The 288,358-nt window shown below is 41.7% G+C and overlaps 3 protein-coding genes, 3 long non-coding RNA genes and 1 other non-coding gene across 9 annotated transcripts; 4 read left to right on the top strand and 3 right to left on the bottom strand.

Annotated features, from left to right (window-relative positions):
- Positions 1-16,144: 16,144 nt before the first annotated feature.
- On the bottom strand, positions 16,145-69,313 carry Pccb (propionyl-CoA carboxylase subunit beta). Its single transcript, XM_060385436.1, has 15 exons — positions 69,004-69,313; positions 66,404-66,523; positions 64,370-64,438; positions 61,713-61,769; positions 57,581-57,694; positions 47,912-48,022; positions 40,900-41,008; positions 38,229-38,349; positions 37,333-37,414; positions 31,841-31,964; positions 19,351-19,458; positions 19,039-19,139; positions 18,601-18,699; positions 17,850-17,949; positions 16,145-16,468 (listed from the first exon to the last, which is right to left on the bottom strand). Exons 1-15 carry the CDS (start codon positions 69,238-69,240, stop codon positions 16,347-16,349), a joined length of 1,674 nt encoding a protein of 557 aa, XP_060241419.1. The 5' UTR covers positions 69,241-69,313; the 3' UTR covers positions 16,145-16,346.
- A 29,156-nt stretch (positions 69,314-98,469) lies between these two features.
- Positions 98,470-103,293, bottom strand: LOC110565802 (uncharacterized). Of its 2 annotated transcripts, none has more exons than XR_009592345.1 (4): positions 101,998-103,292; positions 101,393-101,512; positions 99,540-100,190; positions 98,470-99,156 (listed from the first exon to the last, which is right to left on the bottom strand). It is a non-coding gene; the product is annotated as an uncharacterized LOC110565802 (long non-coding RNA). The 2 variants fall into 2 exon arrangements; XR_002477416.2 differs by lacking the exon at positions 98,470-99,156 and having other exon boundaries at positions 99,714-100,190; positions 101,998-102,164; positions 102,822-103,293.
- Positions 103,294-103,303: 10 nt separating this feature from the next.
- Positions 103,304-125,729, top strand: Msl2 (MSL complex subunit 2). The gene is made up of 2 exons (XM_021663575.2): positions 103,304-104,102; positions 122,347-125,729. The coding sequence occupies exons 1-2, from the start codon at positions 103,961-103,963 to the stop codon at positions 123,936-123,938; spliced, it is 1,734 nt and encodes a 577-aa protein (XP_021519250.1). The 5' UTR covers positions 103,304-103,960; the 3' UTR covers positions 123,939-125,729.
- A 1,302-nt stretch (positions 125,730-127,031) lies between these two features.
- On the bottom strand, positions 127,032-260,156 carry Ppp2r3a (protein phosphatase 2 regulatory subunit B''alpha). Of its 2 annotated transcripts, XM_060385433.1 has the most exons (14): positions 259,992-260,156; positions 223,335-225,750; positions 205,120-205,383; positions 195,991-196,094; positions 187,649-187,751; positions 182,273-182,347; positions 165,479-165,565; positions 160,271-160,427; positions 156,368-156,416; positions 155,415-155,504; positions 145,039-145,214; positions 144,267-144,385; positions 142,856-142,962; positions 127,032-129,736 (listed from the first exon to the last, which is right to left on the bottom strand). In XM_060385433.1, the coding sequence occupies exons 2-14, from the start codon at positions 225,324-225,326 to the stop codon at positions 129,613-129,615; spliced, it is 3,447 nt and encodes a 1,148-aa protein (XP_060241416.1). In that variant the 5' UTR covers positions 225,327-225,750; positions 259,992-260,156; the 3' UTR covers positions 127,032-129,612. The 2 variants fall into 2 exon arrangements, with proteins under 2 accessions (XP_060241416.1, XP_060241417.1); XM_060385434.1 differs by lacking the exons at positions 223,335-225,750; positions 259,992-260,156 and adding an exon at positions 209,697-210,156.
- On the top strand, positions 139,815-150,965 carry LOC132654674 (uncharacterized). The gene is made up of 4 exons (XR_009592346.1): positions 139,815-140,126; positions 141,537-141,595; positions 142,024-142,143; positions 148,082-150,965. It is a non-coding gene; the product is annotated as an uncharacterized LOC132654674 (long non-coding RNA).
- Positions 150,988-157,076, top strand: LOC132654675 (uncharacterized). Its single transcript, XR_009592347.1, has 2 exons — positions 150,988-152,831; positions 154,326-157,076. It is a non-coding gene; the product is annotated as an uncharacterized LOC132654675 (long non-coding RNA).
- LOC132654945 (small nucleolar RNA SNORA24) lies at positions 229,777-229,903 on the top strand. The gene has a single exon (XR_009592546.1). It is a non-coding gene; the product is annotated as a small nucleolar RNA SNORA24 (small nucleolar RNA).
- Positions 260,157-288,358: the final 28,202 nt, after the last annotated feature.

Here is a 288,358-nt window from a genome sequence, read left to right as displayed (position 1 = left end):
AAGCAAACTCAATGGAGGTTCTTCGATGCCCATCATCTTCTTTGAAGTAGTATGGGGGTACTGCCAGGAGCAGATATGTCTCACTATCAAAAAATAAATAAAAAGTGCCTTCTATTATTAAAACATATTTAAATGTCATATTCTGTAGCTATCTGAAGTGTTTGAAGACCATTTATTTAAAGTATACTTGAATAAGCTAATGTTGCTTATTTCTAGCTATTTATCTGAAATTACTATTTGAAAACATCTACAGGAGGCTAAATAAAGCTTATTTCTGTGATTAACTAGTACCTAACAAGACTACAAGTTTGATTGTTACAGGTGACTAACTTGCACTTCTTAATTATTCTAAACAGTCTGTAACAGTAGCTTTTAAGGACTAGAACTTTATGTTTTTAAGTGAGTTACATAGGTACAATATCTAAAACAAGTTGAAACATCTATAATGTTGTAGCAAAATAGCCTTAACTGTGTACTAATATACAATAATCTGTACCAATGTAAAATAGTTGAGATTTGCTGTTGCTTTTTAGTCTAAAAGTAGGTTCATTAATCTACCATTTTATTTTTATATGCCCCTTTTTTTTTTCATTACCTCACTCTCCTTCCCCTTAACACTAGCTAGAAGAGAAAGGACAGAGGAGAGAAGGAGAAAGAGAGAAAGAGACCCCTGAATCTAACTTTCTTTGTTTCCTCCCTGACCAAGACTATTAAGCACTTGCAACCAACCTCCTCCGCCCCTTCAAATGACAACAAACATTCATCATCCATCAAATGAACAAAATCTACCCACCCCACCTCTTGAAAATGGGGATGTCATTTTCTTAAAATCGCTCCAGCTGTCTGGGGGTTAACAACATCTGTTGGGGACCCTGGGAAAATTGAGATATTGGTCAAGTCCTAGTTGTAACGTTGTGCAGGGCCCGGAAAGTGCAGGGCTTAACGAAGGAACTGGAACAGTCTGTGTGGCTAGACCAGCTAGGCTAGCCATTTCGAAGGTGTTCTGGATGCAAATCTTTGAGGAAACAGCAACTATGGCAGTCTGTGAGGCTGGATCACCTCAGCTACCTGTCTTCATTGGTGTCTGGTCCTTGTATTCTGAAAACATTCGAAGTTTTAAACATAACATACATTTCTGCATAAACACGTGTATGAAATGCACGGCGTACAAAATTAGCTAAAGATTATTCTCTGCTCTTTGTTTGAGCAGGCAAAAGGCATCGATCAACTCCGTAAGTCCACTTAGACTCAACTATAAATCTGCACCGATGCTGTAAGTCCTGAAGGCTTTGTAGCCAGCAAGATTTATGGATGACTCAGATATTCTTTTGTCTCCGCCGGTCGCAGAGCTGTTCCCAGGTAGAGCGGCAAGAATTCTCGTCACCTGTTTTCTTCTTGGTTTCTTCCTTCATGGATGCAGCCAAGATTTTCAGGTCTCCCCTGGTCAAATCTGATCTTTATTAACTTTGAAGGAACCTGCACCTTTTCATTTCCTGTTGAAACAAAGGCATAACCTCTTCCCCAACACAACACATTTCCTGATTCCCATTCTTAAGTTAACACATCCTTAAAATATATGGGTTGATTTAATTCAGCAGTTTTTTTTCCACAATCCAGTGTCTCTCAGCAGCTGTTTTTACTCACTAGCATTTTAAAAATTTAAAGCACTATGTAAAGTTGATAAAGTACTATACTGGGGTTCTTTGTTTCCCCTTTCTGTGTATTAAGCCTCTCTTATAAAGTAAAATTAGGTCTTTCTATAACTGCTTGTCCTGTAGGATTGTGTGATATGCCTGTAATATGCTTTATGTTGTACTATGCAAAAACCTTTCATTTTTCCCTTCAAAATGAATTCAGAAAACTTTTCTACAGAGGTCTTTAATTTTTCACTGTTTGTGTGCTAAAAATATCCATTCTAAGATATTATCTTCTCTCAGCATAAGAATTCCTGTGGGAGAATGCATAAAAGGCAAAATAACTAAAATACAGTCGGGCTTCAGATCCAGCAATCCACACGTGCGTCCTGTAAATGTTTGCACCAGAGTCAATTCTTTACAGCTTCAGCTGATAATTTTCTTGGACTATTTAAATATAAATCACCTTGTAAGGTTTGAAATAAATTACTTAGCTCTTGAGTAATCAGTCTAATTGTGGGCCTTGGCCAATTAATATCTTTCAACACTTTTTGAAAATAATTGTTTGTAATTAATAACTTCTTATTTGTACTTTCTGTCATCAAATTTTCTGTAGATTTATCTTAGATAATTAATAAAATCTCCGCTTTGTACTTTTTTCAGAAGCAATTTGTAATTCCCACAAAGGTAAAATTCTCTTTACTTCAACAAACATTTTTCTAAGGTATCTGTATCCGAATCAGCCAGCAACATCATCTATATAATAATTAATTATAAACTGAGGAAACTGTTTATGGATTATTTCTAAAATATTGGCACAAGGTGGGACTGTTTAACATTCTTTGTGGTAAAACCCTCCATTGATACTTTTTAACAGGTTGAGAATTATTCTAAGTAGGCACAGTGAAATCAATTCCTTTTTCTATCTTGTTTCTTGTATAGTTAAAAAAAAAAAAGCAGTCTTTTAAGTCAATCACTATACTAGACCATGCCTTAGGTAACAAGTTAAAAGGATTCCAGGTTATAAGGAACCCATAGGCTGAATGACTTTATCGCTCTCAGATCTGTCAGCATCCCCCATTTTCCAGATTTCTTTTTAATGGCAAATATAGAAGAATCCCAAGGATTAGTGGACTCTTCCAGTGTGGAGCCTCCAGCTGCTCTTGTACTAGCTGTTCTAGTGCCTAGAACTTTTTTTTTTTAATTTACAAGCCATTGCTCTACCAAATCAGGCTTGTCAGTTAACCAGTGTGTGTGTGTGTATGTGTGTGTGTGTGTGTGTGTTGTGTGTGTGTTTCAAGATAGGATTTCTCTGTGCAGCCTTGGCTGTTCTGATCTCACTCTATAGACCAGGCCAGCCTTGAACGTGTAGAGATCCATCTGCCTCTGCCTCCCCTTGTGCTAGGATTATGTCAGGTAACCATGTTAGTGGTCGGGCTGTTGGTTCTGTCAGCAGTGGCTTCCCCTTATAGTTTGGAGAGCCAGCCTCTGCTGTGTCCTGCTTATGGACAGCCTGGACAGTAACTGTTGGATAACACTTTTGAATATCTTTATCAGGAACATCTCCTCTCTTACAGTTTGTCTCTGAAGGTGGAGGAATGCTCATCTGTGCTTCCCACTGTTGCAATAGATCTCTTCCCTGTAAATGTGTGGCTGTATGTCACATATGGCCTTGCTCTTCCTATCTGATCTTCTGATCCTAAACATTTAATCCATTTTAGACAATGTCCCAATTCCTAGGAGTTGTGTAGATGCCTTTTGGCATGGCAAAGCTACATTCTAGGAATCTTGTGAAATTATTGTTATATCTGCTCCTGTGGAGCAAACCTTCAATTTCAATATCATTTATAAATTATTTTAGTTTTGGCTTCTGGTTATCTACAGCAGCTGGCCAAAAGATTTGTTTTCTGTTTCATACTTTGAAGATGCTCTGACTTTGATATCTGGGTATATGTATGTGTGTGTGTTTACATATACATATATATATTTTTTTAATTTATTCACTTTATATCCTGGCTGTAGCCTCACCCTTGTCTCCTCCCATTGCCACTCACCCTCCCTCTTCTCTCCCTATGCCCTTCCTCTAGTCCCCTAGTCCTCGCCTTCTAGCTGGCCCTAGCCTATCACGTCTCATCAAGGCTGGCTGCATCCTCCTCCCCTGTGACCTGGCAAGGCTGCACCCCTTGGTGATCAAAGAGCCAGCCACTGAGTTCATGTCAGAGACAGCCCCTCCCTGATCCCCCTGCCTCCCTGACCCCCTTACCAGGGGGATCAGGGAACTGGAAACTTGGAAACTGAGCAGCCTATGGGCTTCATCTGAGCAAGGGTCTAGTTCCTCTTCAAGGATGATCCTTGGTTGGAGAATCGGTCTCAGCAGGCCCCCCTGAGCCCAGGTTTTTTGGTTCTGTTGGTCTCCTTGTGGAGCTCCTGTCCCCTCCAGGTCTTTCTAGCTCCCCCTTCTTCCATAAGATTCCCTGTACTCTGCCCAGTTTGGCTATGAATCTCAGCATCTGCTTTGATCCCCTGCTGGGTGGAGTCTTTCAGAGGTCCCGTGTGGAAGGTTTTTGTCCTGTTCCATCTTCTCCTACTTCTGATGTCTATCCTGTTTGCTCTTCTGAATGAGGTTTCAGACTCTTCCCTAGGGTCCTTCTTGTTGTTTAGCTTCTTTAGGACTATAGATTTTAGTATGTTTATCCTACATTACATGGCTAATATCCACTTATATATAAGTGAGTATATACCATGTGTGTCTTTCTGCTTCTGTGTTACCTCACTCAGGATGATCTTTCCTAGTTCCATGCATTTGCCTGCAAATTTCATGATTTCCTTGTTTTTAATTGCTGAGTAGTAATTCCATTTCTTGTAAACTATACTTTACAAGAAACAAGATAGAAAAAAGAATTGATTTCACGGAGTAATTCCATTCTGTAAATGTACCACAATTTCTATAACCATTCCTCAGATGAGGGACATCTAGGGTGTTTCTAGATTCTGGCTATTACAAACAAAGCTGCTATGAACATAGGTGATCCAATGTCCTTGTTGTATGGTTGAGCATCTTTTGGATATAGGCCTAGGAGTGGTATAGCTGGATCTTGAGGTAGCACTATTCCTAATTTTCTGAGAAAGCACCAGATTGATTTCCAAAATGGTTGTACAAGGTTACATTCCCACCAGCAATGGAGGAGGCTTCCTGATCTCATTGGCACAGGAGACAACTTCCTGAACAGAGCACCAACAGCACAGGCTCTACATTTAACAATCAATAAATGGGACCTCATGAAAATGAAAAGCTTCTGTAAAGCAAAGGACATTGTCAACAGAACAAAATGACAGCCTGCAGACTGGGAAAAGATCTTCACCAACCCTACATCTGACAGAGGGCTAATATCTAGAATATATAAAGAACTCTAGAAGTTAAACACCAACAAACCAAGTAATACAATTTAAAAATGGAGTACAGAGTTAAACAGAGAATATTCAACAGAGGAATATCTAATAGCAGAGAAACACTAAGGCTCCTCTGGGAAATGCAAATCAAAACGACCCTGAAATTTCACCTCACACCCATCAGAATGGCTAAGATCAGAAAGTCAAGGGATGACAAATGCTAGAGAGGTTGTGGATAACTGGGGTTTTAATGGCCATTTCCATCGCAGTTCTGTTAAATTACTTTGTGGATGAGTTTCTCTGCTGATGACCTGAAATGACTTGAGTTTGATGTTAGGACCTGCAAAAGGCCCCCTAGGGTCTCCCAACAAGAGATTATCTTATTTGTAACTCATTGGTCTGTATTCATTAGCCCAATGCTGGCCTGGCCATACCTTCTGCATATTCCACAAGATAAAGGCCTTCTTTCAGAATTTGCTTGGCTCTACCTGTAATTCCTTTTGAAATGACCTTCCTTGCCACAGACAAACATTTGACAGTTTGCTTGTTCTTAAAACCTTTAGAGAAAACATAATGAAATCTATACACCTAAAGAAGATAATCAAGAAAGCAGACATGGGGTATTTGATCAATCCTCATTTAGAAAGGCAAATGGGATATGCATTGAACGTATGACAGGAGTCTACCGCAGAAAGCATCTGAAAGACTCTACCTAGCAGTGTTCCAAAGTAGATACTAAGACTCATAACCAAACCTTCAGCAGAGTGCAGGGAATCATATGAAAGAAGGGGAGTTTGATGGGGAAAGGATAGGAGCTCCACAAGGACCAAACATATCTGGGCATAGGGTCTTTTCTGAGATGGATACTCAACCAAAGACCATGAGAGGATAAAACCTAGAACCTCTGCTCAGATATGACCCATGCTAGCTCAGTAATCAATTGGTTTCCCATAGTAAGGGGAACAAGGATTATTTCTAACAGGAACTCAATGACTGGCTCTTTGACCTCCCCACCTCCCAAGGGAGGAGCAGTACTGTTAGGCCACAGAGGAGGACTTTGCAGCCAGTCCTGAAAATACCTGACAAAAGGGAGTCATATGAAAGAGGTACTCCCCTATCAGTGGACTTGGAAAGGGGCAGGGAGGAGATGAGGGAGGGAGGGTGGGATTGGTGAGGGAATGAGGTATACAGCTGGGATACAGAATTAACAAAATGTAACTAATGAGAAAAATAAAATTAAAAAAAAAGAAAAAAAAACTTTAGAGATTACTTCTCCTATTAAAGTTGCATCATAAGTATGAGATCCAATATCAGCCGCACTTCTAATCCATTCATCTTGCTGATCTTGCCTTTAGAGGCCTAATCACCTTCTTGCATGTAGCATGAGCATTTTTGAAAGCCAAAATTTTATTAATGTTTGCCTACCTTCTAAATCTGATACTCTTTTATTTATGGTTGAAGTCAATCTCTGTGTTAGAAAAAAAAATCAGTGAATATTTCCTTTGGACCTTGAGTAATCTGAGTAAATGGCTCAGACCTTTTTCCTCTTTTATCAACCTTGTCCCAAGAACTTAAAGCTACTGTATGACACAGTACTAAGGTGGCATCATCATATTCAACATGCATTTGTACCTCATATTGACCTTTACCCAGACACTGATCTTGGGAAATATTGATGCCTCTAGCCCTATTTCTTTGTTCTATCTCCTTAGCTTCTTTTTTCTACCATAATCAACACTGTAACTGAGTACTGGCTTCTAATATTGCTTTTGTCATATTTCCAGTCTTGGGGGATTACTCTATTTTGAATCACTCAAGAACTTAATATCTGCTTCATGTATAGTGAATGCATACAATATGAAATTATAGACTCTTTAAAAAATTTTTTTAATCTAGCATTTATACAGAATGTCATTCAAATTCTTCATAACTTTGGGGTGCCTATTGTCTGCTGGTATTCATCGTATAGTAACTGGGTAAGCTAAACTTGGTTTTCTAACAACTTGTGACTGACCTTCATTCAATTCTATGATATGATGGCACAGCAGGCTCTTAATCCTTCTATCTCTTGTCTGAGTATCTTTTTCATTTTTATTTATGTCTTTCTAATTTTTCTTCTAAGGCTTATATCTCATCAATTTATTTTTCATATTTTGCTTCTTCCTGTATCTCTATAGCTTTTTTCTTTGAGAGGGAACAGAAAGCCACCAGGGGAAAAAAAAAGAAATACAAAAATGGTAGTAATCATAATTGGTTTGAGCCCATCTCAATTAAGCCATTTATCTTTTCATTTTCTGTTTCTATTTTCAAGCCATTTAAGGTGGCACTATACAGGATCCTAAAGCCTTGTGTTATGGTATTTCCCATCCTTATGAAGATTATTCTTTTTAGTATTACTTAACTCTCTCTTTAAGGACCTCCCAGGAAGCTTACCAAATCTGATGACTTCTCAGCTTCTCCCGCCGTTTCCAGGTGTCTGCAGCTGCCGTGATTTTTCTGTGCAATTTCTGCTCATGCCATGTGCTTACTGCTTGGCATTTTTCTTCCTGATTTCTCTTTTTGTGTGCTTCTGCTGTCGTACCTTTTGCTGCAGCAAGCTCCTCTGCCCTGCCACCCTCTCTCTCCATGGGTGCAATCTCTTCTCTGACTCAGCTAGCACAAGGTCCTGGCTTCTGGCTCTGCCCCAACCTTTCTCTTCACAGGAAAGAGGTAGTTCTGCCACTGAGCCCACAGCAGCTGACTGGAGAAACTGCAGCTTCTATGCACTGGGGCCTATTCAGCCCACTGTGCCACCAGCTCGGGTGTTCTGTCTTGTACCCAACTCTGTTTATAGCCACTGTTTGCCTGCCTGAACAGTATCAGCATTCCTTAGGCTGGCATGCATTCCAGTGGTTGTCCACTACCTGTCCTGGGCCCACGTGCCACCCTGGGCTGGGCTGCTGAGAACTGAGTCTCACACTCATGGGCACCAGCCAGGAGCTGCAGCTACCCACCCTAGCTCTTTGAAGTTGCTTGCTTGCAAGGCCTTACAGTGACGCTAAGCTCTGCTCTTAAAGGGATCTAGTCTCCAACTGAATTCAGAGCACTATGTGGCTGGCAGGGAAAGTTTTCCCCCACTTTCCACCTGGGAATTTTCTCAGGCTCTAAGCTTGGATATATATGTCCCACATTGGGCGCCATTTATCACCTGACTGTCTCAACCACCAGACACCTAAGTAATGACACAGAGACCTTTTATTAATATGAAAGCTTAGGCTTTGCTTGGGTTATTCCCAACTAGCTTCCGTAACTTAAATTAACCCGTTCACACTAATATATGCTCTGCCACGTGACTCGTTACCTCTCCTCAATACCAGCATCTGTCTATCCTCTCCTGCTGTGCTATTGGCCATTCAGCTCTTTATTAAACAAATTAGAAGGTGATGGAGAAGATGTTCACAAAATACTGAGACAGGTGATGCTTCATAAAAGTAACCATACCAACGTCTGACCTGTTCTTAACTCTGCTGGCACAGAAATCAGCATTTGAATAATACAAAGACAACTTTTACACAGCGTACAAGGAGATCATCCCAACATTGGGGTTGCAAGTTTCATGAGTTATCACATATTTAGGAGAGGGCTTTTCAGTGATACATCAGTTTTTGAGTTGTCCCTGCTCCTATAGGTAACCCCTCAGCCACACTCCTGACCCCCAATAAATTGTAGAATCCTTTGGTCTGTTGTTGGTCTCTCTTTGGGATGAGCAGACAGTTGCTCATGGCTCCCCAAGAAAGTCACACAATTTCCCATAACAATGATAAACAGAATACTTTAAAAATGATTACATTACCAAAAGTGATCTACAGATTCAGTATGGAAATTCTATGGAAATTCTAATCGCATTCTTTTTTGTTTTGTTCATTTATTTTTTGTTTTTCGAGACAGGGTTTCTCTGTGTTGCTGTGGCTGTCCTGGACTTGCTTTGTAGACCAGGCTGGCCTTGAACTCACAGAGATCTGCCTGCCTCTGCTGGGATTACAGGAATATGCCACTGCACCGGGCTCTAATTGCATTCTTTAAAGAATAGTGACAGAGAAAGACATCTAATGAATGTATGAGCACACCTATATCCCACACAAACAAGTAGAATCAAGCACACATGAAAATAACAACAAATACTTTTTCTATCTCAATCCAGTCAAAATGACTATCATCAAGACAACAAATGAGCCCTGAGTGAAGTGACTTATGACTGTAATCCAACACTCCAGGACCAGAGGCCAGCCTGGTCTACAAACCGAGTCCAGAACAGTCAAGGCTACAACAACAACAACAAACCCTGTCTCTAAAAACCATACAAACAAACAAAAAAGTTTAAAAAAAAAACCAACAAATTATGACAAATGCTATAAAGAATGCGAGGAAAGACAAATCTTTCTATACTGTTGGTGATACTAGAAATCAGTGCAGCTATTTGAGTAGTCAGAATTATGAGAAGTGAGTTCAGGGTCACCAAGATAGAAATACACTACTGCTACTGCACACAAAAAAAGACACTATTCCAACAAAGTGTCTACACAAGGCAAACTTGACTGTTGGCTCAAGAGGGAGTGCTTGGGAGAGCAGAAGAGCAAACACTAAGATAAGAAGTGCATTTGATTTTTATTTTAACCCAGGTGGTTACTGTATCTGTTCGAGGTCCAGCCTTGAAGTCAATTCGGTTGGCTAGTCTGAAAAGAGCTGGCGCACAGGAAATGAAGGAGGAAGGGGAAAGAGGGCAAGGGCCACTGCTCCTCGGGGAAGAAATGTCACCAAAGTCCAAGAGTACAGCAAGTCCTTTGTCAGTGTGTGCGGAGGGGTGGCTCTCAGTCAGACTGCCTGGGTTAGAAGAGCAACAGTATGAAAAGCAGGCATTAGCTGGGTGGTGGTTGCAGAGGCAGGCGGACCTCTGTGAGTTTGGGGCCAGGCTGGTCTACATAGTAAGTTCCAGGATGGCCAGGGCTACACAGAGAAACTCTGCCTCGACAAAACAAATACAGACATTAAGACCCAGCAAAGCCTGACTCTCTCTCTAGCTTCTTGCCCAAGCAGATTCCTCTTTGCTTCAAGCTGCTATCGCTGCCTGTTAGGTCCAAGGAAGTACCCCAAAATAGTAGTACTAATGGCATTGTCCTACACAAAAGGGCTTTGGCCGGGGGGAAAAGAGGATTGTTAATAGGTAAACAGAGATCTAAAGTGAGTTTCTGTTTACCAGGAACCTCCCTTAATCTACTCCGAAGGTCAACTGTGTCAGTCAGGCAATCCAGCTCAAAGACCCGCCACCTGGTGATATAGGATCTGATATCCAATAAACCTTTCTCTCTACCCACGGAGCAGTCAGGTTAATTTGTTTCACTGTGTCTGTCCTTGCTTACACTGCCTACTGACAGTAGCTTGTCTAGCACCTGACAATCTATTCTTTGTGTTCTTTTTGGGATCTGTGCTGATAAAAATTCACATGTGCAGGGTAAAAGTCTGAGCCCACTTCAGGGTTTGAAAACCTACCCAAACCCACCAATCCCTGAACTCAAAATCTTCCCAATCCCTGGGGTTAGCTTGAAATCTCACCAATCTCCACCCTCAAAAACTCCTCCCCGCAAGGTACCTTCTATGAGCCTATCTCCTGCTCAGTTGCCCGCTGCTTCTCGCCCAAGCAGAGGAAGGCACCTTCTGGAGTCTCTCCCAACAAATCTCTTGGATGAAGTTTGTTGTATGTGTGACTTTGAGTTATTCCTTGGCTCCCGACTGCAAGAATGCCTTCAGAGCTGCCAACACTTCCACAGGGGAAACCTTTACCCTCAGAGCTATGACACTTCCATCGGGGAAGCCTTTTCCTTTGGCACTGTAACACTTACAACATGAGCCTTCCAAGTCTAACCATTTCTAAGTGTCAGCTTCCTTTGATTCCTGGCTAGTGTTGGAGGCACATGGCTAGGAAAACTCTAGAAGCCAGTAAATAAAATCATTTAAAGCAATATATTAAAATTGAAGCAAAGCAAAACAAAAACCTAAAAAACAAAACCCCCAAACAAACAAATACCATAGAGGTCTGGTGTTACCTCCTTTGTATAAAGGGCACTCCCCTCACCCACCCAGTGCAACCAGGCGCTGTGTGTACTGCCATTTTAGTTTAGGTCATGTTGCATAACATTCACCATCATTATGATGTCACTAGCTAAGATGGTAACCAACCACATGATCATTTTTTTATCAGCTCAGCTCCATGGTAAAATGAGCCTGTTCCCCATCTGGACCCGAGTCCCCATGAGAGCCACAAATAACAGAGTAAATATGGAGAGCTTTACCTATTTCTTTAAAAAGATACAGTAGTTAGGCTAGCATAGATACAGGAAGGGAGACCGAGGCAAGTAGCCCAAATTAGCAAAGAAAAAGAGGAAAGAATTTCACGCTTTCAACCCAAGGGAATTCAGTCCACATATCTTACCACACAAACCGTAGCTTTGGTTGGTAAGTGCTGTCATCTGGTTCTTGTTTTAACCTCCCATCAGCCCCAAGAGCAAGACGTTGCTTGGCACCATTTTATCTGTAGCATTGGTGACTGTCATTATTGGCTAGAACTTACGAACTTTGGAAGCCAACTTGTTAAAATAGTTAACTCTAATTTAAAGCCTCAGTGGCCTGTGTGGCACTTTTATCTAGCTAGAAAATCAGTTGCCAGATGGCTCCTGTCAGCCAGTCATACCTAACCACAGCAAGACTGCCTTCAGCCCTTCTACCAGTCCTTATCCAAGGTCTTGTAGGATCTGAGGGGCCTGGGTGGAGAGGGGCAGGAAGGTTAATCCCATGCCCAGAAAGAGTAGATAGGAACATAAACTTAAGCCTGTAGGCTTTGCTTTATTCGATCTCTCCTTAGCTAGAGCAGGGACAGTTATTATTAAAAAGGGTAATCAAAGCAGATGCTGAAACTCACAGCCAAACTTTGGGCGGAGTGCAGGGAATCTTATGAAAGAAGGGGGAGATAGAAAGACCTGGAGGGGACAGTAGTTCACAAGGAGAACAACAGAACCAAAAAATCTGGGCACAGGGTCTTTTCTGAGACTGATAATCCAACCAAGGACCATTCATGAGATAACCTAGAACCCCTGCACAGATGTAGCCCATGGCAGCTCAGTATACAAGCTGGTTCCCTAGTAAGGGGAACAGGGACTGTCTCTGACATGAACTCAGTGGCTGGCTCTTTGATCACCTGCCCCTAAATGGGGAGAAGGCCACAGAGGAAGACAATGCAGCCAGTCCTGATGAGACTTGATAGGCTAGGGTCTGAGGGAGGGGAGGAGGACCTCCCCTATCAGTGGACTGGGGGAGGGGCATGGGACAAGATGAGGGAGGGAAGGTGGTTTAGGAGGGAATGATGGAGGGGGCTACAGCTGGGATACAAAGTGAATAAACTGTAATTAATAAAATATAAATTTTTAAAAATTCTTAAAAAAAAAAAAAAGGGTAAGAAAGCCTAGGAGCTAGTCAAAGGAATTGGTTTTCCTGGGTTGTAAGGAAAATGGTCTTTTTTTTCCATGTTTTCTTTTCTTCCCCCACCCCACGTTGTTTTCCCATCATGGTTTATCCTGTGCTCAACACCCCTTTATGGAGGTTTCTTGCACTGAGTTTCATGTCAAAGACAAGTCTCAACAACCAGGGTGACCTGACCACCGAAGGAACACTTTGCTGTTAACGACAGCATTTTTTACCTTCACTCTGGGTTCAGAGAAATCCTGGTCACTGTGTAATCTCCTTGAGCCGGTTCTTTCTGCCTTGTCCAAAAACTTGCAATCCTTTCGGGTTCTTCTGCTGACCTGGTAAGTGCCAGAGGTCCAGTACTCAAGAATAACCAAAATAAGAGCTGGTGAGACATGTCTCCCATCAGGGTGGGGGTTTGAAGCACTTGCTTGGGTGAGTTAGGATCCCAAACGAGCCTGCAAAGTGTTAGAGATAAGCTCAAGGTGGCAAAGAAAGATGCAGCCATTCCTACTACCGTGTCTGGACAGAGGAACGTTACTCTTGATCAAGAGGGTATACTTAGAAGACTGAACACACTGAGACAGAAAGTGGATTTGGTTTTTATTGTAAGTCGGGTAGTGACTGTCTTTTTCCCCATTGGTTGGAGGCCAAGCGCACAGTTCTAATTGCACTGGCACATCTGAAAAGAACTGGCACACAGGAAATGAAGGAGAAAGGGGTCACTGTTTCCCAGGGAAAAGGGTTAATTCTTTAGGCCATTGAATTCCTGGAATACATAACTGAGCCCTCGAGTTAACAAAAGGTTTTGCTGGGTGGGGGAGTTGAAACATTTGCCTAAAAATCTTAGAAAGTGGAGAAAAGACAAATGATAGATGTGAAAATGAAGATGAGGACTGACCCGGTCTCCTGACCACTGCATGCACACTGTCACACATGGACACCCGTGCTCACAAGAGCACAAGCGCATACACAAGAGAAGTTTTAATGCCATAGATAGCAGCAGGCTGTTACAGCAGGACAGCCCAACTGGGATGGTACCTGAAGAGAAAGATGATCCAAAGAGTATTAAAACAAACAAAACTCATCAAAAGAAAACAACAGATCTTTAAAGGAATAGAGGAACTTCTGAGTGAGTAAAGTTCTTGAATCTATTATTTTGACATGGGCATGGCCTGTCCAGGACTCTAGTCACGATTGGCTCATAGGAAATTGGCAAAGCCGTTCATTACCCATATGGGCCAAGCTCCAGGGAAATGGTGAAGCTTTTCTGGAAAGTCCCAAGTATGTGTGTTTATGAGTCCTTGATCAGTGTGTGCAAACACTGTTGGAGGACACTGAGGTTTGAGGCTGCAGTCCTCTTGATCTGGGCAGCTTCTCTGAGTGCTGTGCTGGATGGAGGATTCCTTCCTCCTTAGGAGGGCCTCCTACTCTTGGCCTGAACTCATCTGGAGAGTGTCCTTAGACACAGATGCCTTATCCACATCTGGAATACAACCTTTGTCACAGTTCTCTCCCTCCTGCTGCCTACAGGATAATTAGGAACTGTGTTCCCGTTCATATGAATGGACCATACTGCCAAATGCAAATGGATCATGTTTAGGATAATGGGAGCCTGGTTTATCACTGCTGTGACAAGACACACACACACACAAAAATGAGATGGCAAGGAATGACTCATAGGATTAGGAATTGGAAGTTCTATAATTTATAATTTTAAAACATAACATTTATTTACATGTACCCCATCCCTACATATAAACATTGTAGTGGTTTGAAAATTAAATGCGGCCCTACTGTCACTTATACTGGGGGTTTGGTAGCCAGTTGATGGGCTTTTGGAGAGTAACCCCACCAATGGGCTTCATGGATTCATGGTATGGTACCATGGAGTAGGGACAGAAGTAGGGGCTATGGCTGGCAGTTGTCACTGGAGGTATATAACAGAAATATATGTGTGGCCCTTCATGATCCTGTTACCATGAAGTCCTGCTTCACCTCAGGAATAGGCAACTGATACTTCTAAAACCATGAGCCTAAGTATTTCTTTTTAAACTGTTTTGCTTACGTATTGTCACTGCAAGCAATGAAAAGGTCTCGGACACACATTTGTGTGATGACTTTCTGACACTGGCTGCGGCCTCCCGGGGGTGATATGAATATCCAGCCCCACTTTTCACTTCTAAATGACATTCCTAACTTTAGCTCCTTAGAGAAAACACAGGTTCCGGGGCTGGACAGGGAGACACAGGAAATTAAGGAAGCACTCCAAAAACTACTACAAGATATCAAAGGTCTGAGGGACCAGCTTGAAGGAGCTTCCCATATGAACATCAAAATGTGTAACGATGAAATCACAATGAAGTCAGGGCTGAAGTGATTCTAGGAAAAAAACAGGTGGAGAAAGTGGTGCTTCCCACTAGTAACCACAGAATGAAGACAGTGCAGGAAATCTGCTCATAGGAGGAGCAGCTCAGGGACTGAGCAAGCTTCAGCAACGAACAGAAAACAGACGGGAGAAAGCTTGTCGGCAGACAGAGCTGACTGCCCCACCTGCCCTGACTAACCCCAAAGAGGAAACAGTCACCTCTGAGGCCACATGACTGATTACCAATAACAGGGGAACCTACGCCATGTATTCTTGCTGCAACACCATAGGGCAGTTGTTACTCGTATCTCAAGCTAAACATTAGAAAGCGACCAGGCAAGTCCAAATGGAGGGACTGTTTTGGGTAAAGTCACTGCCACCAAGCCTGATGACCTGAGTTTGATCCCAGATCCGCAGAATGGAAGGAGAGGACAACCAATTCCTGCAGGTTGTCCTCTGACCCCAAAAGAACCATGACAGTTGCTTATAGCACGCACGCATGCACGCAGGTGCACATGCACACAAAATAAATGCACAGCATCAACAACTGGAGGCTCAGTGCAGGCCACATGACCATAGTGCTGGTAACCACGCTTCATGGGATCAACCATTTTCATAACAGACTGTTTTGAAATGTAGGAATACCTTCTTGGTCTGGAAGGCACAGAATTCAATGTTGGATACATCTTACACAGACTTTATTCTACTAGACCAACTGGAATCACAGACATTTAATCATCAGCAATTGATAGTAAATCAGGGCTTATTCTATTATTACTGCTTAACAGCAAAGAAACTGAGGCCTATAAAAAAAAAGATCTGCCCTAAAACCATATTATTTTACCTAAGGATAAAAATTAGTTCCTTGGGGAAAAAAAGCAATACATTGGAGATGTTGCATTAGTCTGTTTTTATTACTATCAGAAACAACACCGAAGGCTGGCTAACTGTATAAAGAGGCTTAGTTAGCTCACAGGGCTGAGAGTCAGGGCAGCTAGACTGAGAACTCACGACCCTTCAGAAGCACCAAGCACAGCTGACCCCAGCACCTCCCACTACATCTTACCTCTCACCACCACCGCACGGGAGACCAGGCTCTACCATGTCAACCTCCGAGGGCCAAATGAATCAATCCTATCCACTTCAGACTCAACCAGGGCCAGCGCCAGGAGACAGCACTAAAATTCTGACCATTATTTCTTTTGGTTTCTTATTTTTTGATTGAGTTTTTTTTACTATAATAAATTCAATATTATAATTTTTATAAATATAACAAATTAAATATTTATTCAAAAAGTACCAATGAAGATTTTAATAGATCAAATAATTTTATACCAGGCACAAGAACTCGTTCTGAAGTTTAATCAACTACCAAGGTGTGTAGATCCTGTTTTCTCATGATTGTAAAAGGCTACAAATGACCAGTTTTTCAGCTGTTGGTCTATTTCCCTTAGATCTGTTCACAGTGGGATATTTGCATGTTTTCTCCAGGGACGATGCACCTTCTTGCTGGCCAAGACTTCCAGGTCACAGCAGATCCTAGCACGAGTAGAGGATGGCTGGATGATGTCATCCACAAACCCTGGAGGACCAAACAGAAGGCGAGCATTGTGGGTTGAGCTGCAGTCATCCACCCCAGCCCCATGCTCAGCCCCACGGGCCAACAGTGCGGGCAGCACCTGACCTGGTGGAGAGACACCAGGCCCACAAAGCCTCTTTGGACCCGAGGGCTCCTCATTCTGCCAGGCTCCCAACCTCTGGCATAAGAGCATTAGGAAAGGTAGGGGAAATGTCACTTCTCCCTCCCTGCCTTGATCCAGGGCCTCCACCCTGCCAGGATGGACATGACAAGAAATAAATTAAGAAAACATAAATGGGGGCTGGAGAGATGGCTCAGTGGTTAAGCGCACTGTCTGCTCTTCCAAAGGACCCGGGTTCAATTCCCAGCACCCACATGGCCGCTCACAACTGCATCTTTAATGCCAGTTCCAGTTCCAAGGGATCTGACACCTCACTAATGCACATAAAAATTAAATAAATTATTTCAAAAAAAGAAAAAATAAATGGGACTAGAGAGATAGCTCAGTAGTCAAGGGCACTGCTGTTCTTCCAGAGGATCTGATTCGGAATCACTAAACCTGCATCAGGCAGTGCAGAACTGAAGGTTCCTCCAAAGGGACCCGATCCAGCCCAAAGGGACCCGATGCCCTCTTCTGGCCTTTGTAGGTACATGTGTACATAAACACACACACACACACACACACACACACACACACACACACACACACACACGTGCACACGAGTATACACACAGAGAGAGCATACATACACACACATATATATAGAATAAAACAAAAAATTTGAGAAAGAAGGTAAACAACTTCTCCACTCTGTCCATGGATCCCTGTACAGTAAAATTTTGCTGAGGGAGTCTTTTGTCTTCCCTGCCCTTATGATTTGCTTTTCTCAATACAATGTGACAAAAGCAACAGTAGGAACTTCCACACCTAGGCCCCTAGGCCTAACCCTTCCTTTTTAGTTACTCTTGGGACACTAACAACACAAGCCTGAACTGGTCTAGAGAACTGAGGGGGGACCAGGCAGCAGTCAACGTTACCCTGAAAGTGAGGCCCGTCTTGGACTGTCAAGCCAGTCTACACCCCTGAGAACAATCCTAGCAAGACCCACAGAACCACCCAGCTAAGCCCAGAACACAGTGAGGGGAAGGGAGGTGATTTTAGCCACCAGATCTGAGGAGGACTGGATCACTGGACCAAAACCTAGAAACAGCCTACCCAAAAACTGTCAGCAGCCTACACAAGCCCACAGTGTGTCCCCAGGTCCTCCCCCTCCCCAGGCAACAGGTATGACTGCGAAGTCAAAAGACAATTCTGTCTGACTTTCTAGAAAAAACAACAAGCAAATGACTGGGGAGACGGACAACACCTGCCCCCCAGGCCCACCTCTCACGGCTGCGGGGAAGGGATTGGCGAACTTTTCCACGTACTCCGCCTGGGCAGCTTCCACATCTTGGTGTCCTTTGAAGATGATCTCCACAGCACCCTGTCAGAGAGGAGTAAAGGTTTCCTCAGAGTAGGGTCCCAACCCAGACAGACCCATCAACTCATCTCTGTGAACTTCCCGGCCAGTCGGAACAAAGAGACAGCATGCCCGGGGCAGACTGCTGGGCTGTGGCTGCTCTTCCTCCCCTCTCCCTCTGTACTCCTCATCATTCTCTGAGGCCGGATGCTTGAGCTGTTTTCCTCCTTCACTACCCCAAGCCCTGGGCACGCAACACATGTCCCGGAAGAACATGTGGAAGTCTTGGTCTCCAAATGGACACACTCACTGGCCACCTCCGGAGCCCTGGAGGTCACCTGGCTTGACCCTGACAGCACCTTCAAAGCCAGGGGAGAGCTACCACGGAAGAAGTTGGTTTGTTTCTAGAAGATGGAAAGGAGGGCACCCCAAGAGATGAGATGAGGTGGTGAGAAGCTCTACTCCCCAGAGGTAAATTCAGTTGACTTTCCCTGGGCCCTTCCCTCTGCCGTGAAGACACCGATGTGCCTGCAGGGAGAGGACGGGGTGACTGGCTGTGGGCACGGGGAGGCGCTTCCCTGCAGCCCTGAGCTGGCCTCTTTCTGCATTTCCAGCCACACAAGGACTCTGTTAGAGAGGTCCTGGGCCCGGCAAAGTACTGCTCGACGCCTTTACCTTTGCACCCATGACAGCAATCTCAGCTGTGGGCCAGGCATAGTTGGTGTCACCAAGAAGGTGTTTGGAGCTCATGACATCATAGGCACCGCCATAGGCCTAGAACAAACCCAAACGCTGAGTGTCAGTGCCAGGAACAAGCAAATCATATCCCCAAACACTCCAGGAAGACAAGGGAAATGGGGCCATGCCCTACTGGCCCACAAGGCCAGGGTCTGGAAGGCCCTTCCTAGAGCACACCACCTGCTGCCGCCGGCTTTCCCTGCTGCTGGAACACCATGGACAACGTAAGGGTAGGACCGGGAAGAGCCCTCTAGACATTTTCATAGAGTGATCAAGAGGTGTGCCTCCTTCCAGCCCAGGTCCGGCTCGTGGTGGACCATCTCGGCCATGCTGCTGGGAACATGGGGAAGATGGGCTCTGAGGGGATGGCCTCACCTTCCTGGTGATGACTGTGATTTTGGGCACAGTTGCCTCGGCAAACGCGTACAGCAGCTTGGCACCATGCCTGATGATGCCACCATATTCCTGCGCGGTGCCTAGGTAATGAGGAAGAGTTATCAGCTACCAGCACAGCCCTTACGAGGTCTCGGGGCTGTGACAACCTCCAGAGAGGGTCAATCCTCACACCGATGGCAGAAGACGGAGAAGTCGGAGCTCTGGGGACCAGGAGAAGGCTCTAAATACCCTGAACCCAACCACCTCGCCCTCCCCACCCCAGTCCGACACACAGCCCAGTCCGACACTCACCAGGAAGGAAGCCAGGGACATCAACAAAAGTGATGAGTGGGATATTGAATGCATCACAGAATCTGACAAAGCGAGCGCCCTTCACAGAGGAGTTAATGTCCAAGCACCCTGCAAGGAGAAGAAGGATTGTCCATGGTAAGCTCTTAAGACAATCCCAGCTCCATCACAGGAGTAATGCTCCCCCATCACGGCCACACCTGGCTCCCAAGGCTGCACAGGTCCATCCGGTTCAGTCAGGAGCACTCACGCCAGGCAAACAAAGAGGCCGTGCTGGCAGCATCGGCAGAACCAGCCTAGAACAGCTCTTTCCCAGAGACTGAAAGAGCAGCCAGCTGACATCCAGCTCTGTTCGCCCCCAAAGAGACCCTTAGTGGTAGCTGCTGCTCAGAGCGGTTCTAGAGAATGCGGAGCTGGAGTGTGGCTTGAAGCTCCAGCAAGCTAGCACCCTTTGTAAGTTTCCTCTCCAGTTGGAGGTTCTTCACCTGCAGAGTAGGGAAGTCACCACTGCCAACGGCGTCATAGGAGGCCTAAAGGACACAGCTCTGCAATGAGGGTCCGAGGCCACCACTGGGTATGAGTAAGTCCACCTACCCCCCAAGGGGCTTTCACACTCATCTCTAAGACCAGTGTGACCCTGGAGCCAAGACACCGTAATGTCATGAAAGAAAAAACAGATCAAAAACTGTCACAGACTTTTAAAGTAGATTATCAAATCTATCCATACATAAACATATAAAACAGTAATAACCCACGGAATTTAATAAAAAGGATCAGGCAGGGAGATGGCTTAGTTGGTAATGTGCTTGCTGTACAAGTATGGGGCCTGAATTTGGATGCCCAGCACCCACATCAAAGTCAGGCACCGTGGCGACACTGTGCACAAATTTGCTGACTAAAGTTGGGAATAAGAAGCTGGAGAATCTTTGGGGTGGGGCTGTCCTGTGCTTAGGGATGACGGGCAGTGTCCCTGGCTTCTATCCAGAAGGATCATCTCCTCCTACCCCACTTGTTACAACTAAAACCATAGTTGTAAAATGACCCCAGATTAAAAATGAAGAAGTCCTGGGCTGTGATGGCTCCTTCAATCCCAGGACTCAGGAGGCAGAGGCAGACGGTTTTCGAAGTTCAAGGCCAGCCTGATCTACAAATGGAGATTCAGGAAAGCCAGGGGTATGTAGAGAAGAAGCCCTATTGCATAAACCAAAAGAGAGAAAACCCAAGAAACAAAGCTATAAAGCTACAGTAATCAGGGTTAGCGTGACAGGCTTAAAGAGCCAGAAGGCACAACAAAACAAGAACTGGAGCAAACCCCAGGGCAGCCAGTGGGTGGGTAAAGGGGTCTCTTAGGAAATGCTAGCGGGGAGGGCCAGAGACCACCACTTGCTGTCCAGGTGTGAGGAATGGTGGGTCCCTGAACCCACCTAAAGGTGGGGTCAAGCAGGTGCACCTGTAATACCAGTGTGGTTAGGGCCAAATGGGAAATAGAGCAGAACCCCAAAGATCAGGGTCAGCCTGGTGAATGCAGAGGTGATGAGATCTTGTCTCAAATAAGGTAGAATTCAAGGAGCCACAATGAAGGTTGTTCTCTGATCTCCTCACATGCACCATGGCATCCACCTTCTCTCCCTCTCTCTCTCTCTCTCTCTCTCTCACACACACACACACACACACACACACACAAGAGAGAGAGATCTCAGATCATCCTGAGGTATCCTAGAAGCAGAAAGACACACATGATATATACTCACTTAAAGTAGATATTAGACATATAATAAAGGATGATCATACTAAAATCTGTACAGCTAAAGAAGCTAATCAAGAAGGAGGACCCTGGGTAAGATGCTCATTGAAAAAGACAAACAGGATGGACATCAGAAGAGAGAGAAAACAGGGAACAGGACAGAGTCCCTACCACAGAGGGACTCTGAAAAACCCTACCCAGTAGGGTATCAAAACAGATGCTGAGACTCATAGCCAAACTTTGGGTAGAGTGTGGGGAATCATATGAAAGAAGGGGGAGATAGAAAGACCTGGAAGGGACAGGAGCTCCGCAAGGAGAGGAGAAAAATATCTGGGCCCAGGGGTCTTTTGTGAGACTGACACTCCAACCAAGAACCATGCATGGAGATAACCTAGAACCCCTGCACAGATGTAGCCCATGGCAGCTCAGTCTCCAAGTGGGTTCCCTAGTAAAGGGAACAGGGACTGTCTCTGACATGAACTCAGTGGCTGGCTCTTTGATCACCTCCCCCTGAGGGTGGAGCAGCCTCACCAGGCCACAGAGGAACACAATGCAGCCAGTCCTGATGAGACCTGATAGACTAGGATCAGAAGGAAGGGGAGGAGGACCCCCCTATCAGTGGATTGAGGGAGGAGCATGAGTGGAGAAAAGGGAGGGAGGGTGGGATTGGGAGAGTAAGAGGGAGGGATACAAAGTGAATAAACTGTAATTAAAAAAAAAAAAACTAAAAACCTAAATATCTAATACAAGAAAGAATAAAAGTTAGTGCCTCTTTCACTCTATATACACAAATCCACCCAAAATAGATCATGGGCCTAACCATAAAACCCAGAGCTGCAGTGCTCAAGGCTAACCTCACAACCTCACATGACAGGACCAGGAAGCCCCGACCACAAATTAAAGTATTACCAGTTGGGACTTCACCAGATTTTCAAAAATTCCATTCACATGAGCATGCCATTAAGAAACCAAGTAAGGAAGGATGGCTCAGCAGTTAAGCAAGCCAGCTGCTCTTCCAGAGGACCCAGATTTTCTAGCACCCATAGAGCAACAACCAATATCCCGGGGATCTGATGTCTCTGCCCTCCACTGGCACCATGCACACATGTGATGCACAGACATATATGCAGGCAAAACAGCCATACACACAAAATCTTTTTACAATGAGTAAGAGCGAGGCGTAGTCATGCATGCTTAATCTCAGCAATTAGAAATCCGAGGCAGAAGGATCATCTCAAGTTTAGGGTCCATCTGGTATAACTGTCAGGTTCCTGGTCAGCTAGGACTACATAACAAGAACCTGTCACCGCTTTCCTCCTCTGAAGCCACTGCTGGGAAAAAATGAAGAAAGAAATTAAATAGTAACAAACTAATTTTTTAAAAAAAGTTCACAGTTCTACAAAGGATTATGTTGTTTTACAAAAAAAAAAAAAAAAAAAAAAGACAGAAAAGAAAAGAAAGAAAATCCCAACTGTTCTATTTTACCAATAAAAACTCAGGAGCCAGATGCTGGGGTGAAAATGGGCTAGCTCTGAGAGTCAGAGAAAGCACCCCGCTGACTTTCCTTTTCAGCTCAGGTCCAGATGGAAAAAACCCAACAGGCTCACTAGCGCAGCTGACAGCCCAGGAGGAAAAGGCCAAAAAAACCCAAGGCCAAAGGCTTGCTAGCTCAAAGCCAAAAGGCCAGGGAGCTGAGGAGCTGAGGAGCTGAAGCCGAAGCTAAAGCCAGAGCATAAGCTAAAAGCCCTCCTTGTACACACTGTCTTAAACACCCTCAACTCAAAGTCCCTCCTCCTCTTTAATCCCTGTCAGCTGGGTTCTTTCTCTGCCTCTTGACCTAGAGTTAACTTTATTAAATCAAGTGTACAGAAAGCTCCTGGATTATAGGTGTGTCTAGGGCTGGGTGAACCATACCATGATTATGATCTCCAGTTTACAATAAAACGTTCTTGCATTAAAGGTGTGTGATATGGCTCAATCACATAAAACAAGAAACAGGGTTTTAGAGTTCACAATTTTAAGATTCATAATGGGATCAAATATCCTGCAACAGTTCCCCCTTTTTGTCTAAATAAAAAACTTTTCCTCTAACATCAATAAACTATATACTTCCGGGTAAAAATTACATTCGCAGTATCTAGACCATTTGAATTTAGCAAACTTGAAGAAAGTACTCTACTGTCTATCCTATTTTGGAGAGTCCAAAGTTCTGTACCTAAATCACTTTGCATCAAAACTTGCAATACCAATCAAAAACAATCTCTTTAGACCTAAAACATCTTCTTAAATCCTAAAGAACTTAATCTTAATTGTAAGATTATAGCTACTTAGTCTTCAATCTTATCAGAGACCTGACGATTAATATTATCTGAATAAACAGGAAGTGCAGAGCGGTTTCCAAAACTATAGAAATGACAGAGACTGCTGGCTGCCTGGACGGTCACCCAAGATATCTCTCTAACATTGGAGCATCATCCTCAGTCTTCTGGCTTAGACTATCTGACAGACTTTGCTGTGAGGCAGGTATTATGAAGGACGTGCCTACCTTGTCCTTGCAAAGCTTAGCAGTCGACTTTCCTGTATGGAGTTTGTCCTGCATTCTGTCTGCAGTAGAAGCAAGGGCATTCCCTGCCTAGTGGCTAGCTTGCCACATATGAAGCCACCTCCTAAAGAAGATTTTCTGATACTTGCCATTTTCTTTGAAGTTGGAAAGAGGTGCTGCCAGGAGCTGACCTGTCTCACCAAAATATCAAATTAATAAAATATCTTTAAATGCCATATTCTATAGATCTCTGAGGTTTTTTGAAGACCAACGATCTAACTCCAGTATATCTGAATTACTTGTTTCCAGCTATGTACTGACTGATTAACTTACAAAACATCTCTGTTTAACTAAATCAGTACCTAACAAAACCACAATTTTGAATTTTAATTCACTATTAGTATTTGTTAATTATCCTAAACAGTTTATGATAGTAGCTTTCAAAAGGACTAGAACTTCACATTGCATTTTAAAGAATTACATAGGTACAATACCTTAAAAAGAGTGGACACATAGTAGGCTGTAACCAAAATGTAGCCTTAACTTTGTATCAATATGCAAATATCTTTGAGTAGACTCAATAATCTATCCTTTTTACCTATTATTCCTATATTATTTCTATATCCCCCTCGTTTTGTCTAAATAAAAAGGAAACAGTAAAACTATTTTCAAAAATTAAGCAATTTTTGCTAAGCTATCCACAATGTCCAGCTTGGCTGTATTACGCAGTCTCAGGATTAAATATTTTTTTAGCTCAAAGTTCTGTAAAATGTTCATGTTAGTCTCATATGAACTCAGCATTTTGAATGTCCTAAGCAGCCTGTGGTCCGAAGCTGATCTCCAGGTGGTAACTGTAAGTTAAGCGGCAATCCTGACTAGGCAGAACGTAACAGCCAACTCAAAAGTGTCTACTGTTTGCACAGAACTAGGCAGCAGAAGAAACATGGGGCAGTTTTTTCTGGTGATTGTTGTTACACAATCCAGGTGGTGGATTCCTTGTTGTGGGCCCCGTCATCTTCTTGGAAACCGAAAAGGTTACTGCTAGGAGTAGTAGAAAACCTGAACATTTTAAATGCCATATTCAGCAGAGCTCAGGTTTTAGGACCATAATCTACTGAGTCCATACAAGGTATACAACTTTTGTTTCTAGTTACTTGCTTCAGACTCAAACCTGGAAACACATACAGGAAGCTACAGGAAGCTTATTTCTAAAATTAGTTAATAACTAGTAGTATTACAAAGCAAAGTTTATATATACATAATAATCTTGTAGGTTTTCAGATAATATACCTTAAAAAATTAGAGTGTCTAATGAAAACCAAAGGATTATCAGATCAATGACCAAAGAACAATCCCTTATTTTTTTGTTTTCCTCTATCCTATACCAGCTGGCTTTTCTAATAGGAGACAGAGATTTTGAAATTTCTTTAAACAAGCATGCATGGGTTTAAAGAAAGTGAGAGCCATGCTCCAACCCCAAAGCCAGCTTTAATTGGGACCACATAAAGACCATTTGCCACTTATGTCTGTATAGGGCAGAAGAGACAAGATAGAGGTGAGCAATACCATTTGGTCAAATTACTCTTTTTTTTTTTTTTTTTTTTAATCACATCTTCTCTTGATAATCAGTCCTTTTTCTTCAGATGTTTCATTTGTCCAGTGGTCTCTGGATTCCTTAATTAGATATTTTTATTCTCCTGGAAAGATAAAAACAAAACCCTGCCCAAACCCTAATTCTGGTGGGTTTCTTTTTTGGTGGATTATGTCTTTCCTAAGGCAAAATGTTTTTTGGCAATAGAAAAAGTATTATCTCTCAATTGAAATTTTTAAAAAGTTGTCTTGAAATTTTAAGTTAAAAATAGCTTTAAGTGTATTTATTTTTAGATTATAAAGCATTCACTTTAAAATTTAGCATGCCTTGTGTAAGTGGCTTTAAAAATTAAATCATTGTAATTCCTTTGTGCCTGCCTCTGTCTCCCAAGTAATGGGATCAAAAGCAAGTGCCTCCCAAGAGCTGGGATTAAATGACCACTCCTGAGTCTAAGTTTTTCTCTACTTGGAACTTGATCTGTATCAAGGCTGTCCTTGAACTCAGAAATCTGCATGCTTCTGTCTTCTTAGTATTGGGATTAAAGATGTATGCCTCCCAAGTACTAGGGTTAAAGGTGTGACCCACCACCACCCTGTTTACTGTAACCCTAGAATTTAAAAAACTTAACTTAGAGGTATCTGCTTGTCTCTGCCAGGATTAAAGGCATAGGCAACCACCACCCTGCTCAGTTGTTTTTTTTTTTAATCTTCACTCCAAACTGTTACTCAAAACATTTTAAAGCCCTTGTGTTTTTAATACCAAACAACAAAAATATCCTTTTTATTTAAGAAGAAAACTCTAGCCTTCATAGTTAGTTTGAACTGAAATACCAAGCCCCTCTCTTTATTTAGGAGATCTCTCTTGTTCAAATCTAATCTCTGTCAATTTATATGGTATCCAAAATATAGCCTTTCTTCTCCAGTGGAAACAAAGACAAAACCTCTTCCCCAACAAATGTAACACATATCCTGGTTTCCATTCTGAGGTCAACACATCTTTAAAATATATAGGTTGATTTAATTCAGCAGTTTTTTAATATCATCCTATGTCTCGCTGAAGCTGTTGTTCCTTTTTAATTAACATTTAAAATTTTTAAAGTTAATAAAGCACTATGTAATTTATCTCTGGGGATCTTTATTACCCCTTTCTGCTTATTACACATACCTTTTAAGGTGCAATTAGATCTTTCTCTAACTGCTTGCTCTGTAGGATTGTATGGTATAACTGTAATGTGCTTCTATGTAATAATATGCAAAAAACTTTCATCTTATTAGAGTATTGCCAGTCTTAATTTGTATATTAATTTGTATTCCCATAATAATTTGTATTCCTATAATAGCCATAACTTCTAATAAATGTGTGATTACAGAATCAGCCTTTTCAGAACTACAGCAGTTGCCAACTGAAATCCTGAATATGTATCTATGGTATGATGGACATACTTTAATTTTCCAAACTCTGCAAATTGAAACATATCCTAAAGAGCTTAAGTTAGCTTGGGTGACTCCATTTTGAGATGAGAAGCCATTTTGTGCACACCTGTGACCGGGGGCTGAACTCAGGTACCAGGAAATATCACAGAACATGCACTTGGCAGAAAACAAAGTTAACTCTTCTAGCAACAGCTTCCAGGAAATATCACAGAATAAACACTTGGTAGAAAATAGAGATAATTCCCCTGGCAACACCAATCAGAGGCAATTTCAGCATTCATAAAAGGTAGCACAATTCCTGCTGGGTCAATTCCTGCTAATTGATGAAGTCTCGTTTTTCCTTTCAGAATTAATTCAGAAATATTTTCTACACAGGTCTTTAATTTTTTACTACTAGGTTTATGTGCTAGAAATATCCATTCTAAGACACAATTTTGTCTCTGCATAAGAACTCCTGTGGAAGAATGAACAGAAGGCAAATAACCAAAATACAATCTAGCTTTGGATCCAAGTGATCTACATGCGCATCCTGCGGTTTCTTTTCTACCAGAGCCAATTCTCTCCCAGCTTCAGCTGATAATTTTCTTATCACCTTGTAAGGTTTGAAATAAATTACTCAGCTCTTGCATAATTAATTCAGTCAAGGGCCACAGACAGTTAATACCTCCCAGCAAGTCCTGAAAATCATTAAGAGTTTGTAATTGATCTTTCCTGATTTGTACTTTCTGTGGTCAAATTTTCTGTGAACTTATCTTATACCCTAGATAACTGACAGAATCTCCTCTTTGTATTTTTTCAGGAGCGATTTTTAATCCCCAGCAAGGCAAAATTCTCTTTATTTGATCAAACATTTTTTTTTCTTAAGGTATCTGCAACTGAATCAGCCAGTAAGATATCATCCATATAATGGTAAATTTTATACTGAGGGAACTGTTTACAAATTATTTCTAATGGCTGTTGTACAAAATATTGGCACAAGGTAGTACTGTTTAATGTTCTTTGTGGTAATACCTTCCAATGATATCTCTTTATAGGACCACTATTATTATAAGTTGGCACTAAGAAAGGAAACATTTCCCTATCATGCCCATGGCAAAAGGATTGTAAAAAACAATCTTTTAAATGAATTACTATCAAAGGCCGTGACTTAGGTAATAAAGAAGACAATAGGATTCCAGGCTGTTAAGAGCCCACTGGCTGAATCATCTCATTTATTTATTTATGGCTCTTAAATCTGTTAACAACCTCCCTTTTTCTGATTTTTTTTTTTTATAACAAACACAGGGGAATTCCATGGACTGGTAGATTCCTCAATGTGATAAGCATTTAGCTGCTTCTGTACCAGCTGTTCTAGTACCTATAATTTTTTTCATTTTTTATAGGCCATTGGTCCACCCATACAGGCTTGTTAGTCAGTACCTTTGAAAGACCAACACCTATCATGTCCTACTTATGGACAACCTGGACAAACTGTGACTGTTCTTGATAACACCTTCTATTATTTTTCTTAGAAGCATTCTTTATTTTATAGTTTGTTTCTGAGATTGTAGGAATATTAATCTGTGTTTTCCTTGATGTAACAAATCACATCCCCATAAATTCATAGCTATATTAGCCACATATGGCTTTACTTTTGCTATTTATCCTTCTGGCCCTACCCATCTCGCACTTTGTTTACTTGAGATAAAGTTCCAATCCCTAGAAGCTGTAGATTTACTTCCTAAAGAGGCCAATCTGGATGTCAAGATGTTGGTAAAATTATTATTACACCTGCTCCTGTGTCTACCAAACCTTCAATTCCAAGGCCATTTATTTTTATTTTTAGCTTAGGTCTCTGATCATTTATAGCAATTTGCCAATATACTGTTTTGTGGTCTTTTTGATTTTTTTCTTTTATCTACTGAAGCTGTTCTGTCCTTGATTACATCCACAGCAGTGTTGTTCTTATCAACAGGTACTAAATCTTCTAATTGCTCTGTGGCTGAGTTTCTCACCTCGGACAGGAAATGACTGAATTGAATGATTGGGGAGAAGGAAGGGGACCCCCTGGGGGTTCACAATGGGATCAAATGTCCTGCAACAGGATTCATATCAGAGGACACAGAGAACTCAGAAAGTGAGGCTCCCTCAGAAAGCACTGCCACAGTGGGCAGAGCCTGTTCTAGGTGGTGATCACAGGAGTGTGTGGAACAGCCACACTTCAGGACCCAGCTCGAGGAGGACCTGAGGGTCCAGCTTCCTTGAGGGGGTAGGGTAAGGAGGTAGGTCATGAACTCAAATCCCGAGCCTGCATAGGCTGGGCAGGCTCAGCAAGCACTCTACAGTAAGCTGCAATTTGTGCCCCAAGAGCTGTACGTGTTGCTGTTTATATTAAATGTGTATAAACCTCTAGCTTGAATCACAAACCTACCCTCCCTGGCTCTGGAGGATACAGAGCCAACTTCATTCAGAAGTTCCTATTTAAGTCTGCTCTCCGCTGTCACAGCTGTGGGAAGAGCATAAGACTCTCTATTTTGCCTGATTCAGAACTCAGCCAGTCTGGAGGCTGGCATCTTGGTGAATGCCTTTAAACTCAGCACTTGGGAGGCAGAGGCAGGAGTGTCTCCATGAGTTCAAGGCCAACCTGGTCTACAAAGAAAGTTCTAGGACAGCCAAGGCTGTTAACCAGAGAAACACTGTGTTGAAAAGCACCCCCCCACACACACAAAAATATTATCAAATGCTATATCTGTAGATATCCTGAAGACCAGAAGACAGTGAGATGACATATTGTAAATGTTAAATGAATAAAGCTGTCAATTAAATTCTGTACCAACAGTACTTCAAAGAGGAAGAAAAAGTGAAAAGTGAAGACCTTCCAAGATAAACAGGCTGAGGAGTTAGTTACCCTAGATGTATTCTATAATGAGTGTTCCACAGGTGCTCTGGGGAAGAGAGAGAAGAGGCCAAGCACAATACAAGGCTATCTGAAGAAACAAAGACCCGCAGGACAGGGAACTGTAAAAGCAAATAGCCAGGATTATAGTCCTTTGCTTTGTAACTCTTTTTCTTTTCTGTTTCACTTTAAAAACAAAGACCAGACATGTATGAGAGTGTCAGGAATAAATTTTACCATCTCTCTACAATCTTGTCACTGAAATAAAAGCAGAGGAACTATTACCTAACTTACTCATGACATCAGGGTTACCCTAATGTCAAAACCAAAGACACCACCAGAAAAGTCACCTAAGGCTCAGTATCTCTCATCAGCTCACAAAAGGTCAACAGAACACTGTGACACACAACAATGAATGAAAAGAACTATATGCCACAACCAAATGTGATTTAACTCAGTAAGCAAGTTTGGTTCAGCCACTGAAAAGTGGTTAATGTAATAATCTGCAACTTTAACAGGCCAAAAATAATTCATTGACAATATAAATAAATGCAGGGAAAATATTTGACAAAATCCAGTGACCATTTATGATAAATAAAAGGGGGGAAAGCCTCCAGCCTATTAGATTTCTAATAGGTGAATTTTACAGATTTTATAACGAACATCTACCAAAATCCTACAGCCATCATCATATCTAATGGTGACAGAGTCAGTCTCCTAGGAAAAGCAGGAACTAGCACAGCAAGGAGAAAGGGCAGACAGAAAAAGCAGGCTGGAAGACAGCCTAGTCTAAACACTGAGGTCAAGGTCAGCCAAGGTTACTTCCAGAGACCCACTCACTGCTTTTCAATATTCTATTAACTAGTTCAATAAGAAAATTATATAATGCTAGATGTGGTGTCACAGGGCTGTCATCTCAGCACTTGAAATACAAAGATAGGTGGATCTCTGTGAGTTCCAGGACAGCCAGGGATTTACAGAGAGACCCTATCTAAAAAAAACACCAAAAACAAACAAACAAACAAATATATAAAAGGCATATAAAAACAACATCATTTATGAATAACAACTGGAATTCATAATAGTCTGCATAGAAATTATGAACACAGACACCCTCACCAAACACACATACAATTTTTCTTTTCAATTTACTTATTTAAAGTCTACTTAAAAACAAAAATAAAAAGGTGGTCCACACTCAGCATATCTTTCATGGTGAAAATACCCAAATTTCATAGAAACAGAGATAATTCGATTTCCACATGCAGAACAAAGCTAGACCACCACACAAAATTAGACCACACTCAACCAAACCAAAATATAAGAGCTAAAATCATATAATGTTTGGAGAAGACACAGAAATGACCCAAACATGGTGGTGCATGCCTTTAACCCCAGCACTGGGCACCGGGGAAACAGAGGCAGGTGCAATTTGAGACCAGCCAGGACTATTTATTTAGAAAGAACCTGTCTCACGGAAAGAAAGAAAGGAAGACAGATAGAGATAGAGAGATAGACAGACAGATAGACAGACAGACAAACCTTCTGACAGACAGACAAACAGGAAATTCATGTTAATGGGGCACAACTATGTGCTTTAGGTAGTGAAAACTTTTGGAAGCATCAGTGACATTGCCCACAGTGAATATAATAAATGCTGATGAAGAAATTGGAAATGTGATGTGATTTATCTTGCTGCTGCTGTTTTTGTCAAAGCAGGTCTTATGATGCAACCCAGGCTGACCTTGAACTCAGGGTTCTCCTGCTTCACCCTGGCTACCCAGTGTCATGACTACAAGCACATGCTACAGTAACACCCGCTGACAGTAACACTGACTTGTTTTCTGAAGTCAAGGGACAACAGTGAAGAGAGGCAGTGCCCACAAACCCCACCTACATGGCACAGCTATGAGGACTTCCCCTCAGCCAGCTACGCCTCAGGTCTGACCAATGTCACCCCATGTGAGAGGTGCTGTTCATGTCTCAGGTGCTAACCACTGTGTCTGCGGCTACTGTCAACGACACTGGAGACACAATGAAGACAATGGCCCCCTCAATGAGGGGGAACAGAGAGGCCATCCTTAAAAACAAATACCCTCTAAGCTAAGAAGGAACATTACCTTTAAACCCCAAGAACCCAGCTGTGGAAGGGGCTTCTGAAATATTTAACTTTAGGAGAGGAAAACACCTTCACAACATGCCTGAGTTTCTCCCCTGGTCATGGAAGGGCAGAAGGCAGACAGGATACCAAGAGTGCAGGCAGCCCTGGTCCCCCAAACCAACCAGGGCTTTCTGGGGCCTGTCCTACCTGAGGCCACCTTGGGCTGGTTGCCAACAATTCCGACGGTCCTCCCGTTCATTCTTGCGAAGCCAACAATGATGTTCTTTGCGTAATTGGGCATGATCTCAAAAAACTCTCTCTCATCAATCACCTGTAGGAATAAATTTCCTCCTGAGCTCAAAAGGATTGAGACAGAAATGCTATGATACATAGCTAGCATCAGCCAATCAGAGGACAACAGACAGCCCAGCTCAGCACAGCGATCCTTCCCTTGCTGCAGCAGAAGGGGCGGGACCCTATCACACAGCACAGCTTGCTGTAAAATAGGAAACCGGCATTAGCTGTGGTGATCTGTATGAAACGATTTCAGGCTTACATAACATCATCAAGCCTAGTACAGAAGGGCTGGAGAGATGGCTCAGACATCAAGATCGCTCACTGCTCTTGCAGAGGACCTGAGTTTGGGTCCCGGCACCCATGTTGGGCAGCTTACAGTCATCGTTAACTCTAGCTCCAGAGTATCCAACACCCTCTTTTGGCCTCCACTGGTATTGCACTCATGTTACACACACACACACACACCCCTTTCTAAGAAAAGAACAGTACAAAAAAAGTTCACATATCCTAACTCAGACTCCTCGCTAATATTACTAATATTACTACCATTCTCTCTCCCCACAATGGCCTCTTTTGTTTATATGCAGGTAATGTTCCCTGGAGGGAGACTAAGTTACAGATCTGCTCTTTATCTGAGTCTGATGGTCTAAGAACAAGGACACTGCCTGACCGCACTGCAGGGGCCTGAAGAACAGACGATGGGGAACACAGTACTAACTTGTACTTCACCACCTCACAGTCTTGAGGGATCCAGGCTCTGGGCCCTTAAACTTCTTCACCCAGCAGTCTTCACTGTCCTTGGACAATGTCCTCTGACAGTAGCTACAGTCCATCACGACATCGCTGAAGACAACAAGCAAGTTATCAGGTGGAGAGAGCCTTCTGGTTCAGGTCTGTTTGTGATTTTTTTTCAGGACTCTCACTTCTAAGTAGCTCACAGGAAGTGGTGAAGATGTCAGTCTGTCCTGTAATGGTGAACTCTGTTTGGGTTCTCCTCAATCAAGTTTACTCTTTCCCCAGTCCAGTTAATAACAAACATGTCTTCTTCTCTTTATCAAGACTTCATGTGTCCGACCCGCAGGACTGTCAGCGAGGAACCTGGAGGGGGGTGTGGGAATGGGATGGAACAGGAGACATGAAGAATGGAGACAAGACAGAATTCTGATCAAGTCTCAGTTTATTGTTCTTTAGGTTACAGCTTATAAAGAGTAAGAATGGGCAATTTGGGGGGAGGAACTAGTTTCAGTGAAAATCGCAAAGCAGGATATTCTCAAGGAAATTCTCCAAGTGGGAGAAAAGTTCTCAGGTAAGCGGGAGGCGAGTCCTCATGCCGATACCCACCAAATCGAAATGGTTGAACAAACCTCTACAAAGCTCAAAGTAGCAGCTGCGGTCCAGGGATGGAGACTCACTACCATGCAAGGCACAACGTGCACCATAGATTCCAAGCAGGTGGGAGTCAAACAGCCATTCTATGGCTCCGCACATGCATCAACAATTTGGTGCCTAGTGCCACGTGTGGTGGTGCGTGGCTTTAATCGGTAATCAGAAGTAGGCAGATCTATGTGAGTTCAAAGCCAGCTTGCTTTACATGGTGAGTTCCAGGACAGCCATAGAGACCCTACCTCAAAAAAAAAGGCCCTACTTATTCAATTTCACATGATTAATGGTTCTTATGCTGTATAATCTGTATACTTGCTATCATTTTATGTTCAAATTGTCCATCTTTGCCCATGAGTACCCCTTCAAGAAAGCTTCTATTTTCTTCTACTGTGTCCTTAAATGAACCTTACTTAAGTTCTGGAATTTAAGGTTCAGTTCTATTTCTTTCCTGCCCCAGCCCCATAACCAGGCTTTTATCCAAAGGCTGGAGTTCCCATTTAAGACTGTGTGTCACCGGGTGATGGTGCATACCTTTAATCCAGGACTTGGGAGGCAGAGGCAGGCGGATTACTGAGTTCAAGCCCAGAGTGAGTTCCAAGAGAGCCAGGGCTACACACAGAAACATTGTTTTGAAAAACCAACAACAAAACCAAGTGTGTCATCATGTCTAATCTGTGACAGAGAACCAAGCAAATACATATGCACACACACACACACTTCCAAACACACATGTACAGAAAAACTATGAATTGACACAAATACACAATTTTGGTCTAAGGCACTGAGTTCATTCCAGTTTACCCTTCCCTTCTCATGACCACCCCCTCCCAAACAATCCAACTCTGACTCCCATGATCCTCACAACACACTTATGTAATTCTCAAACACAGAAAAAATGGTCAGAGAACTAACGATCCACATGACTAAAACACAAAGCTTTCAGCACTAATTCAGTATTTATTTATAGCAATTCCATCCTTGCTCATCCGGGCTAGGAACACACCTCAGTGGAGAGCACTTGCCTGGCATACATGGGGCCCTTGGTTTAATTCCCAGAACCAATAAATAAGTAAATAACCTTCCCGGTCATTTTGTTTTACTATGTCAAAATGCATACAGTTTAATAGTGTCTCTCCCATCGCTTTGACCATATTCCCACTGTGCTGACTGATCTTAATTCAACTTGATTGGACTCATCAACACCTATTAGCAAAACCCACCTCTCCCTTCACAGCCTTAGTGAAAGGTGGAGGTGGGAGGTGGGGCCTAGTTGTAGGAAGTGACTCACTATGGACAGGTCTTGTCTGGAACCCTCCTATGTGCCCCCACACTTCCTGTCCAAAAGACCATGGCCCAAAGACCATGAAACTATGAGACAAAATTAATTTCCTTGCTTCTAGAACTCTGCTTACAGAGTTACACAAAATAACTAACTCACCCACCCACCCACCATCCGCTCTTAGTGAATTTCTGCTCTGTGTTTGTTTGTGACATTTTCCTGTACTTTACATGGGCAGCAACTCGGCACTGACGTTTTCTGCACGCTCATCAGCTGTCCCCTTCTGTCATGTGACATACCGTCTGTTTCCTCCCACGTGGCTTTCTAGCTGTCACAGCATCTTCGATTAAGAACAGCAACCTTGCTCCTGGGCATGCGTCTATTTTTGTCATCTGCTCAGACTCTCCTGGGTCTATTTCTAGCTCTTCAGTTCCATTCTGTTGGTCTATTTACATGCCAGCCTCTCTCACTGTGTGAGCTGGAAAGCTGCAACACAGACATGGCTATTCCCAGGTGTGGCTTCTGCAGCACATTCGCAGCGACTGTGTATAAACTTATGTATAAACGTGTCTAGTTCTAGAGAAGTATTTATTCAAGCCGGGCAGTGGCGGTGCACACCTTTAATCCCAGCACTCAGGGAGGCAGAGGCAGGCGGATCTCTGAATTTGAGGCCTGCTCGTCTACAAAGCAAGGTCTAGGACAGCCAGGACTACAGAGAAACCCTGTCTCAAAAAACCAAAAATAAATAGATAAATCAACAAACAAATAAATGTGTTTATTCAAACTGCCTTCAAATTATACTCAGAAAGAACTGGCATTTTATGCTAACCCAGACTAAGAAACAAGGGCATGACTCCATTTGCTTATGTCTACCCCTGGCTCACCTCCTACATCACCACTTTCTTCACTTATTTGTAGTTGTGACATATTTAGGATGTTTTCCAGGGAAGGGCCCCTGTGTTTTTAAGATGGAAACTAAATTTGTCTAGTGATTTCCGCCATTCTTATTGTCTCAAACATACTCTTCTGTCACCGTCCAAAAGTCTTGGTAAACAATGTTTTCATCCAATGTCATTTGTGTTTCATATTTCCCTCTCTCCTTCAGGAACTGTCTAACAGATTTCTTCCCAGGTCTTGTGGTACTTCCAACCTCTAGTTTATAGAAGCACTGTTTATAAGTTTTAAATATTTTAGATTTGTTTTTGTTTTATGTATCTGGCACCACACGCAGACGGTGCCAGAAGAGAGATCCCTTGGAGCTGAAGTTGCAGATGGTTGTAAGCTGTCACATGGAGGCAGTGAGACAAACCTGAGTCTCCTGTAAGAGCAGCAAGTTTCTGAACCACTGCAGCAGGTGTATTAATCAGGGTTCTGTAGAGAACCAGAACTGACAGTACACAGACAGACAGACAGATGGATAGGCGGACAGATGGACGGAAGGATGGAGATTAATGGGGAAGTTATTAGTCTAGCTCACGGGATGTGGTCTGGGTATTTCGGCATGGAACTGGGTTCCTGGAGCGCTGCTGGTCTTCAGTCTATGTTGAGCTCCTGAAGGAGTTGCATTAAATAATGGCCGCAGAAACAGGACAGATGTTTTTGCAGGGCGAGTGAGGGCAGCAGGCAAAAGGCAAGAAATTTCTTTCGTCCACGTCCTTTATCTGGGTGCCACCAGAGGTGTGGCCAAGATTTAGGGTGAGTCTTCCTGCTTCAATAACCTGACTGAGAAAGCCCTTCCCAGTGTGTGTGCGCAGCAGCTGGGGTTTTAGTTGATTCCAGATGCAGTGAGGTTGGCATCCAAGACGAGCCATCTCATCATCTCCTCCAAACTGTGTGTGCGTGCACGAGCGTGCAAGCATGTGCCACAGTGTGGACACAGTCAGACACGACTTGGAAGAATCAGCTCTTTTTACCGTGAGTTCCTGGGGATCGCTCAGGTCTTCAGGCCTGGTGGCAGGGCCCTTTCCCCTACTGAGCACCATACCAGCCAACTATTTATCATTTTTGTCTTTTCATCAAACTTAATGTTTTATTTCTGCCCTCACGCAAAATCTTTCATAAATGTTCCCCTGTGGTAAGATGTCTTGCCCAATGGTTCAGAACACAGCCATGAGGAGGGGTGGCCTGGCCAGGCCTGCTGCTTCCCGCAAACTCCCAGAATAAGGCAGGAGAAACAGGTCACAGGCTCCAGGGCCGGCTGAGGCCATAGAGCCATCAACACTCCACCAAGGAAGGGCTGCAACACAGACATGGCTATGTTGTGTTGGGAGTACCATGAGTGTGCAGGAGACAACTGCCTTTTGCAGATGCACCCAGAGCCCAACAGCTGCCTTCACTGATCAAACCAGGACATGGCTGCACCAAGGGAAAGGCTCCACACACATCCTGAGCTAGGACTCACTCCCTTTCTCTAGAAAGATGTGGTGCCCTGATCAGCAGTGTCCAACAAGGCCTCACCCCTGCCTCCCTCCAGGCCGGGATATGGCACCAATTCTGTGCACCCCAATGCCTTCTAAAGCCCCAAGCTCTGCTGGCCCTGTCCTCAAGTCCATCTGTGCCCTCAAGATGTCAGAGCCACTAGCTCCTCCAGAACATCTCACCTGGGGTCCCTGGCCGTTGACTACTGCAAGTCCTACCTGTGCAGACATTGAGACCAAGCCAAATACATCCCACTGAGCCAATGCACGTGGGCCATGGCAGAGGCCGAGCTAGGGCAGACAACCCAGGACAGGGTACTCACTGAGTGGATGATGTCCAGCATGTCGTAGGCTTTGCTTGACTCCAGAGGGACAACTGTGTCCAGCTCAGGAACCAGACGGTCACTAGAAAAGAGGCAGATGGAGTCAGCGTAGAAACCCCTGTCCTTCCGTGGGAGCCGGGAAGGGAATGAAGGAAGCTCAGCACGCCGGCTGGGCAATGTGTCCTCACTGCCTCTGTCACCACGTCACTAAACAGGACCTGAGTGCTGTACCGGCTCATGTGATTGCAAACAAAACAAAGCAGAAAAAAATGAGAGTGCTCCTGATCGTATTTCTTCTGGGATGCTCCCTATGCTGGAGACTGTAGAGAACAGGACAAAGCCTGGGGACCCCACTCTAGCTTCCTGTAGCATCTAAGACAGAAGATCAAGGCGCCACGGTGGGCTCTCGTCCCCAGCAGGTTAGTCAGCTGCAGCCCCGTTAAGCAGCAAAACTGCAGGCCACTGGACAGAGGCCACTGGACAGAATCTCCTGGGATCCGTCAAACCCTGGCCTGTGACTCTTTCTCTGGCAGGGCAGAGAGATCAAGACAGAGCTCGTGCCTGCTTCCTTGGAGAACCATCCAGCTCACGAGGGAGTCGGCAAAGCGCCACCCTCAGCCAGACGCAGTGAACACAAACACAACTTCCTTAAGGACGTGCTGTTGGCATCGCTTTGGTTGTTCCTTATCACATCTTAGCAAAATTCTGTGGTCTCTTCAGCCCCCAACACTACCCATCAGAAACTAGGAAAGTGAGGAAATCACCGACCACTGCTCCTGTCCCCAGATGCCCCCATCCTCGCCACAGCTGGGACCTTGGTGACATACTCCGAAACCTGCTCCAATCTGACCGGAGGTCCTGCCAGAACATAGACACGCCAGCCAGCTGCCACCCACCTGGGGTCGTGGCACTCGCGGACGGGAGCCGGGTCCTGGTTGCTGAGGGGCAGGAAGGTGAAGAACTCTCGCAGGTTACACAGCGCGTCCACATCATTGTCGAAAGCTCTGTGGGCCACGCCTGAGAACACAGAGAGGGCGGGGGTGCAGGGCCCTGCCAACACGCTCGGCGGCTTCCCCAGCCGGCTTCCCAAGCTCGGCTGCTGCAACCAAGCTGGCAGCCGTGTCCTCAGCCCTGTCCCCCCACCGGAGCCTGTCCTCTCTCTCGTGTTGGTCCTGCTGAGGGGTCAAGCCATAGTTCTGGAAGTGCTTGGAAATAAAAACCAGCCAAACAAGGCCCTCAGCAGAGCCAAACACTCTCGCAGGCCCACCTCACCCAGACCATCAGCTTCTACCACTGCCCCAAACCATCTCTGTCCTCAGAGCTGCCAGGGGGGACTTTTATGTGAAATCCTGACACCAGTCACCCACCCTGCTGTTCATCACGCAGCCAATCCCTCCTCTACCTCATGGCTTTGTATAAACTAGGCCTGGGGTGCTTCCCCTTGACCCCCACAGGGAACCCCTTCAGGCCCATTCATCTAGCACCCACGCTGTGGGCCCTATCGTTGCTCATGTTTAAAACCTCAACAATCCAACATCTGACGGCCTGTTCTTCCCCTCAGAACATATCACTTCAAATGCACTACATGATGTGCTCGGGCCTTGCACTGCCTGTCTGTCTTACTAACTGTCATGGTGGACAGGGGCTGTACTGTCTCCACAGACACACTCCCAGCGCCTGGCACAACGCTTCACACACGGGCACTTGAGGAATATCTGCCGAATGAGAAAGGAGGATTCTCATCAGGACGAACTTGTAATATATATAACTGGCGCATTCTAGAAGGCGGTCTGGCAGGTCCTCAAAAAAATCAACAGCTACTCCACCCGTACCAGGGCATGTGCCAGCAAAAAATAAAAATGTCATATAAAAGCCCCACACAAATGTTTTAAACACATTGGAGACAGCTATTTAATATGTTACATTATAAACACAAATATATATACGTTAGAAAACCCAAATGTCTATCAGTGGATAAATATGCCATGTTGGAGCTGGGCTCAGCGGGAGAGCGGCTGTCTTTCACGCTGGGTGCCCTGGGTGTAATCTCCACCACTGGGGGAAAAAAAGAACGAAGAAAGTGGACGGTAGCCCACACCTGTAATGCTGACACTCACAGAGCTGAGGCAGGAGGATTAAGAATTTTGGGCCAGCCTGGGCAATTTAGTGAGATCCTGTTTCTAAAATAAGTCATTAATAGTTACACATCTATACATTAGACAATTACTCCATTAAAAGGAATGAGGTACTGATGTGTGATGCCACAAGGACAAGCCTTTAAAAATATACAGTAAGCTGGGTACGGGGGCATAAGCCTAGGATCCCAGCAAAGGAAAGACAGTCACTGTGAGCGTGAGGCCAGTCTGGTCCCCTTGTGAGTTCCACAGCAATCAAGAGATACAGGGAGGCACTGTCTCAAGACAAAAATAAATGTAAAAATAGTTAAATTTGAAAATGTAGCATTTCCTCAGACCTCTCCCTCCCATGTCAACCCCCCCAAAAAATGTTTTCTACGAAATCGAGGCTTTCAAAAAAATATGCCATGGGCCACTGAGATGGCTCAGCAGGACAAGTCACTTGTGGCCAAGCCAGACAATCTTGGGTGTGATCTCTGGAACCCACGGTGTGGAAGGAGAGAACCGATTCCCACCAGCTGTCCTCCAGCCTCCTCTTGAGTACTGCAGCATGCCTCTCAGGACATTCACACAAAATGTAGCACACACACATATGCAAAAGCACACACACACACACACACACACACAAGGAAGTTGACAAGGGGTAGTCTAAGAGAAAGGGGTCAATAGAGGGAGACAAGAGAGGAAAATGCGCTGAATATGAACAAAGTACCTGACAGATGTGTGCGAGAATCTCGACGTGGAAGCATTTTGTACAATCAGTACACACTACTACATTTTTTAAAGGACAGCATTGTTGTATGACCCCACTTCTATGAACTCTCCAAAACTGACAAACACCCAGAAACAAGAGGGGTGGGGGCGCTTGTGACTGCCTATAGATCCAGCAGCCAGAATGCTCAGGGTGCAGCGGGGGAGAACTAAGCGTTCCTGAGCGCCCCTCTGCCAGTCCTGCTGTATGCATAAATCACACCTACTTCTGACCACCCAGACAGGTCCAAGGTCACTCCACAGACAAAGAGGGAAGGCAGAGCTGCCAGCCTAGCACGTGTGTGGCCCAGGGGTGAAGCTGGGGGGATCAGAATGACCTGCTACTGAAATCCAAGACTGCCGTCTGCCTACTACTTCCGTGAGAGTAGCAGTCTTCCCAGGTAGGTGCTGTCAGTGAAGTGATAGTTCTTGGTTTCTTTCTTCCTTTTGTTTTTTTTCTTTTTTTCCCCTGAGACAGGGTTTCTCTGTGTAGACCAGGCTGGTCTCGAACTCACAGAGACCCGCCTGCCTCTGCCTCTGCCCCCGCAGCGCTGGGATTAAAGGCGTGTGCCACCATGCCCAGCTGGAAGTGATATTTCTTAAGGAGCCCTTTCACTACTCTGCAGGACAATGCCTTCTTCTCAGCTCTGGAGTGCAGGAAGGCCATGTTCACACCTCTCACCTGACACAGTGCTGTGGGTCTTGGCACCGCCCAGCTGCTCCTGAGTGACGTCCTCATTGGTAACAGACTTCACAACCTCAGGGCCAGTGATGAACAGATAGGAGGTATCCTGAAATCAGATGTCCACATTGTCAGAATCAAGTCACCAAGGCTACTCAGAGTTCACGCAACCAAGACCACAAAGGCAGGGAGGTGACAGAGAACGAGGAGGAGGCTGGAGCCGAGATGCCCACAGGCGGAAGTGTGTCTCTGGGGGTGGGTTCTGAGGTTTCAAGAGCCTGTTCCGAGCCCAGTCTCTCTCTTCCTGCTGCCTGCGCATCCAGATGCAGAACTCTCAACTACTTCTCCAGCACCGTGTCTGCCTACTGCCAGGTTCCCCGCCATGATGACCATGGACTAAGTCCCCAAAACTGTAAGCAAGCCCTAATGAAATGCTTTCTTTTATCAGAGTTGCCATGGTCATGGTATCTCTTCACAGCCACAGAGCACCGACTGAGACACACACTCTTCTCAGAAGAACACTGCTGTCTGCTCAGGTCTCAGGAAGTCAGCCTGCAGTGCGAACCTGGAGACACAGGCGGCCCCGGCACGGGGTTCACATGCCTTGTGCATATTTTGTAGCTCTTCCCAGGATTCTGTACTTATAACTTTAAAAAAACTTCTGTCACCTCCACTTCCTGAAGAAACCGAGGCAACAAGATGTTATACTATGAACTATATTAAATGAGGCTGTTTTTGTAAAAAACCCATTAATTGGTATTCTGGTATTAATGAGAGGAAGGCAGGGCAACGGGAGAGAGACAGAGACACAGACAGGCAACAGACAGACAGACAACGGACTAAGAGACTGAACTTAAGCCCACACAACCTCAAGCTCTAGCTCATCTTATTTCCTAAATGCTGGGATTAAAGGTATGCACCACCGCACCTGACTTTAGAACGCAGCCTCTACTTTGTGGGACAATGTGAAACAAATTCATATCCGAAACCTGATTTCCAAGTCCCCAATCTCCCTTCTGAAAAACAGCCGCTGTCGTCTCTCACGTGAGACGCTCAACACGTACAAACATATTTTCTCTTATTTCCTAATACACTTTCTTTTGACACAATTCTTTGTAACAGTGTCTTGTGCATATCATTTCCAAAGCTGCTTTTTTTGTTTTCTTCTTCTTTGAGACAGAGTTTCTCTGTGTAGCCCTGACTGTCCTAAAACTCCATCTGGAGACCAGGCTGGCTTCAAACTTGGAGATCCACCTGCCTCTGCTTCCCAAGTGCTAGGATTAAAGATGTTTATCACTATGCCTGGCTCGTTAATATATGTATTTATTAATGCATTAAATAATGAAATTTGGCAGCAGGTCTTATAACTGGCATAATTCAAAGGAAGAAGAGCAGTTTGTGCTGACAATATATGCCTGGATATGAGACTGTCCACTAAGGCAGTGGGTCTCAACCTGTGGGTCTCAACCCTTTAGGGATCAAATGACCCCTTCATAAGGTCACCTAAGACCATCTTCATATCAGATATTTACACTATGATTCATAACAGTATAGCAAAATTACAGTTAGGAAGTAGCAATAAAACTAATTTTATGGCTGGGGGATGACCACACCATGAGGAACTGTATTAAAAAGTTGCAGCATTAGGAAGATTCAGAACCACTACTCTAGAGCATGGTCAAGCTACACCCTTAAAGACAACTGACTCTCCCTCAACCAACAGCTATCAGTTGCCAAGCAGCTTCTCCCCAAAGGGTAGGACTTCACAACCACCTCCTTCTCTAGTTCTTCAAGATGGAACTCATACCTCGCACCATTATCAGGGCCAAGAACCAATGGTCAGACATAGGCCCTAAGGGAAACCTGTCACTGTTATTCTACTGAATGGACACACTACCAAATCAGTTCCTAATGACTCACCACTGTACCCACAGATCACTACATTTTTCAACCCTCACAAGAGATGCTTCTTCTGCAGCAGATGGTAACTAACCTGCAGTCATATTTCAAGAGCAGTGAATAAATCTCATGGCTGGGATCGCATGGAAATCAGTGGATACATGCACAGTAGGGCAATTGTGTTTACAAATCCAACTTTAGGGAAGAAGCTCCCATTTACCATCTTATGCCTATGCATAACTGGGGATGAACATGATTAAAACCAAATGCATTATGGGAAAGTATATGCCCTGGAGAAAATGTAATATTATCTGTTAATTAAAACAGGTGGTACACACCTGTAGTCCCAGCACTCAAAGGGCAGACGATCTATGAGTTCAAGGCCAGCCTGGTCTACAAAGCTAGTCCAGGAGAGCCAAGGCTACACAGAGAAACCCTGTCTCAAAAACCAACCAACCAAACAAACAAACAAAAAAAAACCCAAACAAACAAAAACCAGAAAAGCAGGGGATGAAGAGAGCTAGGTGATTAAGAGCACAGTTGTAGTGCATCTGATGCCCTCTTCTGGCCTCTCCAAGTACTGCAGGCATGTGGTACACAGACACACACAAGCACACATATAGAAAATAAAAATAAGTCATTTTTTAAAATAAAGAACTATCCAAACTACATCCCTCGGCAAACAAACTCCTCCTTCTCGTGAACCCCATAAAACTGCAAACAGTTACTGTGGCCCTTCAGTGCCTTCACTCACACAGCACAATCTGAACAGTATATTTCTATACACAGCTTTACTTCAAGTAATGTCACCTTACGACTTTTGCTGATCTGTGTGAGCACTTATTTTATATTTGAATAAGAAGTCAAGAACTTTAAAACACCGGCTAAGACCCCAAACATCAGTAACCCAGCCCACAGAGGTTGAATCCAGATAACTCAAGTTTGCAACCAGCCTGGACTACATGGCAAGAAATTGGCTTTTGTTTGTTTGTTTGCTTGCTTTGTTTTGTTTTTAAGACAAGAATCTGTCTTTATGGGGCTGGAGGGATGGCTCAGCAGTTAAGATCACCGGCTGCTCTTTCAGAAGACCTGGGTTTGGGTCCCAGTGCCCAGGTAGGGGCAACCTACAAGCACCTGTAGCTCCAGTTCCAGGGGGATCTGATGTCCTCTTCTGGGATCTGAGAGCAATGCACAGACATACATAAAGGCAAAACAAAAACAAAAAGTAAAACAAACAAACCCCCAAAAATAAAAATAAATTAAATTCTATCTTCCAAATTTTGTTTTAAAGAAGAATTTTTAAAGACTAGAAACAAGACTCAAATATATACATTGTTTGCAAAATTCCCTCTCTGAAGGTATGGAGAAAGATTTACCTTGCTAACAACTGGCAAAAGAATTACATGTGTTGATTTTAGTCAAAATGTACTTGAAATTATAGGAGAAGAGTGAGAATAGCAGGAGTGGGGACATAATGAGAGGGGGGACCTGAGCGGACAGGGGCCAAGGCAGGGGCTCTGCAATGGATAAGAAGTACTTGTGAGAAGGGGCTGAGGGGGCTGGAGGCCGGCATGGGCTTCGACATGCAGCCACAGGTAGGGGACATGACCCTTTTGGCAGATGGAAACCACTTTCACAAGCTCTGAGGAATGCTGGTCTTTATCTGACCACCAGAGATCCTCCGATATTCTAGTCTGGGATCATTTCTAGACATCGGCCAGCCTGAGACGTTGATACCGAACAACGGGCAAGGCAGAGACTGGTCAGCCAGAAAGAGGGTGCTGACGCTCGACAGAATAAAGTACTTGGAGACAACAAATCCCGATTCCAAGGAGGACAGAGTAAGGTGGGGCCCCAAGGGCACAGCTCGCCTGCCTCAAAACCTGATAGTATATGCTCCTCACAGCACCCAAAAGGTCAGAGACAAACTATTGCTCAGTTTTAACTGCTCAGGGCAGCCCCAGTGGCGACTGGGGCAGTGTGCAGTCTCCACGCTAGCAAGTGGGGACCCCCTCAGCCACCCAATACAGAAGCTGTAAAAACTTCCCCAATTTGGACACCCCCCATGCATGCGGTGGAGTTTCCCCCCACTAGCATCGGCTCCTCAGCAGTCACCATAATGAACCCCAAAGTTGCCCTAGTGAATGTTTGGGCTCAGGGCTCACACTTGCTGAAGGTCCCCAAGGTCCCCCTTTATGGTAGTCCTAGTCTAGTATTCTAACGTAAGTGTTTCAAGCTACATGGGCCAAGACAGTGGCAGAACATGGCAACAGGAAGCACACAGAAGCTGGCATCCACCAGGAAACACGAGAGCAGGCAGCTCTAGGAGGGAAAGTTACTTCAGAGCCTGCAAACTGCGGCGGGGACGAGGGCAGCCGCAAAAGACACCCTAGGAGTTTTTAGTGGCTTTTTCCAAGAACGTGGGGTGACAGAGGGGATGAGAATTTGCCTCCACATATGCTAAGGAGCAGCAGACCTTCAAGCATGCTTTGCGGTCTCATAGGCGCAACTGCGGGCCAGGAGGCTCACTTCAGTCTTAAAGCACAGAGAGAGGGGCAAAGAGAAAATCCAAGCTAGGACGGCCAGCCTCACAGCACAGGGAAACACACTTCCGGTTAGTTCCCGCAGCTTTGCATCCTGGCCAAACAACTGAATGAAGCAGACAGTTGGGAGAGAGAAAAGCGAACAGTACAATTCTGACCCAGAAGGACACTGAGCTGGCCCCTCGGCACCAAACGAAGACTACCTGTGAAGCCATCCCTCCAGTACACGAGGCAATAAAAATAAAGAGGCTTGGGAGCTGCAAGATCGAAGGTTCCTGTCAGAAAAATATCCATCACGGAAAATTATTCTGAAGTTTTATACCGCCACAATTTCTAGAATAATTCCCACAGAGGAACACTTGAGCGACAGGATCTCCCTTCTGGGCTGAAATTCACATTCCAGCAGATGGCTCATCTGACCTCTACCAAACACAAAAAGCAGCATGACCCAGAAGTCTGTTTTATCAATTTCAAAATATTTGGAAAACTCTGTAAACAGCCTGGTGCTGTCCATTTCTCTGGCTGCAACTGAAATTCTGAGATAATAAAATTACCACTAGGCCTGGCAGAAGCAAAGATAATCTAAATAGGTGCTTGAGTCTCTCAGTGTATCAGCCTATGGAAACAACACACCCTAAAGAAACAGGAATTCCCCCAGGAATCCCATCTGGAGAATGAAAGGGCGCCAGCTGGGGGGGGGGGGGGGGTGACACGCAGGTCTCTGAGGGACTTCAGAGTCCTAACTCCTGCAGGCTGAGGCTGAAGCCTAGAAAAGTGAGTCTGTGGCGGGTGGGGCCACACCTTGACCAGAGCTGCTTAGCCATCAGACGGGCACACCTGGTCCACTATTTAAACTTTAATGTCGCTTCAGGACCCTGAAGACTGACTTGGTGGTTCCCTGGATCTCTTTGTCCCTCTTCCAAAGGTGTCTACAGCAAACATCTCTTTCTGCCATCCACTCACCTGGCTCTTTTCACTCTCTTACTGAGGATGGATGGCAGGACCTGGATGAGGCAACAGGTTACCTCACACCGACTCTGATAACAACCACGGTAAGCACATCAATTATGTATTTTTCCTTAATACGTAAATTTTATAAAAGTGTCTTCCATGGTTAATGAGATCCATGTCTTTTATGTTTTAAGCTACTGAGACTTATTTAAGGAAGCTGTGTGGGGCAGCCTGAGGCTGGACCAGCCAGCAGGAGACTGTGACCCCTGGCCTGGTAGTTGATCCTGAACTAGTGATACTCCCACATCACTGGGAAACCCACAGCAATCTTTATGTCTCCCATAAAGCTGAACTAGACTTCTGAAATGTTTATATCCGCATGTAAAACAAACCCATTTATATTGGATTACTCCAAAAAATTAATCGTGGCTTTGACTTGTAACCATCTTGCGGGGCTGGGGATTCAGCTGGTGGTAGAGCGCTTGCCTAGCAAGCACCAGGCCCTGCTTTGCGCTTTTTATTGTCACTAGGAAGAGAAGAGTTCTGTGAGAGCAGCACTTTTGGAACTTTTGAATCCCAACTGCCACACTGCTCTTGAGACACAAAGGGACCCAGTGACATCTCCTCTACAACTGTCCCCTCCCACTAAGCAACTACCAGTACTTTCCCCCACATAAAAGTTCAAGGGGATTTCATCCAGACATAACTCATCAGAGCACCTCTTTCATCCCAGCAGAAGCAGGAGGATCTCTGAATTCAAGGTCAGCCTGATCTACACACCAAGTTCTAGGACAGACAGAACTACACAGAGAAATCTTGTCTCTTAAAAGAAAAAAAAAAATTTTTTTTAAATTCTGGGCGTGGTGATACACACCTTTAACATAGCAGTCAGGAGGGAGAGGCAGGCTGATCTGTGAGTTCCAGGCCAGCTTGGTCCTCATGCTGAGTGGACCAGCCAAAGCTGCACAGTGAGAATCTGTCTCAAAAAAAATAACCTCAAAAAGTAAAATAAAATAAAATAATGCTTGGTGTTGGTGGCGCACACCTTTAATCCGATCACCTCTCTTCCAGGATAGCCAGGGCTACATAGTAAAACCCTGTCTCAAAAAACCAAAATAATGATGATGATGAATCACTTAATATCCCTTTCTATTAAAGCCAGGTGATGCGGTAACATATAGTTCTCAAACTGAAGCTGGGGGTCAGATTTTTTCCATTGCCATTACGAAAAGGACAGTGAAATAGCAAACAGTGAAGGAAGAGACATGGGACCTCAGGAGCTACTTCCCAATAAAGCGGCCCACAGCAGACCCTCCCGAGGGAGCCCTGGCCAGTAAACCACCATCAGTCTGGGCAAAGGACGGGATCTTCTGATTAGGCTACACCATTTGCAATTCACATCACAAGTAAAATCTCACAGCATACAAGCACCTTCTGCCACTGAACCTCAAACACTACAGATCCCATGCCAAAACCTTCCCTCCGCCCCGGCCTTATCTCCACTCCGCCGAACACCACTGAGAACTCAGATGAGGAGCTAGATCTGGGTCAGGCTTGATGTGATCACAGACACAGCTGCAGGACTTCCAGGGCACCAGGAACAGATGCAGCTTTCTTACCTTCACCATGAATGTGAAGTCTGTTAGGGCAGGGGAGTAGACGGCCCCACCAGCACACGGGCCCATGATCAAAGAAATCTGAGGGATGACTCCGGACGCCGTGACATTCCTCTGCCAACACAGAAAAGCAAAGAACCTGGTTACAGAGGCACTCACGAAGTTATCTGCAGGAAGATCAAGCCAACAATAAAATCGAGTTTTGCCTTTGCTTCCACAGAAACCCTATGCAGGAGGCCACACAGGATCTAGTCAGGAGAGTGCTTCCAAAATTACGTGTGCCATTTGTCCCCGTAACGGAGGAGTGGTAACTGTGCCACCTTCTGCAACAAAGAGCAGAAGAGCGCCCTTTGTCTTGACAGCAGCTCCTCAAAGTGGCCACCAGGATGTGAGCTTTGGGTCCCACCGCTTTCCCTCAGGACCAGCTCCTGTGTGCGGAGACGCCAGGGAGAAGCAGCCTCCGCCCTCCCTGTAGCCCTGAACTCTATGCTGAGCTCCAGCACAGCCTCCACAGAAGCTCCCACAAGTCACACGGCCACAGAGGCAGATGCCACTTCTTTGGCATCTGCTCGTCCTCGGACAAGGCTTGGAGGGGGAGGGGGCGACACTGCACAAGGGGTTTATGAGGACGAAGGTGTTATGAAGAGACAGAAGCCTCAAGCTCGGAATTCGGGTGACTATCCTTAAAGATAGTTAGGAGGCCTGATTTTTTTTTTTTTTAATGTTCAAAAAATTAGCAGTAAATACCATGACAGAGAAAGGCCGAGGGGAAAAGCACTAGTAGTTGCTTAGTGTGAGGGGACGGTTCTAGAGGCCATGTGACTGGGGAACTTTCCCAAGGGTAGCGTGGCAGTTGGCATTCAAAAGTTCCAAAAGTGCTACTCTCGCCCAACTGTTCTATTCCTAGTGACAATTGAAAGCTTCGCTCATAATAGCCAAGAAAAGTGGGTACCTGCCTTGGCAGTGAGCCCAGGCTGTATAAACCATGGGATATGGCTCATCACAGCACAAAAGCCCTCTCTACTTGGCCAGCAAAACAGAGAAGTAGGTAGACTTCTAGCTGTGGCAGAACCACATTTGGAAAGTTTCTTTAAAAAGGACTATAAAACTGGGAGAAATTGTCAACAACAAGTCTTCAAGGCTCTAAAAATGAACTATCTGTGAACAAACTGTTAATGCATAAAAAATTGCTGAGCAAGCCAGAAATGGCGGCACTTGGAAAGTTGAGGCAGGAGGATTAGGCTACAAAGTCTAGGTCATGGCTAGCCTGGGCTACATTGTGAGTCCAAGGCTATTCTGGGTTACATTCCAAGACCTTGTCTCCTATCTTCAAAATAAATAAAAAAGGAAAACAACAACAACAACAGAAAAAGCTAAACGCTGAATGAGACTAAGACACCTGATAGTCTAGCATTTTAATTTAAGGCTCCACGCGTCCCACACAGCTCAGGCTGTCTCTCAAGGTGAAAAGAGAGAACACAGCAACCACATCCTCAAGAAGCAATTAAGATCACGAAAAAATGGTTAACCTGTGATGAAAGACCAAATGCTGGAGGCAGGGAAGATGGCTGTAAACATGAGAACTCAGCTCTGATTCCCAGGACCCAGAGCCAGATGGAGTCGCTTGCAGGTCCACGGTCCCAACACTTCGACAAGATGGGAGGCAGAGGCAGGAGAATGCCCACAAGCTCATGGCCTAGCTACCTCACAAACAACAGGACAGGACACTGGCCTCAAAACAAGGTGGGAGGCAAGGACTGAGTCTAGGGCAGTCTCCCGACCTTCACAGGTCACCACAGATATGCACAACTGTGCACATATATTCATACACAGTCATACACACACGCACACACATGCATGCACGAACACACACACGCACAGGGGTACACACACACACAACAAAAACTGGAGGTAGATTGATGCACAGTCACTGTCTTACCACAATTAAGTCTCTATCAATTTGGAATAGATTGTGATGAGGGCGAGGGAAATTGCCCAGTGAGTACCTGTCATCAAGCCAGGCTACTGACTTCCATCCCCAGGACCCACATGACAGAGAGGTCACTCCCAGAGGTTGTTCTCTGACCTCTGCATATACGCGCGCGCGCACACACACGCGCGCACACACACACACACACACACACACACACAAATAAATGTACCCAGGTGGTGGTCATGCGTGCCTTTAATACTGGCACTCAGGAGGCAGAGGCAGGTAGATCTCTGTGAGTTCGAGGCCAGCCTGGTCTACAGTGCGAGTTCCAGGACAGCTAGGGCTACACAGAGAAACCCTGTCTCAAAAAACCATAGATAGATAGATGATATTTAGAGATAGATAATGATGATAGTTAGATAGATGATAAACAGATAGATAGTAGACAGATACAATGGTTTCCTTTAAATGACTTCTTTTAAAGAGACTGCATTGAGATTCTTATTACAACATGGAAGCAATCACTGAACACTCAAAAAATTGTTACAATGGGGTCAAAATTAATGTAAGCAAAATACAATAACATACGTGTAGGAAATATTTATTTTAAGCTAGACATGGTGGAGTACCCAGCACTTGGGAGGGAAGGCAAGAGGTTAAGGAGTTCTAGGCTAGCCTAGACTACATAAGACCCTGTCAAGCCTGGGGTAAGGGGAAAAAGAGGAGGAGAAGAAAAAGGAGAAACAACTATTATTTTGTATGCTCACTTGTTTTTAAACACAGATAAAAAATTAGACAAGCATGGTAGAACATGCCTATAATCCCAGAATTCTGGATGCTAAGGCAGAGGATTAGAAATTTTAAGCCAGCATAAGCAATATAACAAGGCCTTGTTCTTCCCCAAACCCTGCAACACCCCCCCCCCAAAAGAAGAAAAAAAAACATGAAGAAAAATTTAAAGTACCGTAACAGTATTTAACATAGGAGCTTGGGCTTGGGATAGAGGTCTCTTGTGGGTATAAAATGGTTTGTTTTTGAGACGGAATCTCACTGTGCTGCCCAGGCTAGTCTCAGACTCATGACTCAAGTGATCGCCTAATGATGGTATGCAACCCCAGCGCTCAGACTCAGAGTTCACAGCCATGTGACATCACAGAAGATGGATGGATGAGAAAGCTTTAGGAAAACATTAATGAAATAACTTCAGCCACAGGACTGTCGGGAATAACTGTTTTAGAACTCTGGAGTCAAGCAGGGCTGGAGAGACAGCTCAGTGGTTAAGAGCATGGTCTGTTCTTCCAAAGGTCTGAGTTCAATTTCCAGTAACCACATGGTGGCTCACAACCATATAATGAGATCTGGTGCCCTCTTCTGGTTGTAAGTATACATGTAGATAGAACATTGTATATATAATAAATCTTAAAAAAAAAAAAAAAAAAAAAGGAAGAGGCAGGTAAAATTCAATGACTAGCGGCTATCTTTCCCCAGCCATGACAACCATATACCTACTATGGCTAGCTGGCACTAAAAGGACGGCAGCAAAGACCTCATCCTCAAGTTAGGGTTTTGTTTTCTGTTTGAGTGCTGGGATCCACACTAGGCAAGCACTGTGCCTCATCTGCCTCATCTCTAGCCAGGACTCGTATTTTTACTTCTGACTGCTGCTTCTAAAGGCTGAATTCAGACCAGCACAGAGAAGGTCCTTCTTGCAATTTTGATGAACTCAGTTTCCTAATACAAAAGAAAAGAACTCTCTGTTCCCCACCCTTGCCCTAAGCTTCTAAGAACTTCCTTTTTTTTGTTTTGTTTTTATTTTTTATTTTATTTTTTGAAACTGGGTTACTTTGTCTTGGCAATCCTGGAACTCGATTTTTGGCCCAGGCTAGCCTCGAATGCACAGAGATCAGACTGTCTCTGCCTCCTGAGGACTGGGATTAAAGACCTGCGTCACCACGGGCTGGCTTGGCTAAGGACATCTTTATCAAACCATGGGTTGAGCATGGTGATGGTTAGTATGGTGGAAGGCAAACTCTGGGAGGCAGCTCCTGGCTGGGTTGAGTTGGGAACCCACTACAGGCACCGTCCTGTGGGCTGGCGTCCTGGGCTGAATTAAACAATACAGCAGAAGGGAGCCAGGCAGCAGCTTTGATTTCTCTCAGCTTCCTGACTGCAGATAGCACGTGACCAGCCAGCACATCCTCCTCACAACAGAAGGCACCCTCAAACTGTGAACCAAAATCAACCCTCCCTTCCTTAAGTATTGTCAGGTATTTCGTCATGGCACTGAGAAAGGTGACACCATAACCACAGAGACAACTAAAGCCTGAGTAATCATACTCAACATGAATTTATAAAAACACTTAGAAGGGGCACAGCTGGATCCCACACTCAACAAGTAAAGATCAGTAATCCCTGAAGACTGAAAGAACTGTAAATTGCCAGAAAACCAGGCATGGCAGTGTATTCCTATCACCTAGTACTTGGAAGGCAGAAGGTTCAAAGCCATCATCAGCTACATAGTGAGTTCGAGGTCAGCCTGGGCTATGTGAGACCCTGCCACAAAGAAGAAAAACCAATTTCCACTATCAACAACAAATTGTGCATTATAAAACAGCAAACAGGCAAAGGCATTCACGGGAAAAACGAAAGAATCAGAGGGAAAACAAACCTGAGAAAACCCACACATAAAAATTATTAGTCATAGATGCTGCAGCAGCTGTCCTAAGTATGTTCAATGGACTAAATAACATACTAATACTAATAATAAACACAGAAAAAGAACTCAGGGAAAGTAGGAGAATGCTGAACAAAATAATAACAGAACAAATTATTTTTTAAAAAAAGCAGGAATTCACTCACTAGAAGGTTCTATGATTTAATCATAAAAAAAACACAATAGTTCGGGGAACTTGAAGATAAAACCACTAACATTACCCATGTTGAGAAAATGAAAGCATGAACAAAGCCTGAGGGACCTGTGGGAAGCCAACAGGCACCAGCAAGCACCACAGAAACCCAGGAGAAACAGAAGGAGTCCAGTCAGATATGTGAAGAAATAAAAACCAAAACTTCCCAGATTTGATGAAAGATGCAAATGTTCACATCCAAGAACCTCAACAGACTCCAAAAGAGGATTAACTCAAAGGCCTCCCACTGAGACCCATTATAGTCAAAACATGAAGCTCCAGCCCAGGCCGGAAGCGGAAGGCAAAGGGCAGAGCAGCCTCCCTCTGACAGTAAGACAAACGCTCAAGGCAGCTGGACATAGTTCAAGTGCTTGAAGAAAAACCTGTCAGTCAAGAATTCAACATCCAGCAAAGCCAAGCTTCAAGCAAGGAGGAGTAAGGCATTTCAGATAGCAAAGGCTGAGGGAGTTCACTGGCAGCTGGACGTCGTACAAGGAACACCAAAGGTAGTTCTTCCGTCTGAAATAAAACAGCCTTACACAGCTACACGAAGCTGAGAGAAAACAGACACCAGTGAATCCAGGCAAAGAGATCAATACCGCCCTTCAGCTGGTGACCCAGCATTCCTGCAATCGTAATTGTTTGTGCGTTTGTCTTTCAAATCTCTCCACACAGACATCACATGTGAAGATGTGTTCTGCGATGATGGAGACAGACAGAAGCAGCATGTCCGCACACTGTTGAAGCCAACTTCCTTTCATCCCAAACTTCCTTTCATCCCGACCGTGACTGTAATTCCCTGGATAACACTAAGGACAGCGCACTTTAAAATACAGTAAAGGAAGCTGAAGAGATGGTTCAGTGGTTAAGAGCACCGGTTGCTCCTCCAGAGGACTCAAGTTCGATTTCCAGCACCCAGGTGTCGGTTTACAATCATCTGTAACTCTAGATGCAGGAGAACCAAAGGCCTCTTCTGGCCTCCACAGGCACACACACACACACACACACACACACACACACACACACACACGGTACACAGACACACATTCAGGCAAAACACCCACACATATAAAATAAAAATAAAGGTTAAAATAAAATATGGTGAAAATTAAAATGAACTAAAATGGCCAATCCAAGCCAGGGATGGTGGCGCATGCCTTCAAGCTCAGCGCTCAGGGTGGCAGAAACAGGCAGATCACTCTGTGTTTGAGGTGTACAAAGTGAGTCCAAGACAGCCAAGGCTACACAGAGAAACCCTGTCTTGAAAAAACAAAAACAAACAAACAAACAAACAAACAAATAAATAAATAAATAAATAAATACATTTTTTAAAGTGGCCCAAACCAAGTAAATCCAAAAGGGAACAGTGCTGTGGCTATGGCTAGACATGGCAGCATGTGCCTGAACCTCAGCAGACGCAGGAAGAACTGGCGACAAGTGTGAACTATACAGAAAAATTTGTCTCTTAAGAAGGAGGGAATTGGGGGATATGGGGAGTCCACAAAGATGTCTCAGGAGATAAAGGTGTTTGCTACCAGGCCTGATGGCCCAACTTCCAACCAGCATCCTAAAGGGGAAAAGAGAATTAATTCTCTCATTTTTGTCTGACCACCATGTGTGCAGGATGCACACATGTGCCCCCTCACCCACAAATGTAAAAAGTAAAAATAAAAATGAGGGGGTGCTGGAGGAATGGCTCAATGGTTAGGAGCACCTCTGCTCTTTCAGGGAACCTAAGTGTAACTATAGCTCACACAGACACACAGACAGACACACCAACACACACACACATACACGCAACACACAAATTAAAACTTTTAATAGAAAAATTTAGGCACCAAAAAACCTATCTCCTAAGAGACAAACAGACTGAACTTGAAAAAGATAACTTATATGCTGTTCATAGTTTTGCTTTTGACAAAAGGACACAAAAAAATTGAAAATAAGAAGCTAAAAAAACAAGTTCCATGAGAGGAAAAAAACAGAGCCATGGTGGCTATGTTGTCAGACAAAGTAAACTTAAGAAGGTTATAAAACACAAAGTTATCAGTATTGGGCCGGGCCTGGTGGTGCTTGCCTTTAAACCCAGCACTTGAGAGGTGGAGGCAAGAGGATCTCTGTGAGTTCGAGGCTAGCCTGGTCTACGTAGTGAGTTCCAGAATAGCCAGGGCTACATAGAGAACCCCTCAACAAACAAACAAATACACAAACAAACAAAAACCAAAGCTATCATGTCCAATACACATGGAACATATGACAATTATAGAATTTTAAACCAAAGGGCCAGCAAGGCAGCTCCTCAGGTAAAGGCCTTACCACTAAGCACGAAGACCCAGGCCTCACAAGGCTGGAGACACGTGACCACTGAACGTTGTCCTTGACCCCCACATGCTCCATGGCATGACCCCGAGCAAGTGCAACATAACATAAATGAATATAATTTTTAAAAAAACCTTTGTAATTGAAAAATCAAGGAAAAATTAAAGAGTCTACAGCAGAGCCCCCAAATTGATAAATCCATAATAACTTTAAAACATAAGAAACAAAACCCTGACAGAAATGCAGGGGGAAATAAGCAGATGTGTGATGACTGTCAGGGTCACCTCTTCTGATAATGGATGGAAGATTGGTGAGTAAATAGTAAACTTGGCCACTATAAAACAATATATAACAAGCCTGAGATGAGTCCTTCAAACAGAAGACATAGCCTTAAGCCAGGCATGGTGGCTCCTGCCTGAGATCCTAACGCTTGGGAGACTGAGGCAGGGGCAGAGGCCTGCCTTAAAGTGTGAAGGCTGGATCTGTGACCAGTCAAAGCACCTGGGCTGCAGGTTCAAGGCCCCAAGTACTGTTTACACAACTACAGAAATGTATGGTGTGTCACTGAACTGCATGCCATAATGGGTGGATTTTATAGGTTTTGAATTAAACTTCAATAAACTGGGGGGAGGGGGGTTGTTTGTTTGTTTTTTTAATGTCAAGGTCAGGCAAGGTACAGCGGCACGGTCCCTAATCCCAGAATGTGGAAGGCAACATGGTGCTACATACTGAGACACAGTCCAAAAAAATTTTTTTAAACCTAGGTCATGAAAAACAAAGACTACAGAACTGACCCAATTTAAAGAAAGAAAATTAAAGAGGTATGACAATTGGATTCGTTCCAGGTCAGGAACAAAAGTTAAGGAAAGAGGGAGAGAGGATGGGAGAAAAGGAAGAAAAGGAAGAAAAGGAGAATAGAGGGAAGGGACAGAAGAGACAGAGGAGGACAGGGGAAGAGAAAGAAGAGGAGAGAAAAGGGAAGAGGGAAGGAGAGAGGAAAGCAAAGAGGAAAGGAGAGGAGGAGGAGAAAAGGAGAAAGGTAGAGGAAAGGGAAGGAAAAGAGAAGGAAAGGCATCTCTTAAGGGTTTTCGTAAGGCCACGAGATAAAGACTATGGGTATTAATAATAGATGTTAAATCTCCTTTCATGTTTACATTCTGGTTCATGTCCCTCAGAAATACATAATGAAGGACTTATGAGCTACAGAGAGCAAAAGATCACCAATTTGCCCTCAAATGTTTTACAATAATGTAATATGCAAATACGTATTTCTGAAGAGAATGATAAAGTGTGTAGCGGCAGCACATCTGGATAAAGGACAGAGGACAGAGCCAGGCTTGGTGGCGCACACCTGTAATATTAGCACTCAGGGAAGCAGAGGCAGGCAGATCTCTGTGAGTTCAAGGCCAGCCTGGTCTACAAAGGACAGGCAAGGCTACACAAAGGAACCCTCTCTCTACCCTCCCAAAACCCAAAACCCAATAAAACAAAAACAACAAAAAAAGGACAGGGGACAGATCTTGGAACTCAGTTCAAGTTTCCCATGAGGTCTGAAATTATATCACACACAAAAAAAATCACCAAACAAGCACAGAACTAATGTTTCTCACATGGGTTAACCTCAGAACTTAGAGGAAAGATTTAGAAGCATGTTTAGGACATACGAAAGTTGGAAAGTTTTTCAAGTAACACGCACACACTTACAACTGACAGAGGATCTCACACACACAAACATGCCAATGGATCTTGTCAGGCTGTGACCAGGGACAAGACATCTGTCATTCTGAAGGGGTGGGACGGATGGCACTGGGCTGACTAGAAACTGTGTCCGTCTGTCCTACCCAACTGCCATCCCTGTCTCTCTCATAATACATTTCCTATGTCTAATAACGCAGGTATCTGAAATTGTGTCCTCCAAGGGTTTCTGGTGATAAGGTTTGGAAAATTGTCCTTCTTCCTTGTATTACTGTTTAAACTTTGTATACTAATGCATAATGTTTTAAAAAAAAATAAAATAAAAAGAACACTTTAAAAAAATCCTAATTCTAGCAAATCAGTTTACTTTAATATTCCTTACCATCTCTCTCTTGCTTAAAAAAAAAAAAAGGAAGGAAGGAAAGAAGGAAAGAAAGAAGGAAGGAAGGAAGGAAGGAAGGAAGGAAGGAAGGAAGGAAAGGAAGAAAGGAAGGAAGAAAGGAAGGAAGGAAGGAAGGAAGGAAGGAAAGAGAAAAGAAAAGTAAAGAAAAGAAAAGAAAAGGAAAGGAAAGGAAAGAAAAGAAAACATTTCCAAGTCCTTTCTCCTTACGAATGACCTTGGACTAATTATTAATCCAACAATTGGCCCTCTATCAAGAAAAAGGAGCAGGCTCTGCAGCCAGTCTGGCCTGTCATCCACCCCTCATCCCACCCACAGTGGCAGTGACACTGGAGACACTGCAGAGGCAGGACGGGGTAGAGGACAGTGTGGAGAGACAGGCACCAGCACACAGAGAAGTCTATGAATAGTTTTCTCACCAGGAAGATGTCTGCGTAGCCAGCCAAGGACTCCACGCCCTCCTGGATTCGGGCACCCCCAGAGTCATTGAGGCCGATCACTGGAGCCCCCACTGTTATGGCCTGGTCCATGATCTAAAACGGCATAGAACGACCTCATGAGACATCTGCTCTGGTTACCAAAAACAGCACTGACAAAATGCCTTGTGGAGCAAAGGAGAAGGCTTGGTGGGTGAAAGTGTCACCAGATGGAGAGGCCACAGCCTGTGTGTGCTCCCACAAGCCAAGTCCAGCCGCCCACCCTCAGTGAACCCGTTAAAGGAGACAAATGGACAGTAAAAAGCAGAAAGGAAAGATTTATTCAGTGTGACCACACAGGCAAGACAGACAAAGAAATCCAGAATCCACAATCCCCCACCCCCACCCCTCACTCCCACCAAGTCAATCTTCAGGGGTCCTGGCATGAGAAGGGTTTAAATACTAAGAAGTATGCATAACTGAACAGTCTGGCAAAGTGTGGTCCCTGTCCCCAACTCAGTTCCCAGTCTCTCCTACAAGGCCTCTGACTGTAAATCTTTCTCCAGTGTCCACCAGAGAAGACTGCTCTGACATGGGTTGAAGCCAATACAAAATCTGTATTAGCTGGTGACCTCACTGGGTGTTCAGGATCCCTGCACAGCCCCAAGCCTTTCTCAGGATGAGCTTTTGGCCACAAAAAACATATTCTGGGTTGACATACTCCAGTTAACAAGAACATTTAGCCAGAAGCTGAACTCTAGAGGAGCCAAAAAGCACGGTTAGTACATTTAGAGACTCCCAGGACTATAGACTTTGATGGATTAGGTCTTTGTTTTCATTTTCGGCAGGTGGTGCTGTCTACCTGCTGAGTTTTACAGTCTGGATGGTACTTCCATCATGGAGTCAGTTGTGCTAAGGTCTGGGGACCTGTCACACTAGGAGACAAGTTCCTCCTCTGGATGCTACTAAAGGCTTTAGCCATTTCTCTCACAGCAGGAGATTAATAAGCACGTTCACATTTGGAGTCCATTCTTTCAACAGTCAGGTACCCAGAGAGGGGGAGCATGGGTGTTTCTTTAGAACAGGTTCTCAACCTTCCTATTTCTGCGACCCTTTAATACAGCTCCTTTTGGGGTGGTGACCCCCCAAAATTAAATGTTATGTGACCATAAAATTCTTTTGTTGCTACTTCATAACTGTAATTTTGCTACTGTTATGAATCATAATGTCAATATCTGATATGCAGGATATGTGATATGTAACCCTTGTGAGAGGGTCATTTGACCCCCTGTAGGTTGTGAACCACTGTTTTAGACCATTCATCCCAGTCACAAGATCACTTAGCACACACGCCTGGTGAGACCCAAGTTAGAGCCCCAAGAACCCACTATGTTAGGCACGAACCAGCTCCTAAAAGCTGTGCTGTAACGACACACAAAGGCCGACACACCTCACACTCACACGCGCTCTCTCTCTCTCTCTCTCTCTCTCTCTCTCTCTCTCTCTCGTGTGTGTGTGTGTGTGTGTGTGTGTGTGTGTGTGTGTGTGTGTGTGTGTAGAATAGCATGGTGTTTCCTGGAAACTGTTCTCCCTGTACTTTTCCAAACAGGAAGCAGTCAGCACCTGGATTTTAAGCCCCACAATGCCTGGGTTCCTCATGGAAGACAAAGGACCAGCTACGTAGCAAAGTCCCGGGTTTTGCACTGTTAGAAGAGAAGAGGCTGGGAGTACAAAGCCTGGACTGTGACTCTCTTTGGTGGCCAATTTCAACCCAGTGACTCCTAAGAAACAACTGGTGGCAGACAGAATGGCACAGGAGTCTGTCTGTGAAGGTGCACATTGGCCCGTATGTTAACCTGAGGCCAGGCTCACTGGGACAGACTTTCCTCCTGTGTCAACAGTCCTGACAGCTTCATATGCAACATCCCGACAGCCCTACACGGTTTACCAAGTACCCTTCCTTCCACCGTCTCATTTAACCGTTACAAACGAGGCAGTACAGAGAAAAACCAGGAAGGTTTAAAGATAACTGGCTAACCAGACTGTAGTGGCACACACTTTTAATCCCAGCACTCTGGAGGCAGAGGCAAGTGGATCTCTGAATTCGAGGCCAGACTGATGTATAGAGCAAGTTCCAGGACAGCCAGGGCTACACAGAGAAACCCTGTCTTGAAAAAAAACTACCAGGGCTGAAGAGATGGCTCAGAGGTTAAGAGCACTGGCTACTTTTCCAGAGGTCCTGAGTTCAATTCCCAACAACAACACGGTGGCTCACAACCATCTATAATGAGATCTGATACCCTCTTCTGGCGTGCTGGCACACATGCAGGCAGAATACTATATACGTAATAAATAAATAAATCTTAAAACACACACACACAGAAGGAGGGACTTTGAGTTTAGGAGTATTTAAGAAAGGAAAAGGAAGGGTCTTTGGCTTTAGCTTTGGCTTCAGCTCCTCAGCTCCCTGGCCTTTTGGCTTTGAGCTAGCAAGCCTTTGGCCTTGGGCTTTTTGGCCTTTTCCTTCTGGGCTGTCAGCTGAGCTAGTGAGCCTTTTGGGTTTTTTCCATCAGGACCTGAGCTGAGAAGGAAGGCCAGCTGGGTGCTTTCTCTGCCTCTCTGAGCTAGCAGGTTTTCACCCTGCATCTGGCACCTGAGTTTTTATTGGTAAAATAAAACAGTTCGGATTTTCATTTTTTAAAAAAACAACATTCTATCACAGAGCTCTAAGCTCAGCCCTCTGGACTGTTTTTAAAATACCTTCATACAGGAGCTGAGAGATAGCTCAATGGTTAAGAGCTCTTGCTCTTGCAAAAGACCCTGATTCAGTTCCCAGCGGCTCACAACCACCTGTAGCTACAGTTCTAGAGGACACAACACCTTCTTCTGGCCTCTGCAGGCACCAGGCACACACAGTTTACAGTCATACACATAGGCAAAAATAAACAAACCCTTTTAAAAAAATTCTCATGTAATCTTTGTACTCTTTTTAATTTTAGTGCCTGGACTCTGTCTAGATCTGAAATTCTTTTCTTGAGATTCTCAAGGTGGCTGTGAAGCAATACATGATCTATAAACTTGAGTTTTACAAAGTTTATATTTTTACCTGCACTAACTCTAGGCACTGTGTAACACATCCTTCACTTATGAACACATACCTGTGCTTTTGCTCTTAATAGAAACCAGATGCTTCTGGAACATTAAAGTTGCTGAGCTCTAGAAATACTTTTACTCAAAGCTCCTTTCAATGACACCTGTCATAAGATCCACTGCCAAATCTCATTATGTACTACACTAAATAATATATATATTAATGAGCTAGGCATAATGGAACATGTTTTTAACCCTAGCACAGGAGGCAGAGGCAGGTGAATCTCTGGGGTTGAGGCCAGCCTGGTCTACAGAGTGAGTACCAGAATAGCCAGGACTACACAGAGCCTTATACCCTGTCTTTAAAAGCCAACATACATCACAAATGTGCTTTTGAATGCTTTCAGTTCTCACAGGAAGAGGCCAAAGGAGACTATCAAGTGTCTCCCTCTACCACCGTCAATCTTATTTTTTGAGACAGGGTCTTTCAATGAATCCAAAGCTCACTGTTCTGGCTAAGCTGGCCAGCCAGCAACTTCCAGGATCTGCCTATTCCCTGAAAGCTGGGGTTACAAGGACATGTAGTCATGCTTGGCTTTTATGTGAGTGCTGGGGATTTGAACTCAGGTCCTTTTATTTTCATACCAAGTACTCAAACTCACTGCACCATCTCTCCAGTCCTCAAGCCTCGTAATCTTTGATGTCATTTTAAGCATGGAGAAGTGCGAGGGTTGCCAATAGGACAGGTTCCCACATATAATCCCAGTAATTAGGCAGGGGAAGGCAGGGGGACCAGGAGAGACGGGAAGGGGCACTGGGGAAGAAGAGAACAGAATGAGTGTGGCTATAGACTTCACCAAGGTCAAGGAGATAGTACAGAAATATTTTAAGAAAGGAACGAAGACTCCCTTCTAGTCAGTACTGTACCTTGTACAAATCTGTTCTACCTCAGAGGTAACTCGATTCATTGAACCCCCTGATTACTCAGTGTGTACTACATAAACTGATTGGAACACTGGGCTTATTTTCAATATTGAATACTTACTTTGCAGATCTTTTGAGCATGGGCTCCTGACAGACTGCCTCCAAAAACTGTAAAATCCTGAAAAGAAAAACAATTAAACCAGCAGGTAAAATATAATCACTAGGCAAAGCTCAAGACCCAGTAGAAAGAAATGGGAAACTCACATTGTCAAAGGCATTTCAGATGTTGAGAAAAATAGAAAAAAAAATCCCTCTTAACTCATAGATTATCCCCCAAGATAGTTAATAAATATCTTAAAGAGAGTTTGTTTAGGATCAGGGTCAAAAGGCTTAGTCTTTGCTCTGAGGCAGTAGCTGAGGCAGGATTAACCCTGTTGGCAGATTCTGCCAGTGTTGAGCAAACACATCCACTTCCAGGTGGTATGTTGGATTCTGAAAAAACGAGAAGAAAGGCAGAGTCCCCAGCCCTGTCTCAGAAACCCTCACACTAGGGCTGTCTTACAAGCAGGAAGACAGTAGCAGCAGGCCAGCTGAGCAGAACTGGAGGCACAGGGTGCCACATGATTGGGAGGAAGGAAATGGAAGCGCACACCTGCAGAGGGGGCGACCAAGAAGAAACCAGGGAAAGTGGGGGGAGGGGGGCTTAAAACAGGACTAAGCCTGTGTAAAAAGAACTCAGAGGGCCCCTCCTTCAGCTTGAGAGGAGAAAGGGTAGCCCTCTAAAGAAGCCGAGGCAGAGACATCCAGAATCAGGGTCACTGGCCTGAAAGAAGGCAAAGGTGAGGATTAAAACCAGAGACTGGGCCTGAGGAGATGGCTCAGAGGTTAAGAGCACTGGCTGTACTTCCAAAGGCCCTGAGTTCATTTCCCAGCAACCACATGGTGGCTCACAACCATCTACAATGGCATCTGGTGCCCTCTTCTGGCATGGAAGCAGAATATTATATAAATAAATAAATCTTTAACACAAAACAAAAACAAAAAAAAAATAAACAGAGACTGGAAGCTAGAGCACTGAATGAGCCCTGCTGGCTCCTCCTCTGCCCCTCCTCACAGGGCATGCTGTCAGCCCAGGACCAAGGGAAGAGGGATACTTTTCCGGAAAAACAGAAAAGCCACCTGCGGCAGTATCCCAGAGATCACAATGAAGAAACTGGCTGACTACACCCTAAGTCTGGTGGCCAGCCTCTTTCAAATGCCCAGCTTCCCTTCTCACTTCCTCAAACCTGGAGAGCACCTCCTCGTGAAAAGAGCCCGGAAAAGTTCCTCCTTGTAGCCCAAAGCATTTGCCTGGCACCTCTTACCCCATCTGTGGTCACCTGCTGTGCCCCATTCTATCCATGAATGCCACCTTTAGAACGGCAGCCCTGTCTTCGTCATCTCCACCTCACTCCAACCTACTCCATGAGCAGAGAAATCACTTAAATATATGATACATTTGAACTTCTGTAATGGCTTTACATAGCCAGCCATCGTGGCCAGAAAAGACAACAATACCACTCTTTGTTCTACCATTTCTATGTTTTCTTTATAGTTTTTGCCCAGCTCTTAAAAACTGAAGGGAAAAAAAAAGGTGATCTTCAACATCTGGCAGCCCCAAAAAGTAGAAAAAACTAGCACACAAAATCACCTGTTTGAATGGCTGCTGAAACAAATCAGCACAAATCCGTGGGCTTAAATCAACACATTTTCATTCTCTCACATTCTGTGGTTCAGAAGTTCCCTCCCAGGAGCCTCACCAGGCTACAACCAAAGTCAGCAGGTCTGCGACCTCTCAGGAGGCTTCAAGGGCAGTCTGTGTGTCTTTCCTAAGCTTCTGGAGATGTCCCATTCGTCATCTCAGAATTCTCCTCCTCTGTTTTCAAAGCCACAAACAGCAGGTGGAGATTTCCTCACACTGCATTGCTCTGACCCCTCACCCACGTTTTAAAGAGCCCATGACTGCATTAGGGCACCCAGGTAACCCAGGCCACACTAGCGTAAGGGTCGGGTGATCAGAAGCTTGATCCTTTTTTACCATGTCGCGTAACACCCAGCTTCTGAAAATTAATATGTGGACATGCAGGGCTAAAAGGATGGCCCAGTGGTTAGGAAAACTGGCTGCTCTTCCTGAGGATCCAGGTTTGATTCCCAGCACCCACTTGCTGCTCATAAGCATCTGTAACTCCAGCTCCAGGAAATTCTGACAGCCTCTTCTGGCCTCCTCAGATGCCAATAACAATACATAACAATATGATATAGCTTTATTCTGCCTCCAAGGTCTACCTCAGGGCTCAGTGAACATCACCTTCATCTCTCTTAATGAAACCTCACAAAATGTGTTTGGGTACTTTCTGAAGAGCCCAGGGCTCAGGGACCCATGCTTCTAAGAGTCAATGTCTTCTACACAGGCTGCATGGATCCTCTACCCAGCCCAGGACTCCACACCCCGAAGCCACACAACACCGTCAGAGGAATCAACTCATTCTTCCAACAACTTCACACAAACCTACTGCCCTGCCCGCACCTCCCAGACAGAGAAAAACAAAGGCCTCTTCCTTCCTAAGAAGAAAACGGCATTAATACTACATACGAACATGAAAAACAGAAGGCAAATCTGTCATATAAGCAAGATTTCATTCCTCCGAAATTGTCTTTTTTTTTTTTTTAACTTTTTAAAATAGTTTGATCCCAGCTCATTCTTGCAGGAAAGCCTTATTTGCTGGAGGTAGAACATACCTGACTGAAGACATAAACCAATCGTCCATTGATTCGGCCTCGTCCAGTGACCACGCTATCTCCAGGAAACTACCACAGAAGTGGAAAAGTAAAGGTCAGGAAAAAAAAAACAAAAAAAACACAAATATGCTTGGCGTGGTAGCACATCTTTAATTCCAGATCTTAGAAGGCAGAGGCAGGTGGATCTCTGTGAGTTCGAGACCAGCATGGTCTACAAAAATGAGTCCAAGACAGCCAGGGCTACACAGAGAAACCCTGTCTCAAAAAAAGAAAAACACCCAATACTTCTTTTTTGAGATAGGGTTTCTTTGTGTTGTCTTGGCTGTCCTGGAACTAGCTCTGAACACCAGGCTGGCCTTGAACTCACAGAGATCTGCCTGCCTCTACCTGGTGAGATTAAAGGCATGTGCCACCATTCCCCAGCACAAATACTTCTTATAGTGAAGTTGGCATCATGCCTTAATAAAAAACAAACAAAACTCCAAATTATCTAAGGCTTGGTTTGAAGAAGGCTCAAAGTAAAAACCAACATAAATAAATATAGCAAAATAAATACATAATAATACAAGATACAAAATAAACACACCAAAATAAATAAATAAAAATCTTAAAAGAAAGGCAAAATAACTCTAAGAGGCTTCCAGGGCCACTCCTGCACTTACTCCTTTTTTGTTTTGTTTTTCTGAGACAGGGATTTTTTTCTGTGTAGCCTTGCCTGTCCTATACTCGCTGTGTAGACCAGGCTGGCCTCAAACTCAGAGACCTACCTGCCTCTGCCTCTCTAAGTGCTGGGGTTACAGGCATGCACCACCGCACCCAGCTCCTGCCACTTACTCTTGAGAGGGACATATAAAACATAGCAGAGCTGGGCACAGTAGCACATGCCTAGAATCCCAACAAAAACTAAGAAGGGAGAATCATTACAAGTTTGAGGCCAGCCTCAGCTACACAGTAAGACAAGAGAGAAAGGGCCCACTTGCATATCAGCTTTTCCAGTGTCACACTGGAAAACCCACTCTTTTTCATGGAAACTCAAACATCAGTGTGTCTATTAAGACTCAGATAAGGCTGGAGAGATGGCTCAGAGGTTAAGAGCACTGGCTACTGTTCCAGAGCTCCTGAGTTCAATTCCCAGCAACCACATGGTGGCTCCCAACCATCTATACTAAGATCTGGTGCTGTCTTCTGGTGTGGAGGCTTGCATGCGTGTAGAACACTATATATATAATAAATAAATAATTTTTTTTTTTTTTAAAAAGACTCAGAGCCTGCTGAGTTTGCACCTTTGGTCACAGACAGCAGATATGCTGAAAACTGGACCAGTGAATCTAAAGAGCTCCAGCAGCTCTGAAAAGCAATTTGGTTTTACTGACCTCATGATTCAGAGGCGCCACGTGCATCTGATATGATTCCACTCAGAATGCTAAGCCAAGGGGATCATGAGTTCGAGGCCAGCCTGGGCTACACAGAGATCAAACGTAGGCTGTGTGACATAGTCAGATACATTGAAAAAATAATCAATAAAAAACTTAAACATAAGACTCAATCTTAAGGACAACAACTAGCCAGGAGCAGAGGAGCACACGTTTATCCCAGCACTCAGGAGACAGAGGCAGGTGATCTCTGTGAGTTTAAGGCCAGCCTGGTGGACAAATCAAGTCCAGGACAGCCAAGTCTACATAAAGAAACCCTGTCTCGGGGAAAAAAAAAAAAAAATTGGCCAGCATTTAGACTAGAGCATTTAGACTCAGAACCCATATGAGTTTCCAAACTTTTCATTCTGTCTGATGAGGAATGAAACTCACAACCTGAGCCTTGGAAACTGGACCTGAGTTACACTGCGGAGAATAAACAGCCACCCACAGTCATTTGCAGACAAAGATGCAGACGAGGAAGAAAACAAAACAAAACAAAAAAAAAAAACCTCCCCAGTGTAGCTGAGCTAAAAGCTATAAGGACTCTCTGCTCTGGTAGGAAGGCCAGCCAGCAAGGCACCGGAAGTGCTCACTCCACCACTGGAACAAATAAAGATACCTTATTCTTATCAGCAGCCATTCCGAAGTCGGCACATCTGTGCTCCACAAACATGTCACTCTCCACGAAGCTGCCTGGGTCCAGCAGGAGACTGATCCGTTCCCTGGCAGTTAGCTTTCCCTACAACACAAGGTGATGTCATCACAGACCGTTAACAAGCAGGGGAGATGTGCTGGCAGGAAGGCCAGGCACAGGTCTTTCCTCTTTGCCTCAATGTAAAAGGCTCCGTTCTGTCTGTCCCTGCCCAAGGTGGACAGGGGATGGTAACAGACTTTGTTTCACCCAGGAAGGCAAGGTAGATAGGGTGTTCCAGGAGCCCCTTGCCTGTGGAAGGTAAATCAGAAGGAGGAGAAAAAGATGGAGGCAATCGGGAAACCCAAGGAGGAGAAGGAGGGAGGAAACTCAGGCAGGGCACTCCTCCCTCCACCCCATGGCACTCAACCTTCACAGAGAGAGGCTTTCTCTTCTTCCGTCCTAAATGGGAATCTCTGGGCAAAGACGCTATAGCCGGCAGAGCCAAGATCCCATAGCTGGGAGCCGCTCTTAGGGGGAAGGTGCAAAGAGTGCTGGAGAGCTTGTTTGAAGGGAGGGCTTCTCTGGTTGAGGGGTGTTTGTTTCAAGGACAGAAAGAAAAGAAAATGGCTGGAGATAAGGTTCAGTTGGTAGAGGGTGTGTCTAGAATATGCAAAAGCCCTGGGTTCGATTCCCAGGGCCATATAGACCACATATGGTAGTGAAGGATTATAATCTCAGAGCTAGGGAGGTAGCACAGGAATCATTAGTTTAAGGTCAACCTGGGGTTCATGAGATCCTACCTCAAAAATTAAAGAAAATTCTTCTTACGAATGAAGTTGAAGGACACAGTCCCTCAATCTACCAAGAGACTCCACTCCTTAGGCTCCCCAAACCTCAACTCTTGATAAATTCCTTGGTCCAATGTGCCAAGAAAACAACACACATACATATTAAACAAACAAACAAAAACCCTTCAAATTAGTTATTTTTAAGAACATAGCGAAAGTCAATGAGGTTGTGGAAAATAAATTTACTTTTGGGGAAGTAATCCAACGGATAGATAGATAGATAAATGGATAGATAGATATAGATTGATTGATTGATTGATTGATTTTTAAATATTCATACTTTCTGGTCCACTTTTAGGAAATCTGCCTTACAGAAATAATGGAAAAAAAAAAGGCATGCAAATAGGCCTCCCAACTAAATCAGCTCTGACGGCCAAAACCAACTCTACACTTTTCTTTTTTTTTTTTTTTCATGAGTGCTCTATCTGCATGTACACCTGCACGCCAAATGAGGACATTAGATCCCAGTATAGGTGGTTGGAAGCCACCAAGTAGTTGGTGGGAATCGAACGCAGGACCCCTGGAAGGGCAGACAGCGCTCTTAACCGCTGAGCCATCTTTCCAGCCCAAAACCAACTCTAAAGACCTTATTTAAGGCATCAGGATCTGCCTGGGGAAGAGTGGGCCAATGCTCTTGGGAAGGAATTGAGCAACAGGCCCCAAGAGGGAGTTTACAGGAGCAGTGACAGGCTTTCCCAGGAAACTTAAAGGCCCTTCACCAGGACCCCAAAGTAATTTTGCGTATTGCTCACTGCAAACCTTTCAACCACAGTTACATTCTTAGGTGTCAAAAGGAACAGTTATCCTTGGGCCTTTTTCAGATGCTTAACTCAGAGCATCTAAATCAACATTTGGCCTAGACTTGAGACACAGCTTTCCCCTACACTTGACTAGGGCACGTGTGCCCTTCACCGGAAGCCTTCCCTTAGGCTTCTGGTTAACCCATCCAGCAATTCAGTCCGGACTCACGAATGAGTCAAGGGCACACCGGGCAGGACCTGCTTCCCAGCTTTTTGGGTTTTCTGTTGGTAAATGGCCTCCCCAGCTTATCTCTGAGGTCCAGATGAGGTTCTCGCCTGAGAATCCAGGCAGTGTGTCACGACCTCGGCTGCCCACTCCAGCCAGACTGCAGAGCAGCCTGCACCTGCTTCCTACCCAGCAGATCGATACACGCCCAAAGAGGACAGATCTGAGCTCCTCGGGCACAGGGATCACAAGTCCCCTACACACACGGAGACCCCAGCCCACCCCATGCTGCTGTGATTGTAACCAAGTTATTTCTAATACTCCGTGCCTGGGTTTTCCTGCTTCCACTTAGGGGTGGGGTAAGGGGAACACGCCAAAAAAAACAAAAACAAAAAACAAAAAAAAAAAAAAACTGCCACAAACTCTTTCAGGAGGTGCAAGAATAGTGGGGTCTTTCAAACTGAGAGCCCGTCGTCGATTGGCGAAGCAATCTTGTTTTAACAAGATGGGGGGGGCGGTGTTCTGTTTTTGACACTTTCCAGGGACTAACGTTCCCAAGAGTCACAGCCGGACCTCCCTAAGCACACCGACGCTCAGCCTCGTCCACCGACCACCTAGGGTCCCTCGCAGGCAGCTCTGCAGGTACTTCTCGCCGCGCCCCTCCCAGGCGCCGCGCCGATTGGCTCGGAGGCCCCGGGCACCGTGAGCCCTGCGCGCCGCGATAGGCCGCGGGCGAAGGGGGGCGGGACGCGCCGGCGGCCCCGGACTCACTCGCTTGTGCTGCGCGTCGATGCGGCGCTGGCCGCCGCCCAGCAGCGCGGCCCGGCGCTTCTTGTCGATGCGCTCGTTGACCGAGACGGGCTGGCTGCAGAGGCCCCGGACCGTGGCGCGGAGGCCGCAATCCAGAACGCCGAGCCTCGCTCCAGCCGCCACCGCCCGCATCGCCGCCGCCATTTTTCCTCTGCTAGCGGGCCACACGGACCAGGGCCCCGGAGGACGCATGCGCATAGAGCGTAGCCATTAGCGGGTCTGCGCCTGCGCGTCGAAGCCGGGCCTCTAGGCCCTGGCAGTCCCTGGCGTTCGTTCCAGGCTCACGGCGGCCCTGCAGGGCTGTACCGGGAAATACCTGCCTCTCAGATCTGTCGCTGTGTGCCTACACAGAACAAGGACTTAATCCCTTGCTCTGCTGTGGCCGTCTAAACCCGGGTTTTGTCGAGTCACTACCCCCCCAAAATGAATACATAATGAGCTCTGACCAACTTCTACCAGAGGCTGTGCCAGATTTTGCTCTTACAGTTTAGCCATGAAATAATATGTATCCAGATTTCACAGGTGAGATAACAGAAGAAGAGAAGTGAGTGATATGGAGCCAAGACTGAAACGTTTTCGTGAGCTAGGAATTGAGCCCCTGAGTCTTCTGAGAAGATACTTTAACAGGGAGAGGAGCTGGAGAGCTGCTCAGCTCAGAAGTTAAAGCCTTTGCCAACACGAGTGTGAGGGCTTAACAGTTGGGGGCCCCAAACTCAGTATGGCCAGAGTAATGAGTGCCTGTAACGAGAGCTGCCTAGGTGAGATGGAAGGCAGAAATAAGGGAATATCCGGAAGCTCACGGACCAGCAGGACTGGCATATGCAGCAGCAAACCGAGACGCGATCCTCACAAAAATAAGGTGACCATTGACACCCCAGGTTGTCACGTGACCTCCACAGGCGCACACAGAATGGTGAGGTAAACTTCTTCATGGACCATTGTGTTAGGTGTAAAGGCCACTGTTGAGTAGGGTTTTGCAGTAGGGGGAGGGAGGTTGGCCTCAAGCCTCGGCACAACAAAGACGGGATTTATTGGGGTGGGGGTTCGATGGATGGAAAATTAAGAGGAAACAGCAAGGATAAGGAGCAACGTGACAAGACTTAACACACGGTTTGCCGAAGGCATGCCAGGCTGCTCAGACGTCCTTTGGGAGACAGTGGAGGAGAAACCTTTTCAAATATTGAGGATGATCACTTAAAAAGGGTGGACGATTCCGGCTGACTTTGCAGGATTCTTGGTAAAGCTATACTCTCTATATAAAAGAGTGGACCCGGGATCCAAGGTCAGTTTCTATTCCAGAAAAGCCCAGTAGAGCCTGACCAACGTTTGGTCAAGAAGAGAATCTTGTCAACACAGCGGCTGTGGCATTACCTGAGAGTAAGCAGAAAAAGTAAATGCTCAAACTCAGATTAGTGAATCAGAAAATGGGGGTGGGGCAGGTTTTTTAGACCTTAGCAAATGACCTCTAGTGAGTTCAGATGCTAAAATCTAAGGACCACTGCTCCCTGGCTTCCAAAACTGAACTGTTAATGCTTTCCCATTTGTTTACCCAGCTAAGTGGCAGGTCTTTAAGGCAAAGTACAAGGTGCATATTTCTCATTCTTAGCCTCAAAAAACCTGCCAAAGTTGATTATTAACCCTTCCTAGGTCCAACTCACAGCTAGGACTTCCAAAAAGTTCAAATTCTGGTCTGAGACTCTAAAGTTAATGTCATTTTGTTTATTTATTTTCATTTACTTTTCGAGGCATGTGTGACTTATGTAGCCCTCCTTAAAGCTGATCTGGAATTCACAGACATCCACCTGCCTCAGCCTTTCAAGTACTGGGATTAAAAGGTGTGTGCCATCCCACATGGCCAAATAATCATTTTTGAGCTACCTATGTGCCAGGAGGTTGAACTTTGGCCACTAGTTGTGTTTCTTAGATCAGAAACTGTTTTCCTCAGCATACACAGAGGCTGAATGTGCAAGGTTTGAAGTCTTCCGACTTAGCAAATTCCCGCCCCCCCCCCCCACACGCCTGTCAGACACCTGCGGAGAGTGCTCCTGGCCCTGCTTTAAGGACTGAAATAACCTAGAGAGGTAGACAAGGGGCTGGCTTCCATAGAATTTTAGCAATGCTGTGTGTTTAGATGTGAGATGGTAACAATAATCTAAGAAAAGAGACCTTAAGCCCCAGGCCTCAGGAGGCAGGGGCAAGTGGATCTCTCAGTGTCTAAGGCTAACCTGTCTACTAGGAAAGTCTACATAGACCTTTGCTCGAAAAGAAAGAAAAAGAAATACTGGCTTATTCATATTCACACATACTTGCTTGAACTTGGAGGGGTCGTAGCAATAAGACTATGAAGAGTTGGGCATATCCACAGTTGGAACTTTGGAGGCTGTTAGGTCTCAGAAACACCACAAAGAGCTAACTAGGGTGCCTATTAACACATTAAAGCTGATGCTGGCCAGAAATACCAGCCTCACTCAGTACCTGTGGCTCCTCCCAGCATTGCTCACCCAGACCCCTACCCAAAACCTCTCACTCCCAGGGGCTTGGCTTCCACTACCCTTCCCCAAGCCTGATCCTTATATAATCCTGTCGTATTGGCCAAACAGGTCTCTTGGTCAGCAGCTCCTCTCTTGCTCTCCTTTTTTTCCCTCTCAGCCGGCCATGTTAACCTGGGCTCTTCCCTCTGCCTCCTCTCTCCCTTCTACCTACAATAAAAATCTTCTCCGTACTTCAGGAGTAGTCATGTCATCCTCCTCCTCTTATTTCATTATTTCATTCAGAGGGGAGGGTCTCTCTTGTTTTAGAGTCTCTTGGAGGTCCAACTCCTGAAGCACATGCTGTACTATTAGGATTCTTTACCTCTCCTTGCAGATAGAGAAGCAGGGACTACAGCTGGCTGGCTCACCACTCTGCCCCAAATTTAGAACAATCCCTAACAGATAGGAAGCTTTTGGAATGAATATGGGAAGTTGAATTGATTTGACAAATAGGCAACAACTGCATGAGTCTGCAGGTTTTTCAATTCCTGTACTTGCTGTCAAGTTCTGTTGCAGTCTAGTTTCCTCCAGGCAATCTACTTGTTTCCTCCTTCTGGCTGGCCTGGGTAAACAGGGAAGCAAGGAATATATATGCATATATAAAATGTGTGTTTGTTATTGGTTTTTCAAGACAGAGTTTTTCAGTTTTAGCCCTGGCTGTCCTGGAATGCTCTGTAGACCAGGCTGGCCTTGATTTCACAGAGATTCACCTGCCTCTGCCTCCTGAGTGCTGGCATGAAAAGTGTGCACCACCACAGCCAGGCTAGTTTTGTTTTATCAGAGATTAAAAAAAAAATCTGAAGCATATCCAACTGTAGACCTAGCTTCTGCTCCAGTGTCTCCTGGTAAAAACAGGGTAATTTACCTCAGAGCCTCAGTCCCCTTTGTGACAGTGGGCAGGGGAAGCCTATGAACAACCCCCCCCCTCCAGTTCTTACTTCTCTCCCATGACAAGAGCCTCATCACCCGACACTAGACCAATCTGGATAAGGTCAATTCTGCCAGTGACTTTTGTGTGATCTTGGAAAACAACCTCGGTTTCCATGTCTATAACGTGGGAGTAGTTTTGTGTCAAAGAGTTATGTAGCTTAAATGTGAGGAATTGCGTAAAACTTAACATGATGCATGACATCTGTAGAGTGCTTGTTAAATTATTGTTTAATAGATTACTAATAGTTTCCTAAAGTAGTCTTTTTTTTTTTTTTAAAGACATGATCTCACCACGTAGCCTGCTGGGATTAAAGTCATGTACTACCACGCCTGGCTGAAGTAGGCAGTCTTATCTTTTCCTGAAAACTCCTCAGAATGGAAAGAGCTTGACACAGGGCATTTGTTTACTCCCTACCACAATGGGCGGCCAGGAATTGTCACAGCACCAGTAAAGGCTCATTAGGAGAAAACTCCTTCTAGGCAAGAGATTAGTGTCTGGCCAGGGTGGAGTGCTGACATTCCAGCTGAGCGAGTCAGTCTCCTGGTCAAGGGGCCACCCTTAACAAGGTGGATTCCGTTACAACAGATTGGAGGGATAATTAGTCCTTTAATGACATAACATGTGGTACTTTTCCTTTCCTGAATCTCCACCCCTAACGGTGGCTTACCACGCTGGAGCAGGCAGCTTTGTAAGTCTGTCTACTTTCCGAAATTATTCAGAAAAGCATAACTTTCCCTTTCTTCAGTCTCTCCTCTAAGTATGTTTTCCCTTACTCTTTGAGCTTTCCAACAATTTAGGCTTCCTTACTCTTTCTCTGAAGCTCTCTACAATTAAACACACACACACACAAACTGGCAGTCCGCTGCGGTTCTAACCTCCTTACCAGCTTAAACAATATGGTCTTTTCCTATGTCTTTCATTCCCCTCTTTTAGGCAGCTGCTGAGACTTATAGCTGACCTTCATGGGGCATGGGAGGAGGGCTCTTTTTCTTTTTTTTTTTTTTTTTTAAATTTATTTACTTATCTTGTGTATAATGCCTATCTGCACATACACCTGCATGCCAGAAGAGGGCATCAGATCCCATTATTGATGGTTGTGAGCCACCATGTGGGTGCTGAGAATTGAACTCAGGGCATCTGGAAGCGCAGAACAGTGCTCTTAATCACTGAGCCATCTCTCCAGCCTCCTGGCAGCAGGGGGCCAGAGTGACTCTTAAACTTTAATAAAATTGGCCTGGAGCTTCCATTTGAGTCTATTCTTAAATTATACTCCAAAAGGGAACTCCAGTTTACCATGCATCAGAACCTTCGTGTTTTGTTTCTGCCTTAACTTCTTGCATAATGTTTTCTGACCATTTCTGGTCAGTGACTACTTTGAGTAAGGCTGAGTGCAATGACAAGTGGTAGTAAGTGGAAGATGAAGAGATATATATGGAGAGAGGTTTTTTTTCTTCAGAGAGGCTGGTGCCAAGAGAAGAATTAGGCACAAAAGAAGCAATCAAATAGGATGACCAAGACAGAAAAAACACACAGGCAGGGACACAGGAGATCCCTCAGGTTGCAGTGTGAACTTGAATTCCCCGTTAAGAGAGGAAAGTGAAGCTGGACAGTGGTGGTGCATGCCTTTAATTCCAGCACTCTGGAGCCAGAGGCAGGTGAATCTCTGCATCCAGCCTGGTCTACAGAGCGAGCTCCAGGACAGCCGGGGCTACACAGGGATATCTGTTGTGAAAAAACAGAGAGAGAAAGAGAGAGAGAAGTGAATGTTCTCAGAGAGAGAAAGAGAGAGAGAGAGAGAGAGAGAGAGAGAAGTGAATGTTCTCCACCCCCCCAATCCCTTGCAGTTTTAAGGAAAGTGTAGCCTGTTGTGGGGTAGTTTGGGAGCCACAGTGCTCCTGCTTGGGTTCAGCTGGGAGTAGCAGGAGGCAGGTGTGGCGCCTTATAAATTCACAGTAAATTCCAGGGCAACAGCTGGGCTCTCCTCAGTTGTGCGAAGTACAGTCCAGGTGTTTCTCACCAAGAGCAGCCTTGGGCGCTGAGGAGCAAGGGTGTGTGCAGAGGGTTAATTATAGAGAGCAGCTGTTCCTGTAGATTTTTAAGGGTTTCTTTTTTACTTCTCGGTGTTGGGATTGTGTCATTTTGTTTTTTAACTGAAAAGAAAGAAAAGTATTTTGAGTTCTTGCTGACTGTTGGGAACAATCAAAAGAAACGCATTCTAAGTACTATTGTTCGTTTTCAGACTCCATTTAATCACAGGGAGAAACTGAGTTCAAGGTCCCAGGCCCTAAGGGAGCTGGGGACTTCCCAATAGCTGAAGAGCTTCTGTCTTAAGAAGACAGTTGTCTGAATCCAGCCGTTTCAAGGACAACTTCTCCATCTTGCTGGCAGGGTCAACTAAGTTCATGTTCCCAGGCCCAGGAACCTACTCTTATCCTCTCTGATGGAAACTCCCTTGCTCAACCCCTTATGTTAAAATATGATTGGACAATGCTACAGCCCACCTCGTACCCCCTGGCTTTATGGTTTCATCCCTTAAATATGCTGTACAATGTCCCTTCAGGGTCCTAGTTCAGCTGCCCAGTCTATTCTGTGGCTCTGATCTATCAGTAGTGGCTTGATTACAGTAAATTTTTGTCGCCTGCATTGACCTGGTTTTTGAGTTATGTTGGATTTAAGTGGACTGACTCTACAACACGGACCCATGTTTTCTTGGCTGCTGAGATTGTGCCTCAAAAGCTCTGGCCTAAATTCCCTTAAAACTATTACAAAACCCAAGAATGAGCCTGGCTTTCACCAGACCAGGCACATTTTCTGAACCATCCTAAGACAGCCTCATGTCTTCTGGCTTTTTGGGCTCCTAGGAAAATGAGAGCTGGTCTTCCTTTTTTTCCAAAATCGGTTCTAGAACATTCTTCCATCCTTGCTGCTCTGCTACTCAAGTTTTAGTTATGTATTGGTAACACCTTTTCAGCATTCCTCCAACTTCCACAGCACACCCTTCTGTCCTCCAGATTGCCTCATCATGCTGGCTTTTCCTTTCTGGATCTTCCACCACAATTTTCAGACACCCTGAGCCTCTGACTACATGTTAGGATTTAGTAATGGAAGTACCTAGGTGGGTCCAGGCCAAGGTTACCCCAGAAAGAGCTCACACCATGCAACAGGTTTATTGGGGGAGAAGGGAGTGAAAGGCCAACTTGGAGTGGGGATGAGAGACAGACAGATACCAGAAAACAGAACAAGACGGCAATCTGGGTGACAGGAACCTTGTGTCGGGTACGTATGTTGCATAGGGGAAATATGCAATTGGTGGCCACAGTGGAAATATGTCAAATCACCTGCAGTGGCAGGTGATGACATGGCTTCTGGTGCTGAGTCCCTGAGGGCAGGCTAGGGGAGTGCCTAATTTCTAATACCTTGGTCTCTAAACTTCCCAGTCTCCTATGAAAGGCCTTCAACTCTGCTCAGGGTCTCCACACACACTGGGCCTGGAATCAATGAGAGTTACACCATTCCCAGGACCTGGCATCTGGCAGTTTCCTCTACCACCGTGTTTCCTGTTTCCTTTCTTCATTCCTCGTGCCCACTGGTCAATCCTCTCCATGTTGCTTTTTAATTCTCTCAGTAGAAGTACTTAACCTCTGTACTGGAGAGCTGGCTCAGCAGTTAAGAGCGCTTGCTGATCTTCGAGAAGACCCATGTTAGGCAGGCAACTCAGAATCACCTGTAACTCTGATCCAGGGAATCCAACAGCCTCTCCCGGCCTCCACTGCCCTCCACACACTAAAAAGAGTGTGTGCAGTGGGTTAAGCTTCTTACTCTAGCATCCTGGCTCCTCTAAAACCCTGGGCTTCCCATCTAGACCACGTGGCCAGGCCCCACCCTGTGCCACCCACTCTTTTGGATTGGTTTAGGTGTCTCACCTTTGCCCACAATTGCTGGCTGCAGTCACTGAAATCATAACAGGTGTCTTGGCTCCTCCAGGCTGCCGAGAAAAATCAGCACAAAACCAGTGGGGAGGCAATCTGCATCTTCTGACAGTTCTGAAGGGTGGGAGTCTGAAATCAAGGTGTGTGTGTGAGGGGAGCTCCCACCAAATGTCCTGGGTCGGGGGAATCTTGCTTGCTTCTCCTAGCTTCTGTCTATCTCAAATGTCCTTTGCTTTTGCCAACACAACACCAAACTCCACCTCATCTTAACAGATTTCTTCTGTGTCTCAGTATCCATGGCTTCCCTCTCATTTCTTTTAGACACCAGTCTTTGAATTTTGAACTCATCCTGAACCCAAGATGACCTCATCTGAAGATCTCTCTCCCTCCCCCCCCTCTCTCTGTTTCTCCGTGTGTGTTTGCATGCACACATGAAAACAATCAGAGAACAACTTACAGGAATCAGTTCTCTCCTTCCACCAGGTGGTCTCCCTGGCAACTTAGGTCATCTGGTTTAACAAGTACCTTTACCCAATGAGATCTTTTGTCTCCTGGGCATGGTGGCACACACCTGTAATCCTAGCACTCTCTGAAGGCTGAAACAGGATGATTGCCACTGTGAACTATCCTATTTTTCCCCTTTAATTATTCCTTCATCATCCCAAAGGGCTAGATGAATTATACTAATTTCACACCCACCCATTATAATGGGTGAATTTCAGCCTTTGGTATGAGTTATATTGTTCTAAAGCGATCAAGGTTAGCATCTAGAAGCTCAAAGAACTGCTATCCCTATTTGACTCCCTATTGCACAGATTAAGGGTTCTCATGTTATTTCTGTCTCCAGTATCCAGCAGTTCCTGATACAGGGACCCTCTGACTAGGCACCCCCTCCTGCTAATCCAGCTTCTGTAGAAAGTCAGAATCAGCTGAGCCTCAGCTAGATCACCAGAGGCAGCTTCTGACATCTCATATGTACTCATGGGGAGCATTGGATGAAATCAAGAAATTGCTTGTCATTAGGGTAAGGTTCACCCAACCCCGACTCTAGAATCTCAGCCTTGGGATGACGATGCATGTGTGACTCTGAGCCATTGAGCAAAAGGAAGGTTGGGAAGAAACATCACAATCTACAGTGCAGTTCAAGGAGAGTGAGCAGGAGAGCCAAATGAAGCGATGCCACCACCATCCCTTCTGCCATGACACATGGTGTGCTGCTTTAGGGAGACAGGCGCAGGGTGGGGGAGGGAAGGAAAAGTACTTCAGAGGCAGCTGCCAGAGCGGGACCTCCCTTGCAACCCTTTTATACTTGGAAAGGATTAAGTAAATACCAATGCAGTCCTCACTCCCAGAACCAGTCACAGGCTGGGGAGCTGGAAAGAAGCGCCGCCATAACGTGGAGTTACTGAGGGTTTGCTTCGGTGCCGTTAAACTCAACTCCAAATGACACCAGCAGTGGAACAGGCAAATCTCATCTCTGAGCGCTCTTGTTTGTAAAATGGCAAATGGAAATAATATGTGACAGGTAAAATGGAAATAGTAATACTGACCTTCCAGAAAGGGTGGATTCAGTAAATGCACAAAGTCCCGAGTTTGACCCTCAGCACTGTGTAGACAGCACGGTGGTAGATGCCTGTCATACCAGCACCCAGGAAGCAGAGGAAGGAGAATCAGAAGTTCAAGGTTCTATATATACAACCTCATCTGTATGTATATCAAGTTCAGCCTAGACTGCCTGGTTCCCTAACTCACACACACACAGAAAAGCATGTGTAAGATACTATGTTGCTAAAATTCCTTTGCAGAAAGAACTGCAAACATTGTCTAGCCTCCTCCTGAGTTCCCAATGACAAACTAGGTACAATTCCAGAGTTCACTGTGGGGAACCAGTAAGTTTACTGACTGACTTACAGAACATAGGTGAGTGGTTATTTGCAGGAATGTGGGTATCCCTCTCCCCGCAAAAGAGGATGCACTGGAAAATCTTTAAGCAGCAGGAACAATGATGATGGCCCTCCCAGAGCCAGCAGCTCAGGTGGAGCTGCCTCTTCTCCCCTACCTACGTCCTCCAGCCCTTCCCAGTAAGAAGGTCACAGTAGCATACAGCTGTTTGGTGGCAGGTGGGCTAGATACTCAGGTAAGGATCTCATGCCCCTCCCCAGCCCCTCCTTCTACTAGGGAGCCTCAGCAGTAGTCAACAGGCCCAGCAGAACTCCTGAAGATGGCTCTAGTCTAGCTAGGAGAATAATCCTGTATATAGCTGGGTATTCACCGATTCATTTAATGAATGAATGAATGAATGAATGAATGAATTCATTAATTTAAAGGTAGATTCTCTATCTTTGGAGAACTGTTTGAAGGATCCTAGGAAAGCTAGTATAGATGAGAGTTCTAGGTACCTAAAAAAAAGACATTAATCATCAGAAGAAAGGAACTGCCAACACAGCTGGAAAGATGGCTCGGCAGTTAAGAGCACTCATTAGCTTAGCTGCTCTTCCAAGGACGGGTTCAATTCCCAGCTCACAACTGTCTACAACTCCAGTTCCAGGGGAATCTGATACCCTCCTCTGTTCTCCATAGGCACTGCATGCATGCAGTCCACAGACATGCATGAAGGCAGAACCCATACACATAAAATAAACAAGATAATCTAGAGGCAGGAAAACATGCCTCAAGAACGGTACAGTCGGGCTGGAGAGATGGCTCAGAGGTTAAGAGCACTGGCTGCTCTTCCAAAGGTCCTGAGTTCAATTCCCAGCAACCATGTGGTGGCTCATAATCATCTATATTGAGATCTGATGCCCTCTTCTGCCATGTAGGTGTACATGAAGATAGAGCATTCATATACAATAAATAAATAAACATTCAAGAAAAAATATTAAAAAAAATGGTACAGTCACCACAGTGACTGTTGAAAGACCTTGCTACTGGCACCCCAGGATTCAGTGAAAAGTTTTTGAATTGTGATGTATCTTTGTATTACCTTCCATTTGTGTTCTTGATAGAAACATCAGATTGAAAAAGATCTTGCCTGTTTGGCAGGAAGTGTCCACAAATGGGAGTTTCTGAGGGGTGGGGAAGGATAAAGAAAAGCCAAGAGAGGAACAATGAGCTCTGAACTGTTTAGAATAATGTCAGCAGCTGAAACAAACCCTGCAGCTCCAGTGCCCTGACGTAACATTCAAGAGCAGGCAGCTTACTTTGCAAGGTGAGTTGGGGATCACAGGCTCTTTCATCTTCCATCCCACCACCCCTGATGTCTTTTGTATGTAACTGGAGATGAGAGAGGTGACAGAGGGATAGATGTCATTCTTGTGAAAGACACGGGTCGGTGGGTATGTTGTGCCCGTGAGACCCCAAAAGACCACCAGGAGTCGAGTCCATTGCAAAACACGTGAGGATCTTTTTATTACAAGCTATAGCAGAGAGCCTAATGCTCAGGGTAGGTGGTTGATTTAAAGATTCCAGTCCTTCCCAGAGCACCCAAAGTAGGGGAATTCCTGCCTGGCAAGCAGCTATTGGTTGAAATAGAAAAGGGATGTTGTATTTTGAACTGGTTGGCTATAGGAAGGCCCAAAAACCATTAATGGTCTGGCTTCACTTGTTTGGCTGTCCTAGGGAAGAGGGGCTATCTGGGCCAGTTTCCTAGCAACTGTATCTCTAATGGGAAGGAAAAGAATACACTAAGGCTGGTTCCTTCCTGCAGGTGGCTGGACATGCCTCTACCTGTCTGGCCTTTGTTCAGGCTTGTGCTTTAATCTCTAATAACTCAAAAAACTAATTTTTAATTCTTTGATCTCTCAGGTAAAGGTGATTTTTTTTTTTTTGGCCAATTCTGATGAGCTATCCTTGATCCCCAGGATGGACATGGTGAAGGAGAGAACCCACACCCATATACCACAGCTGGTGCCCACACCCTCTATACATACAATAAACCAATACATTTCAAACAAAATAATTTTGTTTTAAGACGGAGTTTTTTAAGCCGGATATGGTGTTGAACGCCTTTAATCCCAGCACTTAGGGAGGCAGAGGCAGGCAAATCTCTGTGAGTTTGAGGCCAGCCTGGTCCACAAAGTAAGTTCAAGACAGCCAAGGCTACACAGAGAAACCCTGTCTTTTTTTTCCTGTGTAGCCTTGGTTGTCCTAGAACTTGCCTTTCAGACTAGACTGGCCTTGAACTCATAGAGATTCACCTGCCTCTGCCTCCAGAGTTACTAGGATTAAGGGTATGAACCATCAGGCCTGGCACAAAAGAATTTTTTTTAAAGAAAGACTCCAGCATCGAGTCAGGGAAATGGTTCAGACATGAACACTTCCTGCCAGTCCCCACAGCTCAAGGGGAAAGACTAGTACAGAAGTGTGCTCTTATAATCCAACACTGAAGAGGTGGAGCGATCAGGGTCTCTGAAGCTCACTGGCTGGCTAGCCTAGCCTAATTGGCAAGTCCCAATTCTTCCTCAAAACACCAAGCAGAGAAGGCAGATGCTCCTGAGGAATGCTACCTAAGGCTGACTTCTGGCCTCCACATGCACACATGTGCACCCACGCACATGCACACCCACAGGGAAAAAAAACTCCATCTCTACCTGGATGACCAGCTACTTTCCAACAACTCTCCGAAGCACAGGGTGAGACCATGAGCTTTCTCTGCTCGGGGCAGTCAATGTCATACCGCTGCCTGAACTAAGAAGGTATTTGGCAAAATACGGGAAGTGAGGACCAGAGGACCTTGAGAGAAAATTATGCATTTGAGGAACGGAAACTGGTACACTAGCAAGCTCAGGAGAGTAGAGGTCATCGATCCTGGGCATAGGATTGGCAGGACAGCTTCTTTCCCATGGTGGGTAAACTGAGCTTCTACAGAACACTGAGTGTAATTTGGAGGTTGGCAAAAATGAGAAAACAGTAACTCTTTCTCAGGAACATTTGTAGTGAAAGTTTTGGTGTCTTTAGAAACTCAGTTATACAAACATAGTTTTTTTTAACCCCAGGTGTGTGATATGGTACTGCTCCAGATTGTCCACAACAGCCAACTATTTACCTCTTGTGGTCTCTGAGAGGGGTGTGATCTTTGCCAGCTGCAGATAGTTTCGTCCTGAGGACTCTGGAGAGGGAATAAATGCCAGAGCCCAGAGAGGGAAGGGGGGCTCTGAGGAAAAATGGCTGCTGCTGTTCCTCTCTGTTGCTCCTGGTTACTGTTGGTGAAGTTAGATGAGAAGTTGGAGATATCCTGACTACAAAGATTGGACTCGCCCCTAAGGAACCCAACGATCATAACCAGCAGGAAGTAGCTAAAAAGAACTGTGGCCCCTCTCCCCACTAACCTTCTCTCCTAGCTGGTGATGGGGTGTTGAAAGGGATTGGGGTGGAGTAGGGAGAAAGAGGTATAAGAAACCTCAATAAAGTAGAATTAAGAAAAACAAACAAACAAATAAAAAAAAACAAATGTGTTCCAGACATTGAGAAGGGAGCAGGGGCTGAGTGTGCAAACACACGAGCCTAGGAGGGTCAGTCTCGTTCAAACCACCCCAGTCAAGGTTTTATCACAGCAGGAGAGGAGCGTGGGGACCTCTGAAAACACTCCTTCTGGCTGAAGAGCGTGCAAGAGGCGCAAAGGAAATCTGGCTTAGCATGACTTAGTTGGCCTCCTTGGGTCTGACCTCCTGAGCAGTTTATTTTGGACATATTTAACTACTGTACAACCTTAGAACAACCTCATGACAATTATCACGACAAAGCTTAAGGCACAGCAACATCAAAACTCCTTTGCAAAGCACAAGTCTCTTGCAAAGTATCTGTGACCTTTCTAGAAGAATGAGTTTTATTGACTGAGAAACCGACCTCAGGAGTCTAGGGGATCTGGGTGAAGCCCAGCTCTACAGAACAGCAAAGATCACCAGATTATTAACTACGTCCATGGCCAGCCTTCCGGGTAGAAAACTGAAGAGAAAAGCCTGCATGTATAACCTTCCTGGTTTCTCTAGCAATGTTTGTGAGCGCAAGGACCACATGCCCTTCCACAGAGAAGCAAACTAGAATATGGTTTCACTGTGTTGCCCAGGCTGGACCCAAACTATTTTCCTGTCATAGCCTCCGAAGTACACAAGACCACAACTGCACTCCACAGCACCTGGCAATCATGAATCATGTGTGGTTTCTCTGTACTTGATAGTAGATAACCTGCCTAGAACACAATTTTAACAGACATTGGAAGTTTGAGAGTAAAATGAATGAATTGGTCTATCATGGCAATATTCCGACTTTTTTTTTTTTTTCTTTTTTGAGACAGGGTTTCTCTACATAGCCATGACTGTCCTGGAACTCACTCTGTAGACCTGGCTGTCCTTGAACTCACAGAGATCCTTCTGAGTTGATTTTTAAATACATTGGACTTTAAGGCAATTGTAAGAGTTTTTTCAGTTGTTGCGATAAACACCAGGACCAACCAAAAGCGACTTTGGGAAGAAATGGCCTGTTTCAGCTTATACTTCCCATCACGGTCCATTGCTGAGGGAAGGCAGAGCAGGAACCTCCAAGGAAAAGCTGCTAGGGTTTTTTTTTATTTTTATTTTTTTATTTTATTTTTTTTTGGAAAAATGTTTATATTTATTTATGTTATGTAACTATATAATTTGAATACCACTTCTGACATAAGTAATTTTTTTTCCAAAATTGAACTCTATTCCAGATTTTTAATTTCCTCAATACTGCTGAAGACCACATTGCCTAGAAAATGGATTTACATAAGATGAGTTATGAAGAATTCAATTGAACACTAAGAAATGCTTATATTGTAATTTTTGTTCCTGCCATCAGTTATTGATGAATATATTTATATAAGATCTCAGAAATCACACAATTCACTTACAGTCAATGTTCATTTCTAACAGGTTAGTTGCTCTGGTGTTGTTTTTAAACAAAATCCCAGTAGTTCAATTTTATCAATAAAAACTGATGAGCCGGAAGCTGTGGTGAAAACCCCAGGGAGTCAGAGAAAGCACCCAGCTGACCTTCCTGCTCAGCTGATGTCCCAAAGCTTCCTTTACAGTTTCCTTCCCCAAGGCATCTCAAAACACCCCCAAAGTTACCGTCCTCCCTTCGACTTCCTATGCTTCTCTTTGCCTGTCCTCCTGACTGACTCCTAATCTCTATGTTTTTTTTTTTGTCCTATGTTCATTCTCTGTAAGCTGGTTACTTGCTCTGCCGTGTGACCTGTGATTGATATTTTTTAAAACAAATCCCTCTGCCTGGAGATGGCACTGCCCACACCGGACTGGGTCCTCTCTGTGCTCTTAACCTCTGAGTCATCACTCCTCAGGAGTTGATTTTAAGTACATAGAACTTTAAGGCCATTATAAAAATTCTAGCTAGCCAGGCGGCTGTGGGCGTACACCTTTAATCCTAGCACTCAGGAGGCAGAGGCAGGCAGATCACTGTGAGTTTGAGGCCAGCCTGGTCTACACAGAGCAAGTTCCAGGACAATCGTGGCTATGCAGAGAAACCCTGTCTTGAAAAAAAAAAAATTTCTAGCTGAATATGGAAAAAGCTAGAAATGCTTTTTCTGAGGCTCAGAAGAAAAGAAGCACAAAGTAGATAAGTTGGTATAATGGTTCTTTTAACAAAAAATGCAAGAGATGGTCCAGTGGTTGAGAACACTTGCTGCTTTTTTTCGAAGGACCTAGGTTCAATTCCCAGCACTCACATTGTGGCTCACGAACATCTGTAACTGCAGTCTCAGGAGATCCAGTGCTGTCTTCTGAGGACACTGCACACACACATGGTACTCGGGCATACATGCAGGCAATACATGCATACACATAAAATAATAAAATAAGACTTTAAAAATGAAAAAGAAAAGAGCAAGACTCTGAGTCCCTGTGGCAGAGAATCTGAGTCTATAGTGAGTGCCAGAATGAGAGCAAGAGATAGCAGTCTACAGACTGCCCTGAATCCATACAATCAGTCATCATCCAAAAACAGATGAGCTAATACTTTGGGCCACACAAAATTGGTTTAGCTAGGTTTGGAGGTACATGCCTCTAATCCCAGCATTTGAGGTTGAGGTAGGAGGATCCTGCATTTAAGGACATCAGGGTTACATAGAGAGACCCTGCCTCAAAGCCCACCCAGCCTTCCTTCCCTGACACACAAGCAACTTTAAAGATTTATTTATTACATATACTTTGTTCTGCCTTCATGTATGCCTGCACTCCAGAAGAGGGCACCAGATCTCGTTATAGATGGTTGTGAGCCACCATGTGGTTGCTGGAAATTGAACTCAGAACCTCTGGAAGAGCAGCCAGTGCTCTTAACCTCTGGGTCATCTCTCTGGCTCCCCACATAAGCAACTTTAATAGGTGAGACATAGATATAAATAAGTGAAATTTATGAGTGGTTTAAGTTGAAATGATAGGAAAAAAGCATTGAAGGAAGAAGGGAGAGAGAATATAGAAAAATGGACAATTGGGGCTGGAGAGAAGGCTCAGTGGTTAAGAGCACTGGCTGCTCTTCCAGAGGACCAGGGTTCAATTCCCAGCACCCCCAGGACCAGCGCCCACATGACAGCTCACAACTGTAACTCCAGTTCTAGGAGATCCAACACCTTCCCACATACAGGCAGGCACAACAAATGCTATCAGGGAGAAGAGGGTTAGGATTTGCTAAAGGAGGCTCTTGTTGCTGAATGTTACCTTTCCTTCATTCCAGGATTGGGCCAGGTGTGGTGGCACACACCATTAGTCTCAGTACTTGGGAGACAGAGGCAGGCAAATCTCTCTGAGTTGGAGGTCAGCTAGTCTACACAGTGAGTTCCAGGACAGCTAGGGCTATGTACAGACCCTGTCTCATAAAACAAACAAACAAAGCAAAGCAAAAACAAGCAGAACTGGAACTTTGGTTCCATAACTTCGGACAACAAACCTCTAAGTATCTTCAAGTGTTGCCAGCACCTTCTCAAAAACCAGGAGCTACCATCCCTAGCCCCCCGCCTCTTACCCCCACTGTCTCTTCCCAGTTTACAGAAAAGACGGAAGGCATGGAGAATCTGAGGATAGCCTTGTGCTTACACATTTATGTGATGGCTTCTCATCTCCTCCTGGGACATTGTTTTTTGCTCATTTTAACGCCAACTATGATGAGAGAGGCGGCTGGGAAAAGGCAGGTGGTTTCCTGGATGAATGTATTCTTTGGCAAGGAACTTGATCTGGACACGGTTTAGATGGACTCTGGGAAAAATAGCTGGGAATGAGATATCTCCGTAACGTTCTACAAGGAGCTTTCACCAGGGAAAGGGGTCCTGGCGAAGAGAGCCTGTGTGGTAAAGGGCTGAGGGTGTAAACTAAAGACTCTACAAGTGATCAAGCCAAGGTGTTCTCTAACATCATGGCACCATGGAGGAGTGGATGCCTAACACAAAACGTGTTAAAAGTCCCACCCCAGCAGACCCTGCTGCCCAGTCTTTAAGATAATGTTGGCCAGAAAAGCAGCGATGACCCTCACTAACACACCTGCACGCCTTCCTAGTTGGGCAGATTTTTTTCAAGGCCCCATTCTGAACATTTGCAGGACCCAGGACAAGTGAACAAATGATGACCCAACATGATAAATGTAAAGAGTTATAAGTTATAAATCACACTGATAAATGCTTAAGTAAGATATAGTTTATCCTCCTACTTTGACAGATGTGTTTGCAAAACAGTATGCAAGGCTAGGTTGGAATTCTGGGTCTTTGAAATCCTTGGAGCTTCCACCAGTATATGGCATCATAGGTAGAGGCGAGGTGGTCCCCAAGCATGACTCTTGCCTGTCTCCCTTGGCTTGGCTGGTGGTCCGTGGCTTTAATCTAAGCTTGTTTTTAAAATCCTATTTGTTCAGCTCTCCTTTCTTCATCCCAGAACATTTTGCTTATTTTTATTTGTTTTCAGAACATTTTGGTTTATCAGTTTGCTTGCCAGCACTCAGCCTTTCTCCTGCCACTCCAATATATCTAACTCAAAGAAAGAATAATTGGTATGAAGTGTTCCACCCAGTCTTAAGGTCAATAGGACTGTCCATCCAAATTTCAATTATTAAGCATGGAAAAATATATATATTATGACAGATAACATAGCTTTATGCTCCCCCACAATGGGAAATGTAGTGAGAATTTTGGTTTCTTTAAAAACCCAGTTATGTTATGTGAATATCTTTTTGTTTTAAAGATATTCAGGTATGGGATATGGAGCTGCTTCAGTTTGTCCACAGTCATTAGCTAGGATTGCCTCATGCTCTAGGAGGGGCATGATTTTTATGAGCTTTTTATAGTTTAATTCTGAGAACTCAGGAGAGGATATAAATGGAAGAGCTTTGAGAGGGCTGGTGATGGCTTCCACTCTTCTACTGTGGCCCCGTGCTGCTGCTCCTGCTGGTCCCTGCTGCTGCTGGTTTGTGGGATGGCTGAAAATTCTGACGTAAGGTTGGACTTGCCCCTAGGAACCTGACACCCCACCCCTAATCAGCAGAAAATAGTCTAAAGAGGTGTAAGCCCCCCTTTCCCTCTAACCTTCTTTCTCTCCTACCCAGTGTTGTGGAGTTGGAAGAGATTAGGGTAGGATAAGGTACCTAGATTAAGGTAGATATAAGAACCCCATAAAATAGCCCGAAAAAGCATGCCTACAGAAACATTTGGTTCTAAGTGGGATTTTGTACACTAAACAAAGTCCTGGGCAATAAAATTGAAAATTGTGTAATTTTTTTTTATGTACTAGAAAATGCAATCTGTCCCTAAAATTCCTAAAAATAACTGAACAACAAAATCTGCGGCCACTTCATACGAAAACCATTCTTGACATGCCTGATTGTAAGATGTGTGTGTTCATATATCAATAAAAAAAAAAAACGGTTTTTTCAAGGTCCTTATCTTAATTGAGGCTAGGTAAATACAACTCTAAAATGAATTCCGAGGTCAAAATTCGACAAGTACTGAGGTAGACTTGATACCTGATTCTCTGTCTATAGCATTTACCAAAAAACGGCTCAAAGAAGAAAGATTTTGTTTTTCCCTTTTCCTAAAGAAAGCAAGTAAGATTGGTGATTAGATTTTATCTAAATGCCAGGCATGTGTGTTTTTCCATTGCAGCAAGAGAAAGCATGAGGCCCAGTAAACTCCTTTAGTCTAGTTTTGTTTCACATTAATTTATTTTAGGAAGGTGCTGTATATGCTATGGTGCTTGTTTGGAGGTCACAAGACAACTGAAAGGAGACGGTTTTCCTCCACCAGGTGGGCTACAGGTCACCAGTTTTGGCAGCAATTGCCTCTTCTCACTGAGCCATCCTATGGCCCATAAAATTTACTTTTATGAACAAACATATATTTTTATTATAATTTTTATTTTTTTATATTAATTACAGTTTATTTACTTTGTGTCCCAGGTGTAGCCCCCTCCCTCATTCCCTCCCAATCCCACCCTCCTTCCCTCATCACCTCCTTGCCCCTCTCTAAGTCCACTTATAGGGGAGGTCCTCCTCCCCTTCCATCTGACCCTAGCTTATCAGGTCTCACCAGGACTGGCTGCAATGTCCTCCTCTGTGGCCTAGCCTGTGCTGCTCCTCCCTCGGGGGGCTGGGGAGGTCAAGGAGTTAGCCATAGAGTTCATGCCAGAGACAGTCCTTGTTTCCCTTACTAGGGAAGCCACTTAGATACTGAGCTGCTGTGGGCTACATCCAAGCAGGGATGAACAAATATTTTAATCTACTTGTAAACATTGGCCTAGTATACAAAACTTTATGCTCATTATCCTCGTCCTCTGGATTGGTTGACTGAATGAGTGACACCATGAGAAAAAAAAAATCAATTGACCAAATCAATGGTATTCCTTAGTCTGAGACACTTTCTGAATCTAAGATCCACATCTTTTGGAAAACATCCATTGCCTTTTTGTAAAATAAGTACTGGAAATCCTATTAAAAATTGAGTTAAAAAAAACTATAGATGAACTATAAGGAGACATACACTATTATAATGGACTTTTATACATGGTAACTAAAAGTTAAGACTTGGTTATAGAATCTCTCCATAGTAAGATCCACAAAAGAGGAAAAGCCAGAAAAATACTAGCTAGAACCAGGTGATTTCATCAATTAAAAAAAAAAGCAAGGGAGCTAGGTGGGGGTGGGACATGCCTTTGAGCCCAGCACCCTGTGAGTTCAGAGGCCAGCCTGCTCTACAGAGTGAGTCTAGGACAGCCAAGGCTACACAGAGAAACTCTCTCTCAAAAAACAGACAAACAACAAATAAACAAACAAAAAGGCTCAGTGGTTAAGAGCATGTACTGTTCTTGTGGAGGACTTGTGTTCAGGTCACAGTTCTCACAAGAGCCTGTCAGTTCAGCTCCTGGAGGTCTGATGTCCTATTCTGGCCTCCAGGGGCATTGCATTCATACCCTCAAGCCCACACTCAACACATACATCTCCACATAACTGAAAATAACATTTTTTTAATAAAATAAAAATGGATCTGGCATGGTAGTACATGCCTTTAATCTCATCATTTAAGAGACAGAAGAAAGCAGATCTCTGTGAGTTCAAGGCGAGCCTGGTCTACATAGCAAGTTCCAGGACAGCCAGGGGTACATAGTGAGATCCTATCTCAAAACAAAAACAGAAAAACAAATGCCAAAGAAAAGGCTGGCACATCAATGACTCCCATCATTAGAGAGAGAGAGATGACTCCATTGCGTGCTTCTGACCATCTCCTATGCCACAGGATACAAGCTCTTAAATTCATTTTTGTCACCTCAAATTTGTACCAGCTTCTGAGAACACATAAGGATGTAACACTCATTTTCCACTCCAATGACTAGTGATCAAACTCAAATTTCCTCTAACATGTCTAATTTTCAATTTTTGTGTTTCTTAAATATTTAAGTTGTCTTTGGCATCATCATCATCGTCAAATAATATTGGTGTTAGTAAATCTACAATTCAGGATATTTTAACTTCACATTAATGTTTTTGTTAGAACCGTATACTTGAACAAAAATCCTTAATCTACTTTTTTTTACATGTATTTAATATGTGTGCATGTGTGTGTACCTGTGCCATAGTGTGTGTTTGTAGGTCAAAGAGAATTTGTTTAAAAACAAATCAGAAAGAGTTGAGCATGTTGATGCACACCTTTGATCTCTGCACTTGGGAGGCTAAGGCAGCAGGATCTTTGTAAGTTGGAGGCCAGCCAGAGATACTGTAGTGAGATCTTGTCTCAAAATAAAAAAAGAAATAAAACAGTACAACACAAAACAAATAAAAAACTATAAAAATAAGTAAGAACAAAAAATAAAAAAATTATTCTAAAGTAATAACATATTTGCAAGTTTTATTTTCCGGGATATTCAACAAGCAAACTAAAGTTGTTTCCAATGGAAGAAACATATTCTACATTGTAGCTGTGAGTTCTTCTTTTTTCCCATAGTTTATTCTCTACCCCTACTCCCACTCCTGGTTTCCCTTCCCCTATTACTAGATAGGAGAGAAAGAAGGAGGGAGAGAGAGAGACAGACAGACAGAGAGGCAGAGACAGACAAATAGAGATCCCTTAATCTAATTTCTTTCTTTTTGTTTGTTTCTCTTTTGGCCGCAGCTACTAACACACTGCATCCAACCCCTGACCAGCAAGCATAAACACCACCTCTTAGGAACCTAGCATTTATATACCTTCTGAAAAGTTCCTAAAATTCCAAACTCACACATTGCAAAGACTATCGAGATTATCTGCAGCTGGCAAAACCACACCTGCACTAGAGCATGAGGCAAATCATAGTCATCTGCTTCGGACAGTCCCATACCCAGGATTAAAACAAAAACATATTCCTACAATATTTCTGTGGGGTTTGTTTGTTTTTGTTTTTGTTTTGTTTTGTTTGAGACAGGGTTTCTCTGTGTAGCTTTGGCTGTCCTGGACTTGCTTTGTAGACCGGGCAGGCCTTGAACTCAGAGATCTACTTGGCTCTTCCTCCCCAAGTGCTGGGATTAAAGACTATCACTAACATGCCCAGCTTATTTCTGTTGTGGTTAGTGTGTGTGTGTGTGTGTGTGTGTGTGTGTGTGTGTAGCCTTAGCTGTCCTGAATTCACTTTGTATACCAGGCTGGCCTTGAACTCAAAGATATCTGCCTCCTGCCTCTGCCTCCCAGAATGCTGGGATTACAGGTGTGCACCACCGAGGCCCGGCTATTTCTGTGTTTTTTAAAGAAACCAAAATCCCAGGGTTTTTACTACTCTTCATACCTCACAGATGGTAGCTCATGCTATAAACTCAGCACTTTTGAGGTAGAGGTGGAAGGAGGTCAAGGTCATCCTTGACTATGTTAGAGGCTAGCCTGGACTACATGATACTTTTTTTTTTTTTTTTAACGTTCAATAGTGGAAGACTGGTTAACTTAAGTATGGTCTAACTGGGCATAGTAGATCACACCTTTAATACTAGAACTCAAAAGGCAGAAGAAGGAAGATCTCAATGAGTTCAAGACTAGCCTGGTCTACAAAGTGAGTTCCAGGCCAGCCAGGGCTACCTAGTGAAACCTTGTCTTCAAAAACAAAACAAACAAATAAAATAATTTAAAAAATGAAGTATGGGCTATATCCATAATCATTAAAGTGATACTGAAGATGTTTAATAATAGAAAAAGATATAATTATTTGAAGGAACAATCATTCTAGGATCCAACTTATGCACACCAAAGGATGTCAGCCCAATTCATTCTGTATTTCTTCTTTTTCCTGGTAATTGCTCTCCCCCATCCAAAGTACTCTTCTTTCCTTCCCCTCCTCTCTCCTCTCCTCCCCTCCTTTCTCTTCCTAAGACAGAATCTCATTCCATAGCCTAGACTTGTGTGGAACTCATTTCAAACTCACGGAAACCCATAATACCACTAACAAAAATTTTGAGCCAAATTTGAAGCAAGCTTTATTAAACACTGGCCAAGGCAATGAACATTGGCCAGGTCCATACCCAGAATTCCCAGAAAATGGCACCAAATTACATTAGTCAGAGGCTTATAAAGGCAAATGCCACAAGGCTATGTACAAACATACATCAGGCATATATCCTGACATACTTCTTGTCTAGATACCTCCTGGCTATGTATGATCAAGCACATCCTCTGCAGTTGGGGCAGCCAAGCTTTTACAGAAGCAAAAACACAAGTGGCTTGTTATAGCACATAAACGACAGACCCCAGCATTCCAGGATGTTATCTGTCCTTGGGTAAGTGGCTTTTAAGCTTAGAAGCATTTGTTTTATAGATTTCTTTCTCTCTCTCTCTCTCTCTCTCTTTTTTTTTTTTTTTTTTTTTTTTAAATAAGACAGATTTCCCCTGTGTAGCCTTGGCTGTCTTGGATTCACTTTGTAAACCAGGCTGGCCTCACAGAGATATCCTTCTCTCTGCCTTCCTGAATGCTGGAATTACGTGGGTGCACCACAGTGCCTGGCTGTTTTATAGATCTCTTAAGCACATTGATTTAAATTTAAAATACAACTTTAGCCATCACATTGGCCTTCCAACTGTTGGCATCACAGGTAAGAGTCACCTCACCTGGTTACCCTTTCCTCAGTTTCTGCTGACTTCTGTGTTGGCTTTGTTGTAACCTGTTTAATCTATTTTAGTTCTTAGCATAACTGTAGCTCCTTTGTTAACACCTGCTGTCAAAGCATATCAGAAACCATTTTTCCTCCAAGTCTCCATTTTGATTAAGTCTCTAAGGTTACATTTCTCAAACTATGTCTACTTTGTTACCTGGATACTTTATGAAGTCCCACAACTACAGAACCAATCAAATTAAAGGTCAGTTAGAAATGCTTTGTCTAGTTAGTCAAAATGATGGATACTTGGTTGCGATTTTGTTACCTGGTTGTTACCCTAGTTGTGGTTTGTTTTCTACAGCTGGTTACAGTTTTGTTACCCGGTTATGCTTTTTCTGTATTAATAACTTACTTTACCAGCAGATCAATGTCATAGTCTGGCTCCCGAATCCAGATTATGGCTCTGACTGGTCAGTTTTTGGCCTGTGTTCAATAAACTTTTACCAATCTGAGTCTGGTATTTGAGTGGTCAGTGTACGGCCAATCCTGAACCTGTAACAGCTTAGTCTATACCATTTACTCAGATAATGCCACCTTTAGACCCAGAGCACCAGCCTGGATTATCCCACCACTACAAAGCATTTCATTTGATGCCTTTGTGTTTCTCCCTCCTTACTGCCACCAGCTTAGTTTGATACCAAAGATCAAGGGACAGGAAACCTCTTCTGCAACAGTTTGAATAGTTAATATTTTAAGTTTGGAGGTTGTGTGTGGCAGGACGGAAAGAGACTATGGTGTCTTTCTATCATGTGGGTCTTGGTAATTGAACTCAGGCCTCAGGCTTAGCCACAAGTGCTTTTTACCTGCTGCATCCTCTCACTGGCCTTAATTTCTTAAGTTATTGATATTTATTTATTTATTATTTATACAGTGTTCTGCCTGCATGTATGCCTGCAGGCCAGAAGAGGGGACCAGATCTCATTACAGATGGTTGTGAGCCTGTTAGGATCAATGAAATGATGGTACCCACACATGATGACATCATGGGTTGTTAAGCAACCCAGAAGCAGGCTGCCTAAATACTGACAGTGCCGCCATGTGGTTGCTAGGAATCGAACTCAGGACCTCTGGAAGAACAACAGCCAGCGTTCTTAACCTCTAAGCCATCTCTCCAGTCCGAAGTTATTGATCTTTATGTGTTGTGTGTATGTGTTCTTGGGAGCACCCCGCCCCTCTACCCCAATGCTATAGTTAAAGATATCTGTCACTGTGCCTAGCTTTTTCGTGGGTGCTACAGATCCCAACTCAGGCCCTCATGTTTGCCCAGCAGACCTTTCATCAAAGAAGCAGCTACAGGGCACCTTATTTTTTTAAATCGCATTATTTATTAAATTTCATTATTTTAAACCATTTAGGGCTAAAGCCAGGCCTAGTCGTGTCTGTAATCTTGTCCTTGGTACACGGAGGCAAGATGATTAGGAATTTAAGGTCATCCTCAGCTGAGTACATATTGGAGGCCACACTGGGCTACATATAATCCTGTCTCCAAAAATAAATAAATAAATAAATAAATAAATTTAGGCCAAAAAAAAAAGAAAAAACAAAAACCAGAAAGCATTGAGAACCAAAGGTGGGAGTCAATGGTAGATGCTTCGAGCTTGTGGCAGTCCCTAGGCTTAGTTCCCAACTTGCCAACAAAACAAACAAATCCTCTATTTAAAAAAAAATGTAAAGTAAAAAACAAAACAAAATGTTCTTGTCTGATGGGCCATGAAAAAATAGGCAGGGTGCCAATTTGATTTTTGAACTGTCATTGGCCAGCCTCTGGGCAAGATTGCCTTTAATGAACTGCAGTAGTTCTGAACTGGGCTTCCAATCCCTCCTCCACCCCCATCTATTTTCTCTGATGCCCCATTACCCTCAGGCTGACCTTTATAATGTTAATAACGTTCATTGTAATCTGATCTCTGCATATCCCTCCCTCCTCATTTTTCCTCATTTCCTTCCCTGTGCTTTGTGTACCTCAGGCCGAGTCTTCCTTTGGGCCTTCCCATAAGCCTTTGCTTCTGTCTAGAAACTGTCCTTGCTCCTTCTTTCCATCACTACTTAAGGCATTATTTCCTAGAACCCTGACATCTGGTCAGGGGTCCTTTCTTAGGCCTTTGTAACATTTTGCTGAAGTATTTGTTGGGTTACGTAAATGTGTCACTTTTGCCCTAGCTGGCAGCTGGGAACTCCTTGAGACTGGCTTTTTCTCTGGCGTATCCACAGTGTAGTGTTCAGAACACAGCTGATGAAGACATCATCTGCCATGTTCATCCTTCAGGGCAGCATTAGCCTGTCTTTACGGATGAAGATGGAAACTCACAGAATGTGAATGGTTTAACCCCAAACCCACACGGTAATTATCAGAACACAGAGCTCTTCCTGTTCACCGCTCTGTTCCATGCTACTCCCCCATCCCAAGAATGCCGGGAATAAACCAGCACACAAAATCCAGCTTTCTCAACCCTAGATTAGAAAACCTCATTCTCAGCCGGGGAATGGTGGCCATCCGTAATGCCAGTCAGTGCTTGGGAGGCTGAAGACAGCAGGGCCGCTCTGGTCTACAGAGTGAGATGCTGCCTTGGTAATTAAGCATTCAAATATATGAGCTATGGCAGCCATTTCTATTCAAACATCCACCCTGCCTCAAAACTATTAAAAAAAAAAGGGGGGGGGTCAGTGAGATGTCTCATCAGGTAAAGGTGCTTATTGCCAAGTCTGACAACCTGAGTTCCATTCTGAGAACCCACTTGGTAGAAGAGTAGAACTCAACAGGATTTCATCTAACTTAAACACACACACAATAAATAAATAAATAAATGTATTAAATGTATGTTAATCTTTCTTGCTGTTGTTTCGTTTTCGAGACAGTGTCCATCCACGTAGACCTCTTTATGGAGACAAGACAGGCACCACCATACCTAGCTAAACGTCAACATTTTTTTAAGCAATTGGAATCTTTGTTTTCAACGTAGTCTACTTATGAATTGCAAAGAGTATTTTTAAAAACTTAATGGCCCAGGATGATACTGTTAGAAATCTTTTATATGTCCTATTTTATTCAAGAGATGTATCCTTTTAAAATCATTCCTGAGCAGGGTATGGTGGTTTAATCCATTAAACCCAGCATTTAAGAGGCAGAGGCAGGCAGATCCCTGTAAGTTTGAGCCAACCTGCTCTACAGAACAAGATGCTGGACGAGTGCTACAAGGAGAAAGCTTGTTTCATTAAAACACACACACACACACACACACACACACACACACACACACACACATTTCCTGTACTCCCCTTTGTCTCCCCATTTAGCTCTCCCTCTCATTTTCCACAGCAGTGACTTCAAACTGTCTTCACCCACTTGACTCTTTCTTACAACTCCTCTAACAGGGAAGGGTTAAATAGTCAGAACTTAGATCTGAGGCTACTTTGTTTCTACCCATTGGATTCTATGTACTTGGCTAGAGCACTATCTCAGGCATATTGTGTTGAGCCCAGGTGTGTAAGTTGGTGACCGAAAGACCCTCAGGTTGTACCACAGACTGTAAGGAACAGGTAGGAATCATCGAGAAATAGAAATTGTCCTGAGACAAATGGGGATTTTGAGATATGGGAGAAATAGCCATCTCTAGGGGCAAATGGGCTGTGTTCCAAAAATTCAATTTTTAAATTGACTGTTTGGAATGCAGAACACATTTCCACTTAGCAACAATGCTATGAATAATTGCAGATCTTTTCTCAGAAAAGTGCACGTGAACTGGTTCAGCCCACGACGTTACAGAACTCTCTGCTAAGACATTTCAGAGCTGCCTTGAGAATCTCCCTAGATCCTGCGACTCTGAATTATAAATCAGCTGTGTATGTAGCTGCCACCCCAACTAGACTATGAACTCTTTGAGGACTGGAGAACGTTGAATTATTCATTTTTGTATTCTGAATGCCTGGCCTATAACTGGCAATAAATGTTGGTTGCATAAATGAGTGGACAAATTTAATAGGCATTTGGATGGTATTCAGAGCATCTTAGGGAATAAAGAGAGTCACATTTAGCGGGTAACCTCAGTGTGTGTCTGGTACTGTATGAGGACTGCCAATAAGATGCTTTGTTGAGGTTAGACCCAGGCAGGATGAAGCTGAGGATGTAAAATAAATGGGTGCTAACATTGCTAAATGTTGTTTGGATGAAATAAGTGTATTATGTGTGTTGATCTGAACAGTGCCATAGGAAAACAGTCACGGGGATGGAAGTGAGAAGCCTCCCCGGAGGTGCTAAGCCTGGACTGCAGAGGACTCTGACCTCTAGACAGCAGGGGATGAAGGAGGATGAAGTATACTAAATCAGGGAAGAACCAGGGAAAGGACAGGAGCATTGGTCTGGATCAGATCCTGGTTTAATTTCATCTACTGACAGGCTTTCTATAAGGAAGTATTGTTCTGAGGCTGGGAATGTTGTTCAGACGATGAAGTGCTTTGCCTGGCATGCACGAAGCCCTGGGCTAGATCTCTAGCACCACATACAACCAGTACAGTGGAGCATGCCTTAATCTCAGGACGCTGAGGTGGAGGCTGGGGGATTCGTCCAAGATCAGCCCCAGCTGCACTGGGAGAAGCCAGTCTGGATTTAGCTGAGACGCCTTCTTTTTCTCCTCTTCCTCCTCCTCTTTCTTCTTTTAAAAGTATTTCTCTGGCTAGTCTCTGAATTTGTAAGTTTAACTTTATTTCACATGAAACCATTACCACTTCCCTGTAGATTGAGGTGATTGCTCTGCTATCCACAGTAATTGCAAGTTACACAGGTGTTAAAGTCTGGTTGGGATAGGTGTAATGGTGAAGGTGGGCTGGGATGCTGGGCTAGAAGGGAGGATGAAAGTTAAGGAAGTTGAAGAGGGAACGTCGCTGCAAAGCAAATTTTGGTGGAGGAAGAAAAATAAGAGGACACAAAACACAACAAATGTGTATGAAAATGTTGTAAGGAGTTGAAGGCCGGCCTGGTCCATAGAACTAGTTCCAGGACAGCCAGGGCTACACAGTTTTCTTGATTTTGTGTGATAACTTTAAAAATTAATTTAAGAAGTGATTTTAAGAAGGAGTGGACAGGGGAGGAGAGGAAAGGGAAGCAGACAGCTATTTCATAATTTTTAAGGTCCTAACCCTTCAAAAAGTCCCTCATCCTGCCAGCCTGGCCTTTGTTTTCTGAAAGCTTAATAATGTCAACAACTTCTACATCTAATTTAGTATGTTTAAAACGGAAGAGTGCAATCAATACATACTTGTGTGTGATATTCTGAGTGTTTCAAATCAATCCATACTTTGGGCTCTATTAAGTAACTTAGAATTGACGTTGATAAAGATGAAGTGAGAAGTGTCTTGAAAATGGCTAGTTTTATAACTGTCCCCAAGGAAAAAGCAAATGCTTCCCCATGCCTGTCCTGGCAGCCTCACAGACATCATCTCTCTAGTAATCAGCCCTTTAACAATGACCTAATTCCCACGATGCCTCAAACCCCATGCCAGGCGATGAGAGTAAAGAACAGACACAAATGCTGACTTTCCAACGGTTAAAGCCTAAGGAGGAGAAGAGGAAACCAACAAGGGCAGCTTAGTGTGGCTGGTGTCACGGAAGAGGCAGAGACAGAGAGCAGGTGCGCTCAGCTTAGCTCACCATCAGTGGACGCACAATAACCAGGCTAGTTTTATGTCAGCTGGACGCGAGCTAAACTCACCTGAAAGGAGCGAACCTCAGTTAAGAAAATGCCTCTGTAAAATCTGGCTGGAGGTAAGCCTGTAAGGCATTTTCTTCGTTAGTGACTGATGGGGGAGGGCGCAGTCTGGTGTGGGTGGTGCCATCCCTGGGCTGGTGGTCCTGGATCCTATAAGAAAGCAGGCCTAGCAAGCCATGGGGAGCAAGCCAGTAAGCAGCACCCCTCCATGGCCTCTGCATCAGCTCTTCCCTCCAGATTCCTGCCCTGTTTGAGTTCCTGTCTTCATTTCCTTCCTCCCCAAAACTTGCTTTTGGGTCATGGTGTTTCATCACAGCAAGAGGAACGGTAAGTAATACACTCTTCATCCAGAAAAACATTTCTATTTTGCTATTTGGTATGTAAAGTCCTCTTCTTCCTCCCCTCTGCCTCCTCCTCTGCCAGCAGAGGATGATGTTGAACTCCTGATCTTCCTACTTCTTCCCTAGTACTGAGCTTACAGGTATGCACTACCAGGCCTAGTTTCAGTAAGTGGGTTGTCACTGGGCATGTTGGCTCATGCCTGTGACCTGGCACATGGGAGGTACATGCTTGTAGTCAGAGCACTCGGAAACAGAGGCAAGAGAATCAGAGTTTAAGGTTATTCTCAGCTACATAGTGAATTCAAAGCCAGACTAGAAGTCACAGTAAAACCGTGTTTAAAAAAAAAAAAAAAAAAGTATGGAGTAGAGAGATCCTCGGCCAGGAGCATGCTTTGCTCTTGTACAGGACCTGACTTCAGCCCTCAGGGTCCACATCAGGCAGCGCAGCAGTGTCTATAACTCCAGCTCCAAGGAGATCGGAGGCCAGACCTCGGGCTTGTGTGAGCACCTGCACTCACATACGCACAACCATACACATACATGCACATAATTAAAAACAATAAAAAAGGAAACAAAAAAATACAGTGACATCTTCATTAGCTTGTTTTGAGACACGTGTTTACTCTATTGTCCAGATTTGTCTTGAATGCCTGGCCACAGTGATCGTTCTGCCTCAGCTTTTCTTTTTCTCTCTTTTCTTTCGTTCTTTCTTTTTTTGAGACAGGGTTTCTCTGTGCATCCTTGGCTGTCCTGGACTCACTTTGTAGACCAGGCTGGCCTGGAACTCACATGGATCGATACGCCTGTCTCAGCTTCCTGATTTAAGGTGTATGCCATCACATCCAGCTGTTTCAGCTTTTCAAACGCTGGAACTATAGGTGTATGACACATCGCTCAGCTGTATTAGTTACTTTTTTGTTGTTGCTGTGTTGTTGTTAATCACAATCAAGGTAACTTATAAAGGAGGTTATTTGGGCTCACTGTTCTAGGCTTAGAGGGGCCTTGATGACAGGGTAGAGGCATCAGGTGGCAGAAGCAGCAGCTGAGCGCTCACAGCTCAAACTACAAGAAAGCACATTAGGAATGGAGTGTCAAAGCCTGCCCGAAGGGACACTGACAAGGCTACACCCATTACCTTACCCCTCCCACACAGCATCATCAATTGGGGACCAAGTGTTCAAATGCCCAAGATCTCATTCAAAATTTAATAGTGATATTAGATAAATTTATATCTAATATAAAAATATACTCTATAGGTAATTTAATAATATAAAGCTCATAATATAAAATTCAATAGTGATGTAACATTCTACAATATAGATGTTTGATACTGTAGGAAGTGCTTCTATTTGGAAATTGAATTGGGTCTGTTTATTTTTATTTTTTATTTTTGCTTTTTTTTGAGACAGGGTTTCTCTGTGTAGCCTTGGCTGTCCCAGACTCACTTTGTAGAGCAGGCTGACCTTGAACTCACAAAGATGCTCTTGCCTCTGCTTCCCAGAGTGCTGGGATTACAGGCGTGTGTCACCGTATCTGGCTTGGATTGGGTCTATTAGTCTTTAAAAACAAAACAAAACAAAAAAACCCAACGACACAGAAATAATTACAATGACATAAACTCATAGGAAAACACAAGGTTTACTTTCCAACTTTTAAAAAATAAATAACCAAAAAAGAATACTGTGAAAATACATGAAGACTAAAAAATTGTCAGGAATTAGTCAGGTAATAGAGGCACCTGCCTGTCTGTAATCCTAGCCCTTGGGAAGTGGAGGATGGATGTAAAGGTCATCCTCAGCGACAGAGTGATTTTGAGGTCAGCCATTACTAAAATAGAACTAAACATGTAAGGTAAGTTTGCCGTGAGACAAGAATCATTAGGAGTGTCTAATATGTAATAAATGAGTAGCAGTAGAACTGTTGATTCGGAGGCTTTTCCATCAAAGCTTTGAATATTGCCACTTGACTTTAGGAAATATTCTACTGATTTATAACCCCATCAGTAGGCTGTTAGAGTGGTGACCCTTGAGTCTCTGCACGTCTGTAACAGCAATATTCAGGGCCAGAAGCAAGAGGATCCAGAATTTGAGAAAAACCTGTTAAAAAAAAAAAGTGTATCTTAGGTTGCCAGATAAAATGCAGAAAGCTGTTAAATCTCAATTTCAGAGAAAGAGTGAATACTAAACATCCTGCCCTACAAATTGTTGTTAGAGGAGATGAAAATCTACCTGGATGCCAAGAGGAACCCAGGGAGACTGGCTGTCTAAATTAATGTGGTATCTTGGAACAGGAAGAAGCTCTTAGAAGAAATTTGAGTATGAATGTCAACGTGAGAATCGCCACCAGCTCATGGTTTGAACATCTTGGAGATCATTTAGGAACTGAGACCTAGCTGGTAGAAACAGGTCACTCAGGGTGGACCTTTGGATGCCAGACCCTGATTCTTGGTTTATGTGGCATGAACCACCACTGCCACCTGTTCCAGTCAGCGTGTGGTGACCCTGCCTTCTCACTGAGATGAACTGAAACCTTCTGAAACCATGAGCGAAAACAAATCTTGTTTCTTTCTGGTACTGTGGTCACAGCTGTGTGAAAGTAGCTCAAGCCAAAGAAAGGGATTTTAGTTATTGATTTCTGTCTTGATTCATTAAATGTGAGAAATATTCCATATAGATATATGATGCTAATGAGTGTAGAATATACAACTTTACATGAAATAATTCTGTAAATTCCAAACCATTTATTGTAAAAGAAAGCATTCATTCAAATAACTGGCAGTTTTACACCTAGGTTGTATAAATTGGCAGTCATTCTAGGCAAGTAATCAGTTGCAGGACATTAACTGGGTTTTTCCTAAATTGGATTTTCTAACAAAAACTCTGCCATTCTGTATTTTTGTTGGCTCTGACGATCCTGACACTTTTATTCCCAAACATTAGTTAAAAACAAAATATGAGAAATGATCGTAAATGGATAGTCCTAATGAGTTTGAATTGTATGTGCTTTTTTCCCCTACATATTTAGTCTAAGAATTTATTTTCTATAAACAATCCTGATTCCTTTTCAGGCAAGGCTCGAGGAAGCAGATAAAAGAAAGGGACACAGTTCAAATTGGTTTGCTCTTTAGTGCCATAATCTACTACCAGTTGCAACCAGTTTCAGAAGTGAAAAGAACGGGTTTAACTCTGACTCACACACACCGTCAATAGAATTAATCTTAATTTGGGGTGTGCACCTCTCAAACGATTTTTAAAATCCAGTTAGGGGGAGAAATTAATGCCTGCAAGCAATCCCTTACCTCGGGTGACTGCTCATTTATGCGGTACCGCCTGGATGTGAGCAGTGCTCGTGAGTTTACCCTTCAAGTTTCTCCTCTGGAGGAGGGCGACCAGTGTGCTGCGGGAGAAGACCTCAGAGTCTGGAATAAAAATAGAACTGTATAACAGTTTTGTTTGAAAGTGACCTTAGAAAAGAGCTAGCAGAAAAAGAAAAACGCAGATGGAGCCTTTAAAACGAGCTAATTTTAAATACTTATCGTTTCCTAAGTGTGACTACCAAATACACTCTCCGTAGCTTTACTTTCCTGATACATAAAATTAGGAAATTACATTCTTACTGGCACTACATGTTGGGCTTTGTTAAAACAAAACAAGAACAAAAACAGAATCTGTCTTCAAATGGTAACCAAGATCCTATGGGTTCCTTGATAAGTTGTGTGCTAAGTTTTAGTCCCTACAAGCAGCATATTGTTATGCCTCAGTATGTAAAAGATTTGCACACATCTTAGGCTTCACGTTGCGAACGTGCACAGCGTTTATTATGTGCAAACAGTATTATGCCGAAGAGCAGTTTTCATTTGTGCTCCCCAAAAAAGGATCTGTATTTTGAGAGGGGGAGAATCACCGTCAGTTAGGCTTTTATTTATATCCCAGTGTCCTCAGCCTTCTGCAAAAAAGGCAAAAGCTTTTTTTTTTTTTTCTTAATGCAGCACAACGGAGGATCCGGATTCTTTCAGACTCGCACATCAGGAGCTGTGTCCACGCACAAGGGAGGGCAGGCTCGCGGGGGACCTAGAGGAGTGGCTTTGAAACTTGCAGGCCAGCGCCTAGGCCCCCGTGGGCCACGCGCTCGGTTTCGGGGAGGCGGCGAGGCGGGGCTGGCGGCCGTTCCGGGGCCGCTTCCTTCCACCGCGGCCGTGGAGACGCGCGGAGGCCGCGCCGGCCCCACCGCCACGCGGCGCGACGCGGGCGGCCCACGCGAGGGAACGCCGTGCCCGCTCACCAGCGTCGCCGCAACACACACACACACACACACACACACACACACACACATCCACCCACCCACCCCTAGGAGAGGGAATTTGAGAACACGCGGGGGAGGGGCGGGGAGCGTGCGGCTCGCACTGCGCATGCTCCGGCCCGGGAGCCGTAAGTGGAGAGCCGGGCATGCGCAGTGAGCTCAGGCTGGGCAGGCGGCGGGGCAGGGCGGGGCCGGCGCGAGCGGGCTAATGTGTTTATCCGGTTTTCTGGGTGGGCGGTCAAAGCGCACGCGTAAGGGCGAAAGGCGGTAGGGTCGGCTGGGGGGGGGGGGCGTTGCGCATGCGCCGGGCGAGCCGGTAGCTCCGGGAGGGCGTGGAGGGGGCTTTTAGAGGAGAAGCAGGGGAAAAGGGAAGCGGAGGGAAAGGAAGGGCGGGGGGAGGGGTGAGAGCGCGCTCTGCGCATGCGTACAGAGGGCTAGCGACGACGGCGGCGGGGGAGTCTCGGGGATGACAGTGTCTTTGCCCGTTGGGGTAACGGTCGTCGTTACCGGCCTGGCCTGAGGCGCCGCACCATTCACCGCGGCCGGAGCAGCCCCGGCCCCACCGAGCTAGAGCGGCGGCTGAAGTCAGGGCGAGGGCGGCCAGGCCCGAGGGAGTGGCCTGCAGCGGGCCTCGTCTTGCGCGCTGGGCGGCGGCGGCCTGGCGGGGTGAGCGAGCCTAAGCCGCGGCTGGGGCCGGCGGCGGCGGCCGCGCTTGGAGGAGTCGTTCCGTGCCGTGCTGAAAAGATGGCCGGGCTGTGAGGGGGCGGCGCCTGCGCTGGTGACCCCGAAGTGTGCGGCCGAGGAGCGAGGGGCGCCGCCGCCGCCTGCCCGCTGGGCTCGTTCCCCGCCCCCTCCCGCCGCCGGGCCCCGCGCGCACTTCCTCCTCCCGGGCCTCCCTGTCGGGCGGGGGCCTCCCGCTCGCCCGCCCGCCCGCCGCGCCAGGCGCAGCGTGGGCCCCCGCGTCCGGCATGGCGAGAACGGCGGCGGCGCGCGCCGGCCGCAGCAGCAGCAGCAGCAGCAGCAGCAGCCGCCTCTGCCGCCGCGGCTGCTGGCACTAGACCCGGGCAGCCGACGCCTGCGCCGTCGCCCTCGTCGTCCCGCCGCCTCCGCGCCGGCGCTGCGATGGAGTGAGGGCCCCCCGCGCGCCCCGAGAGAAGCCTGCCCCGCCTGGACCTCGCCAGGCCCGCTCCACCCGGAGGTGCCCGCCGCGGCCGGACATGCTGCTCGAGCGCAGGCCGCCCGCCGAGCCGCGGGGCTAGAGCGAGCGCCGATCCCGGCCGGAGCACCCCCAAGCCGCGGCTGCGTCGGACGAACTCGATCGCTGGTTTCTCTCTCTCTCTGTTCGGTCTGCAAGTCTCAGGGACGTAGGAGGGGCGCCAAGGCCCCATGTGTGGGAGGATTGCTTCAGCTTCACAAACTTGCACGGATTTTGGTTGCTGCTTTGGCCGGCGGTTCTGCCCAGATTTCTTCCGAATTGTTAGAAATTCGCCATTGTTCCCCGGCTGCTTACAAACTTGGATCCGGAATTTCTTTTCAACCGGGAGCCATTGGTGTCGAAGTGTCTGCAATGAACCCGGTGAATGCTACTGCTCTCTACATTTCCGCGAGCCGCCTAGTGCTCAACTACGACCCCGGAGACCCCAAGGCGTTTACAGAGATTAACAGGCTCTTGCCTTACTTCCGACAGTCCCTCTCGTGCTGTGTTTGCGGTGAGAAGCTTCTTTATTGTTCCCCTTTCCTTGCTTGTTTTCTGAAGGCCCTTTGGCAGTAGTAACGTGAACGGTTGGCCGGTCCGGTAGTTCGCTTGAAGCGGTGGTTACTGTGCAGTAACGTGGTCATTAGTTTTGAAACTCGCCTAGGGACTTTTGCCCGGCGTTTCGGAAGGGCAGCGAACCTTTCCCAGCCACTTTGTACCGCGGCTTTAAGGTTCAAGACGGTTTGATTCGCCATGCCTCATCTCTCTGGCGGTTTATTTTGTTAAATATATTTTAAGTTCTTTGACAGCTTCAGACACTTAGTGCTGATTTCTTAAATGGGGTTGAGATAACAGCAGCCTGCTGCCTTTTTTTTTTAAAGTCTGCTGCAGGGACTGATTGAACACCGCTGTGATCAGTGTGGTCAAACATTGTTAAGACGTAGACATGTGGCGTTTTTGCACTCTCTAGGTCGATGTTCTGCAGAGGTTGGATGCACCTCAGGCTGGAGACCTCAGTGCCGCAGGTTCTAGAGCAGACGGTTTGAAGGTTAACACTGACCTCAGGAAGCCGATGATACTCTTTAGTTGGTGGGATTTTTACAGATTCGCTTTTCTATAGTTTTACTGTCAGGTTGCCTGGCAGAGTTGCAGTGTCGTTACTTTTTTTTTTTTTTTAAAGGCAGGTTTCCACTGTGTAGCTTAGGCCGACTTCGAACTTGTGATTCTTGAATGAGTCTATGTCTCTTGAATGCCGGTATTTCAGACATGCACAACCATGCCCGATTTCAGAGGATTATTTTCTGATGTTTTTGTTCAGAGGGTATTATTCCCTGCCGGTTACAATACTTACCAATGACTTGTAAGAGGTGAGAGGAGGTAATATTGTCTAATTGGAAAGTGTCTAAAGGAGTGATCACTTGTGTTAACTGGACACATAATAATATTTGACACTCAAAAACCCAGAACGCTTATCCTCGGTCTCTCATTAAGCTTTCTCCATTTAAAAAAAAGATGAAAAGTTTAATGTAAATAAGGGAGCAACAAGCAAGACACCGATGGTGGCGTTCCACGGAATGTGCTTATTTGAGGTTTTGCATATCCACTTGTTCTGTCAGATTTCAAGAAATTGAGGAACTTTAAGTGGAGAAGAGTAATTTTTCGATAATAATGGCTGTAGCGTAGAAATGGTATTCAAGATTCATCCAACATTTTTTGCATAGGTCAGGGTGCTGAGGGGTACAGAAAGGGTAAAGAGTGGGTTTTTCCTGATCAAGTAATTTCAGGAACGTTTGAGCAACCAAATGATTAAACACTGCTCTGACGAATAACAGACAATACTTTTATAGGGCAGTAGTCACTTAACCGCCTTAGGCCTCGGTGTTTTTTTGCTGTGTAAAATGAGGGCTTAGGGCTAGATTCTGAGTTGGCTTTCAGTTTAAATACGTACAGAGAATTTTTCTTGGTTTAATGGTACTCTTTTACAGTCTCAATTTTTGGTGGTGCTGTTTATCAAACTGAGGGCCTGTTGAAGAGCTCTCTGCCTCTGAGTTTACTTACAGAGCTTCTAAGGTTGAGGCAGTGGTGCTGACCTAACCTCCCCGAAGACACTTTGTTACTTTGGTTTTTGTTTTTGAGGAGGGTGGTCTGGTAGACTTGTTGCAGTGGTAAAGTGGGGAATTACGTGGCCAGACTACTATCCTGCAGATAGCCATCGTCGGTTCAGCCATCACTTGAAAATGATGGTATGTCCCCTCTTTACTAGACAGGGAGATCCTTTTTTTCTTTTTTCTTTTTGATTTATTTATTATTTATGCAGTGTTCTGCCTGCAGGTGTGCATGCACACCAGAAGAGGGCATCAGATCTCACTCTAGATGGTTACCATGTGAGTGCTGGGAACTGAATTCAGGACCTCTGGAAGAACGGCCAGTGCTCTTAATCTCTGAGCCATCTCTCCAGCCCAATGGGTGGATTATAAGCTCTGCTAGAAAATGGTGATTTGGGATGGTGCTTAGGTGTTTGGAACTTCAAAATCTTATTTTATTTTTGCATTGCTGAGTGTTGAACCTACCGCTTTCAGCATCCTAGATAAGCATTCTAGTGCTGAACTACATTCCTTCTTTTTTATTTTTCCGAGACAGGATCTCACTACTAGGCTGTGATCTCATATACTAGGATCTCATATACTAGGCTGGCCTCAAACTGGAGAACCTCCTGCCTCAGCCTTCTGAGTGCAAGGATTGCTGGTGTGTTCTACCAAGCCAGGTGGGATTTTGAATTATTTAAAGTAGCTTCATGGTCTGATTAAACATGGACTTAATAATTTAAACATGGATTTAAATATAAAGCTACATTAAACAGGTTATTTCTATGTGTGCGGATGTTTTGTCTGGGTGTGTATGTGTATGTGCCATCTGTGTGCTGTGCCTGAGGAAGTGAGAAGAGAGTCGTATCCCCTGGGACTGGAGTCAGCTGACTCTCATGAGCTGTTGTGTAGGTGCTGGGAGTCAAAACTGGGTCCTCTGGAAGAGCAGTCAGTGCTCTTAACTGCTGAGCCATTTCTCCAGCCCTGAAGTTATACAAAAGAAAAAGCCTAGCTGTGGTCTGTTCAGTTTATTTTAATACTCAGTCTTGGCAACACAATTTTATGACTGTGGAACTTTGATTATTCTATTTGGATCTTGCCTCCTTTCCTTTTCATCTTATAGAAAAGATTTATGGGTTCTACTTAAAATTGGGTGGCCTTTACTGACATTTTGGTACTAGGGACATAGGTCTAGATTTTTCCCCAACTACCAGAAGCCCATGATTATCAAGAGAAAGAGAAATTATTTGAGTGCACCTACAGCACTATACTTATCTTTGTGTTAGGTACAATCTTGTCTTTTTTTCTTTATCTCAAAAACAAACTTGTTAGTATATAAGTGCAGTTTTATTTCATGAAAATAGTAAATATGTGAAAATCAGGCTTGATTCTATTTTGGTGCTGTACATAGGATGTTTATCTCAACAGGTCCTCTGTCTGTCTCCTCTTTTTCTTTTGAGAGAGGGTCTCACTATATAGTCCGAGGTGCCTGGAATTTCTGTGTAAATTAGGCTGGCCTCTCACAGCTGTCTGCCTGCCTCTTCCTCCTGAGTTCTGGGATTAAAAGCAAGTCCCACCATGCCTAGCTGTAGTGGCTTTAAAAAAAATTAAATTTATTGTATGTGTGTTAGTGTTTTGGCTGCATTCATGTGTGTATGCCTAAAATGTGCTCTCAGAGTCCAGAAGGTGTTGCCAGATCTCTTGGAACTGAAGTTACCAATGGTTATAAGCTGCATGTGAGTGTTGCTGGCTGCTTAGCTATCTCTCTAGCCCTGTCTTGAAAACCTTTTAAATTTACGGGAGCAAATCTGCTGAAAGTCTTGGACTGGCAATGTACTGAGTGTAAGTGCTTGATATCCCACTTAAAAAAAAACTTCTTGAGTTTTTAGATTTATTTATTATGTATTCTGCCTGCAGTGTTCTGCTTGCATGTACTCCTGCACAGCAGAAGAGGGCACCAGATATCGTTTTAGATGGTTGTGAGTCACATTGTGGGTGCTGGTTATTGAACTCAGGACCTTGTGGAAGAGCAACCAGTGCTCTTAACCTATGAGTCATGAGTCATCTCTCCAGCCCTTTTGAGTTGTTTTTGTTTTTTTTTTTTTAAGATTTAATTTTGTGTATGGCTATTTTGCCTTCATGCATATCTATGTGCATCAAGTGCATGCCTGATGCTATGGATCCCCTGGAACTGGAGTTATAGACAGTTGTGAGTTGCCATGTGGGTGCTGGGAATTGAACCTGGGTCCTCTAGAGGAACATGTTGGCAGTGCTCCTAACCACTAAGCTGTTTCTCCAGCCCACCCCCTTTTTTTAATGTTATTTTTGTGTGTGTTTTGCTGGCCTGTATGTCTGTCTGTTGTGTCTGTGCAATGTTGAGGCCAGAAGATGGTGTTGGGTCCTCTGGAACTGGAATGACAGTTGAGAGTTGCCATGAACTTGGTTCCTCTGTCAGAAAAGCCAGAGCTCTTCCCTGCAGCCCAAGGGTGCTTACTATCCCATGATGAAAGAAGAGCTTGCAGTGTTCCAGTCTGTTCAATGTGGAAAAGTCACTGGCTTACGGAACATGGTCATTGTTCTTTGAAGTGTTAATTTACAAAGTCACTTTCTTTTTCAGTTGCTTTGTATATTTAAATGATTCTAACATTTCTAATGAGTTGAGATAGCAGTGCTGCAGAGAATTGCTGTTTTCCAGCTCACAAGAAGTGGCTATTCTAGTATCTGAGTACTGTTTTTAAGTGCCAGGTCTTATTTTAAATGTTAGCTTGGTGTTATTAGGTGGTTGGGTTTCTTTCGTTGGTCTGTGAATTGATAGTATATGCTGTATGGATTTTAGGTTCATGTAAACTTGTCAATATTCAAATGATACAAGTTTGATAAGCAGAGTAGAATTAGACTGTTAGAACTTAATTATTGTGGGAGATATTCCTGTATAATAATATGGTCAGATTTGTACTCTGGCACACCAATACTGTCCTGGTATTTTAATGAGTCTAGAAAGAAAGGGTTTAGGCTTGCCTTTTAGGTATTAGAATTTTTATTAGCAGGCAGGGGATTAATGTTTTCCACTGACATAGTATTACATAGTGACCACTTTTGTTTTGTGTGTTAAGAACTTTGAAATGTGCTAACTTTAAAGAATATTTATTAGTGGGGGCTGAAGAGATGTCTCAGAGGTTGAAAGCATTGGCTTTCTTCCAAAGGTCCTGAGTTCAATTCCCAGCAACCACATGGTGGCTCATAATCGTCTGTAATAAAATCTGGGGCCCTCTTCTGTCATGTGGGCAGAATAAATCTTATTTTTTTTTTAAAAGAATATTTATTAGTGTGAGTGCATGGTGCGTGATGGACGTGCATGGAGTTTGGAGGACAGCTTTCTGGAGCTGGTTCTCTTTGTCTTTATGTGGGCCCGGGGGATTGAATTTTAAGTTGCCAAGCTTGTGTGCCATTGCCAGTACCTGTTGAGCCTCCTTCACATCCCTGAACAACATTGTGCTGTCAGGTGGGTGGTTCTCTGGGCTGGAGTCACCGATGTACCTTGTATCTGACTGCTATCAAAAAGTGTTTTGAATGGATGAGTGCTTGTGTCACTGAAGAGACCTTTCCAGTATCATTAACATCAGAAGGATGTGCTTTGAGAATGGAAAATACCTATGAAAAATAAACTGGGTTTTAGCCTTATGAAGGATTACTTTGATTTTGCTTATTTTTCCATTGTTGGTAAAAGCCATGGACTCACATTGGATTCAGTAAAGGAGTGATGATGGTGATCTGTTTCAGTTCTAGAGTTCTGATTCTCTTTGGGCAGAAATAACTTTGCTTTGTGCAAGGTGTCTTCTGATGTGTGTTTTGAACATATAACTAGGAGTGACTTGTTTTATAACTTTTTTTAGAAAGAAGCTAAATTAAAGGCCATCTGAATAATTGTATATATATTACTTCAAAGTTTTCTATTTATCCTTTTTCTTAAATATGAGTTCTTTTGATAACTAGTGTGTTACTGTCTTTGAGTCTGGTTATTGCAGTACTTGGGAGATGGAAACAGGAGGATTCCAATGTTTGAGAATGGCCCAGGCCACAGAGACTCGGTAGAAGCATCAACACTCAGGGACCTGGATGCAGCTCTGTGGTAGAATGCTCACTTAGCGTGTGCACATCCCTGCGTTTGTTTCTCCAGCATCACAACAAGGGAATACATAACTAAATAAATGCTCTCTCTCTCTCTCTCTCTCTCTCTCTCTCTCTCTCTCTCTCTCAGATAGGCTGGCTGACTAGGCAGTAATCCCTGAGATAATAGGTGGGCCCAGCTTCTTACGTAGGTTCTGGAGAATAAATAAAGGTCCTCATGTCTGCACAGCAAGGACTTTCCCGAGTGATCCATTTCTCACATTCTACATTGCTTTTATAAAATAAAAAGTTGAAACATTTAGTTTGTATAAGTGTTTCTAGGTGTGACAGGTTCTCTCTGTCCACCATGTGGGTCCTAGCGATTCAAACCCAGGCCCTCAGGCCTGCCAGCGAAGTGCCTTTACCTGCTCGCCAAACCATTTTTCTAGCCCTGTGTGGTTACATTTGGCCGTGTTACACACTTAATATAAATGGATCGTATTATTTCACTTTTTTTTTGTGTTTGGCTTATTTTACTTGGCATAAGGTCCTTAGGTTCCTCCATGTTATGTCTTGTGACATAATTTCCCTTTTAAGGCCGAGAAGTAATTCTGTTGTGTGTATATATACACATATGTATTTTGTTCACCCATTCTTCCATAGATGGGCATTTGGGTTGCTTCTGCCTCTTGGCTATTTCAAACTGTTATTGTGAACAAGGGTATATAACTGCCTCAAGTATTAGTTTTTTTTCTGTTTGCAGTTGTACTTTCCACAATTTCAGTTACCTGTAGTCAACGACAGCCTAAAAATATCATAGGAAAAATTTGGAAGAAAACAAGAACCACACAAATTTATAAATACTAAATTGGTCTTTATGCTGTTCTGCTTTTTTTCCTACCCTGGATAAACTTTTTATCCAGAGTTTTGCATATGGTACTTATCCTGTGGTACTTAGTGATCTGATTATTAAACTTAATGTAACATTTCTTGTACCACAGTGCTTATGTTCAGGTAACCCTTATTTTGCTTAATAATGACTCAAGAGGGGTGACACTAGTAATTTGGATTTTCCCAAGAAAAGCACTAGAGGGGCTGGAGGGATGTCTCTGCAGTTAAGAGCACTGACTGCTCTTCCAGAGGACCCAGGTTCAATTCCCAGCACCCACATGGCAGCTCACAACTGTCTGTAACTACTGTTCAGGGGATGTAACACCCTCACACAGACATACATGCAATCAAAGCACCGACATAATACATAAATTATTACAAAAAAAAGAAAGAAAAACAGAAGAAACCTTTTCACCTTTTCCTATAAGTGAAAAGGTGAAAGCTTTCAACTTAAAGTGAAAAACATGAGGGTTCTTTAATGATGTTTTAAAAAGTTGTTTGTTTATTCATTTTTGAGGCAAGAGTCTCACTAGCCATGGCTGGCCTGGAAGTTGGTATGTGCAGACCAGGCTGGCCTGGAATTCACAGAACGCTGCCTCCTGCTGAGACTAAAGCCTAAGTCACTGTGGTCCACTAAGCTGGGATTTAATACTAGGGCCTTGTGATCCTAAGCGTAAATTCTCACTGAGGATAGCATGTTTAGAAACATACGCACGCACGCACACACGCACGCGCGTGCTCAGGCACAGAGGGAAAGGGTCTGAGTGCACATTCATGTACTTTATATTATGGTATATTACAGCTACTGTATATTTCTAGAAAAAAAATCAGGCTCAGTATACTGTGCTGTTTTCTGTCATTTACTAAGGATCTTGGAACGTAGACTCTAAGAATAAGGGGGAACTAAATTAAACCCTGATGAGATTGAGGTACTTGCTTTTTTCCCCCCCCTTCTTCGTAGACAGGGCATGGCTGTATAGCCCAGTGCAGGGATTAAAGGCGAGTGCCATCACACCTGGCTGTGCTGTTTTTTAAAATTAAAGTTTGTATTGAAGTTGTTTTTTGTGACTATCAGCTGTTTGTTTTTTGAGACAGGGTTTCTGTGTAGTGTTGGCTGACCTGGACTCACTTTGTAGACCAGTCTGGCCTCCAACTTAGAGAGAGTTTCACCTGCCTCTGCCTTCTGAGTGCTGGGAGTAAAGGTGTGCTCCCCACCAACCTCAGCTAAAATGTTTTTCAAGATTTACTATTACTTCCCTCCTCTATTTGTCTCTGTCTCTTGGTACACACGCACAGTCCATGGATGGGTACCCAGGAGGCCAGAAAAGGGAGTCAGAACCGTTAGACCTGGAGTTTACTGGTGGTTGTGTGCTACTGGAAATGGGTGTTGGGAGCGAAGCCGTCATCTGCAAGAGCGGCAAGCACTCTTAACTGCCCCAGCCTTCTCTTTAATCTACCTGCCACCCCTCCTGCTCCTTTTGTTTTTCCCTCTAGGAAATTTGCTGGACACTTCATTGAAGTAAAACATGCCTGGTATAAAATGTTGGGATTCTGGCCATATATAATACAGAAGTCTAAGATTAGAAGATGATTGGTGATTCAATCTGATGGATTTGTGAGTTTTCTCTATAGTTGGTGTGGGCCGTCTCAGGGTTTCTCCATGGTATCATTGGATTTCAGTGCCTGTACTACAGGCTGTTAGGTCAGTCAGATGGTTTTTCTTGGCCTTTGCTTAGAGTTTGCCCTTCGACTTGTGGCAGGCAGATTGATTTGTCTTTTCTGAGACACGAAGCGTCTTTGAGTTAGTGCTGTACCAGGTAAGTAAGGGTTTTTGTGTCCAAGGTACTATATCATGCATGAGATGATCTGCTTTAGTGGCCTGAACACAGTTTCATTGTAAAATGAAGTTTATCAGAACTGAAATTTGAAGCCCAGTCTCGTTTTTGCATGTGTGTGATCCAGCGAGGCAGGGGCAGGGTCAGGGGCAGGAGAGATCAAAGTCTGAGACCATCTTGGCTACATAGTGAGACACTATGAAAAGAGAGCCTAGAAACCTGTTGGGGTGTGCTGACATGTGCCTTCTTCAAAGTGAACTGCTGCTTGGGAAGCAAGACAGAAAGGTGACTTGAACCCAAGAGTTTAGGACTAGCCTAGGCAGTCAAGTGAAAGCTCTGACTTTAAAGACAAAACAGAAATTTGGTTATGAATTTGGATTTTTTTTTTTTTTTTGCTGTGGGAGTGGGTTTGAGACAGGGTTTCTCTGTATCCTTGGCTGTCCTGGGCTTGCTTTGGAGACTAGGCTGGCCTCAAACTCAAAGAGATTGCCTGCCTCTGCCTCCCCTAGTGCTGCCATCACAGGCTTGCAACACTGCCCCCTGGCTGAATTTGGCATTCTATTTTTTTTTAATTGAAAATTTTTTTTAAGATTTATTTTTATTTTATGTGCATATTGGTGTTTTGCCTTCATGTCTGTCTATGTGAAGGTGTTGGATGCCCTGGAGTTACAGACAGCCATGTGTGTGCTGGGAATTGAACTCCTGCCCCCTGGAAAGACAGTTAGTGCTCCTAACCGCTGAGCCATTTCTCCAGTCCAAATTTGACATTCTTACTGGTTAAAAAGTAATGTTTTGTTGGTCATTGTTTCAAAATTTGTAGTTCATATAAGAACCAGCCTTGTAGGAGCCTTCTAGAAAGCTAAAGGGCATGCACTGGTAGCTTTTTTTTTTCCCATGTTAAAGCACCATTGGCCTAAAGGCCTTCCTGTTTGTCCTTAATCTCACCCAGCCTTTGTCAGCAGAGCACACCACCCTTACTTACCTTACCCTACCTGAGTGACCCGGTAAGTAGGTGGGTTTATAATTCAGAAGAATGAAAGGTATGGAAAAGCTCTTTTTGTGCTCTTGACATTAGATCCATAGTGTCCTCCCACCCCCATCCCTGAGACAGGTTTCTCTGTGTAGCCTTGGCTGACCTGGACTCTTTTGTACAGCTGGCTGGCCTTGAACTCCCTAAGATCTGCCTGCCTCTGCATTTCCAGTACTGGGATTTCAGGTGTGTACCGTATTGCCCCGTGATCCATAGTGGTTCTAATGTTGGAACCTGAATTATTTTGTGAAACCTTGTTACTTAGATAAGAAAAAGAATTACTTATCTGTTAGCTAGAGAACACTTATCTTTTTTCCCTGGTCAGTTAAAACATGTTCACAAAGTTGGTTAAAAGTGTTCATAAGTTCTCAGTGCCTTTAGTGGTTTTTCTTTGGTTTCACCAGTTACAGAGCATGGTATTGAAATCTGTTACTAGGGGTTTTTGCTTGTCTCCAGAGTGTTACTGTTCTGTCTCCGGTCTTTTGAAACTATTGTTAGCTGTATTAAACATTTGAGCATTGGAATGTAGGTCCCCTCCCACAGTGTTATTGTTTATTCTGTTGTCTTCGGTTTCTGGATTTGTGGCTCTGGATTGGTTTTTCTGCTCCTTGTGGGTCATGTTTTAAGCTTCTGCATACCTGGTGCGTTTGACTAGATGCTACATAGTTTGATCTTTTTGCTAAAATTTTACTTTGTGTTAAATATTCTTAAGCTTTTGTCAACTCCAGCAACTTGTGAGTTTTATATATATATATATATATATATTTTTTTTTTAAGAAGGTCTTACTTATGCCTGTATCTTGAAGTATATTCTACTTTCAGTGTGTAGTTCCTAGAAACATGAATGCTTTGGGTCTTACTTACATTGAGATGTTTGGTCCGTTTTGAGTTGTTTTTTTGTGCATATGGACTACAGCTTAATTCTACATGTGGTTACCTAGTTTCCTTGGTCCATTTGTTGGAGGAGCTTTTTTTCTAGTGTAAGATGATTTTGGCACCTTGGTAAAAAGAGTCAGGCATCTGTAGCTGTATGAGTTTATTTCTGAATTATGTTGTGTTACACTGGGTTGTGCATCTGTTGTGGCAGTATTGTGCTATCTTCTTACTATTGCTATGTAATATGATTTCAGATCAAGTGTTCTGTTTCCTTCAGTGTTCCTCTGACTAGTTGGGGGTCTTTTGTGTGTCTGAATGAAGTTTTACAGCTTTAAAAATAATTTTGTGAAGAATATCATGGGAATTTTGTTGAGAATTATGATGAGTTTGTACATGCTTTAGGTAAAGCCTTAAAATTTCTTAGAGGGGGGAAGTAAGTACTGCTTGGTATGCATTTATAGTTTTAAAAGAATAAAGGCTATGATTACAGTGATATATTTGAAACCAGTATAGAAATAAAACATAAAATGGTAAACATTTTAGTAAAAACGTAACTCCAAATACCACGATATTTCATTTCTATTTTAGTCTGTTTATAAGAGCATTTATGAATTTGTAAGTAAGATTTGTTGCTGGGTGGCGGTGGCTCACACCTGTAATCGCAGCCCTCGGAAGGCAGGTGAGTTCTGAGACCAGCCTGGTCTACATGGCAAGTTTTAGGGTAACCAATGCTACACAGAGAAACTGCCTCACCCCCGCAATTTATTTATTTAATTATGTCTCAAACTCTATTATTTATCCAGAGCTGGCCCTGAATGTCTGATCCCTCCTGTGTTATGCCTCTATGCTTGACTTTTTATTTTTTGTTCTTTCTTTTTAATACCTATGGAGACAGTATCTGTCATGTAGCCCAAGTCAGAGACCATTGAGAATTCTGTTTCATTGTTCTTAACCTTACTTTCTTGAGATGGATCTTTCTTTGAACCTTGGAGCTGCTCATTTTTGGCTCAGCTAGCTGGCCAGCTCCAGTGACCCTTCTGTTTCTTAGTGCTGGGAGTTAGAGATTTATTGTGGTATGCTTTTTTTTTTTTTTTTTTTTTTTTTTATGTGGGTGCTGGGCATCTGAACTCAGATTCTTAATGCTTGTGTGGCACGCTTTTTTATTCACTGAGCCATCTCCCAAATCCCCAAAATGTTAAAAGACAGGTTTTTTTGCCTGCATGTGTGTATGTGTACTGATTGTGTGCCTGGTGTTCATGAGGCTAAAAGAGGGTGCCAGATGCCCTGGAGTTGGGGATTATAGACTGTTGTAATCTATTTTGTGGGTACTAGGAACTAAATTCAGGTCCTCTGCAAGAGCAACCAGTATTTTATATTGTTGAGCCTTTTCATCACCTCCTTTACCATCATGTATTTTAAAAAGCAGAATTTAGGTAAAGCAAGATATTCTTGTTAGAGAAAAGTCACAATTTGTGTGTTTTCTTACTGAATTTTATATTATGGTCTTGCATATGTTGACTTTTTAAAAAGCATTTAATCATATTTTCTATTTCTGTGATGACTTGATCAGAAAGATCTCCAGGAGTTCTTGTTACTGTGAAGGATGACTTCTATGCAAAGAACAAAAACAGGTCATATCATTAATGGTTTCTAAACTTGTTTGCTTATTAGAATTTGTGAGACCTTTTCAAAAAATGCACATACGAGGCTGTATCACCAGATACTAAGTCAGACTTGGAGTATGACAGATATCTATATAATAAATGACAGTATTGCTGTTGGGATACTGTCTGTGTGATGTTAATTGTTGTTCCTTAAAAATGGTATGTATACTAGTAAATTGAAGCAGTGTTGTAGACTTCTCCACAAGTATAATGCTTTGGTTTTAAAGATGCTAATTATTTAAGAGAGGACAGTAAAACAGGGTGGCTACACACGCTTAATCTTAGGGTTCAAGGTCAGCCTGGTCCTCAGCCGGGTCCAGGCCAGCCAGCGCTACATAGCAGGATACTGTCTTAAGACAAAAACGGGAGGGTAGTAAAGCAAACCTCCTCATTCAGTGGAACAACAACTTGTGAAATACAGATCCAAATTTATTGAGTGATTGCTTCGCTGTGAATCAGTGTAATTGTGCATAATAGACTAGCCTATATTACCTTAATGTCATAATTAAAGGAGCGAGTATGCTCTGCTAAGATGAAAGTGATGGAATGTTACAAAGTCCCATTTGTTATTAAGGTGAACGATATCTGGCAGTCTCCTTTAATCTTGCTGGAATACGAAATGAAGCATGACCTGTTTATGAATCTGTTGAGGGCTTGAATAGTTTTACATTATCCACTTAATAATGTGGTGTTTGGTTTTTTTAAATATGTATTATTAATTGCCTGTTGAGACTTACTTAAAAACTATTGACTTAACCACTTTTTGTACCAGAAAATATTTTGTCATAGTTTTAGTTAAAACTCTGATTTGGCATTCAGTTACTCATTTATACACTTTGGCTTCTTTTTCTTAGTCCTTAATTCCTTGTTAAATTGGCATATGTGTAGCTATCACTAGCCTCTCAGTATACTAGTACCTAGTTATTTAAAGTGATGATACGTAGTGAACTTAAAAATAATTACTTGGAGCTGAATGTGATGGTGTACAGGAGGAAGAAACATGAGGAAAGCTTCAAGTTGAAGAAGGAGATTCACAAGTTCAGTACCTCTCCCCACCTCCTTGGTCAAGTGATTAAAATACTCATTCGCCAATTTTAGTGACTTACGTGTATCTGTCATCTTCTTTCCTTACTTTAAGTTAGAACTGAATGTTCTGTTACTACTGTAATTGTGTTAGATGCTATAAGAAAATAGGTTAAAGGGTTGTGGTTAGGGATAGCTAATGGGGTTAATGGTAGTATGAGCATCTCTGATAATTTGATTGGAGATCTAATTTCCAATAATTTCCAAAAACCTTAGGTTTATTATTGGTTTTTATTTAATATTTTGAGGCATTTAGTTGCCTTGTGGTATACAATTAAAATAAGCTGAATGGGTGTAAGTTTAACAGATTCCAAGTGCTGCTTAATCAGAAATTAAAAAAAGAACTAGCCTTGGGAATGTCAAGAGTAAAATTACATTTTTGGAGGATTCTCTGGTCTGAATTTTTTTTTTTTGTTTGTTTTTTTAAGCTGAGTTTAGTTTTTGAGATAGGGTTTCTCTGTGTAGCCCTGGTTGTTCTGGAACTCTCTGTATATGTCAGGCTGGCCTCCACTCAAGATGTATTGGCTGCTGCATCTGGAGTGTTGGGGTTAAAGGTGTGTATTGTCATGCTTGGCTTGAGGTTTTTTATTTTATTTTTTTTGGGGGGGACAGAGTCCCTCTACATAGCCCTGGCTGTCCTGGTACTCTCTGTGTAGACCCGGCTGGCCTTAAACTCACAGAGATCCATCCACCTGCCTCTGCCTCCCAAGTACTGGGATCAAAGGTGTGCAGCATCACACCCAGCCTGATTTTACTTAATTTCAATTTTTATCGACAACTGTGTGTGATATGAATGTATGTGTACACACGAGTGCAGGTTTTTGTGTATGTGTTCATGTGTGGGAAGGCCGGATTGCTCTTTAAATCATTTACTAAGGCAGGGTATTGCTGAATTTGGAGCTTGCCAGTTTTAGCCGGTCTAGCTAGCCAGTTTGTCCTGGGGAATCCCTTGTCTTCCTGTAATACAGACCACCTTGCTCACCTGGCTCTCACTGTATGTGGGAACCTGAACTTTGAACCTAATGGAGTGCTAGCATTTTGACCAGAGTCATCATCTTGATCTCCTTTATGCTTTGTATAGCAGCTTATAGTTATACATTTTGCTTCATGAAAGACCTTTAAAGAGGTTTAGACCTGAGTATGTGCCTGCAAAAACAAAAAACACAACAAAAACTGTACTAAGCACAGTTTTGCTTAGAAATTAACTTGTAAGGATGACCACTTTAATTGTTGAACAATTAATTTGTTCTTTTGCTATAATACACAGGATCTTTTTATTGTATAGTTATTTGTTTTCTAAGTGGTTCTTTTGTACATTTTTGTGAAGATAGTCTGGGCTAGAAAGATGGCTTAGGAGTTAAGAGCAAATACTGCTCTTCAGAAAACCTGACTTTGTTTTTTAACACCCACATTGGGCTGATTATAACTGCCTGTAAATCCAGGTCTAGGAAATCTGATACCTGCCTCGCTGGAAAAAAAAAATTGTTTTTAAAGATTTATTTATTTAGGTATATGAGTGCTCTATTTTCATGCATGCCTACATGACAGAAGAGGATATCAGATGGTTGTAAGCCACCATGTGGTTGCTGGGAATTGGACCCAGGACTTCTGGAAGAGCAGCCCTTAACCACCGATGGGGGGCGGGGGAATCTTTTTAAAGGAAGGAAGATATTTTAGTTATTTTTTGTTTCCACAACTTTAATCTGGGGTGTACTTTTGGTTCTGTAATTCAAAGTTAGTTAAAAAAAAAAAAAGGTCAGAAAATACTTTTTTGAAAATGATTTATTTCTATTATGTGTTGGTGTTTGGTCTGCATGTATATCTGTGTTGGGGTGTTGGATCATCTGGAACTGGAGTTAGAGAAAGTTGGGAGCTGCTATATAGGTGCTGGGAATTGATCCCAGGTTCCCTGGAAGAGCAGCCAGTACTCCTAATTGATGAGGCATCTCTTCAGCCCCAGAAAATACTTTCTTAAATGATAGAGTGGCAGGCTTTAAGCACAGGGCATGGCATATAGCTGGGCCATGGGAATTATTTACCTAAGTGATTAAAAAAAGGAAGGAAAAAGGTGTTTTTTTTTTTTTTTTTTTTGTTTTGTTTTGTTTTGTTTTCCAAATAGATTCTAAGTATAGGCTTGACATCTTGCTTCTCCCCGTTGCAGGGGACAATTGTATGCACCCAGGAGACATACTTTATTAAAGGAAGGTAGCCCAAGCAGTTAATTCTTCATCTAAAAAAGGGGGAACAAGATATTTAGATCACTAGGTTGATTAAGAAAGATTTATTCTGGTCTTGTTGCAGGCTTTTGACATGGGAGAAATATATTTTCCCATCATGGATGGATGAGTGATTGAGACAGGGTCTTACTATGTAGTCCAGTCTGGCCTCAAGCTTCATATCTTGTGTCAGCCTTACAAGTGTCAGGATTACAATTGTGTTCCACTAGACCTGGCTGTTTATTTGAGACCCATTGGTTTCTGTAGCCTAGGCTGGCCTGAAATTTACTGTCTAGTGAGGCCAGCCTCAGACATATATAACATGTTCTGTCTCAGCATCCTACGTGTTGTAAGTGTTAGCCACAATGCTTGGTTTCTTTCAGTTTTTAATACATGGTTTCTTTCAGTTTTTAATACATATGTCTGGAATCAGAATGTATGCTGAATGAGTTAAGACTAAGATTCATGGGGGAGGGGGGAAGTGTACAACCAGAATGTAAAATGAATAAATAAAAATTTAAATTTAAAACAGCAAAAAAAATTCATTGTTGTATATTATTCTAACACTTCAACAGGTTTAGGACTGCAAGGCCTGTTTAGATTTGTCAGTTTTGATTTATTGTTCCTGCTTTAACATTTTATAAATGATTATGTTTTAGAAATCAATTTTGTATAATCAGGCCTACCTAAAATACTATAATTTATGGTAAAATGCTATATATTGTACACAGACAGTTTCAGCAAAGATTTCTGGTGTTGCCAGATGATATGGAGGTTGAGCTTTGTTCCTGTGGGCCCTTTTTGCAGAGAAGGTAATGCTGCTTCCCAGCCTATATGCCATCTTAGTTATTGTTGTATGCTGTGAAGAGATACCATGACCAAGGTAACTCTTATGAAAGAAAATGTTTAGTTTGGGGGCTTGATTACAGTTCAGAGATCTATTCCATTATCATCCTGCAGAGAGCATGGCAGTTGGTGTGGCTGATCCGGGGCTGGAGAGAGGGCTGACAGTGGCCCTGGCTTGGGCTTTTGAAACCTCAAAGCCCACCCCCAGTGACACCGCCTCCTAGTCCTTCTCAAGTTGTGCCACTCCCTAATGACAGAGCATTCAACTGTATGGGGGTCATTCTTACTCAAACCAAAACAAATGCTCATATGAAGCATTTCCCATTAGCTTCAGAAATTGAGGTCATAGAGAATCTGACAGTACTCTACAGTCCCAGTTTAACTGTGAGCCCTAAGGCCAGCCTGCCCCTTACATATTTGTTGAGAATCCATCCTGTGCCTTGATTCTTCTGCTGCAGTCACTGACCAGTTATGCTTATGCCTATATCTGTTTCTCTCCCCAGTAAAGACCTTATATCTTGTAGCTGATTATTCATTCCACCTGTGGTACACTTTTAGTAATCAAATCATTTTTTATAATAAATGTAGAAATAAGCTCAAATTGTCTCAGTGAGTGCTACAGATTTAATAGCAGAAGCAGAGATGATGTTGGATAAACAGAAATAACTCTAGGGCCTAGGAGTGCAGCTGAGCTTGTAAAGAGTGTTTGCTTAGTATGCGTGAAGCTTTGGATGTGATTCTCCAGCATTCTTAAAGCCAGATGTGCAGTCCCAGTACTTGAGAGGTGGGCACAAGAAAATCAGAGATTTAACATTCATGCATAGTTACCATGTGTGTTTGAGGACAGCCTGTTAGAGAATGGGGACCAGGGTCGACTTTGCTTTGATTTGTTATTGCTAGTTCCTCACTGTGTAATCCATGAAAATCCATTTTGATTAAAAATGGGGCTATAGGAATAACTGATTTCCATGGTCAGTCACAAGCCTAGTGTTTTATGATTCATTGTTCTTATGTCAGATGCCATCTTATTGACAACTATAGTACAAAGTCCAAAAAAAAAGTAGCTTTTGAGCAAGGCCTAGTGAGAAGTGGGAATAATAATGCAGTAACTGCTATACTATACTAGGGGAACAACTGAGGGTAGAGGAGCGAGGAAGGCTCCTGTGGAGTCACATTAGAGTTGAAGGGAAAACATTGGAGGAAGAGTACAAACACATGAAGTAATAAGCATTGCGTGTTTTCTGAGGGTCAGTGTAGGTGAGAATTGGATTGTAAAGTTTTAGTATTTAGGGGTAGGAGGAGAATTGGTTATGAGTTTTAAAGGCATTTGGAAACTTTGAAAGGATAAGCCTGTAGTTAGATTTATATTTTAGAACAGTAACTCACTGGCAGAATAGCAGGTGAATTAGTTGGATTGAATGAATTTGAGGCAAGGAGTTAAGTGAGAAAACATTTTGTCTTGAAAGTGAGACATGCTGAGATGTGTGAACTAAGTCACAAGTAGTCAAGTGGATAAAATTTAGAGGCTGTAGGGCATGGCCACTGGTAGGTAGGAAGTGCAGTGGAGATGGACAGTCTGGATGGCTTCAAAGGTATTTGGTATCTGAGTGAAAGATGGTGTCAGTATCCATCCAAGAGTAAGGGATGGAGTAGGAAGATTAATTTTAAAACGTGTTTAGGAAAGACAAATGTACAAGGAAAGCAAATGTGTTTGTATATGTTAAGCTTGAATACCATTGGGAGCCTGAAGTTCAGGAGATACGGCTAGAGATAGAAACTCAGAAATCATTAGTTTGTAAATGGTGGTAGGATGGCTGGCCAGGCAGATTCTTGAGTGTGTAAGGCAATTTTAAACTTTGGGTGGTATTGATGAACGTATTTTTTTTTTTTTAAGGTTCACCAGGTGAGGTGCCTCATGCTTATAATCTTAGCACTCAGGTAGGCAGAGGCAGGTGGATCTCTGTGAACTGAGCTGTTGAATATTTCTCCAGTTACTGATACCACTTCTCTTGCCAGTCTGTGACTTTAACCAATTTTTGTTTTAAGAGGTTAATATCTGAACACCATTATATGAAATTGTGTATTAGTTTTACTAAAATCTGTGCTTTCCTCCTCCTCCCCCTTAGGACATTTGCTACAAGATCCTATTGCACCCACCAACTCCACCTGCCAACACTATGTCTGCAAAACTTGTAAAGGCAAGAAAATGATGATGAAGCCTTCATGTAGCTGGTGCAAAGACTATGAGCAGTTTGAGGAAAACAAGCAGTTAAGCATCCTAGTGAACTGCTACAAGAAACTATGTGAATATATAACCCAGACAACACTGGCGCGGGATATAATAGAAGCAGTTGACTGCTCTTCTGATATTTTAGCTTTGCTTAATGATGGATCATTGTTTTGTGAGGAGACAGAGAAACCTTCAGATTCATCTTTCACTCTGTGTTTGACACATTCCCCTTTACCTTCAACTTCAGAACCCACAGCTGATCCTCAAGCTAGTTTATCTCCAATGTCTGAAAGTACCCTCAGCATTGCCATTGGCAGTTCTGTTATCAATGGGTTGCCTACTTACAATGGGCTTTCAATAGATAGATTTGGGATAAATATCCCTTCGCCTGAACATCCAAATACGATTGATGTATGTAATACTGTTGATATAAAAACTGAGGATCTGTCTGACAGCCTGCCACCTGTCTGTGACACGGTAGCCACTGACTTATGCTCCACAGGTATTGATATCTGTAGTTTCAGTGAAGACATAAAACCTGGTGACTCTCTCTTGCTGAGCGTTGAGGAAGTACTTCGCAGCTTAGAAACTGTTTCAAATACAGAGGTTTGCTGCCCTAATTTGCAGCCAAACTTGGAAGCCACTGTATCCAATGGACCTTTTTTGCAGCTTTCTTCCCAGTCTCTTAGCCATAATGTTTTCATGTCTACCAGCCCTACACTTCATGGGTTATCATGTACAGCAGCAACTCCGAAGGCAGCAAAGTTGAATCGAAAACGATCCAGGTCTGAGAGCGACAGTGAGAAAGTTCAGCCACTTCCGATTTCTACCATTATCCGAGGCCCAACACTGGGGGCATCTGCTCCTGTGACCGTGAAACGGGAAAGCAAAATCTCTCTTCAACCTATAGCAACTGTTCCAAATGGAGGCACGACACCCAAGATCAGCAAAACTGTACTTTTATCTACTAAAAGCATGAAAAAAAGTCATGAACACGGATCCAAGAAATCCCACTCTAAATCCAAGCCAGGTATTCTTAAAAAAGACAAAGCAGTAAAGGAAAAGATTCCTAGTCATCATTTTATGCCAGGAAGTCCTACCAAGACTGTGTACAAAAAGCCCCAGGAAAAGAAAGGATGTAAATGTGGGCGTGCTACTCAAAATCCAAGTGTTCTTACATGCCGCGGCCAACGCTGCCCTTGCTACTCTAACCGGAAAGCCTGCTTAGATTGTATATGTCGTGGCTGCCAAAACTCCTATATGGCCAATGGGGAGAAGAAGCTGGAGGCATTTGCGGTGCCAGAAAAGGCCTTGGAGCAGACCAGGCTCACTTTGGGCATTAATGTGACTAGCATTGCTGTGCGTAATGCAAGTACCAGCACCAGTGTAATTAATGTCACAGGGTCCCCAGTAACAACATTTTTAGCTGCCAGTACACATGATGATAAAAGTTTGGATGAAGCTATAGATATGAGATTCGACTGTTAAATCAGTGGGTCTTTAAACCTACCCCTGGTAGGAAATAGCTACAGTTTTACGGCAGCTATGGTTCTGTTGGTTTAACTTGCCGGAGCTCCTGCATATAGATCACTTGTATCAAGTGTTTTCATTGCTAAGTTATATGTGTTAGTGTCGGGGAAATAGTTTGCAGATAATGGAGGAGTAACCCTACAACTGTATGTTCTTAGTTCTTACAGAACCTCATAGTTTGAGAACAAATGCTGATGCAACTGATTTATACAAAATGAACTTTGGCAAGGAAAATAACAATAACCTCATTGTTTATGGTCATGCTTTGTGCATAATCAAAGTTGATGATTAAATGTAAGGAAGTGGTATCTAGTCAGTCCATAAAGATTGTGCTTTTTTTTTTCTTTTTTTTCTTTTCTTTTTTTTTTTTTTGGGTGGAAAAGTAGCCATTAGTTTATCAGGAGACTTTGTGCTGCCTTCAGATGCCGCATTGATATTTCTCCTGTTGAAAAGCTGATGTGTCCAGCTCAACCTTTGTGCTGACATAATACCATTTCTGATCATGAAAATTGGCTACTGGTGTGTATGTAGCAGTTATTAAATCAGCAGTATTATGAAAGAAAATTTCCCCCTCATTAGAATGTTTAAGAAATCTGTCTTTTAAAAAAGTGAACAAATAAATTCTGTCAGACCACAAATGTTAAGCTGTTTATGCTCCAAATATTTATGAGTTCTGCCCCCTTTCTAGTTTCTGACTCGCTTCTATGAGAAAAATCCTAGGTCCTTTCATTTTGAGCAATGCTCTGTTTGGTAAATAAAGTGAAGAGCTGTTTTATTCTGAACATAATTGAATTTATATAGTTCATGACAGAATTTTTAAAAATATAAAAAGAATTTAAAAATTGGGTTTTATTTAAAATAATTTTAGAATAATGCCCTAAATGTACCCAGATTTATTCATTATATTTATTGCCATTGACGACTTATTTGATTTTTATTTCCTGTTTATTTGCCACAGGCTTTACCTTGAATATGCTCCTTTTTTTTTTTTTTTTTTAAAGGGTGCTGTTCATAATGAAGGCTTCTTTATCAAGGCCTTAATAAAAAATGCCTTTAACGAAGCCTGTGCATTTAGGTAGGTGTAAAGCTTGGAGGATTTTCTTTAGAATGCTCTTTTGCATGTAAAGCACAAAAGGTGTTTCAGTTTTAATGTACTTCTTCCTATTAACTTTATGGGGAAGACAAAAACATTCTGTTGACGGGAAGTCTAGTCAGTTGCTTGAAAGAGCACAGCCCAGGTTAAACAAGGACTGACTAGGTGTAGAGATAACCTTGTGATTTCAAAGAGTTGCTGCTTTGGCAGTGCTTATTTTAAGAAAAATACTGCTAGGGAAGTTCCAGTTTGTACCGCATTCACCATCTAGTGAGATCTGATGTGTTGAAGTTGTTTTGATTTGGCACACAGCATGTTCGATGATGGTTACTCGCCTCATAAAGACATGGAGAAGAATCCTTTGGACACAGAGCAGATGACACCTCCTGTTTTGTAGTGTACCTGGTGTCACTTTCTGTGAATGTGTCAGGTAGTTGTTTTGTTGTTGTCATTGGGCTTTTTAAAAAAAAAAACACAAAAAAACAAAAAAAAAAACACGAAAATTTTTTGGTCTCTTTTGGTGGGGCGGGGGTGGGCTAAAGCCATAGGAAGAAAAATGTGATGTATGTGTCCAGTATGTACGATTTTGTTTTTGTTTTGCAAGAAGAGTTGAACTATTTTTGATAACAAGAGTAAATGGTGGAAAATGCTTCTTAGTTGTCTTGTCTTTATTTGCTTACTAAGTTTTGGAATTTTATTTAAATCCTTTAAGTGATAGCAGTGTCTTATGAAATGTACTTACCTAAAATTTGTAACAGTTTGTGTTGAACAGATGCCCTGCTATATAATCGTGTAAATCTGTTTTTTATTCACTAACGATCACTGCAGAAATGACTAGAAATGAGATTGTACACATGGATAATTAGGCTATATTTTGCAAATCTCCCGAACTTTCCTAATATGAGCTTAAAATTCATGGAGTACCTCATTGCTTCCCAAATTTGATAATCTTAGCTTTGTTGTTTGATGCATGGGAGGTCAGCAATATAGACAAAGTGGGTATCAGAATGTGAGGACCTTGATTGCTATGTAATATTGCCAATGATGAATTCAGGTTGTTTTTAGCACAAGTTTCTCTTTTTTATGCTGGTATTCTCACTGCCACATTTTTGGAAACCTGTATCACACCTTAAATCTATCAATAAATGATAGTTTTCTAATTGTATGTTGTAGAATACTGAGGAATTTGGGATAGCATGTTTTGAATAGTCTGTATTAGCCTGGGAAAGAGTACTTAATTACAGTGCCTTGTTTTTTATATTGCTTTTCTTTATAACATGTGTTATTTTTTTTAAAGTAATGCTGACAAATGAAGGAACTGAATTTATCCATCAGGACATGAAATTACAAAAACAAGACTGCATTTAAATTGCTGTATCTTGAATAATGTGATTGTCATTAGAGAGCTTATAGTTTTTCTTTCTGGTTAGATTCATTGAGTGAATATTTTCATCATGAAGTCCTAGGGTAAAGGACTTTAAAGAATTCCATGATAACCTTATTGAAAAAAAGTGAAAATGTTAAGCAAATGAGTAGAATTTCCATAGGTAACAATGCTTTTAGAACATAAAACTCAAGGCTGTATGATCTGGATCTGATACTCTGAGTTCATTTTAGATATCCAGTAACATGTCTTTTAATAGGTGGATGAGGCTAAAGTCTCCTTTGATCCTGGAGAATTCCTATCCCAGAGGAAAACACTTCTCAGGTTGACACAAATGGTATCCTTAAGATTTTTTTTTTTTCCTTTGTAGTCCCAAGTCTTCAAAGAGTTATTTTTGCAAAAACTCAGTTTCACTTACAGGCATACAAATGAATTGTATCTAAAACCAAAAATGTGTAGTGAACACAATTCATACATATGACAGCTTTATTTGGCAAAAAGGGGAAAACAAGTCATGCACCAACTGTACTCAAAACACTTTCAATGCTGAGCAGATGATATCTGAGTTCTGGTATTTTCCTTTTTTTTTTTTTTTTTTTTTTTACATTTTGGACAGTATAGTAACAGATAAGATAGATACAGGGGAAATATACAGATTTTTATTAGTTTGATTACCTTGGCAATTATGCAATGAAACCTTCCTTTCATTAATATTTCGATCAGTGGTTCTCAATCTGTGGGTCACAACCCATTCTATAGGGGTTGCATATCAGATATTCCAAATATCAGCTATTTACATTACAGTTCATAACAGCAAAACTACAGTTTTGAAGTAACAACGAATGATTTTATGGTTTGTGGTCACCACAACATGAGGAACTGCATTATGGCTCGCAGCATTAGGAAGGTTGAGAACCACTGATTTCTTTGGGTATTGTCATAACCTGACATTTCCAGTTTGGTGGTGAGGGGTGTACTTAGCTTGATCTTTACCAAAGTCAAATATATACTAACCTAGTCCTTAGAAGTTAACACTCACTGCATTCATTTCTAAGAAAGGAATTGGGTGAAATACTTGCTTGTAATTCTTGGAAGTATAAATGGGTGACCCAAATTAAATAGTCCTTTTCAAACTGGATGGTGTTGATGGGTTCTGATCAAAGTAAAAGCAAGAGAGTTTCTGTAAGGGTGAAGGGACAAGGTAGCAAAATCAGTTAAAGGGGCTGAGTGCAAAGGTGGTGGAGTGCTTTGTTAACATGTGGATGGTTCTAGGTTTTGACTCCCAGCAACACAGATAAAATGAACGTTTCATACACTTCAGTGCAGCTAGTGAGGCCTAACTGACTGAGCCCTATTATGTTCATGTTATTTAAGGGATATTTTAAATTTTATATTGTGCTTTTTGATAAGTCTCAAATACTTTAGAATAAAGCTAATAAAATCCTTTAAACATTCCCTGCCCCCCAACAAGTATTACCTTTTTGTATTTTCATCTGAAATTAAAGTCATTTATCCTTTCCTGCTAAAGACTGTATGGGATTGGTAATACCACAGAATTCTTTCTAAGGCAAGGTTTCATTGTGTAATCTAAGCTGGCCTCAAACTTTGAGCCCTCAATCCTCCTTGCCCCAGTCTCGAGTGCTGGCATTAGAGTAAACAAAATTTATCGGTGTATTTAGGCTATTGTATATAGTGTGTTCTCCTATCTCTTGCCTTAACTACTTAAATCCTCAGATTTTAGGCATATGCCACCATATATATATTATATATATATTTTTTTGTAAAAACTGTCCCCAATTTAGTCACTGTTAGGCTAGTTGTAATAGTTTCCTGTTTCTGTAATGGTTACGTGGGGGATTAGTTGAGTCATGAAGTTAAGGTAACAGGAATTACATTTCCCTCCATCATCCCAGGTTTGATTATTTCAGTGCTTGGCCTTTATATCAGCAAGAGTAAACTAGGAGGTTATTCTGACCCTTTGAAATCAAAACAAAGGGATAGGGATAAGTTGATGACTTTGGCAGACATAGATAGTAAAAAGCTGCTTTGATTTTAGAAATGTCCATTCTTTATAGTAATCTTTTTTTTTTTTCTCCCAACATGAAGGGTATCAAGCATATTTTAGGGTTTGGCTGCACTGTGGCCTGTAGAAAAATACAGGATTCTGAATTTACCACTATAGTAAAAGGCTTTCTACTGTGGGTGAGAGTTACTGTTTTCTTCCAAGTTTGATAATATTGAGGTGGATGAAATACTTGGTGTAGTAGTTTCTTTCCCACAGGAAGTAAGGAAAACTGTTGTTTAAGTTGTGCCTTTTACTTTTGACTTAGTCTAGTATTCAAGGAAGGGAGGGAATATGTATAGTGAGAATTTTCCATGGTATGTCACATTCCTTAAGTCTTCAAGTAGGCCTTCGGCTAGAAATGAAGATAGGTTATCAGCAAGTCTGTAGATTAATACATTACCCAACAATTGTCTACAAATGTTAAGTGCCAGATTCTGTATTTGTCTTCGTTTTCAGAATTTTTTTGTCTTGAAATTTTGTACAAGATCCACAGTCAGTTGCAGAGGCTGCCAGAGCTTGCCAGCAGAGTTGGAAGGGCCCAGTGGTTGGTTACAATACCTGAGAATGTAAAGTGACTAGCAGTTTGGCAGGTCATGGTGAAATTACATTAAACCAGGTAAGTTCAAGGTCCCTGAACTCCAGTACACATAAGTAGTCTCTGAGATGTTTTGGCAGTGCTTTTGTTACTAGGACAAAGTCAGTTCTAGAGGCCCTTTTTCAAGTTCCAGAATTTTTGACTCAAGTGTTTTGCAAGTGAAGTTTTCTTATAGGTTCTGTAGGAGCCTGAGGGACCCCAGGGGAGCTGGCCAACACTGAGGCAGCGTCTGCTATGCAGACAACTGTGCTTGGCCTCTGTACAGTGAGGGGTTAGGGTGCTGACTGCAGACTCTGGAAGGTGATTGCTGACAGTATGCTACTTCCAAGGAAGAGCTCTGCACGAGGTTTGCGGCAGACTGGAGGGGGCCTTCTGTGCTGAACTACTTAGAGCATTTTAGTTTCTAGTGCACTTGGAGGAATCAAAAGCCTTTATAAAGCAGTGTGCAAACTAGAACATTTCTACACACCATCCTTTTTGTGTAGATACTGGGAACTACTCTTCATCCACTGACTGTAGCTTTCCACATTTCTCTGAAAGGCTTGAAGTTACTATTTTATTGCCTTTGTTTCCAAATTCAGAGGGAGACACAGGTTCATCTTCATAATCTTCAAAGGAGCTGAAAGGACAAAGCAATAAGTTTTCTTTAAGAATATAGTTTATACATTTGGGTACATGTTAATATAGCAATGCAGGGTCTGGAAGATGAGCCTGAAAAATCACTCTCAACTTAACTGGCAGCATACATAGAGTTGAGCTGCTCTGAAGAGCCGAAAGCTCCTCCCTGCTCCCTAAAGCTCAAGTCCAGGTTAGGATTTGCTGAAAAGCACTGAGTGAGGAGCTTTACAGTGTCTACACTGGTATTTCTACGTGGGAACTTGTTTTCCTTCACTGCTTTTGTATTACTGTCTCTCTCCTTGACCCCTATTGACACATTCAGATGTTCAAGACTTGAAGACAGTGGATTCTCCTCTGTGTTTATGCTGGGAAGAACTCTAATTCTCATTGTTCCCTTAAGAGCCTAATGATAGCCTTGAAATGTCATGTCTCCCAGGGTCAGTATCTATCTATTGTGAATGATGGTTGCCTGCCCTGAGGTATTCAAATTTTCTGATACTAATTTGAGCCTAGAACTATGTTCTGACAGTACTTGACATCATTGGTGTAGTCTTGTTATTAAGACCTTATACAAGCAGGAAAAGTGCTTTATTTTGGAGCCACATATCCAGCCCCCTGAACTCCCCCCCCTAGATTTATTTCATGTGTGTGGCCTGCATGTACACACGTGTACCGTGTGTTGTGCCCATGGAATCAGAAGAGGGCACTGGATCCCTGGAACTGGATTATAAATAGTGAGCTACCATGTGGGCGCTGTGAACTAAGCCTGGGTTCTTTGCAAGGGCAATAAGAGCGCATAACCATTGAGCCATTTCTTCAGCAGCCCCCGCCCCCATTTAAACATTAAAAAGTCTACCTAATGTTTGGGAAATTTCCCCAAGATCCTAGCTCATGATGCTTAACCTGGGTCACTGCAAAAATGTTCTTAATTTGTTTCTTTTCCATCACTCCCCATCCTTGAGGTGTCAGATATATCACGGCAGTGGGATATCGTGGGCAATATAATGGTAGTTTTCCTTTTCTACTAGGAGTGGAAGTAGCATCAAGGTTAATTTTAGCAGTGACAAATCAGGGCTGCTTATTTCTATCAAAATGGAAGACATTTTTCTTCCCTTGGTCTCTGACTTGCTATGTGCAAGCTGCTTGTGTCTTAAATATACCAGTACAGGTCTGAGAAAAAGGTTTCAGTATTAAGTCAGAAGCGTTATTAATTCAGTGAAATTGCTGAGCTTGAACCAAATGCTAGGCTACAATGTAATAGGAATGAAGGAATGAATGGAACTAGCCTCTTGCAGCTCTGGTAGCCTGGTGGAGACCATTTGGAATGGTGGCTAAAGGGTTAAAATGTGGGCTATGGGGCCAAGACTCTTTAAGTTCAGGTTTTAATCCGAGTCTGATCAGTGTGTGACTTTGGATATGTTACTTAACATTAATTTCCTTGATTCATGAACTCCCAACCACCAGGTGGAGGTGATCAGGGTTTGATAACTACCAAATGTAGCTCCTGTTTTCATAGAGAAGTACTAGGGCTTACCTCAGCATTATTGTGACACATAACCAACCCTGTTGGCGGCAAGATTATTTGTGACTGAAAACCCCTTTCCCCCAACACTGCCAGCCAGGTGCTTTAATTTCAGCACTCTGGAGGCAGGGCAGCATCCTGGTATATACCATGAATTCCAGGCTAGCTAGGCAGGGCTATAAAACAAAACAAAACAAACCAAAAAGATTGAATTACTGTCCTTTTGATTGGTGCTGTGGAAACCTACTCAGGGAATACCTAGATAGATACATCTGACTCAAAAGGGAGGATCCGCAGGCATCTGTTAGTACAGTCTAAGAACTAGACCCATACTGTGCCACAGGGCACCTCAAGATCACCAGCTTAAAGCTAGCACAGTTGAAGTTCTCTTACCCCTTAAGCAGCATTGTGAGGCAGGCTGTGGACTGAACTCTTCTCTTGCACTCTGGGGCCATCTTGGTCTTTTTCATGTTTACCTACCACTTCACCTGTGCTAATAAACCTCCATGTCTAACTTTAGCCTCTTTACACACTAAAAGCTTCTGTACATCTGGCTGCCTACTAGAGTTCTAGGATGATTGCATACTTAAACCTGGGCTCACTTTTCTGCTCACTGGTTTCTCCTTGTGTTAGTGAGCCATATACCACTCAGAGCCAGAATCCCAATATCCCATTGTGCTCTTTCCTTCCTCCCTTCTTTAAATCCAGCCAGTTGCTCTATACACAGTACCTGTGGGACACAGCTGTTTCTTCTGTTCATGGACTAGTTTAGGAAATAGTGCTTTCTTGCTTAAATAATGATGTTTTCCAGTGACTGAATTTCCTGGTGTGCCAAGTACCCCTTGCTGCTATACCTAGATAGCATGTCTAGGAGGAAGTTACAGTCTTGGGGTTTAATGACACAGTGTTTTTCAGTAACTCCACATACCCTTCCTTCTAGCCAGCTGTGTTCAGTTGTTTATCTGAGATGTCACTTAGACTCTTCATTACAGGCTACAGATGTGTGTGTATGTGAGTGAATGGCTGTGAGTGCCTACTGTTCTTGCAGAGGACCTGAGTTTGGTTCCCAGCATCCATTTTGGGTGACCTATGGTTGCTTGTAACTACGTACAGAAAATTTCACATCCTCTTTCACTTCCACAAGTACCTGCAGACAAACACACACTCTACTCTCCTTTCTCTCTCTCTCATCCAGTATTTCATAACAGAGGCAGGTGGATCTCCATGAACTTGAGGTCAGCCTGATCTAGTGCCAGGCTAGCCAGGACTACATAGTGAGACCCTGTCTTGATAAAACCAGTTGCTTTATGAGGTGTTATCTGCTCAACTATTTTTGAAATAGCAGAGGAGTCAGGCTGAACTCAGCATTCACGAGAAACAAGCATAAAACAGCTTTCTTAGGGATACGGTTACAGCAAAAGTATGGAGGCAGACAATGCTCAGAATTCTGTCAGCACTATCTCTGCGTTTAGAAACTAGCTTTCTCTCTCAAATAGGCATTTTGCTGGTCCTGCAAATCCTGGTATGGAAACACTACCTAGAGTGAACAGAGATGTTGCTGGACCATACATGGTATGACAGAGGCCTGTATGTAGTTCCAGGTGTTGACTGGGAGTTGTGGTTTGAGCCAAATTTGTGAAAATCTGATGATTTACAGAAACAATTTGAGTCTGGGCTTGCTATGGGAAATTTTGGACATGGTGGGTATAAACACAATTCTTTAATAGTTCTTTACTTTGGAGCCTTTTATATAACCCAGAAGTAGAAGTGTGAATTACACTTTTACTTTCTGGAGAAAGGGTTTCTCATGTAGCCCTTGTGACCTCAAACTCACTCCAGATCTTCCTACTCCAGACCTTCTATCCTCTATCTTTCAGGGACTGGGACTGTAGGCAGGCACTATCACACCCAGTTTATGAAATAACACCTGGGATAGAACTTGCGGAGCACAAGCACTGAGCAACACCTTTCTCTCTCTACCCCTCTCCCTTCCCCCACTCTCCCTCCCTCTTCCACCTTCAGGCAGGGTTTCTTTGTGTAACAAGAGCCCTGGCTGTCATACTCACTCTGTAGACAAGACTGCCCTTGACTGCAGAGATCCGACTGCCTCTGATTCCGGACTGCTAGGATTAAAGGCACGCACCACCATGTCTACCTTATTTATTTGATATAATATTCTTTTTTTTATTTGAGGCACACAATGTATTTTGATTGTACTTATCCCTACTTCTCCCCCAACTTTTTTCATGTCCACCTGCTACCTCCTCCAAATTTCATGTTATTCATATAACACGTATGTATACACACACTGTGTGAACCTAGACTTTAATGGCTGAGCTATCTCTCCATCCCTCTTTTTAAAAAGTTACTAAATCTGCTAATTTGTGCTGTCCATATATATTCATGGATGTGAAAACACCTGCCGAAGCATGGTCAACTACCAGAGGCCACACTCATACAGAAAACTGCCTCTCCCTGCCTCAGAAGCAATCAGCCATCAGTAAATAGATCATAAGGGGCAGGGACTTGAGAGCTCCGGTGTCGATGCTGATGCTGAATGCTAACTGGCTTGAGCTTGTATTTTAAAATTATATTTTAAGCCTTTTATTGAAATGCAATTAAATGAAATCTTTTGAAAGTTGGGTATTTTGTTCATTGAACTTTATCTAGTTTCATGAAAATCTTTTGTTTCAGCAGAATTCTAACACATTTTCCTGATGTAGGACTCTGAGCTGGTTCAGCAGGCAGAGGTGCTTGCTGTCCAGCCTGCCCTTAGTTCCATCCATATGGCACATGGGAGGAGAGAACTGATACTCAGGCTGACCACTGACCTCCACGTGTGTTACGACATGCATATACTCACACATACGTACACACACAAAGGCAATACAAGTTCCTAGTATCTACCATCTCATTTTCCTGCCTCAGAGTTGATCTGCCTTAATTAAGAACACTCAATAGAAAACTGTAAAACTAATAAAGACTGTTTACTTTATGTGTGTGTTTTGCTTGCTTATTCCCAAATATGAACTGCCCACAGAGGCCAGAAGAGGGTGGAATATTCCCTGGAACTGGAGTGACAGATGGTTGTGAGGGGCCATCTAGGTGCTGGCAACCAAATCTGGGTCCTTTTCAAGTGCTGAGCCATCCTTCTAGCTCCTTCAATTCAAAACAAAATACTGCCTGTCCTCTTTGTAAAGACTCCTTATGTAGTCCAGGATGACCTCAAATGCCCAAGTCTTAGGACTGCAGGTATGTACAACTATGTTCTGTCTGATTTTTGAATGCTACTAAACTTGTTACTTAAGTATACTGAAGCATAAATTAAAATTAAGTGTTGTTTGTGTACATGATGGGTGTGTTTATCAAGTCAGCCGTGGAGGTCATAGGGCAACTATGTAAAGTTGGTTCTCTCCTTCCACCTTTGGGTTTGGGCGATGAACTTTTAAAAGTCCATGTCTATGGACTTTTAACAAGTACCTTTCCCTGTTGATTCATCTTGCTGCCCCCTCCACCACCTAAAAATATTTAACTTAGATGTGTAGCTGTCTAGGGAACACATTTATGAGCGCCCAAGGGAAAACCAGAAACAGGTGTTGGGTGTCCACTTCAATTGCTTTCTCCCTCTGTCTGTGAGACAGTCTAACTCCCTAAAGCGGGCTTGGTTTCTCAGCCAGGCTGGAAGCCAGCAGCTCACTTCAGAGCTGGGTTACAGGCATTTTTGGAAACACTTGTCTTATTATGTGGGAGCTGGGATTCTAACAAACTTTGATGTAGAAAAACATTAGGATGCTAATTATAAATAACCTGCTTTCCTCATCTGTGTTTGTGTATCTGAAACCCTAGTTTCTCTGGATTCGTTATTAGGTTGAATTTTTAGGCTGTTCACTGTTGTGATAACCTGTCAGCTAGCCATGCTTATCTGCAATGTTTTCAGCCTTGGGCCTAGAATCATTTATTGCTGTTGACTGAAGCAAGAGGTAGAGCATGACAAAAGGGCAACCTATGACTGTTGTTATATGGCTAGGAATTTTAAGTGCTTTTGGAAGGTTGTGTGTTCTGGGCTTGGTGAGGACATCTTTTTGGTGGTACTGGCTAGGGTACTTTAAGTAAATAATTGCGGAGGCACATCCCTAACAATCTAAAGGTGATGTACTTAGGAAAAATTGCTTTTGAAGGGCTCACAATCCAGTGCTAAGATGAGTAGGTCCACCTTTTTCCACTCATATGCCAGCCTGTGTTGGACCTCTCAATCTGCTGTTTACATATAGACATTTATTTTATCAGTGTTACAGTCCTGTGCTCTGGGTATGAAGCAAACAGCCTAGGTAATGAATGCTGGTTGCAGCTGGCCAAACTCTACTTGGAAGAGGTTAGATAGATATGGCCATGGTTTTATTACAAAGAATGAGGCCCAAAGACTTCATAGTTTGTTTTTGCTTAAGACAGGGTTTCTTTGTGTAGCCCTGGCTGTCCTGGAACTTACTCTATAGATCAAGCTATACTCAGAGATCCACCTGCCTTTGCCTCCCAAGTGCACCATCACCCAGCTTTACACTGTCTTCTTTAAATCTTAAAATAGCTTGGTGTGGCAGGGGTTTCATTGTTGAGGCTTGGAAACTTGGAAGCACACCAGTAAGTGATGGAACAAGGATTTGCGTTTCCTACTGGCTAAGTCCCAATTTCATGTGTGTTGCGAACTCCAACACCACCCAGTGCAAGTCATAGTTACTGTTCCCAGTAGCTCTATGCCAGGCGTCTGCACGCACTATCTCCGAGTCGCACAATGCGGCTTCAAGGTAGCACCAGGATCTCCTGAAACTGAGCTGGAGGAGTCAGGCAACCTGCCCAGCTGGTGACTGGGCTAGCTTTGCATGGCTCCTAAGCCTCTAATATTCTTTCTTTTTCCAACATGGATTTGGAAATTTCTGTGTGGCACTTATTCACCCTGACTTACCTGATTTTTAGGCATAAACCCAGCTTTGCTTTTGGACCGGCCAGCCAGTTGTTTATCCTGTGTAACAAACAGGCCTTCCCTTTTCTTTGCTGACATTCTAACACTCCCTGTGCAGGCTGTAGCTGCTGTCTTCTCTTCTGCAGAGACCTCAGCATCCACATGTGTTCTCTATAAACCTTATCTCTCACCACATGAGAAGAGGAGTTTGTGACAAGAGCGTCTCATGTGTACTGGTTGAATTTCACTACAGCTGGCGACTGCATTGCCTCTCTTGACCTTCACCTGCACCCCCTGCTCCTGTGTCCTTGCTTCCTTTTCATTCCATGCACACTGGCACTTTCTCTTAGTGTTACCACAATGAAAAAATATTTTTTGATTGACTTAATTACTTTTTATCTTTAATGGATACTAAGTTTTCTCTTGTGTGGACTCAGACATACTATGTATTCAAACCTGCTATCTGCTTTTTCCTTTCTTTAAAGCAGGTTACAAAAAAAATGGGGGTGGGAGGAGCACTAAAAAGTGGGCTGGAGAGATGGCTGAGAGGTTAAGAATACTTTCTCTTTTATTAGAAGACCAGAATTTGGGTTCTAGAACCCACATTGGGTGGCTCGCTCACGCCTGTTAATTCCAGCTCCAAGGAATGTAACAGTACTGTAACACTACTTTTTGGTTTCTGTGGGCACTCATACAAACACACAGATGCACACATATAAATAAATCTTAAAAAAAAGTAAGCCAGGCTTGGCAGTGCACACCTTTAATACCAGCACTTGAGAAGCAGAAACGGCCACCTGTTTGAGCCATCTTTGAGTTCAAGGTCAGCCTGGTCTATACAGGCAGTTCCAGGCAAGCTAGCATTATCAGACATGGGCGCTCAGAACTGAATTCAGGTCTTCTGCAATAGCAGTATGTGCTTGTTCTTAATCACTAAACCCCTAAATAACATCGTGTTTTTTTTTTTTAAAGAGATTCATGTGAGTTACAACTATTAGTTCATTCCTTTTATTTTCTGGGAGTTAACTGATATCAATAAACTGTTATATGTATAATTAAAAAGTGGTAGTTTGAATGAGAACTGTCTCCCATAGGCTCATATATGGAATGCCTGGACCTCATGTTTCCCTGTCATGACAGACTCTTATACCTCTGGAACCATAAGGTAAATAAACCTCCTTTTCTATAGGTTGGTTTTGGACATGGCGTTTTATCACAGCAGCAGAAAGCTAAGTGATAGGTGTCATTACTTATAATTGCTTTATGGCTGCTGGGGATTAAGCTCAGAGCTTTGCACATGTAGCACATGATACACCACTGAGCTGCACCCTTAGCCTGCAATGGCTTATAGTATTTCACTATTTCCTGTCTGGCCCCATTTACTTTCTTTTTCTTTTAAAATGATTGATTGATTGTATATACCGTGTTCTACCTGAATGTGTGCCTGCAAACCAGAAGAGGGCACCAGATCTCATTATAGATGGTTATGAGCCACCATGTTGCTAGGAACCAAACTCAGGACTTTTGGAAGAGCAGCCAGTACTCTTAACCTCTGAGCCATCTCTCCAGCACCATGAGTATCATCTGGTACTTCTTCCAGAGATGTCTGAGAAGTAAATTTTTGTATCTGTGATACAAAACACTCCAAAAATGTGTTATTTGGACCTCACATTTTGAATACATGGAGAATTCTGAATTTAAAGTTTTCTTTTAAAAATATTTATTCATTTGTATTTTACTTTATTCGTATGAGTGTTTGACCTACATGTAAATACACTGAAAAGTGTATTGGAACCCCTGGAATTACAGACAGCTATGAGCTGCCATGTGGGTGCTGGGAATTGAATCTGTGTCCTAAAAGAACAGCAAGTGCTCTTAACTGCTGAGCCATCTCTCCAGCCCTCAGGGTCATTTTCGTAGTAGTACCTGAATGGTATTTATGATGTTAAGCTTGACTGTCAGCTTGAAGGGACATATGTTTCCAGGCTGCTGCTAAGGGATTTTTTAATATTAGCTTAGTTGAGGTGACCTACATGTGCTGTCACCCTTCCATGGCTGGGGCCCTCACGGAATTAGTGGAGAAAAGGAGCTCAGCAGCAGTGCTGCTCTCTGCTTCCTGACCAAGATTCTGTGTAACGGCTGCCTCTGGCTTCTGCCACCACGAAGCCGAAAGCACGTGGAGCTGTCAGCCAAAATAAGCCCTTCATTTCTTTCCTGCTTTCTTTTAAGATTTATTTATTTACTATGTATACAGTGTTCTGTCTGCACGTATGCCTGCGTGCCAGAAGAGGACACCAGCTCTCATTATAGATGGTTGTGAGGCACCATGTGGTTGCTGGAAATTGAACTCAGGACCTTGGAAGAACAGCCAGTGCTGTTAACACTCTAAGCCATCTCTCCAGCCCAGCCCTTCCTTTTTCTTCATTTCTTTATGTATTTTTATTAATTGCAGCTTACTCACTTTGTGTCCCCCCTGCACCCCCTCCCTCCTCTACCCTTCATTTCTTAAATTGCCTTTGGTCACTGAATGGAGAAGAGTAATTAATCTAATGTTGGTCAGTTTTGTTCTGCATTCACGCTGTGGGTAATATGTTTTTCTTACTGAAAGACTTTCAGTTATTATTTTGTGCAGTGAATTCACTCTCATGTAGAGGCTGACAAACTATGTGATAAGCCAAATCTGTTTTCACACATGTTTTGGTACAGCCCATGAGCTAAGAATCCTTTTACCTTTTTTAATAATAAAAAAAAATCACAGAAATATTTCGTGATGTGAAACGTGATTAGTATCTCCCTGTTTATTTTTATTTTATTAGTATTTTTATCTTTTGAAAATTTATTTATTATTATTGTGTATACAATGTTCTGCCTACATATGTGCCTACACACCAGAAGGGCACCAGATCTCATTATAGATGGTTGTGAGCCACCGTGCTATTGCTGGGAATTGAACTCAGCACCTCTGGAAGAGCGGCCAGTGCTCTTAACCTCTGAGCCATCTTTCCAGCCCTCCATGTTTATTTTTAAAGTTTTGTTGGAAAACAGTGACATGCATTTGCTTATACATTATCTGCGTCTCCTGCACAGTTGTAATGGGACCCACAAGACATGAAATATTTGTAACGTGGGCAGAAAAAAAAAATGATGATTCCTGCTCCTATACATCTTTTATTTGATTCAGTAGGTAAAATCATGGGAATTATTTCTATTGTTTTCTAGAGGTGTTTTTCAACTCTAGCATTTCAATAAAAAGAACAGTGTTTTTCAGCTGTGTCCATTCCACTCAGTGTCACACTGCAGAATTCATTAAAAACATTTTTTTTGTGTGTGTGTCTGTGAAACAGCTCCTACTTGCAAGCCTTCCGACTGAGTTCGATCCCAGATCCTACAAGGTGACTAGAATCTGTGTCTGAAAGTTGACCTCTGATCTCCAGATGTGCACCAAGACATATGAACCTTTATAGTTAGGTCCCCACTGGCACAGTAAAACAAAACAAAATGAACTTCCCCATTTCACATGTTTTTCATTCTTGTGAATACTCATTTCGATGCCTTGTTCTGATCTCTGTATTGACTTCTTCCAAAAGTGAAAGTCCTTACATTTGTATTTTATTGGTATTTCTCAACTGTCTGGTATGTGTTCACTGTTATTGGTAGTTGGGAACAGACTGCTGCCTCTGACTTACTAGTTGCTCGGGAAGAGGAAGTGGGACTGCTGGTGTTGTCATCAAAAAGAGGATTGGAAAGATGGTTTGGGCCGTCCTGTGCTGCTCAGTGTCTTTGGCTGCCCTTTTTCTTTATGTTCCGTATTCTTTGCTTTTGTTTGTCTTTTAGGGACAGGATGGGATATGCAGAGTTTGACCTATATGAATGCTGCTTCTGGTGTCCTCGTTTTTAGGTTTTACTCAAATTCAGGTAGGGATCACTAATTGCTGCTCCCGTTATCTGTAACAATTACCTTTTGTGTTCTGAGCCATAGCTGTTGGCTCCTTTGGTCTAATCTTGTTGGATGTCCTTCTTGTGGTCCACTTAAAGCTGCTCTACTTTTAGGTGGTTTTCTGACTTGTTTTTAATGATCACCGTCATTGCCGAGTCTTGCTATATACCCCAGGCTGTCTCCAACTCATGGGCGAGCGGCTTGGTCTCTTGGGTGTTGGGGGTCACAAGCACAAGCCAACACCACTGTAATCTGATTTACATGGTCTGAGGGCTGCGACCTGCACCCAGTCCACCTTCTTTCAATCAGAGCTAGTCTGAATTATTTTTCTGGATGCTTTGTGTCTTAATATGTATTCTGTGAATGCTTTATGGACAACACCCATAAAGAGTTTTTTAAAGAAACAGGAACTACTTTACTATGTCAATAAGCAATAGGTTTCAAGCAATAGGTTTCAATCCCCACTTTTTTTTTTTTTTTTTGCCTCTGATGTCTAATATCATCAAGCCAGCTTTTGAAGGAGTCTGTACTGCTGGTTTTGGTGGCCATTATTCTGTAGCTGAGTCACCTGAGTAAGAACATTAGCCTTTTCACTCACTGATCTGAACGTTTACATTTGCCGCAGTTAGCGCGCATTACTTTATGCTGCAGGTCTGCTTTCGTATGTTTGTCTAAGGCCTCGATGAAGATGTTTTCAGTCTGGCTTTACTATTCTGGGTCCTTATTTTAATGTGTATTTAGCTCTCCTCCTCCCTCTAGTTCAGCTTGGTAGCTTTTTGGGATGTCTGCTAAGACTTGCTAATATATATGAAAATACCTATGTATTTTCTCCTGTGTCTCCTGGCAGTTGTTACTGCTAATATTTACACAAGCTTTCTTCCCTTTATCCTAATTGACCTTACACTATATCTTCCAGCAGATTGTATTCTATTTTCCGTCTTTCTAGATGAGCGGTTCTCAACCTTCCTAATGCCGTGACCCTTTAATATAGTTCCACACACTGTGGTGACCCTCCCAATCGTAAAATTATTTTTGTTGCTATTTTGTCACTATAATTTTCCTACTGTTATGAGTCCTAACATAAGTATCTGTGTTTTCCAATGGTCTTAGGTAACCCTGTGGAGGGGTCATTCATCCTCCAAAGGGGATGGAACCCATAGACTGAGAATCTCTGTTATAGTTGGTTAGCCTTATTTCTAATATTTAAATTGATTGATTCTTATGATTTGTTACTTTATGCCATTGCTGTAAGGCAACTGGAGGCAAGGCTTATTTAACCCCAGCCTCCATCTGTGACTTGTGTTTTCTGAATTAATTAAGAATGTTACTTTATTATTTTATGTGTATGAGTGTTTATCGTTGTGTATACCTGTGCATTGTGTATGCAGGGCCCTTGCGAGGACAGAAGCGGGAGTCGGAGTCTCTGAAACTGGGGTTATACACAGTGGTAAGCAACCGCGTGCATACCGGGGACAGAACCTGGGTCCTCTGTAAGAGCAGCTGATGTTCTTAACTGTTGAGCCATCACTTTATCCCTTGTGACTTATATTTTTAAAAAGTGGAGGAACTCTTGCCTACTCAGCTCATCTTCTATTATAACGAACTTTATGTATGAAACCTTAAGTCTTATGGCTAAAGAAAGAAAAATAACCTGCAGATTTAAAAAGATACTGAAGATACCATGGGCTAGGCATCATAATCCTGGTACTGGAAAGGTTCAGGGAGGAGGATCAACAAGTTCAAGGTCAATCTCTGCCCTACCTCCCACCCCCAAGGAAAGGTAGAAAATGGCTCAACCTCTCTGGAGGAGTCATTTTTTATCACCCACTGGACTAGGTATTTCCTGTTTATCCTTCTTTTCTCTTTGCATTCCAGGAGGCTGGCCTGATGGACCACATCAGGGAGCAACCTGGTCTTCTGGAGGTCAAGAGGTGTCATCAGCAGTTGCTGAGGATATGAAGAGAGCTGGATGTGTTTATAGCAGCTTGCTCTCAGGTGAGTTGCCTAGGTTGGCAAAGTTAGAAAACCTGCCAGGTGCCTTTCACAAAGCTACATTTTTGACTCTGGTGTTTCATGTCCTTGTCCTTTTAGGTCAAGACATGGAAATGATCCCCCATTGTTGCTTAATTTGAGGGTCTCCATCCATCATTGCTTGGTTTCTAAAAAACCCTTTCACATCTGCATAGATTCTTTACAACTACCTAGTTTAAATATGCTTTTCTGCTTACTCTGTTCTAGGAATTCCTCCTATACATTAAATGACATGTATACTAGATGATTCATCAAGCACCATAATTTGTAACACTGGTATGTTAAAAATATATCAGTATAAGAGTGTAAAGTAATGGCATTAGCATGATCCACTCCTTTGACTGTTCTGACAAAGGTTCATTTAACACATGATCTATTTGTTACTTAGGTGAGGTTGGTTCTGTAGTCCCTTCATTACTGGGCTGACTACCTATTGTGCTCAGTGATCTTAGATTCCGTGGAAGGTGTGACTTATTAAAGGAAATGGGTCCTGAAAATAATAGGAAATGAGTGAGGAATAGGAGAGAACTGCAGGAGTGTGGCCATCTAAGTTAAAATAGCTAGGCCAGACATACGTCTTTTATATTACTCAAAAGTGGAAAAAGTAGAGGTTTTTGGCGGTACTTTAGTACTCTGACACGGCAGCCCTGCCAGAGCCCTGCATGGAGGCACTCACCCTTCCTGGAGTTGCGCCTGGGCGGATTCCTCCGAGACAAGAGCCTCATACTCCTCAGCAGCAAATCTGTCCCAGTCAGAGGGCTCAGGGCCATCATTTTCAACATCCTGATTAAAAGGAGGAAATTGGATTAAAGAGGAAAATTGGAGGTAGGTGTGTTTATGATATAAATATCATAAATGTATATTGCTGAAAACCTATCTGAAAAGTGTTCCAGCATAGTAACAGAGGGGCTAGGGCAATGTTCCCACCATGACGTACACCTGAAATTACAAAATTCTGTGTGCTAAGCAGCTTACTTTTTTTTTTTTTTTTGGGGGGGGGTATGATTCTCTTTTTTAAAAAGAAAAGATTTATTTTAAATCTTTAAAAGATGGTTTGCCTGCATGTACATTTGTGAACCATGTGTATTCAGCATCTGCAGAGGTCAGAGGGGGCACTGGATCCTCTGAAACTGGAGTTAGACAGTTGTGAGTCTCCACGAGGGTACTGGGACCTGAATGTAGATCCTCTGCAAGAGCAGCAAATGCTCTTAAACTCTGAGTCATCTCTCCAGCTTCCGGATTATATATGTGTATGTATATATATGTGTGTGTGTGTGTGTGCATGTGTGTATATACACATATATACATACACATGTGTTTTGTATGTGTGTTCATGATTTGAGTGGGTTTGTGTGCTATGGCACATGTGTGGAGGTCAGAGGGCAACTTATAGAGTCTTCTCTTTCAACACCCAGGGTTTATTAATGGTCTAACAGATTTTTTTCTTTTGATAATGACAAAGGAGCTTGTCTCTATTTTCATGCAGAACAACATTTAAAATGGATAGGCACACACAGGACATTAATATTTGAAAAAGTGTTACACTATCTAAATTCTATTACGGAAGAAGTTCAGTTATCACATAGAAGGGTAAAGCTATTTACCACTACTAGCTTGGAAGTGCATAGCACAATTAAATTAAGTGTAGTTGCTAGTAAGATATGTTACTGATATATTTTTTTCAAAACTACTTTTGAAAAGTACATAGAGCAATCAATATGGCCCCTTGATAGCAAGGACTCCTAGGTGGAGATTACCTAAACTGCAAGATTGCTTGGGGGAGGAGATGTGCTCTTAGTATTTATTTATTTATTAATTTATTTTGAGGCAGGGTCTTTCTATGTAGCTCTGGCTATCCTAGGACTTGCTAGGCAGATCAGGCTGGGCTTGAATTTACAGATATCCCTTTTTCTCCCATACCTTCTGCTTCACAGACTAAATTGTCTCTTTTTATATTTGATGATGTATTTTAGATGTAATTTCTTTAAATGCTGAGTTCCCTCCATGCACAGAACATTTAACACGCAGCATATAGATAGCCTTTGGTGCTCCAGCTCTGAGAGTTCAATTTCAGTGTATACTGTTACCTTCTGGACTGCAAAAGGATCTCTCTGTTCATGGTCCAAATATTTCTCCAGGTTAAAGAAAGTGTCATAAAAGATATGAGCCATTCTGCACCTCTTCAGATCTCGCAGAGTTATTTTACCTATGGGAAAAATATAAAAAACAAATATACCCTGTAAATTTCATTGACAGCTCTTTTGACAAAAACAAATGAAACAAACAAACAAAAAAACCCAAAAACACTTACTGATGTTGAAAAGTGTATGTATATGTTCAGTTTATTATAAATCATATTTTAAAAAAATCAAGGTGAATCATTTTAACTTGTATATGCCAGTGGGTTTTAAGTATACTCAAAATGTATAACTGTCAACACCATAATTTTATCCCCTCCCCCTAGCAAAGAACTGTATCTGTCCCTCACCTCCACAGCTCTGAGTCACCAATCTGACTCCCCGACCCAAGACAGGGTTTCTTTGTGTAGCCTTGGCTGTCCTGGTCACTTTGTAGACCAGGTTGGCCTCAAACTCACAGAGATCTTGCTTCAGCCTCCCTGAGTGCTGGGATTACAGGCATAGGCCATTCGTGCCTGGCTCTATTTTCTTTGTTTATGAAAATTTTATTTCTTAAATAGTGGCTTTGATACTCATAGTGAAGGAGAGAGAAACTTTAAATTCTCTGTAGTTGGGAAGCTGGTAAAGGTGATGCTGGAAAGCTAAATACATCAGGATATCAGAGCTGTGCCTCATTCTGTTCAACAGAGAACAGTACAGACTGCTGTTCACTCAGTCTTACCGTCATTAGCTGGCTTCACCAAGTCAAGCATCTGGCACAACAGGTCATGGAACGGCAAGGGCTCAATGCCCATGGCTTCCATCCGTTCGCACTGCTCTTCATAGAAGTACTCCAGTTCATACATGGAGAGTATGCCATCTCCATCCACATCCATGCAGCGGAACCAGTACTCAATACTAAGAGGTAAAAGATGCTCATTAGCAGGGACCTGGTCGAGGTTATGTATTCAAGTACTACTGCCCATGTTTCTTTTAAAGTAAACCGACGTGTGTGTTACAAATTATGCCTACTTTATAAAGGGTTGTTAGAAAAAACAAGGGAGGGCTGGAAAGATGACTCAGCTATTAAAGGATAGGGTCACAACCAAAAATTAAGACAAAAATAAAACAATGGGAGGTTCCTTATACCTCCTGTTTATAAATTCCAGAATCAGTCATTTCCAAAAGCCCATTGTTCTGTTTTTTATTTTGTATTTTCAGAGTAAAACCTACATTTCTCTCGCATTTTTCTGTTTCAAGAATTGTGTATTATTGATTTTATACAGCAGATGACGTCTGGCCTTTATCACTTAATACAGTGAAACTGTTCATTGTCCTGAGTTCATGCAGCACTCCCTTTCCCCTCTTATTTTCTGTGTTTCCTGCACATTGTTATTCCATCAGCCTCAGATGGCCACTAGCTGGTCAGGTCCACACTCAGTTGCATTAGATATTCTAACGACTGCATTTTCTGCAAATAGTTTTTGTTTCCTTCTGACTTAATTGCCTATGGTCTGTTTGGTCTCACAATTTCAGTCTCATTTCTGAAGGTCCTTTCATTAAGTGTCTCATGCATCTCACATTTCCCTCCTCCTTTGACACGGCACATTATGTAGAAGTACCCTAAAAAGGAGTGTGCTATGGAGGCCAGAGGTCAACTTCCTCAACTGCGTCTCCACCTTTGAGGCAGGACCTCTCATTAGGCAAACCAGTAGTTGGCTAGTGAGCCCCAGGGCTTTATCTGTCTCCACCTCCCGAGCGCGGGATTGTGAGTATGCCATGCCTGGCCTTTTTTTTAAAAAAACATGAATTCTGAGGATCAAATTCATGTCTGTGTTTGCATGGCAAATAGTTTACCAACTGAACCATTTCTCTATAGTTTTTCTGATCTTGCATTTCTTTTTTCCTTTTTAAACTTTATTTTTATTTTAAACAAGTTCTTACTATGTTATCTAAGGTGGCCTCCACAACTCCTGGGCTAAAGTGATTCTCTTGCTCTAGCTCTTGAGTAGCTGGACAGTAGGTACTTGACATCCCTCCTGGCTCAGATCTTCAATGTGTAAAGGTTCGTTTTCCTAACCTCTAATTTGGTATTTTGTGTAATTCCAGAATTAAAAGCATAGTAGTGCTTTTCTGTCAGATTTTTATCTTTCTTTTATTTTGAGGGGCCTCAAATTGCAGCTTCTGTATGTCATTCACTAGGACTTTAACTTTTACATATGTAAGGGTCCATTAGGTATACAAACTACTCTTAAGGGCAGGCTCCATGCCCAGTAGTACATGAATAACACAAAATGAACTCAATGGTATTTCTGGAGTTTTTCCTCCAATCCCTTACAAGTCCTTTGGGTGTATCTGAAGGCCTCTGGTTTTGTGTTTTTATGGGATTTGTTTGTGTGCAAATGTGTGTATCTGAGTCTGTATGTGTTTCTTGGGCTTTTCTGGTTTTGTTTGTTTTGTCCTATTCTAATTAGTTTTTATCTTATTTTTAGATGCCTGTTTGTATGGATTTGGATGGGAGGTGAGGAGGATTCGGGAGGAGTTGGGGGAGGGGAACCATAATCAGAATACACTATGTGAAAAAATTATTTCCAATAAAAGAGTCCACATTTACGTTTTGGCATGTAGATGCATGCTGTCACATCATAATTTGTTGAAAATACTATTCTTTCCCATTGGATTGTTGCATCATCTGTGTTATTTTTGTGCAGGGTGAGGAATAAGAGTCTATTTTCATTTTTTAACGTGTCCATATCCATTTTCCTATTTGTTGAATATGCTTTTCTTAGGGTGCATTTTTGGTATCTTTGTAAAAAAAAAATCAGGTGGATGTATTTGCATAGCTTTATACCTGGGTCCTCTAGTTTATTTTATTGATCTGTGTCTGTTTTTATGCCAGCTTGCTATTTTTTTTTACCATGTGTAACCTATGGGAAACTGGCAAAGCCTTCCCTATAGAGCCAGGACTGGAGGTGACAAAACCTTCCTCTGGTGTGAGTGTGAATGTTGACAGTGTTTGTCAGTATGAATGTTCAGGAATGACCGGCTAGTGCTGCACCCCCTCTTCTTGGATGTTTACAGCCTGACGTGGCTTGCCTGTAGATACCTCATATCAAAATTAGCCAAACCCCCTCACCCTTCTCCCTGTGCTGGACCGAATGAAACACTGAAGGCTGTTGGGTGGTAGTTGGTGCCACCCAGAGTACGCATGGCCTTTTTCCTGTCTATTGAGTCCACTTATATGGTATATTACACTTATTGATTCACATACATCTCAATAATGAAGTCAGCCTTGATCATGGCGAATGATATTTTTCATGTATACTTAAATTTGATTTGTAAATTAATTTTTTTATTCTTCTCTCATACAATACATCCTGAGAAGAGTTTCCCCTTTCTTCCACTCGTCCCAGTTTCCCCACCTACACAGTCTCTACTCTTAATTCTTCAGTCTCTGTGAGCCCTTTGAGCCCTGCTTAGTTGATTCTGGGGGCCATATTCTCCTAGCGTTCTGATCCCTTTGACTCTTCAATCTTTTTTCTTCTCCCAGCTCCAAAGGGAGGGACCTGATGGAGATCTCTAAGCAAGTGAAAGATTTGTATGATAAAAAACTTTCAAGTCTTGCCTGGTGGTAGTGCACACCCTTTATCCCAGCACTCAGGAGGCAGAGGCTAGCAGATTTCTGAGTTTGAGGCCAGCCTGGTCTACAGAGCTAGTTCTAGGACAGCCAGGGCTACACAGAGAAACCCTGTCCTGAAAAACAAAACAAAATTTTGTCTTTGCAGAAAGAAATTGAAGCTATCAGAAGATGGGAAGATTTCCCTTGCTCATGTAGGATCACCATCAGTAGTAAAGACACCCACCCTACTGAAATCAGTCTCCAGATTCAACAGTCTCCAGTCAGAATTCCAACACAATTCTTTACAGACCTTGAAAACACAATCCTCAACTTCATATGGAAAAACAAAAAACCCAGGATAGACTTAGGCTCCTAACCTGGCCAGCTATCCTGGTGGTAGCACGAAGAAAAACACCCATGTACTGGCATTACTATGACGGAAGAATGTGTGATGGAGGGATGAAAGAGAGTGAAGCCAAGTTCCCTACACTGTGGAGAAGTGAGGAACAGGCAGATATGAAGAGGTCACGGTGAGGTCAGCCCAGGCAGCTACCAAGAGCCATGTCTGTGTCTAGGGTCCTGCTGCAGCTGTGCTCGGTATCAATGTAAGTGGCCTGAGTTACCACCAAAGGCCAAGTCAGTGTTAGTGTTCTGGGGGCCACGTCAATACCGGAGGGCTGCGCTGCTCCGGGGTGGGGTGGGGGTTGTAGGGAAAGAGGGGACTAAGCACAAATGCTGACATGAGTGGCCTGTACTGCCACCTGAGGCCATGGGGATATCTGGCCCATACTGCTGCACTGCTGGGGGCCATGTCTGGGTCCCTGGTCCTGTGGCAGCTGGGGTCTATGTTGAAGTCCAAGGCCCAGGCCTATGTTACCATCAAAGGCCATGCATTTGTCCCTGGAATGGACTGCTGCCTGAAGGACTGTGGTGAGCTGCCTCTGCCTCTCATCTGCTGTGGGGTGGCAAGGGAGAGAGTGTCCCCCTCCCTATGTCAGGCAGGAGAGCTGGCTCTGAAGTTATGAGAGTGGGAGAGTTGGGCCTGTCACTCACTGGCTGTGGCACTTGGGAGAGGAGAACTGACCTGTGGTGCAAGTGAGCCAGCCCTGAGGACACTGAGAGCATGAGAGCTATTCCTGCCCCTTGCTGGCTTCCGCATTGGCTGAGCTGGTGGGGGATGGGGTGGGCAGTGCTGGAGAGCTCACCCTGGTGGTGCAGGTGCAGGAGAGCTGGCTGCCTGGCCAACTCAGTTACTACTCAGGCCCAGATCCAGGGCTCTGAGTTGGCCCATCCTGACATCTACCTTATCTATGATTCGCTGGAGCATGTGAAGGGGCTTGGTTCTGCAGATCCAAAGCTGCAGGGTCTCCATGACACAGGGCAACAACAGGATATCCAAGAGGAATCCTGATGAGGATCAGTATAGATAGTGTAGCAGAAGACAGAGGCCTTGAAACAGATCAGTGACTCATTGCAACGAACATTTGCAAGTAAAGATGTGTGGGAAAAGGTATACTGGATGACATACTGTGACATTATTATTATCATCATATTTTCTTTTGAGGGGGATGTTGCAGTGGTGGAGGGTGAACATGAAGAGATAGGGTGATGATATGTTTGGGGTGCATGAAATTCACAAAGAATAAAAAGTAAAACAAAAAACCTAGGATAGCTAAAAACATTCTGAATAAAAGAACTTCCAGAGGTATCACCACCCCTGATTTCAAGTTACTACTGAGCTCTGGTAATAAAAACTTTGTGGTATTGGCATAAAAACAAACACACTGATCAGCTCATTGGCTCAGTTGAATTGGAGATCCACGTATGGACATATGCTTTTTGATAAAGCCAGAGAGACACAATGAACAACAACAACAAAAAGCATCTTCAACAAATGGTGATGGTCTAACTGGCTGTCTGCATGTAGAAGAATGCCAGTAGATCCCTATTTATGTCCTTGCACAAAACTCAATCTAAGTGGATCAAAGACCTCACCATAAAACCAGATTCACCAAACGTGATAGAAGAGAAAGTGGGGAATAGTCTTGAATGCATTGGCAAAGAAGACAACTTCCTGAATAGAATGCCAACAGCACAGCCTCTAAAATCAACAATTAATAAAATAGGATCTCAAGAAACTGAAAAGCTTCTTTAAGGTAAAGGACACTGTTAATAGGACAAAGCGGCAGTCTACAGAATGAGAAAAAGTTTTCACCAGCTCCATATGCGAGAGAATGATAATATCCAAAATATATACAGAACTCAAAAACTAGACATCAACAAACAAAATAATCCAATTTAAATGGTTTTTAAATTTTTTATGGAAAAGTTTTGCATCTGCTTTCATCAAGGAAACTATCCAAAATTACTTTTTAATTTTTTTGAGACAGGGTCTCACCATGTAGCCCTAGGTGGCCTGGAACTCTCAGCATAGACCAGGGTGGCTATGAACTAACAGATCTACCTGCTTCTGGAGTGCTGGGAATAAAGGCATGTGCCACCACGAATAGATTGAAGTTTTATTTATGTGTCTTAATTTGACTTTGGTAGCAGCATAATACTGACCTCACAAAAAGAGTTTAAAAGTGTTCTTTTTTTTCGTTTTTATGGTATTATTTGAGAAAGATTGGGAGTAGTTCTTTAAAGTTCTGATGAAATTCTTCAGTGAATCCATCTGGATCTGAGCTACTCAGATAAAAATTTTTAAGTATGTATTTTAAGAAATTAAGTGTTTGTGTATATGTGTCTGTATTCGGGTATGTACATTGAAGTGCAGGAGACGATGGAAGTCTAACATTGGATCCTCTGGAGCTGGAGGTACAGTTGACTGTGAATGTGCCTGCCATGGGTGCTGGCAACTGAACTCAGGTCTTCTGCAAGAACACTATGTGCTCTCAAACTCTGAGCCACTTCTCCTGCCCCAGGACTTGGGCTAGTTTTTGTTGGGGTTCTATTATCATTTTTAAAAATTGGTTCAGTCTTGTTGCTTATTATAAACATCTATATTATAATATCTTGGTTTTACATAGATGGTTTATTTATATACATATCTACACACTTAAATTCATTCACTTTTTTTACATTTTCCTATTTAATGGAGTAAAAAATATTAAGTTTATTAAAGGTATGCCTCTTCAATTTTTTAAATTTCAGTAGTATCTGTTGTAATGTGCCCCTTTTCATCTCTAATTTTGTTTTGGGTTACTCTGTTGGTTAGGATTCTTTTTCAATCAATATTGTTTCTCTTTAAAGAACTAATTCATCTTTGTTTTTGTTTCTTTATCATTAATTTCTGCCTTAATCTTGGTGGTTTATTTCCATTTACTGCTTTTGGGTTTGATTTGCTCTTTTTGGAGGCATTATTATTATTATTATTATTTTAGGTACTTAGAACCATAAATGTCCTTTCTAGGACTATCTTTTGCATCCCATAGGTTTTGGTATATTGTATTTGTATTTCCATCCAATTCTAGCAACTTACTCATCCAATACCATAATGTTTAATATTAAGAGTGTTTTTCTTTTTTTCTTTTTTCTTTTTTGTAGTTTTCTTGCTTTTGACTTCTAGCTTTATTTTACTGTGGTCAGATAGAATACAAGAAGTTATTTGAATTTTCCTTTGTTTATTGAGAATTGCTTTATGGAGTAATATATAATCTATTTTAGACAAAGTACCATAAACTGTTGAGAAGAATGTATATTCTGTAATTCTTGGAATGTTTTATAGATATTTGTTATATCCCTGTATATATTTAAATATTATTTACATGCATGTGCGTAGTGTGTGAGAGCATGTAATGCTTGTGGGTCTAGCAGAAGCCAGGAGGGAATGTGGACGTAAGGCAGCTGTGAACCACCTGTCATAGGTGCTGGACTGAACTCAGAGCCTCTTGGAAGAGGTGCTCATAAACCGTGAAGCCATCTCTCTAGCCTGTTATCTTACTTTATGCGTGAATGTTTCGCCTGAATGCATACATGTGCACCAGTGTGTGCCCTTGGAGGCCAGAAGGCTGGTTGTAAGCCACCACATGGGTGGTGGGAACCAACCTAGATCTTCTGCCAGAAAAGCATGTACTTTTAAGTGCTGAACCATCTCCTCAGCCCAATGTTTAGTAATATTGATGAAACTGGGTAGACCTGTGTTCAGTGCATATATGTTTAGACTATCATTTCTTCCAAAAAGATTGTTCCCCTAACCATTAGCCACTAAACTTTATTCTGGCTAGTTAGTATTTGATGTCTATTCTGTCAGACAATAGAATAAAGATATTTGCTTGTTTCCTGGTTCCCTTTGCCTGGAATACCTTTCTCTAGTGGTTTCCCTACAATAGTTTATTTTTAATAGTGAGGTGAGTTTATAGGAGGCAATAAATTGATGGGCCTTGTTTTAGATCCAATTTGTTAGTCTATATCTTTCAATTGGGAAATTGAGGCCATTAATATTCAAAATTATTATTGAAAAGTGTATAATAATTCCTGTCATTTGATTTTGTAGTTTTTTTTTTCCTACTCTTAATTTACATTACTTTCTAGCATCATTTATTTATTTTTTTTCCCCTATAGCCTCTCTGGTGTGTTTGTTCTATTAAGTCTGAAGAATTCCTCCTAGTGGCCTCTGTAGGGTTGGCTTAGTTCTTTCTCTAGCCTACCTTTATCATGGAAGGACATTTGCCATCAATCATGATGGATAGTTATGCTGAGAATAATGGCAGCTGTGGTCTTTCGGAACTTTCCATGTTTATTGAAAAATCACCAGTTATTCTGATGGGCTTGTCTTCATGAATGACTTGTTTCTCCATAATGATACAGGTTTTGTAGGGCATACCCTCAAGATGTCCTTAAATCTGCTCTGATGGTTGTGCTTGGCCATGTTCCCTGCTGTGGCAGTGAGGAGCAAGTCGTGGGATTTCACAAAAGTAAGTCAGGGAGATGGCAGAAACAGTTGATTTTGTGATATAATATTCTTATTCTTTTTGTTTCCCTAACTCACTCAGATGTGGCTTTTTTGTTTTTTGAGTAGGGTCTCTCTATGTAGTCCTGGCTGTCCTGGAGTTTGCTGTGTAGACCACGCTTGCCTCAAACTCAGAGATTCTTCTACTTCCTCCTTCCAATTGCATCACCGCTCATGATATCAATTTTATCAGCCCTCAGACATGACTTGTTTACTACTATCCTGTCCAGAAAAAAAAGATCACCCCATCCTGTACACCTTTTAAAAAATTAAATACATGGTTTTATATAGTCCAGCCTGTCCTTGAACTTGGTATGTGGCTAAGGATGACCTTAAACTTCTGATACTCCTAACATCCTGAATGCTGGGGGATTATACCTGTTTGTGTAGTGCTGAGGACGGAACACAGCTTTGTGTGACCTAGGCAAGCAGTTTACAAACTGTTACATCCTCCATCCCTAATTTCACCAGGGCATGTTTAGAAGAACATTTATTAGAAAATTTAGAGTATCATAATTAAGGTTTATCCCAGTGTTGGGCAGAATAGTGTATGTGACACAGCTATGGAAGAATGAGGCAGAAGAATGCCTTGAACATAGGAATCCTAGGACATCCTGGGTAACACAGAGGGTCCCCTCCCTCTCTCAAAAAAGATTAGTTTCATTAAAATAATCTAAATGTACAAATAATGTAAAATAAGTATATGTACTTATATATGTAGCCTATATAATGCATATTTTTTTTCAGTAGTTTTCTTCCTGAGTTTGAGAATTAGACTGGGGAGATAGTGCAGTCAGAAAAGCATAAGCCTGAGGACCTTACTTAGATCTCTAGAACCCATGAAAAAAAACCTGGCGTCTGTAATCCTAGTGCAGGGGAGATGGAGACAGGATGGTCTCTGGAGCTTGCAGGTCAGCCAGGCTAGCTTACCAGGCAAACTGAGGTCCAAGCGATAGACTATCAAGACTATCATCTACTTGGATAGAAAAACAAGTAGATGGCTCCTGAGGTCTACCACCAAAGGCTGACCTCTGGCCTCATGTTCACATACTTGTACCAGCATACATGTGTGTCTGCATGCACACATCAGAAATGTTGACTTTTTTCATTTATGTTTTTTAAGTTATCTAAGATAGATGACAAATCACTGTATGTGGAATGACAGTTACTTTAAAATGTAGCTATCCTAAAAATAGCTTCTTTTTCTATTGCAATTATTTATGGACATGATACTTAACATTTCAGTAACTTAAAAATTTAATTAACTCTGTGTTTGGGTATTTCGCTTGCCTGTATGTCTATTCACCACATGTGTGTCTGGTTCCTCTAGAGCAGTAGTTTTCAACCTTCCCAATGCTGTGACCCGTGTTTTGGTGACCCCTCAACATAAAATTATTTTATTGCTACTTCATAACTGTAATTTTGCTACTGTAATGTATTATAATGTAAATGTCTGCAGCTCCCAAAGGGGCTGCGACCCACAGGTTGAGAACTGGTGCTCTAGAGGCTAGAAGAAAGTATTGGCCCCCCCCCCCCCCGGAACTGAAGTTCTAGAAGTTGAAGCTGCCACATGGGTGCTGGGAATCTAGCCCCAGTCTTCTGGAAGAGCAGCCACTGCTCTTAACTGTGGAACCATCTCTCCAGCTGCTTCAATAACTTTGTGAACCAATACGAAGACACCAAATATTCATCAAGGAATGAACCACCTGCCTTCCTTGGTCCTGAGTAGAAACTGTGTATAGGACATTATTTTATAGGCAAGAGGTCTTTTTGAGAGGGACCTAGATCTTTGGTCTACCCAGGAGACAATAGTAGAAAGAGATATGTAAATTCACACTACAACCAAGTTATGTTTGAGAGTGCTAAGGAAAGGGAAAGATGATTTCAGCTGGGAACGTGAGGCTATGATGGTATGTTCATATGTACGTGGGTGGCTGAAAGTGCACATCTGTACAAGCATGTAGAGGGTAGAGGTTGACGTCAGGTGTCTTTCCTGAGTGCTCTCCACTATTTACTGACAAACAAAGCTCTCACTGATTCAGCTAGTCTACTTAGCTACCTGGCCCCAAGAGTCCTTTGTCACTGTCTCCTGAGCACTAAAATTACAGGTGGGGCCCCCGGACCTTGGCTTTTAGTGCTGGACATCTGAACTCTGGTCCTCAAGCCTGCATGGAATGGCTTTATCTACTGAGCCACCTCTCCAGACCCACCATCTGCTATTTCTTCCTTTTTTAACTTACTACAGAACTAGTGCAGAATAAAAGAACTAACATTTGGAGAATCTATTGCACATTCTGTAAATACTCACCAATTGTATTTCTCTGTCCTGGGAAGAGTATCTTGCCCTTACCTTTATGTGGGTAACAGCTCTTCCCCTGATACAGTGTGCCCATGGAGTCTGTGCCTCTGCTTTCCTAGACTGAGCTCTACGAGGACAGAGGCACTCTAACTTCCTACTGTGTCTAGGCTGGCTCAGTTTTCTAGGTATACACCACCTTCCTCCCAAGCTTCGAACACGTGTTTACATCTCGACACAACAAAAATTTACCTGGTAGGGTTCCGTTTATCTTCCTCAGAAATCAAAAACCAAACAAAATCTGCATAGCTCATTCTTCCCTCTTTTTGCACTGTTTTTCCTCTGAAGAAAAGACATGGTTATAACATTTCCTGAGCAATTAAGAAATAAAGTAACATCTTTAGAAATTTACTAAATTAAAAAAATGATGAATTCCTCATAAAGCTGGTAGTTCAGAAAGTACAACCTCTTTGAGGCTTATTTTCAAGGGCCTAAAGGTAGAACTGGAAGGCATTTGCCTCAGTGAAAAAAAAAAAAAAGACAAGTTATGGTACTAGAGTTTGAACTTAAAGCCTAATGCAGGGTAGCACTCTACCACCAAGTAACATCCTTACCCTTCTTTTTACTTTTAATTTATTATTTAGTTAACTAATATTTCTGAGACAGGGTCTCACTATGTAGCCTTTAGTGGCTGGAACTAAAAATACTGACCAAACTGATCTTGAGCTCACAGAGACCCACTTGCCTGTGTCTCCGTGGCTAGGATTAAAGGCATGTACCATCATGTCCAGCTTACTTTTAGTTTTTTTGAAACAAGGTCGTATTAAATTGCCTAGGCAGGTCTTGAACTGACTCTGTGGCCCAAGAAAGCTTCAGTTTAAGTCTTCTGCCTTAGCTTACTGGGGATTATAGGCCCATGCCACTAGGTCTAGCCCTAGTTTCCATTTGATAATCAATGGCATGAGATATTGTTACTTACATATAGACAGTGGACTAATATTAAGGAATCACTGTCTTTTATTAAGCCAAAACTGTATGCTTTTTAGATATAATTTGACTTAGTAGCCCTGCAAGATTATGCAGAAGCTTTTCTAAAATGATATTACTGCAGTAGTATAGTTCATTTTGCAACTCAAGTATTATTTCATTTTTATTAATTTTTTGCTAGCCCACTAAAGAAAATTCAAACTTTAAACTTTTCGTACCTTGTTACTGCTCCAGAAAATATTCTTTCAATAATTCTATTGGATGAAGCTAAATGTAAATAAGAATTACAGTTAGTTAGAAATACTCCTGACAAATTTGTTTTTATTTGCTAAAGCTAAGCCTAAACCATAATAATCTTCCACAGTGAGAATATCAGTAGTTAAATTCTTTTCTTTTTTTGAGACAGGGTTTAATGTATCCCAGGGTAAAGTCTATCCTGATATATAACGGAGTTATATCTTGATATAACTTGATATATAACTTGAACTTCTGACCCTCCTGCCTCCACTTTGAGTGCTGGCATTATAGCTGTGCACAGTGGTGCACAGCCTATGCTGGGCATCAAACCCAGGCCTGTATATATGCCAGCCAAGCACTCCGCCAACTCAGCTACATCCTAACCCCTAAATTCTTAAGAACATATATGTGAGTGTGTGTCCATTAAAATCTATTCATTAGGGGCTGGAGAGATGGCTCAGAGGTTAAGAGCACTGGCTGCTCTTCCAGGTCATGAGTTCAATTCCCAGCAACCACACGGTGGCTCATAACCATCTATAATGAGATCTGGTACTCTTTTTCTGGCATGCAGGTCTACATGCAGATAGAACGTTGTATACATAATAAATAAATAAATCTTTAAAAAATTATTCATTGAAAACTTCATACCTTTATACAATGCATTTTGAGCCTATCCATCCACAATTACCTCTCTGTAACTCCCAGTGTTTCTTATCCTGTCTCTCTCCCAACTCCATGACATCCTTTTCCTTTTTATCATTAATAATCCATGAGTCCTATTAGTGCTTCACATATGCACCTGTGTGTGGGGCTTCCGTGAGGGCACGGGTAAACTACTATTGGCAAAATTCCCAAAGGATACTGGGTCTTCCTTCCTCAGTAATGATCAACCACCAAAGTCTCTGTCAAGGTTGGGGCCTGGTGGGGGGGACCTACCCCCATCTGTGCAGAAAGTCTGTCTCTCGGTCTTAACTTACACATAATTTATACTTTTTAGAAGATCAGGTAGGTTTAAACTATCAATCATTAATTTGAAAGAGCAGGCAAATGAATGTACCTGACATCTGTTTAGTTATTTATATAGTTAAGTTCTAAGTTTATTCTCAACATTCTGATAACTAAGACACAGAATTTGTGTTGATTTTGTTATTTAATAAAACAAGACAAATTTTCTTCTAAAACAAGTTAAATTTATCCTAGTATTAAATTCAAGGTTGTAAAGTTGTAAAGGTTGCAAACTGATTGTACAGGTCCTGAAACAAAGGAAAATGACGACTTTCCAAGCAGCATTAGAAAAGACACCAAGACAGACCATAAACATACTTTTCTTATATACCCATTCATTAAGAGTCTAAGACATCACATAAAAGAAATTCCATCAACAAATGACTTGTTGTTGTTGTTACTGGTTCTGCTGAGGAACTGAACCAGAGCTTTGCACACGCTCCACTGAGCTGCATCCCCAGACAGTGTGTTATTGTTGATGACAGAGCCTAGAAAATATACAGCAGTACACCTTTATAGATTCAAAGTAGCCAAACAGGGGAAAGAGGGAGGGAAGGAGAGAAAGAGAGGTGGGGGGAAATGGTAGAGCAGGAGAGGGAGAGGGAGGGAAGAGGGAAAGAGGGAAGAGGGAGGCCTAGGGATATCTAGCCCTGTTCTTTTAACTAGTACTCCAGGCAATGGGATGCACATTATACCAAAGAATTCAAAAGAGAGTTAGCACCAACTAGCATCTCTTCTCCTTAGAGTTAGTCGATTTGGCTAGGAAAATTAGGAATACATGTGGCAAGATAGCCATACTTGGCTTAGTCAGTCTCCCTTGGCACTGGAGTTATAGACATTGTGAACTGCTATGCATGTGGTGGGAATGGAGCATGAGTCCTCTGTAAGAGCAGTAAGTCCTCTTCACTGCTGAGCCAGCACTCCTGCTCCCTAATGTCTTTTTGAAACGGTGGTTTTAGCTTTGGAATGTTTGTTATCCTAAACTTAAAGACTGTTCTGAAGCAGAATTAGGTGAGCGGACAGAAATGTAGATTTTCACATCCCCTTCACCGTGCCATTAATTTTGATCCAATCAGTATTGAAAATACTTGGAAACTTGATGGCAGTAGGAACGGGAGAGGGAGCTGTAGAGTGGTGGGTTGGGCAAGACCTCTGGAAGCTGGCTCACAACCATGTCAACAGGGACATGCACAGCTACCAAGGATGACCTGATACTCTCATGAATGTGTTCGTCTTTGTTATGTTGATGACAGAAGGACTGTGACTATCTCAAGTAGGAAGGCACCAGCACTAACGTTTACCAAATAAGTACACCTGAGCATTTGCCCACAGTTCCTGCTCGGCACCCAAGAACTTGAGAGAGAACTCTACATTCCCCACGTAGACAGAGTCTGTGTGGCCTCCAAGTACTGGGCCACAGAGTCCTCCTGCTGTAGCTACTTCAGAATCTGAGGCCACAGGCCTGGGCCACTGTGCTTGGCTCCAAACCGAAGCTCTGTTCCTGAAATGTGCAAAGATCTATGAAACTTATCAGATAAAATGAGCTGTATAGGGTAGGGATACAGCTTAATGGTAGAGCATTGCCAAGCACACCTGAGGCCCTGGGTTCAATCCTAGTACTAAAAAAAAAAAAAAAAAAAAAAAAAAATCATTCATGAAGTGGGGGCTGTCACATGCCATTAGAGATAAACCAAATGACAGAAACAAAATTTAGCACATTAAAGATTTGTTCTCTATCTCTAAAATGACAAAATCTGATTTAAAAAGTTGCTAAGAAGATATTTAAAGATAGACTAAAGATAGTCTCATGAGAAAGGAATGAATCTTGGTACTTAGTTAAGCATATTCCATATCAGGAGCCAACAAGATGGCTCAGTGGCTAAGGACACTTGCCACTAAGCTTGATGATCCAAGCTTGATCCCTGGAGGCCACACGGTGGAAAGAGAGGGCAACTAACTCTAGTTGTCCACTGACCTCTACATGAAGTACACCTGTCCCTCTGCCTTTCTCATACACTGGATTTAAATTAAAAAAAATTAAAATTTACCTATCAGTATCACTAAATAAGTTCCAACTTATAAAAAGAAAAATAAAATCCAGGCCTTATAACGTGGTATATGAAAGAAAGCATATGAAATCCATCTGTAGAGCAACTATCTTTCTGGAGTTAAAAAAGCTTAAACATATTTTAATGATGTGTGTTTGTGTGTGTACAAGCATGTGAGTACATGTGCCTTCAGAGGCCAGGGAATCTATAAGATGCCCTGGAACCAGAGTTAGAAGAGGCTGTGAACTGTGGGGTGTGGGGGTTGGAACCCAAACTCCAGAAGAGTAGCAAGTGCTTTTCTCCACTGAACCATCTCCCTACCCTGGCCCCCCAAAAGTAAATTTCTATAAAGAGTCCTGGAAGATGAAACCTGAGGCAGGCCAGCCTGGTTTACAAAGTAAGTTCTAGTTCAGCCAAGGGAACAAAGAAAAAGGGGGAAGAGAAATTTCATTCTTGGCTTTAGTAGAAATATCGATATTCAAATTAAACTTGCGCATGTATCTTATTATCACCTGATACACTCTATCACTTTAAAACTGGTTACTGAACTCCAAACTCCTTCTCTGCTCTCTAAGTTTAAAACATTCTCTTGGGCTAGGTGTGATGGCACACACCTTTAACCCAGCACTGGAGAGGCACAGGCAGGCAGTTCACTGCCAGCCTAGACTAAAGTGAATGAACAAAAATTGTATCTTTGTTCATTCCCATGTAAAAATTATTGGCCCTATAAAGAGACTTGCTTATAGAATTTAAGAAAGGGAATTTCTCTTAACAGGGGAAGACAACTGATACAAGTTTTAAAGTAAGATTAGCATCTATAGAATCACTCACCCTGGTCATTGTATCGAGATAGATCAGCTTGGCTGATATACAGGTCATGATCACCATCTAGTTCCCAGAATTTACAATAAATGACATAGAAATGTTCATAAGAGAAGTAATCTGTGATTTGGTTTATATCTTCTTCTTCCTCCAGAAGGGCCAGAGTCTGAAATGAATAAAATAATTAATTTTAAAATGATGCACAATTAGCATTGGGTATCATAGAGTCTATAACATTTCTGTTTGTTAATTTAAAATTTGCTTTTGGTACTATACCAGGAACTTGTGTGTGCGTGTGCGTGTGCATGTGTTTGTTTTGAGACAGGGTTTCTCTGTGTAGCTCCTGCTGTCCTGGAACTTGCTTTTTAGATCAGGTTGGACTCAAACTCATAGATCCTCCTGTCTCTGCCTCCTAAGTGCTAGGATTAAAGGCATGTGCAAACACACCCGGCCAAACCAGAAACTTTTTAATAAGTAGCCGCCTACTTTTCACAAAATAAACAGTCCCAATTTTTCAAAATTACATGAGCAATATTAAGAAGAATGGGAGTCTGCATATTACGTTTAGCTTTGTAATGGAATCAAGTTTACCATAAGCATTACTTATATATACAATTGTGGTTACATACGGTGGCTTGAAACAGAAGGCAGTGGGTGGAGCTATGGGCTCTGAGCTAGATGTAAATCTCAGTCTGTTTGCACTTCTAGTGGAAATAACAGAAACAATGGCTTTTGTATCAATAATTCTGTAGTTACCCAAATTATCATTTAAGTAAAATGAATACATTTTCAGCAATGAAAGGAACTTTAAGAAAACTTAATAGAAAAAATAAATATAAATAAATAAGTGGGCTAAAGAGTCTTATTAAAATATTTTTGATAGAATATTTAAAAATCCCTCAAAACAGACAGATGCATATACTGACTTTATATGTCTGATGGGGCTGGTGAGATGGCTCAATGGTAAAGGTGCTTGCTACTAAGCCTGATGAATTAACTGCATTTGATACCAGAGTCCACAGTGTGGACACACAGTGGAAGGAAAGAACAGATCCCTGACTTCTGACCTCCACTTGCTCACAGACACCACACACAAATGTAATAAAAAGTTTATAAAAGAAGTGTGTCCAAAATAAAAGAGGCTTATAAAAAACAAGTATATACTAGCTAAGTGTTAATAAAAAGAAAAATAGCTAACAATACTAATTGGAAATAAAGTGGAATACAAGGCAGAAAACAAAAGACAAAGACTTTTGTAACATACATGTATTACTCTGAAAAAATTATTTTTAAAATGTTTACAATAGGAAATTATTTTATAAATTGAAAAAATCATTATGTGAATCTGTTTAATGGAAGACTATGAAGTAAGTGGAATTCGATTACCGTCTTTATAAACAAAGGAAAACCATGACACGGTATAAGTGTACATTAACTCCTGTTGTTGGCTGCCGTCCCGCCTTGCTTGGGTCCCCTAAGAGCAAGAGAATGAAGACAGGACAGACAGACAAGCAGGCATGCATACCGGAAAGCTGAGCTCTGGCGGGGATCTTGGCGCTATCCTGGAACCTCAGGGTGTTTAGTAGGTACTGCACAGGGTGTGTGTGTGTGTTGGGGCGGGAGCTAGTCTCAGCAGAAGGCCTCTGTGTGTGCACCCTATCAGGCTGTAAACATCCAGGAGGAAGAAGCCACACTTGCTAGTTTTTGCACACACAGATTAATCATCCATAAACGCACATACTTTGGACTCAAGAAAAGCTTTGCCATTTCCCTTGAGCGTAGACCACGAGTCAAGACTGCCAATGTCCCACGGGCTAACTGTTCCTGGCGTCCCTCACAGGCTGTGCCCATGTCAAAGTACACGCCCGCCCAGGACTTGGCTCACTCAGGGCTTCGTCTCGTCCCTCGTTAATGAATATGTAAGGGGAATGATGAATTTGATTTTTCAATGGCTAACTTTACAGGATCCATTAAAGTAGCAGTTGAGCCAGGATTGTTTTCCTTTGGCAGCCTATTCGAGAGAAATTCTTATTCATATAAACAGAAGTATAAGGTTCAAGAATGTTCATCACGTCATTTTAAAAGAAAAAATATAAAAATGGTCTAAGCCTCAATAGAGGAATATATACTCAGTTACAGCTTAGACATGCAGTCAGTCAGGCAGTACAGACAGAAATGGAAGGAATCCTGAAACATTCTGAAAGGAAAAGAAAACCCAACCGAATTTATAAAGTACTGAATATCCTCCCCGCACTTTAAAAGGGACCCTGTAGAGTCAGTGGGATGGCTTAGAGGGTAAAGGAACCTGCTGCCAAGCCTGAGTCGCTGAATCTGACCCCTGAGAGCATAGGGTGAGAACCAACTCTGGCAAGTCGTTCTTCTGACAGTAGTGCCTGTGAATGAACGAATGGTGAAGGAATTCCTCTGTAGGAATCTCATAAAACAAAACGATATACCACATACATAAAACGAGACTACAGGGGCTGGAGAGATGCGCAGTGGTTAAGAGCACTGGCTACTCTTCCAGAGAACCCAGGTTCAATTTCCAGCACCTACGTGGCAGCTCACAACCCTCTGTAATTCCTGTCTCTGGGGGATGGCACCCTCTTCTGGCTTCTGAGTGCCCCAAGCACACATGAGGTGCACATACACAGACAAAATTCTTATAAATATAGATACATGAATAAAATTTAAAATAAAAATACCGACATATGACTTCTCTTTATGGGAGAGTGCATGAAATGTTGAATGAAGAGATAAACAATGATTTTTTTTCTTTTTCTGAGACAGCGTTTCTCTGTATGTAGCCCTGGACATCCTGGAAATCACTCTGTAGATCAGACTGGCCTTGAACTCACAGAAATACGCCTGCCTCTGCCTCCCAAGTACTGGGATTAAAGGCAAGTGCTACTACCACCTGGCATAAGCAGTGAGTTTTGATTTTTTAAATCTGAATATATTCATAGAACTAGAATGTTTTGAGCATTTGTCTGTGGACTCAGAAGAAGACTGAGGATATGAGAAAGAAAAAAAAAAGAGGGAAAAATAAGTCACCCAGTAGAGAGAGAACATTTGATTTCTACTTTCAGTTCTGCAACCTAATAGCTGTGTGCTTCTATGCAAGTTACTCAACTATACCTGAGTCTCAATTATATAATTATAAAAAGAATTTATTAAAATGTTATTTATTATTTATACTAATTTTAATAAATAATATAAATATGCTTGTATTTATAATTTATATTTACTGTTTATATTACTGTTGTTTGTTATAATAAGTTTAGGAATGCAGAAATGGCTCAAGGGTTAGGAGGACTTGCTGTTCTTGTAGAGGATCTGGGTTGAGTTCTCAGCACCCACATTGCGGCTCACAGTGATTCATAACCCAGTTCCATAGGACCCAGCACCCTTTTCTTACATCCTTGGGAACAGGCCCACACATAGTAGATACACATACATATATGCATTAAAAATGTTAGAAGTTATAATTTTTGAGTTAGAAGAAAATTACTGCCTTAACTTATTTTTTAATACTTACTCAGAGCCCAGGGAGGCATCAGATGTTCTATAAATGTCAACAATGACTGTAATGATGACTGCTCATTTTAGAGCAGTGGTTCTCAACATTCCTAATGCTGCGACCCTGTAATACAGTTCCTCATGGTGACCCCCAACCATAAAATTACTTTCATTGCTTACTTTATAACTAAATTTTGCTACTGTTAGGAATTTTAATGTGAATATCTGATATGCAGGGTATCTGGTCTGTGACCCCTGTGAAAGGGTCTGTTGGAGGCCGGTCTGATGCCTGTGACTGCCTTCAAGATCTGGTTACACCTATCCTTGTTTTGTAAACCTGCCTAAGACTTACCTGATGGGTGATTAAGTGGCTTATACCTGGGTAGGGCAGAGTGGGGTAGGTGTGGCTAAAGTTTCTGGGCTTTGGGGATGAGAGAATCACAGGAGACAGATGGATGGGAACAAAGGAGGAAGGAGGACACCACAGTGGGTTAGTGTGGAGAAGGAATCACATGGGTGAGGAGGAGGGTCTCTGAGGATGGCACAGATGGAGAAAACACCCAGTTAAAGAACACAAGCAAGTATTTATAGATAGAAAGTGGTTCAAATGAGGATGATTATGGTGGATGGCATTGGATGGGGGCTAAGAGATGGATGGTAAGGTTATTTAGACAGCATGGGTAGGAATACTGGCCCAGTCCAAGGTGTATAAGACAGTTATAAAAATTAACAGGTGTCTCTGTCTTACTATTTGTGATAGTGGGTTGAATAACACCACTGTGATAATCTTAGGGCAAATACTAATCAACATTATATAGCCCAACGCTCATTTTTTATTTACTGTAACAAGGGTCATTCAACCTCCAAAGGGGGTATGACCCATAGGTTGAGAACCTCTGTTACAGAGTAACAAAATATTTGTCTACCCATTATGGATTGCTAGTTTGCTGGGTCTTCAACACCTTGTCTGTCTCACATGAAGGTAAAGATGGGAAGAATACAGAGTAATGAGGTACTGTATCAGTATAAGCTTAATTTAGTCTGATCCACTTAAACTGTTTTTTTCTTTCAAGTGTGAAACATTCTGTTTTATTTACAGTTATAGAGCTTAAACAATCAAGTATGAAGATTACCTCAGTAAAGGCTTGCACTAGTGGTTAATAATATTGTTGTTTTGGAAAATAACCAGCAGCAGCAAGGTTGAGTTATTACTGAAAGAATCAAGTCTATACACTTTCATTTCTTTGTCAAGTCCATGTTTTCAACCTAGTTTCCAACTTTCACAGGAGCCACTGGCCACTTCCACTGGTTGGAAGTTCTTGAACAAGAGAACATTTTTTTGCCTCTGGCTCCGGCTTTGTGCTGTTGATGCTTACTGGAAATTTGTTCCCATTGATATTATATTATCTTGCTAAACTTCTTATATTCTCCAAGATGAAGATCACAGGCTGATACTTCTGAGGCTTTCTCTGCACCTTTTATGCATATCTATCAATTCGTGTGTGGATGTGCATTTCTGTTTTTGTTTCACAGTGTATGCCTTCAGGCAGAAATCCCATATTATTTTATTTTCTTTGACAGCTCCTCCCCCGTATGGGTAAATGATAAGTGTTTATAGCCTGGAAGAAGTGACAGTTAGAGCTTTGCAATAGAGTAAGAAAAAATACTTAAGTAAAAATATATTTATATGAGGCATACTTGCAAAAAGTTGCTTTTCCTTATCTCTGTCGAAGTAATTTTTCCACTCCAAGATCTGTTGACTGTGTAGAATATTCTCTGAACAACCTGGTTTCAAAAAGAAAACAAAACCAATTAAAGACAGTTGAAATCTCTAATACCCCACTGAAGGCCAGATTATGAATATCTGTGGAAATGATTTAAGTAACAACTTCTCATGGCAATTGCAATTCCAAGTTAAAAAAAAAACAACAACCCTGTATATTCTAACCATACATATATATTTTAAGTTTGCCTCTGTAAGAGAAAAAAACATTTATTTTCATCTCCTAGCCACTTATATATCACTTCTGTTTCTTTTCAATTACACAGAGATGCCTTATTCAGGTTGTACTTACTGGGCTGTATACGCTTGGGAAGGTAATGAGGTACGAAGACTCTACTGTGTTGGCTCAATAATGAGTAAGTCAGAAGAATGGCTGTCAAACTGGCATAATTCACAGGAGCATTATTTAAGTTGTATTTGGGACCCAGCTTAGCTCTTTACCCACAACCCGAAGCCTTTACTCTTTCTTATTCCATCTGTATCGCTTCCTGTTAGTTGGTGACCCAGAAACATTTTCTACCAGGGACCCCACAGGCACCGCACTTGCCCAGGATCGAGAGAGGGCAACAGTAACCAATGAACATAACACTCACCCAACAAAGACCAGACCAGATATTGACATCACGGAAGTCCTCAAATATCCTACTCCTGATGACTAGATCCCAGCACAAGAAGCAAGCTGGCATAGCCATTTTAATAACTAAAAAAGTATACTTCAAACCAAAGGTAACCAGAAGAGACAGAAAAAATATTACATAATAATTAAAGGAAAAAATCAAAAGGATATTGAAATTATGAATGGTTATGCACCAAGCACAGGACCCAACTTCATGAAGGAAATACCACTACAGCTAAAAATCATATATTGACTTTTATTCAGTGATAGTGGGTGACTTCAGTTCCCAACCCTTACCAATAGAAACTAAACAGAGTAATGCTCGAGCTAAATAATGTCAAATCAAAGGGACATAGTAGACATTTACTGACTATTTCACCCAAACACAAAAGAATATATTTTCTTCTCAGTAGCTTATGGAACTTTTTCCAAAATTGACCACATACTTGGACAGGAAGCAAGTCTCAATAGATATAAGAAGACTGAAGTAACATCCAGCCTTCTACCTGACCACCACAAATTAAAGATTAAAGCTGGATCTCAACAGTGGAAACAACACAAAGTACACAAATGCATGAAAACTGAACAGTTGACAACCAAATTAAAAAAAAAATAGGTCAAGACGGAACTCAAGGAGGAAATGAAAAACTTTTTAAGGATTGAACGAAAATGAAAACACAACATACTCAAACCTGTCAAACACAATGAAGGCAATTTTAAAAGATATGTTGATACAGTAAGTGCCTACATAAAAACAAAACAAAACTGAAGAGCTCTCATAGTAGTAACTTGGTGACACACCTGATAGCCCTAGAGCAGCAACAAGAAATAACACCCTAAAAGAGTAATGACAAGAAATAATCAAATTTAGGGATGAAATCAGTGAAATAAAAAAAAAAACAAAGAATTAATGAGTTGGTTCTTTGAGAAAAATCAACAAAATGAACAAACCCTTAGCCAAATTAATGAAAAGACTGAGAGAGAGGGCTGGAGAGACAGCACAGAGGTTAAGAGCACTTGCTGCTCTTCCAGAGGTCCTGAGTTCAATTCCCAGCAACCACATGGTAGCTCACAGCCATCTATACTGAGATTAGGTACCCTCTTCTGGCCTGTAGGCACATATGCAGGCAGAACACAGTATACATAATAAAAAATATGTATCTTTAAAAAAGTGTGGGAGAATATTAAAAAATTAAAAAAGTAGAGATGAAAAGGGTGACCATTAGAACAGACACTGAAGAAGTTCAGAGAATCATAAGGACAAACTTTAAAAATGACACCCCACCAAACTGAGAATTCTTGGTATTTATAACCTACCAAAGTTAAATCAATTCCAAGTAGGCAATTTAAACAAGCCCATAATGCCTTGTACCCTCGAAAAACAAAAGCAGACAACCAGAAGACAAAACAAAACAGCAACAACAACAAAACAGCAAAGTCCAAGGCCAGATTGAATCAGCACCAAATTCTACCAGAACTTCAAAGAAGAGTAAATACCAATACTCCTCAATTTACTCTACAAAATAAAAAAATAAAGGGCCATTTCCTAATTCTTTTTATAATGCACTTTACCCTTACGCCCAAATCACACAAAGAGCCAACAAAAAAAGTAAAGATCAATGTCCCTTATGGATGTTGATGCAAAGATTCTAAATAAAATACTTGCAGATTAAATCCAAGAAAATAAAAAAGATTTTCCACCATGATCAAATTCACTTCATCCCAGAGATACAGGGATGATTCAACATATGTAAATCAGCAAACATAATCTACCACATAGATTAAGAGACAAAAACCACATGATCATCTCATTAGATGCACAAAAGGCCTCTGAAGAAATGGACCATCCCTTCATGATAAAAATCCTGGAGAGACTAGGAATACAAGGACATGTGTAATAAAGGCAAGACTACAGCCAATACCAACCTAAACAGAAACTCAGATCATTTCTACTATAATCAAGAAGACAAGGACATTCATTGTCTTCATACCTATTGAATACAGTATTTGACGTCTCAGCTAGAGCAGAAAGACAGCTGGATAAAGGGAATATGAATAGGAAAGAAAAAAGTAAAAATATCTTTACCTGCAGATGATAAGATAAAATTTTCTACATAAAAGATCCCCAAAACTCCATCAGGGAACTTCTATAGTTGATAAAGACTTCCAGCAAAGTATCAGAATACAAAATTAACATTCAGTAATCAGTAGGTGAGCCAAGATGGCGACTAGCACGCACAGTTTCTGAGCTGCGGAAGAGCTGAATGCCTGAGTTGGTGGGTGGAAGGACTTTTGAAGCGGGGGAAAATGATGGTGAGGCTTTCTAAATGACAGGGAACATCACACGAGTGACAACTTTGGTCTCGGGTCACCTGTGGACTTGTTTGGGGAAGGAGAGAAACGATTTTGATGTCACGACTCCTTAGCACAGCCGGCTCATGGAGACTCTCAGCTCAGAGCTCATTGCCTGGGGCCTGCAGTGGCTGAGGCAGGGCTCCTAGCCCCTTAGCGGCAACTGCCAGCTGTACCTGTCTTGGGGTCCCAGATCTGCTAGTAGCCATACTGACTCCGCGGGGTCTCTCAGCCACTGACTGTACGACCCACGCAAACCCTCAGTGACAGATCATACCCACCAAAGCCCAGCAGACCCGCCATCCAAGCTAGGCATACCAGGTGCTGGGCCTCCCAGGCCTGAAGAGCACAACGGAGGGCCCCTAGGACTTCCCAGAAGGCATCTGGACTAGCTGCAGCTGGACTTCCCAACCTGGCGGCTGCAACAGCACTGAGCTGGCGGAGCTTGTCAGTTCTCCTGCATAAGACCAAGCAGGGCCAAACCAGAGAGCAGAGAGCCCGGATACTCCAATCCTTGCTGATGTGACCTGCTTGAGAGTGAGTGTGCCCTTGAGTGTCTGCAGAGCCCCAGATCCAGGGTCCTTCTAAACTAGAAGCCAGGCATCGGACCCCTGCCACCCACGTACCCACTGTAGGAAACAGAGGGTCACTTGGGACATTGACTCCCCTGCTCTGTGGGTCCAACTGAGGAGTTAAGGTGGATAACGCTGAAATTGCGCGGCAGCTATCACTAGCTCCTGCTACATATACAATGCATGCACAAATAACCCCCTAGAAGCCTGCAAGGCAGAGCCTCTCCCACACACTCAAGGGTTCGATATTCTCTATCACTCTGTCCCTCAAGGCACACTTCCACGCACACTTCCTCACACACACACACACACACACACACACACACACACACACGCGCGCGCCTGCATACTTTCCTCCCACAGCTAATGCACCAACACACACACTGAGGCCACGGGACCTCTCTCAGCTTCCTGAAGAACTGTCTAGACGCCGGAGAGAGACAGTACCAGTCTGAACTGCAGAAGCCAGAAACAAACAGGGAAGGTTTCAGATAAGCCAATGGCCAGGGGTAGGCGAAAGAACACATCCAACATAAATCAGGACATCATGGCTTCACCAGCAACCCCCAATATGGATGATTACTCCAACTCATTGGAAGCACAGGAAAATGACTTTAAAGCTATGCTTACCCAATTATTTGAGGCACATAAAGAGGAAACAAACAAATCTCTTAGAGCAATAGCCATGCAAATTCAGACAGTTAAAGAGGAAATGAACAAACCTATCAAAGATTTGGCCAGTCAATTGGAGGCAAAGAAAGAGGAAATGAACAAAATTCTTAAACACAGGCAAATATAGCCAAACAAATAAGAGGCACAAGTAGAGATACAATTAGTGGCATATAGAGAGGAAATGAACAAAAAAATAGAGACCATCGTAGAGACACAGGAATCCACATTCAAACAGATGAAGGAAATGGTGCAAGGCATAGGAACAGAATTAGGATCAATGAAGAAAACACAAACTGAGAAAACCCTGGAGCTGGAGAAGTTAGAGAAAAGATCAGGAACCACAAAGGTAAGCATCACCAACAGACTATAAGAGATGGAAGAGAGAATCTCTGGTGCTGAAGATACATTCACAGAAATTGATTCTTCTCTCAAAGAAAAAGTAAAATCAGAAAACACAAAATATCCAAGAAATCAAGGATGCCATGAAAAAAAAAATGTAAACAGGAATCGATGAAAAAGAAGACTCCAGGCTCCAAGGTCCAGAAAATATTTTCAACAAAATCATAGAAGAAAATTTTCCCAACTTAAAGAAAGAGATGTCCATAAATATACAAGAGGCCTACAGAACACCAAATAGGCTAGACCAGAAAAGAAACATATCACATCACATCATAGTCAAAACACTAAATCTACAGAACAAAGAAAAGATATTAAAAGCAGCAAGGAAAAAGGCCAAGTAACATAGTAAAGGGACCTATCAGAATCACATTGGACTTCTCATCAGAAGCTATGAAAGCCAGAAGGGCCTGGGCAGGTGTCTTGCAGACTCTAAGAGACCACAGATGCCAACCCAGACTACTATACCCTGCAAAGCTTTCAATCAGCATAGATGGAGAAAACAAAACATTCCATGACAAAACTAAATTTATGCAATATCTACACAGCAAACCAGTCCTACAGAGGATACTAAAAGGAAAACTCCAATCCAATGAAAACAACTTCACCCAAGAAAACATAGCATACGGATAATATACCAACAAAAATTAAAAGAAAACAAGCAATGAAACACAGTAAGACCACTGACTCCACAATAAAAGGAACTAACGTTCATTGGTCAGTATTATCTATCAACATCAATGGACTCAACTCACCAATAAAAAGACACAGACTAACAGAATGGTTGCGGAAAGGGGATCCAACATTCTGCTGCATCCAAGAAACACACCTCTGCAACAAAGATAAACGCTACCTCAGAGTAAAGGGCTAGAAAACTATCTTTCAAGCAAAGGACCCAGAAAACAAGCTGGGGTAGCTATCCTAATATCTAATAAAATAGACTTTTAACCAAAATTAATCAAAAAAGATGAGGAGGGACACTACATTCTCATCAAAGGAAAAATCCACCAAGAGGACATCACAATTCTGAACATCTATGCCCCAAATACCAGAGCACCTGCATTCATAAATGAAACATTATTAAAACTTAAATCACACATCAATCCCAACACCTTAATAGTGGGAGACTTCAACACCCCACTTTCACCAAGGGACAGATCATCTAGACAGAAGCCAAATAGGGAAATAAAGGCTCTTACTGAGATCCTAAATCAAATGGACCTAATAGATATGTACAGAACTTTCCACTCAAACTCAAAAGAATATACCTTCTTTTCAGCACCTCATGGAACCTTCTCCAAAATAGACCATATAGTTGGTCACAAAGCAAGCCTCAACAGATACAAGAACATTGAAATAATCCCTTATATTCTATCTGACCATCATAGACTGAAGCTGGACCTCAACAACAGTGGAATTAGAAAAAAAGCCTAAAATCACATGGAAACTGAATAACTTGCTGCTCAATGACAGCTGGGTTAAGGAAGAAATAAAGAAATTTAAGACTTCCTGGAATTCAATAAAAATGAAGGCACAACATACCCTAATTTATGGGACATAATGAAAGCAGTGCTCAGAGGAAAATTCATAGCACTAAGTGCCTTTAAGAAGAAATTTGTGACATCTTATACAAGCAACTTAATGACCCAACTGAAAGCCTTAGAAAAAAAAAAGAAGCAAGTATAACCAAGAAAAGCAGACAGCTGAAAATACTCACTTAGGGTGGAAATCAATCGATTAGAAACAAATAAAACTATTCAAAGAATCAATAAAATCAAGAGCTGGTTCTTTGAGAAAACCAACAAGATAGACAAACATTTAGCCAAACTAACTAAAAGGCAGAGAGAAACTATCCAAATCAGCAAAATCAGAAATGAAAAGGGGGACATAACTACAGACACTGAGGAAATCCAAACAATCATTAGGTAGTACTAAAAAGCCTATATGCCACAAAATTAAAAAATCTAAAAGAAATGGACAATTTTCTTGATAGATTCCATCAGGTAGAAAGATTGAATTGTCCTATATCCCCCAAGGAAATAGAAGCAGTCATCAACAGTCTCCCTTCCCAAAAAAGCCTTTGGCCAGATGGATTCAGTGCAGAATTCTACCAGACTTTCAAAGAAGTGCTAACTCCAATTCTCTCCAAACTATTCTACAAAATAGAAACAGAAGGAACATTACCAAACTCATTCTATGAAGCCACAGTCACCTTGATACCTAAACCACACAACGACCCAACAAAAAAAGAGAACTTCAGACCTATCTCTCTTATGAACATTGATACAAAAACACTTAATAAAATACTTGCAAACTGAATCCAAGAACACATCAAAGATACCATCCACCATGACCAAGTAGGCTTCATCCCAGGCATGCAAGGGTGGTTCAACATACAGAAATCCATCAATGTAATCCACCACAAAAACAAACTCAAGGAGAAAAACCACATGATCATCTCCTTAGATGCCGAAAAGCATTTGACAAAGTCCAACACCCATTTATGTTTAAAGTCTTGGAGAGATCAGGGGTACAAGGCACATACTTAAACATAGTAAAGGCAATATACAGCAAGCCTATAGCCAACATCAAACTCAATGGAGAGAAACTTAAATCAATCCCACTGAAATCAGGGACAAGGCAAGGCAGCCCACTCTCTCCATAGCTCTTCAACAAAGTACTTGAAGTCCTAGCTAAATCAATAAGACAACTAAAGGAGATCAAGGGGATATAAATAAAAAAGGAAGAGGTCAAAGTGTCACTATTCAAAGATTATATGATAGTATATATAACGACCCCAAAAATTCAGCCGGAGAACTCCTTCAGCTGATAAACACCTTCAGAAAAGTGGCAGAATACCAAATCAACTAAAACACAAAACACAAAACCCAAAAAACGAACAAACAAACAAACAAAAACAAACAAACAGAAGCCCTCCTGTATACCAAAGACAAAAGGGCCAAGAAAGAAATCGGGGAAACAACACCCTTCACAATAGCCACTAATAACAAAGTACCTTGGGGTGACTCTAACCAAGCAAGTGAAAGACTTGTTGGAAAAAAACTTTAAGTCTCTGGATTGGTAGGATTAATATAGTGAAAATGGCCATCCTGCCAAAAGCAATCTACAAATTCAGCGCAATTCCCATCAAAATAACAACTCAATTCTTTACAGACCTTGAAAGAAAGATTCTCAGCTTCATATGGAGAAACAAAAAAAAAAAAAAACAACAACAAACAAACAAACAAACAAACAAAAAAACCCAGGCATGCAAGGGTGGTTGCAAAGCAGAATCTCCAAAACAATCCTGTACAACAGCAGATCTTCTGGAGCTATCTCCATCCCTGATCTCAAGCTGTACTACAGAGCAATAGTAATAAAAACTGCATGGTATTGGCATAGAAAAAGAAAGGAGGATCAATGAAACCGAATAGAAGTCCCAGAAATAAACCCTATGAATACTTGATTTTTGACAAAGAAGCCAAAACCTTTCAATGGAAAAAAGACAGGATCTTCAACAAATGGTGCTGGTCCAACTGGATGTCTACATGCAGAAAAATGAAAATAGATCCATATTTATCACCCTGTAGAAAACTAAGGTCCAAGTGGATCAAAGACCTCAACATAAAACCAGATACTCTAAATTGGTTAGAAGAAAAAGTGGGGAAGAGCCTAGAACTCATTGGCACAGGAGACAACTTCCTGAACAGAACACCAACAGCACAGGCTCTAAGATTAACAATCAATAAATGGGACCTCATGAAACTGAAAAGCTTTGGTAAAGCAAAAGACACTGTCGTCAGAACAAAACGACAGAATACACACTGGGAAAGGATCTCCACCAACTCTATATCTGACAGAGGGCTGATATCCAGAATATATAAAGAACTAAAGAAGTTAAAAAGCAATAAACCAAGTAATCCAATTAAAAAATGGGGTATGGAGCTATACAGAAAATTCTCTGTAGAGGAATACAGAATGGCAGAGAAACACTTAAGGAGATGCTCAACATCCTTAGCCATCAGAGAGATGCAAATCAAAATGACCCTGAGATTTCACCTTACATGCATCAGAATGGCTAAGATAAAAAACTTAAGTGACAACACATGCTGGAAAGGATGTGGAGAAAGGGGAACCCTCATACATTGCTGGTGGGAATGCAAACTTGTACAACCACTTTGGAAGTCAATCTAGTGCTTTCTCAGACAAATAGGAATAGTGCTTCCTCAAGACCTAGCTATACCACTCCTAGGCATATACCCAAAATTTGCTCAAGTACACAACAAGGATATTTGCTCAACCATGTTTGTAGCATCTTTATTCGTAATAGTCAGAACCTGGAAACAACCCAGATGCCCATCAATGGAGGAATAGTTACAGAAATTGTGGTATTTTACACAGTGGAATACTACTCAGCAATCAAAAACGAGGAAATCATGAAATTTGCAGGCAAATGGTGGGACCTAGAATCGATCATTCTGAGTGAGGTATTCCCAAAGCAGAAAGAACACATGGTATATACTCAGTTATATAGACCTATAAGATATGATAAACATAATGAAATTTGTACACCTAAAGAAGATAAACAAGAAAGAAGACCCAGGGTAAGATGATCAATCCTCCCTTAGAAAGACAAATGGGATGAGCATTGGATGTAGGAGAAAACACGTAACAGGACAGGAGCCTACCGCAGAGGACCTCTGAAAGACTCTACCTAGCAGTGTATCAAAGCAGATACTAATACTCATAACCAAACCTTCGGCAGAGTGCAGGGAATCATATGAAAGAAGGGGGAGTTAGTTTGACGTGGAGAGGACAGGATCTTCACAAGAACCAAATATATCTGGGCACAGGGGTCTTTTCTGAGGCTGATACTCCATCTAGAACTCTGCTTGGATGTAGCCCGTGGTAGCTCAGTAACCAATTGGTTTTCCGTAGTAAGAGGAAGAGGGACTAGTTCTGACAGGAACTCAATGGCAGGCTCTTTGACCTCCCCACCCCCCAAGGGAGGAACAGTCCTACTAGGCCACAGAGGAGGACTTTGCAGCCAGTCCTGAAGATACCTGATAAAACAGGGTCAGATGAAAGGGGAGGAGGTCCTCCCTAATCAGTGGACTTTGGAAAGGGGCAGGAAGGAGATGAGGGAGGGAGGATGGGATTGGGAGAGAATGAGGGAGCAGGATACAGCTGGGATACAGAGTTAATAAAATGTAACTAATAATAAAAATAATAAAAAAAAAGAATTGGTAGGCTTCCTATATTCAAATGACAGACTATGAGAGAAATCAAATACTTTTCACAATAGCTTAAAAAATTTTGGGATAACTCTAATTAAGCAAGTTAGGCTTGAGTAATAGAAACTTGAAGACATTGACAAAATAAATTCAAGGGTGGGACTCTGCCAGTACACTTGAAGTCTGGTGTTTCCGGATAGCCTCTGAGACCAGTCTTTGGGATGGAATCCCTTTCTCAGTAGGTTTCTCTCTTTCCCTAATTTGGGGAACCCCAGATCCTTTAAGGAGCATCACATTGCCCTCGGGGAAGATTACAGGTTACTTATCAGGAAAGGGTCAGGCCAAAAATACTCACTGGATCCATGTAGAAGGATACAAATAGATCCATATTTATCACCCTGTATAAAACTCAACTCCAAATGGATCAAGGATCTAAACATGAGACTAGATATTCTAAATCTGAAAGAAGTAAGTGGGGAATATACTCAAACCAACCAGTTGGCACAGGAAAGGGCTTTCTGAACAAGACACAGGCATTAAGACCAGAAATAATAATAAGAAAAAAGAGACCTCATGAAGCTGAACACCTTCTGTACGGCAAAGGACACTGTCATTTGAGGAAAGTAGCAGCCTACAGAGTGGGAAACGATCTTTACCAATTACACACCTAATAGGGGATTAACACCTACAATAAAGAACCAAAATTACTGAATAAGAAGACAAATAACCCAAACAAAAAATGTGGTACAGAACTAAGCAAAGAATTCTCAAAAGAGGAAACACAAATTGCGCAGCTCAGCAGCGCTCAACCCTGCCACCAGCTCTCAGGACAGTAAGCTAGCTGGCTCCACCTCTCCTCACCCCAGGCCCGCCCTTCCCTTCAGTTCATGCCTCTTCCTATGAGAAGCTATGTTCAACGTTTTCACCTATCAGTAAAATGCAAATTAAAACTATTTTTAGATTTCATCTTACCCCAGAAAAAAAAACACACGATGACACATGCTGGCAGGGATGTGGGAAGAGGGGAACATTCATCCATTGCTGGTGATAGTTTAAGCTGCCCACAGCCACTGTGGAAACCAGTGTGGCAGTTCCTCAGGAAGCTGGGAATCATTCTACCTCAAGACCCAGCTATATTAGGCTTGGGCACATACCCAAGGAACTCTACATCCTACTACAGAAATACCTGCTCATCCAAGTTCATTGTTGCTCTATTCATAATATCCAGAGATTGAGAACAGCCAAGATGCTCATCAACTGCTGAGTGGGTAATGAAAATGTGATACATTTACACAACAGAGTACTGCTTAGCTGTTAAAAAATTAAGTTATGAAATTCTCAGGTAAATGGATGGAGCTAGAAAAAAATAATCCTGAATGATTATTTTTCAGGTAACCCAGACCCAAAGAGACAAATATTGTATGTTTTCTCTTTATATGTGGATGTTAGCTTTGAAGCCTTCAATATGTGTGCTACAGTCTGAAAAAGCACAGAGGTTAGGCACGGAGTAAAGGACTAGCAGGCAGGGGAGTTTCTCCCAAGGAAGGGAAAATGGAATATATTGTCATGGTGAGACAAAGGAGAAAGTGAGAGAATAAAAGAGGGAGAGGGATGGAAGAGAAGGGTAAGGAGGGATTATGGAGAGGCACAACTAACACTAGAGGACATTAAAAAACATTTGGAAACCTATACTGTAGAAATGTTTAAAATATATACAGAAATAAAAGAAATTCAAATGGAGTCACCAAATAACAGGGGAGACAATGCCCCAAGTAGACATCTTATGTTACCAAGTTAAATAAACCTTCAGTGCCAGAACTGATTTACATTTTGTTGAGTCTCTGGCTCCATGGAAATCCCCAAATATCAGGGGTTATTGCCAAGGCTATAGGTTACTTCCCACAACCTAATAGCCTCTATTGTTGAAGACAATATTTACATATGTCATCAAACATGGAAGACCTCTAGTCAGCTTGACAGACAAGTTGAATTATATGTCAGTCTCCCTTCCTTGTACATATGAAAATGGAAACTAATTAACAATATAGGCCATGAGGAAAAGAAATGTTTGGCTCTATTATACAGCATTTTGAAGATGAAAGGTAATTATCAATATTTGTTAGCTACAAACCCTGGTCACCTAGTAACAGTAACTTGCCTGCATGATACACCTGTGTAATAGTGGCACAAACATTATGGGAGTAACCAACCACTTTTTTCTTTATTGGACCTAAGGCCCACTTCATGAGATGAAACTCATACTTAAACTGTATTCACATATCATGGCACAAGTGTGGAGGTCAGAAGACAACTTTTGAGATTTGGTTATTTCCACCTAGTCAAATCCAGGAATTGAACTAAGGCCATCAGGCTTGGTGGCAGGTGCCTTTACTTGCTGAACCATCTTGCTGGCCTTTAAAGTCAATTTCAATATACACATCAAAATTTTCTTGATCAGTTTATTAGAATTTTGTGTAAATTTCACTTCTTGATTTAGACTATAAACTTAATTTAAAGTATGCATTCTACTCAAATATTTGTGGAAGCAAGATATATTATGAAACTTTTATATGCATTAGTTTTCTCTCCTACTTCATTAAAATGTTTAAATGTATGTTTACATGTAAATGTGAGTATATATACCTGTATGTAAGTGGGTGCCCATAGAGTTCAGAAGAGGCCATTGCCCTGGAGCTGGAGTTATAGGTAGTTGTGAGCTGCCCATGTGGGTGCTGGGACCAAACTCCGGTCCTCTGGAAGAACTGTACATACTCTTAACTATGGAGACATTTTTCCAGCCCCCTTTCTACCTTTTAGCAGAATTTTAAAATTTCGTAAGTTTTATGTGATGGAGAGATGGCTCAGTGATTAAGAGAACTTGTTGCTCTTGCAGGGGACCTAAGTTTGGTTCCCAGTACCCACATGGTGATTCACAACTATCTGGTCCAGAGGATCTGATGCCCTCTTCTGATCTGTGTGGCACTAGTCATGCATGTGATACATATACATAAATGTAGGCAAAAAACTCACATATGCAAAATATAAAAATTATAAGTTTGTTAGGTATGTCCTGTTGTGAGTCTTGGCTAAGCTGCTTCTTAAAAAAAAAAAAATACTTTTTTCTTCTTTACAATTTATTCATTATATATCTCGATTGAAGCTCCCTCCCTCAATTCCCCTAGTCCCATCCTCCCTCCCTCTTCCCCCTACCTCCTTCCCCTAGTCCACTGAAAGGGGGAGTTCTCCACTATTACCATCTGCACATAGCTTGTTAAGTCTCATCAGGACTGCCTGGATCCTCTTCCTACATGGCCTGGCAATGCTGCATCAAGGAAATCATAACACTTGCAGGCAAATGGATGGGACTAGAAGAGATCATCCTGAGTGAGGTACCCAGACACAGAAACACAGGCATGGTATACACTTACTAATAAGCGATATTAGCCATATATTATAGGACAGCCATCTATAGACCTAAAGAAGCTAAACACTAGGGAGGACCCTAGGGAGGATGCTTAAATCTCATTCCAAACGACAAACAGGATAGACACCAGAAGTGGCGGAAGAGAGGAAACAGGATGGGAGCCTACTATAGAGAGTGTTCTCAAAGGCTTCACCTAACAAGATAGAAGCAGATGCTGAGACTCAGGGCCAAACTTTGGGCAGAGCACAGGGAATCTTATGGAAGAAGAGAGGGTGTGGGAACAGAGGGACATGGAGGGGACAGGAACTCTACAAGGTGACCAACAAAACCAAAAGTTCTGAGCCCAGGGGGTCCTGCCACTCAGTCTCCATGTAGATCTCTGAGTGAGGGAAGCAGGGACTACCTCTATCATAAACTCAGTTGACTGCTCTTTGATTACTCACCCCTGATGATGCGGCCTTGCTAAGATGCTTTTTTAGCAGAGTAAAATAACACATTTATACCTTCCCATCTCCCAGTCTCCATAACCTGAGGCTCGATTTCATAGCATATTCATTGTTTTCTCTATTACTAAGTCTGCATTTTACATCACTGAAGTAGGGCTACCATCTAGTGGTGAAAGCAAGTAGCAGCTGGCTCTCCATTGCCCTTGCTTTTTAAACAACTTTGTCTCAATTTTAAAATATAAAAAATAACAAGAATCGTTATTTACTAATAGTGAGAGGATTGATACTGACAATTGTTCAAGAAGACCTCTAGTTAACTTGACAGACAAGTTGAATCATATGTCAGTCACCCTTCCTTGTATATATGAAAATGGAAACTAATTAACAATATAGGCCACCAGGAAAGGAAATGTTTGGCTCTATTACACAGTATTTTTGAAAGTAGATGAAATACAGACAGAAGTTGACAAAGAATTCTAACTGTAGGTGATGAGTGCATATCCACACACACAAACAACTAGGCTTGGCTCTTCTAGCTGGAGAGGCAGAGTGAATGGATCACTACATTCTTTAACTATTATGATTTTGAGATTTCGTCTTTCTAAATAACTTGAAAAACTATAAAATGTTTCTTAAAAAGACTTTTTATTTTTGCTGTTAAGAGAAAGGGGAAACAAATTTAAAAGCTCTCAGCAGTGAGAAGTAGCTATTGTACAGCTCAGTAATTTTAGCCTGAAGTGATAGATTCAGGCCAAGTGAGATACTGTGTAAGCCACTAAGGCACCATCTGTGCAAGCCCCAGAATAACTTCACTGCTGGTGCCAGTGCCACAAAGAAGTCTTTGAAAGCTCATTGCTCACTGTAAAAACTTAAATGGGCCACCTCCTTTTTCAAAAGTTGGCATATGCTGGCATACATTATGCAGAGCATTTATTCACTAACAATCTCTTAGCCCAACATGTAAAACGGTAATTCAAAGGCTATAATTTGCTAGTATTTCATATTTTCATTTTCATTCACTATCAAAAAGGCTTATTTTTTCAATTGGTAGCTTCTTTCAGGAAATAAAAAAGAGTATGGGCTGACTTTTAGACTAATTTCTTACTTAGCTTAAGTTCTTTCCAGTGTAAATACAACTGATAAAATAGTTACCAAAATAAAATGTATATTCCTTTATCTTAGACCTTTATGATTTATGTAATTATGATTGTTTTATAATCGTTATATAATTATGACCATTTTTTTTTTGCTATGAGTAGGGTGTTTCTTTAGTTTGGTCACTTTTGTGCCCAAGAATACAATTAGTCAATTTAATACCAGTCCTTATGTTGCATTTGTTCTAGATAAACTCACTGTACAAATTTAAAATAATACTGAAGTTTCAGTGACTTCATGCCATTATTTGACTAGATTTTATAATAGAAAGGCTTTGGAAAGAACAGATAAACCAATGAAAAGTCCTGATTTCTTACTGTTAGACTTTGGTTTTGATATACATGTACAGTCATGGTGTGAGTTTGGAGGTCAGAGAACAACTTATGAGAGTTGGTTCTCTTTTTATACCATGTTGTTCAAGGTACCAAACTCTGGTCATTTGGCTTGCTGGCTAGGCTGCTAAACCGTTTTTGTTTGTTTTGGAGACAAGTTTTCTCTTTGTTGTCCTGGAATTTGTTATGTAGACCTGGATGGCCTCCAATTTCATAGATTCACCAGTCTCTGCCTCCTGAGTGCTTCGATTAAAGGCAGACATCACCATGTCTAGCTGCTGAGCCGCCTTCTTATTGGCCAAAATCTTACCATGTGTTTTAGCATCAAGAGAGCAAATGGAAAAGGAAAGAAAGACATTCCATATATTTAAATAACATAGCTGTTTGTTATTTTAAAATTCTACCCTCAGAATGACAGAATTCTCCCTAGAGGAGACTACCCTGTTTCCTCCGAGTTATCTAAGTAAGCTATTGGCAAAGGCTGCCTCACTTGAGTCTGTCTGTGAATCTGAAGTGTGCCTTGAGCTCGTGTTTTGGATAATCCTGGAATTATTTGGGAATTATTTGGAATTATTGTACTGCTGGCCTGTACCCTCTCAATCATGATGGCATCTACCCATGACTCATTAGATCAGACTGTACCTGAGAAAAAAGGAGTGCGAGCCCCTCACAAATTGGAATTGTGAGCATGTTATTTTAGATTCCTACATTGTTCTGTTTACACATATGCTACTTCTCATTATCTCTAGACACAATTTTAGGGTTCTAGAGACATTTTTTGGGAAAACAAACTGTTGACAAATATTTTCAGTATTACTTGGAAATGCTCAAGCTCACCAAACAGGAAAATCTGTAACAGTAAAGACATTGGGTAAAGAGCTAGATTAGAAGTTAAGAGCACTGGCTGCTTTTCCAGAGGAACCAGGTTCGCTCCACAGCACCCACATGGTGGCTTGTAGCTCCAGTTCTAGGGGATCTGATGCCCTCTCATGGCCTCCTTAGGCCAAGAGCACAGATATACATGGAGGCAAAAATAGCCATAAAAAGAAAAGAAAACTAATCTTTTTTTGTTTGTTTGTGTTTTGCTTTTTTCAGACAGGGTTCCTCTGTGTAGCCTTGGCTGTCCTGGACTCACTTTGTAGACCAGGCTACCTTCAAACTCACTGAGATCCTCCTGCCTCTGCCTCCCTGAGTGCTGGGATTACAGGCATGTGCCACCACACCTGGCTTAAAACTAAATCTTGAAAAAAGAGTAAATATATGCCTCATAATGCTAGACAGACTATTTGAGCAATTTTATATCTTAGACCTCCTAGGTACTGACCCACACGTGAAGGGATACAACTACAAATCAAAAAATGCCCACTTATTTTCATTTTTCACCTTCTTCTACTTAAAATAATCACAGTCCACATCATCTTTTGCACAACAATACGAAAGCCTAGGTACTGGATAACAATGAAGAGCTGACTTAAGTAGTCTCATTAAGACAAGTCAGCACTCATCTTACCGTGGTGATGTAGCGGGAATGGAATTCTGGAGCATCTTTCAGGAAGGTGAGCCCAGGGTGTGTATCTACCACATCCTTAAAAGAGAAATCAAAACTAAGTCAACAAACATTAAAAGAAACTCCCCAGAAGTTTTCCCTTCTTATGGAATAGGCTGACACTTGAGCAAATCTTCTGTTCTGGAATACTGCATAATGTACTGAAAATTTAATTAATACTTTTTTTATAATCATGTTTGCAATACATGATTTTGTCCATGCACATAATATGCTTAAGTATAAAAATTTAAGTTAGCTGTATTTAGTGATTTGTGAGTCAAATGTCTGAGAGGTATGTATGTACTGCAATCCTAACACATTAAGGGTTGTCTGAAAAAGCCATCTCACAGATCTTGGTAGGGTTTACTAAGAGTTATGACAGAGACAAGCCAACAAGAATGATTTTCTTTCTTAGTCTAGAGGCATGAAATTTTGGGAAAAAAAGCCACAGAGCCAAGCTAATACCCATCAGTTCTCAATCTCAATCTCTCTTTCCCTCTCTTTCTCTCAAGACAGGAAGACTCAGAGTTTGAGGCTATAGACTGCAATTATATTTCAAAAGAAAAGGAGTATGTGGACAAATTTGTTTTCAATTTAAGATTGTTCTTTATCTTAAAATCTATTATCCTGTTCTTGTGGAAGATTATTAAATAAAACTTTTTAAAATTGTCTAATTGGAAATTTAAGGTACTTTGACCCAAGAGACTGTTTGAAATAGTTACTCCTAAATTAATAGCCAGAGGCAGCTGCAATGTCCAAACAGACATCTATTAATTTCTATCAATACAGCTTAAAACTGGATTTTACAGCTTGTGGTTTTGTAAATTTGGAAATAATTTTAGATTTTTAGATGAATTGTGCAAAATATTGCAGAGAAACTTTCTATGCCTTCCTTCCAGCTTCCTAAGATAGTAACTCAAAAAACTACAGAACAACTATCAAAACTAGGAAATAAACATTAACACTGAACTACAAACTTTATTCAAATTTCACCATTTTTCAACTCCATCCCTCTAAAGCATTTAGTCTTTATGGTTGGTCTCTTGGGTCTCAGGCAATATATGATTATTTTTGTAGTTCAAATTGACCTAGCTTTGGCCATATGGACTCTTTCATTTAGGATCCTATGTCCTTCTGACTGTCTTGTCTTTTTGTACTTTGATTTCATCTTATACCACCCTTCTCTCTAAGAATCTATAGTTCATTTTCCTGGAGAATAGTTTTAGACAGAGTCTAGGTATTGTGTGTGCCCATTACTACTGAGTGTCATTGCACTCAGACCCTCTTAGCAGGCAAAAGTAGGAAAATAAATGTATATGCCTTTGTCAGACTTTATGGATATATATAAAATTCAAGTATTAACAAATAACTGATTCCAATCCAATACCACAAAGTTTACTCAAGCCTTCTTTTTAACTACAAAAGCCAGAAACCTGGCTCTCCTCTTAATGTAGCTACTTATTTGTTCAATCCTACTTACTACAAGGGAACTTCTAGCACCACTGAGAAATAAAAATACTCAATGTTTATTGAGTAAAAGACCAAGTTCCCTTGGTCTTTTTTTAATCATATTTTGTTTGAGAATTTTATACATCTACAATGTATTTGATCAAATGTATCCTCCCATTCCCTTTCTTCTATTTCCTTCCTTATTACCTGCTATTTTTTTTTTTTTTATCTCCCAACGTCATGTCTTCTTTTTCAGAATTCACCACGTCCACTTAGGGCTGCATGTATGTGCATGAATGTAGTACTATTTACTGGAACATGGCTAGTTTCTCAAGAGCCACGTCCCTAAGGGCCATTTCTCTCCATTAGTAGTCATCATGACGTAACCCTGTCATATCTGCCAGATACTGTTTTGTGTAGATGTCTATTACCTTTGGCTCTTACAATCTTTTTGTCTCTCTTCTATAACGATTCTTGTCCCACTGACCGCGGATCATTCCATAGACCTCTATCCTTGCACATCAGTTGTGAGTCTCTATTAATCGGCACTTAACGCAGAAAGAAGTAGAACCCAGGTCCCTGGCAAGAGCAGCAAGTGCTCTTGGCCCAGCAATTCATGGGATAAATGTCACTGGGTCATGGCATATTCTGTTTGATAGCATTTCATTACGTTTTATCACTAATCATTAAATTGCACTTATTTGCAGCTTTCTTTGTACTGTGTTTACTTGACTTAGGTACCAGTCATGTTTGTGTTAGAGATGACTTATAGAGTATCCATTTCAATGCTCTGGAATGATTTACTGAACATTAATAACATTTATAGAACATTTATAGAACTTTGAAAATTTGGACAATTTCTCTTGTGAAACTACCTATCATTGGTTCTTTTTAGAGAAGTAGTTTATTAACATCTTTACAACTTCTGTAGAAATTAGTCTGTTAAATTTTCCAAATCAAATGAGGTCAATCTGGGTCACATGAGTCTTTCTAGAAAACTGCCCATTTCACCTAGGTTTTAAAAATTGAGTTCCACGGGGTTTGTATAATAGCCTTCTGATTTTTAACTACAAGAATTAACAATTTAATTTTCACAATGCAAATGAAAACACATTTTTTTTTGGTTTTATTTTTTCTTTCCCAAATTATTTTGATAAGAGGAAAGTGAATCCTTCTTGTTATATTAGAAAACACTCAAGAGTCACAGCATCATAATCTCCTGGAGAAGTAGAATAAATAAAATAAACTGATATAAAGCCTTTCTTTTATCTTTATCTGTCTGGATAGGTGGGTATAACCACGGAATAAGCAGCTTGCATTCTTGGAGGCCCACGTATCACTGGCGTGCCATCTCCCATCTGTGGCCTCTTTCCAGGTCTCACTGGTATTATCTCAAGAGAAGGCCTACCATTGGCACCGTGTGAGAGCCTCTCATATGGAATGCCGACGCATACCAAGGTGAAGACAAAATGGGGAGGCTAGAGGGAGGTGGGCCACGGGACGAGGGGAAGAATATGAGTTGCAGGCATTGTCCTTGGTTGGTGTCAGTCAGGCTCTGAGTTGGGTCTACATTCTATTTGTGTTCTATCTACAGCTCAGTGTGTCTTTCTCTTGTGTGAAGTCATGGTGGATGAGGTATGTATTCTAGAATTAGAACAGAATGTGTGCATGTTGCTCTGCAGGCCATCAGCCACTCTGGTCCAAGCCCACTACCAAAATGACATACCTTGTCCCTGAACAGTGTCTGAAAGAGCTGTCAAAGCTGTGGCTCCTTTCTGCTCCAGACTGTGCCACAGCCACAGGAGCTGTCAAAATGGCAGCACCTGTCAAAATGGCAGCTCCTGTCAGAGCAGAGATGCCTCCTCAGCACGCTGCCATTGTGAGATGCCACCTCGGGAGCTGTCCAGGGTGTCTGCACCTTTCCTGCCTCAGCCTGCTGCTGTGAGATGCCAATGCAGGAACTGTCCACAGTGGTGGCATCTCCTCTTTAGTCTCTGCTGGCTATTGCCAACTCAAACTGCAGGAAAGGCTACCGTGCTGTGGACTCCCTTTGTAAACTCTGTATACTTGTAAATCTTCAAGGCATGAAAGTGGCCAGGCCCCTCCTCCAGACCTCTCTGTCATAGCAGTGTTTCCGGCCTCTGTAACTGTCACAAAGGTCATCTCCAGCCCCTCAATAGGACCCATCCCAGATTATGCTAATTTTAGGTGAAAAGTCTGAACAAAAAGCCACCAATCCTTGAACAGGAAAACCCACCAATCCCTGAGCTCCCCAAGCTCAGGACTTGAAATTCCACCAATCCTCATTCTGGAAATCTCTGCCCTGAAAAGCTCCACATCATAAGAAATCCTATATAAAGGGGGTGTCTGCTCAGTTCCCTTCTCCTGAGAGCAAAGGCAGCCACCTCTGGATTGGTCCTTCCACTAAATCTCTTTTATGAGATTTGCTGAGCAGTGTGACTTTCATCTGAAGAAGCCAAGGAGCAATGAAGAGAAAAATAAATGAAGGTGTGGAGCAGGGCTGAGGCTCCTGAGCATCTCAGCTCAGCTGGGGATAGCCTCCCCCGGAGCTGCAAGGCCTCTGCTAAGGAGGATTCCTCTCAGAACTGTCTGGTTCCTGGGCTCCTGTGTCTCAGGATACCCTTCCATTGGCATACCTCCTCCCCTCAGAGCTGTGTGGTTTCTGGGCTTCCAAGACCCTGGGATTAAAGATGTGTGCCAGCATGCCTGCCCTGAGATTTAGTTTTAAAGATCTGAGACATACCCTTTCACATGTAAAAAACATTTGTAAACTACAGATTTTAACATCTCTGAAACAGAAAAGAAAAAATGAGAAGTGTACTCCTGTTTCATTTATTTGGCTCATTAGTGAAAATTGTTCCACACATGTTATGTGACTAACATGAATTAGTAACCTCCCCGAAATCTGGCAATAGTAATAAGGCCTATTGCCCTTAAATTATTCCTAGGCTAGAGTTCTCTGTTAGGCAGGCTTTGTGGCTTTTTTTTTTTCTTTTACAAGTAGTTTCTTTTCACTCTGTTCCTGTCTACCTTTATAGGCTAGTGGCAACTGTCTTTGCAAATCTCAGTATGCTTGATTCAAGTTTCCATTTCCTTATTTCATCATTCATTCATTCACTGGTTTCTTGAGACAGATCCTGGTATGTTTACTAGTGTAGGTTACACATTATTGCTCTAAGTTTTTCCCATTCTTAAAAACAAACAACCAAACCAAACCAAAAAAAAAAAAAAATCATCTCTCACAGATCACCATACCACCAGCACCACCACCACAGGGTTTATTGTTTTAGGTTGGCCATTCTCCCTGCGCCTGAGGCTTGCCCTGGGGTATGGTTAGATGCCCGGTGTTGCTTCATTAAGAAAATGGATTTTTTTTTTTTTCTCTTTCCGATGCTATTAGTTCCTGCAAGGTTCTTAACCATACTTGACGTTAGCATTTTCCAAGATGCCTTTTCAAATTCTAAAGTTTCATATGATGCTTCAGTGATACCGTGAGTGAATAGGAGGGTCTGGATGCAGTGAGAACAGCCTTGTTTTGTCTATCTTATACTATGGGTTCTATTTTAGAGTCACTGATTTTACTGTTTTCTACTACTAAAATAAATGTAAAAACTATTCTTAGCAATCTGGCCTCTAGATGTGTGTAGCTCAATTGCACTGTATTACAGCCATACTTTAAAATGAAAAAATAAAAATCTCACCAGTCATGGTGGTACATACTGTAAACCTAGCACTTGAGATTAAGAGTTTGATGTTATCCTAGGCTATACAGTAAGACCCTGTCACTAAAAAACAGAAAAACAGACAAACAAACAACCCCTTTTCAAACTCCAAAAATAAATTCCATTTTTATAAGGAACTAAAAATCACCTGAAGTAAAGGAATAAAATCCTCCTGTTCTAGATAGCTGCAGCTGGGCTTTGACAGAAGCCAGATGAACTTGGAGGCATCGTCATGATGGTTACTTAGCAACCTACAAAAGAAACACTGATTAGAAAGATCTGCTACTCAGAACATAAAATGACTACATATAGACAGGCTGATAATTTTAGTCTGACCTGGGTGTTTTTTAGATTAAAAATCAAATGTTCTTTTCTTTCTTTCTTTTTTTCCCCCAGTGTTGGGAATTAAAGGGCAAACTTTGTGCAAGTCCCTACTGTCCAAATGCTCCCTTTTCAGTGGCTTCCACACTTCTGACTTTTGTCAAAGGAGAATCAATTACAAGATGGTAAACTTTTCTTCTAGAATGTTTTTGAGACTGAGGCCACAGGGAAAAATGAACTGATACAGGTAAAATATGTGTTATGAAAATATACTTAGGGGAGAAGGCCCATTCAGTTTAGTATAGGATATGCAAGACCAGAGCTTCTGAGCTAGCAAGAAGAAAATAGGTAGATTTCTATGCATTATAGGAGATATCAAATTTTTACTGTCAGGTTGACATATTCATGGCCAGCCTGACAGGGCTTTTAAGGAACAAGCTTTAGAAAGCCAGGTCTCTGCTAAGTCTTCTAAGCTTCTAGAATTCTTTTTAAAAAAATTCTTTATTAATTACACTTTATTCACTTTGTATCCCCCCTGTGGTTCCCTCCCTCCTCCCGTCCCAATCCCTCCCTTCCTCCCCCTCTGCATGCATGCCCCTCCCCAAGTCCACTGATAGGGGAGGACTTCTTTTTCTTCCTTCTGATCCTAGTTGATTAGGTCTCCTCAGGAGTGGCTGCTTTGTGCTTCTAGAATTCTTTACTGCCAACTATTTGCTGGGTATTTCCATATACTCTGACAGAAAAGTCAAAACACTGAAAAAGCAAAAGTTAAAAACTTTTCAAAGTAGTCCTTTTCCTGGACTTTTTTTTTTTTTTTTTTTTTTTTTTTATGGCAGCACCAAGCCAGACAGTGGAAGAACACACATTTTATCTCAGCACTTGGGAGGCAGAGCAGGTGGATCTCAGTGAGTTTGAGGCCAGCCTGGACTACAGAGCTAGTTCTAGGACAGCCAAAGTCAAGGCTACACAGAGAAAGCTTGTCTTGAAAAACAAAAGAACAACAGTAACAAAAAGGTGTGCCAGTCTTCATTATCTGGGTTTGAAAGTCCTGGAGAGATCAGGGATACAAGGCACATACCTAAATATGGTAAAGGCAAAATACAGCAAGTCTACAGCCAACATCAAACTAAATGGAGAGAAGCTTAAAGCAATCCCACTCTAGTCAGGGACAAGGCAAGACTGCCCACTCTCTCCATATCTCTTCAACATAGTTCTGGAAGTCCTTGCTAGAGCAATAAGACAATTGAAGGAGATCAAGGAGATACAAATCAGAAAGGAAGAAGTCAAAGTATCACTATTTGCAGATGATATGAGAGTATATATGAGTGACATCAAAAATTGTACCAGAGAACTCCCACAGCTGATAAATACCTTCAGCAAAGTGGCTGGATAAAAAATTAACTAAAAAAAAAAAAAAAATCAGTAGCCCTCCCATATACAAAAGACAAATGGGCTGAGAAAGAAATTAGGGAAACAACACGCTTCAAAATAGCCACAAAAAACCATAAAGTATCTTGGTGTGACTTTAACTAAGCAAGTGAAAAACTGGTATGAAACTTTGAAATTGTTTAATAATCTTTTTTTCTATTTATTCTTTAAATTCAATTATCAAGTCCAAATTTTCTTATTTTCCTTCATTAAGCATTTATTGAATGCTAACTGTATGTGAGGTATTACAGCTGCTCTTGAATGGACTGGGATAAAAGAAAATAGAAAGGGTTCTATTCCCTATGAGGAGGGTGCAGTCCAGTGTGTGATTGCCAGAAGAATTCTACTACTGGGGAACAGCCGCGATATTAGCAGTGTGTACAAGGTATCAAGAACAGACAGAGGCGGCTCATGCGATTTCCTGCAGAGTGAAGTAGGAAAAAGGTGTTATGGTGAGGAGGGTGGCACACACAGATGCCTGGTGTGACATTCAGACAGTACCGGGGTAGCAAGCGCAGCGCCAGTAAGAGGAGGGGCATGTACAAATAAAATCTAAGAAGGTCAAGAATATGTTTTCATAGAGGAATTTTGAGTTAGACAGTGACATACATGATCAGATGTGGTTTTCGAAAACATTAAGCTGGAGGTTAGAGGAGTCCGAGCATGAACCCTGGAGGTGTGAGATGGACGGGGGACATCTGGCAGGAATGAAAGGATATGGTGCTTTATAGGTACGCGGAGTGAGAAGAAGGGTGGAGTTCATCAAAACTGCCAGAGTTCTAGCTGGGAACAGGAGGTGTCCGGAGCAGAGATGGAGTACTGCAGTCCTGACGAAATTTCCCTGGAAATGTTTTGGACAGCTGCTTCTTCCTGTTTCTGATGTACTCTCCAGGTTCTGGGCCTTACAAACTCTTGGTGGGACTGCTAGGGAGCGTCCTAACAGACGTCACTGCTCTTCTAACCTTTCAGCAAAGACAGTTCTAAAACAATCCTTGATTATACAAGCCCCTTGCTCAAAAATGTATAATATTCTACCACTTACACGAAGAAGTTTAAATACCCACACTGGCCATTTAAGGGCCCTGTCACCGTGTTAGAGGATGCCACCCACCTATCTTATTACTTTGCTAAATCCAGCTTCCATTCCAGGGAGCTGGCCCAAGTCATACGTAATTTGGCTTCTATGTCACTCTCATGCTGTTACCTTCTTTAAGGCCTAGCTAATAACTACCTCTTTCAAAAACCTCTCTTGGCAACTGAACTTTTTTCTGATTTTTATACTCACTATATCGATTATATAGTGTATGTAATATTTGTATATGTATATTATATATGTGTATATAATAATTGTATGTATTAATACTCTCGAAATGTTAGTGACCTAACTAATTTTGTTTTGAGCTACAACCAGGCATTTGTATTTATTCTTTTTTTTAAAGATTTATTTATTATTTATATACTATACTGCCTGCACATACACCTGCACACCAGCAGAGGGCACCAGATATCATTATAGATGGTTGTGAGCCACCATGTGGTTGCTGGGAGTTGAACTCAGGACATTTGAAAGAACAACAAGTGCTCTTAACCTCTGAGCCATCTCTCCAGCCCTTATATTTAGTCTTACTGTCCTTATTGTTATGGAATATATTTAAGGCCCCAGAAGTGAAATAAATATCCATTAGAAAGGAAGATTAGTTCAGTGGGTGCTAATGAAAACTACCTTATAGGATTAGAAAACTGATGGAATGATAGTAAGAGAAAGTGATGAGGTTTTTAAAGAGGAGGATTTTTATATATTTTAAGAAAAGCATTGCACTATTATATTCGAAAGTAATGCAACAGATGAGAAATAATCTCAAATGACAAAGTTAAGTTAGAATGCTTTTTTAAATCAAAAAGAGAAAGGTGATTTACAGTTTTTGTTAATGTTCTAGGCTGATAAACTTCATAAGGCAAGCGATTTTTAAAATGAGACTTGAAAGCAAGCATAGTTATCCTACTCTGACCACATGCTTTTAAAGGCAAGGGTTGTTTCGTTAGTGACAAATGACACATTGATATTAACTGTAAAAGAAAGTAGAGCAAAGCTAGAATTTACTGCTTTGGCTTGAGAGTTTTGTCCCAGGGCTCGTACTCTAGGAATGTAATAAAGAATGTGGAGCTATTTCTTCCCCCTAAAAACTGTCCTGACTCTTAAGAGCGAGAGATATCCAAGTGTAGATATGAAATGAGTAGCAACACAGAAATAAGTGGGGAAGAGAAGAAGGAGAGAATTTTAAGATGCTCATTCTAAAACCAACTCAAAGGCATTCTGACAGGAAGGAATGATTTCCTTATGCTTATGACTTCTGTATTTTAGTTACAAAAATTCTATACAGGTCTTATTAGCAGAGTAAGCCAGGCTATGTATGTATATGACAAAATGTTTTAATTCTGTATTATCACCTCCCAGTTAATATTTATGCTTGAATACTCTTAAAAATATCTTATACTGTAGCTCAGGTAAGGTAGGAACTCCTAGCACTCTTCCTGCATCAGCCTTCAAAGTGCTGGGATTACAGGCAGGAGTCTTTATGCCTGGCTTAAACATTTTTGTTTTGTTTTTCAAGACAGGGTTTCTCTGTGTATCCCTGGCTGTCCTGGACTCACTTGGTAGTCCATGCTGGCCTCAAACTCACAGAGAACCGCCTGCCTCTACCTCCCGAGTACTAGGATGACAGATGTGCGCCACTATGGGCTCAAACTTTTTAATATACTATATTTGGAGCATGAATTGCTTTCTGTGAAGAGTGAAGTTTACAAAAAAATTTTGAAAAACTCAAACCCCTCTCCTAGGGATGGTAAATCAAACCATCATTCACTTAACGTCCCTAAATACTTACACTCTGTAAGCCTTCCTTTCAGAATCTGGCTTTTAAATGGTGTTTAAGAGGAACTTCCACTAGAGGGCACCCAAGCCATTTTAGTAACTGACCATGTACAGGCGAGCACTTGGATTCTTTTACTACAGGAGGGTGGGGGCAGCTGCTTGTGCTATGTAACTCCGTGGGCAGTTTCTTGCAGAGTTACCCATCAGGACTTTTGGATCCTTTGCTTTTCTGCAGAAGTTGTTCTCCCCAAAAGATGGCAATTCCTTTCAATAAATGGATATGGCTGCTGTGTCCATCACTGCTGTGCTGCTCTAGCCACCAGTACAAACGTCCACCCTCTCTCAGAGACAGGCTTAACTAAAAACTCTGTGACTCTCAGAGTAAGTATGTAAGTCAAACTGGACACAAGCTGTCCTTTACTCTAGTCATCCTCAAGTTCTCATACTGTTAAAAATATAATAGCAGCAGATACATTTCCTTTGTTTTGGTCCAGGGTGTCTTCTGCTAGACTATTTTCTATTTATTTTTAACCTCCAGCTTGTTCATGGCTTTCTCTTAACCAACACTCATGCTTTGCTGTTTTCTTAGACTTAGACTTCTGTTTGGTTTGTTTTTAATTTCTGCCTGTAAGATTGAGCTCGGTGAGCTATGTCACTTATTTAACTCTTTTCCCCTCTAGTATATGTTCCAGATGAGGACTTCTTGGGGCCAGGCATATACCTGGATACAGGAAGAAAGCTGAAGAGCAGCCAAACCATCTATACGTTTTAAGTTATTAAGTTGGAAAAGAGAAAGACCTAGCCGAGTTCCCGGATATGTTTGTTCTTGTGACAGGGTCTCAGTCTACAGACCTGGCTGGCCTGAAACTTGCTATGTGGACCAGGCTATAGGATCTTTTCCTGTCCCATGTTCTTGATTGCTAGAATAGCAAGGAGAGGGGTACAGAGGAGTTGGGAGGAGGGGTAGAAATGATATAATTATAGTACTCACATTTGAAATTCTCAAAATAATTTTTTAAATTAAAACAAAAAACAACCCAAGGCCAAATGCCTTTTCCTCTGTTAGTTTATGCTCACTCATTAGTACTTTTTCCCTTTTTTCTTTCTTTGTGCTATTTCTACCTTCAGGAAAGTCTCTTACATTTACCACTACTTATATATGCATTTAAAAGGGGATATTCCTTGTACTGTATCAGGCTGTTTTTCTCTGCTATCGGAGAGGTGGGCCAGTGATTTTGTAATGTCATCCAGACGATGTAGATTCCATGAGGGCTCTTACATTCCTTGGTATCTGAACCACTCGGAATCAACCCAGGAACCCAATGGCTAAACGCCAGGGGACAACCTGAAGAAACTCAGGCTTGGATGTAGTTCTTTAAAGAAGTTTACTAACTGCTAGTGTCTTGTACACCCTTAACACTTCAGTCCTAATATAATGAAGAAAGAATCTGATTTATGATTAGAATTTTAAGACTAGGAATTCACTATGCATTTACCAATCACATACTTTGTTTTCAAACATCACACAACTAAGAGCCTTTGGGGTAGTATAAAGAAATTAAAAGGAACCTCTGAGTTAATTCTGCTGATATTATGTGCATATTTTAAATAGTAAGTACAGAGCATTTCCATTTGACTAGGAGAACAACTAAGAAGGACATGCACAAAGAAGGGTTATCAGCTAGAAGGGAAGACTGGCTGTGCTGGCTGGTCTTATGTTAACTTGACACACAGATTAGTTATCTGAAAGGAGGGAACCTCCATGGAGAAGAGGCCTCCATAAGATCCAGCTGTAGGCGAGGCATTTTCTTAATTAATCATTGATGGGGGAGGGCCCAACCCATTGTGGGTGGTGTAGTCCCTGGACTGGTGGTCCTATGTTCTATAAGAAAGCAGGCTGTTCCAGCCATGGGAAGCAAGCTAGTAAGCATGGCCTCTGTCTTTACCTCCTGCTTCCAGGTTCCTGCCCTGCTTGAGTTCCTGTCCTGACTTCTTTTGGTAATGAACAGCAATATGGAAGTATAAGCCAAATAAATCCTTTCCTTCTCAAGTTACTTTTGGCCATGGTGTTTCATTGTAGCACTAAAACCCCTGAGACACTTGCCCTGATCTTCTAAATCAGCGGTTCTCCATCTGTGGGTCATGACCACTTTGGGGTGTGTGTGTCACATACTAGATATCCTGCAAATTAGATATTTACATTATGATTCACTAACAGTCGGAAAATAACAGATATGAAGTAGCAACAAAATAATTTCCTGGTTGGGGTCACCACAACATGAGGAACTGTATTAAAGGGTCACAGCATTAGAAAGGTTGAGAACCGCTGTCCTAAATAGCGTTTTAAGGAACAACAGCGAGGGGCTAGAACATAGCTCTGTTGGTAGAGTGTGTGCCTAGCGTGCACAAAGCCTTGTGTTCAGTCTGCAGCAATGCACACATCCAGTGTGGCAGTAATGGACACGTTTAACTTGAACTTGGAAAACGGAAGAAAGTCAGAAGGTCTAAGTCATCACTGGTTACCTAGTGAGTCCAGCCTAGGTCACATGAGACGTTGTCACAAAACAGTATCTAACAGCATCCAGGGAAAAGATTTAAAGAAAAAGTTGGGCTTGAATTGAGATAATTTATCAGAATATTAACAGTCAATAATATTTGATTAGTGATCTTGTCCTCTGTCCCTTAATTGGAGCTCTCAAAAATGTGCTGATTAAAATCGGTAAGAATTTGGTGACTTTGATAAATCAACCGGATATAATTTTCCATTGGATTATTTAAGACTATAAGTATATTCTTTTTTTTTTTTTTTTTTTTTAGTTTTCTTCTGGTGGTGATTGGTGCATTCCTAGGGATATGCAGGCACAAGTGCACGTGTGCTGTGGTGGCTAGAGGACACCAGTTTTCCACCTCTTCACAACTGCTCACTTTATTCATTTGAAATAAGGTCTGTCACTGAACCTGAAGCTTTAATTTTCTACAGGACTGCATGGCCGATGAGCTCCTGGGATCCCCGTTTCTGTGTCACATAATGTTTAGGTTACAGGTGTGTACAACTATGCCTGGCTTTTTATATGGGTTCTGGGGATTTGAATGGAAGTTCTCATATTTGCACTCTTATCCTCTTATCAACAGAACCACCTCTCTAGCCTGCAGATATGTTTTTCTTGTGATACACATGGTTCTGTCCTTAAAGGAGAATCTTCATTTACTTTTATCATTGTTATTGGATTCAAATTCCGAATCTCTGCTTCTATAGGTAAAACCAAGAAAGAAACTGTCAAATAGCTACTTTAAAATATCTCTGAAGATCTGCTTTACTATATAAAGATACAATATTAAAAATCTGAAAAAAGTTACATGTGTGGGTGTTCTGTCTGTATGTACCATATGCATGCCTGGTGCCCGAGGAGGCCAAAAAAGGGCTTTGGATCCCCAGGAACTAGAGACACAGAAGGCTATAGTCACCATGTGGGTGCAGGAATCAATCTAAGGTCATCTAAAGGAGCATCCAGTGCTCTTAAGTGCTGAGCCATCTCTCTAGCCCCCTTTTTTAGACAGCGTCTTACTAGGTAGCCTTGGCTAGCTGGAACTAGCTATGTAGACCAGGCTGGCTTCAAAATCACAGATCTGCTTGCCTCTGCCTACCCAGTGCTAAGATTAAAGGAAGTCACCGTTCCTTTAATTATTTAAAGGCCTAATAGGCAAAGTCTTGTAGCAAAGAATTTGTAGGTGTAACTGGTAATGAATCATAGAATTTTCCTTATTGAATTAGAAGATACAAAGAAGATGAATAAAATAATAAGATAAATAGCATTTATAAGAACCACACAACTCTTTGCTAGCTCCAGAATGACTGCTTGAATACCTACTTTTTCCACATGGCAATGAATGACTGTGCTGTCACAAATCCAGTCTTCTCTCCTCCTGCAGCCTTGAACATGGGGGCTTTCCAATAGAGTGGACAGCCACAGACCTGTAGACAGAAACAATACAGAGTAAACTGAGAGAAGGGAAGAGACGGCATGGCCAAAAGAAGAGACATGAACCTTTACCTGTCAGGCCATAGTGGGTAAAAGGGCTGCTGGGGCCAGTGAGAGAAAGGGGAGGGAGAAGGAGGGAGAGCAGATAAGCAAAAGAGGGCTACATGTTTAGTGAAGTAAGTGGAAAGCCATTTGTCTTTTTTCCAAACTAACTCCCCTCCCAACAATAGCTACAAAAACCCAGCATCTTTTCCTGCCACTCTCACAGCATATTAGAAAGAAAAGACTACACTTCTGGCTGTGTATGTCCTTCATTTCTGGAAGAGAAAATGTAGTCATTTTTATTACTGGGTCACTTGTCATTCAAATACTCTACTACCCACCTCCTTATTGCTCCTCAAGCTCCAGGTGTACAAAAGAACAGCAACAGGAACAAACAAAAAATAACTAAACTAGTAAAGGGACTTCAGAGATGGCTCAGTGGCTAAGAAAGCATAGCGCTCTAGCAGAGGGCTGGAGTTTGATTCCAAGCAACCATAGCAGGTGGCTCACAACTGTTTATAACTCTAGCTCCAGGGTCATCTGATACCTCTTACTTGTGAGGGCACCCGCACCACACACACACACACACACACACACGCACGCACGCACGCACGCACGCACGATTTGATATCCTTCTCTTCTGAAAACTCTAGGCTGTGCAAGGAAACAGCTATCAAATCTATTTAAGTGGTAATAAATCAAGTAAAAGATGAAAGGTAAGAAAATGCTATCATTTATTTATAATTAGAAGACCACAAGAAACTATGCATTATAAAAATTTTAGTAAGAAATTAGAATAAACTTCAAGGCCCTAAAAGCACCAGCTTTTCCTGTCCTTAATAAACGTTTTGCTTTTTAATTAAAAATTCTTAAACAGTACCCAATTACTCTTGTAAGAAAGAGTTCTTAATAAACTGACAAATTTTCCTTAAAGGGAAAATTTATCTCCAATAACACATAAATATTTGTAGAGAAAGACTTCTAATCGTAGAGGGAATCTTCCTAATTTTGTACACACATGGAAAGCATGTTTCCGTTCTAGAACTCTGAGACGGAGGATCAGCTCTTGTTAAAAGATAAAAGATGCTTTGATTGTATATCACTGTCCTGCAGAGGGAAGATTTTCCTTTGGAGGACTACCTTTGGTTTAGGCGAAGTTACTCCTGGTATGAAACTGCACTGAAGACCCCCTGGAGGAGCCTGAGGAGTACCTAGTTGGACATTATCCTGCAGGAGCCCAAGACAGTTCCTAGTTCATGCTAGAGATGAAGATGTGGTAAAACATAACAGGCAGAAATGAGACTGCTGCCTCCAGGAACAATGAAGTTTATTTCATAAGCAGAATGGACTTTAGAGTTTCTTGTTGGAATTAGTGTGGTGGTTTCCCAAGTTGTGTTTTTTTTTTTTTTTCGATCAGAACATTTTACAGCAACAGAAAAAGAAAGCCACAATAGAAGTGGCTTTCCAAAAAATTTGAAACTCTAACCACTTGAATCAATCATGAATTTTTCAGAATTAGAAGAGGTCAAGATTTTTCCAGCTATTATTTTGCTAACAAAACACATGAATAAAATGATTCCTAATGACATATTGCTATGCCCATAGATCAGTGCATCACTCAACCATCATCAGAGAAGCTTCTTGCAGTAGTGAGAACTAACACTAGTGGACAATGTGCAGACAGTGAGTGACTTTGGAGCACTCAGTTCTAAATGGGATGTCTTTATGAAAGCCCTCCTCTGAAGACTCAGGGATCTATGTAGAGGAGGAAGCAGAAGACTTTAAGAGCTAGAAGTATTGGGTGACTTCAAGGAAACAGGGCCTTCAGATACAGAAGGGCTGATGCTCATATAAACTCACAGAGACTGTGGCAGCACACCACGTGAGACCCACACACGTCCAACCTACACACGTCCAAGACACATGAAGTCCTAGTACTGAGAAGGGTAGGTAGACACAGGGTCCTACCCCTAACCAAGAACGTATTTGCAATTGATACCTGATGGCAAATGGAAAATCATTTTCCCCAATACCAACGAGTATATCAACCACACCCCAGGACAAGCCCTCCACCTATAGTAGTTGGCCAACGCACGTGAACTCCATTGTTTTTGTGGTGGACCTTTTGTTTCCTTTCGGCATTTTGTCTTATTGGTCTTTTGGTTGTTTGTTTTGAGTTTTGGTGTGTGTGTGTGTGTGTGTGTGCATGTGTATGCGTGTGTTTATTTGAGACAGAGCACATAAAGTGTGGGGGGCTGGGATATGGGAGGAGTTATGAGAGGAAAAACAAGATTAAAATATTGCATGAAAAAGAATTAAAAGAAACCCCACAGACTAGGAAAAAAAAATTACTGGTGGAAAATAATGATGCAGAAAGGCATGAAAAAGTCCTGTCTGTAAGTGAAGGGAGAAAAATAATCTTTTTTCTTTCTCTCTCTGACTGCTGTTAAAGTGCAGGTATGTCAGTTCATAAGAAGTAGTATAAGTCAGCAAGACATGAATACATGAACTCATTATGATTCAAAGGCAAAACCCCGAAGATAAAATATAATAATGAAAATGCTTTGAAATAGATTAGAAAAGGTCATCTTTTTCTCACAGTACCTAAGTATCCAAGTGTCAGGCAGCGTAAGGATATCAGGCCCTAGCAGACAACAGCAAAGGAAGAAAAAAAACAAAAACCAGGAACAGTAATGATGGCAAGGGCTGGGGACCTATACTATGACTATTTTAAAGAAACACGCAGCACACGGTTGATTACATTTACTGGAAGTAAATGAATTAGGGTAAAGAGAGACAGAGATCAGTAAGGATTTGGAAAGAAAGTTACATAAATCTGAGCACTTCTCACAGGGTTTTTAGTAACACAAGAAAGAGTAAACCAGTGTGATACTTTTTCCTTTTTAAAGGAAGAAAATGGGTGACAAGTGATACGGAAAATATATTTACGAATAATAGCTTTAGAATAAGCAAAAGTAAGAATATGGTAATTAAAATCATTTGAGAACAGAAAATTTCACTAACTCCTATAATTTGATCTAAGAACAGCTTGACAACAATAAGAATCTAAAACAGGTTCTTCTGATATACACAGGAGATTATTTAATATCTGTCATGTTCTTTCAATATTTTAAAGTGTTCTCAAGGCTGTTATTTTATTGGGTGCTCACATGATTTCTCATTCAGAAGAAAGTAGGTATTTTTATTTTTTATCCTACTTTGTAGAAGAAGAAACTTAAGTACAAAGGTGCTCCCCTAGAAGGCACAAGGCAGCCTTGGCTCAGATGGTGCCACACCCCCAGGAGAGAGAAGCCCGAGGGCTTTGCATGACCCAGATGAGAGTTTGATTCTTTTCTGCAGTTTTGTACCAGAGTCCCTGTCGTTATCTGATAGATGCTTTTCTTTCTGTTGTTCAGTTTCTATGTCTACACTACTTTGGTAGGTTTATTTTCTATTTTTTTTTCCATTATCACTTGAAGGTATGTAAAAAAATTATAAAGTACACACTAAAAATTTAACCAGACGTTAATAGATATTAAGTTGTTTGTAGCTGTGTGAGGTCTAAGATGAACAGGCTAAACTATACCAACAGATGCTGATTTCATAAATGCGGTTTTCTATGCACTTAAAAATCTGACTCCAGTCTTTATAGCTACACTTAAGCGCCACTAAGAGGGGGTTACAAACATAAGCTGGTTTCCCAAACATTTTTATAAACTGCAAGAATCCATAAACATTCATTTACTGCCCTGACAATCTCCTCCCTCCCTGTTCCTTAATGGCAGCCTCTCTTCTCCCTGTCCTACACTAACCTGCTGTATGACAATGGGCAGTAAGTGCTAGAGGCACAGTTGACTGCCTCACGGCAAGAAAAGACGCTTAGTAAAGAATGCTGAAAATAAACACAATTTAGTTAAGTGCCAAGAAACGGAAGCCAAGTAAAAGCTAGGTTAAATAAAATGAGGTGGCTGGAAGATACAAACAAATTTTTAAAATAAGTGGGTTTAAGAATGAAGAGGCAGAGCTAGATGGTTGGCTAGGAACACACTGCTCTTGCGGGGAACACACTTGGCTCCCAGCACTCCCATCAGGTGGCTTACGACCACCTGTAAATCCAGCTTCGGTACATCTGATGCTTTCCCTCTTCTGGCCTCCGTGGACACACACGCACAACAAACTAAGTAAATATTAATAAAGAGGCAAAGTTTAATATAAATACCTGATACAGCATAAAAACCAAACAAGTTTAAATACAGCTTGGCCTATATAGAGGTCTCAACAACCAAAAAAAAAAAAAAAAAAGTCAGCAAAACAAATGAACATAATCATGACTTTGATTTTTGAGAGTTTTGCTTTGCAGCTCACATTGGACTTGAAGTCAAGACTGTCTCACTATAGTGGGATCACAGGCATGTGTTATAATGTCTGGCTCAAAATAACTTTTGAAGTAAATATATATATATTTATATATATATACACACACACACACACATACACACACACCCCTTCATTTCAGCATATCTTGCTGTCTAAGCTGACAGTTAATGTCTTAGAGCAGTTAACAGACTTGGCCTCTAAAAATGGAATTTGGGGCTATCATCAAATGAATCTAATAATACATGTGTAAAATGGCTACTGTGCTATATGATTATTAGCATAAACAGTAAACAGTTAAATAAGTACTTATCAAAAGAAAACAGCCTTGTTTTTAAAACTCATCCACAGTGCTGGCTTTAATACAGGCAAGTATACCTGATACCACATACGGACTGACAGTCACATCATATAACTTGTGAAGTCCTTTCTTTGGTTCCCAACACCAAAGGACCCCTCCCTGTCCTCACTCTACTCTGTCTACATGGCCTTTGATGATGATGTTATGCGATGTTAGGCATGACTCTACTTCCCTCTCACTGAGTCTGTAGAGGGCTAGCAGGATGCCTGTCTAGGGAGCAGGCCAGTGCTACTAAAGGAGAAGGCTGTGTGGGACAGTGTCAACATGCTCCTCAGTCAGGGAGCTGGTAATACTCAGAAGAGGATTAGTCCAGAAATCTTTATTCAAGCCAGGATTGTGGCCATGAGGGACTCATTGCTGGGATGGACTTTTGTATTTGTTACTTTCTGGCCCTGTGATACAAAATGCCACAACCAGGGCTACTCACAGGAAAGTTTATTTAGGCTTAAGGTTCCAGAGGAATGAGTCCATTATGGCAGAGTGGAAGCATGGTGGCTCAGGGAGCAAGCTGAGAGGGTGTATGTTGAACCTCAAGCAGGGAGCAGAGAGAGAACTAGAAAATGACAGGGTTTATACTCTCAAGCTCACCTCCAATGACATACTCTATCCTGACACACATCTCCTGAGTCTTCCAAACACCTTCTTCAACTGGGCGCTAAGTATCCAAATGCTCAAGACTATGGGAACCATCTCTTTCAAACCACCATAGGGCTCTCTAGACACAGAGGACCCAGCAGCATATCTGAAACAGTTTACCCTTATTTGCCCATTGGAAGCATTCCAGTGGGCATAAATTGTTCCTGCTTAAGAAATACACATTTGACATGTATGACATCAACATCTGATAAAAAATTCCAAGATATTCTAACAAACTTAATTATAAAGACCAGTGTGTGTGTTTATCACAAACCAGCCTTGTTTATTTCAAAACTTTTTTGACTGTTAGCCTAGTAATCCAGATGACCTTCCTACCTCAAAACTATCCCTGCTTTGCACTGTCCTTTGTCACAGCGCTTTTCTATTCCAATGTCTATAAAAATGTTCTTAGCTTTAATCTGGCAGCCATTTTCTAGCTGCTTCTAACTTACCTGGTGGTAGTTTCTGGAACCTATTTCAGGACTTGGTTTCTTTCTTTCTTTTTTTTTTTTTTCTGGTTAGCATCTGTAGTGCTTCTAACTCCTTCATAAATTGTTCCTACTTAAGAAATAGGTACATATATTATAAAGAAATATGTATATACATTATATTTATATCTATAAAGAAATTTCTTTATAGATGCTTCCCCTGGAGTTTTGGTTTTTACAAATTACTTGCAAATGCAGATTTTTACTTATCCTAGCTAAATTTTGTATTTTATATTTAGTTCTGTAGTTTTAGCATAGTCAAAGAACTTACCATCTTCATTCAATCTATCATCTAACACAATAGCTGTTTCTCAGGGAATTGGGTAAGGAAACCCAATACCCTAAAAAGAGAACCTCTTTTAGAACCTCTAATCTAGATGGCTATTTATCCAAGGTTGGCTTATCTGAAGTATGTTCAATGACATAATGCACATAGAAACAACATCATGTTAGAAGTCAGAGGAATTGTTTCCTTACATGAACTCATTCTATGACTTTTAGTAAGTTCTTGTGGAACTAATTTCCGCAAGGTAAAACAGTGAAGACAGGTAAACTCTTGTTTCTGGAGTAGAGATTTTTGTTAGAAACATCTAGAAAACATCAAGTAAGTTCTAACATGGGGAAAGGGTAATGAAAGAATAAGAAAAAAAAATACTTTTTAGTTTCTTCAAATCACTCTAGTTGTGATCCATTTAAGAGCAACAAAAGAAGCTCAGTACTGCCAGTTAGGGAAGAGGCTGGGGCATGATTATTAGTGTACTTAGGATGAGAGTAAAAGGATGAGAGGGAGGTCTTTAGTAGATGCTGGGCAGGTTGGGAGGAGTGGAAATCCATCGCAAAGGGGAGGCAGGACACTGAAATATACCTACACTTGTGAGCAGGTCAGAGAGTTAGGCTCATACGACAGACAGGTATTAGGCTGTTTTAGAGTTTCTGTAGGGCCTTACTTGGGAGACACTGAAATACAAAGAGAAAGTAATACTTTATCTCAAACAATAAAACTGTTCAAATTAAAAATAATTATTCCTCCTAAGTGGAAGTGTACGTGGGGTCTCAGGCATTCTTCGATCTCCTACTTGCTTCCATGTGGCTCTCAGGCCACTATAACCTTTTAAAGTACACAGCCTGGAAACACTGCTAAATTCTAGTCTACAAAGTGAGTTCAAGGTCAGCTACGGTTGAAAAGAAGGAGGAGAAGGATGGGGAGGAAGAAGAGGAGGAGCACGGTTAAGAGATGTATTAGTTGGATTACTTATTTGTTGCTTTTCAACTTCTTTAGTTCTTTATATATATAGGATATTAGCCCTCTGTCAGATAGAGGGTTGGTGAAGATCCTTTCCTAATCTGTAGGCATTCATTTTTTTTGATGACAGTGTCCTTCGCTTTGCAGAAGCTTTTCAGTTTCATGAGGTCCCATTTACTGATTGTTGCTCTTAGAGCCTGTGCTGTTGGTGTTCTGTTCAGTTGTCTCCTGAGCCAATGAGTTCAAGGCTCTTCCCCACTTTTTCTTCTAACTGATTTTATGTGTCTGGTTTTATGTTGGGTCTTTGATCCACTTGGACTTTAGTTTTATGAAAAGCAACAAATCAAGTAATGCAATTAAAAAATGAGGAACAGAGCTAAACAGAGAATTCTCAATAAAGGAATATCGAATGACAGAGAAACACTTAAAGAAATGCTCAAAATCATTAGCCATCAGGGAAATGTAAATCAAAACGACCCTGAGATTTCACCTTACACCCATCAGAATGGCCAAGATCAAAACCCCAAGTGACAACACATGCTGGAAAGGTTGTAGAGAAAGGGGAACCCTCCTCCACTGCTGGTGGGAATCTAAATTTGTACAACCACTCTGGAAAGCAATCTGGCGCTTGCTCAGACAACTAGGAATAGCGTTTCCTCAAGATCCAGCTATACCACTTCTAGGTATATATCCAAAAAAGGCTCAAGTACACAATAAGGAAGGACATTTGCTGTTTGTAGCAGCTTTATTTGTAATAGCCAGAAGCTGGAAATAAACCAGATGCCCCTCAGTTGAGGAATAAATACAGAAATTGTGGTACATCTACAAAATGGAATATTACTCAGCAATGAAAAACAAGGAAATCATGAAATTTGCAGGTAAATGGTAGGAACTGGAAAAGATGATCCTGAGTGAGCTATCCCAGAAGCAGAAAGACACACACAGTATATACTCACTCATATAGACATATAATATAGGATAAACCTACTAAAATCTGTACACCTAAAGAAACTAATGAAGAGGGAGGACTCTGGCTAAAATGCTCAATCCCCACCCCGAAAGGCAAAGAAGATGGACATCAGAAGAAGAAGAAAACAGGAAACAAGTTAGGAGCTTGCCACAGAGGGTCTCTGAAAGGCTCTGTCCTGCAGACTATCAAAGCAGATGCTGAGACTTATGGCCAACTGTTGGGCAGAGTGCGTGGAATCTTATGAAAGAAGTGGGAAATAGTAACATCTGGAGAGGACAGGAGGTCCACAAGGAGAGCAACAGAACCAAAAAAATCTGAGCACAGGGGTCTTTCCTGAGACTGATACTCCAACCAAGTACCATGCATGGAGATAACCTAGAACCCCTACACAGATGTAGCCCAAGGCAGTTCAATGTCCAAGTGGGTTCCATAGTAATGGGGCACAGGGACTGCCTCTGACATGAACTGATTGGCCTGCTCTTTATTCACCTCACCCTGATGGGGGAGCAGTCTTACCAGGCCACAGAGGAAGACAATGCAGCCACTCCTGATGAGATCTGATAGACTAGGATCAGAAGGAAGGAGAGGAGGACCTCCCCTATCAGTGGACTTGGGGAGGAGCATGCATGGAGAAGGGGAGGGAAGGTAGGATTGGGAAGGGAGGAGAGAGAAGTTTATGGGGGGATACAAAGTAAATAAAGTGTAATTTATAAAAAATAAAATAAAAATAGTAAAAAACAAAAACAAAACAAAACAAAAAAAGAGATGTATTAGGATCAAATACTTTTCATCATAAAAGAAGACCAAAATCAAAACCTGTGCTTAAAGCTGGAGCAAAGGGGTGGTGAAGAGAGATAATGCTGATAGTGCCGGCAAAAGGAGATTTATTCCATAGTTCTATTACCTTTGCAATTTTCCCCATTTCATAAATATCTGCTTTCTGATCTTCAACCTCCAGGAAGGCAGCTTCAATTCTGCTTAGGATCTGTTCATGGTTACTGCAGGTGTCTGGGAGCCCTTCAGGAAAGTAGAACTGTGGAATGTTTACGGACAGTGGTGTATTCACATCATTCGCACAAGGAACAGGGGAGACAGGCTGGGGGCTGCTTGGAACGGGGGCTGCAGGCGAAAGCGGCGCTGCAGGTTTCTTCTCTGGTTTACTCTGAATCTGGAAGAAAAATGTGATTATAAGATACAGAAGCTCTAAACACTATATGTTTCTCAACAGCAATAAGAAGTTGTATGTAAATACAAAAAAACTTCAACTAGAGACAGGTCAAGGGCTCACTTTAGAGTATTCTAGAGGGCAGTAAGCATGTTTCTAGGGAATGTTTTCTACATTCAGTAAATTAACATATTACTTGTCAATACTTGATCACATAATTTATAGTTTAAAAACCCCACAGTAAAAATTTCCATCTATCAGTTGGCAAGTATTTCAAGATAATCAAAGAGCAATATCAGCTAGAATAGTATCAGCTGACAGAGACATGAAAGCGTATTCTCTTTCTGTTGTTGTTAGAATAAGTAACAAAATTCTAGTTTATTGTTGAATGTTGTTTCACATATACATCAAACAGGCAAATAAACAAACACTAGCAACTTCACAGAGAAAAGGAAAAAAAAAACCTTTTACCTTTGGCCTCTTAAAACCACTTGTGGTACAGCTAGGTACAGACACAGATTAAGTTAACCAGGAACCAGCAAAGGTGGCTTTGGCTTAAGCAGAGGTTAAGGTATATCTTAGTCTCTTGAAATTTTACTAGTTAGGTTCTTGGTCTTTGTGTGAATTTCTGTCCCTCCTCCAAATGGAAGAAATAATAAATTCTTTAAAAATATACATCTAATGTCTGTATTGGTGGTATAGGTGACCATAGCTGCTTTCCAAAATGTATACATTTAGGGGCTAGGGATGTAGCTCAGTGGCTGGTGTCCTTGACTACCATTCACAAAGCAGTGGGCTCAATACCCAGGGCTATATAAAACCAGGGTACAAGCTCGTAGTTCCAAAACTTGGAAGGTAGGCGGGTCAGGAGCTAAGGGTCATCCTCTGCTATATAGCAAGTCGGAGGTCAGCCTGGGCTTCATGAGACTCCTTAAAAAAGAAAATATACATACTGAAATGTATTTGGGATATGAGATATTTGTCAGAGCAGAATTACTATCGACACTTGACAAACATTTAAAAAAAAATGTCTGGCCTGTTTGTTTGCCCCCTCCCCTAAGATAGCAGGCTCTCTTCACTGAGATATACACTTAACTCACTTTTGGTATGCTCTAATAGGGAAGAATGATGGTCACTAATTTAATCATCACCAAACAGTCTTTACAGTTAATTAAATGTTAATTTATAATTCACATCTTTCCTTTCCCCAAAGCACTGTTGCAGTTGCTTCATGGGACATTTGAAGAGACAGTGAAAAGGGGCAGGCTGAGGCATTAGAGAGCTTGATATACTCAGGGTGGAGGAAAATGTCAAGGGAGGTATGTCATCATTCATTTTTTTTTTTTAATGTAAAGTCTCAAATGCAGCCTAGGCAGGCTTTGACCTCTCACTAGATGGTCAAGGATGACCTTGATCTCAGTATTCTCCTGCTCCTATCGCCCAAGCGTTGGGGTTACAGTAGTGTGCTATCACGCCCAGGTTTTTGTTTTTGAAGATTTCTTTTTAATGTGTATGACTGTTTGCCTGCATGTGTGTCTGTGCACCCTCTGCATGTTTGGTGCTGTGGAGGTTAGAAGGGGGCTTCAGAGCCATGGGGTCTGGGGTTATAGATGGTTGTGAGCTGCCATGAGGATGCCAGGAATCTAACTAATGTCCTCTCTAGCAGCAGCAGCAATTGTTCCTAATTTGCTGAGCCTTCAAGCCAACCTCATATGCCTAGTTTTTTAGGAGTTTATTTTTGTTTTTATTTTTACCAATGATGACTAAATTCAATTCCGAGATTCCTAGCAGAAAAAAAAAAATAAAGGATTTCATGAAGTTTTTGCAGGGTTCTAAATGAACAAGGGTCATGAGCATTGCAATGTATTGGATACTACATAAAGTAGGAGAGACAGACCTCGTTATCGAATAGTTGGGTTTTGTGTGGGGAGCTACTCTCGAAGTCTCACCTACTACTGGTGGGTGGTAGGCAGGTTTCTTGCCACTGAGCTTCCTCCCCAGACCCACCAAAGTTTTTGTTTCGGTTTGGTTTTAATTTACTGTGAACACAAAGCATTATTCAAATGTTCTTTCTTTTTAAAATTGCCCTGCTATTCCTAATGTTTGACCAGTGATCCCACATAAAGCCACAGCCAAGGAGGGAATAACAGAGAAGAGAATGAGGCCCAATGAACATAAAAAACACAACAGTAAACAGTGAACAGGATTACTAGCCTGTGACCTCAGGAGAGATACTTAATCTTTTGGAATTTCAGTAATAAACAGAAATCACAATCTCCATTCTTTTGAAGATTGTGGGGAATTACAGAAATAATAGAATGCAACATAGATAAAATGTTCCAAACAGTGCTGAGCACAAATTTGTCCTTGTTAAAGGCAATGAGTGACAAAGCCAAACAGTGGGGTTCTCAAAAGATTATAAACAATGCAGAATTTGGCTCAGTCCTTTAGATTCAATAATAATCATGTCCACTTGTAAAGCAATCCAAAGTTTATAAACCTCTCTTGATTTAGCAAAGTGATAATCTAGTCTGAATAAACATCTCTTTGCTTTAATACTAAATCTTCAACTATCATTACACAGTTGTATGAGTCAGCAGCACCATCGAGCATTCTTAAAATTCTGAAATAGGGCAGATCTTCGGAGGCACTACTTAGATCTCGTATATTAGTATGGCATCTATTTTATTATTTTGTGCAGAAGGAAGTTTGTGAGACTGTAAGTATACAAACATCAAAATCCAGTTTCTTGAAAATGTTTTCAACACTATGATATCCAGGGAAGCTAGGTTCAATTTCAGAGCAATTATGGAATTAGAATTAAGACCACTGGTGCTAGTGGGTACAGACACATGCTGAGGTCTACAGCAAGACCTTCAGTGTTAACTGTGCATTTGTACAACAGACGAACAACATCCAGAACAAATACTGGCTGCCAAGTTAGCTGAGCGGGCAAACCTCTGACGACCTACTATTCTCTTGTGTGTATACTTCTTAATGTGAAACAACTGACTAATGAAGTTTTTATTAATTCATTGGTTAATAAAGAAAACAAAAAGAATACATTTATTCTGAACTCTCAGCTCTGTTAATTTACTTGCAATGGTGTTACTAAAAGACACATAATTTAAACCTCAAAGTAATATAATAAAACTGACTTTACGAACATGGATTAAAAAAACTTTTAAGTTTTGCCTGATTTGCTGGCAAATCAGTTTGACATATCTTTATTTTTAGGAAAGCTGTTTTGGTCCAATATAGGACTAGAAAAAAAAAAAAAGAATAAGTTGGAAAAAGTATCTCAATTCTCTAACTTCAGTTTTTTAGCATCAGTACATTAGTCATTCTGAACAGTCGCTGATATTGTTACTATAATATTTCCAATATTTGACCATTCTGACATGCAGAAAGTAAAAAGAAAGTCACATACCTCAACCCCCAAATCGGAAGTTTTTCTGAGTCAGAATAACTATAAAATTATGGTTCCTTGCTGGAACTTGGACGGTTAGCATTTGTGTAGTCCTCGATTTGTACTGTACTCCATGTTGGGCAACTTGTGTGGCAAGAGAGACACTGGGCCCAAGATTGTCAGCAATGAAGCAGAGACCGCAGTCATAGCACTCAGTATGAGCTTGCTAGGGGAAGGCATTTGTTTAAAATTTAGGAGAAACTGCGAGGCTCCATTATCTACACACCCACAGTATGCAGGCACAAACAGTTGTCTCTCTATAAAAATATCTTTGGGAGCTGCGAGATGGTTCAGTGGATAAAGGCACTTGCCACACAAGCCTGGTGGCCAGAGTTTAATCCCCAGGGCTTACATAAAGGTGGAAGAAAGAACTGACTTTATAAAGTTCTTCTCTAATGTCTACGTGTGTATTATGGCATGTATGTTCATACACATCATGCAACACACTAGTAAATAAAGGAAAATACTCTGTTTTTATAAGCATTATCAGGATCCATATTCTTTTAGACAAACATTCATTATAGCTGTATCTTAATAAAATCTACTGATTTAAATTCACAAATAAGGAATTTCCTAGTATTAAGTAGTATTTATTGTCTGCAAAACAGGATTCCCTCCCTACAGGATAAAAATGTGAGTACTGTACTCCAGGCCCAGAAGCTCTATTTTTAAACCTGCTGGAATTCCTCTACAAATAGCTTTCTGCAAATAGCTGAATAGAGAATACAGATAAATTCCTTGACCTAATATCAAGATACAAGTGAGTAATAAAATTATCTGTGTGTTAGTTTACTGGGTAGTTTTGTTAGTAATTAAAATATTTAAAAGAAACTCCCAAGTTTCAAACCTGTGCCTGCTGAAATGACTTCAGCCGCTTCTTAAACCGAGATGGGAGAACAAAATCACAGCCCCTTGCTAGGAAAGCTAATTCTCCCCTTAAATCCGGGTCCCTTCGCAAAGTCGTTTCCTTGATCATCATCTTTGGAAAGTGAATGTTACTTTCCAAGCCGTCAGCGCACTTCCGAAGACAGTGTCAATCTTGTCAGTAGAAAGATACTCTTTTCTTCTTATCTCCCAAACAAAGTACGTTTAATCATTGTGTTCTCTCAGCCTCCTGGGACCACAATCCATGCTTGTCCTGACATGCAGCTGGTTCCCAAATACAGCCTGTGACTCCCAATGTCTGCTCATAATATTCCAGTTAGAAACAGCCTGCAAAAGGGCCTACTGCTTCTTGTCCGTAGCGTTATGTGAAATTGACCTGTGCATGTTGAGAATGCAAAGCCTTCTGGGAAAGAAAGCACCCACTACTCTGAGCACTACAATTAGAAACATTACAGTTGGACCTAAAAATAGCAACTTCTCAGATAATGCTAACTTCTGAAACTCAGAACGGCGGTGCTGATTCACATACTTCACCCCAGACCAGAATGAAAAAGAACATGTGAAGCATTTTTGTCTTTTGCTACTTGATATTGTTTTCACAAAACAAAACAAAAAAAATTAAACTTCACATTTCAAAGTATTATTTCAAGTATAACTTTTTATTTATTATGTGAAGGAGAAGCAATTATTTATTCCATACCCCTAAATCTCTCCACTCAACATATGACAGAAATGAAATTTAGAAAATTTCAAATGAGAATTTACAAAAATATTTGTTGGTTTTAAAAACATAATTTTTAAAGTGATTATGAATATAGTTTGAAAATTTATCATCAAAAGTGTTTTTAAGAAAGTGGAACTTAACATCCTAATAGAGAAACATCAGATACATACGAATGAATGCAGTGTTTACCAAAGAAGGGCACAGAGATAATCAAAAAGAATAACAGTACATTCTGAGCTTATAAGACTTTTTCCTTTGAGGAACTTTAGAAAAATAAAAAATATTTCATAATTTTACCACATATTAAATATTGTCCTCAATTTAATATTATAAGTAAATTATCAAAGTATTCTCTCATACATATTTATATTTCACTATTTATTTTTAATTAATCTCACCAATCAGGATTTATTTTTTACTTCTAGAAATTATAAAATACATAAAGAAAAATCTAAAAATGTATATATATTACACATTTACAATAATAAATGTAAAAATTAAAATATTTAAGATATAAATTTCCATATGTAAATATAGTTCATACTGCTCTACTGACTATCACACTTAATCACATTCAGGTGAAAGAGCTAATATTTGTAAAATTTTATGATCTAATTATCAGTCAGTGGTATCTAAACTCTCTTGGGCAAGTTCAATTATAAGTCATTCACTCATTCAAATATTTTTATGTTCACTATGTGCCAGATGCTGTGTTAGATGTGAAGACAGAGATGATAATGAAGTGGCTTTTTAGTTCTCTCTCTCTCTGCTGTGTAGGACAACAGTGAATTAAAAAAAAAAAGATACGAAATCTTTACATATTTCATTTACTTCTTGTATATTTCTGAAGTTTTAAGGTCAGAGCAATGGCTAAAAGCCCAAATGCTGGTTAAATGTGGTGCTGAATGCCTCTAAACTCAGGACGTGCTGAGGCCGAGGCACGCCTCTATGAGTTCTGGGTCAGGCAGGTCTACATGATGAGACCCACCACCTACCCTTCACCCCCGCCCCTAAAAAGGCAAGTACAGCTTAAAGCTCCCAAGGAAAAGTTATTTTGTTGCTCTTGAGGAAATATTTCTGTATGTTCTCTGATGATGAAGTAAGTTCCAAGTTTTCATTTATAAAACTGTTTTCCAAAAAAAAAAAGAAAAGAAAAATCAGAGGACACAAGGTCGGGGCCATTAAGGATGTAGAAAAGAGCTGGTTGTGGCAATAAGTTAGTGACAGAAGGAGACCAGCATGAAGGTATTATTTGATTTTTACTTATTTCTTTGTGTTTGCATAGAATTATAGCTGCTTATATTATATCAAATCTCAGTAAAGATTTGAGAATCTGACTTACAAGGAGTGCAGCTGGGATACAGCACCTAAGAACCTTGTTTTTAGAGTGGACTCTTCTTTATTGGGAAAGATCAAGTATAAGCAAACTTTACTGCAGACATCACCGGGCTCTACGATCTTTCTTTTCTCATCATGAATACCCTGTCTGAAGACACAGGTAGTCCTATCTGTACTGTGCGTACTCCGTGTGCACAACACTCACTCTACAGAGACTACCTAGTGCTTTCTGTTGTGAGGATGACTGAGATTTGTTATTTGGGATGTGGTTGCCAACACTGGGGCTCCTTTCCTGTGAACCAGTTCTGTAGAATGGAAGATAATTTTGTGACTGGCTTCTTTCACCTTGTATGTTTCAAGGCCTCCCATGTAGTAGCATGTATCAGTCCTTTGTTTCTTCTTATGGTTAAAGAACAGCCCATTGTTCGGACATTTGGGCTGTTTCTACTTTTGGGCTACTATCAATAATGTATCAAGAGAGATGATCTCAAATTCTGAAAGATTACCTGTCTTGCCCCAAAGTGCTTGTTCTACAGCCATGGTTCTCAACCCCCTTGGGGGTCAAATGACTTTTTCACAAGGGTAACCTAAGACCATTGAAAACACAGACATTTATATTACTATTCATAACAGTAGCAAAATTGTTGGCTACTACAGTTATGAAGTAACCAACAAAAATAATTTTATGGTTGGGGGTCACCGCAACATGAAGAACTGTATTAAAGGGTTGCAGCATTAGGAAGGTTAAGAACCACTCAAGAAAAGTGGAGTGACAAATTCCTGTGTGGAGCCTTTGTTCCTGGCAGAGGCTTAGGCAAGAGAGGATGTCCTTGTTGCTAAGACCCTAAAAATAAAGCATTTCTTTTGAGATAGCCTCTAGTGTCTCAAGCAAGAAAACACTGCTCCCTTCCTATGTCATAAAAGGCTCTATGGAACCCAGGAGAGCAGTACTAAGTTTGGAGGGACAAGATATGCACCAAAGGAAGGTAATAAGGGGAAGCCCAAAACACCCCCTCTCATAGACTTCATTTTGTAAGGTTTAGTCTGAATTGTTTTTTAAAACAATTTTCTAAATCTTATAATTCTCTGACCTTCTCCTTTTGAAAAGGAAGACAGTGATATATAACCTTAATTATCTCTGAAAAGATTCAGCTCTGGGCAATGGTTTAAGAATAGGTTGCTTAAAAAATTTAAAGATTGGGTAAAAAACTAAGTCACTTATTTTGATTTACATATTAATGCCAAACAGTATTGTATATGCAATATATTATACTAGGGGCTGCAGTTGTGGCCTAGTGGCTTAGAGTCCTTCCCTAGAATGCACAAGGTCTGGGACTGGAAAAGGAACCCCCCCACACACACTCCAAACCAACCAACCAACCAAAAAAAAAAAAAAAAACCTACCAAATAATGTTTGTTGCTTATCAACAATATGTTATGCCAAAATAAGTCAAGTCCTTATTCTGCACACACAGTAATTTATAGTCACTCACCAGCCTCAGCTGAATATGGTTACAGAGACCTACATAACATCAGCCAAGGACTTCTAGTTAGGAAGGCAGTTGAGAGAGATACTCTGCTGTACAAATCTGAGTAATAGAAACACAATACTGCAAGGCTGGGGAATCAGCTTAGTTGTGAGAATCCATGTTGTGTTGGAAGCAACTGTAGGAAGACAATAGGGAATGGGTCAAAGGATTTTGCTTAGAAGACACCAGAGGAAAGACGCCGCGTGGTAGAGAGGAGGCTGTGGTCCATCAGATTATACTGCTGGTTAACAAAGGGAAGCTGGCGGTTCTGGGAAGAATTAAACATTAAACCAACCTGGACACGGCAGCACATACAATGCTGTTCCAGCTACTAGGAGGCTGAAGCAAGAGGACCACAAGTTTGAGGCTTGCCTATGCTATATAGGTTCAAAGCCTGGGCAACCTAGTGAGTCCCTATCTCAAAACAGACAAAGCCCCATCACCAATCAAGGAACAGAAGATTTCCATTTCATTGACACTTTAAACAGACGAAGGAAGGAAGGAAGGAAAAAAGGAAGAAGAAAGTAGAAAGGAGACAACTGTTAAAGAGACTTTCTTTTTTTTGGACACAGAGACTCACTGTGTAGCTCTGGCTGACCTTGAACTAAGAGAGATCTTCCTGCCTCCATGTACAGAGTGCCTGGATTAAAGGTGTGCACCACCACATCCAGCCTAAGGTTTGTTTTTAGGTGTATGAGCACATTATTCAGTAACTATACCACTGCAAAAAATGTTTCTCCTCCACCCATCAACCATTAACTGCACATAAATACTCAGAAGGGGATAATATGATATTAGGAACTTTGAAAGTTAAATTCACATGTGTTAAAACAGAAGTCTGGAATTGGTGCTCAAGAATGTACTAATGACAATAAGCATTGGTTGTGAAATGAGCTGATGGAGCTATACGGGTGTCAAAGCACTGTGATCTTTAAAAGTATCTGTGAGAAAAGACTGCTTCCCCACCTTTGGCCTAAAGTCATTATTGTTTTCTGGGGATCTCAGAGGAAAAAGAAGGACTCTGATGCAAAGGTCTGTATATGACTTGCAATTTTTTTTAAAGTTAAGTTACCTTTATTATAAGTGCATCCATGTTTTGCCTGTATGTATGTCTATGTGAGTGTCAGATCTTGGAATTACAGACCGTTGTGAGCCACCTTTTGGGTGCTGGGGTTTGAACCTGGGTCCTCCAGAAGAGCCGACTTGCAATTCTTATAAAGTAGGGAGGTTTAAGGTATAGAATAAATAACTACCTGTAATCAATATAGGTAGTTTATGTACTTTCTGTAGGTGGTCATATTAGGAAAGACTTTTGAGGGTTCAAGCCTGGATGGAATACTAGAATCTTTTTAAGTACTTGAAAAAAACTACATTCATTCACTCACTCACCTATTTATTTGTGTGTTTGTTTGTTTTTCAAGGCAGGGTTTCTGTGTGTAGCCTTGGTCCTGGACTCGCTTTGTAGACCAGACTGGCTTCGAACTCACATCTCCTGTGCCAGGATTAAAGGTGTACGCCACCACCACCTGGCTTATTATTCTTTTTCTAAAAGGATTGTAAGGATGAATTTAAGAAACTAAAGAAGTGTACAAAGCCTCTAAAAAAGTTGAACACTGTTAATAAGTATCCCCAAATATCTATTGACCTGTGCAGGTTAGATTTTGCCAACTTCACATGAACTAGAGTTACTTGGTATGAGGAGCTCTCAGTTGAGAATTGCGTCTATCAGATTGGCTTGTAGGCATGCTTGTAGGGCATCTTCTTGATTAATGCCTCACTGTGGGTAACCCCACTTGGGTAGGTGGTTCTGGGTTGGAAATCAAAGTGGGCTGAGCACGTCCTGAATAGCATGTCAGTAGGCCACATTCCTCTGTGGCCTCTGCTCCAGTTCCTGCCTCCAGGCTCCTGCTTGAACCCCTTCCCTGGATTCCCTCCATGATGGATTCCAACATAGAAGATGTAAAAACACCCTTCCTCCCCAGCTGGTTTTAGTTAGTGTTTATTACAGCAAAGAAACCAAACCAGGACACGAGTGCTCACTCAGTGCCTGCGCTTATCTAGGTCTTGGCATATAGGGGTAATGAGCAAACAAAACCATTGTGCTAACTGTAAATAATCTTTACCACATTCCTGAAATCTGTGTTTGGCAACATGCTGACAACAGTTTCAAATTATAAGACTAATTATTAAAGAAGAGTTAAGATTGTAACCTGCACCCCTCCCCTCCATTTTTCCTTTCGGTGCTAGGACTGGACACACTGGACAAGCAAGGAGCAACCTCCTGAGCCCAACTGTACTTTTCTAATCTGGGCAAGTTCAGGTTTCATTAGATTTACAGTTCAGGTTGTCAGGTTTCATTAGATTTACAGTTTTGACACTTTATTATTAAAGTAATATTTAAAAATGCTTATAAAAGGAGGCTAGGGCTTATTTTTTAACTTTTGAGTTATAATTAACATGCTATTGCCCCATTAAGCTAAAGAGGCCCAAGATGACTGTAATGCCATGTGCTGATAGCAATAAAACCGTATCAAGGCATGATTTATTGGGGCTGGGGAGACAGCTCAGTCAGTAAAGTACAAGCACGAAGACCTGAGCTTAGATCTCTAGCATCCACATAAAAGCTGGACATTGGACATGGCGGTGTGTCTACCACACTAGTGCTAGGAGGGGGATGTAGAGAAAGGTGGAGCCCCAAAACTCACTAGCCAGCTAGTCTAGTTAATCAGTGAGCTCTGGGTTCTGTGAGGTCTCCTCTGGAAGATAAGGTGGAAAGAAATAGAAAAAGATACCAGATGCTAACCTCTGGCTTCCCATGCACATGCACATCCCTTAACACACACACACACACACACACACACACACACACACACACACACACACACACGAAGTTATTACCTAAGTGGGTATAGTTCTGTTTTGTTTTGATTTTGGTTTTTTGAAACAGGGTCTCTCTGTGTAGCCTTGGCTGCCCTGTACTTGCTTTGTAGACCAGGCTGGCCTTGAACTCACAGAGATCCACCTGCCTCTGCCCCCCTGTGTGCTGAGATTAAACACATGCACCACCATGCCTGGCATGAGTATAGTTTTTTAGTATTTATATTTATTTTTTTAATAAAATTTGTTGTATTAAAAAAAAGCTGTAGGGCTATACGTTCATTGTTAGCGATAAGATTATCAAGATTATCAAGGTGGTATTATTTAACCTGCCATCACAAATAATAAACACAGACACCTGTTAGACTTATAATTGCCTTATTTTCCTTAGGCCGGGCAGATGTCACTTACACTGTCTCAATATCCTCACCATCTATCTCCCAGCCCCCATCCAATGCCCTCCACCTTAATCCTCCTCAGCTGGACTACCGCGGTCCCATGGTACTTGCTTGTATTCTTCATGTGGGTCTTTTCATGCCATTATTGTAGTCCTTTCTCTCAGGCACATGTTTTTGTCTCTACATTAACACATCATGGCATCCTCCTTCTCCTCTCTCCCTTCCATCTGTTTCCCATGATCCTCTCTTGAACCCCCAAAAGCCATGCCTACCCCATTCTGCCCTGCCCAGGTATAGGCTGTTTAACTAACCAATCAGGTAAGTCTTAGGCAGGTTTACAAAACAAAGATAGGTACAACCAGCTCTTAAAGGCTAGTAACACGGATCAGACCAACCTCCAACAAAAGCTATTCCATTTTCCTTCAATTAAAATATGGCCTCAGCACAGTAATTCATTCATTCATAATTATTTAATCTTTGGGAACTATAGCTGGATCACTCTTTCCCTGATCTAGGGGCGGTTTTTAGCCATATTTGACTCACTTGCACACTCATTTGCATGTATCAGCCATTCTTGAGCCTACAAAGTTACTTCCTGTCATATAGAGGCTTCATAGCAAAGCATATCCCCAAGTGTCATATGTTAACCAATGACTATACGAGAAGTGAGTGACACTGTGAGAAAGTTGTCCAAAAAGACAAGAACAAAGTTGATAGATGGGCTGGGAGGGGAGAAGGTTAGGGAAAACAGCTACCCATGGTTACTCTCTCTGGGCAAAAATTCACTTTATAAAAGTGTTTCTCAGCCTCTAAAGCTGCTGAGACTACAGCAGCACATCCCCACACCCAGTTGTATTTACCTTTTAAATGTTGAATGTACACCAGTTGGATATCATAATCCACAGGTACGTTCTGTTGTTGATCTTTAATGATGCTTCCAGGACTTCAAGGCGCTTAACAAAGCAGAACACTGAGGCTTATCAAAACTCTGCTCTCTAGATAGCGTAAAATCCCATCTAGATGGGAGTCAGAAAACTATCTCCATAAAGGCCCATGTAGGAAATAAATACTGCAGGCCTTGGGATCTCTATCACACCTGCTCAGATTAGCAGGCAGAACACAAAAGCTGCCGCAGATGGTTTAATGAGCAGGTGTGCTTATGGTTCTGGCAGCAGTATGTGGACCGGCTGACCCTTGGTCTGGGCCAATCTCTTAGTATTTTCTTTTTGGCCTTCTCTCACAACAGCAGTTTGAATTTCATTTTTATCTGGTTAACACATACTACTTACTCTTGGGAAATTATTTTGAATACACATTAAAATATTAATGATATGTAATACTGTCAAGTCAATCTTGTTTTGTGTTATCATCAGTGTCATTCAAAAGTACTGCCTACATGAACAGTAATTAAAATATTTTCAATAACTGGTAGTTTTTTTAGCTGTTTAAAACAACAACAAAAACAAAAAGGACATAATTTTAAAATTGTTCTTAAAAAATCATAAGCCAATTGCGGTGGAACATTTTTATAATCTTAATATTTAGGAGACTAAGACATGAGCAGAACAAGTTCCAGACCAGCTTGAGATAACACAGCAAGACTGTCTGGAAACAAAAACAAAACAAAAAAAGGGCTAGGAATGTAGCTTATCAGTAGAGAGCCCGGCTGGCCTCTGCAAGAAAACATAAACGATAGACCAATAAGGCAAAACAACAGAAAAACCATGAAAAAAGGTATTGTATAAAAGCTTGCGGCAGTAGGTAAACAATCTCAGAATGGCAGACACTTCTGGAAAAAGGAGAAACTAGTGCGGAGGTTATCTGACAGGTTTCACTGTATCTAAGATAATTTCTGAAAGATCAAGATGCTAATGAAAACAATAAAACAGTCAAGTCTGGTGACAGGCCTTTAGCTGCGACCGTCTGGGAAGCTAGTGTAAGAAGACTGCAAGTTCAAGGCCTGCCTGAACAGCAGAAGGTGGTTAAGACAGACCATGTCTAAACTAAGAAACAGTAACAAAAATTAATAACCCAAACAACCCAAAACCACCAATGTAAAAATCTGAAACAAATACTATAAAGTACTGTGGCCTGACAAGGCAAGTGGTGGGTAACAAGTGCTTTTTATGTAACTCATCACACTCTATTTGCTTAAAAGAAGAGCTGACAAGTTATAGTTTATGGGCTTAATCTGCCTCAGTGCCTGTTTTTTTTGAAGTTCTGGCTCTAAGATTAGGCTAACATTGTGTGTGTGTGATATGTGTGGCATATATGTGTGTGCACACATCAATACAGGTGTGTGCTTCCATGTGAGCATGTGTCAGAGTGTTACTTTATCACTCTTCCCCCTTTACTCTCCTGAGACTGAATCTCTCACAGACTTTAAGCTCACCATTTGGCTAGGCTGGTGGGCTAGTGAGTGAGCTCCCCAGATCTCTGTTCCACAATGTGTTTATAGACACGTACTCCACACAGACTTTTTATGTAGTTACTAAAGATTCAAACTGAGATCCTCATGCTTACACAGGAAATACTCTTACCAACTGAATCATCTCCTCAGACTCTAGTATAACATTTTCAAATGATTGCTTAAGCACATGCATATGTGCATGTACCCGTACAGGCACACACACATACACTTGTACCGTTACACTAATCCCATGACATACAAAGCCTAAAATATTTACTGTCTAGCTTTTCATAGAAAAAGGGGCCTGGCTGTGGTGGTGCACGCCTTTAATCCCAGAGGCAGGTGGACCTCTGTAATTTCAAGACCTTCCTGGTCTACAGAGTGAGTCCAGGACAGCCAAGGCTACATAGAGAAATCCTGTCTTGAAAAAAAACCGAGAGAAAGAAAGAAGGAAAGGAGAGAGAGAGTGACAGGAAGAAAAAAAAGAAAGAAAGATAAAGGAAAGAGAAAGAAAGAAAGAAAGAAAGAAAGAAAGAAAGAAAGGAAAAAAGAAAGAGAGGAAGGAAGGAAAGAAAGGAAAGAAAGAAAGAAAAAGAAAGGAAAGAAAGAAAAGAAAGGAAAAAAAGGGAAAGAAGAAAGGAAAGAAAGGGAGAAAGAAAAAGAAAGAAAGAAAAAGAAAGAAAAAGAAAAAGGCAGTCAATTACTGTCTTAAAATAATTCAGGAGAAGATTAAAAGAAAAGGACAAGCCACCAACCAAGCAAGAAAATATGGCCTCTTGCACAAAGTCATCAAAGCAGAAATCTCATCACCTTTTATTCTAATTTTTGATACTGGAACTTACTTAAAAGAATGCTGGAAGATGGTATTTTAAATCACATTTTAATTTCAGTCCACATCTGTAAAAACAAAACAAAACAAAACAAAACAAAACAAAACCCCAAGAAGCTCACTTAGTGCCTGGCTGCCGAGTTAGGTTGAGAATGTCACCAGGGACCTACTGCCAAGATTGGGTGTGCTAGCTCTCTCCCATTTTCCACAGGAGATAAGGTAGAAAGAGAGCTTAATAAACACACGAAATGTGGTGCCACAGTCAGAGCTTCTGCTTATAGTGGTTGTGAAAAATGATAATAGGTCATCAGAGAAGGTGGACCTTTTCACTTAGGAGGCAGATTACTGAGAAAATATATCCAAATGTCTTACATTAAGTTAACTTACAGTAATTGCAGCTCTAAGTCATTAGCATTCTGAAATTATCACATAGGTATTTTTTGTCCTTTATAACATGTTAAACACAAAAGCAGTGCCTTGAATATGAAAACTTTTACTTTTGTAATTAATTTATTCAGTTTCTCTCCCAGTAATGACCCAAATTAACTAAAGATATTATAATAAGGACTTAGAGATTGTGCTTGCTAAAATCACTGGCTCTTTATTTGGGTGTGCATGATACAAAGAATGATTAAAAACTTGGTGTTATTTTGCACCTATTTCTTTTGCTACCCTAATTTGGGTCAAATTATTACTCAACTATGCACATAAATACGTAGATCACTAAAGACTATGTCTGAATTTGCTACCCTATCCCACCCAAGGAAGAGTGACTAAGACTAGACCACTCAAATAGCATCTAGACAGGCGTCTCCCATGTCGGCTCCAAACCCAAAGGAACAAATTCCATCTTGCTTTTTGTGACTTGTCATTCTTTCTTGCAGTCATCTTGTATTCCAGGAAGAAATGATTTGATAGGTAAGTATCTCATGAGAAGAACTGAACTACCTCCACAGGCCATAGCAACTTTCCTTGTGACCAAAAGGCATCACTTGCCATCCAGAGATAACGACCAACCCCACCATGCTTTGCCCAAGACTGCTTGCTTTGTTAATGTATGAAGAAAACCCTCAGTTATGCAAACTTTTAACCTTTGCCTTTGTTCCCTTTTCTAGAAATTTAAAAGCTGTCAGCTCTCTGAAGACACTGTCCTCTTTCTCCATTTTTACAATGCTTTTATAAAGCTCCTTTCTACCTTTACCACTGTCATCTCTTAGACTGGATTTGGGAGCAGTGGTTAGACTAGGTCCCTTGGAACTCTCAGAGTTGGCCTTTTTCTCCAAAACTAACATTATCAACTTCAGTGAATCAATAAATAAGAGTTTCCATAAATGCTCAGTGAATATCTGAGCAAAATCACCATTTAATAACTAAGTATGTACTATCTTGTCTTAAATTTTAATGTTTCTGGCAACTAAAAATGTGCACCAGGCCATAAATGTATACCAGGTATAAATTATTTACCTGATTGCAATTTACGTTTGTCAAATAATCTCCCCCATGCTGAACTCCTGTTGGGTATCACATGATAGGCAAGTGCTCTATCATTGAACTATCTCCCTAAGTCTTGTCTTCTTTAGACAGGGTTTTTCTAGTTCAAGTCAGTCTTTTTTTTTTTTTTTTAGTTAACCTAGAACACAATGCTAGGCAATAGTTACTCCATCCTAAACCTCCAGGCCCTCATAGTTTCCTAACATTTAGATTTCCCACATTATACTTGCTTTTTGTGAAATCTTAGGTCTGGTTCATGCTCCATGTCCTCCAAGATCTCTCCTCCAGCTCCATTCTTCTAGATCTCCTTTTGCCCTCTCACCCTTTCTTCTCCCACTAATTTCCTGCCCTCTAGCTCTTCCCTTCTTTCCGGTCCTCTGGCTCCTCCCAGCTCAACATTGTGTCTCGTTGCTTTATTTTGGCCTGTTTACACAAGAGTTGAGACAGGATGTTTAGAATGAGTATCACAATGCAATATCTGGATGGAAACCGGAGGGGGGCGGGAATCAGCATTTGAATGATAAGGGTAAGGTGTATACATTTTAAAAGAACATTATACCAACATTTCCCCCTTTAAGTCCAATAAAAGGCTCCTTTTCTTTCAATACAATAATAATTATGAAATTATGAAAACTGTTAGGTAAAATCTACATGTGCAATGTCCATTATCTTAAACTCACATTAACCTTGAATTCATGGTTCTCCTGCTTCTACATCCTTAATTCTGAGATTACAGAACTCTACCACAATGCCCAGAACAAATGAAGTTGTAAAAAATATATATTGGGCTGGATAGATGGCTCAGTAATTAAGAATGCATACACTTTCCCCGAGGACCCTAGTTTAGTGCTCAGCATTCACACTGGGCAGCTTGCAACTTCCTGTAACCCCACCTCCAAGGGATGCATAGTCTTTTTTGGCTTCTGCAGGCACTGTACTCACATACGCATAACATGTACATTTAAAATAAAATCTTGCTGGATGTTGTGGCACAGTCTGTAATCGCAGCACTCAGGGGCAGAGGCAGCCAGAATCTATGAGTTCTAGGCCAACTAAGGCTATACAATGAGGCTTTGTCTCAAAAAACAAACAAAAGTTAAAATCATTAAAAATAAAAAATATATTATTGTATACATGTGTGCATAATGAGTCTGTGTGAGCATACATGTGCAGGTGTCAGAAAACAATTTGTAGAGTTACATGGGTCCCAGATATTAAACTAAGCCTGCATGAAAAGTGCCTTGACTCTCTGAGCGGTCTTGCTGGCCCCCAAGCAAAAATTTAAAAATAATCTATCTATCTATCTATCTATCTATCTATCTATCTATCTATCTATCTAGTCCATCCATTCACCCATCTATCATCTATCTATCTATCCATCCATCTATCATCTATCTTATCTATCTATCTATCTATCTATCTATCTATCTATCTATCTATCTATCTATCTATCTTCTGAGACAGGGTCTTGTTATGTATCTCTGGCTGTCCTTGAACTCACAGAGATCCACCTGACCCTGCCTCTCGAGTGCTGGGGTGAGCCATTATGCCCAACATTAACTTTATTTTTCAACTTGACCACATAAGTGCTAGCTCTAAAAATCAACTTTTAGAAATTATGTAATGTTGCCAAGTGTGGTGGTTCATGCCATTAATCCCAGCACTCTGGAAACAGAGGGAGAGGCAGGTGGATCTCTGTGAGTTCAAGGCTAGCCTGGTCTACAAAGCGAGTCCATCAGTGAATTAATTCTTTTTGTATAGGAATAGATACTAAGGCTAAGTGACTTTCTTTTAGCCACAGAATTTAGAAGGAAGATGGAGTGCAGGGACAGGACAGATAAAAACAATCTGCTTGATTCAAAACCTTTGCTTCTTTTCAACTGAACTGAGATCATTCCCAGCACAGAACTTAAAATGGCTAACAAAAGTAGTTTTTGTTTATACATTTACAAACAATAAAGTGTATTTGGAAAATTCTCAGAACTCATGATTTTTGGATCTTACCTTGATCACCTCTGGCGTCTGCTGAATCAAAACAGCTGAAGTACTATCTTTGGCTTTATCACCAACAGGGCTCCTACAGACTGAAGGGGTGGCCTGGGAGGAAGTCGTTAAGGTTTCCTGGAGAATTTGCATCATTTCTTTTTCTTGTGATAGGCTCCCTCTGCCTGACTTGCATTCAACTAGTTCTTGAGCAAAGTCTTCAATGCTTTCCAGAATGCGAAGTAAGAGGGCTCGGTCTTCTTCCTCTATTTTGTGTCCATTGTTTTCAATAATCCTTGTTAGACAAGAAGGGGCAACCTTTTCTGAAGGTGAAGAGACTATTGGTTTAGGCTCAGGATCTTCATGGGTCTGGCCAGTCAAATGACCATGACTATTTAGAGAACCGATGCTTTTATCCTTGGTAAGTGGCTCTCCTAAAGAGGTCTCCATCTTCTGTGAAAATGATTCCAAATCCATTAACAGTTTGTCTATCTCTTCTTGACTATTAGGATTCATAAAGTGCCTCTGGTCTCTTAGTTCTATGGTAGGAACTTCTAATTTAGATTCTTCCTTAGGAGGATGAACCATCATCGGTTTTTCAAATATCTTACCAATTTCATTTTGCACTGAGGGAGGGCATTTTTTAAGATGAGTATCATGATCTGAAAATTCTTTATATTCATTTATCTTTAATGGTTCCTGACCTTGTCCATTCTCTGTTTTTTGTCCTTTATCTAATGATGACGTCTTTCCGTCTGACTCTTCTTCAATATAAAGAGTTTCTAGTAAGTTACCAGAAGAAACACTCTCTAAATGATTCATGGTTAATGATGGTGACTGAAGCTGCACAGGTTTTAGACTTCCAGGATCTTTTACCTCCAAGCTACACAAGGAATTTGTGTTGTTTGGAGTGGCTTTTACAGTGTCTGTTTGTTTAAAATGATGCTTTTCATCTTGCAGTTCAGCACTCTGAAACCGTCCGGAGTCCAGGGCTGAGAGGTGGACAACATCCTCATATTTAGGGGGTTGTTCGGTCCCATATAATGGGGAGAATGGAGTCAGCTGCAAGTTAGGTATATTATTGACAAGTTCTGCTAAATCTATGGTCTCACTATTCCCAGACTGCATAAGTTCAAATGGTAACTTTCTCAGGTAGTATGCTAACCTGGTCATAACATTCATATAGACAGTTTCAGAGTTAGAAATTGCATCATTGCCATTTCCTTCACTGATGTTACCTCCTGACTTTTTCCTTATGCACTGTTTTATGATGTCTGTACACTTTTTCAAATCTTCGGAGCATTTCAGTAAGATGTCCAAGCACATTTTTATGTCTGTCCCAGGAGAAAAATGATCTATTTTATGTTTTTCCAAAATTTGAGTAACTAGGTCTTCTTCAGAAAAGTTCTGAGAGAGCATAGAAGTCAGATTTGTATCAAATGAATTTCTATGAGATAAAGATTTTTCCTCAACTGAGGAACTCCGGAGTAAGCCAAAGGATGGAGAGGTCCCATCATTATTATAATGGCCACAGAGTAAGTCAAAATCAACTGACCTTCTATTAAATGAGTCAGATTTAACTTTCCTTCCTTTTTTGTAAGCTGCATGGTTTGAGTTTCTGAGTTTTTCAAGGGAAAATTCCTTTATTTTCCCACTGGCAAAGCTGATCGCTTCCCCTGCAATGTCCTTTAAGTTACAGGTATTTTGAAATGTAGACGCTCTCTTGGCCCTGGGTATGCCTGTGAGGGCCTGATGGGAATAGTCCTCAGCTGAGGAAAGCCCATTTTCCTGGGGCAGAAACACAGAGTTCAGATGCACATCTTTGAACTGAGACGCAGGGATATGCAGGAGGTCTGCGCAAACACTATGATGCACCACAATGCAGTCTATTCCGTGGGTGAAGCTGTGGCAGGTTCCAGTGCAATAATGTACGGCTTGTTCGAAACGCCGGTCTATCACCACGCTGCTGTAATGGTTCACGGTGCTGACCACAAGCCTGTAGGTCGCTGCCATACTATCAACTTCCCTCAATGGTAGGGCTTGGAACTTTACAGAAGTTGTTTCGAGAAAAACTTCCTAGATGATACTTCACTGACAAAAAGTTAGTGACAATGTTCAGTGGCTCCTTGCAAAATACGACTTTTTCATGAAGGGAAATCTTTAAATTTGAGGTTTGGTAACCATCAGTACACAGTAGCTGCTGCACATGTATGTTTAATAACTTAAATATTGTACATTTTAATTTTATCTAGGAACATGATACTACAGGATTATTTTATGAAGGAATATCTTCTTTCAATTCTTCAGTGGTTCTATAAGATGAAAACTTGTTGCCATAAACTGTCATGTAAATCTTAGTTGGTGGTAGAGGAGCACTGTGATAACTGAGTCCTCCAAAGCCTTAAGTGATCCATTTTTCTGTGAGCCACAGGGAAACCTACGATAAAAGAAGAAAATAATTAAACACATGTACTCAGTCAGTTCTATCTATTCCCCATCATATCACTTGCTGCTGATATTTAACACAGGCCTTTGTTTTCTCGCATTCTGTACTCAGTACTTCAAGCAGTGCCTCAACTCTGCCTTCTTGTATATGGCTAATTGATATTTCCTATGTTCCTCTTCTTGCCTTCTTACATGAGAGAAACAAGCTTATATCTAGACAGTTTTCTAATTCTCATGGCTCAACAATGAACACTATTGCTCTCCTTGTAGATCAAGAATAGTCTTTTGGCTGGGCAGTCGTGGCACATGCCTTTAATCTCAGCAATCAGGAGGGACAGGCAGGTGAATCTCTTAAGTTTGAGGCCAGCCTGGGCTACACAGGGAAACTGCCTTGAAAAACAAAAATTGAAACAAAAGAATAGTCTTCTGATCCACTTCAAGCCCGTAGACATTTCTAAGCCACCTATTCCCATATTTCCTACTACTGCCCTGCACCTACCCTCTGCTTCCATCAACCTAGTCTCTTCCCAAAGGCTGCCCAAACTCGGGGGCCTGTTTCTAAATTTGGAAGTTCCTCTATAGCTGAAAATTACTCTATCGCCTTATCTGTTCTTACAGAAGAACAACCTTCAATGCTGCTTTTGATCCCCTATTTTTGGACCCTGCTTCATGTACATCTCTTTCTTTCCTTTTACCATATACATAAGATTTCTTTAATCATCCTTCCTTTTAAAAACATGGCTTGTAAAATCTATAGTAGTTGCTTTCCAAAAATGTTCTGTCAGTGTATCCATTTAATGACAAGAAACAAAGTACCTACTATGTCCCCTGCTCTTTCTAAGTGATAGGGTTAGAACAGTGAACAAAATAACGGCCTTGCCCTTTCTGAAGTGAAAGTCTGGTTGGAAAAAAGAATAACATGCAAAAAAACATATAATACATTAGATATGCATTATTGAAGCGTGGTAACGATTCAGAAAAAAATATAAAGGTGTTTAAAAAGAGAGGTCAGAGGCAACTTTATTGCCATCTGAACAAAGGCCTGTAAAAAGTGAGGGAGCAGGACAAACAGGTATCATCAGGTAAATCATATCAGGCAGATAAATCTTCAGTGCAAAGGTCCGGAGGTGGGGGCATATTTGATTTACTATAAGGATAAAGAGATTAATGTGATTGGGCAGAGAGAAAGCAGGAATAGTATGAGAGATAAGGTCGTAAAGGAAAGGTGAAGTCTAATCATGCATGATCTATAGATCTCTATGGTGGAACTGGAGTCAGCTCTGAGTATACCGGGGCACAACTGATGAAGAGTGAGTAGGAAACGACCCAGAGAGACCTGCATTTTAAACTGATGATTCTGGATGTTGCTTTCAGGCACATGGAAGACAAGGAAAGAAACCGGGAAATATACAGGATTGCAAGTGGCCAAGCAGGAATGCTGGGAGATTAGGACTAAGATAGTAAGTAACAGTGTAGCCGATGTTTAGACTTATCTATTTCAAAGGTATAGACAACATGATTTGCTGAACCACAGAATATGTAATATAGATGAATGAAGAACAGTACACTAAAGCAACGATAGGAAAAAATATAGCACTGGAGGAGAATATAAATTTCACTAATCATCGTTGTTACTGGTGATTGTTTTGAGACAGTGTCACTATGTAGCCATGGCTAGCATGGAACACACTATGTAGACAGGGCTTGCACTGAGCTCACAGAAATCCACCTGCTTCTGCCACCTGAGTGCTGGTATTAAAGGCATGTTCCATTATGCCCAGCACTACTGGCATTTTAACAATAAAAATCTTTACCCATATAAAAACAAAAGTGTATTCGTATTTTATTTCCTTAATCCTAACAACTATTATATTTACTTCATTTGTTTATTTATGGAAGGTAATCTATTACTCTCCTTAACTTATTCAGGTAATGGGAATTTCATGACTACAGAAACAATTAATGTAAAAGAATAGTTGTTTGGAGACAGGATCTCACCAGGCTGGCTTCAAACTTGATTCGCAGGCCATTGCCTCCTGTGTGCTGGGATTACGGACATTCACTACCATGTCCTGGAAGAACTCTTTCTTGTGTTGAAATTTCATAATGGTTATGGTATTAACTGATGGTTCTTCGGATTAATTACTATGAATGTGAGATATAACCCACGTCCCGAATTTCTGATTCCTTATCCTCTAAATGTTCATCGTGTTTTAGATAAACTGTTGAACTGCCATTTTCAAGAGAAATGTTCCTAGAATTTGAGTATAAATGTAATAAACGTGATTTGGAAGGAACACTGATATCCTTACAGTACTTGGATTTGCCATCTGGAAGAGATAAATGTTAATTCTAATTCTAGCACCTTTCTCTCTCTGTTTTTCTTCAGGTGGGTATAAATGGGCATCACTTTGTAGCCTCAGCTGGCTTCCAATTCTCCTCCTTCTGCCTCTCAAGGGCTGAGATTACAGGAGTGTGCCACCACACCCTGCTGCCTAACACTATTTTTGTTCCTCTGTGTCTTAATTTAGTTGTTACATGAATGGAGTCTGAACTAACTACTGCCTCACCCTCAACTTGTTTGTCTTCAAATTCTCAAAATATAAAACTAGGTATATTCAGATTGGATGAAGCTGAAGTATCCAGCAAGCAATTAAGGAAAACTATAAAGTAGCACAACCATAATACGTGTCATGGAACAAAAGTTAAACACAGCAATGAAAGGAATTACCTTTTTAAAAGACATAGAACCAGAACAACCCAAACACAGAGCACAGAAATAGCATCAGCTTAGGACAAGATAGATGACTCAATGGTTAAGAGCACTTGTTGTTCCAGAGTACCTGAGTCCAGTTCCCAGCAACCACATCAGACAGCCCAGAGCTGCCTCTAACGCTAGTTCCAGGGGATATGACACCCTCTATTGACTTCTGGGGGCACCTGTACACACACACACACACACACACACACACACACACACACACACACTACAATTGAAAGAGAAATAATGTCAAACATTAAGAATGATATATCTTTTTGGAAACCTGTATTTTTTTTGAGGGTCACTGAAACAGGGTCTTACTATATATAGCCTTGGCTGGCCTATGCAGCCCAAGCTAGCCTCAAACTTATGACAGTTGTCCTGCCTCAGTCTCCCATGTGCTGGGATTATAGGCGTTCAGCACCAGACCCAGCCATAAATCTAGGATTTTAAAAGAATGTTGGATAAGGATACAAGGGGAGGTAAACTAATAATGCTGAGAAGCTCTAGGATAAATCTATGAGATGTACCAGGACCATTTCCTAATATAGCTAATGAATCTGTATCAACCAAAGTACATCAGTACTGGAAAATTTAAATGCCTAATTATATTAAAACATATACCAGATTAGTTCTTAAACTAACAACAAAAAACTGAAGTATTTTTCTGTGAAATTTCAGAAAACGGACAAAATATTTTCCTTAGGCCTGAATAGCAACCAAACAACTAGTTAATAAAGTAACATGGGAGAATTCGTGTTATACCAGAATTTTTAATAAATCAAAGAGTATATATGCTATACAATAAAACTTCCCAAGTTGATGGAAATAATTCTGCACTATTTGATATGGCTGTAGTTTGCCACATGGGGACACTTCAAATGTGGCCAGGGCAACAAAAGAACTTAGTTGCATTTAAAAAAAAAATTTAAATTGTTAAATATTTTAGCTACAGTTGAACAGATAGTACACAGAGTTCCTGTGAAACCTTTGCCCAGGTTCCCCCAGTAATAATAGTGCACTTCACTATATCACTATAGTGCAATGACCAAAGTCAGAAAAGCAATACCAATACTATAAGCTATAAAACTTGAATTTCAAGCTCTTTGGGGGTAGGAGGTATTTCTTCCTTTCTTCTGTAACTTCCAATACATGCAAGATAGGTAACTGTGTTATCCTGCCTGTCCTGAAGCATCTCATGCTACTTTTCTGAAGCCACACACCTCAACCAGAAGCCCTGACAAATGAAGATCTGTTCTCCAGTGCTACATTTGCCACTTAAAAATATTTTTCTTTCTTAGTCATGGAAGAGAATCTTCTCGTTTATTGACAAAATTACCACCATTCAATTGGTTTCAGATTCTTGAGCTGCAGAGCAACATTCTTCACTGTTAAAAACCTGTGTGATGCTGGGTTATTGGGCATACTTTTCTAAAGTATCATTATTCAACTGTTTCTAGGAGAAACATGGTTCTTTATTAACTAACAATGACAAAATGTCTCATAAGCAAATGAAAAGATGTCCAGGCTCACCAGTGAGCAAGGAAGTAGATTAACATAATGTACTTCCATATTTATATCTACAAATCAACATGTAGGATGATATTCCTTTCAGGAGAACAAGGCGAGTATGTACCTCTCTTACTCTGACAGTAAATTTGTCACTTTTTTTCTGGAAGAAAGATTGTCCCTATTAATCTAAAAGTCTTTAAAAAGTGCATGTGTGTGTTGAAGCCCCTGGTATGGGCTGCCCCCTGGGATCATGCTGACTTCTAAGGGCTGCAGAGCTGGCCCTACTTCTCACTGGCTGCAGCACTCAGGAGAGCAGGCCCTGCACTCTTGAGAGGGTGGGTAAGCTGGCTCCTGGGGGCATGAGAGGAGGAGAACCGGCCCCATCCATTGTCTGCTGTGTCACTGGGTGAGCTAGCCAGGGCAGTGCTGGAGAGTTTGCCCCGATGGTGTAGGAGAACTGGTGGGCTGACCAACTCAGCTACTACCCATCCAGGGCTTTGAGCTGACCACCCCAACATCTGCCTCATCTATGAACCGCTGGAGCAGATGGAGGGGTGGGCCCTCCAGATCCAGAGCTGTAGGATCTCCATGACACAGGGCAACAACAGGATATCCAAGAGGAGTCCTGGTGAGGACCCAGTACTGATAGAGTAGCAGAAGACAGAGAATTTGAACCAGATACACGACTTACTGCAATGAACATTTGCAAGTAAAGCTGTTTGTACAAAAGGTATACAGCATGACAAACTGTAGCTTCCACGGTGAGATTTGTTGTTATTGCTGTTGTTTCTTTCTTTTTTTAAATTTTTTTTTTGGGGGGGTGGTTTAAAAGGGCAGACAGTAGATATGAAGGGATGGGGAGATGAATGGGTTTGGGGCGCATGACATGAAATTCAGAAAGAATCAATAAAAAGTTTTAAAGAAGTAAATATATCTATATCTATATACAGCTTTTAACCCAGCAATTGACTATTTGGAACACAGTGTAAGAAATAAATGGACAACTATGGAGACAGCTTCTCTCAGTATCTCACATTATTATGCATGACAAAGTATCCCTCATTATTGCTGAGTAGTATCACACCACTTTTTGTTTATCCATACATTTATTAAAGGATATTTATGTTGTTTTCCATTTTTTTCAGTTCTGGGATTAAAATTAGGGTGTCTCACATATGCTAGATAACTCCTGAAAAAGAAAGAGAAGAGACAGACACACAGAGAGAGAGGTGTGGGTGTGCTGTCTGGCAGTCAGACCAGTTTATGCAGTCGGTTTTCTCCTTTCCTATTTATGGACATTCTGGAGAATGAACTCAGGTTGTCAGGAGTTTGTGATGTACATATCTTTATCCACTGGGCTATCTTGCTAGCTCTCAAAGGCTTCTTTTAAAATACAACAAAATTAAAACTATCCTCCCATCCTGTGCTAACTTTAAGCAAAAATAAATGAAAAGATAAGAAAACTTCAACGTGAAAAGAAGAAAATTGTAAAAATGTTTACAAAAAGGTATGATTTGAAAACTAAGGTTTGGTTATAATATATTTTAATAAGGCAAAAATGAGAAAGATTTTGATGTTAGGATTATATTAATTTCTGAAAGGGATTCTTGGAATACACTGAGAAGCTTAGCAGACCTCAAGTTTCCACTAATCCTAAAGGTGAGAATACGATACAATCCAATTATTCAAATCTTCTTTTATGCTCGATACATCTGCATCTTAATGTCTTTGCCTCTCCTATGTTCTTACGGATCTTTCCTGTAGCTTTAAAAATAAGAATTTATTTCTGTTTCATGTGTGTAAGTGTTTTGCTTGCATGTACATGCACATGGTACTCAGCAGTGGCTAGAAAAGGGCATCAGATCCTCTGGAAACGGAGCTGCCATGTGGATGCTGGGAACTGAACTCACGTTTTCTTCAAGGGCATCGAGTGCTGTTAACCGCTGAGCCATGTCTACAGCCTTTTCTCTGAGCTTTTCTGTTAGTGCAGTATTACAGTTTTAGCTTTTGTGTTTAGGTATGTGACACATTATAAACTAACTTTTATGTAATTACTTTTTAATATGTTTGAGTTCAAAGATTTGCTAGCATCATTTGTTCAAAAGATTGATCCCTCGGGCTAGGTGTGTAGCTCAGTACAATGTTTGGCTAGTACTCAAGGCCAAGAACTCATATCCCAGAACCATTTTTTTTAAAAAGAGTATTTTGTCCTCACTAAGTTATGTTGGTGCCTTTGATGAAGACAAAACCAAATAACCATATATACTGTTTAAAATCTCTCGTGTGTCTAAATTTGTCAAATATATTTTCTGTAGATAGTGTGAACATATAATCTGATTGTTTATTTTGTTAAATTGGTGAGATGGTAAGAGCTGAAATCCATAGTGAACATTAAAATGATGAATTAGAAGCTGGGATGCACCTAGAAATATGAAGATAAGTTAAAATAGTAAAGAAAAAGTTGATAGTGATCGACTCTAAAGAAACAATAAAAACTGTCATCTTTAATAATTTATTTATTTGTATTTCATGTACATTGGTGTTTTGCCTGCATGTATGTCTGTGTGAGGGTGTCAGATCCCCTGGAACAGGGATTACAGACAGTTAGGAGCTGCTTTGTGGGTGCTGAAAATTGAACCTGGCTGGGTCCTCTGGAAGAGCAGCCAGTGTTCTTAACTGCTGAGCCATTTCTCCAGTTCAATTGTCATTTTTAAAAAAGCATTTAGAATTGTTCTTTAATATGAAATATTAAAAAATAATTTCTAACAAATTTGAGAAATTAAAGGGATTTTAGAGGAAAGTAGAGATGTGACTGGGCCTGCTTATGTATTATGACTAGTTGAGGTCAATGATGCAGGGAGAATGAATTCAGCTTCAGGCATGGGTTGTTACAGTAACACATTCCGGAAATACTCATGGTGTAGCTGGATATACCTGGCAGGAAAGAGACAGGAGTTAAAATAAAGATTTGAGAGAAAATACTAGATAAAAGTTTCAAAGCCTCAAAAGTGGATGACATTGCGAATACATAGGATGAGAAAAAGGTCAAGGAAAAACTAAGGAATGCTGGGACATTTAATACAAGGAGAGGGACTTAAGAAGGGTAAAAGAATGGATTTTCAAAGTGCAGGTGAAGAATCATCCAAGTATGTCACAAAATTAAAGAATAGAGAGTAGTTACTCTTCCACTAGGTTGAATTACAAAAATTCTGTATACCAACACACATGAGAGCTTTACTTTACTTTTATGAATGTTTTTGCTTGATTTCATAGAGAACTCTGGGACGTTAATAAAACCTTAAGAACCATGATGTAATGATGGAAAACAGAGAAAGGTATTACACATATTGTTCCACTTCAGGAAACATCTGGAGTGGAGAATATGAGGTAAAGAAATTCCATTGTTTATCTCAGTCAGTGAAAAGGTTCAAGAAGAAATGAACAACATAAATTGTAAATGCTGGAAATGGTTGACTTTTCATGTCACTCAAATAGTTAATTTGAAGGGTCTGAAGAGAACTATATAATTTTTTTCTTTAAAACCCTTCATTTAAGAGAGTCCAGAGGTATGATGATTCAGAAGTAATGAGTCATTTAAAAATAATAAAACTATTGCTTTGCCTGGAAAATAGAGGGAATTTTGGTTGATGACTCAGTATGGAAACTGCTTCCAAGAGAACAGTTTGGAAGACTACAAACAGGTATCATAGAACTATTTGGGGAGATTCCAGGAGAAGAGACCTGGAATATTTTATTCATTGTATTCAGTTCTAATAGTTGAGAAAATAAACTAAAAAAGGGAAATCTTTTCATAAGAAATTTTCTTATATTCTAAGAAAATGTACATCTATGTACAAAAAATACTTTGAGTTTAGAAATAATGTTTCAATGAAAGAAATATAACATTATAATAAAAATAAGAACATTATAAGAATAATATAAGAATATTATACTATAATAAGAATAAGAATATTTCAATAGATGAGCCAGGTAGGAAATGCTTAGAATATTTTTCTTGTTTTATTTTATAATTATTTTGTTGTTTGAGATAGGATCTCTCCTTGTAGCTCTGGATGTCCTGAGTTCATTCAGTATGTAGACCAGGCTGGCCTCTAACTCACAAAGGTGAGCCTGCATCAGCTTCCCTGGTGCTGGGATTAAAGGTATGTGCCACCAAAAACTTGTCCTTACCTTGAGTAGACAGACAGGCTAACCTGGAAGGGGGAGGTCTTACATGGCCCCATCCCTTCACAAAGAACTACAGGCAACTGATGACTAGTGAGAGAGGAAGATGAGCACCCTGACTGGTTATCCAATACCAAGTGGTCAGTCGTGAAAACATGTATGTATACATGTAAGAAACACTGAAGAATCAACTAACCTAGGCCTGTGGGGGCTTACAGAGACTTGAGTACCAACCAAACAGCAGGCATGGACTGAACCTCCCCTGACACATATGTAACTGATGGGCAGCTTGGTCTTCATAGAGGTCCCCTAGCAAGTGGATTTTGGGGGTGGGGGGGCTTGTCACTGACATGCTTGTTTTCAGATCACTTCCCTTAGCTGGGCTGCCTTGTCTGGCCTCAGTAGAAGAGGGTGCTCTTAGTCCTGATGTGACTGAATGTGCTGGGCTGGGTTGGTGGAGGGCGCTTCCTGTTTCTGAAGAGAGGGGGAGGGTGTAAAGCAGAAAAGGGTGAGAAGTGGGACCAAGAGCAGAAAAGGGAGAGGGTTCATTCAGTATGTAAAGTGAATAAATAAAAAAAATTTGAAAAGGAGAAAAAACCCACTAAACTGACTTAGGTTGTTATTCATCCTCCTCTGTCTGTCTGTCTCTCTCTTTTTTTCTCTCTCAAGAGGCCATAATTTTGAGAGGGAGTAAGGGAGGGATATAGAGTATTGAAAGGAGTAGAAGGAGGAGCAAATAATGTAATTAAATAGTGTGGCTGAATGAAAAAGCGCCAAGTGGGCAGTCCCGGGGCTCCTTGTGCAGGTTCTGCTCGCACCAATCCAATCTGATAACCTGGTCTAGCCACTTCCCCTCACTGAGATTTCACCTTCTCTTTTGGGAAAACAGTATAAAGATGGCTCTGGGGTCCAGAGAATAAGCGAAAAGCAGAATTTGCTTTTCTTAGTTTGAATTAGAAAAAAATTGTGCTTACCCAATACGATTTGATGTGGAAAGCATAATGAACTGGAGATTCATTTTTTCACTAATTAATTTATTTAATCGCTTTACAGCCTGATCCCAGCCTCCTCCCTCCTCTCCTCACAGTTCCACCCTCATACGTCCTTCCCTGTTGATTCATTTTTTAATGCATGTATGTTATTTGCAGAGCTACTGGTTCCAGAAAGAAAAACTGAGGGGCTAGAAAAACGGCTTAGTGGTTAAGAGCACTGGCTGCTCTTCCAGTGACCTGGGTTCAATTCTCAGCACCTACACAGTGGCTCACAACTGTTGGTATGTATCTGTAATTCCAGGCCATCTGTTACCCTCTTCTGGCCTTCACGGGTACTAGGCATGCACATAGTGCACACAGACATACAGGCACCCCTCCCCCATGTATAATTTAAGAAAAATAAACTTTGGAGTTAAACTGTACAGTTTTAAACCAACAAACACTAAAGTTAGGAATGCAGCTAGATCAGTGGTAGACGATTTGCCTAGCATGTGTGAGACCCTGGATTAAACTCCTTTCATACCACAAAAATCACCATTATATATTCTGAAATATAAAAAACATTTGTGTTAGATATTAAAAATACACAGTGAATATTTTTAGACATTTTAGAGTAACAATTATACATTAAAGTTTTGTTGGCGGTTGGTCTGATGCTTGTATTTTGATGCTAATTACTGTTCCTCAAGATCTAGTTACTGCTCTGTCCTTGTGTAAACCTGCCTAAGACATTATTCCTGATTGGTTGATTAAAATACCTAAAACCTGGGCAGAGCAGAATGGGGTAGGTGTGGCTAGGGTGCCCAGGCTTTGGGTTCAGGAGAATCACAGGAAACAGAAAGATAAGAAGAGAGGAGGAAGGAGGACACCATGATGGGATATTGTTGAGAAGGAACCATATGGGATGGGAGGAAGAACTCCAAGGATGGTGTGGATGGAGAAAGTGACCCAGGTAAAAATACAAGCAAGTAGTTACAGAACTATGGATAGAAGGTAGCCCAGATAGGAATGATTAAGGCATGGCATTGGATGGGGCCTGGGAGGTATATGGTGAGGTTATTGAGACAACATAGATGGTATCTGCCCAGCCCGAGGTTATAAGGCAATTATAAAATCTGACAGATGTCTGTGTCTTATTAATTGTGATAGTGGGTTAAATAATACCTCTGTAATTATAGGGCAAATAATAATAAATGATATTTAGACCAACACCATTTTATTTACAACAACAAAGTTAACAAAGGATTTGAGTGCTAATATAGATCAAAATACTCATCAGGATGCACAACTACAGATTCTGTGGCACTGCCTCACACCACCACAGTGGGATCTGGAAGAAGGGGATGCCTAACCTTTAAGTCAAGGAAGCCATCCCCATACAGGGACTGCCATGCTCAGTCCTGGAGAAAAAGAAAAGCAATTGGCTGCAGGGCAGCAGGGGAGGTGTTGGGTGGAGAGAGCAAAGCAGAAGGAATCTTCTGCACACCATTTCGTACTATTCTAGTGTTAGGTTGGCTTCTAGGGGTCAAACGGGTAAAGCTAGACCAAGCAGGCATCACAAAACTCCTGCTGCACGTTGAGGGGAGTCAAGTGCAGATTTGCGATTTGCACAGAAAGTCTACCACTTTGTGTCCACTACTGTGAAATACAACATTTGGGAAGTAAAGCAAAGCAAGCAGTGTTTAGGCTTCTGTAGGCTCCAGAAGCAAACCAGTAAGGATATATATAAATGAAGGCAGCTAAGGCTGTTATGTAGCTATTTTTTTCCCAGAGGAAGGATTAAGGTTGGGGACATGAATGAAACTTAAAAGGCTCAAGAAGTAAACAAAACTTTGAAATCTTAGGCAGCTCTTTAAACTCAAAAGATTCCCTAGCTTCCTTCCTAGGTCAAGAAATTTTATTTGAATGGAATAATAAAGGAATTCTGAAATATAGTATGGGAGGAACCTCAAACTATCTTTAATATGGCTTAGATATGAAACACCAAAGTTCTGCTTTGTTTCTGGTTTTGTTTTATGTTTTTCTTTTTTTTTTGTTATTGTTGTTTTGTTTTTGTTTTTTGAGACAGGGTTTCTCTGTGTAGTCTTGGACTCACTTTGTCCTAGACTCACTTTATAGACCAGGCTGGCCTTGAACCCCCAGAGATCTGCCTGCCTCTGCCTCCCTGAGTGCTGGGATTACTGCATGTGCCATCATACCTAGATTTTTCTGGTTTTGTTTAAACAATAGGTATTGAGATCCTGTCTCAATGACATAGGGGCTTACTATGTAGCCACCTCAAAAGAGTAATTCTTTTGTCCCAAATATTGGGAATGCTGAGATTTCAGGCATGAGTCACCACATTTACCTTGTAATATCCTGTGTTTGTTTGCATAAAGAGCTTTGTGCATATTTTAAAAACAAAAGTTAGATTATAATATATTACTTACTATCCCAATTTAATAAAAACACAACTTTACATGAAAATTAAAATCAATTGTCATGTGCTGGTTGTGTTTTTGTTAGCTTGATACAAACCTAGATATATCCAGGAAGAGGAAACTTAATTAAGAAAGCATTTCCATAATATATAGACCTATAAGATATGATAAACATAATGAAATCTACACACCAAAGAAGATAATCAAGAAAGTGGACATGAGCGAAGATGGATCAATCCTCATTTAGAAAGACAAATGGAATGTGCACTGAACGTATGACAGGAGTCTACCTCAAAAGGCATCTGAAAGACTCTACCTAGCAGTGTTTCAAAGCAGACACTAAGACTCATAACCAAACCCTCGGCAAAGTGCAGGAAATCATATGAAAGAAGGGGAGTTAGTATGATATGGAAAGGATAGGAGCTCCACAAGGACCAAATATATCTGGGCACAGGGTCTTTTCTGAGACTGACACTCAACCAAGGACCATCTATGGATATAACCTAGAACTTCTGCTCGGATGTAGCCCGTGGTAGCTCAGTAACCAAGTAGTTTTCCAAAGTAAGGGGAACAAGGACTATTTCTAACAGGAACTCAATGACTGGCTCTTTGGCCTCCCCACCCCCCCAGGGGAGGAGCAGTCCTGTCAGGCCACAGAGGAGGGCTTTGCAGCCAGCCCTGAAGATACCTGATAAAACAGGGTCAAATGAAGGGGGAGGAGGTCCTCCCCTATCAGTGGACTTGGAAAGGGGCAAGGAGGAGACCAGAGAGGGAGTGTGGGGTTGGGGAGGGAATGAGGGAGCTGGATACAGCTGGGACACAGAGTTAACAAAATGTAACTAATAAGAAAAATAAAATTAAAAAAAAATCACTATTAAAAAAAATTGTCCTGTAGACAAGTCTGTAGGGTACTGTCTTAATGACTGATGTGGGAAGACCCAGCTCACTGTGGGCAGTGACAAATCTGGACACATGGTCCTGGGCTGTGTAAGAAAGGAGGCTAAGCAAGCCAGTAAGTAAAGTAATATTCCTCCATGGCCTCTACTTCAACCCTGCCTCCAGGTTCCTGCCTTTAGTTCCTGCCCTGGATTCCCTCAGTGATGATGTGTGACCTGAGAATTGTAAGCTGAAATAAACCCTTTTCTTCTCAAACTGCTTTTGTTTATGGAGTTTAATTACAACAATAGAAAACTCAAGACATTATATATGCAACTAATATAAATTGTATGTATTTAATCTATACACAGTATATATACATATAATATATATACCATATGTGTATGTTATATAAATGTATAGTATTATATAAATATAAACACAATACTATCTTTAGTATACATAGTATATACATATAAATACACATAGTATATATCTGTATGCTACACTAAATTTATTAACTTCTCTGCTATGGGATACTATAGCCTGTGGGATAAGATGAAGAAAGAAGAACTGGCAAAGGCCCAGTAGGTAAAGGTGATATGTGCAGACCTGACAACTTGAGTTTGAGCTCTAGACCCCACAGGATGGCAGGAACTCTTCAGAGAGTTGTCCTCTGACTTACACATGCCTACATGCTCCCTCTCACACACAATAAATAAATATTTAAAAAGGAAAAAGCAGTGAAGAAATGATCAAACTGACTTGTTACCTTTCAAAATATTCTAAAGGCAGAAAGAATTAAAACATGGAAGCTCGGAAGATCTTAATGTTTTAGGTATAGATAAATAATGTCCAAATATTGAATTATTTGTAGATGAGAAAGAATTTACAAAAGAGACAAACACCAAAAAAAAAAAAAACCTTCATATTTGTAGACTAGAATATAAAAAATATCAGTGAAAGAACTTATAGAACTAAAAACTGTAAAAAAATGGGTAGACTTTTCAAGAAAAACAAAAACAGTTTTAATGATCACTCACAATCACTGCTTGCCAAGAAATTATCGGAAAGCTGCATCTAGTACAAGCTCAATGGGTCCTTCTTAAGCAAGTAGGTAGCTAAAGGCCTTATGGGTCCTCTCTGGGGCTCCACTTCAAAAGTTCGTGTGGTCTCGGCAGGTTATGAACTGTGCTTGTCAGAGTTCATACTGCAATGGGAACAGCTCTGCTTTGATCTTTGTAGATATGAAAGCTTCAAAAACCGTTTTACTTGGGAAAAATTCCTTGGTTAAAAAGTGTTAAGAATACATTGATCCTTCAGCTCATTTGTTAATAAAAAAATGGAAACATGAACCATGTATTTATAACAGAGATATCTGAAAGCTAGCACTTAACATAATCAATTACTAATAGTATGGCAATCAGGCAACAAGTACTTTCTTCTCATATGGTATAACATGAAGATTATAGTATCATCCATAGAATTCTTTTATAAAAACACTCTATCTTTTAGATCTAATGTTCTGTGACAGTGAATATAGGAGCTAGAGAAAGAAGTTACTACCGTAAGGACACAGATACTCATAATATAGATTGTTATACAAAACAAAACCTGGGTCTCTTCAGTCCGAAATGAAACTGTTGTGTGTGTCAGAGGCGGGCTAAAGAGGAAGAAAGAATATCAGATGGAAAGGATTTGTAAGGTAAGTGCGTGTTTTGAGTATTCTTACAAGAGTGATATTACCAGTGTGTTTAGAGTATGATTCTTACCTGAGATGTGAAGATACTGAAGAGTTCTGAGCAAAGAAAGAACATGGTTTCAGTCATTTTTAAACAAGGCAGTTCTGGGTATCATGATGAGAACAAACTACGAACAGCAGTAAAAGAAAAAAAAAAAAGGAGTTCAGAAAGGGGTTTCTTGAACAATCTAGGCAAAAAAAAAAAAGATTTTGAAAGTAGAGGTAATAAAACAGATATGCAGGTTTTATGGAAAAGGAGATCAAGAGTGAGTCTTCAGGTTTTTAAAAATTGTGCTTTGGGTGCTGGTGAGGTGGCTCAGCAGTTAAAGAACTGGCTGTTCCTCCTGAGGACGCAGGTTCAAATTTCCAGCACCATGTTACCTCTCACTGGTCTGCAACTCCAGTTCTTGAGGATCCAAAGTCCTGTGGCCTCTATGTATTAGGCATGCACGAGGTATACAGATATGCATACAGGCAAAACAGCCATACAGATGAAATTTTAAAAATTCAAAAGTTGTGTTTTGTTTTGTTTTACTTGAATAACTAGAAGATGTGAACAAATGTAAACTAAGCTAGGAAGACTACAGGAAGAACAGATTTGTTGGTGGGAGGAGGAGAGGGCAGTGGTTCCATATTGGCCATCAGTTTTAGGATGCCTATTAAGTATTTATGTAAGGGTGTTCAAGTCCTGACGGAATTGAGATTATAGACTAAGGGAGGACTATGGGCTGGAGATTTGGCAGGTGGGTCTCTGTGAGTTCAAGGCCAAAAGTTTAGGGAAAGGAATCAGCAGAAGAGACTGAGAAGTAGCTATAGAGAAACTATAATAAATGTATTTCAACTGATTAAGACATCTCTATATTCTATTACTGAATCCATGTTAGGTTAACTTGAATGTTTTAGAAAGAATAAAACATCAGCACACAATTCAGATAAAACCTTACATCCTTTTCAATTACTGATAAGTATCCTAAAAGCCAAATGAAGAAGGTTTTTCAAGGAGAAACTGATCAACTCATCAGTACATTAGATAAGTACTGAGAAATGGCAGGGGTGGACATCAGTGTTGTCAACTGGTAAGTCAGTTGACACTATCCCTACTCCTGGAATTATGGGGACAGAAATATGGTCGCATACATTTAAAAACAGAGAGAAAGAAAAGAAAATTACCATGAAAATACAGAAAATTGCTTCCAAAAGTTTTCTGGATGTGTATATAAAATCAAGCAACTCAGAAGGAAAAGTGAATGTAAGAAGTATTGATTTTTAAGATGTGAGAGAAAAATGGCTATTTTCATGCAAAAGAGAATGACTCAGGAGAGAAGAAAGCTGATGACACAAGAGAAATACCAAATACTAGTTCTTTCATGGTAACAAGAGAAAAAATAGAGTATATGGATATCACTACAAGTAGGTAATGGGTAACTATGATCATAAAAGTTCCTTTCTGACTCCATTTTCTCAGTGAAATAAGAAACAAGGACTTCTATTCAAAGTAAAATGTGGGAAGGAGACAGTAACCATAGGAGGTGACTGAAGATATGAACAGTCACCCTGAAGGAAATGAAACCAACAGAAAGTGAATAAAGACATGTAGTGTGATTGCCAGGCAACACTAAAGGTCAACTTGAGGTCATAAGCATAGATTTAAAGCATGATAAAAAAGATGTTTTTTTAATTTTGAAAATATCAATATTTATCAAACATCAGTCTTTCTGTATGAAAATGTAGGACGACATGCTGCAATAGTAACAGAAGTCTTACTCCATGAATGTTATGGAGGAAATTTTCACCCATGTTACCATTAACATTAAAAGAATGACTGGGTTATTGTTTTAATTTTTTTCTTCACAATTTATTCATTATATATCCCAACTGAAGTCCCCTTCTTCAACTCCCCCTGGTCCCACCCTCTCTCCCTCTTCTCCCAAACCTCTTCCCTTAGTCCACTGAAAGGAAGAGTTCTCCACTATCGTAATATGCCCATAGCTTGTTAAAATCTCATCAGGATTGCCTAGATCCTCTTCCTCTGTGGCCTGGCAAGGCCAAATCATCAGGGGGTGAGTAATCAAAGAGCAGTCAACTGAGTTCATGATAGAGGTAGTTCCTGCTCCCCTCACTCAGAGATCCACAGGGAGACTGAGTTGCCAGATGGCCACATCCGAGCAGGGGGGTCTAAGTCCGCTCCATGCATGGTCCTTCATTGGTGCATCAGTTTCTGCAGGACCCCCTGGGCTCAGAACTTTTACCTTTGTTGGTATCCTTGTAGGGCTCCTGCTCCCTCCATGTCCCTCTAATCCCACCCCTCTCTTCTTCCATAAGACTCTCTGTGCTCTGCCCAAAGTTTGGCCCTGAGTCTCAGCATCTGCTTCAATCCCTGTTGGATGAATCCTTTCAGAGGACTCTCTATAGTAGGCTCCCATCCTGTTTCCTCTATTCTACTGCTTCTGGTGTCTATCCTGTTTGCCATTCAGAAAGAGATTTAAGTATCCTCCCTAGGGTCCTCCTTAGTGTTTAGCTTCTTTAGGTCTGTAGATGGCTATGCTATAATATACGGCTAATATCTGCTTATAAGTGAATATATACCATGCCTGTAGAAAAGATGTTTTTAATAGGCATGGATCAGGTAAGGAATTGGATTTAATTGGCTCTATAATTTAAGTGACAAAATGCAGCTGAATTAAAGGGGTACATGAAATGAGAATGTATACAAAGGAGAGATGGTAATAAGTGAAGATGAAATCTATATGTCTACTTTCCATAGCTCCTGAAACCCTAGCGCTTCTTCTGAGTCCTATGGATCTCCAAGGTGGCTAGAACCAAAATCCTTACATCCTTCACCACTTCTCAGAAGCTTCTGACTCCCTCTCTCTTCACATTTAAACTGAAACTGGACATCCCTGTAAGAGTGCGGCTTTAATTAACTGTAGCACTGTTAGAGAGACTCTTTTCCTCATACTTTACAAACACGACAGTGCCCTTCTTATTCCACACTGCTCATTACAGAATGCTCTCCCTTTGTCCTGTACAAAAATCCCCCGTTCTGAGTCACAGGGCACCCTGCGCCATTACCCTACTACTTCCCTACTGCAGTCGCTTATGGCTCTGCAAGGTCACCCTTGTCATGCCTCGGGAATTTGAGCTCCTGGCTTACTGTCACTCCAATACTATTTCTGTCATAATTCTTATTGATTTCAACATCAGAAAAAAAAAAGATTCATCTGCTATCCTGGCCTCTTCATTTCTTGACTCTTTCCGCACAACAACACTGATCTTGTCTGAGCCACTTTCCCCTCATGGTCATACTCTAACCAGGCCGTCTAAGAAAAAAGTTTAGTATCTGCGTCTGGAGTTGCATCTTTGTTCAAGGTCTCACCACATAGACCAGGCTGGAATCAAACTTACAGGCCAGCTCAGTCTACCTGTCTCTGCCTTCTGAGCAACAGGACTAAAGGCATGCACTACCACACCTGGCTGTGTTGTTGTTGTTGTTGTTTTTTAAATTCCCTAGAGGGGCTAGAAAGATGGCTTAGAAGTTAAGAGAATGCACTGCTCTTGCAGAGGACTCAACTTTGATTCCCAGCACCCTCACCAGGTGGCTCACAATTTTAGCTCTAGGAGATCTGATAGATACCTCTGGCCTCTGTTGATAGCTGTACTCCTCCACCACTTTCTATTTAGCAAAAGCCTAAATTTTTAAACAAAATTCCCAAATGAATCTGCAGTAAGGTAGCTTTTCTATAGGCATCTTCTGGAAAAGTTGAGAGAATACTCATACATCAGATATATGATTGCCCTCTGCAAGAATTTGTGCTACCAACATCAACAGAAGGAAATTTAGGCGTGGATGTGGCTGTAATTTCCAGCACTCAGCAGGCGGAGAAGCAGGAATATCTGGAGTTTGAGGCTAGTTTGAGGCTAGTTTTGACTATGTAAGAAGACCCCAACTCTTCCTCAAGCCCTGCTAAAAAATATAAATAAAAATAACAATAACCAAACAGAAAGCAAAAAGGAGACAACACTGGGCATGCTATGTTGACACCACTTTTAATCAGGCTCTCAAAGGGAAGATTCCTATTATGATATGATCATTTATATAGTTACTTAAGGGCCGGGAGAAACATGTTCCGAGAACTTTATGTGGTTTCACGGTCATGTGACTATCATTGCATCTACGTAGATAAATCTAGAAGGTAGAGTTTATTACACATCCAGGTTAGATGATATAGTTTGCTTCCAAGGCTGTAACCTTGTTACTGTATGGAATACTGCTGGGAGTTATAATATGTGATAGTTAATCTTTGTTGTCAACTTGGTGAGACTTAACAATGACATCGAAACATAACTCTGGACATGCCTATAAGGGTGTTTCCAAAAAGGTGAAGACCTACCCTGAATGTAGGTGGCACTAGCCTATGGGCTGGGGTCATGAACTAAATGGAGGAGAAAGCCAGCTGAGCCTTCATTTCTGTCTCCTTCCTGATGGTGGCTACGAGGCAAGCGACCTCGCGCTCCTGCTAGCATGCTTTCCCTGCTATGGTGGACTTTGTCCAACGGTAACCTAAACTAAACTCTTCTTGTCAAGTATTTGGTCACAACAGTAAGAAAGGTAATATTTGCTGTAATGTTGGGTATGCATATATGTAAACAGAAGAGACACAGGCACTTAAAACAAACGGAACTTCAGGATTAGAAGTTTCTCTCGGTGAGTCAGTGAGAGGACTGTCAGTGAACGTAAAGCCTCAGGGCATGACTGAAGACTTTATACGGACTATACTTAGGCTACCGTAAATTTATAGTTACAAGCCTCTTAAAATTAACCTTAGCTTATATAGTTTATTTACCTTTTAAATTTCATGACTTTTATGATGAGACTCGGCTTAAATACAGATACACTGCACAATTGTATAAAATTTTTTTTAGCTCATCTAGACAGATTCACTGCTTAAAAAAAAAAAAGAGTTATTTACTCATTTTATGTATATGAGTGTTCTGTTTTCATTCACACCAGAAGAGGGAATCAGCTTCCATTACAGATGGTTGTGAGCCTCCAAGTGGTTGCTGGGAATTGAACTCAATACCTCTAGAAGAGCAGCCAGTGCTCTTAAACACTGAGCCATCTCTCTAGCCCCTGCATTTTCTTTTCTTTCTTTCTAACCAGGCTTTCAAAGAACATTAATGAGTCTCAAATTCTTCCACAAAATAGTGGGAAACCCTTCAAGATTCATCCTACAAATTCAATCCTATCCTGATACAGCAAAATAAAAAAGGAAATTTTAGATCATTTTCCTCAATGAACAGACACAAAATCATCAGTACTCAAAAATCAACTTCAACAACACATTAAAAAGATCATCAATCAAGATCAAGCTGGCTTCATTCCACAGATAAAAGAGGTTCAACATATGCAAACTAATACATAAAAGGTATAAAATATACCATATAAATAGAGTCAAGTAAAAAAGTACATGGCCATCCCAACTGATATGAGGCATATATTTAGTAGAAAGATGATTAAAACAAATATCTTTTGAAAGAAAATGAGTGGAAATGGTAAGTGAAAAAGGACTCAGAAAAGTAAGTATCTCACACGTCTTTTATAAGGGGAATCTAGAGAAAAAAACAAGAACAGTATGAAAGTAAAAGGAGAACTGTTACAAAACAGGAGGGAGGCCAGAGTGAGGGAGAGAAAAAAATAGAGGAGTGCCCATATGACCAAACTGTGTTATATGCATGTATGAAAATATCACAATGAAGCCCATTTTGTACACTATGTGCTAATAAAGAAACAAAAGAAGCTGGGCGCTGATGCACACACCTGTATTCCCAGAACTTGGGGAGGCAGAGGCAGGCAGATCTCTGTGAGTTCTAGGCCAGCCTGATCTACATAGCAAGTCCAGGACAGCCAAGGCTACACAGAGAAACTCTTGTCTTGGGGGAATGTGTGTGTGTCAAAAACAAAGGAAACTTTATATTCTTATTCTTTACATTGTTCTATATTTCTTGTTAAGAATCAAGACACAAATAGACACATTATTTGAGATTTACACAGGGTCAGAGTTATTAACATCACTGTCTTTCACTTCTGAATCTTGTCCCATTAGAAGGTGTTCAGAGGTCCTAACATACATGAAGCCATCTTCTTCTGGATCCTTCCTAGAATCTGTCTATCTTAGTTACTTTTCTATTTTCGCGATTAAGACTCCGTGGCCAAGGTAACTTATAAAAAAATAAACACAGAGAGAGATTTTTGTTGGGCTTTTGGTTCCAACAGGCTAGAGTCTATGATAGGCATAGTGACAGCTGGTCAGACAACAGCTGAGGGTTCACATCTCAATCCAGAGGCAGGAGGTGGAGAGCACACTGGGAATGGTGTGAGTCTTTTGAAACATTAAAGCCAGCCCCAAGGTGCCACACTTGCTCCAACGATACCTCCTAATACTTCCCTAACAGTTCCGCCAAACGGGGACCACGCATTCAAACATGAGCCCATCGTGCAGGTGTGTGGGGGGGGGGTGGATTTTCATCCATACCATCACTGCCTGAGACTCTTTTCTTCAGAAATATGTGCATGGCAGTTTGCCTGGTTTCCTTCTTCATAGTGGATTTGCTTGAAAGTAGATTATGCTTCGTGAATTCTATTAGCAAAAATCTATTAGTGTTGGGGGGGAGGCTCCAAGTTTTTCAAACTTTTATTTATTTGTATTATTAGTAGTAGTCTTTGGTTTTTCAAGACAGGATTTCTGTGTGTAGTCCTGGCTATCCTGGAACTCACTCTGTAGACCAGGCTGGCCTCAAACTCATGGATCTGCCTGCCTCTGCCTCTGAGATGAAAGGCAGGCGCCACCACCTGGCTGTTTTCAAACTTGGGAGGGAAAAAGGAAGGGGGAGAGACTGATTGATTGATTCTGTTTTTATTTTAAATTTTCTGTCTGCCTGTATTTAGGTAGGTTATGTACCCACAGAGGGTAGATGCGTTGAGCCCCCTAGAGCTGGAGTTACAGGTGGTTGTGAGCTGGTTCTGGGAGTTAATCTTGGTTTTACCGCTGCAAGCCATTTCTCCAGGCCCACTTTCAAACTCTTTAAAGATTATGTTGAGGTCCAAACAAACCCTTTACTGTGAATTTTCTTGGCAGTTCTTTTTTCTTCTCTTATAGTTTCCCATCCCCAGTTTCTTTGAAAGCAATGGGTATATGAAGCAATGAGAATTTTTTTTTTAAGCTCCACTATAATCTTTTAGGACCACACTGGATATGTGGGGGTCCACTACCGGCCAAAATATCTTTATGTGGCACATGAATGTTTACATATATTAGCACTGGGTTGAACACTGAAATGTATCATCTTAATTCTTATGCCAACAATAAAGCCAGTGTTACATAATAGATGAGAATACTGAGTGCAAGATAAAAACAAACAAACAAACAAGCAAACAAACAAAAAAAACCCCAATACTTGGTCATGTTACTAAGAAAGTATAAGACTTGTGATTTGAACCTAAGTTTTTCTAATGTCTAACAACCCTTTCCTCCTTTGCTATATTTGTATTAAGTCTAAAGGAACATGGATAACCAGTCTCTCCCACAGTTCTAGATTTCTCTATGTCTAAAACAGAAATTGGCCTCAAAATTTTAGCAGGAAGGAGGAAAGAAGGGAGGCATGGACAAGAAGAAATCTGTAGAACAGCGCAATAGATATAACTTAGAAAGATCAAACTTAGTAAACTTCACTTTCATTTTTCACAAAGCCTGAAATTGAATAAAGTCATTAAGAAATAAGGTTATGACACAAAACAGCTATATAAAATAAAATCATAATAAATAAATAAGAATAAAATGTATAACTTTTAAGAGGATGAATAATGTCAAATGCTCTTTGAATGTCACATTATATTTTCAAACTTTGTACTTATAATTAAAACAAAGAGCTAACAGAACAATAAAACTGACTAGGACATAATTAAATGCACACACACACACACACACACACACACACACACACAAACCAAACAAACAGAATCATATCCAGAAATAGAACGCCATGTAAAACAAGCCATAAGGCCAAGCATAAAGCTTAATTTAAAAAAATAAAAACAAGTGACCTGTGAGATTAAGTCGACAGGAGGGAAATGGAAAATGCACAAGGCTCTAAATGTGAAAGAATGCAAATGCCAAGATAAAAAAAAAATACAATTTAAAGAAACTTAATGGAAGAGCAAAATATGAAATTCAATTTGGAGATAACAAATTCAAGAATGAAGATTCAATGTCAAAAGTCATGGAGAAGAAAAAACTTAGAACTGTGTTCCATTTACTCGCGAGGTATTTATTAACATTTGCACCACTGCTTAGCTTCTGACGGTGGGATTCAGGCGGCAGTGTGACGGGCAGGGAAGCAGAAGCAGAAGCATACGCAGCCGGAGAGCGTTACAAGCTATCCACTCCCATATGTCCAGCATGCAGCCCGTGCACAGCAAGACACAGAAATTCCACAGCATGTAATGTACGAACTGTCAGATTCCCCAACTGAGCTAGGCGGGAGAGACAAAGCCCAGGGAAAGACCTCTAGGTGAGAAGAAAATGCCACATTGTTTGAGCTCACATTTCATGTTCTTACACGTGACCATCAACAGAACTCACTGATTAGCTCCTGTCCTAACGCCAGCTTTGTCACCCTACTTCTTGGTCCCAGTGACTTTGTTTGTCAGCTTTGACTATATCTCTGGCTAGGTCTTAGCACAGGTTAGATTCTTGTACATTTTGAAACTGGGCTTGTCTACTAACTGAGCATATGAAGAGTTCATCTGCCTACAAACACACAATTTCAAGTAAAGAATTGTGGTCTTGCAGAATCCAAGAGTAATTAATAAAAGAAGGATGTAGTTGAATTGGTAGAGTCCCTACCTAGTATGCATGAGGACCCTGTGGTCCAGCCCCAGCAAAGAAAAAACAAACAAACAAACAAACAAACAAACTTGGTATGGTGGCACACACATATTATCCTAGCAGTTGGGAGGTAGAGGCAGGAGGGTCAGAAGTTAAGGCCATCTTCCACTACACAAGTTCAAGGCTAGCCTAGACTACATGAGGCCCTGTCTCAAAATAAATAAAATAAAACAAAAATAAAACAAAACAAAATAAATAAAAATAAATGAAAAATGAGTAGTTAGCAGCCAATTAAACAACTCAAAGAAAACATCTGAATTACTATCTCTCGTAGTAATTTCAGCAAAAAATATGTAATTTATTTAAAAACTCAATTGCATTCAATTTGGGAAAAACATGATATTGAGATCATATGAGAAGTCAGAAATGAAAGCAGAGTTCAACTTCGAAAGCCAAGGAGAGCCAGGGGTGGTGGCACAGGCCTGTAATCCCAGCATTCAGAGAGGCAGAGGCAGGCGGGTTTCCGTGAGTTTGAGGCCAGCCTGGTCTATAGAGCAAGTCCAGGATAGCCAGGGCTACACAGAGAAACCCTGTCTGAAAAAAAAAAAAAATGAAAGAGGAGATATGTCGTAGTCCATCCAAAATGCTGGCAAGGGTATGAAGGGTGAGGCTATAGTCAAGAATTAGAGGGCAGTAAAGCTGAGAACAGACAAGAGTGGTGTTATGTATATAAACAAGCATGCACAATAATTAAAACTAATTATAGAGTGTATATGTATATGAGCAAGCATGCTAATTAAAACCAAGTAAATACCAATGGCAAAAAAACAACGATTAATGGGACTAATTAGAGTCCTAAAATCAACACATACATATGGAGGAATTAGTAATTGATATACTACCTACTATAAAAATTATTCCAAATAGTCAAATAAATATTGCCCTACATAAGCCACAGAATTCATACTACTCACAAAAAATAAATCACAAATGAATTAAAGACTTAAATTTGAAAAAAATATATAAAAGCATAAAAAAATAAAGATTATAGTTTTTATTCACTCTCATATCTCAAACATGTAGTCAGTATGCAGCATGAAATTGAAATTCAATAGTATCCTTTTAATGGTATACCAGAAAACTAATTAATTAAAAAGTCAGTTAAAAAGTTTTGTCCCTAAAACAATACAGGCTATTGTTATTACTCTTCATTGCTACCAGAATGAGATGGAGATCCCATTGCTGGTATAGTAAGAGCACACTTTGGTCATGAAAAAAAAAAAAAAAAAAAAAAAAAAAAGATCAAGCTGGAACTCCCCTATTAAATGGGACGCTCAACTGCCTTTACTACTTACATCCAGGTGGCACAGCACCTGTGAGCCTCTTGTCACTGTAGGAGTACTCATCAGTGGGCAAGGAGCTCTACCCAGATCTGCCAGAAAAATGCTAAGGTTGTCAACAGGTACCATGCCAAGTGAAGAGACACCAAAACGCTATCCCCGAGCCGCAGAGCTTAGCATTAGGACTAGCATAGTAGTAAAACATTAGTACACTCTTAGTGGCGTTCTAGGTCTCAGTCCCCACAACTGTAAAATAGGAAACGCGGCTGCGAGCTACAAATAAAAATAGCTGTAGCTGCTATTGCTTCTAGGCTTTAATGGAATAATGAAGTATTCCTTTCAATCCAGAGGGATTCCATTCAAATGACAGTTAAAGGCGAATAAATAAATAAGGAGAGTTCATACACCTATAATCCTCGCACTCAGGCAGCTGAGGCAGGAGTATTGCTGTGAGTTTCAGGCCAGTCTGGGCTACAGAGTGAGACTCTGTCATTGGAGAAACAAAACAAAAAGAAAGAAAGAAACAAACAAACAAACAACCAGAATAGAATAAAACAACAAGAAGAGGGGAAATGGCAGGGGCTGTCTTGGAAATGAGGAGGAGATAATCACCAGAATCCTCAGAGTGCTGAGAGGCAGAGGCAGTCTGAAGAAGAGAGGTACTTCTAGGAAAAGTGAGCTCTGACAAAGGTCCTGGGGAAATGAGAAAGAAGCTTTATTAGGGAGACTGCAAAGGTCTCAAGGAGGCATGCTGGAAGAAGGGTTTTATTTGCAACTCAGCCAAAAACAACCACAAAAGAGTAAAAGATGAAGTCAGAAAAATAAAGGTGTGGTTTGGGCAGCAGGGGATGGAGCTAAGTGGGCCTTAAAGGTAAATCTAAAGCCTCTGAGAAGAGAATTTAACTGTTAACAGGGCATTAACATTCTTGTTCCTGTGTTGGTAACAGGTTGTAGAAGAGAAAGGACACAGCAGGAGGAAGAGGGTATTGTAATAGTGTAAAGCAGTGCGGTGCTTCTCAACCTCCCTTATGTGTGACCTTTTAATACAGTTCCTCATGTTGTGGTGACTCCAACCACAAAATTATGTTCACTGCTACTTCATAATTGCACTTTTGCTACTGTTATGAATTGTAATGTAAATATCGGTGTTTTTATATGGTCTTAGGTGACCCCTGTGAAAAGGTCATTTGACCCCCAAAAGGATTGCAATACCCAGGTTGAGAACCGCCGGTCTGTAAGAAGCATTATGGTAGTCTGACCAAGGCAGAGACAACGAAGACAGCAGAAAGTGACTTAATCTGGTGACTTGACACTTTAACGGTAGACTCGGCAAAACTGAGGACAGAGTGAACATAAGAGGAAAGAGAATCAAAGGTGATTTAAGGAATTCTGCCGTGGAAGTCTAGAAAAATAGAATTACTTTTTACTAAGATAGGAGTGGTTGGAGTTAGAGAGACTGCTCAGTGGTTAAGAGCACTGACTGCTCTTCCAAAGGACCCAGGTTCAAATCCCAGCACCCACATGGCAGTTCACAAATGTAATTCTAGTTTCAGGGGATCTGACACCCTCACACAGACATACACGGAGACAGAATACCAATGTAAATAAATAAATAAAAAGAGATGGGAGAGGTTAAGGGAAATATAGTTTTGAGATAAGGCTCTGTAGTCTTCAACTTTTAAAGATTAGGAAGATAATGAGAAACTAAGAAAAGAAGAAGAAGAAGAAGAAGAAAACTGAGGGGGAAAAAAACAACTTCCAGTAAGGGGAGAGGAAATCTAGATGAAGTATGCTAGAAGTTGAGTGAAGAAAGCATTAAAAAAAACAAAAAACAAGAAACAAACCCTAACAGTGTAAGATGCTGTTGAAGGAAGACAGAGGACTGATTCACTGGTTAGCAATGTGAAAGTCAGTGTTGAACTAGCTTGGCAAGAGGACATCAATGGAGAAAAGTCCTAATTAATATAGACTCAAGGCCTGATTAGTATGAAAAGAAATGAGTCACTGAATTAGATAGCTGTGGGGTGGATCCGAGTTAGAAAGCTTAAGATTCGGTGTCAAGAGACAATGGAGAATACTGTGCCTTGTCGGAACGTCTTGTGTCAGAAGGCGCTGCGTTTCCAGCGTGTGAAACAGTGCCTGGCATATACTTGTCACTAAACAAATATTTACTGATTGACTGAAGTCATCAGAAATTTTATTAGAAAGAAGTCTTTCTAGAAAATACTGTTAAATATTTGGATTCTTGATTTGATATGGAAATATGGCCTTTTACTTTCTGGCTATGACAGAACTTGTTAGGGCCCTCACATACCTAAACCAGGTATCCCACAATTTGGGGACAACGATAGGACTTAACAAATCCCTTTCAAGAATATATGTTCAGTTCTGGATATATTACACCATCTCTCTAACTACTTCATATATCTGAGAACCTTAATATTATAACTATGAAACAAGCACGAGACTTGCATAAAATCACACAGCTTTCCCCCCAAAATGTGGGGACAGCAGGATACCCATTTGAAAAGAATGAAGATGAGCCTGAATGCATATAAAAAATTAACTAAAAATGGCTAGAAGACCTAAAAGTATGAACTAAAGTTACATACACTTAGGAAAAATCCATAGGGGTGAATTAATGTGATCACAATGATGCCAAAAGCATAAAGGCAACAACAAGAAGAACCAAGTTCTCTTCTGCAAAGGCAACTATAAAGACAGTGAAAGCACAACTCACAAACTGAAGAATTTTCAAATCATGTATAATATAAAGACTAGTATCTAGAATATAATCAACTCTTTTTTTTTTTTTTGTCCTTTTCTTCTTTTTACTGGTGTGTATGAGCACATTTCCATGAGTGTCTGTGTGTATACAAAGGCCTCAAGTTGGTACTGGGAATCTTCCTTGATTGCTCTTCTATTTATTCTCTTTAAATTTTTAAAATTTAATTTATGTGTATGTGTATTTGCCTGTGGAGGACGGAAGAAGGCACTGGATCTCCTGGAGCTAGAGTTGTGAGCTACCATGTAGAGATGCTGGGGACTGAAACTATTTCTCTTTAAGACCAGTAAGCACTTTTAGCAACCGAGCCATCTCTCCAGGTCCCCACCCTACTCATTACGGTCATCAATAAGGTCAGTCTTCATAACCAGCACGTTCTGGGGATCCCATTCTCCACCTTCTAAGGCTAGAATTATAGGTAAATTGTCACCCAGCCAATACTTGCACATCAAGTGTTTTAACCACTGAGCCATCTCCCAGGACTCCTACAATCAATTCTTATAACTCCACACAACACCTGGATGCATGTAACTGAAAAAAATCAAGTTCTAGTATCAAGTTAACTGGAAAAAAACTACTCCTGGGGATCTGACAAATAAACATTTCCTAGCATAGCTAAATACTCCATTTTGAACATGCCAACAATCTGGTTTTTGTTCAAACTTGAATGGAAGGATGATGTCAGGGTTATTGGAGTCCAGATTACGACTGGCCTTTAGAAACTCTATGTTTTTTTTTCTAGATAAGCAAGAGACATATGGCCAAATCACTAACATCTAATTAGGTCCTTCAGGAGTCTTCAGGGTCCTAGAAAAATATCGTATTAGTGAAAAGTAGTCTTCAAAACAAATGCAAGCAAACCCCCTCTGCCATGTGGAATACAGTGACCAGGCGCTGGCTACTGCCCTGAAACAGATGTGTTTGTGTATCAACACTCAATACCCAGTATGTAACCCCAGATACTAGCCCCTCCTTCACCATGCCATCTTTTCAGATGAACACCCCCAAACTTAGTCCAACTAGGCGGAAATGCATACAGTGGTGGGGCACCTGCCTAGCATGTGCAGGGCCCTGGGTTCAGTCTACAGTGCACTAAGACACACACAGATTATTGTGAACACTGAACATGCTCTTATGGTCTACTTATTTCAATCTGGTTTCTACTGTTTCCATTCCAGAATGGCTCTTGCTGAGGTCAAAGATTCCCTCCTCTTCTCCTTCCTTCTTTTCTTGACAGGGTTTCTCTGTATAGCCTGGGCTGTTCTGTAGACCAGGATGGCCTTGAACTCACAGAGATCCACCTACCACTGTCCCTCAATTCCCATCTTAAATTCAATAGATTATTTTCGGCTTACTTAACTACTTGCTGATTTTTTTTTCCTTTGGAAGCACTACTTTCCCTGGTCTTTATGATTTTAAAGAAACACTATGACGCAAAAATAAAGTATGGGTTACTATTTTAAAATACTCATTTATTATTTTATATCTGTACAGGTATTTTACCTACATGTGTGTGCACCACATGTATGCTGGTGCTGGTGGATGCCAGAAGAGGGCAGTGGCCCCCTTAGAACTAGACACTTGTGAACCAGCATGCGGGTGCTGAGCCATATCTCCAACTCCAAGTATGGTTTACTTTTGAAATTCCTTAAGTACCTCATTTAAGTACAGTGTGCTTGCTTATATGCAACCAAAACTAATTACACACTCCATAGTACACATTTAGTGAAGTCACATACCTAACGTCAGGCTAGGCTCCCCTCAGAGAACTTATTTACTTCTCATTATTCTAAAAAACTAGGTCTGAGCCCTCTTCTGCTGCTAATCTTGGGTCATTGGTTCTCCCTCCACTCCTCAGTGGAGTCCTCTGAAGAGCATTTGAAACCCAAGGCTGCGAGCACTGACGAGGTGAGAGAATGAGCTGTTACGCAGAGGCCATCTAGTGCTTCAGCAGCAAGTACCTGGCCATCCAGAGCTACACAGCAAGACCCTGACTAAAAACACGAAATAACACTATCACATACACGCTTGCATAGCCACCCGCCTGCAAGCACAAAACAAAACACAAGCAAAACCCAAACCAATAAACCCCACATGGCTGCAATTCAGACCAAATAAATACAAACAGAAATTTCTTAGATGGCCCTTAGTATTAGTTTTTTTTTGTTTTGTTTTGTTTTTTTTTTTAATGTGTGTGTTTGTGTGTGCACACTCGCAAATGTGTGCAGGGGTACACATGTGTGCTGGTGGGTGTGCCCATGTTCATACAGAGAAGCCACAGAAGGGCACCAGGGTCTCTCACTGAATCTGGAGCCGGGCCAGCAAGTTGCAGTGGTCCTCCTGTCTCTATCACAGGTGACTCAACCGCCATCATAGAGGTTTTTACATAGATCCTGGAGATTCCAATTCAGATCCTCCTACTTGTGCAGCTATATCCCCATCCAACATACTCATTTTCTTTTGGGTTTTACATTGGATATATTTTTTTTTCAGTGTTTCCAATGTAAAACCCAAAAGAAAATGATTCTCTCTTGACGAGGGATTAACATTAACAAGCACATTAACAAGCACACAGAATGAGGCCAGCAAGTTGGTTCCGCTGGTAAAAGCACTTGCACTGCAAGCCTGAGTTTGATTCTCAGAACTGTGCACTGCCAGCACTCCGACAGCCAGATGGGAGATGGAGAGAGAGAGAGAAAAAAAAAATCACCAAAAAGCTCATGGGCCAGCAAGCCTAGAAGAGGCAGCACAGGAAAATCAACAAAGATCCTGTATCAACAAGGAGAAAACCAACTCCTGAAAGTCATCCTTTGACTTCCCTATGTGCACACGCACGCATGCCCGCACACTCACTCTCACACAATACAGAAGAAGAAGGTAAACAGGTCAGGCACATGTTCGAGGGAGTGGCTGACTGGGATCAGTCGTGAGTTACCTCTGATCACTGCTACAATACAAGAAATATGATTTAGTATGTCATCCATTTTCCCTCTCTCTAAAAACCTTCAATGAATGCAGAATTAATGATAAAACCACCGCACGGGCAAGCTAAAACATCTGTGAGCTAGATTCTGTGTTCAGCTACTGGTTCGCAACCTCTGAGATGAGTCATTTCGTCCATATACTTCAACCTAAACCTACAAATTTGTGCTTCCAGTTCTATGTTTTCCCCTATGGGTTCTGAACTGTCCAGTGCGTATATGACACGTTGACATGAAAGTTTAGCAGCCTGATGTGATCTATGATTTTACTCCATTTCAAAACTATCCTTCTCATGTTCTCAAATCCAGGGAACACTCCACTCTTCACACACTGGGGCAAGCTGGTGCTCTGAAGAACTAGGAAGTTACTTTTCTACCCTCACCATATGTGCCATTATCTTCTTCTAAATCCTATCCAACCACGCCTCTCAAATACATCTCAAATATACATAAACTTCTTTCTAGTGCCATGGTTATCATTCTAGTCCCAGTTACCATTTTTTATGCCTTAGCTACCTTGTTCAAATAAGTTTTTCCATAGGACGATCTTTCACAAGCATGTTTGGTCCAGTCCCATTTCTGTCAATTTATCCCAGAAATATACTCACCCATACACATTTGAACTGGCATATCCAAAGTGCTGTCTGTAGTAAATTGGAAACATTTATATGCCCATCACTAGGGGAATAGCTAAACAATCAATATTATAGCCATACAATGAAGTACTATGTAATCACTCAAAAATAAATGTTATATATGTGAAATTTTAAAATAAAATCCCAGATATATGAGATATATATATATATATCAAATGGGTGAATTCCCAAGGGGCTGTTAAGAGAACACAGTGTGCTGCCATTGGTGTAAACAGGATGCCTATCAAAAAAAAAAAAAAAAGAGAAAGTCCAGAATAATAGGCAGTTAATGCTTTACTTTCACACATAAGATTTGCATGTGTTGAAATGTAGTTTAACATTTTGCATAGTGGAGGGACTATGACTTATCTGAGTTAATCTGGCCTTAAGGTTCAGCTGAAACGACATATCCTCAGAGAAAGGAAGTGTTGCCTGAGCAGGAAGAGAATAAAAGTTGGGCAGTTGTGGAGTAGAGAATATTTGAAGGTAAGAACTTAAACTTGTCATTTCTGAGCAGTGTAGTCTCCGTTGAACTGGCCTCTGTCCCCATTCAACAAGCAACTCAAGCTTTACGTTTCTGAAACTCTTCTTGACATCCTCCTAACTCTGCCCCCACCAACAAAAGTAACAACCAAAACTTACCAGAGTAAGGAGCAGAACTGACTAGAATTGAGTAGAATTGAATTTTATTATCCGCTCACTCAGGGTTTTTCATTCGTGGTGCTGTTCACATTTTACCTCAGGATAATACTTTGTTGTAGCAGCCTATCCTGTGCAGTAGAGGATGGTTCGCCGCATTCCTGACTTATAATACTAGCTATTAGTTGCACTACACACATAATTAATGACAATCAAAAATGCTTCTAGACATTGCCAGGTATCCCCTGAGAAGGGCCAAGCTATCCCTAGTTTAAAACCCCTGTTGTAAACTGACTGCTTCTTTAGTACCAGGACACTGCATTGCCCTTGTTTGCTTTTGTATTGACTTTGTCTGCTTTTCTAAGCCTGAGGGCAAGATAAGTCATTTATTTAATATGTTGAAACCTAGTTTGCAAACTGTAAGGTGTAGGGTAGGTCTAGGAATACAAAGGTAAAAGCAACTGGTATGGTCTCTGCACTTCTGGTTCTGATTATTCCAAAGAGGTAAGTGGTGTAAACGTATGTAATTCTACAGTTATCTCGTTACAGCAATATTAAATTCTCAGAGGAGAAGTGCAGGTTTCCCTGAGTACCTAAAAGGTTAATCTTGACCAGGTCTGGAAACTGAGGATTGTTTCTTTGGGGAGAAATAACATTTGAGATGGGCTCAGAAGGCTAATTATGCAATTGGTAAACAGAACTTAGGGGGACAATATTCTACACAGAAGGAAGAACTGTGAACCGGAAGACAGAAACAGGTAGGTTCCTCCCTGGGAACCCAGAAGCTAGTATGGCTGGAACTTGAAGGATTAGGGGGGCAGAATGATATTAAATAAGTAGAAAAGCCAGCAGAAGTTATCTGCTGCTGATTTTTCAACCTAACCACTGGAATCATGCAAGGGACTTAAACAGTGCCAGGGCCCTTCTAAGCTCTATCAAGTAGCAATATCTTCTACTCTAGCCTCTATTTCCTCATGCCTTCTGAATAGATAACCACTGATAATGGTTTTTGGTTGTTGGTGTATAAAGCTATTACTGAACCCAACAGCTACACTGCCCCTGGTAAGGCTTTTCCCAAAGCTTTTCTATTAAAAACAAACAAACAAACAAACAAACAAACCCAAAACCAAAAAACAAAACTTTATATTCCTGACCCCAAAAAAGATCCAAGTCTCCTACACACACACACACACACACACACACACACACACACACACGTATCTTATCACATAAGATATGGCAAGACAGCCCTTTGAATGCAATAAATGTGAATTAATTTCGTGCAAACCAGGAGCCATCTACAGATTTTTAAAAAAGCTTTTAGTAACCGCCATGGAGACTAGTGAAAGAAATTGAGGTAATTTTTTTAACGGTGCCAAGGAAAGCCCTGTGTTTTCCTACAACACGAGTCTGCTGTCTGCTTAGCTGGACGCCCATGCTCTGACCTAGTATGGCAATTTTTAGGGTCTCTGTGCTTGATGCTCTGTTTACAAGAAAACTGAGGCCAGACACTAAGGAAGAACAAAGAAAAATGCCTGGCACCAAAGAGGCGGGAGACGTTTTGTACATAAATGAAGATCCGAGGAGGAACTCTTCTCAGATTTTGAAAGGCGCTACAAATCACCCTCTCCGCTTACGTGTTAAAGCATCTATTCTGCGATTCCAAACTGTTCTCTACAAAGAAAATAACGTATAATTTACAAGCAGCAATTTGTCTTTCTCCCCCCGCCTCCCCTTCCCTCCGCGTTTGCAGACCATCAAGCGGGATAAAATTTCCCCTAGGCTTTATCAGAGTGGGAGGAATGGAAATATGTGTGCACAACACAGTTCCGATGCAACATCAACTCCAAGCCCGGCCAGCTGGTTTCCATCGAGCGGTCGGTCCCCAAGGAGAACGCCCCTCGGAGGCGGCGGCCCGGCCGGCGCGAGCGTGGGACCGGCCCGGGAGCTCGCAGCCCGGCCGCCCGCTACCTTTGTTTCAGGTGCCCCCGTCCCCAGAGCGGCCGGGAATCCCTCCCGCAGCCCCGCACTGGCGACACGTCCTTCTTTGGCCAAGTCGGGCCGAGGCCGGGCAGGGGGCGGGGAAGGAAAATAAAGCCTCAGCGGCGGACGACGTGACTCTCAGTTCTTCCAGAACCTTGGCATTTGCTGCCCTGCCAAGCTTTCCTGCGAACGCGGTCCCGGCCCGGGCGGCCCGCGAGGTGGGAGGCTCCGGCCCCCCGTCCCCCCGTGGCGTCCTCCCCGCGGGGGGCAGCGGGACCCCCGCTCTCCGCGGCCGCCGGCCCCGGGGAGTCCCTCCCGCGAGCCTGCGGTCCGCCGGGAGCCCCTGCCCCGCGCGCGGCCCCTGCGGCCAGGCCAGTCCCCGCCCCCGGCCCCGCCCGCCCCGGCCTCCGCGCACCGCCCCTCGGCCTCTCCAGCCCGCGGCGGGCCGGGGGGCGCGGAGGGGAGCGGCGGCCTAGCGCCCCGCATCTGTGCGCCTACCTCGGCGCCCGCCGCGCCTCCTCCAGCCGCCGCCTCGGCTCGCCCGCGACGCCGACACACCGCCCCGGCTTCCCGCGGCGCGGGGTCTGGGCCGCGTACGCCGCGCGCAAGGAGCCCAGGCCGGAGCGCGCCCCGCCCAGCCGCCCTGCCGCCCGCCAGCAACTCGGCCCCGCCCCCGGCCCCGCCCCTGTCGGCCCCGCCCCCTGGCCGTGCTCGCTTAACCCCTGCGAACGGGGGCCCCCGAGGGGCGCCGCGAGAGCCGCTCAGGCCGCGGCCGTGTGATGGAGACGGCCAGTCGTACTGTTCGGCGAGTGTGTGTCTTGCTAAGGAGTATGCATTTTATGATGACCGTCCTTATTTTTATTACCCTTCTTACTGTCCTCTTCGCTTAGCTGTCTGGCCCCCCTGGACTGGACGGCACGTGACCCATCAGACTGCAGGCTACACTCCCTGAGGTGGTCCGCACCTGCAGGCTCGTTTTCTTTGCACAGCCCAAGCTACGAGTCAGTTTTGAAAGAAGAGTTTTGCTTTTTTTTTTAAATTTATCTTTCAAACGATTTGTTAAGTAAAATAAAAATTGTTTAATGAACAGAACTATGTAAAACGAATGCACACCTTAGTGGTTATTCTGAAACATTTGCAGTTTTGCTGCCTTAAGCTATGACCCCAGCTAAAATAATCACCGAAGTTTGTTTATATTAATAGGGGGAAATAAACGGGCTGACTGGGCTGGGGACAGAGCTCAGTTGGTATAGTAATAAACAGCGGATAAAAACACATAAACTGGGAGAGTTGACACATATCTGTAAAGTCCCGCAGAGGTGAGGCCGCAAGAGAATCACAAGTTCAAAGTCCTCCTAGGCATATATATATATATCCTGGGCTACATGAACACCATGGCTTAACAATAAAAATTCATGTTCATTTCTTCATTAGAAACTCAATCATACAAGCATATAGATAACAAAACAATCACATATATTATTACGTATCTGTATATAATCCTATAGATAACAAAGCCAACCAGGACAATGAATAGTGTGAGTGACTTGGGTGCAGATAGAGATTAATTATCAGATGCAGATAAAGACTTAAAAGAGCCAAGGATGGGGCAAACTGTGAGGACGGGCTCAGGGTATGTGATTTATCCCTTTCTTTCTGTCACCTGCTCTCAGCAAAGCACCAGTCGCCATACTAAGTACCTTATGTGTAGATGTGAATACATACATTGCATGTATACATTTATGTATAGATGGTCCGAGCAAGTAAAACGTATATAGTTTTACATTCTGCAGCTATGTGTAAGCTTGATTATGAAAACGATTTTATTTTTAAAAGAAAAGTGTGTGTACAGTTGCTCCAAATAGGCCTTACTACCTAAGCCATTTCACCCTGTTAATCTTTTCAAAGGCTGAAATATGGTCTGTGGCGCCTTGGAAGAAGAAAAGCCAGTACGTGCCTGACTTAATACCTTCCCATTTTAAAAGGCCTTCCACCTACCACACCCTGAATGTATCTTCTTTGAGTCAGAGCAATCCTGTGGGGAAGGCAAGACCCAAAGAGGTGGCAAAGGTCACAGTACAGTTCCAGACGGTAAGGACAGTGCATCCTGAAACAGCCTCAATGCCTCCCTCCCTGCTCTTATCTCAGGACCGTGCGCTTAACAATTCTCACTGGAATGTGCAGGCCACAGTTCCTCCTGGGTGCGAAGGCCCACGCCTGCAATTCTGGGTAGGAGGTAGAGATCCAAAGATCAGAGGTTCAAGAATGGCCAAGGTTCATGACCAGTTTGAGGCCAGCCTGGGCTACAGGAGAATCTGTCTCAATAAATAAGGAAGCAAATAAATAAATAAAAACCCTCAGTCCAGAAAAGGACACAGTTCATGCCTGAAAATGTGATTCAGTACAATAAAAACCATCCCCCCTCTGTCATAGGTATCTTGGTGAACTGCCAACTCATGACAATTTATTGGGCCCGAGACTCTATGGAAGGTATTATGGATAGAAAAAAATATATATATAGTCTCTGCTTATGGCCAAGAAATAAAGAAATATTTGAGAATAAATGAGTAATTTGTCATTTTAATAGAGGAATAGTCTTGAACACAATTCCATTAGGGAATGGAGAGAAAGTAGCACGAACTTTCTCATGGAAGGGGGCATCTGAAACAATTTTATGATGAAGACTATCCAGCATGAATAATATCAAATATCAGGTATTTTTGCTGCAAATATTGAAAAATAAAACATTCACAAGTAGAAATTTTTTTTTTTTAGAAGGAACAAGAAACATTATGTACTTCTTACTCAGATTTAACAACTATTATTTTATGGCTGATTTGTTCCATCTGTACTTTCCCTTTGCTTCCCCGGGTTATTTTAAAGAAAATAATAATCAGAGTATTATTTCATCTGTACATAGTTCACTATGCACCGTTAAATAGTAAGGCCCACTTTAAAAGATACTCACAGAATTATTAAGGAATTTATTTCAATTAATAATTTCTAAACATAAAACATAAACTTTCTTATTGTAGGACATAGTATTCCTTTTTTTTTTTTTAAACGTTTTATGAGTTATTTCTACAATGCAGGACCCAAGCAAAGTCCTCACGATGTGTTCAGCTTTCCTTGCTCTCTCTCTCTTAAAAAAGGTGGAAAATGTTTATTTCTATGCTTACTTATCAGTACTGGGTATTGAATCTAGGGCCTTAGTGCATGCTAGGTAAGTACTCTACCACAGAACCAAACTCCCAGCCCAGCATTTGGCTAGTCTGTTAAACGGTTTTCATTCTTTGAATGTTAAGACTTATTTTAATTACCTTAAAAGTATTCGTAGATGTATGTGTCTGTGCGTGGGAGTGAGCCCGTGGACGCCAGTGCTCAGAGTCAGGAAGAGAGAATCATATTCCCCTAACGCTGGAGTTACAGGCGGCTGGGAGCATCCAGTGAGGGCCCCAGCAACCAATCCATTCTTCACAATCTTTCACCACCCCGCCAGCCAGCTCCTTCCTCCCCACGTTAGAGAGAGGCATACTTTGTTCTGTGCTGTTTCCCATGTTCGAGATTTTGCTGATTACACTGCTGTGGCGTTTACCGTCCGCCCTCATCCCCTTTATTTCCCATGAACCGATAGAGCAAGAGGCTTGATCAGACAGGAAGATATAACCTATAAGGAAAAAAAAAAAAACAACACAACCAATCAAAGCATATCAAAAACTGTCGTAGACACCAGAATTAGCAGAGAAAAGACATGAAGGCAGCCGCTCTATATTCAGAATGTTCAAAACGATAGAGACAGAGAAGACATAACAAAAGACCCAAAATGTACTCTTACAGATGAAGGCTATCGTGTTGGAGATAAAATTATGTTGAGTTGGGGTACCTGTAATCATACAGCTTCTGCGATTGAGACTGAAGTATTGTGACCTCTAGGCTAGAAAGGGCTACACAGAAAATGTGTCTCAAAAAAAAAAAAAATAGTTGTGTACGCTGGAGCATGCTTATTATCCCAGCAATCAGGAAGCTGAGGCAGAAAAATTACTATGAGGCCGTTCTGGGCTACACAGTAAGCTAGAGGCCAGCAAAGCCACTATGTAGGAGTTTACTTACTACTTTAACAACAATTTAATTGGACTAATGAAAAATGAAACATTGCTAAATAAAAAGATTAGTGAACTTCAAGCCGTATCAATAGAACTTGTCTAAAATGAAACATTCAAAGAAAAAATATTCTAGAAATGAAAAGAACATCAGTGCAATGTAAAACAACTATAAGTCACTTATCATGTGTAGATAGATAAGTCCTTGAGGGAGAGTTATGAGGGTGAAAAATGTTAGAATAGATAATATTCATAGTTTCCAAATGGCATAAAAAGCATGTACAGCTGACCCTTGGTATCTTCTGGGGTTTTGTTCTACGATTCCTCTCTACCTCATGCCAAAATTTATTCATGTTCAAATCTTATTTAAAAAGCGTAAGAGCACTTTTTTTTGGGAATGTCTCAACAAGGCAGAAATTCACTTCTGAGGAAGAAGGTGTATCACTCAGAAAAGCAGAAGCGTGAGCAGCTATAGTACTTTCCTCTAACTTGTGGACATGTTTTGTAAACGTTAAATCGGGCCTAGCGATTCATAATAACCATTTAAATGTAATTACTATGCAAATAGTTGTTATACTGCATTATTTAGGGAATAGATACTGGGTAAAGTCTGAATATACTCAACGCCTTAGCTATTATTCTATTTTTGTGAAGAAACACCATGACCAAAGCGTACTAGTTAGTTTACTATCGCTATGATGAAACTCCATGACCAAAAGCAAGTTGGGGAGGGAAGGTTTTATTTGGTTTATACTTCCATGTCCATAGTCCATCACTGAAGGAAGTCAGGACAGGGACTCAGACAGGGCAGGAACCTGGAGGCAGGAGCTGATACAGAGACCATGGAAGGGTGCTGCTTACTGAGGACATGGCTCAACCTGCATTCTTATAGAACCTAGGACACCAGCCCAGGTATGGCCACATCCACAATGGGTGGGGCCCGGGGCCTTTCCCCCAACAATCACTTATTATGTAAATACTGTACAGGTTTGTCTGGCATGGGCATTTGAAACCTCAAAAGTGACACACCTCCTCCAGTTGGGCCATCCTTCCTAATTCTTCCCAAACAGTTCATCAGCTGGAGACCAAGCATGCCAATATATGAGCCTATGGAGGACATTCTCATTCAAACCACTACGCTCAGCAAAGAAGCAAAGAGTTTTCTCAAATATGTTCAATGTGAGGTAGGTTGTTTGAATATAAAGCTGTAGATCCCGTATTCACATATAGAAGAAGTTCAACAGTATCTGGCTTTCAGATCAGCAGAAGATAGACTTAAGCCAAACTCCACCAATAAGTGTATTAAATATAAATGGACTAAACACTTTTAATTAAAATAACAGAGGTTGGAGAAAAAGCAAAATGCAACAATTTGTCACAAATGTGTTTTAAATACACAAACACAAGAGGTCAAAAAAGTAAGAAAGATGGAGGAACATTTACTATTCTGTCAAAAGACAGTAGGTTTCAAAGTCAATAATATTTATTTAGAAATAATAAAAATTATTTCATAATAATGAAGTTATCAATTCTTCCAGAGGATATAAAACTCCTAAATACTCATTCACATAATACAGGTTTGAAATATGTGCATGATCCTGTGATATAAATTATATAGGCAAATTGTTATGTGCTGTTGGTGCTTGTTGAGAGCTGACTCTGAGAACAAGAGGTGGGGTACCTTGCCTTAGACTCAATCATGTTTATTTCAAATGCACCCCAAAACTCCTTGTTCTAGATGAGGCTGGCCCTCTGGCTCTGTAACTGGAGAAAGGAGAACAATAAATTGCTAAGGGTGTTAAAATATTATACTCTTAAGACACTACTTTTGACGGAAAACCATTTCCACCAAGATTAATATTATTTCTTCCATGGTATAGAAATACCTTCAGTGGTAATGAGAGATGGAAGCTCTTACACCAGGGAGAACAGTCTGCTCTGCATGGAAATCTCTCAATTGGAAACTCTAGCATGAATGCTTTGGCAGAGTTTCCCTAGTAGTTTCTGCTGGATACTCTAGGCTGAGTTTTATCTATTAGCTGCTTGGTATTTATTTTTTTCCTGTTTGCTTGTTACATGGATAATATACTAATGAGTTCAAAACTGAACGTGCAGCTTTTATAGATTATTTTCTGTGCAGTACAATTCCTTTTTCATCTTGGGCAAAGGCTTCATCTATTCAGTGACTTAAGTCAGAGTACTTTTATTTAAAAAAAAACATAGATTGTATTTGGGAGGGCTGGGTTTTGTTGGTTTGGTTTTGTTTATTTTTTAAAAAACAGGTTCTCATATAGACTGGGCTGCCTATTCACTATGTAGTGACAGCAATCTGTCGCTCCTGTTCTTCCTGCTTCCAACTCTGTAAGCACATTATGGGGATTACTAGTGTGGACCCTCACAGCCAGCTACATGTGATGCTTGGATGCACATATCCAATCCACAGATAGTGTCAAATTCAGGCCAACTGTATCTGCATCCTCAAGTTCTTCTCATTTCTTAGTGTTGAAAGCACTCAAAATCCTTTCCACCAGCATCCTTAAGACGCGTAGCATGTTACCACTAACTAAAGTCACCCTACCATGCAGCACAAGAACAGAATTTGTTTCTTCTCTCTGCCTGTAACACACTATCCACTGAAAGAGCCTCTCCCCGAACTTCTATTCTCCTCGGGCTCTAATAATTACGATTACACTCTTCAACTTCTGTGAGATCAATGGTTAGATCCCACAGGAGAGTGAGCTTATATGGGGTTTCTCTTTCTGTGCCTGGCTTATTTCATTTAAAATATTGTTTTCAGGTCCTACTGATGTTGTCCAAAATAACAAGATTCCAATCTTTTTGTGATTGAGTAGCATCCCGTTGAGTGTGTGTGCGTGTGTGTGTGTGTATATTGTATTTTATCTCTCTGTCAGTCGATGGGTACCTAGGTTTGTTCCTAATGCCTAGTCCTTTGGGTTTTGTGACTAGTACTACATCAAACACTCTAGTACAGATATTTTTTCAATGTAATGATTTCATTTTATTTGTATATAGACCCAGCAGAGGGATTACTAGGTCATATGGTACTTCTATTATTATAATATATATATATATATATTTTACTTACTTAATACTTAATACTTAAATACATTCAGTATTTAAGCCAGAAATTCTTAATTCCTTCTGCTTCCTCGTCTCAACCATGCACCAAAGTCTCAACATTCTGCTCCGTTTTTATACAGATTGTTTCTTGAATTTCTTCCTTTCTCTCTGCTCCTAATACCACCATTCAGGCCATTTTTCACTTCTGTTCCTGGGCCAATAACCAACCACCCAGCTGGTTTCTCCAACTCCCACATTGCTCCTCTTAAATTTACTTTCCTGTTGAATGGCTTTCTTATTGTTAGGGTGGTCTCTCGTATAAGAGTTCCGACTCCCAAGACGGAAGCCAGACTGGTTTCTCTATCTCCATTGAGCCTGGAGGATAGTGTCTGTGCAAGGGACAATCAGAAAAGTACAGTGTGAAGAAGCCAGGGATCACAAGAGAATGCAGTGGTTAAATGCATGCGCCAGGGCTTCCCAGACCTGCTATTTCCTTGCAGAAAACATTATCCTTTCTGCCCATTCCCCTCCATCCTCCCTCTCCAGCCTGTTCCTCATAGTGGCTTCATTGAGACCTAATTCACATACCATATAATTTGCCCATTTAAGATGTAATGTTTTGGGTATGTTCAGAGTTATACAACCGTCATCAAAGCTAATTCTAGAACATTTCATCACCCTGAAAAAAAAAATCCATGTTCACTGATTTGTTCTTCATCTCTCCACGTGTCCCCTCCCAGCAGTAAGCAGTCACTAATCTACTTTGTTAAACAGCCCTGACCTTTCGTGTAAGTGCAGCGATAGAATGGGTCTTTTGTGTCTGGTTTCTTTCATATATGTAGCATAATGTTTTCAAGGGTCATCTATCCAGTACCGGGTCCATGTATCAGCACTTTTTTCTTTTTATTGCTCAACAATGTTCTATAGATGGCTATACTATACTTTATTTGCCGCCTGCCAGTGGACATTCAGGTTTCTTCAAGAGCCTGACGAGTTTACAAATTAGGCTTCTATGAACGTCCACGTGCACTCTTTGTGTAGACACACGCTTTCATTTCTCCTGGGTATGTATGTAACACTGGTCACGCTGCAAATGCGTATTTGAAATGTTTGTGGGTCGGGGAGATGGCTCAGTGGGCAAAAGTGCTTTTCGCGTAAGCCTGAAAATCTGAGTCTGATTCCCAAAGCCTTTATGGAAAAAGCCGGATGCCGTAGCGTTCACTTGTAATCCCAGACCTCTCAAGTCGAGGTGGGACGCAGAGACAGGAGACTCCTCCAGAAGCTTGCGGGCCGGCCATCCTGGAGTACATAGTATAGCAGCAAGGAAGTGGAGGTGGAAACTGAGGCCCAACACAGTGCAAGCTGGGTAGGCGCACACACGCAAACCTGAGGTAGAGGCAGGCAGATTTCTGTGAGTTCAAGGCCAGCCTGTAGCCTATAGAGTGAGTTCTAGGATAGCCAGGGCTATGCAGAAAGAAACTGTCTCAAAGAGTTAATTTTTTAAAACTTTACATTTATTTACTTGTGCATGTCTGTCTGTCTATGTGCACATGCATGTATGTACACATGTGTGCCATGTCATACAAGGGATGAGGACAACATATAGGAATTAATCCTCTCCTTACACTGTGTGGGTCCTAGGGATCCAATTCAGGTCATCAGGCTTGGCAGCAAGTGCCTTTACCCCGGACCATTGACCCGGCCCTGTAATTTTTTTTTTTTTAAGGTGCCTGTTTTTCTTTGAAGAATTAGGGGATGTATTTTGTGACTGAGAACCTCTGTTGGGACAGGGCAAGCATTCCTTATTTGAGTTTTCCAATGTGTGAGGCAGGCTTTTTTTTTTTTTTTTTTTTTTTACAAGAAAACAAGAAACAAACAAAAAATAGTCACTTCTGCGTATTTAATGTCACATTTATTTAAGATATCTAGCTTTATAATCTATTTTATTAGGCTTCTAAATTTAACTTTTAAATCCTGTTTTGTAATAAGTAGAATAGTCTGATAGAACTCAACATTAGCCTATAAACATAATAAAGTCTCTACACACGTAACTAACTTAATATAATTTTTAGAATTCAAACTATAACTAAGATGTAATTTATCATATTCTTCATGTATTCAACAAGCAAGTTTACAAATCTAAAAAGCCAGCGTTCCTAAGTACTTACACTCTATTTACAAACCTAATAACTCAAAAAGTTATAGATTCAGCACCTGAGAATTCTGAAAAATTCAAACACAGTTTATGAACAGTATTAATCCAACTTTTATACATCTCAAATTTAAACCCCAAATCTACCATCAATTAAACTTATTTAAATATTTCAAATCAAAATCACAAGTCTAAGTTCAACATTTGAAATGCCCCATCTGTCAAACAAAATACCCGTAAATTGCCAAGATGATTTAAAAAATATATCTTATTCTTGATCTTAACACAAAAATGTTAAATTTTGGGTTTGTGCTACTTCTTCACTCGAATTCAGTGCCCGTATCAGATTGGCTTACAGAGACAGTCAGCTAGAGAATCACAAATGGTACCTCAGACATAGTTTAACATTTTAAGTCAGAGGATTGAAAATCATAAATATACATTGATTTTCCATCCATGCTCTTTCTCTGAGTATGAAACTGTTAATTAAAATTCCACGATATCTGTGCTGCACAAATCGTTTTCGTGATGTGTGCTATACAATTTCTAGTTTGTATTATGTCAAAATGGATCAGAAACTTTAAGCCACTGCAAAGCAATATAAATGTAGATTAACTTTATATTTTTATTACTTCTTGCAATCTTTCATAGTTCTGTGTGTGCGTGTGCGCATGTGTGCACACACACATACACACATGCTAGCACTCGAGTGTGGCTGTTGCTAGGGGGCATAACCCAGAGTCTTGCATAAGCTAAACAAGTGTGTTCTACCACTAAGGTACACTGCCGTTCTAAATTTTGTTTACTTAGCTTTTAAAATTGCGATGTTTTTTCATCTTAATGGAGCACAGTATGTTAATTTCATACAAGTACACGATGTGATGTGGCCAAATCAGGGTAACAGGCACTTCCAGCTCCTCAACCATTCATCACTTCTGTGTTGAAATTTCACAATCTCCTGGTTATTTTGAAACATATCATAAATAGTGGCAAACAATAGTTGCTCTTCTGTGCTATAGAAAAACAGAACCAATTCCTCCTATCATGTCCTTTTACTTTAAAACTTTTTTTAGCACTTTGATATTATCATATGTTTCCAAATTATTCCTCCTGATTTCACAGAAAGTATAACTACTCTTCATACTCATATTTTATAGGCTCTGGCCATAGTTGATTAAACTAGGCAACTGCCATAACAAAACACTTATAACACCTGAAGGCTGGGTCTCAAACACAAGTTATTCTTGATATGTATAATACTCAACTGGAGGGCACAGAAAATAGCAACCAGAGCTGGTGCTATGAGCTTTAAGAATGGCCCTTTTGGGTTCTGGGCACCCGGTAGAATGTTTCACAGGGAAAAAAATGAAGAACAGTGATTGATTTAGTGCTCGAACTAAATAGAGATTAGCTTTAAATTCCTATTATAATTCATGTTTTTAAAAATTGAGTTCCACTGGGGCTGGAGTGGTTGAGCTGGTCTCCTGAAGAACCCAGGTTCCATTCCCAGCACACACTGACAAGGCAGCTCACAACTGAGTGTAACTCCAGTCCCGGCAGCTCCAACACCATCTTCTGGATTCTGTGAGCACTGTGTGTGCGAGGTACACCAGCATGCCTGAAGACGAAACACCCATACACAGTAAATAGCAACTAAACGTTTTTAAAATCTGGGTTACATTTACATATAATGAAGTCTGTCCTTGAATCTGTATTGGCGTCTCTATGCTTTGCTGTGCTCTTGTTTAGATTAAAAGGGTCCCCTCAGAGGCTATGTCTTTAAAGTCATCATCTCCAGCTGGTAGCATTGTTGCGAAGTGACTGGGTGAGACTATGCGGTACTAACCTTCATCGTTGGCTATCAGGAAGGGGTGGGGCTTAGTCGGGGGGGGGGGGGACAGTAGGTCACCAAAAATGTGTTTTTGCTTGTCCTAACCCCATCCTGCCTCCCTCTCTCTGCTCCCCAGAGCCAAGAGATGAGCTGCCTTTGCCACATTCTCCCTCTGCTGCTCAGATAATTTGTTTCATCTCAGGCTCAAAGCAATGGAGCTACCCAACTTTGAACTACGTGTGACCAAAAAAAAAAAAAAAAATTTCCTCCCTTAAGCTGCTTTTCTCAACGGTCACAAGACCATCTCTCACTAACTGTTCTTTTCTCCTTAGAATCCTGAAGCCTTTGGTGTTGGAAAAGTATCTCCCTCAGGCATCCTGAATCTGGAAGGGCCCTTCGGATTGTATGAAAATTCAGGTTGTCTTTTATTTCTACCAAAATAGAGCCACACATGTAAATACTATCCAGTAAGCTGAGCAGTGAAAGCCGTGTCATGGAAAAAGCATGTTCAGAATTACAAGGCATGTATTATTGGCACTGTGAAACTAAGCAGTGAAGGTGAGAATATTTTATTAGCATGGGAACAACTGTTGAGCTGCTGTGTTGGTTGTCCCTCCACTGCCAAGCCTGGAGACAAGCAGTGCAGGCAAAACTCTCAGTGGTGAGAACAGGATGTATTTTCTGCGTTTAGAGACACCGCCGTTCTCACAGTGCTTTCTCTGCTGAGGAACTCTTGTTGATTTTTCTCCTAGAGGTCAAGGACGGCGATGTTCTAGCTCTCTTGAGACGGGCAGTGCGCTGGACTCTTGCCAGGGTCATTTCTTTTCAAAGAAATTAGAAACCAGCGGACTATTGCTCTGCTTATTCAGAAAGAATAAGAAATAAGCCAGCGTGTGACAACGCAAGGAAGTTGATGTCAGGAGAGATAAACTGTGATCTTTATTGATATAAGGACATTTTAAAACATGATGGGCCAAGTGCAAATGGTTGGTTGTTAAAAAAAAAAAAAGAAAAGAGAAGAAAGAAAAGACACAGGGATAGAATGAGACTATGTGCGTGGATATGTTTATCCCAGTACACAGGAGATGGAGGCAGGAGGATCAGAATTTCAAGTCAATTCTTGGCTGTAGAGCCAGTTCAAAGCCATCCTGGGCTACATGAGACGTTGCCTAAAATAAAATAACATAGAACAAAACAAAATAGAAAATTTAGAGCATAGGCAGGGTATAAAAGTATCTTTTGTTATATAATAAACACACAAACTCACCGCCCCCCAGGACAAACATTACAGATACTCCAGGGAAGGGAACATCTCCCGGGAAGCTGATGAGCTATCATCAGTGTCTGCAAATGAAGGATCTCTGTTAATCAACTTCTTGGCAAAGGAAAGCAGAGTCAACAAAGCCAGGTTAGAAGCGGTCTTTTCCTTTCCTCCTCTTCCCTGCTAACCCTTCACCACTTGATAGTAATCAAAACAGCAGGGAACGAGTGGAAAGGGAAGCCCTCGGGGAACAGGGAGCAGAGGCCCAAACTTCTCTTATCAAGGCTTCCAGGCCTGAGTTGATGAAGGGTGGATTTCCCATTAATTAAAATTCTGAATTTTTTTTTCTTCTTTAAAGTATTTTAGGAAACTATGCCTTCTAATTGCTAGACCAAAACTGTGACTCAAAATGACTTAGAGGCGTTTCTGTGGCTGAAGGATGGACAGAGAGTTGGATACGGAGCTCAGTGGATAGTGCTCTTGGCTGGCGTGTATGAAGCCCTGGGTTCCATCCTCAGTGCCCATAAAACTAGGTGAGGTAGTACAAGACTATATTCTCAGCACGTGAGAGGTAGAGGGATAAGACATTCAAGGTTATTGTTGGCTACCAGTTGGATGCCAGGGATTACATAAGACCTTGTCTAAAGGGAAGAAAGAAAGAGAATTAGGTGGCTGTAGTTGTGAGTTTATTTTTTTATTTTTTTTTAAGATTTGTTTTTTAATTTTATGTGTGTGTGTCTGTGTGCATATAGATAATGTGTACTTGAATATAGGTGTCTGATGAGGACAGAGAAGGCATCAGAAGCCATGGAGTTGGGGTTGGAGTTATAGGCAGTTGTGAGCTGCCTGGGGTGAGTGCTGGGAACTGAGTGTGTCCTCGCTAAGAGCAGTAGCTGCTCTCAACTCTCAGCCCGTCTTTTCAGCCCCTATTCTATTCCACTGGCCTACATGTGCCTTTGTGCCTGCACCGTGCAGTTTTTGTTACCGTGCTTCTGTAGTATAGTTACTCTATCTCTGTGGTATAATTTATAGTATAATCAGGTATTTTTATTCTTCCAGCATCGCTCTCTTTGCTTAAGAGCACTTTTGTCTGTTTGGGGTCTTTTGTGCTTCCGTGGGGATTTTATGCTGTTTTTCTACTTCCATAAAAAAATGTTATTGGAAATTTGGTAGTGATTACATTGACTGTATAGATGAATTTCCATAACATAGCTGTTTTCACACTATTAATTCTGTCAGCCCATAATCATGGGAGGCGTCTCCATCTTCTAGTGTCTTCAGTTTTTTTTCTTTAGTGGCAAGTTGGCTTTTTACTGCTGGGAGCCACGCTCATCTCCTACCACATGTACAGCATTCAAGCAGATTCACGGTGCCATCAATACGACAATAAAATGTAATATTCGAGGCTGCTAAGAAAGAAAAAAATGCCACTTATGACACAAGAAGTGAGCTCAAAAATCTATGATAAACAAAACACTGGCATTTGAAATAAAGGCAAGACTGGGGTTATCCACTTTCCCTTTTGCTTCAGTCTTTACTGCGTTTCGGCGTGATAGCACCGATCTCTGGGCTGCTGATATTTTATTTCATCATGTTTTGCAGTCATTTAAAAATATTTTGTTGGTGTCTCAGGGTTGTTTTTTTTCTATCTTTTTATGCTCTGCTAGCATTTGTTCTTGAAGCAACAGCCATACTTGCCTCACTTTAACTCTCCCGGGAGATAGACATTAAACAAACAAACAAATGAATACAGAAGGGGGAAAGGAATGAACAGAAGAAAGAAAAGTGGAAGGAAGGAAGGGAGGGAGGGAGGTAAGAAGGAAGGAAGGAAGGAAGGAAGGAAGGAAGGAAGGAAGGAAGGAAGGAAGGAAGGAAGGAGAATATTTTGGCTTGTTTTGTTTACAATTGCAGACAGGAGGAATATTCTAGCACATGCTTCCCAAACAGTGCTTCCCTTCAAAGCACTTGGCTGGGAAACAGCAGCGATGGTCTGGTTAATAGCTCCAGATAACACTGAAAAGGGAGATGTAATTTCTCTGAGAAGACTGTGGCTCATTGCCCGGGATGACAAAAGTCCATAATAAGTAGCTAAATTGGTGATTCCCATGCTGTTATTATTAAAGTATGAAGCAAACCTTTGGCTGAGCTGATTTCCTCATTCCTGCCACGTGAAGAAACTCCCTCCAGTCCCAATAAAGTGTAAATGGAGATGGCAATGGGCAGTATGATATCTATTTTTCAGCACTCTGCCATTTTCCTCATCTTGCTTGATTTTCTTAACACTTCTCATTCCCAACACTACCCCAAGGGCTGGGCAGGGGAGGTGTTGCCCTACTTTATGATCAAAGCGACAGTCTCAGTTTCCTGACAAAGCTGATCTAAGTTCTGTAAAAACTCCTACCGAATGGGAGCGAGAAGTCTGCTCTATGGACTTCAAGGACAGTCCCTTCCCTGGACTCAGCGCTGTGTGTTTCTGAAGACATGTGGAGAGCCTTGTAAGTGGCTGCGTTTGAGGGATTGCAGCTATAATCCGAGCTGGTTAGCAGCTGATCTCCCCGCGGCTATATCCAGTCTCCTAATGCTGTTTCATATTAAACAGGTTTGAGAGTGAGTCACTTGGCTGGCACACACTAGCGAAGTGATTGCTTCAGCTCGGCTTGGAAACTCTTCGTCCTCCCTGTGCCCGGGGGTAGCAAACTCAATGCAAACCTCAACTATAATCTCGCAGTGCTCTGGGGCTGACTTAGCGTTTCACTTATATAATTTCAGGCTTCATTTAGCATTCATTTTTTTTCTCTTTCCACGCTTACACGGTTCGGCACAGTGTTCTCTTACACCAACACCCTCTGTCTACACACATTTTCCTTTGTTTAGGTGATGTTGGAGTAGAAAGGCCAGGCGTACCCTTTACAGGAAACGTTCTGTCAAGAAACGATCGGGAAGCTTCCCACCTGATGTGCAGGTGGGAATTAGAGGCGGTAAAAATTGGGCTACTTCCAGGACAGAAGCTGGATTTTCTGCTCCGCCCTGTCCAGGACCGAGCCCTCTGCAATTAGCGAAACCCCCTCCCGAATTCCTCCGACCTAGCTGCTGAGAGCACCTGGCTTTCTCTGGGGTAGGAATAAATCAGGGTGTGACCTCTCCCTCATTTGTCACTTATGTCCTATATACCTGACAGCACTTACAAACATTTTATGCCGTCGTTTCATGTTAAATGTTTATTTACTTTACTCTAGGCATGCAGGGGGAGCATGTCTTAATTTTATAATCCCTCAAATATTGGGCTACCTGTGGCAGCCCAAAGTTTATTATGTGGCATCCAAGAGTGACACGTGGTCCCAATTACAAAGCAAACTAGGACATATAGTTTGGTAAGAATATTGGATTTAAGTGGATATAAGTTTGGTAGTTTGGCACTAAGATGTATTTATATATTAGGATAAAAGAAGATAAATTAAGAAAGTGATAGGAGATAGCTGGGGGGGTTAGGTTGAAGTGGAGATGAGTCTCTGAAGACATGATGATGTTGATTTTTCTTTACACTTATTTATTTTTTTATTTTGTATACATGCGAGTGTTGGACACACATATATTAGGAAGGTTGAGGACCACTGCTTTAGGAAGACAAGATGTGAGGACCAGGGTGAAGGGAGAAACGGTAGTTGGATGATTAAATTTAAATTTTCCTGAATAAGGTAATCAAAATTCCAGTGGTGCAAATCAAACTAGAAGGTAATATATATATTTAGCTTTTTAGATACAAGCAGAGTTCTTCTATAGGCATTTGATATGCTTTTGTTCAGACTTAGTCATTAAATATTACCCAGAGTCTGACAGAAAATCGTTTAAAATGTATTTTTATCTATCTTTCTATCTATCCATCCATCCATCTATTTATTATTTTATTTTGTACAATTTATTCATTTTATATCTCAATTGTAGCCCCCTCCCTCAACTCCTCCCAGTCCCACCCTTCCTCCCTCTTCCCCTGCCCCCCATCCCTTTTCTCATGTCCACTGAAAGGGGAAGTTCTCCTCCCCTGCTATCTGCCTCTAGTTTATCAAGATTCATCAGGCTTGCCAGGATCCTCTTCCTCTGTGGCCTGGCAAGGCTGCATCACCAGGGGGAAGTGGTCAAAGAACAGGCAACCATGTTCTTAAGAGAGGTAGCCCCTGTTCCCCTTGGAAAGTCACATGGATGCCAATAGGTTACATCTGAGCAGGGGGCCCAGTTCCTCTCCATGCCTGGTCCTTGGTTGGTGCACCATACTCTGCAGGCCCCTGGGCTGAGATTTTTTTTTAGCTTGTTGGTCTCCTTGTGGAGCTCCTTCCCCCTCTGGGTCCTTCTATCCCCCGCTTCTTCCATAAGACTCCCTGTGTTCTGCTCAAAATTTGGCTGTGGGTCTCAGTATCTGCTTCAATCCCCTGCTGGGTGGAACCTTTCAGAAGAGCCTCTATAGTAGGCTCCCATCCATTCCCTCTCTTCCACCATTCTGGTGTCTATCCTGTTTGCCCTTCTGAATGAGATTTAAGCATCCTCCCTAGGGTCCATCTATTTGTCTGCAAATTTCACGATTCCCTTGTTTTTAATAGCTGAGTAGTATTCAATTGTGTAAATGTGCCACAATTTCTGTACCCATTCCTCCTTTGAGGGACATCTAGGTTGTTTCTAGATTCTGGCTATTACAAATAAAGCTGCTATAAACATAGTTGAGCAAATGTCCTTACTGAATGGTGGGGCATCTCTTGGGTATATGCCCAGGAGTGGTATAGCTGGATCTTGAGGTAACGTTGTTCCCAGTTCTCAGAAAAGGCCTGGCAGAAAAAATTTAAGATTATATGGATAATGTCAATAGTATTAATAGTGCTATTTTATTAGTGTTTCTTTTTATATTTTTGCAGAACACCATTTATTATTTTTAGTGTCTCACTTATAGATAAATTTTCATATTCTCAGGTGTTGTTATCTTTAAATGGATTGATAGAAGTTGTTGTTAACATACTGACTTAATGAGTAAAGCCTAAGTAGGTGAGGCAGTGAGGGAATGAGAGGTGGAGTCAAATCAAATACAATACTTACAGATTAGCCCTCTGAGTGAGGTCGGAGTAGTTTGTTTGCTTTCTTTTGTGCACGTGTGTGTTTGCTTCTCTCTCTCTTGTCTCTTTCTCTCTCTGTATGTATGTGTGTGTGTGCAAGCCAGAAGTCAGTCTTGGGTGTTGTTCCTTGGGAGCTGCCCACCTTGTTTCTTTGAGGTTAGGTCTCTCACTGAGTAGGTATCTAAGACTCACTGATTTGGCTAGGTGGAGTGAGGTCAAGTGACCCTCCCGCCTTCACTTTCTCAGCCCTGAGATTATGTGTACGTGCTGCCCTGCTGTAACCACACCCAAACTTGCATGGGCATTGGGATTAAGGTTAGTTACTCATGCTTGCATGACAAGTACTTTATCTCTTTAGTCTCTGTTTTTTCCCTTTCTTCTCCCCCCACCCCCCATTCTCCTCTTCCTTCTTTTCTTTTTGTTAGTGGAGATTAAACTTGTGCATTCTAGGCAAGAGTTCTGCCAACCGAGTAGCATTCCCATCTCTTGAAAAAAATTGAAAGATTTTTTTTTTAAACGTTAAGGCCTCATTAAGTTACTCAGGCTGGCCAAGAACTTACTATACCTTTTATCTTGAACTGTAATCCTCCTGTGTCAACCTCCCAAGCAGCTGGATCCCAGTACTTCATCACCAAGCAAAGCTTTGCTTTCCTTAAAGAAAAAAAAGATAACTGAAAAGAAAAAAAAAAAGCCAATAACAATTGTTGGTAGACTCTTAGAGTTTAAATTGGCAGAATCAACGTGGTCTGGGTAATGATCACATTCAGCATGGAATGACTAAAGGAGGCGAGACAGAGGCTGGTGGAAGCCCGGGTTAAAAATGACAGCTGTAAGAGTAGAAATCCTAATGAATGAATGAAAGAGACGACTTCGGACATTGGGAATGAGAATATGCCCTAGATATTCCCTCACGCCTGAGGATTCATGAAGAATAAACACTCCCTCCCCTTGGGCTTCAGGGAAACCATTGAGGTGCTGTTTAATTAAGGCTGAGCAGAAAGGAACCTTTGGAAAAATTTTATGGCACAAAAGGAAGGCAGTTTACAAATGTTTGAAAGCTTTAGGGGACCAGCAGAAGGGCTATAAGACTAGGAGGAGTGTCAGAGGGAGACTGATAAGAGAAAAAGGCTACCAGAGGGGCTGGCGCTTAGGGAGGAGGCAAAGAATGCCATGGGTAGAGAGCTATTAAGTAGTTTAGGGAGTCTGGGCTGCTGGCATAAGGGACAGGGTACTGGGTAGTGTCTGGAGAGAGGAGCTGCCCACATTATGATCCAGTCAGCAGCGAAGAAGCCTCTGGTCAGTGACAAAGCTATAAAGTTGTTTGTGTGTTTTACCAGAAGCCAACCTCAAAATAAGGAAGCTAGAATCATTATGCCTAAATTGAAGAGAAGTACACACGCCTCAGGCCTTCTGTGAACTGCAATTATGCAAAAGGCCTGATAAGTTAGTCACAGATTGCCTCATGTTTGGGACACACTCATTCTTTGTGTCATTCTGGAAGCATGGGACCTCAGGTGAGATTCCTCAGACTTAGAAGAGATAAATGAGAGCCTAACATTTTTAAACAAAGGAGCTTGATTTCTGTTAGGCATCTCGTTGTTATGGCAACCCCCTGAGAGAGCCGACTTAAAGGAGAACTTGCATTGTGTATGCGGAGGTCAGAAGATGACTTGAAGGGCTGAGTTCTGTGCTTCTCCCAGGTAGTTTCCGAGGACTGAACTGCAGTGTCAAGTCTGGCAACAATCATCCTTACTTGCTGAGCCATCCTGGCGGCCCTCAAATTTCAAAGGCTTTATGTTTGTATTGGTTTCACAAGATTCGCTCCATGGTCAGCTTGCTCTCTTGCTGTGGGCTTGTAGTGAGGCAGAACACCACGGAAGCAAGAGCTTGTGGTGAGAAAACTTGCAGACGTTTTGGACACCAGGAGGCAGAGAGGGGTGGGGGAGTATAAGATATATCCCCCAAGGACATGCTCTAATGATTTACTTCCTCCGATGGGCCCCCAGCTCTGAAAGTTTACATCTATCTTAGTTGCTTTTCCATTGCTGTGAAGAAACACCATGACCAAGGTGACGGGTATGTACGATGTAAGAGCTTATATCCTGACCCACAGTTGGAGAGGTAGAGACAGAGCTAAACGAGAATGTTGTGGACTTTTGAAACCTCACTCAGTGTTGTGCTGGGCAGGAAGCCCATCCCTGAAGCTTAGAACTCGTCCACAATGGGAAAAAAAAATACAAACCCATTCTGAGGGAAAAAAAAGTGTGACAAATTAAGTCAAATTAGCTGTGACAAAGATCTTATGAAAAGCATCAATGCTGGGTCAGTCAGTGGAACATCCAGCAGAAGTCAACAAGGGTCACCTGGCCTCATAGCAAATGTTAGAGTATGGTGCTGTTTCCAGGTTTATGCACTGTCCTTCGGGATGACAATCTTCCTGGTTACCTCTGCTCTAACCTCCAACTTCTCGTGAGTTCTCTTCTATCTCTTGTGGACCTAATCATGGAACTTGGTGTCTTCCTAAATTGCTACTCATAACAGTTAGTAGCATATTGTAGATAGTTGACTGCTGACATTCCCTCCCTGCCCCTTCCTTCCTTCCTTCCTTCCTTCCTTCCTTCCTTCCTTCCTTCCTTCCTTCCTTCCTTCCTTCCTTCCTTCCTTTCCTTCCTTCCTTCCTTCCTTTCCTTCCTTTCCTTCCTTCCTTCCTTCCTTCCTTCCTTCCTTCCTTCCTTCCTTCCTTCCTTCCTTCCTTCCCCTCTCTCTCTTTCTCTCTTTCTTTCCTTTGGCATGGACTCACTAGCTCAGACTATCTTTGAATTTGCTGTGTAGTGGAGAATGGCCCTGAACTGTGGTCTTGCTGCCTGAATCTCCCAGGTACTGGAAATTACATCCATGTACTAGCATGTTTAGCTTGTTTCTTTAAATTTTATTTTAACAGATGTCTATCTCTGTGTGTGTCTCTGTGTGTGCAGGTGCCCCCAGAAGCCAGGAAGGGCATTGGATTACCTGGAGCTGGAGTGTTTAGGAGCTGTCTGATATGGATGCTGGGAACTGCACTGGGTCCTCTGGAAGAACAGCAGATGCTCTTAACCGCGGAGTCATTTCTCTTCCCGTTTTTTTTTTTTTTGTTCAAAGCAGAGTTTAGCTACTCTGTCTCAGAACTTAACCTCTGCTCCACCTAACTTTTCAAGATATTTTCTTAAAACAAGATAGTTTTTCCCCCCAAAGCAAGCTGAGTAGTTTTTCTTTCTCTACTACTTTCATGTCTCTGTCAAAAGACAGCTGGCTCCCAAGCTATGCAAAGGGGCTTGTCCTGTAGGCTCATGTTAAGAAGTTTCTGCTATAATAGGTAGAGCGGGCGAAGGAAAAAAGCAGACAGCCTAGGGTGGTCTTGAGTGCAGCGGTGACTTTCCAGATCCGCTGGTGGTTGTTGTTGGTTTTAAACAGGGTTCTCAACATCATGACCCTGTGAGCTGACAAATTCCCAGACCACCCGTACGCTGATTCTTGGAAAGTGCATCATTTGCTCTCTTTCAGGTAAGAACCAGTACTCTCCCCCCTCTTTCTTGGAACTCATGGCTCAAAGTTAATCCTCCTCCTTTCTCATAGGGGGACGCTTACAGCCGCAGACACAGGCAGCTCTTTGTTTGGGACTTGAAAACTCGGTTTTTCTTTTCACCTCATTAGACGGAAGTATTTTTCCATCCACTTCATTTTCTTCTTGGAATTTGTTAACTGTAGCTGAGTAGTTCAGCTTGCACACAAGGTTTGTTCATTAATTAATAGCCTTCGGGACGGCTTGCCCTTATCAGGACTTAATATCTAACTAACATGAAATGGTGCCAGATTTTTGCTGGTCGGTTCTCCGTTGATGGGAAAGGCTTTCCAAGGTGGTAGAAAAGCCTCGTGAGGGGAGCGTTTGTAATGACTGACATTAGCCTGAAACCTGAGCTTCCTTACAGGGATCATTTCTTACAGTCAGAAACTTGACTCAGGACTCTGAAACAAGGAAAACAACGCTCTAAAAGTTACCTCTTTCAATACAGTCATTTCATTTTCTTGTCAAGACACAGAACTTATTGGTTATGTCCTTATTTCTTCTTGACTATGGGTTATGATAGGCAGAATTTTGGCTCTTGACTAACTCCTGTAATTATATTATGCTAATGGGCAAAGGAGACTTTGGAAATGTAATTAAGGTTACTAATCAATTGACCTTAAAATGGATTCTCTGAGTGGGTCCAATGTAATTAATTGAGCCCTTAAAGCAGAGTGTTTTCCTAGCTGAGGAGGACATCAGAGAATGAGAAGGGCACATGCATTGTTGTGAGGTCTGAGGCTGAGGGGCCATGTGCAAGGATCAGAAAGAGGCTACAATAGCAAGGAACTGGATTCTGTCAGCAATCTCAGCAAACTAGGAAGTGAATTCTATCTCAGAGACTCTGGAAAACACAATGTACTCAATACTTTGGCTTGGGCCTTTTGAGTCTGTAAGTAGAGAATTCAGGTGAGCTATACTGTATTTAGACTCCTGATTTCAGAAACTATAAGATGGTAAATATGTGTTGGTCTAATCTTCATAGTTTATGAGAGTATGTTTCATTATAGGACGTGACTCCATGAATGTTGCCTTTTATTTGAAGACAGTAGAGACCCCTTCCTTCTCTTTTGGGACAGGGTTTCATGTGATCCAGGCTGGCTTGAACTAGCTACGTAGTCAAGGTTGACCTTGAACTCCTGTTCTTCCTGCCTTCACCTCCCAAGTGCATGTAACTTTATGTCTGATTTTTTTATAACTGTGACTCTGAAAAATGAAACCAAGGATTTCCTGTATGCTAGGCAAGCATTCCACCAACGGAGTAACATTCCAAGCGCTTGGTGATGACTCTCTTCCTTCCCTAGGAGGGGCTGCCAGGGCCGGGAGATGCTTGGTAAAAGGCTTACTGTACCGGCTTGAGGACCTGAGTGTAGAGTTTCTAAACTCTACCCCCGTGGTGTGCTGTGAGTCCCTGGCCTTGGCCCCCAGCACAGGGCCAAGGTGGAGCAGACAGAAGGATCCCTGGGGCTCTCTGACCAGCTGATCTAGCTGAACTGATGAGCTCCAGGTTCTGTGAGAGATTCTGTCTCAAACAAATAGGTGGAGAAGTGATTGAGGAAGACACTCATTGTCAGTCTCCTGGTTCTACACGTGCGCGCACGCACGCACGCACACACACACACACACAAAGAGGAAAGGGTCTTTATGATAATGTTTTGTGGACATATTTGGTAACTCTATTCAAACAAATGAGTGACGTAGGCGCCTGTTTTACAACCTACGTCTACACAGTCTTATGTGATACCCACTAGCCACATACAGCCTAAAATGAAAGTCAATACATTTGGAAATTCTGTTCTTTAGTAGTGTTAGCCACGTTTTAGGTGCTTAATATTCATCCTGGCTAAAGGATACTGAATCAGGAGGCACAGGTATAGAACATATGGCAGGACATTCTGCCGGACAGATATGGCCTAGGATAGTTGTCAGTGTAGTTGTTCTTTCCTTACCTGGAGCATTGAGGATTCCTCGGGTAGGGTCACTACAAAGCAGAAAGCATGCAAATTCTTTTAGGTCTAGAGAGAAATGCATGGCTTTTTTTGGGGATGGAAATTAAAAAAAAATATGTGTGTACACATACGTGCATAAGAAAGAGAAAAGACCATCCAGAAATCCCATTCTACCATGTAGATCCTCAGGATTAAACTCAGGTTGTCAGCCTTGGTGCCCAACATTTTTTTCTTGCTTCGCTAGTCCTATGGAACAGTTTCTGTCTTTATTTTCTCCTTGTGTCACTTGTATGAATCATCTCTTGGAGATTGAAAGCTCTGGTGTTAGAGTAGGGCATTCTGGAAAAAAAAAAAAAAAAAAAACAGTGACAGGGTCTTGTTTTTTATGCCTAAATGGAAGAAGAGTTACAACATGGCGAATGGTGTCTGGCCTATAGGATTTCCCGAGGAATATAGCAAGGCAAAGCTAGCTGCTACTGCAGGCCAGGAAAGTTATTCCCTAGAGCCAAAACACCCAAGAGACAAAGGCTGTTGGATTTGCCATATACTATTCATATCTAAGCCTTGAAAGGGACACTAGCCTAGAAGAGGAAGAAGAAGCTTATTCCCTCAGGGAGCTGTAGCCTCTGGCCACAGAATGAGACTTCTGTGTCAGGCTCCAACAATGAAAATTGAAACTTAAGACTTCAGGGTGAACCAGACAGTGTCTGAAAACTGTGGGTGAAAACTTGCAGGTGATTCAGCAGAGAAGAATGTTACAGGCCCAGGGAAAGAGCCTAGCTTTGGGATCAGAAGACTTGAGTTTGAATCCTGCATCCATTGCTGTCACTGAAACCACCAATCTCCAATTGTTGAGGTTAATTGTTAAAGATTGTTAAAGATTGTTAAGATTTTATTTTTAATTATGTGTGAGAAAGGAGGGGGAAGGGAGGGAAGGAAGACAGATGGAGGGAGACACACACACACACACAGAGAGAGAGAGAGAGAGAGAAAGAGAGAGAGAGAGAGAGAGAGAGAGAGAGAGAGAGAGAAGAGGCATTGCATCTTCCTGGATCTGGAGTTGTAGGTGGTTGTGAACTATCTGAAGTAGGTTCTTGGAACCAAACTTGAGTCCTCTGGAAGAGCAGCAAGTGCTCTTAACTGCTGAGCTATCTCTCTAGCCCAATTCCTGAAGTTATTTTAGAAGTTCTTGTGATATTCAGAAGGCACTCATTGAACATTAAATTAAAGCCATTAATCACAACTGTACTACATCAGAAAAGACCATCGAATCCTAACCCTTTCTAGCCATTTAAGTAATTTTATTTTCATTCCAACCTCACTTACCACTTCTCTGACTGAGTCTCCAACCTAGTTATTTCAATAAGAGCTCATGGCATTCCCCTCCTCCTGAACACCCTATATCCCCTTTCAAAAATCTCACCTTCTCACCTTTACCCCAAGTCATCATTAGAACACCTGATTCTCTAGGATTCCCACTAAGACTTTTTGTCCAGTCTGTTGCTGAAGAAAATAAAACAACCGGAAGAGAATTCCCCAAAAGTACTACTCCACGATCTACGATCTACTCCCCTTCCGGCACTGGTGTGCACGCTGTGGAGGGTGGACTGTTTTGTGTTTTGTGCTTCTGTTTGAGCTCAGCCACTGCTCTGCTCCCAGCCTTCTGTCTGCTCCGGAGCTCCGTTCTTGCAGTGGTTCTTCTCTGCATCACCACCTTCCCCTCTTTCTCAGAGGGTTGTTTCCATGTCCTCAGAGACACTGTAATATCTCTCCTATTGAAGATGTTCTCCCAGCCTCCTATTTTCATTCCATTTCATTCTTTTTCTCACCTCTCCTTTGTGTAGCACATCACTGATGTTTTCTCATTCCTAAATGCTGGCCTGCTCAGGGGTTAGACCTTTCTTTGTGTACACTCGTCTCCAGGGGGTCATATTTAGTTCCATGATTTTAAGTTTCTGATATACATTGACAAATTTATATGTCCTGCCTGGCCCTTTTTCTCTGAACTATAGATACGCATATCCAGCAGCCCACTGGACATCTTTACCCAGATACATACCAGGCATTAAACTTTTATCCCTCTAAATGAAGTATTAATTTTCAGTTCCCTCAAGTCTACCCCTCCCATGCTTATCCACAGCCTCATCTCCAACTTCTCCCGAGGAGACAAAAACACCTATTTACTTCAGATCGAGGGCACTGACAGACTGAAGAAAGTATTTCACCCAAGTCACATTTGGTAAACCAATGAGCTCATTGAGAATACTTACAGGGAGATAGGTGACAAGAAGGAAGGCACATTGCCCAAAAGTCCCCTGCCAAACCTATAGACAGTTACACTGTTGACGAGTCCTACCTAGGTACATAAGACATGTGAAAGCTGTTGAACTGAAGAGTCTGTGAGCAGCCATACCATTGAAGTGTCTCACGCTAGTAAATTGTTCACTTCTTAAGTAACTTTGGGGAGCAGAGGATCTTGTGAGCATCTCCTAAAAGCTCACGAGCCCCATGAGCCTAATGATCCTGCCCCCTCCCTCTAGGAGGGATGACAAATAGGTCTGATGTTGTGTGGGTAATCATGAATGCTGACTGGAGACAACATAAGTCATGCTCATCCCAGAGGAACAGATGCGCCACAGACTCAATAAACATAGTTCGAGTCCTCCGTTTTCTCATGTTAAAAGTCATGTTGGGGTTGGAATGCTGGTTCAGCCACTACGAGCAGGTACTGCTCTTGCTGGAAATCTGAGGTCAGTTCTCAGCACCTATGATGGGTGGCCCACAACTCCATGGAACTCCACATCCAGGATACCTAACATTCTCCTTTGATCTCTTTGGCCCCGTCTACTTACACACGTCTGCCCCCATTGCACGCATCATTAAAATAATAACCATAAAACAATGTAAAAAAAAAATCTTGTTTCTGCCTGAAGCTCCCAGTTTCTCTTATGTACTCCTCTGGCCAATCAGAAAGCAAAGGGAGGGCAAGATTCTCAAGAATCCTGTGACATCAAATAAACAGTCTTCTATGGGGACCAGAATTAATACACGACCCACATGTTCTGCTACTTAATTCTACAAATATGCATCCTCTAGGCAATGTTGTAGGTGCTGGACAACAATAATATGTAAAACAAGATAAAAACACTATTGAACTTCAATTCTACTAGAGCAAAATGAGAAAATTTTCAGGTGGTTAAACAAAAATACTGAAGACACCATGGTTTTTCAGAAACAAGGCCCAGAGACCCCTGAGAAGAAACTGAGCTGAACAAAACCTCCCTGAGAATTAGCTTTATGGTACTAGAAGATGCTTCCAAAGGAGGGAGGTAACTAACAGCCCCACCCATCCATGAAGCCTATGAACCACATCAATAACCAGCATGCATGATAGCCCTATGGATGCAATAGTGGCAGACATACCTTGGCGGTAACCAACTGCTCTTTTATTGGACTTAAGACCCACTCAACAAGAGGAAGACCATGCTTGATACTGAAAACCTGGCTAACTATTCAGTGCTAGTGAAGTCTTGGTTAATGAAAGAGAATCTTCAACCACTAATTACTAAGCTAGCATACTCTGTAAGAACAATCTATAAACATCTGTCCTTAAACCCACAGGTAAGTGTGGTCTTCATCTCTCATCAGGGAAGCTTCTCTTTGCAACAGATGGAGACCATTACAGACCATTTCCACAACCAATTAAAGTGTGGAGTTGTGGAGGCCAGTCTCAATACACCTACAAAATGGCCTACCCAAACCTAAGGCTCAGGGAACACTGCCAAAGAAAGGGCAGTGAGAAAGGTTGCAAGAGCCAGAGGATCAGAGAGTTCTCTGTGAGATTGTGTCACCTAGTACCATCAGAAACTACACTCGGAAAGTCTCACCAGCGTCATTGTCCACACGTGAGCTGAACAAGGATGACATCAATGAACTTATCAAACTGGACCGAGAAAAGCCCTGAGGCCTCGACCCTACACAAAGATCCATAGTCACCCGAGAAACCTGGGAACAGGAGAGGTGGCCTTCCCCAAGGAAAAACACACCAGCTGGTTGTTCAGTGCCTAAAAATCAACCCTGAAGATATACATACAGGTAGCAGTATACAGACAGAAGAGATTATTCTATAGGCACGCAATAACAATTAGTGGAAAAAGAGGCCATAGATTTGAAGGAGAGTGGGGAGGGGTATTTGGGAGAGTTTGAATGGAGAAAGAAAAGAAGAGGGAAAATATTGTAAAGGAGGTGTGAGTGTGATCACATAGCCTCAGCATTCAGAGAGATGGGTGTGAGAATGTTTTTTCCGACATGTAGGAAATCAATGGCGGGTTTTGAGCAGAGATTCATCATGTTCTGACTTTAGGTTTCAGAAGAGTCAGTCTGACTGCTGGCTGAAGAACCTGCTTTAGGGAGTCCAGAGCGGAAGCAGAGAGACAAGTTCCATTTCTCCAGGTGTGAGAGAGCGGTTCCTGTGTCAGCTGGTTGCTGTGCGTGTGACGTAAAGTATCCAGTTTAGAATGCTTTTCTGTTTTTTGGTGTGATATATATATATATATATATATATATATATTTATATATCACATATATATTTATATATCATCCATATATCTATGTATCTATGTGTGTCTGTGTGGACAGACGTCCTTACCTCCCCCTGTGTGTATTTATGTGCACATACACGCATGCCATACATCCTCAGCCAGAGGTCAATGTTGGGTGTCTACCTCCATCATTCACTTCATTTAAAAACGTTTAAGTTAAGTATATTTATCTTTTGTTTATTATCATTATTACTGTTATCATTGGTGTGCCCACGAGTGCACACACAAGCTTGTGTGCAGGTATGCGGAGATCAGAGGCCAACTTCAAGAGCAGTTGGTCCTCTCCTTCCACACTGTGGGTCCCGAGGACGGCACTCAGGTTGCTGGGCTTGCCAGCAAGCGTCTTTACGCACAGAGCCACCTTGCCTGTCCTCTGCCTTACATTTGTTGGTTTGTTTTTGTTGCAGGATTACAGACGCTCACTGCTACACTGCTATAACCTGGTGCTATGGACCCAGCTTGTGCATTCTTTTGCTACACCCATCTTACACATCAAGCCGTATCCCTATCCCTGGAATTCTCTCGAAGGCTCCCACAGGGTTTGCTGAAAACATGGTTGGTGCACAGTTTGTATTTGTTGAGTGATGGACAATGGACACAAAGAGAGGAATATTCTGGTTTACACTCTGTCCTAAGTACTCTGACACTGTGAGGAGTGTCCTTTCGACTCATGAAAATGATGTCACTACTTGAAAGTATAATTTTTTTTTCTAGTAAGTCGGATTCTAGATTATTTGTGGTTCTCTTGTTCAGTTTTCCTTAGTGTGACGTCTTTGTATTGATGAAGTGAAGCTTCAAATGAAAAACTGAAGCCCAAACCAGAGCTGCCCAGCCCCACATGGTTCTTTCACACCATCAGCCCCATTTTGAACCTCGGATGGAGTTCGTTAATGAGACCTTTCTTTATCTTAGCGAATGAGAAAATTTTTATTGTAAAAGTTCTAATACTGGTATTAGAACTAGGCTAGGAACCTAGTGTAGGGGCAGATTCATATAGGGGTTCATACTTTACAAGTCTCTCTTTCCAATTTTACTGGTACCAATAATTGACTGGCCAGGGCCAGGATAGAGCTAGTGAGATGCTGGGGATGCAACATTTAAGGAAGCACCAATTTTTAGGGTTCATGCAGCTGCTGGGGCAGCCCCAAGAGGGGCTTTAGGGCCCAGCTAGCTCATCCTGGCCCTGATGTGAT

The sequence above is a fragment of the Meriones unguiculatus genome, chromosome 6 (genome assembly GCF_030254825.1).
Source record: "Meriones unguiculatus strain TT.TT164.6M chromosome 6, Bangor_MerUng_6.1, whole genome shotgun sequence".
Lineage (NCBI taxonomy): Eukaryota > Metazoa > Chordata > Mammalia > Rodentia > Muridae > Meriones > Meriones unguiculatus.
This window is presented reverse-complemented; position numbering and strand designations above follow the sequence as displayed.

Bases quoted from the DNA above. Each gene is read 5' to 3' on its own strand.
- Pccb (XM_060385436.1), bottom strand. From the start codon at position 69,240: ATGCGCATGCGTCCTCCGGGGCCCTGGTCCGTGTGGCCCGCTAGCAGA. The intron at 57,695-61,712 runs GTAAGTATTCAA...ATGCCGTTTTAG, and splicing joins ATGCTCAAAAGATCTGCAAA to ATCATGGACCAGGCCATAAC. The intron at 16,469-17,849 runs GTGGGCCTGGGG...TTGGTCCTCCAG, and splicing joins CTTCCCCGCAGCCGTGAGAG to GGTTTGTGGATGACATCATC.
- Ppp2r3a (XM_060385433.1), bottom strand. From the start codon at position 225,326: ATGGCAGCGACCTACAGGCTTGTGGTCAGCACCGTGAACCATTACAGC. The intron at 160,428-165,478 runs GTATGCCTCATA...TATTCATTTCAG, and splicing joins GGAAAAGCAACTTTTTGCAA to ACTCTGGCCCTTCTGGAGGA. The intron at 142,963-144,266 runs GTAACAGTATAC...CCTTTTAATCAG, and splicing joins ATCCTTTTGCAGTCCAGAAG to GATGTTGAAAATGATGGCCC.
- Msl2 (XM_021663575.2), top strand. From the start codon at position 103,961: ATGAACCCGGTGAATGCTACTGCTCTCTACATTTCCGCGAGCCGCCTA. The intron at 104,103-122,346 runs GTGAGAAGCTTC...CCTCCCCCTTAG, and splicing joins CCTCTCGTGCTGTGTTTGCG to GACATTTGCTACAAGATCCT.